The following is a 273,809-nucleotide window of genomic DNA, read 5'->3' as shown; positions in this document are numbered from 1 at the left end:
CAATAAATAAGTTTCCTCTGGAACAGCTTTATGATAATCATTCGTCGAAATAAAATACCTGCAGTGGCCAAAGAGTGACATTCATGTCTCCATTAATTCCATTTGCACTGAACATGGACTCCTGAGACCCAGTGGTGAAGGAGAGCATGGCCTTCTTGTCCTGTGGAAAAAGACAAGATATACTAGAAGTAATATAAAAGAGATAGCTTAACAATAAGGCAAACCTCTTGATTTGCTTCGTTACCTTGAAGATTCCCTGGCTGTAGCGCTTCTCGTGGGTGAAGGCAAAGCCCAGTGTGAGCACCCGGTCCATCCAGCCCTTCATGATGGCAGGAACAGTGAACCAGTACATGGGGAACTGAGAAGTAGGGCTTAAGGTTAGTTCATAACAGAGGCATGGCTTAAAAGAACACATTTTCATTCTGGCTCTACCTGAAAAATGACGAGGTCAGCCTCAGTGAGTTTGCGTTGTTCTTCAGTGATATCAGCAGTAAGCTTTCCTGCCTCCCATGCCAGTTTGGTCTCCTCTCCGTAACAGAAGTGATCTGCATTCTTAACTTTTCCTGCAGGGAAAGTAAATGTTTGCTGCAAGTCTGAAGACCAAAGCTAAACTATTTATTTTCAGTGAGGTATTTACCAGTGATGTCCTCAGCTGTAGCAGTGGCCTTAAACTTCATGGCATACAGGTCAGATACTTCTACTGTGCAGCCCTTAGCAGTTAAAACTTCCACCGCTGCGTCTTTGGCTGCTGAGTTGAACGAGCCAGAGCTCTGGTGTGCATACACAATCAACACTTTCTTTGATGCTAAAACAAGATTCAAATGAGAACACATCAGAACAGAAACATACATATGAGATTCAATCTTAATTTGAACATGATCTATACACTCAAGCCCTCAGCAAATACAAGAACACAAAGTGAAAACCATACCCATTTTGAGGCAGGAAATTGTAAATGCTGGATTTTACAATTAGACTGTGTGTTGATGGAAAGAGTGGCTCATGCTAGAGCAAACTGAAGAAGCTGCTTTTATACTCCACACCACTTAACACACTGCCTTCTGGCTCATTCCTCACAGGTGCTGTCAATCCGCAATCAATGTCACTGACCAATCAGCTCGCATCTAACAGGACTCATCAATCTAGTATCTAATCTACATGTAGGCTGGTATTCACTGAATTTGGGCAGCATTTCAAATAGGGAGAGCAACTTTTCTACCACTAAAAGCCAAGTACGTGTACATTTTTAACAGCTGCAGATTTAACCTGTTTTTAACACAGGATACACTTACAATAGTACTCTTGCAAAAACATTTTCTCATTTATTTGAATGTTTGTTTTTTCCCCGGTTTAGCCAACCCAGAAAGAGAAACTGCGTAGATTATTCTTTGTCTCCGTTTACGCGTTTAATACAGAGGCCATGCAGATCTGAAGGATCAGAACGAGGATACTACTCTAGAGATGGGACACCAATATGCGGAGCTACAAAAGGCATTTTAAGAAGATGCATATTTGGAAAGTGATAGGCACCTAAGATCAAAGCATAATAGTTTGGTGATGTGAGGATTAGATCAAAATGACAGGGTTAACAGAAATGAAGTGTTTGAAATGAAGGGTTACAGATTAATTTAGTCAAGTCTCCTGACCACAGAAGTTAACTTGAGAAACTTCAGTGAATAGTCAACTTGGCTCTAAATTTAGCAATCAGTGAAATCTTTCCCTACAGGAATTTGATGGACATCGTGTCACAATTATACTTAACATTGGTAAGCCTAAAGAAAATTGTATACTACGGGTTGCCATAGCGACATCTTGTGTGCATTGCCATTAACCCTCTATGGTACGCACTATGATGCCATTTGGGAAAAAAATGTTTGGAGTGTTTTTTTGTCATATAATAGACCAAATAAACATAATCTAAAGAAATGTTAAATAAATAATTATTTGGGGGTACGTTGCCTTGAGGCAACACTGTACCATAATGGTAAGTTATGAAAAAGAGTTATTGTTTCAAATTTGAACAAAATGTATTTAAAAAGACATGGAAAATACTAAATAGCCTCAACAGGTTAAATTGCATGCCAATTCAAATGTGAAAATCTTTATTTCTTATATTTTAACAAGATTACATGTCTGAATGTTGCCTGCAGGTACATTGTACCATTGTGAAACAACCTTTAGGAATAAATACGCGAAGAGCCTGGGCATCTTTCATCAAACTTTATTGAGCCATTTGACAAAATAGACTCACTGCTTGTGGAAGTTCATGAAGCAGTTATTGTCAGCAGTGAAGCACAGGTACGTGACACACTCTGATCACTGCACTTTCACCCTTACAGCCAGGGTATTTGCACCGGCCCCTTTTCTCCACCCACACAGGCCAATGGTCAGTGTGGTCTTGATGCACATGTGTTGATGGCACTGATGAGGAAGAACCTCTGTGCTTCTTCTCAGCCAGGTCTCTGTCAACATTATGAGATGGTCTCCCCCTCTTTTTCAAGACTTTCCTCTCGTTGCAAAGACAACTTGCAACTTCAGCTTTGAATTTCAGCAGGCTGTACATTTCTTTCTTGGGGATGCCACAGTCCTTGCAGTACAAGAGCCACACATTCACTAGAGTGAAATCCATCATGTGCAACACGATCTTGTGATGCCACTTCCTTGACCTGATCTTTGTTCTGTAGAGAGCAATCAGCGAGTCTAGAAGATCCACTCCTCCCATACTTTTATTGTATGCATGCACGACACTTGGGCCGGTAACCTGCAATGTTTCTTTCTTTTTCTTATCCCATCTTTGCACAGATCGTTGGGTTGGCATTAACATCGAATGTATCTTGGTTAAATTGTAGAGATCTATGATGAATGGTATGCTTTTGAACAGTTTATACCTAAACACACAATACCCCAATATCATGGTGAATCCATAATGGTACGGTGTTGCCTCAAGGCAACATTTGCATTTTAACAAGTTTCCATTACCTAATTAGCAAATGAAGTATAATATTAGAAAAGAACGTTTACTCACCTATTATTGTGAATACATTTTTTTCCAGACAAGAAATGCGCAGGAAATTATGTTTTTAGACACATTTCTTGGAGAGAAATGGCTGAGCTGATCCTTGTGGGAAAGGCGGCAAACAGGGTCTTCAAATTGGCCACCAGAGAGTCATGGGACAAATTCAAACACTATGGGTTCCTTATGGTCCTGCCTCTTTTTTAAAGTATTGCATCATAATTTGAGATGTAGTGTGAATGTAAAAGGCAAAAAATTGGTATGTTGCCTGGAGGCAACATCATCCCATAGAGGGTTAAAGCTGAATGAGTCAAACAAGTGTTATATAAATAAATGTACAATGCTGAGAAGTACAAGAAGTCCTTTTCTTGATTTATTGGCTCCATTTATTGTATATGCAAACCCCAGCCATTTGAACTACAATACAGTTTCCAAGTATTCAACAGAAATTCAGAACATATTAACCAGCTTTTATTTATCATCATAAAAACACCAACAGTCATTCACTCTTCAGACTCCAGCTTTCATCTGGTTGTTGGGTGGCAGGGCCTTGCCCAGGTGGATCCCCACGGTCAGTCCAAACTCCTTGGAGGCATGTTTCTCATGCACCTCAGGCTTCAGCTGGTAACCCTTCTCCCCATCGAAGCAGTCCAAGGGAGTGAAAGCAAGTGAGTTTTCTCCCAGGAGGCCTTGCATGCGTGTGCGCCAGCTCTCCAGCCAACCCTGTCTCCTAAAAATTACGTTCCCACAGAACTAAACTGCATTCTCAATTACGTTTAGCTAGAAACGTATTTTCTCCCACGTTACGTTAGTTATGAACGTATCTCAAATACGTTTATTTTCTACATATCTTCAAGAAGCATATTTTCTTCCACGTTACGTTAGTTATGAATGTAACTTAAATACGTTTATTTTCTACATATCTTTGCCATTTATTGTCTTGCTTATAATAATGATAATTAGTTATTTAGAAATATCATTTTAGAGCACACCTTTGAAATCGACAATCGGGCTCGATATATGGTTAAATTAAAATCAGTAGGCGAGGCTGTAATTTCGCCAGCTGTTACTCTCATGAGCGAGGCAGAACATAATAGTTTTAACATGCCAAAAAGCTGCTGTGTCGTTTATTGCACCTCAAACATTAAAACAAATCCAGAGTTACGTGTTTCTGTACTTCCTCTAAGAAGAAAGGACAGTATCAGAAGAGCTCTGTGACTTCAGGCTTGATCGCCGTTCAAATGACAGCGCTGGTTTCCCCAAAAGTGGGCGGGGCTGTAAAGTGAAGTAGATTTACTCTCTATTATTCAAAACCATTCTATTTATTCTAACGTAAATTACATGCCAGTGTTTTATCTTTTATTTATTTGTTTTTATTTTAAATCGTATAATGTCTGACTTTTTTTCCGTCAGTGAGGAAAAGAAATGGGGCTCAGAGCCTCAAAATACTGAAATCTGTATTTTTTAAAATCTTTTCCTTCTAATTTATTATTCTTTTCTAAATAACACACTGTTATTTACTCAACAATAACACACAATTATCCTTGTTTTTATTTATTCATTTAATTCTATAATCTTGGGCTTTTTAGCCGTAAATAAAGTCACCGGAAACAGACGGGACATTTTGAGCGATACACACCACAAACCCACTAAACTGATTACCCAAGATCCTCAGCTTGAAGCTTTTTGATTGGATGTTTTAGCCGCAATGCACGCTGGGATATGGTGTTGATATGATATGGAGATATGATATCCGACAACGAAAAATAAAATAATACCTAATTCAGAGTGTGCTTGCTTTTCTCTTTGGAAGTCATCACATAACGGCATTGTAATACACGGTTCGGCTGCATTAAATATTACACATCTGCCGTAATTCTTTATTTATAGAGAGAGACAAACAGGAGAACTGCTGCCAAAACTGAATACTTGACGTGGATCATAGATATATCAACAATTAAACAACATCTTCAATTTCTTTTCACAAAATACGTCTCCTTGCAGTATCAATAGTAATTCGGCTGACTTTTATATTTGATCCAATTGGTATATAGGTTATATTTACGCACAGCTGATAGAACAGGACTTTTAGTTTTTAAAGATATTACTGATTTTCTTTGAATATAAGAATGTAAATACTGAGTTGAGAGAATAGTCAGGGGATTTGGGTGATGGGAGACACATCTATGGAATCACAATTTCAATAGCTTACTATTAAATGACGGATAGCCTATGCCTTTCTGTGATGTTTTACAAATCAGATATTAATGTGTAGAAGTAAAACAAGAGAAATAGTAAAGCAATATCCTGTAAAATTATGTAAAAACATGAATAAAACTACACATCTTCAGATGTTATACATAAGTGTCTACACTAATAATACAAAGTTATTATTAGTATGCTGTGTGTACCTTGTGTGCACCGCCTAGTGGTTAAAGCATGTTATTGAATAATCTTATTTGATCAAAACAATATTAAGAGTACATACTTTCATAGGGGGAAAGTAGAAGGTCAATGATAGAAATATAGAATATAAAAAGTCAAGAAGATACTAAGTGATCTCTACAATAAAACAGTTTAGTGCTGGATGTACAAAGATATTAATAGGAGGATGTGCAAAACAGAAAAACGAATTAACCTTTATTAACACATTAAAAAATACTTTAGGTTAAGGTCTTCTTTTAAACAAGAAAACAGCTCTGGGGGTATCTATCTACAGATGAATATTAAGCCTGACAAAGTACTTAACGTCTAAAATATTGCTTTCCTGCAATGTTAACTATGTTGAAACACTTATTTTAAATGATATTATACACATTAATTATACTCTTATGTATGTAGATAGAATAAGAAATGTGCAGAATATGACAGTTTAATGGTGGAGGTATACAGTACACACATATTGATAGATGTCTGTTGAGGAACCTGCGACCCAAGTTGTGTATAAGATCAATACACCTTAGAAAACCTTGAAATCTTGAAAGGGATATGCAAAATAGCCATTATACAGTTTTTAATTAACTATTAGTAGAGAATAACGAGTAATGAATATACTTTATAAAGATCTGCAGATAAATGTTTAGTCTTCTCAAGCACCAACTATCAAATATCTCTCCTGATTGTTGCCACTTGACAATCACCTTCCCTGAATTGTATTCAGGTGTAACTAAAGTCTGCTTTAAGGGTTGTTTATATTCCACATCATTAATCAGAATCTGCAAAGTAACTAAACTAAATGTAGTGGAGTAAAAATACCAGGGTAACCTCTGAATTGTAGTGGAGTAGAATAACAAAGTAACAATGAGCTGTCATGTGGGTATATATTAATGCTGCCCATTATGGATACAAGCGATTTTCACCCATTTAGTAATTACATGTTTTAAATGTGTACACACCAATGTGTTTCCTATCGCCTAAACCTCCAGGGCTGTACACAGTTTAATACTGTCAACTTCTACATTTGGGAAAAACGTCTTTTAAAACTACAATTCCCAGTAGAGACGTGCCATAGAGAACATGTTGCGAAACACAATAGCCAGCATGTGTAGTTCTGGTGGGGCGTTCGAGTCCAGTTTTGAATAGTCTGCCGTGGTTTCGTTCCATTTCAAAGAGCTTGACGCTCGGCGTAACCTTGGCGCAACATCACGGGGTTTGTCAACGGGACTGTAGTCTCAAACGATAGCTGGGGATTATGGGTAGTGTAGTGTCTTGGGCCATCCTAAATCTCGAAATGTCCCGTCTGTTTCTGGTGACTTTATTTACGGCTAAAAAGCATGCTGAAATGCCCAAGATTATAGAATTAAACGAATAAATAAAAACAAGGATAATTGTGTGCTATTGTTGAGTAAATAACAGTGTGTTATTTAGAAAAGAATAACAAATTAGAAGGAAGAGATTTTAAAAAATACAGATTTCAGTATTTTGAATCTCTAAACCCCATTTCTTTTCCTCAAAGACAAAAAAAGTCCGACATTATACGATTTAAAATAAAAACAAATAAAAAGATAAAACACTGGCATGTAATACGTTAGAATAAAGAGAATGGTTTTGAATAATAGATGACAGTAAAATCTACTTCACTTTACAGCCCCGCCCACTTTTGGGGAAACCAACGCTGTCATTTGAACGGCGATCAAGCCTGAAGCCACAGAGCTCTTCTGTTACTGTCCTTTCTTCTTAGAGGAAGTACAGAAACACGTAACTCTGGATTTGTTTTAATGTTTGAGGTGCAATGAACGACACAGCAGCTTTTTGGCATGTTAAAACTATTATGTTCTGCCTCGCACATGAGAGTAACAGCTGGCGAAATTACAGCCTCGCCTACTGATTTAATTTAGCCCGATTGTCGATTTCAAAGGTGTGCTCTAAAATGATATTTATAAATGACTATTATCATTATTATAAGCAAGACAATAAATGGCAAAGATATTTAGAAAATAAACATATTTCAGATACGTTCATAAGGAACGTAACCTGGGAGAAAACATGTTTCTAGAAGATATGTAGAAAATAAACGTATTTGAGATACGTTCATAACAAACGTAACGTGGGAGTAAATACGTTTCTAGCTAAACGTAATTGAGAATGCAGTTTAGTTCTGTGGGAACGTAATTTTTAGGAGACAGGGTTGCTCCAGCATGGTACCACGTGCCTCAGAGGGAACGTGAGACGGGGCCCAGAAGATCTGAGGAGCCAGAACCTGGAAGCCACAGTAGTGCAGGATACCATTCTGGAGAAAGAAAAAAAAAAGGGTGTTGATGCACACAATAAATAAGTTTCCTCTGGAACAGCTTTATGATAATCATTCGTCGAAATAAAATACCTGCAGTGGCCAAAGAGTGACATTCATGTCTCCATTAATTCCATTTGCACTGAACATGGACTCCTGAGACCCAGTGGTGAAGGAGAGCATGGCCTTCTTGTCCTGTGGAAAAAGACAAGATATACTAGAAGTAATATAAAAGAGATAGCTTAACAATAAGGCAAACCTCTTGATTTGCTTCGTTACCTTGAAGATTCCCTGGCTGTAGCGCTTCTCGTGGGTGAAGGCAAAGCCCAGTGTGAGCACCCGGTCCATCCAGCCCTTCATGATGGCAGGAACAGTGAACCAGTACATGGGGAACTGAGAAGTAGGGCTTAAGGTTAGTTCATAACAGAGGCATGGCTTAAAAGAACACATTTTCATTCTGGCTCTACCTGAAAAATGACGAGGTCAGCCTCAGTGAGTTTGCGTTGCTCTTCAGTGATATCAGCAGTAAGCTTTCCTGCCTCCCATGCCAGTTTGGTCTCCTCTCCGTAACAGAAGTTATCTGCATTCTTAACTTTTCCTGCAGGGAAAGTAAATGTTTGCTGCGAGTCTGAAGACCAAAGCTAAACTATTTATTTTCAGTGAGGTATTTACCAGTGATGTCCTCAGATGTAGCAGTGGCCTTAAACTTCATGGCATACAGGTCAGATACTTCTACTGTGCAGCCCTTAGCAGTTAAAACTTCCACCGCAGCATCTTTGGCTGCAGAGTTGAAGGAGCCAGAGCTCTGGTGTGCATACACAATCAACACTTTCTTTGATGCTAAAACAAAAAATACAAGATTCCAATGAGAACACATCAGAAGAGAAACACATGTATTAGATTCAATCTGAACATGAGCTATACACTCAAGTCCTCAGCAAATACAAGAACACAAAGTTAAAAACATACCCATTTTGTAAATGCTGGATTTTACAATTAGACTGTGTGTTGATGGAATGAGTGGCTGATACTAGAGGAAACTGAAGAAGCTGCTTTTATACTCCACACCACTCAATACACTGCCATTTCTCACAGGGGTTGTCAATCAGCAATCAAGCTCACTGACCAATCAGCTGGCAACTACCAGGTCTCATCAATCTACTATCTAATCTACATGTATTCACTGAATTGGGACAGCATTTTAAATAGGGAGAGGAACTCTTCTACCACTAAAAGCCAAGTACATTTGTATCCATCTGCAGATTCAGCCAGTTTTGAACACAGGATACACTCACAATAGTACCCTTGCAAAAAAAAAATCCCATTCATGGTAATGTGTGCTTTTCCCAGAAAGTGACGCAGCGTAGGTTTTTCCTTGTCTCTGTTTATGCGTCTTTCATAAAGTCACGATTTGGATATTTGAGAGCATGCATGTCTGTCTGTGTACAAGATGTTTAAAAATGGTGTGCCACTCCTCATGTCATCGAACCACATGAAACAGATGTGGCTGGGTGATCCTCTAACTTGAGTGTTACTGGTTTCCAGCACTGTTTTCCTTTACATTACTTTCCTCAGCTGCATGCGGTCGAACCCACTCACGAAGGTTGCCCTGTAAAAAATGAAAAAAAGGCTCAGCAATGGACATCAAAGGCATGAGACATGAGCTGGCACACATCTGGGACCAAAACCAGCCTTAATTCCCATCTATCCAGCCACTGTGAGGAGGAGGGATCAATAAACAACTGCTACATATTAGCACATAGGCGCACATTCATGCAAACACAACATGCGACTGAGACATATGGATACATTTTTTAAGCTATCTTTCTCCCCATTGTCTCCTTTTGCTTATAGAAAATATTGAATATTCTTTGAAGGGTATTTGTTAATCATGGTTGAAATTCAAAATGGTGTTGCCTTCTGGTGTTTTATGGTGCAGCCTTTTCACATCTGCGTCCTATTTTTTTTTATAATTCACACATAAGTGCTTCCTATTGAGACTCTGGCTGCATTCCCTCTGTTGTGACGGGATGAGATCATGGGTTTTGCTACGAGGTGTGTTTTCATAGTTTGTGATGTAATTACTTATTTGTTGCAGCATCGTATGAAGTTCTCATAAGTATGTTTCACACTACTACTACGTGTCAGATATTTTGGTGTGTGCACTCAATACTTGACAGAACATCTGCAGCCCACCTTTAGGAGCTTCGAAACCCCAACCATGCCGTTATAGAGTGCATATGGGCATTAAGAGGGCACATATTAAAAGAGGCTTTTTGCTTGCTTCTCATTATAATAAATGCTGGTTAATGAGATGAAAATGTAGCCTAGAGTGCCATCACATGGCCATTGTGAGGAACTACAGCTTATTGGTCCTTGGCCAAACATTGAATAAAATGCTTATGAAATCTGTTCCGAAGCAAACTTTGAAACAGTATGCAAATGCTAGAAGATTGGAATAGTAAAATGTGTTTATTAATATGTTCTTGTACTGGGTGTTGCGTATGAGCGGTAGAGCCAAACAAATCAAGGTAAAGGAGTTAGTAAAAAAAAGTGGTCAGCATTTGCCCAATATTTCAGTCTTAGTATAAATCTTTTTATATTTTATTAGAGAAAAAGGATGGTGCACATAAAAAAACACATGATATTAAATAAACTAAACGTCTATTGTATATAGCTGTAGTCACTGGCAATAGCGTTACATAAATAAAATCTGAATACTAGTTGTTGATGTGCACTTTTTGTTTGTTAGCCTCAAAACAAAATCAATGAAAAGAGACAAGATATTTTGCCTCTATGCCCAGGAGCCAAATTCCCCATTCATCCATTTTACTATACTTCTACCTTTTACCACTAGGTGGTGGCATTGCCTGGTTTCTATACGAGGGAAGAGATTGATATGTTGTCGTTTATGGTTTAATCACAGATTGTGAATATCTGCCAGCGCCTGAGGAGGTTAAGACCAAAGTGAGTAATAGCCATCCAGATGGTGAGTCATGAATTGTGGCAGTATACTGGCAGAACAGAATCATTATAAAGTATGCAAACTGCAACCTTTAACAGATTAATGTCACTGATCTAATCACTCTCAAGACGTAAGTAAACAAACATCAGGGATTTACTGCGATACTTCTGGCATTCTCTCAGTTCTGCTGCCTGACAGGGTTACACATTAAAAGTCATTCAAGTTGTTTCAGGTGGAGGGTGTTTTAGTCTTTCAGAGGCCTCTAATAAACAGTATCTTCAAAACATTTGCTGTCCTGTTTCACTATTATATATGTATCTATCTATCACCAGCCCAGGATTTATTATGCCCAATAATACTACATGAAACTTAGTACTTTTACCTCTTAGTACTATATCCTCTTAACAGTTAGTGAATTTAACTTCAGAAATTGCCAAGCTAAGGTAGTCTATGCTGTAGTCCACTAGAGCAATCAGCACTAAGCGCCATGTCGCATCACCTGCAGTGAGGAAATCACTATTTCTTCTGACTTTAACATGGTAGCAGCCATAGTTTAATGTTTATAGATCGGTTGGTGTTTGAAAGTGTAATAAAAGTGTGTTATTCTCTGTGACGTCACGTGCAAAATGAATAGACAGTGGATGGAGACAATGGCTGGAGTGTGATCCCAATCCCTGCTAGATTAATTTCATGTTTACAATTGAATTAATCCAATCATTCCCCACAGTTAATTGTGTATCAAATAACAAAAGTGAGCTGATTCATCTGTGCTTTCGACCTTATTGGATTTATCACATCTGGCCTGACTCTCAACCAGATGTTTTAATATGTTCGCACTTCTGTTTGTTCTTATATCAAACCAATAAACTGACCTCAGTTCAGTTGTAAAAGGCAATAGGAGTCTGCTGACAGCTGTGGCTGAGAGTTTCCTGGCAACGGATGGAACAAAATAAAGGGAGATACATGCCAACAAAAAGGGAAATGCTATTATGCTACTAATGCTATCTTCCATTGGACAAGTCAATGCAACATCATCTCAGTGTACACTCACCTTTTCTTCTCTTCTGTCCTTACTTAGGATAAAAAGTCACTTATTATGTTTTGTGAGCCAAGTAGCATTTTCCTGCGCCACAGTCCCTGAAGGCACCAGGATAAAGTGATGTTCACTGAGCTGTGACAGCGTCTCGCAGCAAGAGTTACATTGTTAATAGAGTGGATGACAGATTGATTTGATGTTACTGCACATGCATGTGCTGAGCTAAGAGGCACTGCTTCCAATGTACATTCTCTGAAAAGTCTCCATATTTATATTTAGTGTGCCTGACGTCCCTCCACTGTCCATTAACTGCCCCTGATGAGTTGGAAACAGGTGTTCTCTGTAATGTCTTTCTCACTGAATTGGCAAAAGTAGAAAACACTCACATAAAACCACAGTCCCCTGTGTTATTCTAAGGTGTACAACAAATCCATCTACTCCGCTTTCCCATTTAAGCTTCTCTTCATTCAATTACATTTTGTAAATGGTGTGTTTACTGCCTCATCGCGCTCCTCTGGGTGCTCTTCTTCATCCTTCACAGTTGGGAACGTTGGGCCCAGGCATGAAAACAAAACAGAACTAAATGCCAGATTGTAAGTGAAATTGTTTAAAAAGGTAGCTGCTACAACTCTGTTCAATTAGATTAAATCACAGCTCTTAACTTTTCACTACTTTGCATTATATATGCATGGCACAACATTGATACCATTCAACAGCTCAATTTAAATCAAGTAAACATTTGTTATTCATTACTGTATAATAAGAAACGTTGTTCTTCATATGTTTGTATTTATGAGTTTGTGAAATAGGGTTTTGTCAGTAACTATATTATTTATTTTACCTGTTTACTTACTTCTCTTCCTCCACATCGCTGTAGACATGGTGACAACGCTGATCGATTAGAGGTCACCCTAATCCAAATCAGCAGAAACCATATGACAGCAGATGGTTAGCAGACGTAGAGCAGAGCTGAGGGAGGGCTGGGCAAAATAAGAACTCAATTAAACTCATTCGGCTCATTTGCATTAACAGTGTGTGATGTTAGGTAAACCTGATTGTAACAGGAACTGCTAAAGGGACTTGACAGAAGGTACAAGTTATAGAAATTAAGAAAAAGTACATTTGATCCAAAAAAAAATTCAGAAAAAGTTAGAAGTACAGACAACAAGTGTAAGTGAATCTTGCAGCAATTTAGACAACACAAACTTTTCCCCCTCTTAAATACAGATTGTGCTATTCCCTTCACATAAAGTTTGAACTTGGAATCGTACGGAAAATTAATTTGCTTTACTGTTTGTTCACATGGATGTCATTAAAATACTTGCATGCACGAGCAGATGAGGAGGAGGAGATGAAAATGTGAGGTTGGTGGCTCCGACCTTTAAACAGATGGTGTCCAGACAGACAAGGAGTTATTAAACCAGGAGAGCTGGTGTAGAAAATGAAGGGAGGGGACATTGGAGAGACAGAACCTAAAAGTCCTATATGATGTTCAGTAATGACTGTATATATTCTGTATTCATTTGAAGAAATAAATAGATTGTTAAAGATGTCTAGCTGTTTTTTTTTTTTTAAATCTTCATGGCATTGAACCCTTACACTTGGCCAGGTGACTGAGCTCATACTGAATCTGTAATTTAGAGTTGAAGTTGTGAGAGATAAGGATCTGGCGTTATATTTTCAATAAGACCTACTGCAAGAGGTTTTCTTGGTGAGTTTTCTTAAAGAAAATGTGTAGCTGGACTTTGTTTCAGCACAAGGAGATGTCCATCATTAGACCTTTGAAACCAGCCGGTTACATGTCTCTACAGTATTGATGGTTATATGGTAATTAATGGACATTTTCTTTATAATGTACATGATGATTACATATATACAGAGGATGATTTAACTGTCCAATGGTTTTGATGGAAATACATTTTGAGATGTAATAATAAAGACAGAATTATACAAAGATCGTTGTCATTGGATTAGAACATATTTCTCTATTTTATTGGATTAGAACATATTTATCTATTTTATTGGATTAGAACATATTTCTCTATTTTATTACATGCATTGATTTACCTGGAAATCCTACAACCTCATCTAACCTTACCAAGAGGATGACATCCTGTGTATTCTGCATACACATATATTCTGACATTGATCCACACTATATACTTGTGGAAATCCAAACATCCCATATTTGGCATGTATACATCCCTAAATAACGATGTGGCCTTTGTTCATCAACACTGTTGTCACTTTTTAAAAACATATAATGATTATAGTTTAGGTGGTCTAGAGTAAATTGAACACAAATGGTTCAATTTATACTCTATAAACCTTAATAAACAACACAACAAAATCCTCTCCGAAACAGCTGCATTAAGTCCACACTGACGATATGCAAAATATAGGATGCACTTTCTGCCCTCAAAGCAACCAGGTCCTAACTGAGAAGGGTGTGCAAATACTTGTTTACTAACAACAATTCTGGGAAATCTTCTCCACAATGGCGTGTCTCTCTTCCTGTAATGAGCAGCGTATCCAGGCAGGGTGGCATTTCCCAATCACCCAGACATGAAGTGGTCACATCTTGGACAGAATAATAATGATGTCAGCCATATGCCCAGGCCGTCTCCATTTTGATCCCCACTGAGTGTTTATGGTGCCATCTCTGAGTGTCTGAGGAAACATTTGCCACCATTGGCACAGAGGTGGAGGCCCATTGGTGATTAACTCACAATGATTATGCTAGTGATGATTAGCACTGACATTTCAAAGAAATCAAATGCCAAAACCCTAATACGATATAGTCTCTACAGTATACTGTATACAGTCTTAGCCTCCAAACACAAACTAAACCACAATATATTTTATTCTGTATGTACTGACAGGGGCGGCTGGTACTGTAGGCTAGGGAAGGCTAAGCCTTCCCAAATATTTGTGTCACTGCATCCTAAAAGAATATATAGATATAATGTAATGTTTGTGTCTTTGACATTAGCGCTGCTATGCAGCCACCTGTGCCCTGTACAAAGCCAGTTCAACAGACCCTGGATATGTTTGAGTTATCTTAACTAACCCTAACAAACGAGCGGTCCTACGATGCTGGTTATCAACTCGGTAAATCAAGCCAGGGTTTCTCTCTCCAGCTGAGAACGCGTTCACGTGAAAGGGGCGGGGTTAGCTACATTTGACCAATCACAAACAGGGACAAGTGTACTGACAGTGCAGCGTCATACTTCATTAATGAAAAGTAAACTAACATTAGACAAATATGAACTTTAAACATCCACGATTTAAACATATAATCCAGGATATAAACCCAGGGGCGGAGCTTCCTACAGGCGATATCTTTTTTTTGCTTGGCGCAGTTTTGGCGCCCCCCTCTATATCTGCAACCATTATCCTTACATAAAATAAAATTCTAACATAAGGGAAAATGAGCCAAAAATCTAAAATGGTCGGTCTAAGAGCCTCGGCTTTAGGTGTTCACAGTCAGAACATGCTAGAGCACTGTGCATTGATGGGTATCGGTCAAGTGTTTATCAAATTGAACGTTGAGGAAAGAAAGACTAACGTTAGAGAACTATGAAGAGGCAAAAGCCATCCGGGGCGCAGTATAAAAACAGAAGAAAAGAAGAAGAAGAGAAACGTGCCAAGGTGAAAGGTATGACATTTTTATTGTATTGTCAACATTAGCGAATGGATCATGTAATCTTTCTAGTTAGCCAAGCCAACGTTAGCTAGCCAGCGTTTGTTATTGCCATTCAGTCGAAACTGTCATAAGGCTATTTTCGTTGTGTCATGAAATAGAAATATTAGTAGGCCTAATAATAACAATGTTAGTTTTGGTGTAGCGAGCTAGCCAGTGTGGTGGAATTATTTAGTTATTTATTTAAGTTATTTGGTAACGTTAGCTAACGTTGACTATCCGAGTCAAAAATGTGCCAAATTCAACCCTGTCATAATGTGCGCTAATGTTAGCTAACTAGCTCAGTGGTTCTCAACTCCAGTCCTGTTGAATGTTTTCGTTCCAACCCAACTAACACACCTGATTCTAATAAGATAGGCATAGCTCTTGATTAGTTGAATCAGACCTGTCAGGCTGTCCAAATGCTTACTAACTAAATAATAGCTACATTTAACAAATGGAAATTATTCAATGTTGATAATACACATTTTGTTATATCATTTTAGAATCACTTTTAAAATATCTGGGACCACCTGCTGCATCAGTTGACAAGGAACAGCCATGCACCTCAGCTGTGCTGGCTTCCTCAGGTGAGTGCAATGTGTCAATAGATGTTCCTGATGATAAATAATTGAATGTGAAATCCAGTCAACATATTTGCTCTTGTGTGTTCTTTCTATATTTATAGACCTAGAACCACATGAAGGAACGTCAGAACAGCAAGCTGCTCATCCTGATGAGATGACCACTGATTCCACCCTGCCACTGACCACTGTGCCTGTTTGTTCTGGTGAGTACAATATGTCAATAGATGTTCCTGATGTGATGATAAATAATTGAATGTAAAAATGACTGTCGTGCCATTTCTAATCCAGCCAATATATTTGCTCTTGTGTGTTCTCTATATATGTATACTGCAAGGAACGTCAGAACAGCCTGCTGCATCTCATCCTGATTGCCCCACAGATTCCACCCATACACTCTTCTCAGGTGTGTGCCTGATGAATGTAAAGATGTTTAGCTATAAACCTAATTGTCCTCATGCTTTCAAATAATTGCTTTCTGTTTTTATTTACATTTTACACACTGTCCCAACTTTTTTGGAATTGGGGTTGTGTGTGTGTGTGTGTGTGAGTGTGTGTGTGTGTGTGTGTGTGTGTGTGTGTGTGTGTGTGTGTGTGTGTGTGTGTGTGTGTGTGTGTGTGTGTGTGTGTGTGTGTGTGTGTGTGTGTGTGTGTGTGTGTGTGTGTGTGTGTGTGTGTGTGTGTGTGTGTGTGTGTGTGTGTGTGTGTGTGTGTGTGTGTGTGTGTGTGTGTGTGTATGAGGTGAGAAAATGTGCTTCACATGCCCTCCAGATGCAGCACAGACAGACGGTCCACTGCTGACTGCCCTTCACATCTCACAGACACAATGAGGACAGAGTTTGTTCGGAGAGGACCATATCAGATAACACCTGATTTCATTTTCCCAAGGAGAGATGATGGGAGAAGTTGCCACCACCAGTACTTCAACAGGACCTTAGTAAATGGAGAAAGGATCAAAAGAAGTTGGGTGACATATTCAAAAAAGAAGAACAGTCTTTTTTGTTTTTGTTGTCAACTTTTCTCCCCAAAACAAATTCATTTAACAAATGCAGGACTGTCGGATTGGAAAAATGCAAGTGCTGCTTTGACCAGCCATGAAAATAGTCCTAAACACCTGAAGAATTTGGCATCATGGAAATAATTGGCAGTTCGATTAAAACAAGGTACAACAATAGACAAACAAGAGCAGGCCCTCCTTGAGGCAGAGAAGAGTCAGTGGAGAGCAGTGCTGACACGACTGGTTGCTATTGTACAGTCTCTGGCAGGGCGAAATATGGCATTGAGAGGAAAGACAGAAATACTTCACTCTCCTTCAAATGGAAACTTTTTGAAAGAGGTTGAGCTTTTGGCACAGTTTGACCCAGTGATGAAAGACCACATCCACAAGATTATCCACAGTTACTTGGGCAAAACCATTCAGAATGAGTTGATTGAATGCATCAGTGGAAAGATTATATCAACAATAGTGCAAGAAATAAAGAAATGCAAGTACTTTTCCCTCATTTTAGATTGCACCCCGGATGTTAGCCACACTGAACAGCTGTCAGTAGTCATCAGAAGTGTGACACTGTAAGAAGACCCCCAGATTAAAGAGCACTTCATGGGATTCCTAGTAGCAGAGGAGTCCACTGGTGAAAGTTTGTCCGCCCTGATTTTGAAGAGGCTGGAGGAGTTGCAGATTGCCTTTGATGACTGCAGAGGACAGTCATATGACAACGGCGCAAATATGAGAGGGAAGAACAAGGGAGTACAGGCCAGGCTACTGCAGTTGAACCCAAGAGCTTTGTTTGTGCCTTGTGGGGTACATACACTCAATTAGGTCATTGCTGATGCTGCCAAAAGATGCCATATCATTTTTTGGCATTGTGCAGAAGCTATACTGCCTGTTTTCTGCCTCTACACAGAGATGGGCCATCCTCAAGAAACACATCAACCTTTCACTCAAAATGTGGTCAGAAACCAGATGGGAGAGCAGAGGGAAAGCTGTGGAGCCTCTGCGATATGAAGCTGCAGCTGTGAGAGAGGCGCTGCTTGAGGTGAGAAACCAGGCCAAAGACCCAATCATCAGGATTGAAGCCCAGTCTCTGGCAGAAGAAGTGGGGTCATTCCGCTTTTCACTGTGCACAGTGGTCTGGTATGACATGTTAAGTCAAATTCAGCAGGTGAGCAAACTCCTGCAGTCCCAAACAATGCAAGTAGCAGTAAGTCTACTGAAAAAGACTGAAAAAGCTCTCGAATCCTACAGAGCCACAGGTTTTGTGGCTGCACAAACATCAGCCAAGGACATGTGTGAAGACATGAATGTGGACGCAGTCCTTGTACAAAAGCGGCTGAAGTCAACAAAGAGGCACTTCTCATATGAGTCTCCTGATGAGCCATTGAGGGTTGCCTTGCAAAATCTGGAGGTAACCTTCTTTAACGTGGTGGTGGATGCTGCAGTGTCAGCACAAAAGGAGAGGTTTACCACTCTTAAACATGTGCAAGACAAGTTTGGCATTATGTACAACTTCCCAGACCTGCCACACCAAGAGCTGAGGAAGCAAGCAGAGGCACTTGCACACACCTTAAGCCATGGAGAGCAATCTGATTTGGATGGGAAGGAGCTGGCTCAGGAGTTGGAAAATGTACCTGACTTGCCATCAAAGAGCATGACAACTCTTGAGTTGTTGAAATTCATACACACAAAGCAGCTCACCGAAATATATCCCAACTTGTGTATTGCTCTGAAGATCAGTGCAACGCTACCAGTAACAGTAGCTTCAGCCGAGAGTAGTTTTTCCAAATTAAAACTCTTGAAAACATACCTGAGGTCAACCATGGCTTAAGAACGCCTCAGCGGTCTGGCTGTAATCAGTATTAACCATGAGGTTGGTGGTCAGATTTCATATGATGATGTGATTGATGACTTTGCAGCGAGGAAGGCCAGAAGGATTGCACTGTAAATGGAAACCAGTAGGAGCTAATATGTAGGCTAACCTTGTGTGATGATAGGGAGTGGAATGTAAATAGTTCTTGAGACAAAGTGAATTTATAATTTGTGTTTGTTTATTTAGCATATTATATTTTGATTATTTGACATGTGTAACATATTTTACAATACATAATTTTCTTTTAAAGCAAATTTGCACGTTATTTTATTGTTTATTATTATTATTGTTAGTTAGCTAAGTTGTTTATTTGTTTTAATTCTTTAGTGTGCACTTTACATTTATTCTTAGCTCTTGTTCTTGCTTGTAATAAATAAAGGTGCAGTACTTTACTGTATAACTGTTAAGATGTTTTGATATTCTTTTTGGGGGGGGGGGGGGGGCGCAGTGGTGAAGCTCGCCTAGGGCACCAAATGTGCTAGGTCCACCCCTGTATAAGCCACATAGTCAGTGTTGGGTGTAACGCGTTACAAAAGTAACGCAGTTACAGTAATATATTACTTTTTGCTGTAACGAAGTAATGTAACGCATTACTAATGAAATGTGGGTAATATATTACCCGTTACAATGCTCAGTAACGCAGTTACAACACATTTTAACCCGAAATTAAATGGTGTTTTGTTTTTTAACAATGTACTAACATAGCGAGACATTCCGACACCAGACACATTGTGCGGGTAGATTAGTAAACCTGGTGTTTACCCTTCAGGCTTCGCGTCGGGATCTTCGGGGCAGTTGAATGTTATTCACCCTCTATTCCACAAAGAGAACGGAGCGAAAAATACTAACAACAAATTGTATCAGCTGCGCGTGACCTGCTCCGCTGCGCGTGCATCATTTCCAAAGTGCTTCCACAGCAGTGACACACATCTGTGGATAATCATTTATACGAAAATGGTTAGAGCAACCATCACTAAACGCCAGCAACACTGCATCTACTGCAGACCGTAGCAACAGGTCAGATAGGAACATCACGTTACCCTCCGCTGTGGACACTAGCTTACTCCCGCCTGACTCGCCGCCCTCAACCCCGGAGCAGCACTCTTCGTTGCCCGAAACTACGCCGCCTCTCTGCGGCCCGCAGGTGCCAGCCAGGATACCACGGCAAAACAGAGCCTGCTCAGGTAAATCTAAACAAGTACCCGCCTGTACAGTGGGGTTAGGTGGTCATTTTGCAGCTCGTGGTATACAAATAGACAAGGGCTAGAATATGTGAAAATAGTGCCATATTCTGCCCTGCCTGTAGAAATGTTGGGTCAAAAATAATGCATACAATAGCACAGATGCCTTCACCACGAATGGCTACACAAATATCTCATATCCCAAGTTTATCAACAAGCTAATGTTGCAGCTGAAATGATCACACAAAGTCAACCTCACATGATGATGTGATCCAGTTTTCAAGCACAGTAAATACTCTCTTCCCAGAGTATATGATGGGACCAAGGTGATGTTTAGTAGGCTACATGGTTTTAATAATACTTTTGCTTTTCAATGTTTGCCATTTCAAACCATGAGCTGGTTCAAATAATATTTGCCTTGATTTACAATATGTTCTCATTTGTTTTATTAGTACAGCTTTGAAGCTGTTGTGCTTTTCTTTGCCACAGTCCACTTTGGACTGTATGAAATATTACAGGATTGCACTTTTAACTCACTTGAAATGTTCTCACTTGCTTGGTTTCAAAACATAACAAATGCCATAATCTGTTCATTGGGGACCATGAATGCTATTTTTCATTGCTGTTGCCGGCCACTATTGCTCATGTAAACCTACTACTGCTGCGCCCCCTGTAACCTCAGAGGCACCCTGAGTCATTTTGTTCTGGAGCCGGGCCTGCACACGGCCATATACTAAACACACTACAGAGCCCATTCCGTGTCCTGTTAGTGTTTACTTCCTGTCTGCCTTCTTCTGGTGGTTTATCTGACGTCCAGCACTCCGTCTTTTAACCTCTTTTCCTTTCTCTTTCTTGATCCTCCTTAGCAACCTTCATTATAGTCCTTGACAGTGGTCTGTACGACTGTATTAACAACGTGTCACATGTTAAGAATTTACAATCAGAATCGAGTATTCAACTAACCCGTGTTATACAAGTTGTTAGGCCTACACAGTTGTTATGCTATACCACATTAGCCTTCACTGGATGTATAATGAGCTGCACTAAACTACATTTTAGCATTTAAAATACCTAGCCATTCTTTTGCGGTTATTTTGGTGAAAGTAACTAGAAAAGTAACTAAAGTAGTGTAACTCATTACATTTCAGAGACAGTAATTTTGTAATGTAACTTATTACTTTCAAAAGAGAGTAATAAGTAATATGTAATATATTACATTTTGGAAGTAACTTGCCCAACACTGCACATAGTTGCAACTGCAAGGTGAATATATAACAACTGGTTAAAAAATAAATAAACTACCGAGTGTTTGAAAGTGTACAACAGTTTTATGATATCACTGCCCCATCTAAGACACGAGTGGATCTGACTTTAATTACATTTGAGTTGAGTGTTTCGTCAACTTAATGTGTTGCTTAAAATAATACGTCTGCATACAGTATAGGCCTATGTGACAATGTAAGTGTTGCACGGCCAGATACGACTCGAGAAGCTGACTCAGATAAGGAAATCTGATTGATGATGTGATATTGTGTGATATGAATGATAAGTGTGACACGTCGCCGTCGTCTCTGCATACAGCAGTTTAAACTGTATTTCCTTTATCCTGTAATATGACTTGATAGATTAAGGCCCATTCCCAAACCGCCCCCTACACCCTACCCCTCCGTTTGCGCGTTCACGCGGAGGGTCCGTATTGAGGGCTGTTCCAAAGCAACGAGTGTGGAGCGGTATGGAGGGGGAGTGGGCTATCAAGCCCTCAAACAGCTATATGCCATACATTTTTGCATTCATTCACAGTAAATATGTATTCGGTATGATAGCTGTCTAACAGAAGTTAAACATATTTCTCACTTATTCTGACAATGTACTTAACCCCAAATCGAAGAATTTCAAAAAATCGAAGAGTTGTTAAATAATAGTGAAGTCACGTTGTAATAACAATAACTCATCTCTCTCAAGTTTTCTTTTTGAGCTTTGCCAAAAGCCACTGTTGCCCCTTTCACACCAACGCGTTTTCAGCTCCAGCTCGGAGCTGGAGCCTGAAAAGTACAGTTTTTTCCTGTTCACACCGCAGAGGCGCCGCCTTTTAGCTCCGGAATCCGGTTCACTTCCACCTCCAAAAAATTGTCGGTCTAGAGGCAAGAACTTCGGAGCTAAGAGGTGGCGTCGTTTACGTCTCTCTTACGTCGAGGCGGGGGCAGGGGCAGATTTGTCGTTGAAGTAGATGCTGAAGACCACAAAGAAGTCTTGCATTTCGCATGTGATGTTTGTAAAGTTCCAAGTAAAGTCATCCCTTGTAAAGTCGTCCGATGCCTTCCATTTCGTTTCGTAAGAGGAGAACCAAAGCGAACAGCGCTTCAATACAATCGGCCATTGTTGTTGTTGTCAATGTGAGGGATATCCGCGCGGTTTGGATTTTATGAAGCAGGCACGTAAACGGTGACGTCATGACGCAGCAGCGGCAGCTCTGGGCGGTGTGAACAGAGCGGGAGCAGAAAAGGGAAACCGGAGCTGAACCAGAAAAGCTCCGGCTCGGAGCTAGAAAGAGAAAATCGCTGGTGTGAAAGCCGCAAGAATCAAGTGTCCTACTTGGGTTGCCGTCCGGAGTTGTCCAATATGGCGGACCATCTCGCACATGCGCAGTACAGATCGGGCAGGGGGACGGATCGGGTAGTGACTGTCACTACCCGATCTGACGCCGGGGGTGGGCAGCGTCAGGTAAAAAAAAGTGATTGAGGCCCAATCCCAAATCACGCCCTACACCCTACCCCTACACACTCCGGCCCATTCCCAAACCGCCCCCCTACACCCTACCCCTACACACCCCCCCTCCGTTTGCGCGGAGGGTCCGCCATATTAAGTGCTGTTCCAAACCAACGAGTGTGGAGCGGGGTGGAGGGGGAGTGGGCTATCAAGCCCTCAAACAGCGAGTCTGCAGCGGTGCTGACTTGAGACCGGTCTCAACGCTGTGTGTGTCCGTCAGGAAACAAGCTGTTAACAAGTAGTTCCAGCAAACATCCATTGATAAACTGCGATGTTAACAACCTCATGATAACCTCATATGTTTTTAACTTAGGATCATACCTGTGTTTAGTCTAGAAAAAGGTAAATGTGTGCATTTTATTATAAAGTTGTGTATATTTACAGACCGTTGCAAAAACTAAGAAGCTTATAAACATCAGGTTTAAAACTAAAAGAGCTTTGAAACACAATGAAAGATGTTTGGAGTTTTATTTGAGTTATTCATTTAAACTTTTTGTCTAAGAGATGCTGATTTGAAACCGTTGTTACATAGTTATGGCATTTCCTGTTTTTTTTAATAAAAACATGTTGTGAAATGCGTCTCTGTCTTTCAATTAGCAAACCAGTTGCCGGTCCTTTGTCTCCTTTATAACATCGCATTGAGTGTAAATAATTGTACACCACATGTAGATAACATAGTTATAATAAAGTAGTTTGAGTCCCTTAAACTTCGTTTACATTTCTCTTGTCTTTTGAAAGGATAATTGGATGTTTTGCAGTCTCTCTTACACTAAGGTGACCAGATTTTCAAAATTAAAACCGGGGACATTTTGAGTTTTGCGGTCAATATATCATTAACATTATCCAATTTTCTTCACTGTTAAAGAAAAAAGGGGGACAAATCTGGTTCAATGTAATTTGAACATTTTAACTGTTGGATACAAACAGAAGGATAGCTCATATGAGACTTCAAAGGTATATTATTTTGAAATTCTACATCAGATTGTCCTGATTTTCTCTGATTGACTAGATGGGGTCTCCTGCTATCACCCTGAAGTGAAATAAGTATTTTATTGAATTTGAATGACTCTTTGATTATGGACGGTTTCCATTAAATAATAATCAAAATATAGATGGACAATAGATCTAATTTGAGATTTTTAAACAGCATACATTTTAAATTGTGCTTCAGAAGTAATGTTGTTTTAGGAGTGTTGTGAGATGGTGTCAACATCAATTGAAATTAGTCACCCAGTGGAAATGTCAGATATGTCTTCATAACTGTATACTTACATTTTACATTCACTCAGTTATAATGTGGTAGTTATACGTAGTTTGTTTTAAATTATTATTGATCACATTATATACATATTTCTTAATTTAAGCTCCAGTATATGAATATGTTTGGTGTGTTCTTTAGGTATATTTGTTATTGACCGAGTAAACGCTTTTATTTTGAAGGCAGTTTTTACAGGCCTCTACTGTAATGCATATTCGCGCACCGCAATACAACGTGCGGGCTGGCTTGACCACAGTCTGTTTACCCAGTGTTTCCTGACATGAAACGTTTTATTTCACCTTGCTATGTGTTTTTAACGTATTAAAAAACGGAGATATTTCCGGGGACAGTTTCAACCAGGGACAGGCCAATACAAACGGGGACTGTCCCTGGAAAACGGGGACGTCTGCATAGGCGGCGCGTGAGGCTCAGGTTTGGGAAGGCTAAATAACTTTTTTTTACCTGACGCTGCCCGCCTCCGGCGTCTGAGATCAAATCAATGAAAGCACCGCCTGCTGACCAATCAGAGCTCAGTGTGCGGAGTTTAAATCTATCAAGTCATATTACAGGATAAAGGAAATACAGTTTAAACTGCAGTATGCAGAGAAGATGCCGACGTGTCACACTTATCATTCATATCACACTAATATCACATCATCAATCAGATCATCGATCATATAATATCACACTATTTCCTTATCTGAGTCAGCTTCTCGAGCCGTATCTGGCCGTGCAACACTTACATTGTCACATATACTGTATGCAGACGTATTATTTTAAGCAACACATCTAATAAAAAAATGTAATGCATTATTATTTTTATTATTATTAAGTAATTAAAGTCAGATCCACTCGATGGGGCAGTGATATCGTAAAACTGTTGTACGCCTTCAAACACTCTGTAGTTATTTTTTAACCAGTTGTTCGGTATTCTCCTTGCAGGTGCAACTATGTGGCTTGTATCCTGGATTATATGTTTAAGTCATGGATGTTTAAAGTTCATATTTGTCTAATATTAGTTTATTTTTTCATTAATGAAGTATGACGCTGCGCTGTCAGTACACTTGTCCCTGTTTGTGATTGGTCAAATGTAGCTAACCCCGCCCCTTTCACGTGAACGCGTTCTCAGCTGGAGAGAGAAACCCTGGCTTGATTTACCGAGTTGATAACCAGCGTCGCAGGACCGCTTAGCTAGATCTCGTTTGTTAGGGTTAGTTAAGATAACTCAAACATATCCAGGGTCTGTTGAACTGGCTTCGTAGTACAGGGCACAGGTGGCTGCATAGCAGCGCTAATGTCAAAGACACAAACATTATACATTATATTTTTATTTTACCAGGATGCAGTGACACAAATATTTGGGAAGGCTTAGCCTTCCCTGGCCTACAGTACCCGCCGCCCCTGGACGTCTGGTCACCTATCACTCCCCCTTCTCCTAACTACCCCTCCCCTGAACCTCCATCAACCAAGGGCCCATCTTTAGTGCTGCAAACGGCAAAGCATGTGCTCTGAAACTAACAACAAATGTTGTGCACTGTTTATAGATTCACAGCTATCGAAAGGGCTATATCATGTATCACAAAAGCAGTCTCTTCAGAAAAAATGCTCAGTGAGCTTTCCGTTTTTGGGTTTTTAAAAACTGGTTTTTTTTTTTTCTTTTGGCAATGACACTGTAAAACACATTTCACGATTGCTTTAATTTAGACACAGGTGCTCACTTGACCTTATGCAGGATCCGGGAAGATGTGGCGTCATTGGAAGTAGTTTCGCGTCTAGTAGACTGTAATCAAGTTAGGTTCATCGACAACTAATCTGCTAATAAATTCACCGGGTTGTAACCTTTATGAAGACATGTCTGAAACTCTTAACTGCCATGCACGTACGTATACAGGCACATGTCCTCTACTGAGAATGAAAGTGAAAGCAACAAACACTCATCTCGCTGTTTGTGTCGTCACTTCGCTCCAGTTTTACGAGGAGATAGGGGAGTGTTGTTTTGCGCACAAGGCGAATTTGGGATTGAAAAACCAGCAGAGCACAAGCCAGACTTTGCCTCGCTGAATGATGTGATATGCACCTGAAACAATGACGGACTGGACAGATCACAGGACGGTACTGAAAGGACTCGAGAGGTTTTTTTTCACCCTCGTCTTGTTTTCAGCACTTTAATTCGACTCAACTGTAAACAAAACAAGACTGCATGGAGACAACTTTACGCGCGGATACCTGCCCTGACTGTTTTTAGGACTGAATGCAGCTTTAATGTGAGAATCTTCAATCGTACAGCTCTATTCTTTGTACAAGGTAAGTGACAAACAATGTGTTTGCACTTCTTGCAGTCCAGTTATTGCATATTGTGATGTTTTTATGACCTGGGCTGGTCAATTAAAAACAAATTGATTCTATAAACAAATATGAAATTCAAACGCAACATTAAATGCAATATAAAGAACCAGCTATTCTGATGCTGTAAAAAGCGTTTTTCTTATTATATTGGGAAATGCCAGACAAGTGTTACAATACATTTCCATTGGAATTTATGTTTTGTTTTCTGAATTGTTTTTGAAAAAGCATTTTAAATCCTTATCAATCTTATCCTTATTTTATCCTAAATCAACTAATCTGCATTTGTTTTATTGTCTTGATCTTGTTTCAGCACCTCGGACAGCGTAGTGCTCTGCGAAATTAAAAATATGTAGATCATCCACTGGGTGGCAGCATCAGTCACTTTTATTTTAGGGTCCTTTGTTTCATAAATGTACTGACCAAATGTAATACATCTGACTATTCAGAGCAGCAACCAAAGATGCAATTAACACAACCAGACAGTTATCATAATGGCATACAACAACTCAGTGTTAAATAGGTAGAGCATGTTTTATATGATTTGCTTCTAATTTATTTTAAGTACTGCATTTTTAGAATGGATAAGCTGTTTGAACCGTGAGATATTCTATGTAATAAGATACATTTTGGTGGAGAAAGAAGCACTCGCAACTTGTACTTTAGTACAAAAATATCACCTATGACTGATTTTAAATGCCATTTTCTTAATGTCTTTCATTTTTTGTAAAGCACTTTGAATTGCCTTGTGTTGAAAAGTGCTACATAAATAAACTTGCCTTGCCTTGCCTATACTAGGCTAATGTATTACCCAAAGTAAAGGTACTAATTTTGCAAAATGGCCCATTTCAGAACAGTATAATCATCATTAAATCATTCTTATATTCAAGTAAATAAATTACTCTAATATCGAAGCTAGTAAATGTTGGGGTAACTTGTACTAATTTTGTCAGGATCATGATGCTCTGTCCGGACCGGCCTGAGTCCGACCTGCCTTGGGGAGAATCGGACACGGAGACCCTTCTGGACACTTTCAATGTGCAGAGTTGGTCCATGCCAGCTGAACCTAAGGAGGGAGATGGCCAGGCGCACTCAGTTAATTTGCCCACTCTCAGCAGGGAGGAGAAGAGGCGGAGGAGGCGTGCCACAGCCAAATATCGATGTGCGCACGCCACCAGGGAGAGGGTCCGCGTGGTGTCCTTCAACAGGGCCTTCTCAGAGCTGAGAAAACTGCTCCCAACTCTCCCACCAGACAAGAAGTTGTCCAAAATTGAGATCCTGAGACTTGCAATTTGTTACATCTCCTACCTCAACCATGTGCTGGATGTTTAGACTTGTAGGAACCAATAGGAGGATGGTGACTGAGGCAGGATGATTGTTTGTATCCTTGACAGCTGAATGATTTCTCAATGAAACACTCAAACTCACTCACAAAAGATTTTGTAGCACAATATTTGAAGAATGCCATTTCATATCTGGGGTTTATTTTCTACATATCAGTATTTATGTTAAACAGTTGAAGGACTACATTCATACTGTTATAAGAATGAAAACAGATGTTTAATATAATATTTGTGTAGAAAATATACTAAAATACTGATATGCTTGACGTTAAATGTGCTGCCTTGTCTTGCCTTGACAAACTTGGTTTCCTGTTTGCACACATTTGTAAATATATTTGTTTAAATTACTCAAAAATGTTCCATTAACTGTTGTGATAGTTTCAGTTGCAGCTAAATCCATATGTTGAAAATAAAATGTGGAAAACATTTTTCTTTTTTTATCCTATTGTAGCAATAATAGCAACATCTGATCCGTCTGCCTTATTATATATCATTTAAACATACCTCTTCTGCAAGCATTTGATATTCCTCGTTTTAATTTAAGTAAAGCCTTAATGGAAGCTACTACATAAGCTGTTCTTCTGCCACATGGGTGAGATATTGGGGTTTCTCTCCCTCTGGATGGGGCAGGTGTTTCTCCAGATGAACCAAAGCAACCATGTTGGAGCCATCCGTCTGCTGCCTCTCTGGGGACACACACAAAAGTATATACACACAAATGAGACAGTAATATCAACATATACAAAAACAGTCAGTCGCATCTTTTTCATAACAATACATGGGATTTCTATTTAAAAAGCTAAAAAAAAGTAGTGCATTTGGCTCAGTGTTTGAGTAAATACCAACATGATTTGAATAAAATTGTGATAATGTTAAATGTCATTTATCAAATCAAATCAAGTTTTATTTATAGGCCTACAGCACATTTATAAACGATTTTTGGTCGAGCCAAAGTGCTGTACATATAATAAAAATAGCCACAGTAGAGACACTTTACAGCAAATACAACAGCACAGATTGTTCAGAATATCAGTATGAGAAAAACTACACCCTCTATCCTTAGATAGAGGGTGTCGTCCTTTATAAGCAAAACAGTCCCAGGACTATATTTTCAAATGGAATTTGCTGCAATATTTTCCCGGGTGGATAAATGTTTGCTAACATCAGTAGAGTCTGTAAAGCTGCACGTGGTCTTTTTTGTGATTTTAGTCAAATGGGTATATAAATCATTTATGTTCACATTGAACCATTAAGTTGTTTTTCAGTGTTTTGACATACTACCCAGGCTTTGGCCATTACCAAGAGACAGCTCTAATATTTTGGTCTGAGATCAGGCACAGCATACAAACTCCTGCGTGTCCCTTTGATTTCTCTCTCCATTAGTCAGAGCTGTCTGTGCTCCCTCGCTCGTCCCTTTATGCAAGTCTCTGCGGTGTAATGTGGCCCAAGGGGCTCGTCGTATTGTTCATGTCCACTCCAGCAGCAAGAGTGACAGCCTTTTGTCTACACATCACACACACTACACACTCCGTCTACACACTGGATACAATAGGTATGTTGGGGAGTCGAGGGAGAGAGGCCAGCCTTAGCATCAGATTTTAAGATTAATGAGGCAGGGAATGCTGTAGAGGCAATACGTTGAGGATTATTAATATCCTGTATAGTTTCAGCCAATGTGGGTCAAATACTAAAACTAGGTAGATCTGAAGGCTATTTAAGTCTGAATACGACTCTGTCACACACCGCTGTGAAAGGAGCAACACTGCCCTCTGATGGAGCCTCATATAGGGAGATGAAACTATAAAAAATCCACATTCACTTTTTTATTTATGTGAATAGATATTTTAAATAGAATTCTGCATCTTTTTGTTTTAAAAATAACTTTCCTAAAATGTAGTTGAGACAATTGTATGGACGCGTGTTTCTGTACCATTGATGCCTGCATGCACGCATTATTGCGCCTGATCTTTACTTGAGCTCACGTGGTGTTTCAAATGTAAGATCACTAAGGAATAAATTGAAGTGGGTTACTTGTGTTTTTTTTTAATCACCTCCCTTCCTGAGTTATAGGTCGAGAGGTTGTTGCTGTTCAGAAGATATTTAAGGTAATGGCTACATGTTCTGTATGTTTCTTGGACCACTGAAAATTGATTTATTTGCTTTATTGGCTGTCAGCAGCGTGTATTTAGTCAAAACAGGAAATGTGTTTTTTCCACAAAAACACCCCCAGCATGGCTTCTGCTTTCCTCAGTGCAAAAAGGACCATTTTCATTATAGTTAGAAAAAAGGCCCTTTTCCCCTATAATTTATCTTTGTCTTTTGGCAAGAGATGGACTGCCTCAAATTAGAGAGTGTAAATCAGGATTGTCTGGCAGATGTATGCCTCCAAAAGTCCAGAGGTGACATGTCTTGACCCTAACAATGTCTCAAATGCACTGCTGCTGCTGTAAGTCAAGACAAGATACACCTCAACGCCGTTTTTACGTTTCTCTTCTGAAAAATGTATGGAAACCTAGAGAATACACCTTTCAGAAGGCTTCCATATCACAGTAGTTTGAATTTGATGATAGCCTGTACAACCTAGTGTAACTTAGTGTCTCTGCACATACACCAGTCTATACAATGACTGTCAACGTCAAAGTGACAAATAATAACCAAACACATTTGTGAATGGAGGGGGGTTTCACACACTGATTCACAGAGAAAATAGAAGACCTATAGCAAGTCTATATCTGACGTACATAACGCCCTCTTGTGGGCAACAGCTGGAACACTAGTTTTAGTGCACTTGAAGTGTATTGTACCTCCATGCTGCCTCTCTCTCTGGTACCGCTAACCACAATGGCCAGGCTCTTGTGAGGGAGCTGCCCGTGTCAGTACAGAACGGCGCGCCTCAGCAGCAGATCCAACCAAACACTGACACCCAGACGCAAGTGGAGGAATATGACACACTTCTGAGAAAAGAAAGGTAGGTAAATGAATTGATTGTCGCGATGCTGCGTTCATTACACCGGGTTTATGTTTCCAAACGCCTGAGACTCAACCTTTCGCAGGAATTACTGATGAAGTTCAATGCTGCCGTCGTGGAAAATGGTTTCCTTCTCTTCAGACAGATGTAGCATTTAGTGCTCCTATCCGATATTTATAAGCAGGTAACCTTGCCGATTTGCATTATTGCTATATGGGCAGTGTTCCTTTTTTAACACTGCCCCTGTGCCTATTACTGTAGTAGTAGTAGTAGTAGTAGTAGTAGTAGTAGTGTGGATAAATAGATAGAACCAGAATATGCACACATAATTTGAGGTGATAACCTGCTGTGGTTAATGGTGTTCAGGATGTGACAGAAACCAGATCTATTGTAACCGAAACTGCAGCTGAGTAACAGAGAAGTAACATCACATCCCTAGCTTTATCTCAGACCCTGGAGCGAGCCTCTGAAATAAAGGGCGTAATATGCAAACGGCTGCTGCAGGGTGATGGTGTGTGTCGCCATCATCAGCAGCTGTCTGGAGAGCACACCACTGGGCACAGCTGGATGAGGTGACTATGACTGAAGCCTCTTCACGTGCCTCCTCTGGCACTATATGTGCTGTATTCTTTATTATCTCAGAGTCCTGATGCTGCAGTGTAACTGTTCGTCCCCTACAGACATGTATTATTGATTAGTGCTGAAAGGTCCTGTGCACAGAGGTTTAGGATATGGGACCCCCAGACGAACCACCCCCTGGAATAATGGAGGCTATTTTCGCCATGAATGATCAAAAGAAAGGAGTGTCAGCACTGCTTTTGTCATTTTTTTCTTTTAAACCGTGTATTTTTTCTGGCTGGCAGTGCATCGAGTTTAATGAGAAGTGGAACTACCTTTCAGCTACCTTTAGGCTACTGAGGCGCATTAGGATCCTGCAAAGCTTGGATGCACACTGTAATGCGTGATGCATTGTAGAGTAGTGTACAGCACTGTATTTACAGGCATAAAAGCACTGCTCTTAAAGTAGGAATGTGGTGAGTTATCTCTCTCACCACTTCTCTCCCTCTACTGTACTTTTATTTAGTTCCACATGAGCGGATCAGGGAGGGAACAAGTTTGCATTCCAGAGAACTGTGTCAGGTCTTAACTTTCTCCTTATACTCTGTGTGTGTGTGTGTGTGTGTGTGTGTGTGTGTGTGTGTGTGTGTGTGTGTGTGTGTGTGTGTGTGTGTGTGTGTGTGTGTGTGTGTGTGTGTGTGTGTGTGTGTGTGTGTGTGTGTGTGTGTGTGTGTGTGTGTGTGTGTGTGTGTGTGTGTGTGTGTGTGTGTGTGTGTGTGTGTGTGTGTGTGTGTGTGTGAAAAAGCATCAGGGTGGGAGTGGCTGAGACTCTCACAAGTCACTCAAAGGTCAAAGGTTTTCTCTCCACACATATCTGACAAATACCTTTGCACAAGGCATCAAATGTCACAGCAAACAATGAAAGAAAGCACACAGGAAAATGACATCATATACCCCGTTGGCGAGGTCCAAGAAATAATTTCCATGGGTGTTACATGCCGCCATGTCTTAAGCTCTATTGGGTGATTTTTCGTCAGTTAACAGCGTTGTTATAATGCAGTTAGGCAGCAGCTGTTCCTCTGGGTTATCTGAAGCCCATGTAGGGATTGGACTTACACACTGGCACACACTGTGTCAGCCATTGTTTGATTTCAAAGCGGTCCTACATAGCCTACTGACCCGTGTTACTTACGTGTCTGTTCATGTCTTATATGCCAGAACAGGTGTCATTACACTACAAATAATATACAGATGAAACAATTTGTCGGTAATTATTATACAATTTGTGCATTGTCTTTGGAAGTTATTTATAAAAAAATAGCTACAATTTAGTGGTCATTCACTGAGACTATTTTCTTTGATAGTATATCGACTACTGTTGGCATTTGAACTGTTGTTTGGTCTAAACTAGCAATTTGAGGATGACCCCTTGCGCTTAGGAAAGTGAACGGTTAATCAGTTAATAAAGAAAATTATGTAGAAGGGGCTTTGCAGATTGTAGATTGCTTTGACATTGTGAAAAACGATAGAGAAAATAAACTCACCCAGCAAACTGCCAGCTGCTGCATCTGGCAGATTATGGCATGATGCCACCAGGGCAGGGCGCACATGAAGGAAGCCAGGCACGAGGGCTAATGGGTGTGAGGGTGGGCACAGATGCCATGGTAACCAGGCCTCAGCATGTGCTCTGGATGAACTACGAGGCTGATCTGTGCCATTTAGGGTGCTAACATTACATTGAGCACTTTATGGAATCTGAAATTCCACACCTCTCTTTCTCTGCCCGGATTGGAGGCCAAAATGTGAAGCCAAGGACATTTAACTAAAACCCAACATTCTTATGTGTTATTATTAATTCATGCGTTGAATCAGCGGGGAAAAATACTGCAAATAGCCTAACCTACAGTATCAGATGTTAAAGATGATGAAACAATGAGTCCATCATAATGCATGTATGTACCCCTGAGCCTTCCAGTAGCTCCCACAGTGCACTAAACAAACACACTAATGACTGTTTGTTTTACATTAGTGTCACTTTCTGCCCTCGTGCATCTCATGTCGGTGCAGCCAACCAGAGCGGTCTGCAGCTACGTCTCACTAGAGAATCCCTTTTTCCTCCCAGGGTTCCTCACAGACGACTACTGAATTTGTTGGATGGACGGACTCCGAATAAGCATGCAGCGGCTCCTCGTTATGCTTTATTCATAGTTATCCGATGGTTTGTAACTGATAGTTTTCTTTACCCCCTGGCTGCGATTTTCCACATGGCCTGGTTCACTATGCCTCTTCATGCTCGTCTCGTGGATGAGTGGCTTCCCAGGGGAATCATCTTGGCCCACATACCACGGCCACGCGTTCAGAGATCAGCACTCAGGGGGTTAACAGCTTTCATTCAAATCATTGGCTCATTCATTTAACCATGCGGGCGATGGGTGTGATGAGAGACCATTGTTTGCTCTTTGTGCCCTCAAAGTGTGCCACCCCCCACCTTTACTCTCGCATACACACACACACACACACAGACACACACCCACACATACACACACCAACACACCCATTACACAAATTTACTCTCAGCAGGGGTGATTGATTATTGCTGCTGGATGGGGCCTCCTGTGTTGCCAAGGAAACAGTGGACGCTCCAGATGTGTGTTAGGGATGAGAGATGTGACCCTCCTCTGTCAAAACTCGGGTTCATGTTTAAAAATTGATGCTGTGACACAAGCTTTGATGCTGTGAGTGGTCTATTCAAGTACAATATTTATGGAAGTCCCAAACATATATGCAGCTCTGCCTTGTTCAGCATATGTTCCCCTGCTTTTAATAGCAAGAGTTGATTCTGACTTCTTATTCACGTTCGATCTACTGTTGTCACAACACTGTCGTTTGCAAATTATTTTTGTCTGACATCTGTCCTCCTGCCAGTGGTGACGTTTTTACATAATTTATATGCGTTGTATGACAATCCTAAATGGAAAAACTGTGGTTTCTTATTTGCACTGTCCACATTTCCCATGATAGGTAATGTAGAGAGAGAGTAACATTCAACCCCAACTGCATCATCTTTATGGAAATCAGATACATTACAGTTTCTCCCTCTAACCATCATTCTCACAGCATGATCTCCAGGCAGCTGCGTGCATTCACATCCTAATGTGCTGAATTGGCTGTTTTTCTGTTTATATGCATCACTGGCTGCAGAGATAACATTATAGTCTGAAAATGACGGGAAGGAAAATAAACCGGTTAGTAAAATGAGACTGGGCTGGGGATGGTGATTGGCAGGTGGTTGTCAGGACAACAGCAGGGAGACAGACAGAGTGTAGATTGAGGTCTAAATGAATGGTCATGCATGGTGAAGCCTGGAGACGTCCTAATTCATCACACTGCAGACATTAGGGCCCAGGAAGTGAGTCTGTCAAACCGCATAATGAAAAGATAGAGAGGGTCTTAACATACAATGGGGGATTCTTTTATTTTATTATTGAAATTGTGAATAGAGTGGCTATTCAATAAATAATTGGCAATATGGCCAAAATCTTCCATCAAGATATAGGTAATTTTATATATCAACATGTTATATAACACTATATATAGCTATATATAGCCCCACAATACTTGACAAAGCCTTTTTTGTATACTATTGTGTGAAATAACCCTGCAATAAATAAAAAGTGCTATACATACTAATTTTAAGAACTTCAGTGCAAAATGAAAAAGAAATACACAGCCAAAGTCTATATTGTGATAGAAACAATATAGAAAAATATATACTATAGACATTTGTATATTGTTTTGACAATAATGTCATATTGCCTGACCCTAGATTGCAGTATTTTTTATTTGGCTTGATTATTTGTCTTTCTGTTCTTATTATTGTTTCAAATATGACATTGAAACTCTTTTCTTACTATGTATATCCGTGGTGCTAGTAGAAACTGGTTCAACTGACCTCCATTTTCTTCCCTAAACCTCATGTCTCTAGGACTATGAAGTAATTCTTTATTTAAACTTCATTGAACCAGGAAGTCCACATTACTTTTTGTACAAGAGAAACCGGGACAAAATGGGGGGAATTAGGAGACAGTTTGACTTTATTACAGCCTTCATGAAACATGCTATGAATGTGGGCCTAGTTTTAGGGTATTGTTTCTAATTAAAATGTGTCTCTTGAATGTCATTCCAAGCCCAGTCTGCAGAGTATACTGTAGCAATGTGGCTTTGCAAATAGACTCTTAAGATTATCAATCCTTTATTTTATAGAGGTACAGCAGACAAAGCATGGTCCAAACGTTCATGAAAGACAATCTTATTAAGTACCTGCCCCTTCTGTCCCAAAGCACAGATAATGAAAATGGATGTTGTCTCTAATATTTTGATTATTAATCATGCTGTAATTAAAAACAATTATAAACAGCAACATGTGCAGAAATATGTTTCATGACTAACATAAACAATACATAATTTGTTCTGAATTACAAACTGTTGACGCCTGATATTCTTCCTCTCCATCTCTCAGGTCAATGTGGACACGACAGCAGCTCTCTGGGGTAGTTGTCGGTCGTCCTGGATTCCTGAGGCCCGTCTCTATAGCAACCCATTCCTCCTCCTGAGTACTGCTGGCACCTTACCCTCTCCACCACACAACAAATCTCTCCTCATCCCCCTGGCCAATCGCCAGCCCTGCACATTGTTGAAATGGACACTGAGTCAACCCACTCGGGCTACTCCTATCACTCCAGCCGCTCGGGGAGATCAAACCGACATGGGTATGTTTCCTGTCTGCCCGCCTTCCCATCTGACTGTCTGCTCCTCCACTGTGTCTGGCTCCCCCCCCCCCATGATAGGGCTTTCTGCTACATCCCTCGCAGCATCTTTTATATTTTTCCTTTTTTTTCATTTTCAGTCTTTATTTCGAACAGATTAAAAATAACAAATGTGAAAAATAGAATACTGTATTGTTATAATACAGTATTTATCCACATTCATGGTAATATTTATATACTCAACAAAAAAAAGTCTTCATATTAATAATAATAATAATAATAAATCTCTCATATTTTTCCAAAAAAGTGTTTCTGTACATCCTTTTAAACTGAATTATGCGTGTGCTTTGTTTTAACTCCTATATAGTATGTCATGTAATCACTGCGGTGCTCATTGTGTTTGTTGTGTTTTTATTCAGTTTGTGCGGCTCACGTGTCGGTTGCATCTAAATAAATCAGCTGAGAGAGAGACAGTAGAGAGAACCAGCTAGAGATTGAGAGCAACAGAGCTTGTGGATTAGGGTCGTCACAGCTGAGTGACTCTAACCTATTTCAGTGATTCACTCGGCCTATCCGGCCAATGAGAGAATCGTTGTATTCCCATCCTATGCATTCCTCGATATCCACCCCCATTTCCACCAGCTATTTACAAAATAGGAATGCAACTAGCAAACATTTTCCACATTGAATCATCTGTTCTGGGTCAATTCATCAAGTGTCAGAATTATTATATATATATATATATATTTGGCAAAGAAAATGGCAATTACACATTCCCCAATGTCAATGGTCTTCAGAGGTTTTGATTTCTCAGACAAATGATCCAAACCCAAAGATATTGTGCCCCCAGGTAACTCACCTAGTAGAGTTCTTACTGAAGTGACCCCGGTTTAAGTCCAACCCATGGCCCTTTGCTGTATGTCTTTTCCCTCTCTCCCTCTTTCCATTCCAAATCTAAATAAACACAAAGATATTTGGTTTATTTATCATAAAACACAAAGAAAAGCAGCCAATGTTATGCACATTTTGAGAAGCTTGCACCATTTAAGTAATACACTAATGAAACTGATTGTTAGGGTTTTGTCAATCAATCAAATCAAACAATTAGAATACATCAACACATCAACAAGGCTGTCAAATTGTGAATTGCGATTTTAACTATTTTCCTCAAATGTTATAGACGAAACAATAAGGAAAACCCTCCAGATTAATCAGAAACAACTATGTAGGCACATGGTGTATATGTTTTTGATCTCATGGCTTCACTCCTCTGCTGACATTCCTAATCTTCATCGTGTGTTTCTCTAGCGATCGGAGTCGTGAGCGCCACAAGGCAAGCAGTAAAGACAGCGTTCGCTCGGAGAGGTCCGTCGTCATCAACCCCCCCGACACGCCCTCCCAGGAGTCCCCCGTTACCAATGGAGAGCCCCTGCCAGGAGAACCCACACCAGCAGAAGATCAGGGAGATGATGCCCAGGTATTTTCCATGAAAGTGTACAAAAAACTGTGAAGGAATGAAGGCTGTTTTTTAGAAAAGTCATTTATTCCTTCAGAATCTCAATCTGCAGTAATCCATCTAGTATGAACTCTTCACCATGACCTTTTTTAAACCCGGCCTCTCGGCAGCTGGCTGCCCATTGCCTCAGCGCCTGACACATAATAACAATAGTGACGAGGGATCAAATAGGTCAGAGGATTTGCGTCCCACTTCTAGGCCTGGACGGATTTGTACGGACAATGCTGTGGTACTGTGTGTGTGTGTGTGTGTGTGTGTGTGTGTGTGTGTGTGTGTGTGTGTGTGTGTGTGTGTGTGTGTGTGTGTGTGTGTGTGTGTGTGTGTGTGTGTGTGTGTGTGTGTGTGTGTGTGTGTGTGTGTGTGTGTGTGTGTGTGTGTGTGTGTGTGTGTGTGTGTGTGTGTGAGACTGGGTATAACGGTCATACAGCCTGATCGCTTTGAAAGCAAATTTGTACCAGTTATTCTGAGCTGATTTTTCTGAGCTCTGCAAGCAAGATAAGTAGAAACAGGGAAGTGCAATGCTGTGATAATGCAGCTCAAAGACAGAATGGGTATTTAGCTAGGTCAACGCAGCTGGGATTAAAGATGCTTTTATGCCATGATCATTATTTAAAATGAGGAGATCAATCACAGTCATCAAACGTCAGCTGTAACCAGCAGTTGGTTAGCTTAGCTTGGTATAAAGGCTGGAAACAGGGGGAATAATGGCTAGCCTCGCTCTGTTATAGCTCTGTTTTTGTATTATACTTACCAGCAACCCTTAAATTCTCTAATTGACTGGCCATAAACCCTGGTAATCTGTAAAATAACTAAAGTGTAAAAACGGCCAGTTGAGGTTTTACATGGCGTTATGTGCCAGACTATTTCTTTTGACACGAGCAGGACTTCCTGTAAACTATCATCATGATATCACCAGGCATAACCGCTCATAAAACAGCAAATTGTTGTCTTTATAGAATTTTTTTTAAAGCTATTTAACACACAAATGAATTTACATTGTTGATTAGTGAGCTTGAGAAGTGGTGGTATGCATTTTTGTGCTATATTTTCATAATTGATGCTGAACTTAATACAGTAGCTTCGGCTTAATATTAAAGAGGCAGAGATTTATGTTCTCATCTAACTCTAAACAAGAAAGCAAATAAGTGTATTTTCCAAGATATCAGGCTATTCCTTTTATTGCAGAGGTTCAGGTACAATTCAAATGAAAGTTAAGAAAGCTGAGGTAGAAGCAATAAGACAACCTAAGAAAGAGAAACAAGAGTCATGTGTATGTCTCTTTAGACAAAACTCTGCCTAGGGCTGCATTCACAGGCTCTCTGACCTACTTGAAATCTATAATAACGAAAAATAAGGTTTTGTCATTGTGTATGCATTGTTGGTTTGAGAAGAAGGAGACAAGCTGTGTATGTACAGTGGCTGAAAACAATCTGCATTTAAACAAATTACCCTAGAGAATAATTAGATAAAAATAAGACTTCAGTTAGATTTATCGACTCAATTTTGTAGGTATGAACTATTGTGTAGTCTCCGCTCAGAATCCCCTTCTGGCTGGGCAGACACATTCCACAATGTCATGTGACTGTCAGCTCGTAGCATACGTCCGTCGTCCATTGTCCACAATGTAAGGTAATCTGCTATTGTATTGCATTAGCCCTCCAGATATATGTGTCCAAATGGCACAGCAGCAGCAGCACCATCATGACCACCACAGTCCACCCCTGACTGGGCTCTTCTGGACCTGTAACACTAACAGGCTCCGCTGCAAAGAGACATTCTCACAGGCTGAGATTCGCCTCAGTGTCCAGCCAAATGCCACTTTGAGAGAAAACTGATATGAATAATCCGCCATGTTTACACGCATGCCCATGACATAAGGATACGGTCTTGGTGGTGGTGTGTGTGTGTGTGTGTGTGTGTGTGTGTGTGTGTGTGTGTGTGTGTGTGTGTGTGTGTGTGTGTGTGTGTGTGTGTGTGTGTGTGTGTGTGTGTGTGTGTGTGTGTGTGTGTGTGTGTGTGTGTGTGTGTGTGTGTGTGTGTGTGTGTGTGTGTGTGTGTGTGTGTGTGTGTGTGTGTGTGTGTGCATGTGTGTGTGTGTGTGTGTGTGTGTGTGTGTGTGTGTGTGTGTGTGTGTGTGTGTGTGTGTGTGTGTGTGTGTGTGTGTGTGTGTGTGTGTGTGTGTGTGTGTGTGTGTGTGTGTGTGTGTGTGTGTGTGAGTCATACGGAGGGCGCCAAGTCTGTTACTGAGACTGTCCATGCTGCTTTGTGAGACTTGATGCTGTGACTTTGTGCCAGAAGGCAAAAGCTTCAATTCACAATGTTAGCTTTAGCAGCGCCAAAGCGTATGGAGGAAAAACACATTCTCCTGTTTTGGCACTTCACACATTGCTTTTGCACCTTTTTTTTATTTAAATAGATGTTCCTACACACCTATTAATTGCTGTTACCCTCACATTTTGTATGTAATGTTAAATTAATCGCCACAATTAAAAGAATGAAGTTAATTATAGGAAATCTGCCAAGCATTTATATTAATGTTATTGGTTTTTGCTCCAATGACTTATGCACAATGACACTACACGCCGCCAAACATACCAAAGTGTAAATGTCCTCCACCCAGGCCAGAGGGGCTTAGCTATTGTGTTTTGTAGCTGGCAGACCGTTGGTGTGTGTATGTGTGAGTCTGTGTGAACAGTGCTAATCAGTATGTTGTTGTGTTGTTGTGCTTTGTGAGGGTGGAACAGGCCTAACAATAATCCATGTTCACCCTTTGCCAGATGAAACGACTGCCAAGCAAGCAGCAGCACTCATGCTCCCCCCCCCCTTCTTTCCCGTAAACCTTCTCCGTTACATCCTCTCTCAGTGACTTCCTCTTCCTCCTCACTGTACTGTACTGTATGTAGAGATCAGGCCTGATTAGTAAGGCATTAATCTGTAAGGATTAATCCACTGAGGTTTAATGGCTGGTTTTATCAGTGTATTAGCTCAGTGAATGATACACTGTTTCTTTCGCTAGAGACGTTAGCATGAACGCTTGTCTGCATAAAGGAAAAAGCTGATTTAGAAGATAAGGGTGCATCCTTTACCTGAGCTTACTGAAATGTCTTTTTCACAGCAGACATTTTGATTTATCAGGAGGAAAAGCACAGTGGTTACTAATCAAATGTAAGGTGGATCAGTTCTATTAAATGTTTCAGTAAGCAGTGACAGTGAGGCAACACACGCAATACGAGGAAATTCATTTCATCATTCACACCTGTGCCTTTTATTTAGTGACATGTCAAAATGTCTTCCTTGAAAAATACCCAAGACACCAAACCAGGTGCCAATCTTGTTCATGTTTGTAAAATACAGGGAAAACATTCGGCTATATTTACTCTTCTTCTTCCTCCTCTTTCATCTGACAAAACAGTGCCTGAGAGCTCACATCTGGTGTGTCTCTGAGTGACACAAATAGTCTCAGCTTCTCATGAGCGCATTATCACCACTACTATAGGTATAGCCAAACTGGAGATTTAGTCATTCTCGTTTACATATGTTTCTGCTTCTTTTGTCAGACATCTGAACAAGTATACAATACTGATCTGATATTGGCTGATACAATAAACAAACAGCATTTTAAGCACCAAGTAGAATAAGTCAATTAAATATTTTATGATGGCGAAAATCTACATTGTCCACATTATTCCAAGCAGCAGGAGTTTGTATACGTCTACTCTGAAGGACATTTATTGTTTGAGATAAACAGAAGCTTCATGTGAATAGAGGGACAAAAGTGAGAGAAATATAAACACTAGCCCACTATGACTTCACCTCCCGCTTGGATTATTGTAATGCACTATATATGGGGATAAGTGTGTCCTCCCTTGCTCGCCTGCAGATGGTGCAAAATGCAGCAGCACGGCTACTAACTGGCACACGCAAACACGAGCACATTTCCCCCATTTTATCTTCACTCCACTGGCTGCCCGTACATTCGAGGATTCATTTTAAAACTCTTTTATTTACTTTTAAAGCCCTCAATGGCCTGGCCCCGCCCTACCTCTCTAAGCTGTTACACAGCTACACGCCCACTCGCACTCTCAGGTCAGCTGATCAGTTGCTCCTGAGGGTGCGCAGAGGGGACCGTGCTTTCTCTGCTGCCGCCCCTAAACTGTGGAACGACCTGCCCTTGCTAATCAGACATCCCACACTGTCTGTTTTTAAATCCCGTCTTAAAACCCACCTTTTCTCCTTAGCATTCGTAAACAAGTAGATAGTTGCTGTTATTTGCTTTCAGTGGTCTAGTGTTTTTATTATATGGCTGTTTTTATGTTTTTTATTTTGTAATTGTTACGTTTATTCTGGTTTGTTTTGTGTTTGTATCTTTTTTTTAATGTATTTATTTATTTAATGTTTTGTGAGCTGAGCTGTGTGATTTTATATTGTATGTATCTCTCTGTACAGCACTTTGGTCTGGAGGTTTTAAAGTGCTATATAAATACAATTGGATTGGATTGGATTAGATTAGAGGCAGGATATATCCGCAAGTATCAACTGGGCAAACTTTATCTGCTGATGAAAACTGTGTAATGCTGTCAAACGCTTCAGAACAGGTAAATAAGTGGACCTTAATTGGATATTATTGTTTAGTCAACTACAGTTAAGAATAAACTGTCAAGCTTAATAGGATATTGTTTTTGTATCCCCATTTGTTCTGCTCTTTGTCCAAAGTGTGGAATGACGTTGATTGTTCACAGAGCCTGTCTTGGTATCCTCTTAAAAGAGTGGGCTTGAGACAAGAGGGAGACAAAGAGGAGAGATGTGAGAGGAATTGAAATGAGACACTAAATGGAGTCGACAATGCACTTACTGACCTCTGGCCTTACACATTACTCTGGAAGACAGATACCTTGAATTAATGCTGATTCTGCATACTCTCGTCTCCTTTCTTATATCTATACCACACCTTAAACCACGTCTACCTTCCCTCTCACTTTCCCTCCCTCTCCTCTTCCATGCTCATTCATCTTCTGGCTCCTGTTGGCTTCCCCTCCTCCACCATGGCTGACTTAATTAGCTGTGAACATTAATGGGGGGCAGCATTCATATTTATGCACGTATTCTTGAGGCATTTTCCTGATTGGAAATATGCAAAATGCAATGTCAATTTCACATTTCACATTCCACAAATAGCAGTAGGATTAATTTAACGTAATCTACTAATGTTATATTAACTTCTTAATAGGTACAGTTTAGATACACACGCTCCAGACAGGTGAGAGTACATATGGCTGTCGCCTGTCTGTGTTACCCACAGCCTGTCTGGTTTCCCAGCAGCTCCATCAGGCCCGAGTGGTGCGAGTTTGGGGCTTTACTGTCTGTTTGATGTGCTTGTGTGTGTGTGTGTGTGTGTGTGTGTGTGTGTGTGTGTGTGTGTGTGTGTGTGTGTGTGTGTGTGTGTGTGTGTGTGTGTGTGTGTGTGTGTGTGTGTGTGTGTGTGTGTGTGTGTGTGTGTGCACATGTGTGTGAAGCCACGAAAGCTTATCTGCTCAGCTTGTCTCTTTATCTAGCCTCCATTCCTCTCTCTGCAGCTGCTCCTCCTGTGATTGGTTGTAGTCGGAGGAATACACGATGCAGTGACAATGAACGGCTAATTATCTGAATTCATGACAGGCACATAATAAAATAAATACTCCCTGTCTTTCTTTTTGGGAAAGATTTATGCTTAAAAGGACCCTGCCCGGCTAGGAGAAAACAACCTGGACTCTAATTTGCAATGACGGGCCTGGAAAGCTTTCTTTTGTTGTTGTTGTGAATCACTGTGTGTGTGTGTGTGTGTGTGTGTGTGTGTGTGTGTGTGTGTGTGTGTGCGTGCGTGCGTGCGTGCGTGCGTGCGTGCGTGCGTGCGTGCGTGCGTGCGTGCGTGCGTGCGTGCGTGCGTGTGGTATCATCCTTCTAACGTGAGCGTTCCTGCACTCCCCATCCTGTCATCTTATATGACTTCAATGGGACTTTGAAGGCCTGTCATAATGAGGCAAAACTCCAAGAAACCCAAACATCTCTTAATGACATGGAGGATCTGCTGTGTGCACGGGGCATAACATTAAGAACATGGAGGCATTTTATGAGTTGATTTGCCAGTTTCTCATGAATTTGACTTTGATTTGCCAATTTAGTCAGCTATTTTATAATGACAAAGAAAGACATCTCTCTTACCTTTTGTGGTATTTAGGAATGTAGATAATGATAGTTTTCTTGGCCAGGGTTTTAAGATATTTGTCAGTGAGATGTTTACCTCGACACCAAGACGATAGAGGTGAAGGAATTTATTTTCTGCTCACAGTTGCTGGCCCATAATGGATCAAATATCTATGGATAGTATGAAAAAGGGCTCATTCATACATGCTTGTATTACTCACATCTGTACCACTTAACTCCAGCTCATTCTTTATTCCCAAAGCAATTAACTCATTCACTTGTAGCAGTTTTTAGTAAAAAATAAATAAATAAGAAAATAAAAACAGTGGCACAGTTTTCAATCGTGTCGTATCATATTGTACCGTATCGCTTCGACCTGTTGGTGAACATAGTGTAACAATTATGATACTCACAAGACCAGAAGCTTCAATGGATGGAGAAACAGTATTTTGAGTAATGTGGGTGAATCAACATGGACACATTAAACCAATGAATCCCTTGAAGTCTTGTAAGATACCTTTCCTTCACCTTTCTTTCTTTCTTTCTTTCTTTCTTTCTTTCTTTCTTTCCTAGGATGATAACTGGGGGGAGACCACCACCGCAGTGACAGGCACCTCAGAGCTGAGTATTTCCCAGGAGGAAGTGGTTGGACTGGGGAAGGGATTGCACGACCGGACTGAAGATTTCCGCCGTTATCTTCCCCTGGCTGTTGGCTCGTTGGTGGGGCTGCTGGTGCTGGCCACGCCCCTGGCCTTCCTGCTTCTTCCGGTTTTTATGTGGCCGGACAGGCTGCAGGCTTGTGGCACAGCCTGTGAGGGCCTCTTCCTCTCCCTCGCCTTCAAGCTCCTCATCCTCCTGATGGCCATGTGGGCCTTGTTTCTCAAGCCGGGCCGGGCAAGCCTGCCCCGAGTCTGTGTGTACCGTGCCTTCCTCACCACCCTCACACTCCTGCTCACCATGTCTTATTGGCTCTTCTTTGGGGTCCGGATCCTTGAAGCACAGGTGGGTTTGAGAGCGAGCCACAGCAATAACGTTTTTTTGATGGCTTTCAAGATAACACGTACTCTGATTTTTTACAAAGTTATTGATTTATATTGCTGTTATTTAAGCTTTTACATTATATATTTTTTAATTAAAGTAAACAATCAAGAGTTTAATGTTCTTATTTTCACAGAGTTTAGATTAATACACGTTGTGTTGTTTGAAAATATTGAACAATTAAATATCATAAGCCATTCTCTATAGCAATTGTAAAGTGTGTTATTGCCACCTATTTTGGCCTAAGAAATGACTTAATTGTCTTTTAACTTGGCTACCAATTCAAGAAAAAAAATGTCTTTCAATTGTTCAATTTAAAATAAGATAATCATTCTCAATGACACGTATCTAGTTAAGTATTTAAATGGGGAAAAAAAGTTGTTAATTCAGCAGTGAGTGTTTTTAGAAAATAAATTATTCACAAAGCATACATAACAAAATAAACACATCTAGGTAACCTATACGTTTACTACATAACAATTGCGAAATCCAAAATGAAATAATATAGTAATAATAATAATACAAATACAAGAATGGATACAATATTAATACTCAGGTATACATTAATTGGTCACAAAAAATGTTTAATGGATTAATCTACAGATTATTTTAAAGTTTTACCCTCGATTTACGAATCAAAGGACAAGGCAAGAATAAACTTGAAATGAAAGCAGCCCATGAGGTCAAATCTTACCTCATGGGTAAGATTTGACCCATGTTCCTTATAAGTCTTCCTTAATAGTATTCTATACTCTACCCATTTTTCCCATCTTTCCTCAAAGATATGTATTTGGTTTCTAATTCTCATAGTTGTTTTATCCATTCCATACATTTCATTTACTAGGTTATTCCATTTACTCCAAGTTATTATCTTTTAGCCAATTCCTTGTAATTCTTTTAATGAGCAGTGAGTGTTTTAATTAAACCTGTGATGTGTTCTGAGCAGGATGAGGACTACCATGGGATTGTCCAGTTTGCAGTGTCCCTGGTGGACTCCCAGCTGTTCGTCCACTACCTGGCGGTGGTGCTGCTGGAGCTCCGTCACCTCCAGCCCTGCTACAGCGTGTGTGTCATCCGCTCCACTGACGGAGAGACACGTCACTACAACATAGGACAGCTTAGGTACACAAACACTATGTTTACCCTCCAATGTGCTTTAAATAGTTTCTAATGAAAAAGGAAAGATCGAAGAACAAACTCTAAATACGAGCATGTTCTAATTTACATGTGAGTGACCTTTCTGTACAGTACACACTGAGGCACACACACACTAGCACTTGGTCACACTCATTATGCTGTTGAAGTATGCATGTAATTGGAGGCCAATGTCCACAGGGAGGACTGACTGGCATTGGCGGTAATTGAGTTACTCATCGGCCTCTTCGTCTAGTTTGCCCAAGGCGAGCTATTCTAGGAGTTTGGGGGGAGGGATGACGAAGGGCCGGACACAGGCGCTCGTCCTTTGGCTGTCTTACTCTGTTACTGCGCTGATTGAGTGTGTGAATAAGACAGGACTAGGGGACAGCTGTGGTAACTATAACATGTTTGTGTAATAAAAGAATAGTGTGTGAAATAAAAAAGACCATAATGATTGGTTCTGCTGCATTTCATTAGGACCTTTTTTAGTTGTGTTCCGCAATATAATTAAGGTAAAATGCTAATTGGAGAGGTACACCTTATGTTGCTTTTGGTTAGGTACTCTAATTGAGCCAACATTTGAATTCAGTTTCTGTTGTATGTTGTCTCTGTATTTACTCCCTACATTTCTTTCTTTTCTCACACAGCGTTCAAAAGGCCGCTCTAACCATTTTGGAGTATTACTACAGAGATTTCCCTCTCCATAACCCAGCCCTTCTCTCTGCCTCAAAGCATCGGGCTGCCAAACACCTGGCTGGGTTGAAGGTCTACAACGTGGATGGTTAGTCCCAATTAGGACCTCCTATAATTTGCATTATTTCTGATGCTGTCCATCTCAGTGTTTCATTGGCTCCAGGGGCCAATTAACTGAGAGTTTTAACATCTCACTTATTTCAAACATTAGCCACACCACAAGGCTCAGTTTGAAATGAGATCCAACATCTATGGCAACAATCAGTGACACATGCTGACCAGTTCCTTTGCTAACAATTCTATGGAATGATTAATGAGAAAAGGGAACATTTTAGAGACTTTAATATACAGCAGTGAACTAACTGAACAATATCTGTATGTTCTTCAGTAAAAGGAGCTGAACAGTGTTATGTGGCTTCTCTACATTTCAAGTCATACTTAAAATAGACAGATTTGTGCAGAAATTAATCAACATCTATCTGAAGTCTGATTATTTGATGGAGCTGTTCCCTGTTATACTATGTCAAAAATAGTCAAATTCTATTTTTGACATAGTATAACAGAGACCTGATTTTTTATTCTGACGCCCCTTCTAAATACTGGTTGTGATGTTTTCTGTTTTCATCTCCATCTCCTCCCTGAGCAGCTTTTAAAAACAAACTGAGAACATACCTTTTGGACAGTAAGTACAGTTAAAAGTCCCCAAGATCACTCTACCCAGCACTTTATCACAGGAAGCCACTAATTTCACGGTTCAGTTCCCGGCATCTTTACTGCACCCTGAAGCTTTCGTCTTTGACACACACACTCAGACTCACACAAACCCAACTGTGGCGCTACAAAGCTTGTGATAGGTTCACTGTAACCACATACACCCTGCCTGTAATAACACTTATTTCACTACTCCTGCTGTTTAAAGGGACCTCCACTCACCACCAGTAAATGCCCCACCCGCTTCACAGCACAGTGCATTTGATGATGTATGGCAGAGAGGCAGTATGGGATATGGTGTCCTTATAGCACCTCCCACCCGCCCCACCCCCTTCCCTATCAAAGTGCAGTGGAGAGGCCTCCCGGGGGCCGTGGAATATCAAGCCTTAAATAATTCATCAGAGTAACTCTCATTCCTCACATTCTCCCACATCTCTCATTCCTCCCGCTCGGCTCACTCTCGCTTCCCTTTTTTCTCCCTCATCTTTCTTTTCATTTTTCACTCACTTCCACCACCCCCCCTCCCTCTTCCTCATTCACCGTCATTCAAAGACGCTCAAAGAGACCAGTGTTTACCCATGTTTTCCGTGGAAAATATTTACAATGCTCCCTGTGTAAATGATCTTCTCTCAACAGTATTCACAACAAGCATGGTTTTTCACCCATGTTTTATTGCTACATTCGGATTCCCATCTCACCTGCTCACACACATAAATGCACATATGCAGATGAGATAATAAAGGATTTATATCCTTACCTGACCTGCAGCGTTTACTTTCTATAACCTCCCCCAAACTGTACTGACCTTCATTAATATGGACCATGCAATACTCCCCCACAATAAAACCCCAGGAACGCTAATATACTGCCGTACAAGCTCCATTAGCTTTATGGGTTTGTCAGACTAACCAATACATTCACAGATCAGACAGCAACCATGGCCTTTGAAGTGTACAATTATGAATATTCAATTTACCCAGCAGGTTTCTGTATCAGAGAAAGATTGACGCTTCAAGTGGAAATTGCCTCTTTGCTCATTGCTAAAATGAACATTCTCTGTGACTGAGACACATAATCTGGAAGGATGCCCCAGATAAGTAACACGGATTTACAAACTTCCGTCTCAAATCTTTCTAAAACCTAACACTGGAAATAATACTGTCGAAAAAGATTGATTCATAGCAGTTTTTCACCTCCAGTGATTTGTGCGGTCTGAGCTACCATCTGACCTTTCCTGTCCACGATTGAGTGTGAGATACAGTCCATTAATCAGAGTTAGACCCTGGCTCGGGCTCCTGCTCACAATGATATAACCAATTTGCTTCTGTCCTCTCCTTTTGGTGCAGCCCCGGGGAACACAGCAGGAGCGCAGCCTGGTAATGGAAATCAGTCCCGGGCCATGGTTACAGCTGCCACCAAACGCAAAGACAGCGCCCACAATGAGCTGTACTACGAAGAGGCCGATTACGAGAGAAGAGTCCGTAAACGTAGAGCAAGGTGAGTGAAGGGAACAAAAAGTCACCATGTCTGAGGGCAACTAACTGATCTATAGACTATTTCAGACATCTCCCTCTGCATGTAAATGTGATTGGAATGTTGCATGTCCGTCTGAATCCACATCTTGTTTCTCCTCATAGAATGGGTTCACACATTTGTTTAATGTGTCTTAAAACAGTAGTTAGGGGAAATCCATGAAACATTGTGAACTGTCAACCTTAGGATACTGTGGACATCCTTCCTCTGTTTGATAATATACAAAAACTACCTCATCACCACTGTGTATCCAGTCTTTTCTCATCATTCTATGCTCATGCACGGTCTTTAGATTCACAATTTCATTAGACTAAGAGAGAGTCAAGGATTACTCGATACTATAGTATTACTTACTGTATTAAACACCAGTGCCTAGAGAGCTGACATTAAGCTCCCTGTTAATGTATGTTTGTCCCCTCTCTGTCAGGCTGGTGGTGGCTGTGGAGGAGGCCTTCACACATATCCGGCGGATGAAGAAAGAGGATGAGCAGGCAACACCGTCTGACATCATGGATGTGCGTGAAGCAGCTCTGGCTATATTTCCCTCTATGGCCCGTGCCCTGCAAAAGTACCTCCGCACCACCAGGAGGCAGCACTGCCACAGCATGGAGAGCATTCAGAAGCACCTTGCTTTCTGTCTGGTCAACAACATGAGCCCAAAGGTGGGTTCTGCTTTTGATTTGTAAAGCACCCGTTCGTTTGAACCTTTCTGAGGATTGTGCAAAGTGATTTTCTGGGTAAACATGTTGTATAATTGTCTGTTTCTGTGTTTTCAGGCCTTTCTTGAGGGCTACCTGGCTCCTGGACCGACCCTGCAGTACGGGCCTGAGCGCTGGATGGCTGACCAGTGGACTTTGGTCAGCGAGGCTTCTGTCACCAGTGGTTTAAAGGAAGGGTCAGATTTCCTGCTGAGATGTCTTGACTTTAACTTAGCTGTGACTGTCAAGGGCATCCCTTACATCCGTCTGACTGAGGAGTTCATCGACCCCAAGTCTCACAAGTTTATACTTCTGCTCCAATCAGAAACCTCAGTTTAACACAGTGCTGGATTTACAGGACAATTTTTCCAAAAATAACTTTTTGTACTGTTTTTTTGTACTTTATGCTTGTGTAATTTTCCACATTGAGTAACTTTGTGTCCCTGTCTTTGTCCTGGTCGACATAAAAGACGATAAATGACAGGAGACGGTAGAGATGCTTGGATTTCTCTGTCCTGATAAGTCCAGAACACAGTCTGGTTTTCCTATATGCAGTACAGACGACCCTCACAAATGTACATCTTCCTTTTACTTGCATGTGCCAGGGTGTGCCTGCGTGGGGGAGTTCATGATTTAGGTGGAGTGTGTTTTCACACCTTTAGGGGTGTAGATACCACACCAAATCTTTCTCGACCTGTCTCTTCTTTCTCCTTACCATACTGACCAGGATATTTGATAAAACCCAAACCCTTTTCACCAAAACTTCTCATTTTGAGTCTAAGCCACGATTATTTAACTGTCCTGTATTACAGATTTATGTACAGTATTTATATGTGAATATTTGTTATCCCTCCAGACTTTTTATATCAAAATTGTGCATTGCTTGAATGGTTTCTTTTTTTTAACCCTGTCAAACATTTTCTTTTATTTTGTATCTGAGCTGTATTTGTGAAGATAAACTGGACTGTGAACAGAAGATGAAGAAATGTTTGTAAATGTCAAAATCACTGGAATCTCCTGGACTGAATGCCAACCGAAGTACAGCTGAATATAGATGGTGCAGCCAATAGACACTTGCTATGTGTGGACAGTTAAGTGTGTGCAGTGTACACTGATCTTTTTGTGGACTATCAGAGAGACTACATTTTTGGATGACTAAATTCATGTTCATATCTTGTATTTCACGTTACCATGTGCGCTGTTGAATTTCAGAACATATCCCTACATTTATATCTTAATTCACAGTAAGGAGGGTGTATATTATTTAAGTTCCTGGATCATGAGATAATGTAGAACTTAAAGGAATATTACTTCAGCAAATTCGAGGATTTGGAAACGTCTCACCAAAATATATAGTGACTTATCTCATGCAGGAAAATGCTTAACCAAGTGTTGAAATTGAATAATTTAGTCTAAATTAGCTCCACCGACTGTCAGTGTTTCTGCTTTCAGTATTTTGTCTCAGTGTCACACTACTGCCACCTTTCTACAGCTACTGGAACAGCAACACTGTCCTGAGCATCAATCAAACTGTTAAGTTGTATCAATATATATATCTGTATTCTGAAAACCCTTTGTATTTATGAGGCCTCTTATGTTGTAAATGTATATTTACACAAGTGTTTCTGTGGTCACTGGCGGTGTAGTTATGTTTAGGCTTTTGTGTGTTGATGGTTGTAAATAGCTGTAGACTACACATGTGCCTCAGTCATACATATTTAGGATGCATTTTTTCAAGTGTGTGTGTGTGAGAGAGAGAGAGAGAGAGAGAAAAGGGAACATAATGAAGAACATAAATTGTTAAACGCTGTCCCTGTTTCTTTTATACAACACAACATTCAAAATCACAGCAGCTGTGTCAAAGTCACATTTGTAAAAAAATAAATATTTGTATCAACCTTTTCAAAGGATTTTATTTTTTGTATCAATGATTGATTGAAGTGTTATTTCATCCTGTTAACCTTTGTTATGGATGTTCAGCTTTTAAAACCCCTTTACATTATTAGTTTTACTGTGAAAACGTTGCAGTGAGTACTTTTTTCTCTTGAAGTGTTATGGTTTAAAATAAATATTTTATTAGATGACAGGGATAGTTGACATTTTCAGTGTATTTATAACCTTTGAATAAATATATTTTGTTTGCAATCTCAGGACCCATTCCAGGATTATTTACAATGTCAATTGTAATATATTTTTTTAACATTAAATATATTTATTTCTATTAGCAGGCACATTTTCACTACACATTTGATATTGTTTATTTGTTAAAAGTAATTATTCTGTACACTAGTTTGTAATAAATCCATTGTAAACCTAACCTGAGGGGAAAAAACTGAGCAGAAAAGTCAACATTCACAAGGATTAGACTATGAATTACTCATCATCATCATCATCGTCATCATCATCATCATCGTCATCCTCATCCTCATCGTCGTCGTCATCATCATCATCATCATCATCCTCATCCTCATTATTATTGTCATCGTTATCTTCATCGTCGTCGTCTTCATCATCATCATCGTCGTCGTCATCATCATCATCGTCATCATCATCGTCCTCAGTGTTGATTTTGCCAGAGAGCACATCCTCGATCCAGTCCTCCAGCTCCGGGGCGGTGGGCAGATCCTCCTCGTCGTCCATCTCCATCCACACGCTGTCAGCCTGCTCACAGACAGAAAGGTTAAATAATGTCGGGAGAAACTCAACAAAACATTTGTGTCACGTCACACATGTTGCCAGGGACTCACATCAGTAACGTTGATAACTCCCATCTGTGGTCTGAACAGATCCACCTTGAAGGTCTTCTCCCAGTAGGGGATCAGCTGAAAAGGGGTTAGCGAAAGAAATGACATCAGACCTGCAGCATGTAAGCTAATTCCCATCCACAAGTTTACTTTTCTTGATTACTCACCAGGGGGAAATCATCAGGGTCAATCCAGATGATGCTGAGGTCAGGAAGGTGCGTGTTGTCTCTTGCAACCTCCTTCAGGATCTCCAAAAACTCAAAACCATCTGCAAGCAGATTCACACAACATCAATTAATAAAAAAAAGTTGGTCTCAGAGAAAACACATGTTCACCCATTTAAAGAAACAGTTTGACATGTTGGGGATAAAACGTACTCTTTTCTTTGTAAATTCAGAAGATTAACACCACTCACATGTCAACAGTTTACGTAAAAGGCTACAACTAGTGGGCAGTTGGTTAGCATGAAGACATCAAACAAGGGGGAACAGCTAGCAAGGAAGATCACAAAATCCACCTAACAGCATCTCTAAAGCTAACTAAATAACACATTATACATCATGCTTGAAAGGTAAAAAACAAGATTAGGTCTAAACCCAACACGTTTATTTTGATTTAATAGTGACTTCCTGAAATATTTCCCCCTGCTTTCAGCCTAATGCTAAGCTATGCTAACTCTCTGCTGGAGTGACTGTCAGTGGCATACACAAATGTTTTCGCTTTTTGTATTGCTTTCTTGATATAGTTAATTATCTGTTCTCTTTCTTTATTTATGAGTTTTATTGGATTTCTTATGAGAATTTTAGCATTTGTATTTTCCATGAAGAATTAACCTCAAACTGCCCATATTGTTTTGTTGTACTGTTTTATTATTAGCATGTCAGTCGTAAAGTGGTATGACAGGTGCTACACAATCACAGATTGAATACCAGGGCACTAGAGTCTCCAAACTTCTTGTTGACTAATTCCGTTGTGGATATTGAATGTATTTTACTGTCTCATGTTTATCCCCTTTAATATAGTGGTAAAAGATGCCCTTACCAGGGTCCTCCTCCTCTGCAAAAGCCACAATGTGGATGCCTTCAATGTCATCTTCCTGAGAAAAGCAAGATTTATAAATATCATGTTACTAGTGTCAGTGTAAACTATATGAAACTAAATTAAAGTTGTTTGTCAATCATCCCTTACCCAGGTCTCAAACATATCTTCTGGACGCAGCTTTCTCAGAGTTGGTCTGATAGCACAGAGAATGAAAGTGTTAAAGTGTTATTATAAACAATATTGGTTGGATACACATTTGTCTGATTATTTAGTTAAATATTCCTCTTTGTTTACCGTCTGTGTTCAATTATAAATTTCACCAGCTCCTCCTCAGAGTGAGGCTTGCCGGGGATGGTGACTGGCTCCTCCATGAAGGGCTCGTAGAAATCCACCTCATTCATCTTCAGAGTCAGCTCTTTGGCAACCTGAAGCAACATACAATGATTCAAGAAAAATCATGCTTGCATGTTTACATTTTTTTTTGTGATTTATTACTTACAGATTTCGTAAATGTGGCAAAGAACTTGATGTAGGGCTGAAACTGCTCTGCAGCTTCTTTAAATGCTTCATAGTCTGAGGATGAAAAAGTGCAGTGTGAAGGAAAGAGTTACGTATGTTTATTATTTTTGTTGCAAGCAAATCTGTTTTTTTTTGCAGTCTTGTTTTTCTGGTCATGCATCTGTTTGTGCTTCCTCTGGCTGTTACATGACATTTGCACATTAGGGATCGGAAATAGATGAACTTTGACCTCCAACTAATATTCCCACAGTTGGTCAGATGGGATGTAGCTGCAGCTTAGCACCACAACTAAACTACTCAGCCTGTGAAATGGGACCAAGCAAGGGCAGCTGTGTGTGCAGCAGATGTACAAATTGATCTGTAAACCCATGGAGATGAGGGGGTTAAATTATGTTATAATGAAGGTCATGGGCCAAAGAAAGCCCCTCACAGACCCGGCTAACGAGAGCATTGTTTTGGTAAGCGGAAATGCAAACATTATTTATATATATATATATATATATATATTCATGCCTCACACACTCACGCTCAGATTCCTCGCTTTTGAAGTAGCCAATGAGACGGATGTCTTCCTCCATCCTATCAAAAGCTCTCAGCTCCAGAGCATTTTCTAAAACCTCCACTGGGTCGTCCAACAGCTAGAGACATACATACAGAGAGAGTATGGGGTATGCCTGTAACATTGGCTAAACTGGTGTTGATTTGTGCTAGCAGCTGAGAATCTGCTTTTATACCAGTCTACTTACGTCCAACAAGAACTCCACCAGAATGTTAGCTGAGAGTAAGCCGTCAAACTCAATCATCCGATCGGCCTTGAAAACATACACACTGCCCTCCTCCTCCAGACCTGTCATTGAGGTAAATCATGTTGTTAGATGGATTTATATTGTTTTCTCAAGTTATTTGACTCTTGATTAAATCTGTGATTACGGCCAATCGTTTATCAGGAATTGCAAGCATCGATCTAAAATAGCTTGTGCTGTATCCATATACTCACCCAGTTTCTTTGCTACCTTTGCATCTTTGTGGGAGTCTACCATTCCAAACCCAATGTCTTTCTCCTCCATAACCTGAGCTGCAAGCTGCAGCCACAACAAAAAATATCAAGAAAAACATCATTGTAAAAACAGGACTCAACACATAGCATTGAAGAAATCAAGGCAGTTCATAAATCCTTTCAACTCTGAGTTCTGAGAAGAAGCATAGTAGTTTGGTTAACCCATAATATTCATTTTGGCAGCTGTTGTGAATAAATTACGTGATGGGAGCCCAACTGTTGTGTATGGTCTTAATAATATGATAATAATACCAAAGTGGGCATTAGAGGTGCTCAGGCTACCCAGGGGCCATGGAGACACAGTTACATCATCACCCAGGCTGCCATGAGCTAAATATAGCCAGAGCTACAGTATATAAAATTGTTCTGGCAATTGTTCAGAAGTATAGTAGGTGAAAGTGAGACTGTCTTGATAGAAATTATCCATACACCAAGGTAACAAACATATTCAAAGTGCAATCAATGTACTATATTCAATAAACAGTGAAAAGCTCAATATATATATACAGCTGCATATATGGCGCTATGCAGCAATGTTTTTTACAATTGGGTCACTGTTTTGTTTGCATTGTGCACAAGGCACGCATGTGAGCATGCAGGCCATACAATTCATATCCTGCCATCAGTTTCAACAGCTGACAGTTGGTGTTGATTGCTAATAAACATATTAATGCACAAATGGCAGTGAGGCAGTAGTTAGTAAGAAAACATGGCTTTAAACAATGCTATATTTTGCGTGTTTACAAGACAACTTTAGGGGATGTTTTTATATAAATTACTCTTAGCTTTGTTCATCTCGCCTGACTGATAGTAACAGGGCCCACCTGTGCTGTTTCAAATAGGTGAAGCTAATATCAGTACTGCATGACTCAGCTCAGATTACCTTCAGAGATCAGAGAGCAACTCACCCTTAGCCATGTGTAACATGAGACAGAGCACAATGTTTCCTACAGTATGAGGTTCAAATAAAGCAATGTATTCCAATTATCAGACAAGAACTCTTTAACTGAGCCTCATTAAAAAAAATACTTCAAGTATACCAATGCTTTGACCATCAAAACACTGCATTAGACGAGAATGTATTTGTGCCCTTCAGAAATCATTGCTCTAAAACATAATTCACATGAGCTCTTGACCTAGTGCTGCCATCAGGAGATGCACAGGGAAGGTTACAGTGATATATTTCTGGGGGATAAAAGCACACATTGAATTAAGGTGATATACAGGTAACCTTAAGTGTCAGTACTGCATCCCACTGGACTAAATGTGCTCAGAGAGATACACATTGACCTTGACAAAGCACACATACGAACATAAGGACAGAGTTTAATTCCTCACCAGTTGGCCCTTTTATTATTCGGGCACTTTTGTTGATTTATTACACATTAAACATTTTACAAGGTTCTGTTAAATGGACAACTACTATCCTTTCAGTCAAACCCCTGCCACCAAAATCAACTGTGGCCTTTCCATTTCAAATATATTTGTGTCCTACATCTCCTAACAGCTTTCTTAACATGTTTATCTTACACAATTTAAATACTTTACCTCCAGCACCAACTCTTTCATCTGGAGTTGTTTTTGAAGCTCCTTGCTGTCTGACATGGGCCCATGGTAGAACATGCATACCATGCTGTGATTTTTCAAGGCTTTCTTGTAGTTCCTGTCATTGATGTCTAGGACACGGTCTTTCCCGTCATACTGGGGGAACTCCAGGCCCTTTGCAGCCGGGGCCAAAGGCAGGAAGCTCAGGCAAGGAAGCAGGAACAAGCACAGGGAAAGCATGTTCCGGAGAAACCTCACACCAAAGTCAGATTTCGGTTTCGAAGTATAAAACTACGCAAATCACACCTAGCCCTGTGAAAGGGTAGGGAAATGTGGACGTTTTTGAGGTAAAAGTTGGTCCTTCAGAGGCAGTTCTCAAGCATCCCAAGCTGTGCAGAGAAATTCAAATCCTACAAGCATCTTTAAGACCTGTAGCAACTGTTTCTCCCCCCTTGATCACTCCTTGACACCTCTCTCTGCAGACACAAAGACGAAAGAGGAATACAGTCGAGCCTGTGAGGTGCTGGGGGGTGGATACCATACATAGCAGCACTCCTCTCCCACTACTAGTGCAGGACAGGCCCATCTTTAGGAGACCAGTTGTTTGGATGCTAAAAATAAAGCTGCAAGTGAGAAAGAGAGAGAGCATGTGGGGTTTATTGAGTCGCCCCTGTGATGTCTCTTTGAGCAACTCAACAGGGTGGAAAGAGAGAGCCTCAGAGATTTGGGAGGTTCAGTTATTTTGAGCTTTTAAGTCTTGGGGACCAAAAACACAGACTATGTTTGGTTTTGTGGAAGAGTAAAAAATGGTAGTGTATTTAGAGCAGTGCTTCTCACAGTGTGGTCCGCGGACTACTGGTGGTCCGTGAGCGCCCCCTAGTGGTCCGTGAGTATATTGGTAACATTTCACATTTGAAATTAATTAATTAATTTAAGTTTTCCGCACTCTCGCGGGAATATCTCAGCAACGGAGCGAGCTTAAGTTTCACTTTCAATTGCATGAAATAGCCCAGTGCAACACCTTCATCACACATGTTGCCACTTGTTTGTACCATTTTCAGGCGATTTGTAATCTGTTCTAGAAAAATGATGTGATTTTGGATAATTGTGGAGTTAGGTGGTCCGCGACTGTTTTTTTATTGGTTAAGTGGTCCTTGGTATGAAAAAGTTTGAGAAACACTGATTTAGAGTGATCACATATGAGAAAATCCATCAACAGGTGTTCAAAGGGCAACTCACAATATCAATGTGTTTGTCCTACAGATGTGTCTCATTAAGTTTGGCATGCGCAGTGAGCTTTCTGACCATGAATTGAACATGTTATTATTTGTAATTATTTGTTATATGTAACTATTTCTTTTGGTTTGGTTTGAAGTGTCAGAATTTATGGTGCTTTTCTCTATTTCTCAAAATGTTTCTCGATGCCTACTGGGCCCTGCCGTGGTGCCCTTGAGCAAGGCACCGGACAAATCTGCACGAGTTGCAGCGATTGCAGCAGGTTTCATTATAAGAAGCTGCAGCCATGATACACCTCCCTCTTTATTCTTCTTCATATCCACTGCAGTGCTTTGAGGAGCCTCTTCTGCCCCCTGTGGGTTAAACAGAGTATGACCTACTGAATTACGAGGGTTGTTTACTTTAACATAACTCCTAAAAGTGTAAGATCCTTATGCAGTGATTCTAAAAATGATTTCAGCTTTTGCATAAATAATATTAATACAAATTAGCAGAAAAATAAACACACAGATAGGTTTAGAATCAGGGTGAGGCTGATCTTAAATACATTTATTTTGAATAGCCCTTTTTTACAGCAGACATGGTACTAGTCTATAGCATTTAAGTGTCACAGTAAATCATGACAAAATGACACCAGCATGAAGGACAAGAAGACCCTGTAACTGAAGCAGCTAAATAGAAAGAAAAAAAATCATATTTAATATATTAATACTTTTCATTCATTTCTAATTATTGTAATACTAATTATTTCAAATTACTTCTCTATAGTCCTGCTGCTGCTGCCCCTGATAGTGATGATCTGCTGTAAGTAATGTGTCTTTAATTGCATTATCCAGCACCAAAGTTAGTGTAGACGTCATCCTGTTGTAACTGGGCAGTCCAGTCCTCTTTGATGTATTGGTGGTAGGGGTCATTAGAGTGCTCTCTCCTCTTGGATTTGACTGTGCTCACCAGCATGGCCACAACAACGAAGGCGAACATGCCGATCATCACCGCCAGATACGAGATGACGTTCTTGAAGTTCTCATCAGCCAGAGTCTTGTCCAAAGCGCTGCTTGCAGCCGTCATGTTACGCCGCCAGTTGTCCAGGTACTGACCCAGAGCACTAGTCAGAGAGCCCTCCAGGTGGAGGGTCAGGTTGGACAACTCAGATGCACCCATCTAGTTGGAGAGAAAAGACAATGTTTCCAGTAGTTTAAGACAATCCACTTGTCTATTAGGTAAATTGAGTGTATTGTATCCTAATTCTGAACATAGACTTGTGGAAACTCATTTTAGGCATAAGAGAAGAAAAAGTAGTGCCAAAGTAACGCACTGACTAAACTAATAATATGCACATTTGACCGGAAGAAATCTTAAAGCCTTTGAAAACTAGGTTTTACATTTTCTGTGTTTTTATAAAACATAGAACAGTCATGATAATATAAAAAAAAATGTTGTGAAAAAAATAAAAAGCCATCCTTCGGTGTTATATATTCATGCAATACAAAACAAAGACTATCGTCAGGAAATCTGTATTGTATTATGCAAATCTAATCTAATCTAAAAATATTGTTCTGAAAATGCTAAATCATCATTATCTATACTGTATATTACTGTATGTTTTTCTATCACATTTAACCTTACTAAGTCCCAACTCTAGAGCAAAACATATAGGTCAAGAGCAGCTTAAAATAATATCATTTAATGAACAGAAATATATACATTTTTTAAGCTTTACTGCACCAACCTCTTTCAAGTTTTCCGACGACCGTATCATGAAATTGGGGACAACTTTGAAAACAGAACAAAGTAAAGAGTCAGAGGAAAAGTCATCTGCTCCCAGGAACACCTCTGCTGGTACGTTGTTTACTTTCTTAATCTGAACAATGGGTTTTGAGTTTGTGTGTGTGGTGGGGGTTGAAGATAAACCAAAGTGGAGCATGACCTTGAAAATGTCAGGCATGCAAAATCCTATTTATTCAGCTGTTAAAGAAACGTTAAGAGCTGGGAGTCAATATAACCTGACACACAAGTAATAGTATGCATGAATATCCAAATACCAGCAACAAATACAGGTCTGGCAATTGAATATTTAAAGACTAGTGTTTCTCAATTGTATTTCTTCATCTGCCCCACAGAGGGAGTACACTGCAAGGGGAAGCAGCCAGTCTAAATTATTCAGCTTTCCCTAGATGGCAGCAAAAGCTACACATTTGAGACCCACATTCACATGCACGTACATGTTTTTCTGTGAAAGATGTGCTTGATGATTAATATACAATTATTTTATTTATCTCTCTGTTCAGTAAAAAAGCAAATGTGTATTTTGGTAATTACGCACTTCATTTGAGGTCGAATGAGGTTTCAGAGTCGAAAGGCATCACCCTGATCTCATTAAAGATATTTTGTGTTGCTCAAGGACACTTCAGGGTAGTATCAGCTTGCTGAGAAGAATGCTTGAAAATAAATCCTGCATTAAATTGGCAGTGTTTCCCAACCCTTTAGAACAACACTGCTAGAGCAGATTACTCCCACCACCTCTGATCATTCCCAGATTATTTATATTTTGCTCTGGAGTTCCAACGGGAGGATGCGTAGCTGACTTTCTGCTCTGTAAAGTGAAACAAGAGGGGAAATAGTGTCGACAAAGAGGAAAAACACAATTAAAGGCACAGTGAGACCATAGTAAAGGTCCAATAGGCCTATTCCATGCACATTTTTGAACAGTTTTTTGCTAAAAAGATTGTATGCTCTGCTAAGTATATCCAAATCTCCATGATGTCATGACCCTGGTTTGTTTTTTTCCTATTCTCTCTCAATCTCTGGTCAGTTTTCAGCATCTGCACATCTTATGAGCAATAGATAGGCTGATCTTTGAGAAGCTTTTCTCTCACTGATTGTGCTGTTATGTTAAATGTTTGTTGTTTGTTGTTTGTGTTTCATGTATTTGTGTCTGGATATTTGTCTGTTGATGTTGGACATGGAGCTGCTGTGACGCAAGTCACATTTCAGACCTGATCTGACAAATAAAGTAATATCTAAATGGGATTTATCTGTATAAATAAAGGTTTGAAATGAAATGAATATCGTATCGTATCGTATATTTCACAACCTCATGTTTTTTTTAATCATCAGTGACTCTGTTGGCTCAGTATGTTGAAAGAACACATTGTGTGTGTTGAAATTAACTGACAACAGGGGGCCATATCATCTGATGTTTTTCACAATAAAGGGTGGAGATATTGTACAGCTTTATTATCTTTCCCACATTATGTACGAAGTCCAATCCCTGAAAGCCTTTCACTGACTTTATTTTGTTTATTTTCACACAGTTCAGAACAGTTAACACAGGTATTAGAATTAAAAAAAGTTATTTGTCTTGGAGTTACCCTGGTCGTTGGGGAGGTTCCTTCCTTGTTCAGAAAAACAAGTGGCTGAGGGCTGAGGATTCATGCTGTAAATACTGCAAGAAGACAATTGGGGCAACATTCTCGCATGTTGAAGGGGGACATTTTAAAATATTCTATTTGGTTTGGTCAAGCCATTATGTTCCATTGTGTGTTGTTGTGAGAGGTTGGTTTGTTCAGTTAACACATTATTTGAGTTATTTTATGTGGACTTCTATTACATAGCTATAGACTACACATGTGCATAGTTATTAAAAATGCATGGTTTATAATGTGTTTTTTTAATTTTTGGGTAAATAAAAAACCCAGTTTCTTTAAACAACTCCTGTGTCCTGTTGCCTTACTGCTTTGTCCCTAACATATGCATTCATTGCAACCCCCTTTCATGTTGAGGGTAAACTTATTACAGCTTCAAAACATTATTCTGCACAATTTTTTGAGAAATGTCACCAAACACCTTTAAAGGACACTATGGTCCAAGTAAATGGTTCTATCCCACGGAGTGTTGATTTAATAATGTTAAACTAGTTAATTATTACTAACCAATAAGTTACCATGTATAAACCTTTTATATAAAAGTACTATACTGTACACACATTAAAGGCATTTCTTGACCTTCATATATTAATGCTGCCAATCTTTCTGTTTTGGTTGTACTGCTTCAGCTGGTTTTCTAACTCACTTGACATCATCATAATACAGTATTAGCAGGTAATTGAATTTGTTTGTTTTTGATTATTTTGTCGAAAAAACTACACATTTTACATACATATAATGGAATAGGTTGTTCAATAACAGTATGTGATCAAGGAAAATAAAGGATTCAAAATATCCTGCGAGATGTTTCTGCATGTAAACAGGCTAAAGACAGCAAGCGATGACTGAAATTACCAAAGGTCATCAGATATCGTCACAAGCATGGCTGGATTAAACATCAGAGATCAGAGACGGACACACAAACCTAAGGCAAGACTGAAATTCAAAAAGGAGGGAGCAATGCCACTTAAGCCACCAGTGAACCATAAATCCTCTGATAGGCTCAAATATTACATAAACTCATGTTTTACCACACATTGTGCCTACTGATTTCTGCGCACATAAAGTGGGTAGGAACAAACTCACATTGTGAATGACTATTTTGGGGTTATGCCATTTAAAAAGCGTACACATAAACTGGTGTTCTATGAGTCACAGGAGTCAGCATAAATATTATATAAACAGGTGAATATATAACATGATGATTGGTTAAAAGATAGAATTAAAATTGTCTTTCAGTTTGATCGCAATATTGTGTTTCTGTAAAGGTCTTGTAAGCCTGTAAAATCATCTATTGATTGGGAGGTGTCCTGGTGTAGCTACAGTATGGAAGAAAATAACATGGATTTATTTTAATTTTTTCTATAGTAAAGTTAAAATGTCTAATAACTGTTTTGCATTAAGTAGGATCAGTTTGATAAACTTGCAGCATCAGGGTTGAGCCTTTCAATGAGAATACAGGTCTTGTAGGAGTTACCAAAGAGAACAAGAAGGATGGACTTTTTACACACTTTTAGTCACCACTGAGACATGATGATAATATTTGCTTTTTACTTAATCTGATCTTTTTATGCATTATAAAATAAGCCACTTTTCCCCATAGAAAAACTATTTATCATATGTTCACACCTTAAACTTAAGCAGCCGTGCTGTAATGTGTCATTTATCAAGAATGTTGTTATCATTGGTCAGTTTGACCCTGGCGGGAAATGGCATGGATGTATGCCTCATTGATTCTCTGTCATTATGTCACGGCCACTATACTTTCAACTGATATTACTAAAGGTGGTAAATATTTCCTTTTGTGATTGAAGACCTATTCCATGGAATAATGCCAGAATAACAGGCATGCAGCTATAGTTAAATCAGGGCTGTGCATGGGGAACGACAGGAATGTGTTGTGGTTTATTTGAAAGGTCACTCCACATTCCCGACATGGCTGATTCTGTTGTCATCCTAATAAGAAGGAATAACAGAGACATTGCTTTGAAATTGGCTAACAAACAGCAAAGCAAACATATGTTTACATGTAGTATACTGTGTTACAACTTGTCCCTTATTTCAGGTGCAGTATGGTCTCAATAACCATACTTCCATTCTTTAATTGCAATTTTATTCTTGATACAACTCATGATTAAAATCATAGTAGTACTCTGTCATTCTATGTCTTGGGACCTTTGTTGCATGCAAAAAAGAAAAACTGTCTTTTCAAATATACATCCACAGATACTGACCTATGATACTGACCAGATAATCCTGGTAGGAGAGATGGTAAAAGATGCATTGCTCTATGAAGGATTGGACGGCTGTGGCTCAGTGAGCTTGTGCATTGATCTTCGGATCAGGGGAGCGCTGGTTCCATCTCCACTGCAGTCAGCATGTCGTTGTTTCCCTGGGCATGACACATCACCCCAAAATTGCTCCTGTGGGGACTGCCCACAGTATTGAATGTATGTAAGTCGCTTTGGATAAAACCGTCAAACAAGTGACATGTAAAAAGATAGGTCAGCAGGCCTGATAAACAAGAGTCCAACCCTGAACCGCCTAGCTGCCACTTATCCCTGTTGACCAGCTGCTCCATGAATGGGACTAGCTTTTTTCTTGTCAGAGACATGTAGTTAAATGCATGACGCATGTGCCTTGTTAACCCAGCATGCACATTTGCCTCACCATCTTAACTATATGCAATTGTATTTGTTATGACGAGTTTGTTTTTATGTCTTTTACTGGTATTGGTACTGTATTCTGTGTGATATACCTTTTCAGTGAAATGTCTATGTGAAGCACTTTGGACTGCACTTGTTGTATGAAAGGTGCTATACAAATAAAGATTATTATTATTATTATTATTATTATATGCAATGTGGACAACGATAAATGCAGCATTACAACTGCGACCTGTAAACCTGACAAAAATAACCCATGCTGAGTCATGCAAACTAATTAGCCCATCTTCACAAGCTCCATTACAAGGGATTATGTTAACACTTGAATAATTTAAACCTTGAGGAAATTGTGTTTCGGCTTTACTAGAAAAACTAAAATGTGCGTCACACATTGAAAGACTGTCATGCATGTAGATTAAATAATCCTAATCTAATAATATCTTCGTTCCCTCGCCGTGAGGCCATTCAGAGCATTTGCTTCAGGCTATTGTTCCTGTTTGCACTCTCCAAAATAGACAATGAACAAAGCAAGGCCCGGTTGCCAGTACTTTTCCACAAGGACAGTATCATGACTTTCCTCCAATAAAGAGGCAGGGTTCAAGTCCGGTGGGGGTAAATGGAGGAGTAAGCAAAGCATTTGTGACACAAATGCTTCAAGCTAGGTTGAATTACAGCACATTTCAACTCAAAAAGTGTTGTTGCTTTCAGCAGTGATGTAAAATAACACCAACACATGAGAGCTGAGGACCTGACCTGCAGCTTCAATATAATCAGAGGGGAGACACGAGCACAGGTTATTGTGCACAGGTGTCAATTAGATGAGTGCTAACACCTGAGAGCAACAGTGGTGGAAAAGTTAAACAGGTCAGTAGTTTGTGTTGCCTTTTATTAAAATATACATAAACAACTATTGTATGAACTGAATTGAAAGACAACAAGTCGAAGTTTTTACTTATCCTGTGAACTAGTTCAACATCTTCTGTAAGGATTAGCACAATCTGTTTGGCAAAATTCAGTTCCCCAGAGGATGTATATTAATTACTTTGGACTTTGCCATTAGTACAACCAGCAGTTTCACATTTACAGCTTTGAAACATCTTTTTGCCATGAAATGGTGTACAGATATTCATGTTACCCCTCTGAATAAATTGTAAACACTTTGTTGATACCCTGTGTTTTTCTCCAGCATACCATTACGTCCAATTCATTAGGTTGTGACCAAAAACTGGAGAAAACGATCACATTTTCCATCATCTTTATCTGTGTTTGTGTTACTAAGTGATTCGTTTTAATGTGTTTAACTTTCCACCACTGAAAATACTTACTACAGTAGATATACAATGTAAGGGAGAAAGTGTCTGATCATCACTGAAACTGAAAACTCATCTCTTTCGACTCCACTTCGCGCGATAGAATGACTAACAAAGAACTGCTAACAGAGCACTTATATACTAATAAAGGACTGGCTTATCTATAGCCAGTTGAGCAGCACTTGAAACGATTGGCTCTTTGAAACCTGATGTTCTTATATGATTCTGTTTTCCTCAAGGTTGTGTCTTCCTGGTCGAATGTACTTATTGTAAGTCGCTTTGGATAAAAGCGTCAGCTAAATGCAATGTAATGTAATGTAATCACAGAAACAACATAGAGATGCATTTAATTGCTATTTATTTGACACATGCCTGAAGCACATACTTTTATTTCAGCAGAGGTGAATTTATCCATGAACATGTTAAAACATTAAACGTCAGTTATGTTCATTGTTGGCTGAATCACACAGACATTAATCACAACTTCTGCATTGGCTTTGAGTCAACCTAACCAAGGAGGAGCTGAAGATTAGGATTTAAAAAGGTGAAAGTAATTTGTCCATTCAGTGTTACCAATACATTTATCTACTGACATGTCTTGATCAAAGCATGTGCTGTCAGGACAAGCAGGTCATTTCTCAATATGTTCCCAACTACTTGCCACACAATCACTTTAAGAATGGGTGTATGTGTCACGATCTGTCTGTGTTGTGTTTTGTCTTTTTCTGTCTTTGGTTTCATGTTTTATTTTGAAAAGTCTTCACCCCCTGTCTTGCCTGTTGCTGTCTGTCTGTTTTCCCTCCTACCTAATTACCCGATTGTGTTCACCTGGTGCCCCTGTGTTTTCTCCTCCCTCCTCACCTGTGTCTTGTTTGTGTGATTAGTCTTGTGTGTATTTAAGTTCTGGTTTTTCTGTCTGTCATTGTTGGTTCATTGTTTGTCGTTGACTGTGTTCACGAGGTAGTGTTCTGTTTTTTCCTTAGAAACCTTGAAATAAAGGTATTTTTCTGTTTATTCTGCATTTGGGTCCTGCCTGCTTCACTCACCTTAACAGAATGCTACAATTCAACTTGTTAAACTGAGGATTCATTTCACCTTTGTGACATGACATTTGATGTGCTCTAAATACCACAACAGTGTCGGCTGTGTCATTCTTAAACATAGTTTACTTATCAACACGTTAATTAGTATGAATCATTTCTGTATTGCTCAATAGTGGGGTTTTACTAATCATGGAAAGTTACAGAGATGTCAAATTTGGATGACCTAGGATGGAGGAATGTATGGAGCTTAGAAGTGGAGCTTTAGAAGCCTCTGATCCTGGATTTTTGATTGGCTAAATCTTGTGCAAAGATGCCTGGGATCATCCAATGCACTTTTAGCACTGAGCAGATTAATAAATCATGCCAGGGTTTATGTAATCCTTGTCAACTATAACAGAAAGCTCAAACAGAAACACAAGGGTATATTAAATATAACCCCCAAAATGACAACCTTAGATGCATAAGTGGGTCTTTTTGTACCCGGTGAGGTGGTTTTCTTAATGTATCTTTGTAATTACATTTTTTTATCATTTCATATTCCAGCTATTCCTCAAAAAACATGTTTTGGATATCATGCCATTCACATTTTAAATTTGTATTTTAAGAAATTGTAGTTTTTGTATTACTATCCCAAGCTTCCATAAGTGGGTCAAAAATGACCCGCATGCATTTCTATGGAATCCATATCGGAACCTTTGATTCTTATCACCTGTGGCTGTCAGGAACAGTGTTGGGCAAGTTACTTCCAAAATGTAATATATTACATATTACTGTAATAAGTTACATTATAATATCACTGTCTCTGAAATGTAATGAGTTACACTACTTTTGAGTTACTTTCACCAAAATAACCACAAAAGAATGGCTAGGTATTTTAAATGCTAAAATGTAGTTTAGTGCAGCTCATTATACATCCAGTGAAGGGCAATGTGGTATAGCATAACCACTGTGTAGGCCATTAAGCAGGGACGTGCTAATGTTGCCCGGGCAACAGCCAGTTTGCCATTTTTGTCTGACCTGCCCCTCTGGAGAGAGCGAGTTTTTTTTCTTTTTTCTATTGTGGCCGAATCAACATGATAAGCCCACAATTAGTATTGTAGCGTCATCTGAAACCCACCTTGTCAGCGCTGTCATCTGCCCCCAGTCATGTGACAATCTGACAGCTGGAAGCAAAGGAAAGCCCTCCGGCCTCATATGGCTATGGTGATCACACCAAATGCCTGCCTGGCGTTAGAGTATAGGGGACAAACCAGGGGACTTTACTTCCTCTTGACACCGTCGGTTATTTACAAAAAAAACACCTAAATATACTTGTTATTGTGCTTCTGTCTTTCTGTATCTTTTACTCTGCTCCGTAAACTCCCTCGACGGGGCCGCTCACTCTCTTTTCTTGATCGCCCTCTCACAGGAGAACACTTCACTGCCCGCTTCATTGTAGGATTTCTGCTATGTCTCTACCACTTTAGTTTGACCATCTCTGTTATTAAGTTATGGAATACTAAATAAATAAGTAATTAGATACCTTACCGTTACTGCGCTCAAAGAATGAAAAGAATAATGCGTATTGAACTGGTTTAATTAATTAGTGAGTTTATTTAAGGGAATTATCTAGAAGCCCTATTTTATCAGTAGTCTGCACAGCAGTTACAATGGTCAAACTACATTAAAACAGGATTGTCCCCATTTTTTCTGTAACAGTTACTAACATGAGATATTTTAATGAGATATGGACTACAAAACAAAAAATGGGCCTGAATAATGAATTTAGCAGTGGACATAAAAGTCAACTAAGTGTCACTTGCAATGACAGTGTTGTGTTTTTATTTTATGAACCTTTTACATTAAAAACAAGTTAAAAGGTCTTATGTTTTGTTGGGGGGGGGGGGGCTTTTTCCAATTTAGAGCAATAGCCCCTCCAAATGTCTGTGCACGTCCCTGCCATTAAGGCTACTAACTTGTTTTACACGGCTTAGTTGAATACTCGATTCTGATTGTAAATTCTTAACATGTGACACGTTGTTAATACAGTACAGACCACTGTCAAGGACTATAATGAAGGTTGCTAAGGAGGATCAAGAAAGAGAAAGAAAAAGAGGTTAAAAGACGGAACGCTGGACGTCAGATAAATCACCAGAAGAAGGCAGACAGGAAGTAAACAATAACAGGACACGGAATGGGCTCTGTATTTTGTTTAGTATATGGCCGTGTACAGGCCCGGTTCCAGAACAAAAATGACTTGGGGTGCCTCTGAGATTACCAGCAGTAGTAGGTTTACTAGGTGGGAGGCGTGTGTTGCTGTGAATTTTGTGTTGGTGTTCGGATCAGGGGGTCACAGGTTCAAACCCCACTGCAGTCAGCATGTCGTTGTGTCCCTGGGCAAGACACTTCACCCCAAATTGCTCCTGTGGGGATTGTCCACAGTATTGAGTATGTAAGTCACTTTGGATAAAAGCATCTAACAAATGTTTACATGAGCAATAGTGGCCGGCAACAGCAATGAAAAATTGCATTGATGTTATGGTCCCCAATGAACAGGATTATGGCATTTGTTATGTTTTGAAACCAAGCAAGTGAGAACATTTCAAGTCAAGTGTGTTAAAAGTGCAATCCTGAGATATTTCATATAATCCAAAATGGACTATGGCAAGGAAAAGCACAAAAGCTTCAAAACTGTAGTGATAAAACAAATGAGAACATAATGTTAATCAAGGAAAATATTATTTGAACCAGCTCATGGTTTGAAATGGCAAACATTGAAAAGCAAAAGTATTATTAAAACCATGACATACTACATCATCACCTTGGTCCCATCATATAGGGGAGACCAGGGACAGTTGCAACACTTTTTGGGCTTTTCCCCAATAAGTAAAAAACCATTTACAATAGGATAGCCATTTTGCTATATTATACATTATCAATATGTCAGCTACTGAAACAATGTATTTAAGATGTTTTTATGAAATAAGTACAGGTTGGAAAAAAACTCAACTGTTACAACTGTCCTTGTGTACAGGGACAGTTGTAGCACATGCCAGGCACGGTTGTAACATGTTAATAACTGTTACCTTTTTTCACACTGCATGACAACAAATAGGGAAAGCTGTCAAATTCTAAGGCAACAAGATTTGAATGGGGTTTCACACAACCTCCAACAAACAATGAACAGGATAACAGATAACACACACAGCATCATCCTCTGTGAAGGATTAAACTGTTCTCTGAGAGGTGCTTCTACCTTAATTATGTAGACCTACCTCCTTTGAGCTGAGACCATCATATAAATCAGCTACCTCCATCAGGTAGTCTCTCAAAAGCATCCCCTGCTCTGTTAAGAACACCTTCTTTGGTGTCCAGTAGCCTACTCTTGGGGGTGTTTGTGATGCCTGACTCTCCAACCTCAGCCTCTTTGTATGGAACCGGTACAGGGTGACATGGCATATATCCAGGGACTTTGCCACTTCCCTGAATGGTTTGCCCTTCTCAACTTCATTTGAGGCCCTCTGCAGCAGAGCAAGTGGCACTCCCCTGTCTATCTTCCTCTTTCTGACATTTGGCATACTGTAAACACACACACACACACACACACACACACACACACACACACACACACACACACACACACACACACACACACACACACACACACACACACACACACACACACACACTTTAGGCCTATGTACAGTATTTTATTCTGTTTATTTTTACAGGGACAATGCACACCAATCAACAATACAACTGTATGCTTCAATGAACAATTGATCATTCAAGCAAATGAGCCATCATTGTAAATGTGCCATGTTACAACCGTCCCGTTACAACCGTCCCAGGACCACCTGTCTTGCTTCCACCCCCTGTGAACCTGCCTGATTGCTAGCTTGACCCATATTTAGCTAGTTATATTTGTAGCTTCCAAAACAGTGATTCTAATAATACTAGTTTGGATTCCTAGACATTTGAACTCAAGACAGTATCCAAAAAATACATCATATAATTGTAGTTAATATTTTACCTCAGAAACACACTTTTGCTGATATCTTACGCGAGAATTTCAAACGTGACTCCTTCTTTTCTCAGCGATCTTACCATCGAACTGCGCATGTGCAGAGTGAGTTTCATCACTCTAGCTTGTTTGTGATTGGAGATATTGAAGGTGTTACAACTATAGACTTTACAACCGACCCGTGTTACAACTGTCCCTGGTCTCCCTACTCTGGGAAGAGAATATTTACTGTATCACATCATCGTGTGAGGTTGAGTTTCTGACCTGGAGAACATTTCAGCTGCAACATTAGCTTGTTGATAAGCTTGGGATATGAGATATTTTTGTAGCCATTCGTGGTGCAGGCATCTGTGTATGCATTATTAGTGCGAATGCTGTATACAGCATTCCACTATAGTACTTCAAAACTTTATTCTTCCTCTTATTTCAGCCAATACTTTGGCTCTCCATAACTTCAGCTTATTTTCAGCTACAGAAACCATTCAAATATTAAACTATTCAGCCTGTTCAGGAATCGATGGGAAATCTTCAACTTTTTCAAAATATTTTATACTTTTTGAAATATTCAGCTTTTTAAACTCTTTTTTTAACATTGAAGTCAATGGGAAGAGCCTTCAAATCAGCCAATACTTTAGCTCTCCATAACTTCAGCTTACTTTCAGCTACAGAAACCATTCAAATATTAAACTATTCAGCCTTTTCAGCAATTGATAAGAAACATTCAACTTTTTCAAAAATATTTCATACTTTTTGAAATATTCAGCTTTTTAAACTATTTTTGTAACATTGAAGTCAATGGGAGATGCCTTCAAATCCACTTTTCCTACACTTTGCGCCAAATGCATCTCCTTCCACATAATTTCAGCCAGACACTTCATTCCAACTTTCAAATGATCACAATACCTTCAGCTATAAAACTTGTATAAAATAATTTTGATATCTTTTCAACTTTTTCAGATATTGGAATTAGTTTGGAGCTTAGCAGAGAGGCTTTTTCCAGATCTTAACATTGGAGTGGATGGAGCAGCTCATTAACTCTAGAGTGCTTTGATCTCAAAACAGAGTGCAGCGGTGCCTGAAATTCTCCCCCAAAAATGTTTTAAACTTGCCATAATTCCCAAACCCTACACTCCTCAGACATATTTTTTCATGGAAAACGTAGGAAAACCTCTCCTAGCTTGGAAAATAAGAAAACATTAAGAAAACATATTAAACAAAATGCCTCTTGAGGGCATTAAGTGACAAAAACGTTCAACATTCCTCCATTGAAGCCCATTGTAATTTCAGGCAGATATTTCCTCACGGTAGCAGCCGCACACCTTTAGTTAAACTGCCAAAAAGGCCACATTATTAACCCAAAACTACACAAAAATTACACTTCAGATACTGAACTTCCTTGACATGCTTCACGTTTTGAAATTTCACAGATATCTGTTACAAAACGTTCACATGTAAGAGGTTCATCTCTCATTCAGAACAATGGAAACCTGTGATCTCTACAGAGCTCGTTAGCTCAAATAGAAACACCTGTGTCATGGAACACGATGATGTCATCACTCCAACTGACATGCAGCAGACTTCAACAGTCCAGCTGTGAAGACATCTCAGAGACACACACTCACTCTCTCTCTCACACACTCACACACACACACACACACACACACACACACACACACACACACACACACACACACACACACACACACACACACACACACACACACACACACACACACACACACACACTCTCTCTCTCTCACACACAGACTCTCACACACACAAACACACACACAGACAGACACACTCTTTCAAACACAGACACACACACAGACAGACACACACACTCTCAAACACAGACACACACACACACACACACACACACAGACTCTCACACACACAAACACACACACAGACAGACACACTCTTTCAAACACAGACACACACACAGACAGACACACACACTCTCAAACACAGACACACACACACACACACACACACACACACACACACACACACACACACACACACACACACACACACACTTTCTCTCTCTCAAACACAGAGACACACACACGCACACACGCACACACACACACACCCACACACACACACACACTCTCTCTCTCTCTCTCTCTCTCTCTCTCAAACACAGGCACACACTAGGCTTGGAATTTCGTCATATTAGGGGCAAGGCAACTCTTTCAAACAGACAGACAGACAGACAGACAGACAGACAGACAGACAGACAGACAGACAGACACACACACACACACACACTCTCAAACACAGACACACACTCAAACACACACACACACAAACACAGACAGACACACACACACACACACACACACACAGACACACACACACACACACACACACACACACACACACACACACACACACACACACACTTCCAAACACAGACACACACTCTAGCACACACACACACACACACACACACACACACACACACACACACACACACACACACACACACACACACACAGACACACACTCTCACTCTCACACACACACACACACACACACACACACACACACACACTCACTCACTCACTCACTCACTCACTCTCTCACATACAGACACACACACTCTCACACACACACACACACACACACACACACACACACACACACTCTCTCTCTCTCTCTCTACCACACACACTGAACAGCTATCTACCACACACACTGAATTTCTCTCTCTCTCTCTGCATTTGGTAAATGGTCTTAAGTCGTCATCATGTTAAACTTTGATCTCTGGGTTTACACACACAGGTGTTTGTAAACATTCATTCACTACTACTTACAGCTAATATCTAACTCCTTCAGCCTAATTTCAGCTATAAACCATTCAACTATTACATTATTCAGCTATTTCAGGACATTGGGGCTATAAGTAGTTGTTTACACCTTTTTTTAAACCTTTTCTTTTAAATATTAAGCTTTTTCTGCATTTTTTTAGCTAAAAGCAGCTACTATTCAGCTAATAACATATTCAGCTTTTTCTGCATTTTCAGTTAAATTCAGCCATAAATGTTCACAGTTTCCAGCATTCGCACGCATTTTCTGCAAGAAATGCATTTTCTAGTTTTTGACCCAACATTTCTACAGGCATGGCAGAATATGGCACTATTTTTACATTAATATTCTAGCCATTGTCTATTTGTATACCACGAGCTGCAAAATGACCGCCTTACCCAACTGTACAGGCGGGTACGGTACTTGTTTAGATATACCTGGGCAGGCTCTGTTTTGCCGTGGTATCCTGGCACCTGCGGGCCGCAGAGGGGCGGCGTAGTTTCGGGCGACGAAGACTGCTGCTCCGGGGGCGAGTCAGGCGGGAGTAAGCTAGTGTCCACGACGAAGGGTAACGTGATGTCCCCATCTGACCTGTTGCTACTGTCTGCAGTAGATATGCAGTATTGCTGGCGTTTAGTGATGGTTGCTCTAACCATTTTCGTATAAATGATTATCCACAAATGTGTGTCACTGCTGTGGAAGCACTTTGGAAATGATGCACGCGCAGCATAGCAGGTCACGCGCACCTGACACAATTTGTTATTTTTCGATCCGTTCTCTTTTTTAGAGGGTGCATAACATTCAACTGGGGGTGCAATGCATGCCTATGCACCCCCGAAGATACCGACGCGAAGCCTGAATGATAAACACCAGGTTTACTAATCTACCCGCACATTTTTTCTCTGGTGTCGGAATGTCTCGCTATGGCTACTTTCTTAAACAACAGAACACCATTTCATTTCGGGTTAAAATGTGTTCCCAATATATTACTGTAACTCCGTTACTTTTGTAACGCGTTACAACCAACACTGGTCAGGAATACATTCACTGTAGACCACACAAACTACATCGCAAGTGACACCTCTCAGGAAGATTATTTCACACAGCAAGATCTGATACCTGTCACTCAGTATAATAATACTAATAATAATAATAATACATTATATTTGTATAGGGCTTCCCGGCATTTCAAGGACACGAAATCGCTTTATAAGGGAAGGTTAGGGTGGAGGGTATAGGACTATCAAACTTGATCAACCGGCATGGATTGATGGGAAGGGGGGGGGCTATGAGTAGACAAGAGGAGAAGAGATGAGTTTTGAAAAGGGACTGGAATACTGTGAGGGTCTCAGAATATCGGAGATCTTTGTTCAAAACGTTTTTTTTTCAAAATGTAAAAATTCTAAAATTCTAAATTGTGAAAAAGTAAATATAAAATATTTCTAATGTGAGCCAAAATATAATACAAGTGATTTTTCTTAACCAAAATGACAAACATGGCATAACAACACATATTATTCTAATACGGGTCCTTTTAGACCCACTTATAGAAGAGTGTAGGGTCCAGCCACTCGTGCATCTAAGGGTTACATTACACGTAAAAAAAAGCATGTATTTGTTTAAATCAATCTCCATTATAATACACAGGAAGCTGTGAAAAGTAGCACAATAATGCAGTTATTTGGGAATTGTATTAAGATAAGGGCCTTTTCTAACTTTATTTTGTAAAGTTGAGTCCACATCTAATTTTATGAAAACTAATGCTTAAACTATGTATTTCCTAAGGCCACATGACCAATTAACAATGTTTCTGGTGTTGTAATGCTCTTCAGAACAACACAAAACAAGTCTCCTGAAATTACAACCTAATAAAAAGCCAATTTAAAGGATGCTTAGTTTGAAATGGATGTTCATGTTTAGCCAATGTCTTAATAAAGTATTTCATCCCACTGTTCCTCTTGTTTTCTAACCAAAGAAGATAAAACATAAAAATAATGAGAAGTCATTTTTTCCACAGACCTTTTATTATCAGTCTCAAAAAATAAAATCCATACAAAAAAAAATGTATATTTTCTCAGAGAGAAATCAAATGTTTTAAAGCAATTTCACACACAGCAATCATCTCTTATCAATCCTCTAAATACATAATTTATGCTCGACATTAATTGGTATTGGCTATGGTCATTTAACACAATTGTCAAACTCCAAAGTGCATGTGGACACAAATACTTTGTATTCTGGAGTGTGGGGTGTGGGGGTTAGGGTTTATCATTATTATTAATGAACACAATCTAGATCAGCCACAAAATGTGAACATGTAAAGGCTAAATGTACTACATGACAACGCTGATTCATCACATGGCTTTATAGAAATGTGGTTTTCAGTGTACAACATATTCAGGATGTAAACCAAAATCTTAGTTTTCTTCTCTTTTTAATATTGCATACTAAGACACATATTATGGTAAGAGGTTTAAATGATGCTCTTGAAACTAGATAAAATTAGCTGAAATTCACCATAATGTACATGAACACACAGTAGATACAGAATAAATGGTCTGCTATGGAAGACATTTATATTGTGGGTGATCCTGACATGAATTATAATGTACACAAGGTTAATTTAAAATGATATTACTGATAAATTCAATTGATACCAAATAATCAGCATTGGTATGTGTGGTCTATTGTTATAATACAATAGTAATGGATACAAAGTATACATAGTGTTTAACAATGACAATAACTTTGAAAAGACACAATAAAAAACTAATAATCAAACACTCAAAGTTCTACTAAAATAATGCAGTAGTAATATTGTGTAGTGTCAGAAATGGTCATGACCTATAACCTCTCGAGTTACTGACATATGAACGCTAAAACAGCAACTACGCCTACAATAATGGTCAAAAAGAATACATCTGAAAATACAGACAAGTGCGATTGTTTAAAAAAAAAAAAAAAAAGATATTAAATACTAACAATATAACAATAAAATCAACAAGTAAAATACGATTCCTACTCCTTAAAGTAGTACAATTGTTTTCATGATGCAAAGCTTTAATCATTGAAAAAATGATTAGGTAGGCTTTTATCCCCGTTAGAAAGCTTAAAAAGACAACTGTAAATATCACAGACAGAGATTTCAAAACTTTGAAAATGTAACTGTTCACTTAGAACAGCTCAACACAATTTCCACTTTAATAAAAGCACCCTAACCAATTATCATAAGTTCAGTACAGAGGCTAACTAAATTGAAAAATAAACAAACAGGAAGATGCCCACACAGCAGACACATACCAGAACCACGTTGAGGATTATTTTATCTCTGGGAGACTCATACAGCATTTCTGCAATGATATCCTCCTGCAGTACTTTTGTCGGAGTGCTCTGTGGTCTTTCATTACAATCACAAAACCTTTCCAGGAAACACATAAACCCGCTAGTCTTCCTATTAACCTGGCTGCTTTCACCTTCGGTGATATCTAACTTTCCATTACTGAATTGGTCTGCAGGCGTGGTGGCAGGAGATGTTTCTGTACTTGGGGTTGCTGGGTCATGGTCAGTGTACGAGACCAAGAGTTTAACATCTGCCCCATCCAAACACCTCTCGTTTCTGACATCTTGTGGTATTTCTTTAAGGAGTCTTCCATTGCCATTCTGAAAGCTCTCTTCGGTCAGCCTTAATGTTTCCTTTCGGTCCTTTGTTGGAAGCTTTTTCATGTTGCGGACCCCCCAGAATGTAGTGGTGCGAACCTGCTCCTCATCTGGGGCAGAGGTGCAGAGGCTGACCACCACTGCCACCAACCCTGAAGTCCAGAACAGCCCAGCGGCAAAATACATGTAGTGCACTTTAGCAATGAAGGCAGGCCTATCATCTGGCAGGTCACAGTTAGGCTTGCGGTAGATAAAAGCTAAGATCAGACGTATGGCACCAAGAGTGAAACCTGTCATGCCTCCGCAAAATGCACCCGTCTCATTACACCGTTTCCAGAACACACCCAACAGGAAGAGGGCAGCTATTGGTGGAGTGAGGTAGCCAGCAACTTCCTGGATGTAAAGGTATGTCTGCCCGCCTTGCATTTGGATAATAACAGGGACCCAGGCAATGCTGATTGCCACCATAACCACAACGAACATGCGGCCAACCATGAGCAGCTCACGCTGAGACGCCTCTCTTCGAAAGTTTTTGTAGATGTCCAGGGTGAAGATGGTGCTTGCACTGTTGAAGATTGAGTCTAGGTCACTCATCAGGGCAGCGATCATGACAGCCATCATCAGACCCCTGAGTCCGACAGGCATCACAGCCATGACAAGGCGTGGGTAGGCAATGTTTGAACAGCCAGCCTCAGAACCACAAACAGCCAAGCAGTGCTCGGGCCCAATGCAGGCAATCTCGTCTGTGAACAAGATGCGGGAGATCATTCCAGGGATCACTATTAAAAACATGGGCAGGATCTTGAGGAATCCAGCCATGAGCGTAGCGCCCTTGGCGTGAGCAATGTTCTTTGCTGCTAGTACTCTCTGAACAATGACCTGGTCTGCACACCAGTACCAGATAGAGGCAGGGGTCTGGCCAAGAAGGAAGCCTGGCCATGGGATGTCTTCATCCAGTGGACCTCGGAGGATGCGTAGGGAGTCTGGTTTAGGCGTAATGTGGCACGAAGGAGAATAGGTGACGTTCAAAGTGGCCATTATAGCAGTAACATTGGGAATGGCCTGCATGTACTTAGTTCTGACACCCTCCATCCCACCAACTTTGATAAGGCTTAGGATGGTTAGGATTAGTGCTCCAACAATCATCAACACCGCCTGAAGTGCATCCGTGTAGAGTACAGCCACCAGTCCACCGGTGGCAGTGAGCAGCGCTGTCAGACTGATGAGCAGGACGATGGAAACATAAAGGTTCCACCCCAGGGACTCCTGAATGAAGAGCGCTCCAGCATACAAGTCCACTGACAGCTTAGTAAAAATGTAAAGTAATATAGACAAGAAGGCAAAGTAAATCTTTAGCCTGTTGCCACCGTAGCGTTTCGACAGGTACTCGGGCATGGTGTAGACCCCCGAGTGTATATACACAGGGATAAACACCCAACCAAGCAGCTGCAGAAGAAGAATTGCATTAAACTCCCATGCTCCAACAGCAAAGCCACTCACTGCTCCTGACCCGGCAAGGCCTATGAAATGTTCACTGCCAATGTTGCTGACAAAGAGTGATGCACCAATTACTATCCATGTCATGGAGCGTCCAGCCAAGAAGTAGCCACTCACAGTGCTGCGATTGGCTTTCCACATGGCAAAAAACCCAATGGCTAGCACCAGGACAAAATACAGTGCTACCACAGCTATGTCCACTGCTTCCAATCCAGGACTCATCTTTACGGATTACTTAAAAAATATATTAGCTCACAGATTAAGAAGAAAATAAATACAATAGTCAAACGTATTGATTTATTATTTTTAAACGGAGAAATGGAAATGATTTCTTTGGTTTGCTGTCTGGTTGGAAGCTGTAGTATCCACCGTCAGCTCAAATACACTAGGTGTGCTTCGGAGGGAGTTATCCACCGGCACTGAGGTCGTTCTAGTTTTAGCAGAGGATGTTGCAGGCTTCTGGTCTAGAATAGCCTAGAGTTAACATTCCTGCAAGACAGCAAAGACAATGAAAAACACCTCATTAGAGCCGTAATCTTAGAAGTTAAGAACATCGAACACAAATGCTTTGAAAGACACTTTACACCCTCTCTGAAAAACAGGATAAAAACACAGGTGAGGTTTAAAATTGCCTCGAGTCAAACTGAATAGTATATCCCAAGTGCATAAAATGATAAAAATCACTACTGAAAGACATTTTAAAACATAGCAGAGCTCTCTATAAACCATATCAATAATAGGAATGCTGATTTGAATACATTTGGTTTTCCAACTGCATTATTCCAAGCGGTTTTAGCCTCCCTATGACTGTCCAACTAATCCTTCTAACACAAAGAACTCAAGCCAGTAAACACTTCAAACAAACCCAACATTTAGCAAGAAAATACTTAAGAATAAACTAAATTAAAACAGAAAAGAAAAATGCCTGGAAGCAGATAGTCATAAGCATATTGGAAAAACAGATACATTGAGGAATTCCATTGAATGGTTTAAGGCTTGGGGTGCCCAACCTTTTTTGAACCGAGAGCTACTTTTAAAGTTGCCAGTCTGCCGAGATCTACCAGTCCAAATAGAGAGGCGTAGCCATTACTGACAGCCTACTACCAGGTAAATACTGGTAGTATGCTGTAGGTTGTATAAAATGGACCTTTGTACGATTAATACTTCATGAAATACTGCAGATCATTTATCTTACCTCTTTCTAATCTACACACATACAAGTATTTAACTAAAGTTACACAACAGTGTTGATACAGAGTTGGAGTTTATTCACACGTCACATACTACAGTGGGTAATGTTTTCAAGAAACATTGAACAGTGCTGCCACATATGACACAGGGAAAAAAGAAAATACTCTGAACCCTTTTTTTGCCATTATATAAACATATCGCGATCGACTGGTTGGGCACCACTAAGCCATAAAAAATTATGAGTAGAGGGGCACAACAGGACATTGCTTATTCACACTAAATTAGGACAGTCTAAAAATTGAATTTTCTGGTTTTACCTCAAATAACACATGCACATTTTAATCTGAGTATGGTATGGTGCATTGCGATGTGTGAGCACCTGGTGAGCACACATACATGCACACATTTGGATGTCTGGCCTCTATTATAGCTTGTAGACTTTCAAGCATGATAGAAAAAAAAAAATCCTACACGTTTGTCTTCACAACAAGGCTCTACGCATAACCGTCCCTCTGAATAAAAGGAAGTCTTTGTTTTCATTTTACCATCATATCATTAAGGATTTATGTGATCCCCATAAACTGTCCAAGAGAATCTAGCTCTGAAATACAACAATGTTTTTCAAAATGTATTATCATTTCATTTGCAAAGTTATATGAGGGATTCAAACATAATTACTGCCAAAGCCTACTTATATAGAGCTACTGAGGCTGCTGCCAAAACAATAAAAATATATGGTGCTGCCAATGAAACAGAGAACCTTTGGTCCGAGCTGAATCATATCATTAGATTTAACAAAATCAAGAAGTGTTACGCCTGTGTTATTCCCCTTTCTGCAGGATAGACATTTTCGAAGGCAAAGTAACTGATTTACACCAGACCAGTATTGCCTGGAGAAATACCATAACGGCGTTAAATGTATGAGATCGTGTGAGGTATTAAAGCCAAGAGAGTTGCAGAGGCAAACCAGCCCTGACGTGCATGAAGCCCAGAACAGACACTGTAAATTAACCTTTGATGATGTTTGTACAACCGAAGGAAATTCCCTAGGAATGGTATCTTGCAGTGGTTAGCATGTATCTTTAGTGACAACACCGAATGCTTTACCTTGGCTTAAAAACATTCTAAAAATGAACGTTAACCTGCAAGTGAGGCAGCCATGATATACACAAAGAAATAACTGGATTCATAAGGGATATTAGGGTACATATAGCTCCTTTATTTAAGCCAAGTAGCCTACGGCTGAGAGCCTTTGTAGACACAAAGGAAAGGTGACACCAGTGCACGGCTGGCGCTAGGTGCACGGATTCACAGATCATGCGCGTGGAAATGTCTAGAACAGTCACTCAAACAGCAAAGCTGCGCATCCTCAAGGAGCTTGTGTATTCCGTGTTATTGTTTATCTTCGATCCACTGCATGTTTCCTTATCGGTTTTACCACAACACGCCAGTCTGAGATATAATTTTACACGTAGCCTACTTGAATAATTTCTTGCAAGGCTTTAGCCAGGGGTTAATAGGACATAATTTCGATGACAGTTTCAACATTTGACCTGATACATTAACTATCATCACCCAAAACACAGATACACAGCCTTTACACTGACATATGATCACATATTTTAAACAGCTAACATTGTCACTTAATCACCCAGGTAGCTCTCATACAGACTCACCGTCACCGGCTCCAATGGTTAAAACACAGATGAGCACTAGAGATGTACCTTGTTAGCTAGTGTTAGCATACGCACTAAAGCTGCCAAATCGACACGGCTCCGAGGGGAGATGTGAATGAAGAGGTGCCTGCTTCCTGAAGACTCGTCCCTCTGCTGAAGAGCTCTCACTAAAGATGGTTCAAACTGTCTCTGCGTGTACCACACAGGGCTCCTGGGTTGTTTTGACGTTAGCAGTCCGTTGTCATCCCTCTGCCCTCCGTTCCACGGTAGCAGTGACGCCCTTCTAGACAATGCTGCCTCTTTTCTTTAAAGCCTCCGTTCAATCCACGCCCCTCACATGTCTGGGGCGTTTGACTGCGACTTCAAATTCCCCCAGATTATAATACAAAATGTTAACGCTGCACTAAATAAATAAATAACAAATACAAGTGTATAAAAAAAATCTGTATTGAAAAAAACGTCGAGCCAAGTGCCACTAATCACACCCACCTCCCAGAGCTTCTATCACTTTCATTAGGGGACTTCGTTTTTCATAATTTTAATAAATTACACTTTAAATTGATCCAAAATGGTATTACTTAAACAATTACAGCTTTTCTTAATACTTTAATAAAAATGAAGGCGGTACATATAGACATGGGCATATAGATATGCGTATATAAACTACAGCCTTTTTACAGTTGGCCTATTAAGCTCAGCAAATCTTCTACAGCATGCAACAACAAATAATTATGAAGTAATTAACCCAGGATAACCTTGTCTCAAATCATAGAAGCTACTAGAAACCCCTACTCTCACCAATCACACAAACCTAGATTATAATCAGATTTAAGGGTTTTAGTGTCGAGCACTCTATACCGCTGCCTCTTTGAATAAAAGGACATGATGTAGATATATTTTGTTTATTTTCAGTGCTGTTTTTTTCTGAAGCCTCCCTAAAATGGAATGTTATCCTTCCAATACCAATGCCCAAAAGAGAGAGAAAGTTATGCTACACATCTTTGTCAAGCCAACATGCTGTTTGTATTGAAACACATACACTATTCAATGCATCAGGGAAGTGATCAAGAGGAAATGGTTGTCAGAGCAATAGAAAGGAAATCCACTGCCATAGATAAACACACACACACACACACACACACACACACACACACACACACACACACACACACACACACACACACACACACACACACGCACACACAAACTATCGTGCCATCCATGTTGCACAATACTTTTCTCAGGATTGAGCCAGGTGAACTAAAACAATAGTTCATAGATCACGAAAAATAATCATATTAAATGAATTATGGGAGACAATGCACATCTCCAATCCTCCACAGGCAGCAACAATGCCATGGGCTCCTCAAATACTGTGTAAATGAATATGTATATGTAATATGTGATTAAGATACATCTTCCTATACATTTTTGTATATGCCACATGCATATATTTTCAACTATATTGGTTACCATGATAATGTGTTATTTATTTTTCCAGCTAGTTACTATCTTAAGCATTCTGTATGCATTTGAGAGCCCTCCCTTTAATGTGGTTGTCTGTGTCTCTCTGTGTGTGTGTGTGTGTGTGTGTGTGTGTGTGTGTGTGTGTGTGTGTGTGTGTGTGTGTGTGTGTGTGTGTGTGTGTGTGCGTGCGTGCGTGCGTGCGTGCGTGCGTGCGTGCGTGTGTGTGTCGTGTGCGTGTGTGTATGTGTGTGTGTCATGTATTCTGCATTATTTTTACAATCTTTTAATGCCATCACTAAAACTGCTACTATACTAAAAAATATGATAAAGCATAACATAACACACAACACATATCAATAACACAGTGGTAATAAACACATTGGCTGCAGTTACAGTCATATCCTAATAATATTCATATTAGCAGATGTCTGCAGCCTCAGCAGTCAATTAAGGTGCACATGGTTGATCTGCAGCAAAACATCCTGCAAAGCATTCGCAGCATACTACACTAGTCTGGGAGGCACACTGTAAATTTCCACTCACTACAGATATTTTGGAAAATTCCGTTAAACGAAAAACTCAATTTCCCAGGAAACCTTGCGCCTCCGTGTTGCGTGTTTGTCGAGCGACAGTCGTTTGCAGTGAGAGTGAGATGTCAACGGCAACGGTTTGAGCTGAAATTCCCTTTAATGTTACTTTGATTAGGAAGTCAATCATCGTGCTTCCTAATGCATTGATCAAGCAGACGCTTCGTAGGCCTACAATGGTCAAGTGTTAATATAGTGTCACGTCTTTTTTACAGATTTATTTTGGCTCGTCTATACTTACTTACGTTCCAAACCCTCACCCAAGAATACATTCAAATTCAAATATATTGGCTTGCCCATAATGACTTACAGTATGAGCAATGCACCAGTAGGCTATTTTACAACACAAACTAAGTATGTACATAGGTACTGGTAGCAACCCTCAGTGAGATACACTATTTCAAAAATACCAACAATAAGATTTAGGTTAAATAATTATTGATACAGCCTCACATGAATGCAAACAACAACATATAGGTATATATTTATCTAGCCCAAGTTTAACTGTAATCCTACTTTTAAAAAACATTTTTTACAGAAACCTTTTGACCCAATGTTTTTTGCAAATCCTTAAAAGAAGGACTCCAGTAGACCAACACATAACGATTTAGAGTTACTAAAGTGCATGGCTCTAAACTGCAGCCACTTTAAGGTCATCATTGCTCAGATCAGCATGATGAAACTGTCAGTAATGCATTGCGCAGTGACCATCCTCCTCTGCAGCCTCATCTCCTAACAATAGTGCAGTTTCCTGTTTATCCTTCCCTGCTAAACTGAGTCATAGAACCTGTGGTGAGATCTCAACAGCTGTGTTTCACAGTGGGTTAAGATCCATGAAGGATTGCAATTTTGGATTAAGCTGAATATATGTTGTTGAGATATCAGTTGCACCCCTCTAATCGTGTTACATTTGAAAACCTTTCAAATTTGTTTTCCATCACGGCAAAATGGGCAGATTTTTCAGTTCATTACTAAAAATATTATATAAATATGGAGATGGACTGACCACTAATGAACAGTTTATTTTCTATGTTTTATGTCTACTTTCTTGTGGTTATTGACAGTTTGTAAATCAGTGTTACGGTTTGTAAACTTCTTTGTATTAGGCTACCGTTCATGTTTATGGATTGATTGGAAGGCAGCAAAGCCACAGCTCTCATTACGGGAGATGACTTCGATTTGTCGTTTGTTTGCAGATGTTTATTTTCTTTGATCTATTAACTCGATCAATTTCCAGCCCTGTGGGGCATTAATGCAGCTTTTTAACAAAACCATAGCCACTTATTTCCAATACCTTATTCTATTATGTTTCTTCATTATAATGTATTTAAAAAGTTGTTTACTTGTGCAGTTACAGTTTTGTTCCTTAAAGAAAAAATACCTCTTGTGCTTTAAGTGGTTGTAAAGGCTGGAAAAAGTATATATAAATGCAGTCCATTTGCCATTTATACAATTTATGTGCAATACCTCATAACATTTTCAGGTTAAAAGGGCACGTTAAAAGGCCTCGAAGTCCTGGCAAATCAATCTGAGTTACCAACCTTCTCTATGCAGAGGGCTCCACCTGGCAGGAACAGCTACACAAACATTAACATTATTTTTAAATATGGATGCCGACCCAGATGTAGACCAGCCAAACACCTTATGGTCACATGAGTTGTAGTGTTTTACACACAGTGCTGCCTTCCTCCTGCCCTATATAGACTGTGGTATAGACTGTGTCAAGTCCCACACCCCACAAGTGCAAACTCAACAGTTGGCTTCATTGTTGTGATCAAGCAGCCAGTGCTGAGAGTTGAGCTTGACGAGGGGTGTTAGAAAATATCAATTCACTTTAGTATCACAATATTGCCTTTGTTATACTGTATCATTTCCAATTTAAAAAAAGCGTATAGATGTTTTGCTTTGGTTATGCTATGTTACACTGTATTTATTTACTTGATATATTTACATAAAGAATCCTGCAACACTTTATTTTAATTGTATTGCTTATATAGGCAGATTAAGCATGGCCACTGAGAGCCATTTTACAGGCAAAATAGCATATTCGTACTTGGACAAAAGTCCTCAAAATGTCATTGGAATGGATGAAATATAGTTTTTGAAATATCACTACAATAGAAACACAAACAGATGCATGAATAAAACAACCCCCTTGGACAGAGTAACAATGAAGCCCTTGTTTCCCCATCCCTCGTCCAACTTGGTTGTGGCTGATTAGAAACATCAGTGTACTGTTACACAGCACTCTTCATGTACAATACACTTACACATGTGTTTATGACCATAGCTCCCTCACAAAGTATTGTCAGTTGTAGCCAGACTAACTTTAAACTGACTTCGCAAACATTGGGGAATGCATACAATCTAGATTCAAGATTTTACAAACCAGCGTTACCAGGTTAGATCAAATACTGTAAATGAAGTAAGGCAAGGCATGGCAAGGCAAGTTTATTTATATAGCACCTTTCAGCACCAGACAATTCAAGGTGCTTTACAAAAATGAAAGACATTCAGATAAAGGCATTTAAAAACAGTAAAAGATAATAAAAGAAACATTAAAACAAAAACAAAAAATTGGAAGACATTAAGAAAATGGCATTTAAAATCAGTCATTAAAAAGAAAAGCTAATAAAATAAAATAAACATTAAAAGATAAAAGTTACAGTGCAGTCTAAGATATGAATAGTTCAATTATTTCGGTTCTTGATTTTTTATTTATTCACAGAACCTCCCTTTGGAAATCCGAACATTTCCGTCCCGATTGTTAATTTAGACTGATTGTTTTCACCATGTTATGCTCGCATGACATCCACAATCGGACCCTCAGGAGGGTGTACTAGCCCCCTACTCTGCTTTGCGTTCCATAACAAAGTCTTTAAGTGTTACCTGAACACCCCGTGTTACCAAAACACTATTTTTCACCCGTCGGTGATGTGATACTTGTTCCTCAGTACAAATCACCCAAAAACTGATCGTAAACCCTGGCTACGATGGATATCCCAAATATCCTACTTTCGAGCAGTCCCTCTCGGGGAGTAGGTGAATTAAACAGAAGCATCCAAGGACCGATACCTGTAATTGTGGGCAAACAGGCCATGCACCAAACCGTTTGCCATCAGATATAGGAAAAAGTGAATATCAAAATATTCAAATGTTTTACTCAGGGTTTATTTTTTCCAACCCACGTTTGGTGAAGATCAGCTAGAATTGGTGGTGTAAGAGATGATCCAAGGAGGAAAGAACTGAATACAAATGTGGTGCTATGCTCCAGAGTTCAGGATATAACTAACATATGCAGTGCTTGATAAACACCATGCCAGAACCCAAGAGGTTCTTACTCGACCAATGACGTAGCCCATCTAGATTCTTAAGTAATTTTTGTGATGTTTTTCAAAATCACAGACATAAAAGAAAGAATGAAATCAATAACTCATATGTGAAAGTTAAGTGAATTAATTTAAAATGAACAGTGAAAATTGTGTGCATTTTAAATGCCAAGGCATTGTTTGAGCACTGTGGCAGACATTTCTGTCCAAATAATGTGTTTTCTAACTCTATCTTTATACTGCTAATCTAATATGAACCATACTTTTCATTGCTATTTAAAGTATTAGTCATTACGTCTATAAAAATGTCCTATTGTATGAGTCGGCTCATGTCCTCTGGTGCTTAAGGCTGAGAAATATAATGCTCTAATAGCTTCTTACTGACTGTTTGAATTGTAAGGCCTTTAATGTTGCATACATGTATACTATTTGCTTTTTCTACAGTCTGTTATTTAACAGTAGCTTATTGAGTTATGATATAGCTTTACTTGGTCTCAGGTAGAACATGGGGTAAAAAGTCACAACTTCAAGACTTTGTTTGACTTCCTTATGCACAAAGTCAATATTTAGAAAAGAAAGAACACTATTTGTCATTTCTGACCATGCTGTAAAATAATGGTTGGCCAAAAAAGTTGGAACATTTTCTGGTGATGGATTACAAGTGTTTATTATAAGTAGAATACCAGATTGTAGTCTTTAAAATAAATAATTGTTTACTTGAAACATAAAGAAATGGTGGCTACATTATCAAAGTATTAGCAATCTAGTACAGACACCTTTTAAAAAATGGTTTGCATTATACAGGAGCTCCATCTAGAGACTTAAACCGGTATTTTCCGGTCCTTGTGTACATACAAAATGGATTAAACAAGATATATCAATTCATTATTTCAAAACTATTACATTTGACAATTTGGAATTTTGACACCATAATATTTTTTATCAAGAAGTATAACTAGGAGTTTAAAACCAAAAAAAAACTACAGTATATAATACAACCAGATTGCCTCTTATTCAATATGAGGAGTAAGTGCAGTTTTTCACTCAAATGCATTGCAATACAATTACACAATTTCTGTCAACATTTTTCCAAATGTTTGATCAATGAGATTTCTCTCAAGTAAACTGGTTTCAAGATAGTGATTGACGCCATCACACACATTACTTACTGTCACATTATTTGGCTATCAAGATTAACATGTTAAAATATGTCTGGGGCTGAACAATTATGAAACAACATTTTGACAATGAAAGAAACTTGATACACTATGGTTTATATTTCCATAGACAACAGACCGCTTACCATGAATGACGTATCATAAACATCAGGAATTCTTAAACATATTGATGTGTTGTACTGCCCAATTCCATTGTACTTCTTAAAAGTGAATTTATTTTGTATATTAGGCCTACATAAAATACAGCATACCTCTATTTACCTTTTCACAACGAAAACTGGAAATATTAAATATACATATATATATATATATATATATATATATATAGTTAGATATATGTATGTATCTATATATACATTGCATTAAAATATGACATAAATAAAAGTATAGCTAACACTGTGTTTTTAGTTTGCTATCCTATTATACTTTATGGCTGCAATACAGTGTGCACTTCGCTGTCAAATATCTAGCAGTGAGATGAGAGGTTTGTAAACACGGCACATCCTGGACTATACCAAAGCCTGGGGGCAGTGATATTATTCTGATATTAATTCTAAAACTGCACGAGGAGAAAACGGTTTAGGTTTGCTTTGGGCAATAATTTACATTAAGATTTCGCATGTATTGACTTTCTGACGACGGTTTAAAGACAAACATCTCCTCTTTTATATTTAAAATACACCCCACCCCACCCCTTAGTTATCGTGAAATTAACATTCCGTCCGCTTTCAGCTCTGAATCAGCTGAGTTGGTGGGTCCCGCCCAGTTCTGTCAATCACCCCTGGTTCTCTCGTCTGGAGATGTTTTGTGACCCCCATCATCAGGACGAATAACAGGCTTACTACCACTTGTTCTGAGAGCTACCATAGATTGAAGGATGCACCATGGAGACCGCGCTGTCGCTTCTTTAAGTGTGACTGCTCTGAAGAGTCTGTCCTGTCGGGCTTGTTTCGCAGTTGGTGAGTCATTGATGCACCTGATAGCTAGCTAATGTTGTTTACCACGATGCTTTTACTGTACATGTTGTCTTGTTACAACCACACTACCATATTATTCCCTCATATATTCTAAAATTGAAACCTTTACATTTGAATGCTACGTTAACTTTGTGCTTTCATTGCTAGCTTGCTATCTTAGATGTATCCCTGTTTCAGTATTGACGTAAATGTAGCTAACCATAAGCTACACAAACATGTTTGAACTAAGTCTTGGTTGCAGTGATATAAACATTAAGTCTGAGGTCGTGCAGTTACATAACAAACAGTACTGACTTCTATCATATGGCCACAATTTGTGTTGACATCTTGTCTCATCTGCCATTTCATCGAAACAGCGTCATATTAAAGCTTTTTATGGTGGTGGTGTCAGTCAGGTGACACAGTCTATAGCAGAGCTTGTTGTGTGCTATAGTGCGTGTGTCCACTCACTGACTATCAAGGCACTCACTCCTTTGCACAACAGCAGCCTGTAGAAATGCATGCTTTATTGCACTTGCTGTTGTGCTGATGCATACAATGAGGAAGTGAGAACATGCATCAAGTTCTGCTTGGTCAACAGAGGTTGATTATCTCTCCCCTATGATTAGGCTGTTTTTATAGATCCTCATTTGCTTGAAGCTTGCACACAAACAAGTTGTCTCTCTGAAGGAAGATTTATGATCCATCTAAGGAGATGTACGTCTAAACAATATAGGCAATATGCAGAATAGCATCACCTACTGTAATCTGAGGGTTGTTTGCTATGCAGGGTGACGTTGTTTTTTACATATTTCGTCTTCAACCACTCCTTATGTTGATATCAAGGTGGTAAATGTGAAAGAAAGTCACGAGTACTTAATGTTGCTTCTTAGAATAAGAAGATTTTCTCATTTCTCATTATTCTGTTTTGGTCTGAAATAACAAAACACTTGGCATGCATATAAACTGTGGATCATTTCATTACATGTGTAAGACATTTTATCAAAAATATACCAAAAAGATCATGTGAAAAATATGTATTATTAAGCTATAGTACAAGATTCAAAGATTCACTCAACTGAACATGCTGGCAGTGGATAAGAACAAAAATAATCCATCTGTTAGAGCCAGTTTTTAGTTTTGTAAAAAAAGGCCAAATATTGACACCTAATGTGACCTCTGTTGTCGAGACTAAAAAAGACTACATTTCCCACAGCGACAGCCTCTTAAGAAACACACAGATGGGCAACCTGTGTGAAAGATGCCGTCAAGACACAGTTTTAATTGTAATCGTTAACTTATATTATCCTACACAACTCAAAGAAAGTTGTCAGTCACACAACATCAACACATCATCAGAAGGCAAACAGGTCATCACAACTGTAAAATCAAATAAACGAAAGATACGCGTTAGAACTATCGGTTAAAGACGTCTCGTGGCTTGATGGAAACAAATGAAGGAAGCCGCAACACCATCTTTGTTTTATCCATCTCCATCACTTAGTTGCTATACTCTTACTTTCCACATTTACCCCTTTAAGTAATCCACCCACCCTTATCTGTCTCATTCCTGTGGGTCATGATCTGGTTTGGGCCTTTTTACTTTTTATTTTCATTGTTCATAATACTTGACATATTTATTGTCTTTACTAGTTGTTAAATCTATGAAATGTCACAAACACAAGTTAACAAAGACTAAAGTTATTGCTTATAATTGCTTATTATTTTTTGATTGAGCAACAAAAAATTCGCTTTAAAACTGTGTTTTGGGGAGAGGCATTTTCAAAAAAGAATGCCAGTAATTATCATTGATTTTTCTGTTTCCGAGTGATTCCGAGTGTTTATGATAATAATAATGATCATGATATTTACTTAAGCGCTTAAGTACTCGGAGTGCTTTACATTAAATTACATTACATATATTAGACATGTAATACACTCATACTGTGGACAATATCCACAGGAGCCATTTCTGCATGTGTTGTTGGGTTTGTCACTCCACAAAGCTCCTCACAGCTCACAGAGTCCAGATGTCTGTTCTCTAATCCTGCCGTCTACTCCCCCACCCATCTCTCTGTTCAGCTTCATTCAAATACATCACACACACACACACACACACACACACACACACACACACACACACACACACACACACACACACACACACACACACACACACACACACACACACACACACACACACACACACACACACACACACACACCATCATCTTTGCCTCGAAAGTAAGAAGAAAGCTACTCTTTCTAGATAATGCAGCATATTAAGATGTTGAACACTTTTTTGCCTATGCAACCAAAACGAGATTGAAGTCAAACGAAATTATTATTCTTATATATAAGTATGTTTTCCCTCAGCGTTTTTGTGCCTTTCAGCTCATTTGTTTTGGTTTTATTGACTACAACTGTACTGCTCAGTATGCTACCTGGCCATCACCAAACATCAGTAGACAGGAAGAGATAGCACAGGCTAGTGAACGCAGTGGAGCCTTTAGAAGAGCCATTGACTTTGACAATTGACTTAGTGGCAAAACACACAACTTCCAATGAACGCTGATGTTCAGGATGTGTGCTCTGACAACATTTTAATCAATATGATCACATGTCAATGTCACTGAGGTATGGCAAGCCAACAAGCCTATTAATGCTGCTTTAAATCACTGTGTTAACGAGACTGAAAACAAACTGTATTCCTCTGTCTGTTTGTGCCAAGTCCATAACTTGTTTTTCTCTTAAACTTCCTGCATGGCCACAGTTTGTGTTAGCAGGACTCCTCCTTCCTCAGACTGCAGCACAGGTCAATCGGACAAACACCGACCAGTCATGAATGAGGACATTTGTCTCCATAGCCTCAGGGCTTGTATATATCAGTGAACAGAGTTCATTGGCTAATTGTATTTGCCAGAAACAAGCCTCAGAGGCCGAGGGATATCCAGGAGGATGCAGACAGATACTATCGCTGAGCCGATAGTATCTGTCTGCATCTTTTCTTAAGATCTGTTGTTTGTCTTGCCTCTTTTTAAGGAATATTGTGCTGAAGATGCTGGGATCACATTGATGTATCATGGATCCTGAGGAGTTAGAACTGCAGAATGACTACCGCTACCGTAGCTATGCGGCGGTTATTGAGAAGGCGCTGCGAAACTTTGAGTCCTCGAGTGAGTGGGCCGATCTCATCTCCTCCCTGGGGAAGCTCAATAAGGTAAGGTAACTGTATGAGGGATGAGTGGATGTGATCCTATAAACACTGTACATTCTTATATTTTTAACTGGATATCTCAGTATTAAGAACTTTGTCTATCGTGTAATTTGAATTCACAGTAGCATTTTGCGGTTTTCTATTTTGGTGTTGTCATTTTGCAGGTGTCAACTTCACAGCTGCTGTGTGTTTCAGTTCTCTGTTTGATGAGGAAGTTTATTTCGTGTATTGAAACTCTCTCTCTCTCTCTCTATAACACACCCTTATTGCTCCAGTCTTCTGGCTATTTATTTCGGGCAGTAAATGTCTCACTTTACTGTACTTTGCCCCTGCAGAGTTTACTTTGGAGTGTCTTTGTGTGCTGATGCACAATTAACATCTTAGATTACACAGAAAATGTGATAGAAAACACTGACAATATGCATTAAAAAAAATCCAAATTCAATCTAATATGGGATATTGTTGTTTAAACACGATAATAAATGATAAAATAATGAATGATAATCAAATTATAATACATACATTGGTATGGAAAGTAATGGAACATATTTAATTGCACTGGATAATTTACAGAATGTGTGTTTTTAACAAGATATTACTATATATTATGTTTTGTATGTGATTGTAATCTAGCAGTATTTTTGCAACACGCCATTTGCTAACCTTTTTTTCCTGTCTTTTACCTTCAGGCTCTGCAGAGTAACCTTCGCTACTCCCTCCTGCCGAAGAGGCTGATCATAGGGAAGCGTCTCTCACAGTGTCTACACCCCGCTCTTCCGAGCGGAGTACACCTCAAGGCTCTGGAGACATATGAGGTCATTTTCAAAATCATTGGATCAAAATGGCTGGCCAAGGATCTGTTCATTTACAGGTGACTTACAAGAAACTGGCATGAACCTTTTACTGCTTGTGGAGAGAACTGGCCTGATGTGTGCAGAATGTTATGATATTGAATGTGTGTGTGTGTGTGTGTGTGTGTGTGTGTGTGTGTGTGTGTGTGTGTGTGTGTGTGTGTGTGTGTGTGTGTGTGTGTGTGTGTGTGTGTGTGTGTGTGTGTGTGTGTGTGTGTGTGTGTGTGTGTGTGTGTGTGTGTGTGTGTGTGTGTGTGTGTGTGTGTGTGTGTGTGTGTGTGTGTGTGTGTGTGTGTGTGTGTGTGTGTGTGTGTGTGTGTGTGTGTTATTTTTTCAGCTCAGGATTGTTCCCGCTGTTGGGCCATGCAGCCATGGCAGTGAAGCCCATGTTGCTGACTCTGTACGAGCGCTACTATCTCCCGCTGCAGAGGGCTCTGCTGCCAAGTCTCCAGGCCTTCATCACAGGACTGCTGCCAGGCCTGGAGGAGGGGCTGGAGGTTTACGACAGGTACTATATTCTATATTTCTCTTATTGTTAACATATCACATGAAAACACCAAACCAAAAATAAATGTATCCTACTGACTCGCTCTGTATCCAAAGTCTGATATCAAATGTGTCATAAACAAATAGCCACACTGTTGTGCTGGGAGAAATGTTCCGTCATTAAGATGAACACGGGCACTGTAGTTTATTTTTTGTCAATCACACTTACACTCTGCTGCTGCTGTACATACTTGATAACCAAGTGCACTCGTTTTCTCCGATAATGAAAGTATACATGAGTGACTCATTAAAGAAGGAACAAAGGGGGTTGGGGCCGAAAGCCGCAGACAGGGTAGGGAAGTAAAATAAGAGACAGAAACTGTCATTTTTTTATATAATCTTTTGCCACTAGTACAGCAAAAACATTTAAGATTTAATCAAGTTAAGAAATCTTCTAAAAATACATTTCCATGCAAATAATTATGGGTATTCTAGCCCTTGAATAACTCATATATTTTTGCTTACTCAAAAATGGTAACATTTCATTTAATTGTTTAATGTTTAACTAATGTTTTTAGTTTGTCTAACAACTTTCATTTATGCTAAACAAATGTACACTTTATGGGAGGATTGGTATCAGAGAGTCAGAGACTACATCAGGTAATGTGACACAGCATAAGCAGCTTATATACTGTCATCGACTTGCTTTAGGCGTTACTCGTATACAAAAACAATGGAAGATTTGAATTGATTGGTATCAATCACTAACCACAAGGTCATCCTGCCACTCAGAAACACAGATTTATAAGTTTAATATCTTCTCTCCATGTTGTCCTCTCTCTCCGTCCAGGACTGACGCCTTGTTGCTCCGCCTGTCCCTCCTAGTGGGTCAGCAGGTGTTCTACGGTGCGCTGTGGGGCAGCATGCTGGTCACTCCCATGGTGCGGCTGCCTGCCTCCGTCTTCATAGTCACATATTTTGACTCCCTACGTCAGCAAAAACACATGCTGGGCTACGACCACAGGATGGTGGTGAGTCTGTGTTTCTGTAACTGCACAAATGTGGTATATGCATTATTTATTGATTATGGGAATATTTTTGGTATTTCTGTCATGTTTTAGTTTAGTTCATCTGTCGGACCTTCTCACCTTCTGTCTTTTTTCAGGTAAAGTCGGTGTGTCTTTCTCTGCAAGACTCAAATGTCCTGGTACAGAGGAACATGCTGGAAATCCTGCTCTACTTTTTCCCCTTTGCTACATGCCTGGTAGGTAGGCACATCCAAACACTTCCTGTTTTTTTGGACAACATCGTTAACCTTTTTTTTCCATTTAACATAGGACCCGTCCTGCCATTAGACTTTCGTCATTTCCTAGATAGACAGACGGATTAGTTTTAGATCATTTTTTATTATTATCTATATAGATCTACCTCTATTATTGTGTTGTCTCAATTTTTATTTGAATGTATTTGTTCTAACTTTATTGGTTTATAAACCTCTCTGTACTACACCTTGAACCGACCTGTGTTTATGGTATTTGCTCTAAAAATACAACTTCCTTGCCTTGTTTGTTTAGGACACAGAGGAGTCCGCTATTGCCTTGAGTCAGGAAGAGATGACAGCAGTGGTGTCTGCAGCCTCACTCACTCTCCTCCGCAGAGACATGTCCCTCAACAGACGCCTCTATGCCTGGCTCCTAGGTGCCGATAATCGAAATGAACTTCAATATTAATGAACCCATTCAATTTCCTTGTTAAACTCAGTATTTACCATTGTGTATGTGTTTTCAGGGACGGACAAAAAAGGAGCAATGGTGGCACCTCACCCCACCCTCTCTGCTACCACTGAGGAGCATACAACATTCTACTTCAACACCTACTCCAGAGATCTCCTTGTGCAGGTAACACATTTGTTAACACACAACCAAAACCAACAATAAATACTTAAAAATAGTACAACCTGATTTTTAAAATTCAACAATATGAGAAATTAGCTTATGCTGAGAGTTAGTTGACACGATCGATACCATGTTCATGTTTGTCGGTTATTGATAAATCAACAGCCATTAGGGTTAGATAGATTCACATTATAACTACACACTGAGGGGGACAAGTACCTCAAAAGGTCACTAATTGAGAAGTAGTAAAACCATATGTTTATTTAACACTAGAACTGCCAGAGGTCGCTGTATACCTAAAACTATGAAGGTAGATATGGTGCAAAATGCGAGAGAGTGTAAAACCTGATGTGAGCACTTGCATAAAAAAAATCTGAGTTTGTGTGCATACATTAACACTTGTATAAAATATCCACGTAACTGTGAACCAAATGTACACTTGTATAAAATATCCACGTAACTGTGAACCAAATTTACACTTGTATAAAATATCCACGTAACTGTGAACCAAATTTGAAGTCACAGAAGAAAAAAATAAGTTTTGTAGCTTGTAGAAAAAAAATGAACTTGGTGATGAAATGTTCACTTGCAGAAAAATACATATTATTTAAATATATTTTCCATTACAACTGCAACTTGGTTATTACAAACTCTCAAATCAGTCATTACAACTTGACGAATCTGCTCTGTGGCAGTGTAAATCGACGAATCTCCGGTCTTGACTTTTGCTACACTTCTTGCGATAAATGTGTCGCAAAAGTAATTTTCACCTGTAGATGTGGGGGAGGGAGGGGGGTTGGAGCGAAGGGGCGGAGCTATCAGAACGACGAGGCTCATGGGAGGCTCGAGTCAGTCACACAGTCACTGTCACTACGTCACTACCCGATCTGCAGCTCTGCCCGATCTGCAGTGCGCATGTGCGAGATGGTCCGCCATATTGGACAACTTCGGACGGCAACCCAAGTAGGACAACATTGACACAGTGGCTTTTGGCAAAGCTCAAAAGGAAAACTCGAGAGAGATGAGTTATTGTTATTACAACGTGACTTCACTATTATTTAACAACTTTTTTTATTGGGTTCTTTTATTTAGGGTTAAGTACATTGTCAGAATAAGTGAGAAATGGATTTAACTTCTGTTAGACAGCAATCATACTGAATACATATTTACTGTGAATGTGTGCAAAAATGTATGGCATATAGCTGTCATATTCAAAGTCTTCAAAGCGGATTTAATCCTCAATCACAATAATAATATTCAAAGTAATACTGGGCAAGTAATGAGAAAAACGTACCGTTGATTGATGCGCCATGTCAGCGGACTGGTAGCGACACGAACCGTTAGCCCCGCAGTCATCGGCTCGACCTGGCTGTGTAGTCAGGTCGAGCCTCGTCGTTCTGATAGCTCCGCCCCTTCGCTCCAACCCCCCTCCCTCCCCCACATCTACAGCTGAAAATTACTTTTGCGACACATTTATCTCAAGAAGTGTAGCAAAAGTCAAGACCGCAGATTCGTCGATTTACACTGCCACAGAGCAGATTCGTCAAGTTATAATGACTGATTTGAGAGGTTGTAATAACCAAGTTGCAGTTGTAATGGAAAATATATTTAAATAATATCTATTTTTCTGCAAGTGAACATTTCATCACTAAGTTCATTTTTTTTTCTACAAGCTACAAAACTTTTATTTTTCTTCTGGGACTTCAAATTTGGTTCACAGTTAAGTGGATATGTTATACAAGTGTACATTTGGTTCACAGTTACGTGGATATTTTATACAAGTGTAAATGTATGCACACAAACTCAGATTTATTTTCTGCAAGTGCTAACATCAGGTTTTACACGCTCTCGCATTTTGCACCATATCTACCTTCATAAAAACCGCCAACGGGTCAAATTTACCCGCTATTGATTTTCAAGGTACAATGTTCTTTTATTTATCATACAGAACAGTGAGTTTTGATCGCACAGGAATGAAACTTATACCAATAGAATCTGTGGACTCTCAGCTTTTCCTATGATATAGTTTGTGCAGATAGCATGAAGTATAAAATATCGCTACCAGTGCTGATTTAAACGCTTGGTGTTAGACTTGTGTTTTGTTTAGATACGTATCTCTCTATCTATCTATAACTATCTATCGATCTATCTATAACTATCTATCAATCAATCTATCTATATATCCCTCTTTCAATCTATCTCTCTATCTATAAGGAACCGCAGTAGACAAAAGGCGTTGCTATAGCAACACGTCATGTTTACGCTGCATTTTCTATGAGGTAAATATTACCCGCTGGCGGATATAGGTATAAATGGCATTTCCTTTGGCGATTTTTTTAATCTGACTTCATATTGACAATTTTTAACAACAGAGGGTGCTACATAACACACTTTCAGGAAAAGTCACGGAATGGGAGACTTGAATATTTTATTGAAAAAAAGTTACATACAATCAAAAAACAGCTGCGGGTAAAATTGACCCATTGGCGGTTCTAGTGTTAATCAGTAGAATATTTGAACTAAGTACATTTTAGCTTGTAGATTAAATGAGAGGAAGCATAATTGACCTGTCAGTTTTTATCAGTGTTCCTATTTTCCTTATTCTCTGTGTTTCTGTGACTTCAGGCCCTGATTAACATCCTCAAACAGAAGGATGTGGAGAGCGACCCAGAGAATGTGATTGGGCACCTTAAGCCCTTTCGCATCATAATCAGTCTGCTGGATAAACCGGAGATAGGTAGGCAGCTCCAAGCAGTACAGTAAACAAATACGACTTACTGGATCCACCACTCTTTATTTATGTCTCGGCTTTTCTCTAAGCATGTTTCAATAGGCCACATTCACCAGTATCTTCCTACTTTTCTCTTCAAATGTTCCTGAGAAAGGTCCTTAGAAAAGTCTAAGCCTGATTCATGATGTGTTTTTAAACCACTGAATTGTTAGTCCCTTTGTGTTGTTATAAAATAAATAAATGTTCCCATAAATTGAAATGTCATGCCATTCAGCATTAACGCCCCACCAATTCAAATAAAAAGGCATGAGATTTCAGTGCTGTGTGCACACAGAAATTAAAATAACATTTGAGAGAATTTCGTCAAAATCGCCCCAAACAAAAGTCTAAAAAGGGTTGAGCAACAAGACAAAAAAACTATTTTCGAAAATAATGTATTATTTATTTAACGGTGAATAACGCTCATTGTTTCTTTGCAGGTCCAGTGGTCTTGAACAGTGTTTTGTTGGAGGTGGTGCGAGCTTTCTACAGCTACTGTCGAGAGATGGTGGGAGAGGAAAGCATCACCAGCTCAGGGCTCGCAGGCAACCAGCTAGCCAGGTGAGAACCATCGAGGAAAGGAAAGATCCAAACAATGGCCGTTTCTCAATGTCAAGTATACCTGCTGCAGAGCCACTATTTCAAGTATACTACGTCATCGAGTGGCGCCGAATGCTGGGCATTTAACATGCATTTAAACAGTCCTTCGGCGCCACTCGATGATGTAGTATACTTAAAATAGTGGCTCTGCAGCAGGTTTACTCGACATTGAGAAACGGCCCATATGTCTGTTGAACACTTGTTTAACTAAAAATATGACAACAATGGAAGACAAAAATCATGCTTTTCCCATTCCTCTTCAACAGTAGGATCAAAGAGAACAAAAATGCATCAGAGATCATAAAGACGGTGAATATGCTTGTGAGCACCATGGACAGTGAATACCTGTGGGAGTACATGACCCGGCGCTTCTGCACCTCTCTCGGGTACGGCAGGAATGACACAAAATCCTTATTTACAAAAGCGAACAATGCTTATTGTGTAAAAAATTGTCAATTGCTGACTTGCGGACATTAAATATTTCAGGGAAAAGTCAGCATTAACAGAGTAAACAAGAATGTCAGCAAATGGCTGAATTAAATCATTTGTTTCTGTGCAAATGAATATGCCAAGATAATGTAGAAAAAGGAATGTGAACTTTTTTGGTTAACCCGCAAATATCAACAGACGAAGACCACTGTTTTAATTTCTCCATTTTTACCCAACAGTGACAAAGATGACCCACCCACGCCTCCTCAGCATGAGCGCACTCAGCATGAGCGCACTCAGCCTGCTCCGTCTGTCACAGAGATGTCGACGCTCATCATCTTCCTGCTTGACGTTCTCCCTCTGGTAAACAACTTACACAGACGTATGAATTCCCTCATCTGTTAAATTAAATTGATGCAGCAAATAATGCTATTGATAATTAATAATAATAATAATAGATTTAATTTGTTAGCGCATTTACAGGTGCTCAAAGACGCTTTACAGATATAGTGAAAAGAAAGGAACAACAAATAAATATATAGTTAAAGTTAAAGTCAAATAATACAAAAACAATCACACATTAAAAGCCAGATTGAAGAGGTGAGTCTTTGTGAGTTTTCTGAAGGTGGTGAGGTCAGTGCAGTCTCTGGTGGGTTGTGGGAGTGAGTTCCAGAATGTGTGGGCAGCGACGGAGAAGGCTCTGTCCCCCCAGGTCCGGTGATTGATGTGGGTGGGGATGGATAGGAGGTTGGCTTCTGATGAGCGGAGGCAGCGATTAATTACAAATAATGCATGAAAATATTTGGGTTTGGCATTTTGCAAAATCTAACAAATACTGTACATGACCAATGGAAAGCAAATAGCTTAAATAGAGAAAACGGTTAGCTTCCGGTAGGCCTACCCACTAAACAAATATTGAAGATTATTCAGTGTTAAATTACCCAAGTCTGAGTCATATATAGCCTACAGCTGAAAAACATGTTTACTGTACACAGGGTTCGTACGGTCATTGAAAACCTGGAAAAGTCATGGAAATTCAAAATGCAAATTCCAGGCCCTGGAAAAGTTATGGAAAACAATATTTTTCCCAAAGTTTTCGAAAAGTCATGGAAATGTAACTAAAGTTGCGTCAAATATAATTTACATTTTATCTAATCGCCGAAATAATCTGCGGTCGCGAGCTGTTATGTGCCATCATGACGCGCATGGTGTTATTTTTTAATATATGAAGCGCAAACTGTGTGCTCGAGTCTTCCTGCCTGTCGGCTGAACTCTGCTGCTGGATGAGGGTCAGTGTAGCTACATTAGCTACGGTGCGTTCGTTAACTGTGCGGAGTCACTGTGGCACAGACTGCACCGCTGGTGAACAGCTGTTAGAACGGGCCGTTCAGGTGTTCAGAGCAGAGCGGCAGAGCGTGATGTGAACTGAAAAGTTTTTCTGTCGCAATATCATTTAAGGAATCGTTGAGCTAGCTAGCAAGCTAGCATACATTGTCACTATCTGCTAACGTTAGCTTTAGCCTTCGTTTTCTAATAGTTTTTTTCATAGGCTATAAACGGAGGTGGTATAAGTATAGATATTGTGCTAGAGTAAAAGTAGAAGTACTCAGATCTTGTACTTTAGTAGAAGTACTCGGATGTTGTTCTTAAAAGTAGAAGTACTCAGATCTTGTACTTGAGTAGAAGTACTCAGATCTTGTACTTTAGTAGAAATACTCAGATATTGTACTTTAGTAGAAGTACTCCGATGTTGTTCTTAAAAGTAGAAGTACTCAGATCTTGTACTTGAGTAAAAGTAGAACTACTCAGGTCTTGAACTTGAGTAAAAGTAGAAGTTCTCAGATCTTGTACTTGAGTTAAAGTAGAAGTACTCAGAAAAGTAAAAGTACTCAGATCTTGTACTCGAGTAGAAGTACTCAGATCTTGTACTTTAGTAGAAATACTCAGATATTGTACTTTAGTAGAAGTACTCAGATCTTGTACTTTAGTAGAAGTGGAAGTACCCAGATCTTGTACTTAATAAAAGTAAAGTACTCAGATGTTGTACTTGAGTAAAAGTAGAAGTACTCAGATCTTGTACTTGAGTAAAAGTAGAAGTACTCAGGTCTTGTACTTGAGTAAAAGTAGAAGTACTCAGATCTCGTACTTGAGTAAAAGTAGAAGTACTCAGGTCTTGTACTTGAGTAAAAGTAGAAGTACTCAGATCTCGTACTTGAGTAAAAGTAGAAGTACCAGAGTGTAGGAATACTCTGTTACAGTATAAGTCCTGCATTCAAAATGTTACTCAAGTAAAAGTACAAAAGTATTATCATCAAAATATAGTTAAAGTAGCGACAGTAAAAGTAGTCATTGTGCAGATTGGTCCATTTCAGAATTATATATATGATATGTTTTATAATGATTGATCATGAAAGTGTTCTCAAAGCTGGTGAAGGTGCAGCTAGTTTGAATGACTTTGTATACTGCAGGGTAGCTTGTGAATTTACTCCAGGTGGAACTAAAGTCTGATTTAACACTTGATTATATTTCACATCATTCATCCACATCTGTGAAGTAACTAAAGGTATTAAATACATGCAGTGGAGGAAAAGTACACCATGTGCCTCTGAACTGTAATGGAGCAGAAGTACACCATGTACCTCTGAACTGTAGTGGAGTAGAAGTACACCATGTACCTCTGAACTGTAGTGGAGCAGAAGTACACCATGTACCTCTGAACTGTAGTGGAGTAGAAGTACACCATGTACCTCTGAACTGTAGAGGAGTAGAAGCACACCATGTACCTCTGAACTGTAGAAGTACAAAGTAGCAAAACATTGAAATACTTAAATAAAGTACAAGTATCTCAAAATTGTACCCAAGTATAGTACTTGTTGAGTTTATGAACTTAGTTACTTTACACCAGTGGCTATAAAGATAGAAAGACTAAGCCTTGCACAGAGGCATGAAAATACATTTTCAAAATGCTCAACAGTGCTGTCAAAATTATAAACTGACTGCTACACAATTAAAATAAATGCTTTTATATATTTCTATGAGATGTGACTCTTTGGCGTTTCTGTTATTATTAACACTGCTGCTTTAGTTGTTCTGACTGCTAAAATCATCTGTTATTCCTAATTTTAAAGCCGATATGCCATGGGGTCGGGGGGCTCGGATCCTTGTCACCTTTTTCATACCTGATTAGTTTGCATCCCTGACTACAGTTGCTTTAGCGTGTAGAAGCTAGTAAGCCTACTATTTGATTTGTTTTAGATGGGCACTACATGTTTCATATGCAGACCTTATTTTCCTGTTCCATGTTCAAATAAACCATTTTCAGTGGTAATTTTTGTTTGGTCATGGAAAATGAGGTAAAGGTCATTGAGAAGTCATGGAAAAATCATTAAAAATCATTGATGAAAAAGTGTATGAACCCTGTGTACACAAATAGTGTGTTTTATGTTGTTTTTTCTCCCACAGGAGCTCCATGCTGACATTCAGTCCCAGTTCCTCCCTGAGATGCTGGGCACCATGCTGCGGACCCTGCACAGCCACATGGACTCAATCAGCCTGGAAGATGTCACCCAGGGTCTCCGCGCCTCCTTCAAGGTCCTGAGTAAGATCCAGATGCCTGTAGCTTATATGGACAATGAGGCAGGGTCCCAGACAGAAGAGCTGGAGTTTCAGTCAGCGGAGGAGGAAAGCAAAACAAATCAGGTGAGGCATTTACAGTCAGAACCATGTAGTGTTGCTTTTTTTATTTATTTGTTATGTTTTACTGTGACTTAACATGGGTTGTACTCTATCTAGGGTATTGAGAAGGAGGGAGAGGAGGATGGCAAGGTTGGCCAGGTTAATGGTCACCATGCAGAGGAGGAGCTGAAGAGAGATGGAGGAGAGGAGGCAAACGGTGTTTACCCAACACTCAGGTCCGAAGACAGCGGATTGGGAATCAGCGCCTCACCATCAGAGCAGCATCTCCCACGAGTCATGGGGATCAGGGAGGAGGGAAATGGAGTTTGCAAAGAAGCCGAGGGAGTGTGGAGGAGGGGAGGCAGCGTAGACAACATGAGCCAGTGTCTGCAGGACATCCTGGCCTTCATAAGCACCAGGTAAACTACTGAGACATTGTTGAATTACCCGTAACCTACATTGACCTCCTTTATTATGTGTTTGTATATATATCTATGTATATGTATTCAGACTTACTGTGTATTGTACTGTGTGTAATCACAACTGAGCGAATACCTGAATTTCTCCTTTGGGATACAATCAATGTGTTTCTTCTTCTTCTTTATTTAGTGTGATTTTTATAAATACTTTCCCTCAATGTTTCAGATACCTGCTGGTGCAGGTGGAGGACGTCAGGGCATCGGAGAAAGAAGCTCAGCCCGACCTTACTGCTGCTTCTGTGGATCAGAAGACATCGGGACAGGCCAAAGGTGGGCGGGAAATTAAAGACAAACTGAGTGAACTGTTCAATCCACACAAGTTTAAACCCCGCCCTGTATCTGAAGGCCCGCCCCCAGCAGCCCCCACAGAGCAGAAGAAGGAGCGGGGGCATCTGGACTGGGCGGCCGGCTTCATGCCCCGCAGCAGGGCGGAGATCTCTGAGGCCGGTCGACAGGCTTTCACCGCCACCTGCCACCTGCTGCTGGAGTGCACCACCTTCCCCATCTACCTGAGCGAAAAGGAGACTCTGGATCTCCACACTCACATGTTTGGCAACACAGGTCAGCACAGAGAAGTTATTTATCCAGCTGATTTAATACTGTTGTCAGCTACATACTTTAAAGGTGGGAGCTGCAATTCTAGACAGAAAGATAGATCATAGTTGAACTCGGCAACCAAAGAAATATGAATAGATCCCGTCAGTGCTCTTTGAGAACCTCAGCCTGTGCCAGATTTAACTCTCACTGCCTATGGCATTCCCCTGCCGAAAAGATGATATGTATGTGGCTTGTAGGGCTGTACCGATAAGTAGCCTCATTTATAATGTTGACATTTACATTATTTTGATTTAGAACTTGGAGAAACTGAGTCCACTTTCCACCTTTTCTTGCCCTCTCTCTGGTACAGAACATTTCTGTAACTGTCAAAGTCCAAAAGTCGAAATGCATTGATCAAAGATAGATCTTATCATTTCTAAAAATCAACATCAGATTTGTATCAAACAAATGTTCTGCTTCAATTAATATTTGTTTGCCTACATTTGAGGTTTTATTCAAAAACTTTAATAAAATATGTGAATGGAAATGTTTTCCACCCCCACACAGAATTGACAGCCAGTAGACCTTGAGGAGTTAATCGCCTGATTTGACACAGAATCACAGACTACACCCCCACAGAAATGACAATGCGATTTTGTTTTCCGTAGGTGGGATGGATGTGGACAGCCTACCGGTGTGGTTGAGGTCCTTGATGATACTGTGCTCCCTGTCCAGAGACTACAACATCCAGCACACTGCAGTGTCCTCCCTGTTGGAGCTCATCAACCATTCCCAGTCCTTAGCGCTGGTCATCCAGGACAAACACAAGCGCTACCAAAGATCTGAGTCCAACCCTCTGAGTGAGCGGCTGCAGATGGTCACTGTGCCCCCCATCTACCCTGCTATGCTTCGTGTCATAGAGGAAGGCACAGATTTCTACCAGGTTAGATTATAAAATGGAAAATGATGTTGTAGCTCAATGAAGCTCAATTTAAATGTAGTATTTCATCTTTATTTCCCGTGACTCAGAGGGTGTCCCAGGTTCTGTGGAACCAGCTGGACACGGAGAGGAGAGAGCAGCACATTTCCTGTGTGGAGCTCTTTTACAGGCTTCACTGTTTGGCTCCATCGGCGTCCATCTGTGAAGACATCATCTGCCAGGCGCTACTGCACAAAGACAAGGTGTGTAAGCCTGCAAACACACTGAACACAATTTATTCACAAAATGTAATGCTCTCCCGTGTGTCGGCTTTAACAGGATACATAAAGAGAGGTACTACTAATGTGGCAAGTTGAAGAACAGTGTAAAAAGTTATCCTTGTGTTTGTCTGCCTCAGTCTGTTAGGCTGGAAGCACTACACCGCTTCACTGTTCTGTGGCACCTGACCCGGGAGATCCAGACCAACAGGATCACGTCTATTAATCGCTCATTTGACCGGTTAGTGCATAATACAGTACAGACAGACATTATTATGATTAAGACATGGGATGTTGGGTTCCTTTATTTTCAAAATCTAACTGTTCTTAAAATGTGCGTCTCTGTCAGGTCTCTGTGTGTTGTGGTGGACAGTCTGAGCTGTACAGACGGATCAATCAGTGCAGCAGCTCAGTGCTGGCTGATCAGGGCTCTGTCCCTCAATGATGTCATCCGGATCCTGGAGCCCATCCTGCTGATGCTGCTCCACCCCTCCACACAGCGCTGCTCCATTCAGAGCATCAAACAGAATCTCACTGTTGGTAAGTGTATCTGTCAGCATGTGTTGCAAATGCTGTGGATGTTGAGATGCACCTATTTTAATTCCCGATCTTTTAAAAGTCTGACCTTTGGGTTCCGATTTCTGACGATGCAAGGTTTTCTTTACATTTTCTCTAAAACTGTACCAAGTTACTGTACCTTCTCTCACTCTCACTGAAAACAAATTTCAAATATGTTTCGAATGGGTTTTTGGCTGTTCCGCCACAGCTTATTTGGACTTGCAGATGTTCTAAAGAAGAAAGAACAAAGGAAAAACATGTTGTGTGTGTGTGTCTGAATGAATTGTGTGCTGCAGCTGCAACCGTGTAAACAGCATTAAAAACATCATGTTTGTGTACATTTTAATAAAACATCATATATGAGACTAGTTGGCTGATCACTGGTCATGGTCGGTGCTTCTATGATAATATTTAAATTGTATGAATATCTTTGGTTTGGCTCTAATTGTGTTTTTATTTCCTAAAGGTAATGTGAAAGCTCTGAACAACAGAAGTCGAAGCTCCACCAAAACATCTGGGACATCTGCAGATTCCATGGCAACAGAGGTCACCACCTTAAATCTCATGAACATTTTGGACCGGGAAGCCCTGTGGGCAGAGCTGGAAAGTGGGCCGGAGCTGGCCAAAGAACCAGACACTTTAGCGTTGTCTAGAAGTGTGAGCGAAGTGACAGAAGAGGAGGATAGAGAGGAGGAGGAGGAGGAGGAGGAGGAGGAGGAGGAAGCAGAGAGCGAACACACTGAGTCAGCTGACACTAGTGGTGCCCAGTTATCCACGGAGAACTCCAGCTCCGGCTCTGTCCCCAGCACTGAGGAAGCAGGAGTGCTCAACGGCCTGCGGAGGATAGAGTCCGGTCACACACAGGCGTCTGATTCACTGTCAAGCGAGGATGAGGAAGATTTGGAGCTGGAGGCAATAGCCCGGTCTCGCCTGTTGAAACAGGAGCATGAGAAGAGAGAGGCCATTGACTCTCTGTTCCGCCATGTGCTCCTGTACCCTGTGGCGGGCGGGTGGCGCCATCTGCTGCAAGGCTTGGCTCTTTTAGACAGTCTGATGAGGAGCAGTGCTGAGTGTCCTCTGGTGGACGCACTCTCCTACACTTCTCTGGACACGAGCTCTGCTGCACATTTAAACCTGGTCTCCAACCTCCTGCAGCGCCACCAGCAGGCTCAGGGAGGTCAGGGCTTCTACGGCGGCCTCCTCTCTCCTTCCTCCTCCCCCTCTGTGCCCCCATCCCAGCTCATTGAACTGCTAGTGTCCTTGTGCCTGAGGTTCCTGCGCTCACAATACCCTTCCTATCTGAGCCTGGGTCCCCTTGACCTGCAGGGAAACAGGGAGGTTCAGGTGAAGAGTGTGGGGGTGCTGACCCGCATGGTGAACCAGCTCGGCTGCATCGCACAGGGACAAGAGGGCAACGGGGCCAGTATGGAGCCCATCCACAGACTCCTGTCAGAGTGTAAAGTGCAGCAATATGCTCTGCTTACACTTTCCGCATCCATGTATGCCGGTCAGAGGGGAACGGACAAGGGACCCCCAAAGGGTGTGAAGCTGCTGGAGGAGCAGGGCGGCCTGTCGGAGGAGAGTCTGGTGAATCTTGGAGCAGGAGGCGGACAGGAACAGTACCCCTTGCAAATGGAGTTACTGAAACTCCTCCAGGCTCTCATAGTGTTGGAGTACCATGTGTGCGGGGCTGCCTCGGCGTCTGGCCAGCCCGCAGAGCCTCGTGAATCCCCAACTGCCACCACCCCGCTGGCTCGTGAATGGCAAACTGCGGTTCTTTTTCAGCAGTCCATCAAGGCCGCCCAGTACGTCCAGAGCCATCCCATCACAGCACAGGGAATGTTTGTTTCTGCCGCAGCCAGGGCACTGCAGCCACAGTACGGCTACTCCATGCACCCCCACTGGGTGTCACTGCTGTGCTCCTCGCTGCCATACCTGGGTCGATCGTTAGGCATCATTGTGGCTCCACTCATCAGTCAGATCTGCAGGAACTTGGACGAGCTGGTCAAGCTTTACGAGCATGATGGAGGGAAGACAAACCCGAGGTAGAGCACCATTTAAAAACAGAGTCTCTCAGTACCATAGTTTTTTTACACTGTAACAATTTGTCCTTTTCAATGTTAAGGTATTTCTACTGACATTTAAAATGAGACAGTAAAGAAACCATGACTAAAACCCATATAAAACATTTCTAAATTAAGACACTTTTTATTTATGAGGTTTGTTCTTTGTTTCGAACAGCCTGAGTGGTAGAAGGGAAAACATTTCCCCTGACTACCCTCTCACTCTGCTGGAGGGCCTGACCACCATTACACACTATTGTCTACTGGACAACAAGAGGGTGAGGAATGAAACACACACACACACACACACACACACACACACACACACACACACACACACACACACACACACACACACACACACACACACACACACATGCATATTAATATCTTATTTGAATAAGAATTTAAATACCCATTTTCCTTTCTCTTTCTCTCTGTCAGTCTTTTGTGGCCTGCGATCCTGTGGATGTTCGGAATGCACGCAACGCTGTGATCGAGGCACTACCGGACATGCTCAGTAGCATGGCGTTGTTGTGGGGAGTTGTCATGAGGGAAGAGCTTCAGACACGTGGAGCAGACACTGTCCAGAGCAGCAGACATACTTCTACCTCTGTCTACTTTAAAAGCACCAAGGTGTGTGCTACATTCACATTTATGCCTTTCTAAATATATGTAATCACAGATCTGTGTCATTTAGGTTGTGTCGACCCTGCACATTCACATGTTCTCCTTAAACCATGTGCATATGTTATTCTTTTCACTCGTTGTTTAGATCTTACGGCAGCGGATACTGGAGTTCCTGGTCCCTCTAACTGGGCCTTATGGGATTCAGCTCATGGCTTCACTGGGAGCAGTGTGGAGCAGCAGGAAGAGTAAAAGGAGACATAAAAACAAAGTAAGAACTGCAGTTTTTATAGAAATCTGGAAAGAACATATACACGTCTATCTCACAAAGAAACGTTATTGCATGTGTTGGCATCATAACTCTCTCACTCTTTAGGTTTTACCTGTGGCCAGTGAGTCTCGTCTAACCATTGTGGCTCTGGTCAAATCACTGCACACCCTGCACACGGATACCATCCTACAATTGGTCAAGGAGGTGGTGAAAAGACCACATCAGATCAAAGGGGACCAGGTATACAAAAACACATACAGGCACAGCTCTCAACACGTGTATTCTGGAATTTTCCGAAGTACATGTTTCATGTTTTACTTTTCTCTCCATCAGAAGTCAACACTGGTAGATATACCAATGCTTCAATTTAGCTACACCTATATCCAGAGGTAATTATGACATGCAATGCAAGTTTTCACCTCGGGTTGAATACAAATATAAGACAGATTTACAATTACAATTTACAAATGTTCCTTATTATTATATATTATTTATTGTTAACTATTCTACAATCTTCTTGAAGACGCTTTAGAGACAGGGCTTTCTTAGTAGCTGCTGGAACAGTCTCCATGAAAGTATAATATAATACAGCAGAATCTATTGAATCCTTTAAAATGTGTCTTAAGGCCCACTTACTCTTGCCTGCCCCTGCAATGATTAAAGATGTGATTTGCATTCATCTTAAATGCATGAATGTATTTGTTTCTGTGTATTTATGCATTATATTCAGCTACTTTTGTCAAGTGATTATCTTTTTTGCAAAAGTATTGATGTTGTTTAGAACTGTCTAACTGGTATGTTTTTAAAATGCTCTATTTATAAAATCGACTTGAATCTAATAATTTCTCTTTATTTGTAGCATTTCAGCTCAGACTCTGCAGGAAAACGTGGTTCCTCTCCTGAGTTTGTTACGGGAATCTGTTCAGCTCAACCTGGCCCCGCCCGGCCACTTCTTGTTGCTGGGGTCAGTTTTCCACACAGTCAATTGTACAATACAGGGTTGCACAACAAAAAGCAGGTGTAGTCCCTTTATTTAAACAGCTGATAAATGCACTGCACTCTATGACATTAATATTCTCTACCTATTTGTATGCTTTTATTGTCTGTCCATAGCCTTTATGTGCCTTGTATTTATTCTTATGTGTGCCTCTTATCTATTCTTGTAATATTATATTTGGTTATAATGTTATGTTCGTTGTGAAGCACTTTGGCAAATCCTCTGTTTTTAAAAATGTGCTATAGAAATAAAGTGGATTGGATTGGATAACATGTGTTGGTCTCCTATATTAAAAATATCTTACTTATTAATGGTTTCTGTTTTGCAGAATACTCAATGACTTTGTCAATAGGCTCCCCAACCTGGACAATAAGAGGTACACCAGAGACCTGCAGGTATGAGTCAGCTATATAGAATGTAATGTTGTAATGCTCTAGCTATGACACTGTAGTGATATTGATGGTGCCGTTATTGTGCAGGAGGTGACTCAGCGGATCCTGGAGGCAGTGGGGGGGATCGCAGGCTCCTCCCTGGAGCAGACCAGTTGGCTGAGCCGCAGCCTGGAGGTCAAAGTGCAGCCACAGGTGTGCCCTGATGCAGAGGAGCATGACGATGCAGATGTGGATGGAGACCACTATGGTAATTTGACATACTTCTGTAAAATGCATGTGAGCTGACTTCATCTGCAATCCCCATTAACTGGTTGAGAACACTTCAGGGGATTTATATAAAACGGAAAGTTCAGGTGCTTGATAATGATTGGCTCAGCCACGCCTGATAACATCAGTCACATAGCCAAACAAACTGTTTCAAATAGTCCGATTTGTTGTTACATTTTTATTTAATGGTTGGATTAGTCATATACAAGTGGTAGGAAAAGATCAACAGGATAAAGGAGGAATATAAAAGAAGAATGGAGACATGCTGAAATCACTGAGAGAGAAATTGAAGAGCTGGAAAAGTAAAGTCAATACTTAAAAATAGTATTCCATGGATGGAGAAAAGTGTTTCACTTAACTTAACTTTCAACTTAAGAGAAGGGGTCAGCTGCTAGAACTAGCACAAACAATTACTTTCATTATTGATTACATAGACAACTATTTATTCGTTTATTCAATTAATAATTTTGGTATATAACATTTCAGAAAAAAAAGAAAACTCTTATTCCTTTCTTATCTCCTTGTCAGAGTCAATGGCTCAAGCGAGCACCATGGTCTCCTCCTCAGCCCCCTCGGCTTACAGCGTGCAGGCTTTGGTTCTCCTGGCTGAGGTAAGATTTCTTAAGTTTTATTTATGAGGAAAAATAAATGCGTGACTTATTTTGTGTTTGTATTGTTTATCACATTCTCTTGCTGAATAGGTCTTGGCACCACTTCTGGACATGATATACCGCAGTGATGAGAAGGAGAAGGCCGTTCCTCTCATCACTCGACTCATGTACTATGTTTTCCCCTACCTGAAGAACCACAGGTAATCAGTGTTCATGGCTCTCAATGCTAACAGCTTTGGTCTGTGTGGTCTCTGTAGACGTCTTCTTACTTACCTTTCTCTCCTCTAGTGCCTACAACATGCCCAGCTTCGAAGCAGGAGCCCAGCTGCTGAGCAGTCTGAGTGGGTATGCCTATACCAAAAGGGCCTGGAAAAAGGAGGTCTTTGAGCTCTTCATGGATCCCCTCTTCTTCACCATGGACGCCTCCTGTGCTCCCAGGTTAACATCTTATTTACCCGCTGCCCTCTCTTAGCCTACTAGTTGGTTATTTTGTTTTTGGACAAGTAAGATTTCTTAAGGTGAACTTTTTGTGATGTGTTGGAATGCTAAATTACTCATTTCAAGTAAATATGAAACGTCATTAGTCTAAAATGTATTTAATTGTATTACATGAATGAATTGGGGATTACCTATGTCTAATGTCCTCCTCCTTGTTTTCTCTAAAGTTGGAAATCCATTACTGACCATCTGCTGACTCATGAGAAGACCATGTTTAAAGATCTGATGAGTAAGTACAGCCTGTAGGGAATGTGTGTGGTGCGGAGAGAAATGTTATTGTAAGTTAAAGGTGAGCTAGTCCCTGTGGATATAACCCCTTCTCAATTATTCTAAATGTTATATTAATTCACCATTTACCTTTTGATAGAAGATTAGTTTATCAGAAATACATTTCTTCTTCCATAAAACATAGGTTTGAGAAATAAATGTTCCAATATGAAATCAATTACTCAATATAATTGACTCTCCCCTCCTTTTTCTTACATATGTCACATATGTAATAATAATTTAGGAGTCTATTCCTCATCTCTCTCTTTTCTCACTTCCCCATCTCTTTCTTCTCTCACTTCCCCATCTCTCTCTCTTCTCACTTTCCCATCTGTCTCTCTCTTCCTCATCTCTCTCTCATCCTCATCTCCCTCTTTCCTCACTTCCCTATCTCCGTCTTCTCTCACTTCCCCATTTCTCTCTTGTCTCACTTTCTCATCTGTGTCTTTCCTCTCTTCCACATCCCTCTCTCATCACACTTTCTCATCTGTGTCTTTCCTCTCTTCCACATCCCACATATGAAACAATAACTTAGGAGTCTATTTAAGCATGGTATAGTTTACAATCTATCAACCGAGAAGACTCAGTATCACCTGTGTGCAGCTTACAAAAAAAAATTGTGAGAAACATATATTATGCAGGAAATGTATACCTTTGTTGAAAAACAAAGCATATCAGATTTGGGAAGAAAAGCTTCATCCCCTTAACATCTGAGTAACTACTGAAGGCATAGCATGAATGATAGTGTGTGTCTGAGGGTGCCATTACTGAGAAATGTCAAACAAACTCAAAACCTTACATTTGAAAACAGGTTTGCATTCCTCCACTTAAGGTGACGTTATCATTGGAAACAATAAAAGTTAATTGTCTTGATGTAGAATCCATCAATTGAATCGTCAGAGCAGAACAGAATGGTTGTATTGTAGTCCGAGTACCGTGCAGCCTCTAGTTTTTCCAGGTGGAAACATTGTCCATATAATGTGAATACATGCAGAATTAGACAGTAAGAAGCCCCTGACATTAGGCCTATACTAAAAATAGTAGGGGCTTTTAACAGCTTGCCAACTTACAGGCATCCTCTGCATAGCAGTATGAATAGTCTCAAAAAAACAAACGACCCACTCTGTGGTAACGAGAGTCATATTTCTGAACCAAATGCCCTAAGTGAAGCCGTTAGTCTCATCTGAGTGACACAAGGGTTGGTGACAGGGAGGCTTCCAAGTGTTCAAATCAGATGTCAAGCTTTCAGTTCATGGCTCGGTGGGGGGGGGGGAGCAGACCAGTGGCGGCGTTAGGGGGTGGCTACTTGGGCTCAAGCCCCGGATGTTTTCTGAAAAGCCCCGGATGTTTCACTTGCAAAAACATCTCGGGAGTAATGTGCAGTACCGGAGTCCACCAGAGAGGCATCCTCTGCGGGACATTAGCCTGCGTACTGCATAGCCTGCCCTGAAGTAGAAGTGATCCTTCCTAGTGCCTGACGAGTTTTAAGCTAATAGCCAGGGGCGGACTGGCCATCTGTAGAATCTGGAGAACCACAGAACGGCCGGTCGTCAAGGGCCGTTAACGGCCGGCCAGCCCTTTAAAAAAAATTGTTGAACATCATAATTTAAGTTGCACTGATGGCCGACAGAGGGCGACAGCGGCCGCTAATGCAGTTGTGTGGTTCTTATCTGTCAAATAATAACACACGAAGAAGAAGAAGAAAGACCGGCCACAGGAAGTGAAGGGATTAGACGCCACGGCAGACAGGGAGAATAAAAAAACATGGATACAAATCAAAGAAAACAAAAACAAAAAGGTGAGGCCGAGAAGGCAAGAGAAAAAAAGGTGAAGTCACTCGCAGGGGAAGCATATAAATGTCGCAAATTGACAGACCTTTTTCGCAGCAGCGCTGCTACAAGCACTATCAGCAGCAACTTAGAACAAGTGCAAGATGATGAAGAGAATGATGAGGGCGCGAGTTCAGATATACAGCCAGCCTCCTGCGTTCATGATAAGGGACAGAGTTGAGCTGGTGGAAGAACCAGCTCAACTGGCACATACAAGTGCACGGCAAGAGGTGGGTGAGAATTATCCCTTGAACTCAGTGGCGTTTTTCTCCTGGAGGCCAAGGGAAGCCAGGCTTCCCCTGTTTTTTAGGATTGTAGTTATAATTTTAATAAATAAATAAAAACGTTTCGTTTAGTTTCGGTAATTATTCTGCCGGCCCGTCTCTCCCCCATTCTCTGAGTATTTTACAAAGAGTGAAACAGCGCCCCTCTAGATGTTATGGTGAAACAGTAGATTGCACTCTCTGTTGCGAGAGGAGGCTAGCTGAAATTGGCTTCCCTTGGTGAAAAAAAATTGAGGGATTGACCAATCACATGAGGCTCACGTCATGCCTCACAATCCAATCAAATTGCATCAACTTCAGTTCGTACTGTAACTGTCATCACTGCCCTTTAAAAAGTAGCAAGCAACTGAAGCAAGTGCAATTATGGAGGGTGGAGAGTATTTCATCAAAATAATTTTAGAGCATGCGAACGCTGCTCTCATTCCGGGGTAGCATGCTCGCATTGTGCCCGTCTCCCGCTGGCCCTCAGACAGCAGAGAGCGGACGCTCTCGCTGCTGCAGCTGTCAAGGACGATTGGCACGTCCGGGAGGAGTACTCCGGGGACAAAGCCATTGATTTTCTGGATCAGAGTGGAGGGCACGAGTCGGACGACTACATCCCCTCCATACAGGGATCAACGGGTGATTCCCCCATTATCTCTCCCCTCCGGACGGAGGAGACAGATAGGGAAACCGGTGTAGGTCCGGTGTATGATCCCGTGATCCCTATCTCCGCCAACACGGCATTGCCGTCGATTGGCGGGATTCTCCTGGAACTGCCAGAGATCATATCCAAGGCGGCCGCCTGGAGAAATCTCCCCGTTCCCCTAGCTCAGGAGAGCTCGCCGCCGGATGATATGTCCGGGGTGTTCTCCCGGGTACACAGGGTCAGGAGGGACCCGGTCTGGCCACGCTTCCCGGCCATAAGGAAGTACCAGGAGGGGGCGGCAGCGGACCCTGGAGCCATGAGGTCTGCGATAGGGACATACGTGCCTCTCACGAGAGTGGAGGGACTCACGGACGTGGGTTTCCCGACCGTGCCTCCGCTAGAGCCGAACCTCACAGCATTCTTTGGGGCTAGGCAGGCCAGCTCGGTTTCCGGACGGCAACCCATGCTGGCTGCCACCAAAGACAGGTTTGTCGCCAAACAGACGGACCGGATGCACCAGTGTGCTTTCCAGGCGTCAGGGGCGGCAAATAACATAGCGTTGCTGACAAACTCCATGGTGGAAATGTCGGAGCAGTCTAAAACTATGTCCTCAGGGGAGGCTGAGGAGATAGGCAAGGCGGCCAGTACTGCACTCACCCTGTGCGCAGCAGTCGCAGTCTCGCAGGCGCGGATTGCGGCATGGGCGACACAGGTCCACCGGTATCTCTGGCTACAGCAGGGGAATATACCGGAGGGTGCAGGAAAAGATCTTCTGGAGGCTCCAATTAGTCCGGACGGACTATTTGGACCACAGTTCCATGCCATGGTGGAAGGTATGAAGTCTGCTTCAGAGCAAGCAGACAACATAAGGCGTCATGCTAGCTGGCTACAGGACAAACGTCCGCAGCGACAGCAGCGTCAGCAACGACAGCATCCGCAGCCCCCGCTACAGTCTCAACGGGGGCAGAGCGGGCAGCGGCGAGAGCAGCAATGGCGTCAGCACCGCCCTTCGGCAGCGGCAGGGGCTCCGTCCCAGGTCTCCGCTCCTCCGCCGCAGAGACAGGATCTGCAGGCGGCGAGTCGGAGGGGAAGGAAGAACCCCCGCTCCTGGTCTGCTCCTCCGAGAGAACCTCCGAGGAAGCAGAACAGAAGATGACTCTTTGGGGGGGTTATGTGGGAAGAGAGAGATTGGTCAATAAAAATGATTCAAATCTCAACAGTGTGTCTGTAGCACCTGTGTCTCACGTATCCCCCACACTAGTCAGGCCGGTTGCTATTAATCTATTGATTAAAAAGCAGCGGGACTTGTTGCATAATCCATCTGCTGTTAACCGGTCGGTTAATAGACAGAGGGACTCGCTGGTGGAGCCAGCTGTTTCTAATCGAACGGTTAGCAAACAGCTAGGCTCGCTGTATAAGCCTGCGGTATTTAACCAGTCGGTTATAAGACAGCAGGGCTTGACATTTAAATCGGCCGCTTCTATCCTTACGGGTAACAAGCAGCGCGATTTTTCCTCTGTCTCAGTTGTGCCTACACACAGTCGTATTAAGCCTAGCACGGCTGTTACGCAGGAGGTGAAAAACACTGCACACCAGGGTTTCCGCTAGGATTTTTTCTCGCCGGTCAAATGTCCGGGCAGAATTTATTTTACCGGACTAATTTGAAACTTACCGGTCATATTTCAATAATAATACGGGTTGTGTGACAGAGTTTCCGTTAGCATGTAATTACCGGACTATGAGCAGATATGCTTCAGTTTAAAACTCAGTTCACGGGCTCATTTTTATATTGCTTCAGTTTATAATCGTAACAGATCGAAAAATTCAGATTCATTTTTCAATAAATGATACAACAAACAACATACTTATTACATTCAAACAAACTACTTGTAGTAGATAACGTACATTATTCAAAAGTTTACATTACATTTGAATAATAACACGGGAGAAACGGATCCTCTCTTTTCCCCTCTCCCTCCCTCTCTCTCCTGACAGCCCGTCAGTTTCTCAAGCAGCTCCTGCAGCCCGCTAAACAGAGGGCGGGGCTTCAGGTGCTCATGCAGAGCTGCGTGTCTCCGTCTGACTCAGCAGCTGATCTGATCTCTCTCTCGCGTCCGGTTACACTTCACTCGCGTTTATGTCCATATCGATCAGATCCAGCTCTCCTGATCGGCCTTTATAGAGAGCACCGATCAAACTATTAAGAGTGAATATCGGCCGATAATGACCGGCGGTCGATCGATCGGAGCCTCCCTAATTATTACCAGACATGTTGACCGTCAGGTTTTCTATTTACCGGTTTTTAATAAATTTTACCAGCTAAAAAACGGTTATTACCGGCTAACGGAAACCCTGCTGCACACACCTCCACAAGTTGGAGCATAAACCCGCCTCAGGGTCCTGTTTATGAGCCTTCTCATAAACAGAGACAGGATGAGAGTCGGGGTGTGATGCAGCGTGTGGAGACCCCTTCACAGCCCTTTAGGGTGGGGCCCCCCTTGGGTTGCGTCACGAGCAACGGCGGCAAGGGCTCTGGCATGGCTAGTCACCATGACTACCACAGCACAACAAAAACAGGTACGCCCGCTCTCAGAGCGATGCTCAGAGTGGAGGCGGCTATGTTTAATGGACGGATGGATGAGCAGGCTGATCAGCAGAGGGTACTCTCTGCAATTTGCCCCCCCCCCCCCCCCCCGCAGTTCAATGGGATTCAGGAAACACTTCTGTCATCCCAAGAACAGTGCCTGGCGCTCCAGACGGAGCTGCAGGAACTCCTGGTAAAAAGTGCGATTTCCAGGGTTCCTCAGGGGGAAGAAAATCGGGGGTTTTACTCCCGTTATTTTCTTATCCCGAAAAAGGCCGGGGGGATGAGACCCATCCTAGATCTGTCAGCATTCAACAGAGTGATACGGAAAAGACCGTTTCACATGCTGACAATCAAACAGGTAATGGAGTGTGTTCACCAGGGAGATTGGTGCACCTCTACAGACCTGAAGGATGCTTACTTCCATATAACCATCATCCCAAAACACAGAAAATTCCTGCGTTTTTCATTCCAGGGAATATCGTACCAGGTCAATCGACTGCCGTTCGGATATTCCCTGGCTCCACGCACTTTTTCAAAGTGTGTGGAGACGGCGCTGGAGCCGCTACGCAGAGGAGGGATGAGAGAGTTATTTTATCTGGACGACCTGCTGTTGCTGGCTCGCTCCAGAGAGGAAGCTGCTTTACAGATGGTACAGCTCGTATCTCACCTGTCAAGCCTGGGTTTCATAATCAATTGGGAGAAGAGCTATCCTCTTCCATCCCAGATCATCATGTATTTGGGGATGGAATTCAACTCAGCCCGCATGAGAGCACGACTCTCACAGCGGAGAGTGGAGAATCTGACAGCTCTCTCCTCAGGCGCGTCACACCCGGCAGGGTGGTGACAGCCCTTTCCGTGATGCAGCTGTTGGGCATGATGTCAGCTGGTCACGTGGTGATCCCCCTGGGTCTCCTTTCCATGAGGAGACTTCAGAGGTGGTTCATTCGCCTGCGCATCGACCCCGTGCGTCAGAGGAGACGCATGGTGTGCGTTCCTCCATCCGTAGGGTTAGATCTGACCTACTGGAAAAATCCCCACATCCTGTCGGTGGGGGTTCCCCTCGGCAGAGTGACGTCACACACCTCGGTGTTTACAGACGCATCGCTCTCAGGGTGGGGAGGAACATGCATGTCGCAGGCAGTGGGGGGACAGTGGCCGCCGCACATGTCCCTTCATATAAATGCGCTGGAATTACTCGCCGTATGGAGAGTAATTCAGCACTTTGCCCCGTTGCTGTGGAATCATCATGTGATGATTCGGACAGACAACAAAACGGCGGCAGCCTACATAAATCGTCAGGGAGGTGTACGATCAGCGCAGCTGCTGGACACAGCCAGGCGGCTATTGTGCTGGGCGCGCACACACATGATCTCGATCAGAGCAGTGTATATTCCCGGCGAGCTGAACAGAGGGGCAGATCTCATGTCCAGAGGAGGTCCTCGACAAGGGGACTGGAGCCTCCACCCCGAGCTGGTCTCCCAAGTGTGGAGCAGGTTCGGGACAGCAGAGGTGGATCTGTTCCCTGCTCGCGGGAACGCGCAGTGTGCTCTCTGGTTCTCCCTGAGAAGGCAGGATCACCCCCCTCTGGGGGTGGACGCGTTCGCACACAGACCGTGGCCCAGGGTGTTACTGTACGCTTTCCTACCAGTCCCTCTGATCCCTCGGTTCCTGGACCGAGTGCAGGAGCGTCCTGGTTTCCCTGCATGCAGCGGATGCTGTCAGGGAGACCGTGGGAAATTCCGTGGCGGAGGGATGCTCTCTCCCAGGTGGAGGGAGCAATCAGCGGTCACCCAGTATTAGGCCAACGTTTGTGGGCATGGCCCCTGAACGGGAACACTTAGAGGGGCTCGGCCTCTCTCAAGATGTTGTGAGGACTATTCAGGGATCCAGAGCCGCGTCCACCAGGGCGTTATACACAACCAAATGGACGGCGTTCCAACGGTGGTGTGTAGGAAAAGGCGTGGACCCCGTGGCGTGTCCCCTGTCTCTCGTGCTGTCATTTCTCCAGCTGTTGCTGGACAGGAAATTGGCCCATAGCACGATAAAAACGTATGCGGCTGCCATCTCGTCATGCCATGTAGGGTTTGGGGTCAGCACGGTGTTTAGTCACCCGCTGACAAAACGTTTCCTACGAGGAGTACAGAGACTCAGACCGGTATCACGTGCTTTAGCGCCTCAATGGGATTTGGCTGTAGTGCTGTGCGCACTAGGTAAAGCCCCTTTTGAACCGCTGGATCAAGTTCCCCTGAAGTTTCTGTCAGCCAAGGTAGCGCTGCTCCTGGCTCTGACTTCAGCTAAAAGGGTGAGTGATTTGTCTGCTCTCTCTGTGGCTCCTTCATGTCTCCAGATCCAAGGAGATGGCAGCTCAGCTGTGTTACGCCCGAACCCGGCGTTTATGCCGAAGGTGATCACAAGCTCGTTCAGATCGAGAGTGATAACGTTGGAGGGCTTCTTTCCTCTGCCTCACACATCAGAGGAGGAAGCCACATCTCATCTCCTCTGTCCCGTGCGCGCGCTGGCATGCTATGTTACACGCACGGCTGCGTTACGCAAATCCCAGCGTCTGTTTGTGCATTTCAGAGAGCGCTCAGTAGGACAGCCTCTATCTGCACAGCGCCTGTCACACTGGCTGGGTGAGGCGGTGTCACAGGCGTATGTTTCCTCTGGGTTGGATCCACCGGAAAACATTAAAGCGCATAGCACCAGAGGAATATCAACTTCTACGGCATTGTTCGGAGGAATGACAGTGGAAGACATTTGCACTGCTGCATCTTGGTCTTCACCCTGTTCGTTTATTCGTTTTTATTTGAGGGATGTCTCCCATTCCTCTCTGACACACTCAGTACTGAATAGTCTGCCAGATTGAGGAATATCGGGGTTTTTCCAAATTGCAGGCCTCTCTCCTGCCTGTCGGCATGTAGAACGCGGCCGTTGCTCCCCTCTCTTGATCGTTTAAGTAAGACTTAAAAAAACTCTACTTTTTAAACGACAGGTAGCCCGAGTAAGCCTACCTTCGTTCCTTGATGGGGAAATATTCATTTTTTAATGCTATATTCCCTGGGAACGTGATGCTCCATTTACGCACGGCGAAATGGACATGGGTTATTAACGGAGTAGGTGTGTTTTGTGCTTCTGGTAACGGACGGAACCAGTGGGGCGTAGACTACATCCTGCTTCGCCCTTAACCCAATAGCGATAGCCTTAGAGGGCGAAGCCTTATACGAAATAGAGCTAGGGTTACGTATTGTAACCCAGCTTCTATGAGTATAGGCGCAGGAGCAAGGTTCGGGCCCCACTGGTGCCGCGAATAGCTGAAGAAAAGCTGTGGGAGCGTATTGTAGGGCCTACTTCCTATTTATACGGAAGTGAGCCCGGAGGTGGGGCCCATGTTGTAGGTGGGCGTGGAATAGGTCTGTCAGTGCTGCACACGTGCAGTGGGGTTTACCCAATAGCGATAGCCTTAGAGGGCTGCGCCTATACTCATAGAAGCTGGTTTACAATACGTAACCCTAGTTTGCACCTCACCGTCACATTCCTGTCTATTCTTCGGACGAACTCAAAATAATGGGCAGACCTCCACCCCTCGAAAGTTATCGCTGACTCAGCCATGTTTATGCAGCACTGCACGTGGAGATGTGGACGCACAAGTCGCGCAGATTACGTACATATAAACCTACAAAGTACTGATATAGTAAATTAAAAAGTAATTATTTTTGTGTAGTTGTATATTGCAATAATAACGTATGGTTGTCACAAAATCCCACGGCACACCCGGACTTGCCTCACGGCACACCAGTGTGCCACGGCACACCGTTTTGGAACCACTGTAACACACATTACCAAATAAGGAGTGAGAGTGACGCGTAGCCAAAACCGGAAGCTGCATACACTCTGGTGGCTACCATTAGCAGCTAACTTTTGTGCTCCGATTTTTACATAAAAATGGAATTATGGATTATAAACAATTGCTTCAAAGCCACAGATACATTATTAACCTATGGATCAACCGATTCAGCCGCGTTTTTTCTCATTTTAATGCCATTGAACACGTCTTTTGATCAGATTGACAGCTACGGTGAGACAATCTCCCGTAAAAACTCCGTAAAAGGTACGTGTTGTGATGTCTGTGTTTGCTTCCCCTGTCGCGAGATTAGATCGCTTAGATACTATACTTAAATAATCTGTGGAGTCTCAGCTTTAATCGGATATATTGTATGTGCAGTTTCGATAAGTAATAAGGGTATCTTTATTTTTAATTCTGTGCTAAAGTGCGTTAGCATTTCTTTTTAAAAATGAATAAAACCGCACGTCCCTGCGGTGTGAATATCGCGCATGCGCATATCGCGGTTATCGCCATGACACGGTATATCGTTCAGCCCTAGTTAGTATGTATACAGAACATGACTAAAAATTATCCTAAAATGTAACGTTAACCCTTCATACCTCAGTCTACTTTTAAGATACTAAAATAACGTATTCCATTTTTTCTTTTGTTTTCGCACGTGGAATTATACCGGCTCTCGTTTCAGTACACATAACAACGGAACTGACAGGCAACCCTCTGAATCAGACTCCGATTGGTGTCCGATTCAGAAACGTAACTCTTACACATTTTTACGTCACAAACAAAGATGGTGGATGAGAATAGATCTATAAAACGATAAGTAATGCACCAGAATCAAGGTGAGACTATCCGCATCCTTTAAAACTCGACGCACATTGGTTTCACCTTAATAAGTAAACGACTATTTGAGTGAGTTAAGGCATTAGTTTGCTTCATTAAAGGGTGTTAATGAGTGTTCTCCAGTACCTTTTGTCCGCTTTAAGGTGTTATTAAGGTAGGGTTGATGTTGCTCTCAAAGTGCACCAGATTGATGCTTTCAACTTCAATATTTAAAAAAAAATCTTCCCGGGGGAGCATGCCCCCGGACCCCCCAAGAGGAGGCGACGACTCCCCTAAAGGATGTTCGGTCCACCCCAGACAGGGGTAGCACCGTACCCCGGCACCCCCCCAACAACTCCTGGGCTAAGCCCCGGATCTCCAACAATCCTAAATCCGCCACTGGAGCAGACCCATGTGAGACAGTATCAACGGCTGTGTAATGTTCAGTTTGAGGAGCGTCATTCTCTCTGGGAGCAGGAAATGGTGTCCATTCTCGGACCAGACCATTAATGTCATGTAGAGCAGCCATAGCATCTCTGCGCCTGCACTCAGCCGGACTGTAGCAGGGCAGAACTGGGTGACTCTTAGTGAAGCCGTCCAAAGCCATAGACAAAATGGAACCACATACTAACAAAGGGACACAAGGTCATCGATGTCTCTCTTTACCTTTGGCCTAATCATAAAACAAATTAGTGGGAAAAATGTGGAACAATAATCCATCATCATGTGAAATATTGAGTTAATTTAAATAATTACTTATGGGTTGAAATCAAATTAACATTAACATTAGAACTAAAGTCAGTCAAAATTGGACTTGCACGGATCAGAATCTAAGCAATAGACCATTTTCCCAGCTCTGTAATGAAAAGGATAACAAGATTAGGTACATTACAGGAGTGTGAAAACACCCAAACATGCACACTTATCTTATTCTAGTAGAGATTAGAGGACAGGTCTAATGTTGTGAACAAAATTATCAAGTCAAAGTTTTAGTTATTTTATCTTATGTACCACAGTTAACAATGTGGATAAGGCGAATACACATTGTGTGTGTGTGTGTGTGTGTGTGTGTGTGTGTGTGTGTGTGTGTGTGTGTGTGTGTGTGTGTGTGTGTGTGTGTGTGTGTGTGTGTGTGTGTGTGTGTGTGTGTGTGTGTGTGTGTGTGTGTGTGTGTGTGTGTGTGTGTGTGTGTGTGTGTGTGTGTGTGTGTGTGTGTGTGTGTGTGTGTGTGTGTGTGTGTGTGTGTGTGTGTGTGTGTGTGTGTGTGTGTGTGTGTGTGTGTGTGTGTGTGTGTGTGTGTGTGTGTGTGTGTGTGTGTGTGTGTGTGTGTGGCTTGTTTGCCCAAGGTTTAAGGGTTAATACTCTCTTTATGGTATTTAAATTGGGCTCGAGTAGAACCCCTTCATAGATTTGGCTTGCAACACAAAGTGATACTGATCTCTGTCTGTTAGGATTTGGAAGTCTCATGAAGTCCACATGAAGTGTGGGCCTGTGAAGGAGAGGCCGTTGGGAAACAACAACTGTCTTCGAACTGCAATTACTGATCTTAAAGAGATTGCAACATTATACTCCTTAAAAAATTGCTCAATTTATTTAACTCATTTATTATGCACACAATAAAAACCTCAACAAATATATTGATCCTGGCTTAACCAGCGACCTTTACTCTGTTGTTCATAAGCTTGGTTTCAGAAAACCTGTCAGTAGTTTAACAACTAATTTTAGTAATGTCTATGGAGACTGGTTTTTTTCGTGACGGTGAGGTGCAAACTAGGGTTACGTATTGTAAACCAGTTGATACGAGAAATCATTTGAAACAATTTAATAAAGAATGTTAAACTATATTTAAAACTGTAATTGAACTTCAACTTATATTAATTATCTGAATCCAGTGGCCAGTTGGAATAGATAATCAACAAAGTTTCCATTTTGCAGCAACAGCGCAAAAGGTTTCAATAATAATTAGTTTTATGTCTGAGTCTAGTTCTGTCTTATCTGCTTTGTTTCGGAATATGTTCAATACATTACGTTTTTTTGTATTCATTATTACCATACAATACATAGATTAAGAATAAATGAAACAAATAATACAACATTGACCTAATTGAGCAGACAGATTTTTTTTGCATCCCTGATCTCCTCTGGCAGGTATTTACGACCAGCAGTGATGCCTCTGAGGGTCTCAGGGTGTAAGACGGGCATAGGGTTTATACAAGGTCACAAAGATATCTTAACATACCAGCAATACAATTTAAAATGTATTCTTAAAGCAATATCATCTTATTTTCTTCTTACATCTACAGCGCACACCTTGAACAGTGTGCTTACATTTTCCTCTGCACACTCGGATGCAGGACATAAAAACACTCTTTTGCTATTTATTTTCATTTTGCAGCACATTTATACTATAATATATAATTTTGCTTTACATCTTTATATTATTTATTTTTCTCAAGTCATTTACTTTTGGTGAGATAACTAAAGTTTAGTTCATTTTACCCTGGCTATGGACTGATTCATTATTAGTTGTTACAAAGCATACACAAGACGGCGGGTAGGCAAACCAATATAGAAACAATTAGACAAACAAAGATGAACTCGCAATAAACACCAGCGTGACAGTAAAGTTCATCCAGCTCAATTTAGTCCGAATTAAGAGGTTTCAGAGGGGGTAGGGAATTATAGATGGGGCGTAAAACCACCCGCCATCGAGTTCATCACAACGATGAAACACAGTTTTGTTCTACACTTGCTTGCCACTGCCCATCCGTGATCAATTAGCCTATCATTTTATGTATGCACCCCGGACCGGCACCAGTTTCTCCAGCAACGTAGGGAACGCTCCTCCAGCAAGGTAGAGAACTGTGGCGCATCGGGTGATGCACGCACCTCGCGCTGCCCCGGCCTTGCCAGCAATGTAGAAGACGGTCACAAACAACGAGTGCTTTTAGACCATCTCGTTTTTAATAGAAACGCCGGTGGTGTGAGTTAAAGATATAGACAAAAAGCTGTGACTTTCTCCCTCTCAGCTGCACGGCTTCCAGCCACCCAGACACGGGGGGATATTTACACGCACACACCCGCGGCTGCTTCTGCAGCCGTGTTTAGAGAGGCGATGGGGGGAAATATCTCCGGCTGCTTATTTTTAACTGCTGTGTTGGCTGCTGAAACCCCCAGAATTTGGCGATTCGTTCAATACAAATCTTTACATTGCTTTCATACAGAAGCTCCACTTTACTGATGTATTTCTTTAAGGTTTCTCCTAACATGAGCTGTGCATGCTTGTATGGTACTTCCGTCCCGAGCAGCATACACAGAGAAAATCAGCCAGGACCAAAGTCCCCAGACACTGATCCCCTGGGTTTATTATCCCCATATGTTAATTAACCAAAAAAGGAAACACAACCGCTCAGTTTCACAGGTAATTTTAGGATACCGTCAATCACAGATTCTGGTAAGGCAATGTCCAAATGTGGATTTGAAATTACACTTACCAGTTCTGAAGATTTGTTGGTATTCTGCCGACAACGTCAATTTGTAAGGCAAACTTCTGTAGCAATGGAGAGTCAGGACTCAGTGAGACACGAGGAGAGTTGGAGCTTTGATGTCAAACAATGATGTTTATTACAAGTATAACGGCCGGAGAATTAATATCACAAGTCACAGCAGCAAAAGATTCTGACTGCACGGGTGGGTTGTCATGTCAATTCTGCACAGCCTATCTCTCGATAGACCTTTTAACTAGTTTACAGAGAGTTAATGAGCATGTTGGGGGAGGCGTAAACATCTGGAGACACAGGAGATGTCTCTCACATCTGTGGAGCTTAGAAAGCCAGTGTTCTCAAAGTCGTAAACCCCCCCATCAGGCAATAAAACTGACACTTAAGTGCTGGAGCACATTCCTTAAAGGAGATAACAGAATATTGGTTGGTTATTAACGTCAACAGGCAATAAGGTTAAATATCTAGGAGTAAAGACAGAATTATTCCCTCACATTAATAAAGTAATTAAACAATAAAATGTCATATAACCTTATATTACCACAAAAGAGTCAATAAGTAATATTAACCCACTATTAAAGAACACTGCCTTATAGAGGGCCATACAACCACCACAGGTGACCGAAACAAGTCATACTATCATCAATGACTATAATAGCTTACTAGGGGGATACTACAACAGGTGCCACATCAAAGGCCCCATAGTCTTATCACCCCCTTATTGAGCAATATCCTTATGAGGGGCTATACAACAGCTAAACAAGTCATACTATCATCATTAACTATATCTGGTTTTATCATTGACAAATAATGACCTACTAAGACACTCTAACACAGGGGTGGGCAATTATTTTGCCCAGGGGGCCAAATGAGCAACTGAAAATATTTTGGAGGGCCGGGCCAAAATGCCGAACTCAATTATGCATAATATACATTTTATTTCTATATAGAAAGCAGTAAATGGCATTGTTTTGACCGCTGGTAAGAGTGTATGTTATTATTTGGCAATTAAAAGCTGAGGTTAGCTTTCAAAAATATCATTTATTCAAATAGAATTTCAAAAATGATAAACATTTTCAGTAACATTAATAACAAAAGGCATTTTAAGTTTCATATACTATTGAAACAAGGATTTTCTTAGCTTTCTAAAGACATCACATCTTCTTTGTAGCCAAAATAAACAAGACATATCACTGAACTGTGTAACTGTGTAACTGTGTAAAGAAAAGTGTCCCAGTTGTGTAGCCTTTTTACATGCCTATATTAAACATTTAATGTTTTCAGAACTGCGCAAAAAAAAAAAAAAAAGATCAAGTGTCCCATTTCACTTGTTATATTTCCACATTTTAGTGTTCTTCAGTTCTTTTTTTTCATTCAGTGTGAGAAATCCAGTCTCTGTTGAGCTTTAACAAGTCCATCAAAGTCAGGTTGAATGTCTGAGGTGGAGATGCGAAGCACAGCTGACAGATGTTCATCAGTGAGAGAGGATCTGTACCTGGATTTGGTAAACTTCATGACTGAGAATGTCTGTTCACATGTGTAGGTGGATCCAGCTTTCACATGGCTATGCATTTCATGAGCAAATAGGCCCTTGCCCTGCAGTTGTGTTCAGTGCATTCATCATTGCAGTCACATCAACAGCAAATGTTAAAGCTGCCATCCAGTCCTGACAGCTCTGGGATGGTTTTGCCTTTCATCTCACAAAACTCTTTTATCTCTGATTTCAGAACCCAAAACCTTTTCAGCACTTTGCCCAGGCTGAGCCATCTGACAGCTGTGTGGTACCTGACATCACCATGTTCGCTCTCTTGCTCCTCCAATAGTGAAACAAACTGCCTGTGATGTAATGCTCGCGCTCTGATGAAATGAACTGGTGTAGTAACAACATCAACCACATGGCTAAGTTTTAGCACTGACTTGCACAACGCTTGCTGATGAATAATACAATGTATAAACACCAATTTCTGCTCTGCGTTGAGTTCACTCACTTTATCTTGCATTCTTTTCAAAAGCCCAACATTTTTCCCTGTCAAATTTGGACATCGTTTACCTCGGTGAACAGATCACTCCCCGTTGTGGTTCCTTTCATTGGCCGCATTGCTGCCAGCTCCTCCGTAAGCTTGAAGTCGCGCGTTATCCCCCGGAGAAATATGAGCAGCTGGGCTGTGTCACGGACGTCACAGCTCTCATCCAAAGCCAAAGAAAAAAAGTCGAAGCTTCCCACTTCACTTTGCAGCTGAAACTCCAGATTTTCTGCGATGTCCTCCGCCCTTCTCGTCACGGTGCGGCGGGACAGCGGGATGTTTTCAAACGCTTCTTTTTTCTCTGGGCATAGCAGTGCTGCAGACTCGACCATGCACTCTTTCACAAACTCCCCCTCCGAGAATGGCTTACTGTTCTGGGAGATTTTGTGGGCTATCACAAAGCTGGTTCTGGTCGCTGCATCTCTGTCTGCATGCAGCTTTGTAAAACAGCCTTGTTGTTTTTCTAGCTTTGCTAGTAAATCAGTTGATGTCCGCGCTCGTTCGGCATCAGTCAAGTTTTTGTATTTCGCGGCATGTTTCGTCTCGTAATGCCGTTTCAAATTGTACTCTTTAAACACGGCGACATGCTCCCCACAAACCAAACACACAGGTTTACCCTTGACTTCAGTAAAGAAAAAATTAGTAGTCCATATTTGTTTGAAAGTTCTGCTTTCGGCATCCACTTTCCTCTTTTTGGCATGAGCCGACATTTTCGCATTTTTCAGGAGATGGGTCTGTCTGCAGACCGCAGCAAGGAGGCGTTTCCTATAGGGGCGTTTCCTATAGGGGCGTTTCCTAACTTTTTTTATCCAGCTGCTTTTATAAATCCTCGCAGAAGAAGTCATTGTTCTAGTGATGGGAATTCCGGCTCTTCTTGGTGAGCCGGATCATTTGGCTCACCAAGAAGAGCCGGCTCTTTCGGCTCCCAAAGGGCTCTTCAGTTTACCACATATTATACCTTTTAATTAAATCAAATGTAGCGCTGTTTTGACTAATGATTTATATGTGTACACATATATCACTTAAATTATTCAAGACATCCTTTGTACTAAAGTATTCAAAAGTAAAAATTACATGTTTAATATAAATTATTTGCTGTGGCCAATTGTTTTCATTGCATTTACAGACCCGTGTAACTCTCTGATACCACCCAATTAATGCATTGACTTGCTTGTAGAACCACGCTACACAAAACAGATGGCAACACCTATAAAAACTATTTTAAAAAAGGGGCTACTGTATCAACCTATATAAAGTATATAAATATAGTTTTTCTCCCTGCAGGAGAGGGGAGCGTGCTTTGAGATCAACTCAGCGGTCCAGACATATACATCATCGCTACGGCGACATATATTCAGTTGCCAGTTACTTTTGGCATTAGGGCAGGGATATCTTTCAAGGTTTGACATAATGAATTGTGCTACTTTTAAAGCAAGTGTAACAGGCCCCGCTATGCAGGGCGCGATGACAGATAGTATTTCCTGTAAAACAGGAGAAATTATGAGCAGAGAATTCCTTTTACTGCTCGTTTGGCGGGTCTTGCCAGAATTTATTAACAATTGGCACAAAACACAATTGTCCTGGCCCTTTACTGCTCTCAATATAAACACATGTTTATATCTTCAAAATATACTTGTAGTATTCAAAATAAACACATTTGTGTATAACCAAGTGTCATTAACATCATGACTCCAAATAAGAATGTACTGCTTCAAAACAGATATTGGTGCTGTATTCAAACACTGTTAATTACCTTTTCAGGCAAAGTATTAGCATTGGTCTAATATATGCTAGCATTAGCATCAAGCAACACGCATTTATAATAATTCAATTATGACTGACCATAGGACCCATAGACCATACAAAACACACCTCAAACACTTCTTAGCTATAAACAATTCACTTGCATCACTAGCAACCGCCATTACACACACAGCCACCACGAGGTGGTCTTCTACGCGAGTCTACTACATCTAAATAGCGACCACCATTACACATACACACACAGCCACCACGAGGTGGTCTTCTACACGGCATTAAACATAATAAACAACATCTAAACACCACTTCAAACTCAAGACATTGTGATTTATAACATTTGTGACAATCTGTACACATTACTGACCTGTAAAACAGGAGAAATTATGAGCAGAGAATTCCTTTTACTGCTCGTTTGGCGGGTCTTGCCAGAATGGCAAGCTAACGTCAGCTCCGTCATCACGTTACGGTAGACGCGTAAATAATAACAAACCCCTTTATGGCAGTGTTACTCTGCCATCTACTGCCCCCTGCTGTCCATTGTTAAACAGGTAATATAAAATGATATTAAATATAAACATAAAATTGTGATCACACACTGTGTGGGTCACACACTCCCCGACAAAGAAAAATGGCTCCCGACATTAACCATCAACCTCTTAACTTGTGCCCCTTCTCTTTGAACTTAAAACACTTATACACACTCTCATAAGGGCACTTCTTTAAATGTACAGGTGAATACTGTACAATATGGATGAGAGTGGGTGTAACAATCTTTCCTTCTCAATATGCATGTATGTATGGTAGAATTACAGTGTAAGGCAGTGTCTGGTGTGTAGTGTAAGGCAGGGTCTGGTCTGTAGTGTAAGGCAGTGTCTGGTGTGTAGTGTAAGGCAGTGTCTGGTGTGTAGTGTAATGTGGCATAGGAACAGGCTGCATTCCCCAGAATGGCATGGCTTGTACAGTATAGAGTCTTGCTGGGTCTGTAGACCCACATGGTCTGGAGGATGGCTGCCCAAGGGAGTCATATGTCAGCGTTTGAGGAGGTCTCCTGTCCCGTGTGGATTTCCTCACTGGCTCATCCTGAGGTGTCACAGGTCGGTCATAGCCATAGGGTACTTGTACATACTCATGCTCTTCCGGTGCTTCAGAATCCACAGGCAGGTCTTCCTCATCAGCCCGTTCTTCTGGTTGTTCTTGTCTGGTTTCTCTCTCAGGTGTAACAACTCCATGTTGTTCTGGTGTATGATATCTCGATGGCACTCTGTATCTATGTGGTTCAGGTACCCTTTTCTGACCATCTGTGTTTCGCTGAGATCCAGAGCTAGGTTCAACATTCTGTGAGTGAAGTCCAGCTTGTGGAGGTACTCTTAGCCAGTATCGTACTCTAGGTGCCTCATCATCAGAGTTTTCTGAGTCACTGCTTTGTGATGTCTCTCTCCGTCGTTGTTTCTCAACATGATGACTCTTGCTTTTCCCTCTAGGTGGTAGCGGATTTCCTGTTAGTTCAGGCAAGTTTACAGGTAGGTCATTGACAACGTGTAGGAGATTTCGATGGAGGGTACGGATCTTATCACCACCTGTCTCGGGGCACACTTTGTACACAGGAATTTCACCAACTTGTTCTTTGACGACATACACAGTTTGTTCCCAATAGGACCTCAATTTTCCAGGTCCACCTCTCTCACTCATGTTGCGGACTAGGACTCTATCACCAGGTTGGAGCACAACTCCCTTGATGTGACAGTCATAGTACTTCTTGTTTCTTGCACTGGAGTGTTGACTGTTTTCAGATGCAATCCGGTAAGCCTCTTTCATTCTCAGAGACCATTTCTTAGCATAGCCCTGTGTTGTTTCAGTCTTACCTTTGGCTGACAGGCCAAACATTAAATCTACTGGGAGACACGGGTGCCGTCCAAACATGAGGTAGTGGGGTGAGAAGCCTGTTGCCTCATGCCTGGTGCAGTTGTATGCATGTACAACCAGGGATAAGTGGTCTTTCCAGTTGCTCTTTTCTTTTTCTCCCAGGGTCCTCAACATTTGAAGCAATGTTCTATTGAACCTCTCAGCTGGGTTTCCTTGGGGGTGGTATGGGGTTGTCCTTGAATGAGCAACTCCAGCCAGATGCCTCAGGGTCTTGAACAGGTCATTTTCGAACTCTCTGCCTTGGTCGTGGTGGAGCCTGGCCGGGTAGCCGAATCTTGGAATAAAGTCATTATAGATTTTTTCAGCAGCTGTTCTGCCAGATTTATTTTTTGTTGCGTAGACTTGAGCAAATCTGGTAAAATGGTCAATAACTACTAAAATGTACTCGTAGCCCCCTTTGCTAGTTTCCAGGTGCATATAGTCTATAGACACAAGCTCAAGTGGTGCAGATGAAGTGATGCTGCCCATTGGTGCTCTGACGTGTGTCACAGGTTTCTTTTGTTTGATACAGGGACACTTTCTGGTTACATAGGTTTCAATGTCCTTTTTCATGAAAGGCCAGTAGAAACGGTCTCGAGCCAGGTGGATGACCCTCTCAGCCCCAACATGTCCCATGTCGTCATGGAGATGCTTTAGTACCAGGGGGTGGTATCGTGATGGTAAGACGAGCTGCTGCCGCTGACTGGCCGTCCGGTACAACAGTTGATTTTCCATGTGCAGTTTTCCCCACTCGTGCATGAGCTTTCTGAGTGTACCACTGGCTCTCTTCTTGTCCTCATTGGTCAATACTGCCTTGGCCTCTTTAAGTTTGATAAGCTCACCGATTGCATGGTCCTCCCTTTGAGCATTGACTAGCTCACTGTGGTCAATGGTAAGGGGTGACACATTCACAGGTGACTCTGAGCATGAAGCCAGGTCCAATGCAGCAACATAAGCAACATCCTGCCTCTTTGCAGACTCACAACCATCCCATGTGGTTTGAATGGTTTCTCTTGTGAGTTCCTCAGTACACTCTCTAACGTAGATGTCAATGTCAAGAGGGAGACGAGAGAGCGTGTCTGCGTCTATGTTCACTCTTCCTGGCCTGTATTTGACATCAAACCTAAAGTCTGCTAGCTCACCTACCCATCGGTGGCCCACAGCATTCAGCTTGGCAGTACTCATCATGTATGTGAGGGGATTATTGTCTGTGTATACTGTGAAATGGGGTGCATAGAACAGGTAATCCCTAAATTTCACACATATCGCCCACTTAAGAGCAAGAAACTCCAGTTTCCCTGAGTGCATGTTGTAATTCTTCTCAGCGGGAGACAGAGTTCTTGAACCATAGGCAATGACTCTCAATTTTCCATCCTGTCGTTGATACAACACAGCGCCGAGTCCCTGCTGAGAGGCGTCAGTGTGGAGCACAAATGGCAGTTCGAAATCCGGATAGGCCAACACAGGTGGGTGTGAAAGCGTGTCAATCAGCTGTTCAAGAATCCTTTGGTGATCATCAGTCCACAGGACAGGTGTCCTTGATGGCATCTGAGCTCCTTTTCCCACCTTATGTTTCCCCTGTGTTACGGTAGAGTTTCCTTTAATTTTTAACAGATCATAAACTGGTTTTGCAATGCTTGAGAAGTTTTGAATATAGGCTCTATAGTAGCTTAGGAAACCCAGTAACTTCCGCACTTCTCCAACTGTGCTTGGCCTCTTCTCTTTCAGAGACATAATGGCATCAATGTCTTTTGGGTCAATCCTGACACCGTCTGCAGAGACCAGCCTCCCAACATACCTGACCTCTTTCTGGAACAGCTCACACTTTGTTGGTCGAAGCTTGACACCATGGGACTGCAAGGCTCTCAGGACTTGACGTACTCCCTCAACATGGCTAGTGAAGGAGTCGGAGTAGCAGAGGATGTCATCGAGGTAAGGGATACAGCAGTTGTCACGCAGAGAGTCCAACATTTCCTCCATGCTGCGCTGAAAAGCAGCAGGGGCGTTGGAGAGTCCAAAAGGTATCCTCACCCACTCATACAGCCCCCAAGGGGTGATGAAAGCCGTCATGTGTCTGGATCCTTCAGCAATGTAGCCTTGGTGGTAGGCCTTGCCTTGGTCTAAAATGCTGAACCAGCTTTGGCCTTTTAGGGTGTCGATGAGTTCCTGAATACGAGGCAATGGGTGACGGTCTGGTACCGTTTTCTGGTTTAACATTCTATAATCGATGCATAACCTTAGGGACCCATCCTTTTTCCTGACGCAGACAACAGGTGCTGAGTATGGAGATTTGGACTTAACTATCCACCCTTTTACAAGCAGGTCTTGGATGTACTCTTTAACCTCTTTATAAAGGGGCTTGGGTACTGCACTGTATGTGCGCTGAATTGGGATGTTGTCCTTTAAGTTGATGGACATTTGCAGGTTGGGAATGCAACCTATGTCCCCATCATCTTTAGCAAAGGCTGCCGATTCCTCGTGTAACATCTGTTCCACCTTCATCTGTTGCTCATCACTCAGGTGGCTGACATCCACAGGTGGGTGCCACAGTGCAGAAGTGGGTTTGTCACTGTTAGAGTGTGGTGATGTGGAAGAACTGGCTATATTTGCCTGGGCTTGATTGTCCTTGCTGCTTTGGTTATCTGTCTCTATCACTCTGTCAATGGTTTCGATGTTGCCTAGAACAGTACCGCTGGGCAGAGTCACAGCACTTCTGGAATGGTTTGACACAGGCACCTTTACGAAAGGTCTCTCTGTCTGTTGGATCGCCATTAGTCCTTCTCCAACACTCAGCTGTGCCAGGGGTGTAGCTTCTAGATTGGGTTCGAAAAGCACAAGTGAGTCAGATTCACTAATATCTACTGGTACCCTGCACTTAATATAAGCTACCTGGCCAGGATAAATAGTGACTTCTTTCCTGCCTATCTTTACTGCAGCATTCTGTTGTTTCTGTTTTTGCTCAGTCTTTATGAAACTCACCATAGCTTCTGCCATTGCACTGTCCATCTCCAAAGCACCCGTAAGCAAGTTGACAAGGATAGATATCACTTTGGGTCTACTTTCATGACTCCTAAAGAGTTCCTGGATGACATTAAAACCAACTATCGGTCTGTCTATTTTTATTCGACTCACTAGGAAAGGCACTCGAATAGATAAGTCTGGATCATCGTTTCCCTGCAGGTTTACTACCACTTCAATCCATCCTTCATAAGGTACTGCATCTCCTGTGACAGCCGTCACGTAGAGATCTATCTTGTCCAGGTAAGTATCTGTCTTTCCAAGCATTGTCTATTATGCTCACATTGGCCCCAGAGTCTAAAAGAGCGGTTATGGCATAACCGTTCATGCTACATCTCAATAGCGACTTTCGACCAATTAGCGGAGCTATCTTTTTGATTGGGTGTTGTTCGTTATTGTTCTGCGTGTTGATAGGTGTATGACCAGTGCTTTGTCTTGCTGCTGCAACCTCCTGGGGGTGGGACTTTTCCTTTGGGTCGGTCAGTGGTCGTCCCGTTGCCCTGACCGGTGCCCGTTTCCCGCCTGCTTCTGTCTTTTCAAGCAGCCTATAGCACGATGACCCTCCTCCCCACAGAAAAAGCAGTGGCTACAATTTGGTTGAGCCTGAGCTATGCATTGTGGGCACCCATACGGTCTCCTGGTCTTCTTCTCTGGTCTGGTTTTGTCAGAGCAACACTGGCGAGTGGTTTGATGTAGCCCCTCAGGCACCTGGGTTGTTGTTGATAGCTGTTTCAGTGTTTCCATTGCCTGTGTTAAAGCCTCAACCTGTGCACTCAATCTCTGGATGACATTATCCTTACTTTTAGTCTCTCCCACACTGCTGAGTATCTCTTCAGGTTCAGCGAGTATGCTGTGTGCTTGAGTTAACTTGCGGTTGGAACTGCGTCCCAGTCTGCGCTTTCTTTCACTTTCTTCCATCGTAGTCTTGATAACCTGCCTTAACAGAGCTTCATCAGACACAGTGGGGTCAGCAAGCAGAGGTTTCAGCTCCCGTCTGACATCCTCATGTCTCTCTCCCATGCCTTGATAGACTGCATTCAAAAACACACCCTGCAGTGTAGACGCATCATACTTAATAAGTGCATTTTCCTAGCTGGAGGTGAACATTATTTTTTGTTTCAGTCCTATCATGCGGTATAGGAATTGCTGTGGAGCTTCATTTTCATGCTGTCTAACACACATCAATTCCTGGAAGAGCTCTGTGCTGCTCTTCTCGCCAAGGTGGGACTGCAGGAAACTCTTCAGCTCGGTGACTGTAAGATCTTCCTTGTTTGTCAGCATGTCTTTAAAGTTTCCACCTTTTATTATGCGTGACACCCCTCTAATGATCTCGTCATCAGTGTGTTGCTCTCTGCAGCCTTCCTCAATCTGTTTACATAAGCTGTTAAAGCTAATGTCTGATGAAGTGTCAGTTATCTGCCCTCCATGAATCTTAAACTCCCTTCTGTGCAGAAATGAAAGATCTTTAAGGGAAATCATGCTCTCTCGGGTGGGATTAGAGAGTCCTTCTGTAGATGTATGTGGTGAGTTAGGTGTATGCTGCTTACTGGGTTGGCTAGAGTGAGGTTGCGGTGTGTCTGAACTAGGTGTGGTGACACTGCGTTGAAGTTTGTTTTGCACCTCCTCTAAGCCCCTTAACAGTTTCTGTATGTCTGCGTCATGAAGGCCAGTCTCAGTTGGATTGTCTAATGGCTCAAGTTGTTGGTTAGCGTTAACAGTAGCAGATAACATCAGAGGTGATTTAACAGAAGTATCAATTTCACCCTCTTTGGAACACACGGTACCACTGCTACGGTTTGCAATAATCAAATTAACAGTATCTTGTAGACACAACAACATTGACATTCCCTCATCTTCTAGGTTTAGTAGAGTCATACTGTTCATATTCGCAGCAATATACTCAACACAGCCCTCGTCGTCGTCCCTGTTTAGCTCTGATGAGTCAAGTTCTTCCACTGGATCGAGGTGTGTGGCAACTTCATACGCTTCATCTGCTGTTAGCTGATGAAGTCTTTTCTTGATGGACCAGCTTAGTCTCTTCCTCTCGTTGTCCGCCATCCTGTGTGTAGTGGGCAACTGTGGCAAACAGTTCTGCACTCCTAGGCGTAGATCCCCTTCAACCTGGTCTCTCTACCTCTTGAGTCGCTAACTGGAAGCACCTTCACTCCGGCAACACGTCGTCAGTCCGGTCCTTTAGGTCCAATATCACTGGATCAGCATGTGGTCGTCTCAAACGATGCTGATCCCGGACGAGCCCCCAAGAATCTGTAACAGGCCCCGCTATGCAGGGCGCGATGACAGATAGTATTTCCTGTAAAACAGGAGAAATTATGAGCAGAGAATTCCTTTTACTGCTCGTTTGGCGGGTCTTGCCAGAATTTATTAACAATTGGCACAAAACACAATTGTCCTGGCCCTTTACTGCTCTCAATATAAACACATGTTTATATCTTCAAAATATACTTGTAGTATTCAAAATAAACACATTTGTGTATAACCAAGTGTCATTAACATCATGACTCCAAATAAGAATGTACTGCTTCAAAACAGATATTGGTGCTGTATTCAAACACTGTTAATTACCTTTTCAGGCAAAGTATTAGCATTGGTCTAATATATGCTAGCATTAGCATCAAGCAACACGCATTTATAATAATTCAATTATGACTGACCATAGGACCCATAGACCATACAAAACACACCTCAAACACTTCTTAGCTATAAACAATTCACTTGCATCACTAGCAACCGCCATTACACACACAGCCACCACGAGGTGGTCTTCTACGCGAGTCTACTACATCTAAATAGCGACCACCATTACACATACACACACAGCCACCACGAGGTGGTCTTCTACACGGCATTAAACATAATAAACAACATCTAAACACCACTTCAAACTCAAGACATTGTGATTTATAACATTTGTGACAATCTGTACACATTACTGACCTGTAAAACAGGAGAAATTATGAGCAGAGAATTCCTTTTACTGCTCGTTTGGCGGGTCTTGCCAGAATGGCAAGCTAACGTCAGCTCCGTCATCACGTTACGGTAGACGCGTAAATAATAACAAACCCCTTTATGGCAGTGTTACTCTGCCATCTACTGCCCCCTGCTGTCCATTGTTAAACAGGTAATATAAAATGATATTAAATATAAACATAAAATTGTGATCACACACTGTGTGGGTCACACAAGCAACGATGTTTTCAAATCTGTAATCAAAAAGCTCCTCAAAAACACTATAGAAGCAGTTCCTGCCGTTGTTACGTTAGTTCAAACAGTAACAACGGACTACTTTTCTTAGCGGATGCATGTCAATTTAAATCAATACAAAAAACTATTTTTTAAATCAATAAAATCTTTTTCTAAATCCATAAAAGCATTTCAATTATTATTGGGAGTCATGTCGTTACTTTGTTGAGAATGTGGCCATGTGTAATAAGTGGGATAATGTCCACATTGCACATTGCATAATGTGCCTTCATGCCGATCTAGATCCCTCCGCAAAAACAAAACAAAAAACGTCTCGTTCGAGCCAGCTCCCGTCGTTCACTATAGGAAACGCCTCCTTGCTGCGGTCTGCAGACAGACTCTATTGCAGCAAGGAGGCGTTTCCTATAGGGGCGTTTCCTATAGGGGCGTTTCCTAACTTTTTTTAATCCAGCTGCTTTTATAAATCCTCGCAGAAGAAGTCATTGTTCTAGTGATGGGAATTCTGGCTCTTCTTGCTGAGCCGGATCATTTGGCTCACCAAGAAGAGCCGGCTCTTTCGGCTCCCAAAGGGCTCTTCAGTTTACCACATATTATACCTTTTAATTAAATCAAATGTAGCGCTGTTTTGACTAATGATTTATATGTGTACACATATATCACTTAAATTATTCAAGACATCCTTTGTACTAAAGTATTCAAAAGTAAAAATTACATGTTTAATATAAATTATTTGCTGTGGCCAATTGTTTTCATTGCATTTACAGACCCGTGTAACTCTCTGATACCACCCAATTAATGCATTGACTTGCTTGTAGAACCACGCTACACAAAACAGATGGCAACACCTATAAAAACTATTTTAAAAAAGGGGCTACTGTATCAACCTATATAAAGTATATAAATATAGTTTTTCTCCCTGCAGGAGAGGGGAGCGTGCTTTGAGATCAACTGCTAGGCTGCAGCGGGGAGAAGAGGGGGACAAAAAGTAGGAAGAGAAGTAATCAGAAACCCTCCTTTTTACGCAGCAGTCCAGACATAGGGCATTAGGGCAGGGATATCTTTCAAGGTTTGACATAATGAATTGTGCTACTTTTAAAGCAAGCAACGATTTTTTCAAATCTGTAATCAAAAAGCTCCTCAAAAACACTATAGAAGCAGTTCCTGCCGTTGTTACGTTAGTTCAAACAGTAACAACGGACTACTTTTCTTAGCGGATGCATGTCAATTTAAATCAATACAGAAAACTATTTTTTAAATCAATAAAATCTTTTTCTAAATCCATAAAAGCATTTCAATTATTATTGGGAGTCATGTCGTTACTTTGTTGAGAATGTGGCCATGTGTAATAAGCGGGATAATGTCCACATTGCACATTGCATAATGTGCCTTCATGCCGATCTAGATCCCTCCGCAAAAACAAAACAAAAAACGTCTCGTTCGCGGGCGAGAGCCGGCTCCCGTCGTTCACTATAGGAAACGCCCCTATAGGAAACGCCCCTATAGGAAACGCCTCCTTGCTGCGGTCTGCAGACAGACTCTATTGTTTTTCAGGGGTGACAAGGAAGGTAGACACGCATTTCACGTGCACGATTGCGTGCACTGTGAGAATAAATGGGCTTCAAAATAAAAGCAATGCGGTTTTAGTCCACCCATAAGATAATTAGAAAATATGTTTTATTTTCTAATTATCATGTAATCTTTCGCGGGCCGGTCAGAATCATCCCGCGGGCCGTATTTGGCCCGCGGGCCGTACAATGCCCAGGTCTGCTCTAACAGGTTTCACATCAAAGGGGTAATAAAGTCTTATCACCCCCCTATTGTGCAACATCCTTTATGAGGGGAAATAAAACAATAAAACATACAAGTCATAAAAGGGTTAAAGGTCAGATATGTAAAGTCTTATCACCCCCCCTATTGTGCAACATCCTTTTTATGAGGATTAAAACTGGGCTGGTTTGCTTTCACTAACTGTACGGAGGCTCAGTCACTGGTACATTTTTATATACAAAGCCATGTTAGGGAAACTTCCATCTTATATCTGCTCCCTGATCTCACGGAAAATTGTAAGTGGCTACTGCCTGAGATCGAATGCTGTGGTTTTATTAAATGTGCCAACTGCTAGGACTGTCTTTGGGAAGACAGCTTTTAGATGCGCAGCTCCTCTGTCTTGGAATAGTCTGCAAATTAAATGGAAACTGAACAATCTGGTGCCACTAAATGTTTTTAAAGCTCGGTTGGATGCTACTCAATCGGAAGCTATTGGTACCTGTTTATGTGGATAATTATGTAAATGATGCTGTATGATGTCCTTTTGTTGTTCTATTTATGTTTTTATGTTTCATGTGGAACTACTTGAGCAGGTCTCCCTTGAAAAAGAGATCAATGATCTCAATGGGATTTATCTGTATAAATAAAGGTTTGAAATTAAATTAAATGAAAGCCTTTTATTGTCATTATACACATACACATGTTAATACTACTGACCTGTATTTATTTGTGTCGTAGGCATGCAGAGTGGCTCTTTGAAACTGTTTACCAATGTAGACCAGAAACCCATGCTGCTGAAGCGCCAGGCGTTTGCCATGTGCAGTGGAGAGCTGGACCAGTATCATCTGTATCTGCCTCTCATTCAAGGTGTGTTACTGGACATTTATGTAGATTTCTATGTAATTATGTTAAATCAATAGATTGATCGGCAGTGGACGTTTTCTTTAACCTTTATAATACTTCCCTCCCTTTCTTTTCAGAGCGTCTCACTGAGGCTTTGCGTATGAACCCTAGCCCTAACGTTACCACCCAGATGTTCCTGATGTTTCGTGTTCTCCTATTGCGGATTTCGTCCCAGCACCTCACATCTCTTTGGCCAATCATGGTCACAGAACTGGTACGACCCCACCTTCTAAGAGCCTGGCTTTTAACACCAATACTGTAAATATGTTTTTTTTTAATCATCTTTAATGGAATCCTATTTTTCAACTTTTTCATTCAGATTCGCGTATTTGCACGTCTGGAGAAAGCTCTGCAGTTAGAGAAAGACATCTCAAAGTGAGTTGAATATTTTATTCACATTTGAATTATGCTCTTGTTTACTCTCATATTCACAATACTTTTCTTGTGTACCACCCAGGCAGACTAAAGTAGTGCGGGGAGCCGTTGACAAGAATGGACCTTTCAATTTCTCCCAGGCAGAGTTGGATATGTACTTGTCATCCTGCAAGTTTCTGGACACCTCCTTGGCTTTTCCTCCAGAGAGGATGCCTCTCTTTCAGATGTAAGAGCCCAATTCAGAACAAAAAGACTTTGAAGAAGCTATGTGGACTTCATACACATGATTTGTTTTTACTGCGTCTTACCTTTTCTGTGTAACTATCTGTTCCCTGGACAGGTATCGTTGGGCATTTGTCCCTGAAGTGGATGTGAACCGCTACGGCGGCCCAGAGACGGCGCTGATAGAAGGAGAACTGGAATGCACTCCGAGTCCTCATGTTGTCAGAGTACTGGAAGGGATACAGCAGCGATATGGGGTAAGCAAACTTATATGGCTTAAAAAGCACAAAGGTGTTTGCAACATTGTCTCTGTAATAACAGATGTGTGTTAATAAAGCTGTTTTTGTTGAACCTGCAATTAAACATTCCACTGTTTAGCCATGTGCATGTGGTCAAGTGGTCATACTGTTGTTGTACAGTCATGTGACCTTGAGGTGGCACAATGCAACAGATGAATATCTCATTGTCAATTATAAACTTCACCTGAAAAAGAACATACAAAGTCCAAAACTCCCATTAATTCAGGTTTTATGACATGACCACATCTCATTCTTGTTATTTCAGACACTGAATGGGCTGAGTGAGGAATCGTCCACAGAGCATTTGGAGTTCCCTCTGCTGACTCAGCGCTCCCTGTCCTCCATCACCCAGCTGGTGCCTTTCTTCCGCACCCTTTGCTGCTCCTTCCAGGGCTCGTCCCCCTGCAGCCCCTCTATGCCGCACTTCCCAGCAGCAGACTACCCACCATCTAATGCAGACACGGTCCTAAAGAGGCTGGAGTACATCATTGAAGAAGAGTTCCTGGACTCCGTGGAGAGTTAGAGCTGAAGCATGAAGCTTTCATAGACTAAGTCCTTTTTCTTAAGCTCTTTAACCTGCAGCCATAAGAGGGACATTACTAAAATAGGCACAGTCGGTGATAACGTTGTAGTGTGAACTACAAAAAAAGGAAATATTTTGGAATTCTGCTTTTTAAATGTCGTATCTTTCTATCTCTCTCCACATACATAGGTGTACCTCTGAGGTGCTCTCACATTGTAATGCTTCTGTCTTTCTCAAGGACCAGTATCATCCTAATTGCAAATATTCACACATTAATATTGTGTCAGTGTCTACTATATATGGTTTTAGATATATAATGTAAAAATAGTCTTAATGTAAACCAACTTCAAAAAAGGACATATTGTTATTATAATGCATGCACATAATAATAACTATAGTTCTAGTCAATGTTTTTTGTTTGATGCCAAAAAGCAGATTCCCTGTGAAAACCTCATTAAGCATTGTTAATGTGAATGTTTCCTTTACTAAATGTCTATCTGACTCTGAGAATGTAATGTACTGTATATAACTGTATGGCTGCTGTTTTAGATGTACTTTCTCTCTAATCTTCATTGGATATGTCACTATTAGACCTTACAAACCTTTAGCGAAGATTCATGTTGAGAGTTATGAGTAAGTTACTGAATGTGATTTGTGTACACCATGAAAACCTTTTGAATTATGATTGGGTGTACCATGCTAAAATACATGCTTGCCATGTTTGGAGTTCAAGGGAAATCAGCATTTCTTTGTAGTTGTTGGATGGATAGTTATACAACTGCCTGTTGTGTTTTTTTCCCGCAATGATGAATGCTAATGTAATTTATTTTGGATGTTTAAAGGACCATGTCAAGTTCTGAATTAACAGAAAGAAGACTCAATACATTAAATATTAAGTTTAAACACTGTGTTTTCACTTTACAAGGAAAGTTGCTTTTTTGTGTTGGAAAGAAATTGCTGACAGACTCAAAACTGAATTGATGTTTTGTTCCCTGATTCCCTCAGCCCACATGTTGCAGTGTCTGTGCTCAAGATGCTGAACACTGACCCCTTCTGCCTTATATTTAGTAACCATTTAGGAACAGGTTAATCATTGTGTTCAATGTCAAATCACTGCACACAGTCATCAGCACACCTTATGGCTTTGTCTAAATGAGGACAGGTGGAAACAACGTCCTTGAAATCCCTCTGGAGGAGCTTTAGGACGCTGCTGCAGAAATATGGACACTAAATTGCTTAATCAGCTGCCATGACCTTATACAAGATGGGAATAATCCAGTTTTACAAAACTGCTTAAAAAATCATTGTCTTAGGCATGATAACTTAATATGCAACTGTAACAAAAAAAATTATATGAATGAGTAATGCACACTAAGCAGAGCAGAACTTACCTATTTCTAACCAACAATCTGTCTAGTTAAGAAATGTCAATACTAAGTAGCATATTCTGCACAAATCCATCCAGTGCCAGCACCATTCCCTTCTATCACTTGGCGGAGTACTAGTACTGACATAAATAATTAGTGCCAATTTGGAAACAAAATGGTTCCTCGTTGATGGTGTTGGCTTTTGTAATATATATATATTATGAAGAAAAAAACATTCCAGATAATAACCAAATCACTTATTTTCACTGGACTGTTATGAGCTGGAAGCTGTCATGAGTGGTGAGATGATTGACCTCCTCAACATGTTATTGTAGTGAGTAGTGACTATTTAGTCTGTAAAGTGTCATTTGTAGTTCTATTTTGGAAAATGTCAAACCAGATGTGATCATAATACATGTAACATTAAATAGTATGAACAACATAGGAACAGCAACAGGAAGTTGCGATTTGACAAGTAGTTAAACTGTTTAACTTAAGGTAGCCTACTTGTTTTTTACTGTATCTCTGATAAAAATGTTTTATCAAGGAATTTGATTATGTCACATTTTCAACTGTTTAATAATTATAATAATAATAATAATGTCGCTTTTATTTGATATATTCGCCTTTCGTCCTTTTTGGTTGCTCAGGGCACCCATACCGGAATACCAAGAATATACCATGATATACCGCCCTCAGAATCTGAATGAGGCTCACGTTCACGAGCTCAAATTACCCTGACATTACTTTATATATACAGTCTATGAAATTACCCCATCACAGTTTGTAATAGTGCGTGCCAAACAAACAACGCCCTACCGATCCGGTGACATCCGTGTTTACCAAAATATGGCGGCACAAGGAGACCGCGGTGTCCCGCTCAGTACAGTAAGTAGGATTGACTTGGTTTTAATGTTGACAAACTGTGGCGTGAACTGCACCACTGCAGATATAGCTAGGAATATATACTATATATAATATATAGGTAACGTTAAAGAGCTCACGCCACGGTCTATGTTTATTGATATGTTTCAATATGCCATGATAACGGTCAGACTGCTCTTTGGTGGCATTTATTCCGTGTTAGCTAGCACAATTAAGATTGAATTATTACTAGGTAAATGCAGTGGTGTTAAGTAAGTACATTTACCCGAGTACTGTAGCCTACGTGTACAATTTTCGAGGGACTAGTACTCTACTTGAGTATTTCATCTATGTTGCTACTTTCTACTTATACCCCACTACAATTCAGAGGTAAATCTTGTACTTATACTCCACTATATCTATTGAATACATTTAGTTACTTTGCACATTTGGATTAATGATGTGAAACATACAACCCTTAAAATACATTGTTTACACCTGGAGTAACCCTTACAAACTACCCTGCAGCATAAAGTAAATAAAACCAGCTGAGTTTTCACCAGCTGTTCAAACACATTAATACATCAGTAATTGTAATAAAAACATATAATGGATATGATTCTGTAATGGGCTAATGTGCACTTTCAGTTTTGGTTCTATTATTATGGTATATTTTTGATGCTAATACTTTTATACTTTTACTTGAGTAACATTTTGAATACATGCCTTTTAGTTGTAACAGAGTATTCCTACATTTACTTAAGTACAATATCTGCATACTTAATTATTCCACTACTGACGGTTCTTTAACTCTACTGAAAACTATCAAACTGGTATTAACAATTATAACGTATTGATACTGATCGTTAAATGGCGCCAACATCACTCAATGTGTGTCATTTTAACACAAGGAAAGCAAAAACATTTTATATTTAATTGTATTTTCCTTTATTTTTGATTGCTTGTTACACTGGGGCAAAAATGTTGGTCAATACCACTACTATCACTAGATTGCTACCCACACACTGTTGTGACCACATCAAACTAATTTCACTTTCACTTTCAATTCTCAGTAACAGTAGTTTTTTTATATTTAGGTGTATTTTAAAACCCTCATTCTCTGTTTTCATAAACTAGAAATATTTGTATTAGTTGCAAACTTGACTTGCAATGTTCTTGCTGTAAATCAGAAAGACTCTGGCTGTGTGTAACTCACTTAACAAATAGTGAATGATAACTATTTTAGGAAACCTCTGCTGTGCTCTTAAATAATATTTGTGCTCTGACCATCTATCCTCTGGGACACATTGATTAAATATGGATGTATGAATATAAAGCGGCGTATATGTAATTATTGTGTACTTTTTAATTTGCTTCCCTTGCAGCTTTGTCCCAAATATCTTCATGCCAATTCCACCAGCCATACCTGGCCCTTCAGCGCCATAGCTGAGCTTATCGGTGAGTCATCATCACATGATTTCTTCTCTGCTATTTGTTAAGTATGTTTAGTTGTCATTTGACTTAAAGATAAGATAAGAAGGATATTTGTTTATCCCTATTGTTGGGTTTCATTGAGATATCCATAGCATTAAAGGCTTGAAAATCTTTGTATTACTTTGCAGTACTCTATCTAGTACTGTTAAATTCCACCTTCGCAACGTAATAAGGAGAGAGATGCACCTTGTAAGCTGCTGTAAAATGATAGTAAGCCCGTTATATTCTCTCTCACACACACACACACACATCATATCAAGTCAAAAAAAATCCTGGAGTAAATCGTATCCTCCATACATTTCTACTTCCCTTCATGTGGGAACTTAAATTGCTGGAGGTTGCCCCTTGTGGTGGGAATTTTTTTATGAAATATGGATAAAGGGTCAAACCATTCAGCTGTCTTTGAGGTGTTTTATTTCTTGCAAGAAAGTTCAGTCAGTCATACCGAGAGCATACTGTCTGCAGAGTGAAAGACGGGAAAAAAATAGTGTTTGGGTTGCATATTTAAACAAAGGGAGGGGTCAAGGGTGGCGATAATGAGTTAGGAAGGCAGTATCAGGAATGTTTTCAGTTCAACAGAAGCTGCAATTCATACTGTTGGTGCACATGGAGTGTAACTAGCAACATTGCAACACATCTTCTTATGAATGACTTTTCCCAAGCTTAGCAAAGAAGTGAAAGCCAGTAAATAAAGATAAACATTAGCAAATAAGAATCACACAATGATAGTATTAAAGTAAGTAAGTGGGTATAATCGTTTTCTGTTACACCCCTAAACAAACTTTCTCTCGACAGACAATGCCTATGATCCAGATGTCAATGCCAAACAGTTCTGGATTGATAAGATTGTGGTCAAAAAGCAGGACTGCCTTAGCTTTATGGATAATGGATATGGACTGGACAAAGATAAAATACACAAGATGCTCAGGTAATTAGAAATGGCTCACCAAACGAATGTTGTACATGATACATTTATGTATAAATCATGCTGTTATTCATATACTCACTAAAGGATTTTATGCATTTCCCCCCTTTAAGCTTTGGCTACAGTGACAAGACTCCTGTAAAGGGAGTAAAGCCCATTGGTATGTACGGCAACGGTTTCAAGTCTGGATCCATGCGCCTCGGCAGAGACGCCATCGTGTTTTCGAAGTCAAAGAGTGTGTCCTGCGTTGGGATGCTCTCTCAGACCTACCTGGAAGAGATTGGTGCTAACCAAATAATTGTTCCTATTGTATGCTTTGAACGGAAAGAAAAAAAGAAGTATATCCTTTACCTGCTGCGTTAAGGCATATTGCTTCATGTAAACTATATGAAAATGAAACGCAAATCCCAACATCTGATGGAATGGGTGCTAGATCAAATGTAACAGAACAAGAACAGATAGATCCTAAACACTAAATAGCGTTATGACATTTTGACAGCCGTATGCTCAAAATGTTATACAGCATTCCAATCCTTCAGACAAGAGTTGTAGAAAAATATAATGAGACCCAAAAGAGTTTGCTTAACATACAAATGTCATCGTACACCATATATGAATTTTCAATTGTCCTCATTTACGACGTTTTCCTTAACTTGGGCTATACTCAGTGTAAGAGAAGAACACAAGGCCAGTCTTCAGGACATCCTGCGCTATTCCCCATTCAACAAACCGGAAGAAATTCAGGCTGAGATCGACGGCATCAGTTCCAAAACGGGCACACGGATCATCATCTGGAATCTCCGCAGGTCTGTGGGTTCTTCACACACACACAAACCTTTATGTTTTATTTCAGAAACCAAGGGCTAGTAGCTCCTGTACATGCCTGATCAGACTATATCAACTATTCTAATCTAGTCATCATTAATGTAAACATGATCTATGAGGTAATAAAAAGTCAAACCTAGATGTTTGTATTAAAAAATGTGTTTCACAACCATGTGTCCACTTTGGCTTTAAATCTGTTCCCAACAAACAGCAGCAGGGTTGTTACCTAGCAACAATGAATAACGCTATAGTTCTGCATGTGATTTGATGTCAGTTCTTAGTATTAGGGAGGCCCAATAACTCAAAGATTATGATAAAGACTGATCGCCCATGTATTTCTTTTATATTTTTAACAGTACATCTAGTAAACCATCAGAATTTGATTTTGAGAGGGACCGCTACGATATCCGAATACCATCTGAATTCGACGAGACAATGAAGGACGCTGCTCCAAAACCAGGTCCAAGTCAAGTGACCAAGTCAAACATCCCTGAGAGTGTTTCCTCACTGCGGGTAAGTAGCTGTTTTGTGCATGTGGCCCACAGTCACACATTTTATTGTGATACGTATACAAGCATGAAAACTGAAGCCAGTTAGGGTACATTATGCAACTTATACGTACAAATGTTTTGTCAAAAAACGCAAATCTTCCAGTTTACAAATAGTGAGAATGTATTTTTTAGTGGGTTGGGAGTTCTAAAAGAAAACTGGAAGAATTTTTTCTGTTTAAATGTTTTTACTGAGATCCAGTTTGAAGAAGGATTCTTATCTAGAGCTTCAGGCTGCGGCCACACGAGGACGAAAACAGCTAAACGCATAGGATTAATGCAATCGCAAACAAGCTTCCGTCCACACGCAATAGTTATCCGGATAGTGTCTGTCCACACGAGACCGCTCCGTTTAGCTCCAACTGCTGGAGAAGCTGCAGTACATATGCAGGAGCCTGTACGTGGCGCTGTAACTTCCTCCACAAAAGCAGCGAAGAAGCATGGTTGTCATGGTTGCCCTTCTGTTTATTCTCCGCGGTGGGGGCCGAGGGAGCCGGGCAGTGTTTTTCGTGTATTAAAGTTTAAATCTTCCGGACAAAATTATAAAAGTGCCGGTCAAAGGTCTTCTTTGTTATTTATTGAGTTTTAAAACAAATGAATAACGACTCTATATCATATAATAATAAAATACACGGAGCCTCTCTTTTTCCTCCCTCTCTTCGGACAGCGTCAGTGTCTGTCTCATGCAGCAGCTGATCCAGTAATGAGTGACCCGGCCGACAGTAAAAATAAACATATTTATAACTAGTTTAGGGAGTTTGAGAGGTAATTAAAATAGCTAAGGGTGATGATCTGGCTTGAAGTGTGTGTTTTGCTGCAGCGGGAGGAGCTGCAGGTGAGCAGAGCTGCGTGTCTCCGTCCTGTCAGATTAGACTTCACTCGCGTTTAGGTCCATATCGAGAGAAAGATAAATAATCTGAATTCAGTGTGCAGTTTACTTTGGGTGAGCAGCAGAGGTGGGGAGAGGCGGGGCTATTGCCTCATCATTATTGCTGTCGATGTTGCACAAACAACTGTAGCATGGTCAATAGCGTCCGGAGCACGATAGCAACTCTGCGATCCGCCATTGTTGTTGTTGTTGGTGGCGAAACACTTCAGCAATGGCGCGGGGTAAGCGGAGGTGAGCAGAAGAGGTGGGGAGAGGCGGGGCTATTGCGCAATCACTATCAGTGATCTGAAAATGTTCGGATAGGGCGCACACACGGAGCCGTTGGACCCCCCAGAGAGTTGCGTATTTCATTTCATTTCATTTGTTTATTTTATTTAAAGGACAGTGCACATTAATTCACATTGCTGTAAATGAGCCAGTATTAGCCAGCAGGCTAATTTTCAACTGTTGTCCTTGGCAAGATGTTAACTGACCACAACAAGACTAGAAAATAAAAACATAATTAGATAGAGTACAGCAGACAACATCAGTACACCAATAAATAAATAGCAGTACAAGAATAAATAAATAGCAGTACAACAATAAATAGGAACAGTAGTACAACAATAGAGAGGAAGAAACACACATGCAAACAGATGAAATATCATCATACCTTGATTCAGTTAAAAGTGTTCACATTTTTAATTGTTTAAAAGCCAGTTCTTATGATTGTGGTTAAATGTATGATAAGAGGTGTTATTCCTGATCTGTATTGGTATCGTGTTCCAGAGTGTAGGTGCCCTCACAGAGAAACAGTGTTTGCCAAAGGAACTGGACCTAAGAGGGACTACACAGTCCCCTCTTAGGGCAGACCTTGTGGTTCTACTGTTTGAATTTTTCTGTTGTATAAAAGTGCAGAGTGGTGGGGGTGCCTTGCCGTTTAGAATTTTAAAAATGAGACATGCATCAGTGTGTTTTAATATATTTTCCCAGCTGAGCAGGTTATGTTTGTCCAGGATTTTGCAATGGTGGTATAGCTTTGGTTTTTTGTCAAAAACTTTGAGAGCTTGCTTGTAAAGTGACAGGATAGGCCTTAATGTTGTGCTATTCGCCTGGGTCCAGCTGGTCATACAGTATGTTAGGTGGGGAAGGATCATGGCAGTCATATATAGTTTTGCAACAGGTGTTGTCAAACAGTTCCTTATATATCTAAAATTTGCTAGATTGTATTTAGTTATTTGCATTACCTTTCTCACTTGTTTATTGAAGGATAGAGTAGTGTCAAGGATAATGCCTAGATATTTGAAATGTGTAACTGTTTGAATGACCTCCCCAGACACATAGACCTTGGGTTCACCGTGTGATACAGTGTTGGTCTTGCTAAAAAACATACAGACTGTCTTCTTAACGTTCAAATATAGCTGTGAGTCAGTAAGCCATTGATTTACATGAACCATTGCATCATTTAATTTGGCCGCAGCTTGGGCCTTGGTTTTTGCATGGACATAAATGACAGTGTCATCAGCGTACATTTGCACCTCACATCCAGTGCACACTGAGGGCAAGTCATTTATATAAAGGCTGAATAGTATTGGGCCCAGGATAGATCCTTGGGGTACACCCAGTTCATTACCCTTACACACTGAACTCTGTCTGACAGATAGGAGCTCATCCAGTCTATTGCACTGGGTGAGAAATTAAAATAGGACATTTTGTGAATGAGTACTTGATGATTGACTGTATCAAAAGCTTTCTTAAGATCTAAGAAGATTGCTCCAACAATGCCTCCTTTGTCCATTTTTAATTTAATATTTTCCACAAGGAAACAATTTGCGGTCTCAGTGGAATGATTGGCTCGGAAGCCGAATTGCATGGGGTGTAGTGTGAAAGGACTACTGTTAAGATGTCCAGTCAATTGCTCAGCTACACATTTCTCAGAGATCTTAGACATGACAGGTAAAATACTAATGGGCCTATAGTTGTTTGCATCAGTTGTGTCCCCGGATTTGTGGACTGGCACAACAATGGCTAACTTCCAGTCTTTTGGGAATGTTCCCTCCCTAAAAGAGGTGTTAATTATTTTGGTAATTGTCCCTGTGAGGGTAGTAGCATGTTTCTTTAGAAACAGAGAATCCAGTCCAAAAGTGTCTTTTGATTTGGAATTGTTTAAAGAAGAAATTATAGAATTAACTTTGGATTCAGAAGTCTCTGTCAGGGAGAAGACTGGCTGTGTATAATCAATAGGTGATGAATGTATTTGACCAATTTGGGGACTGTTTATAGTCAGCCTCACAGAATCAATAAAATGGTTATTAAAAATAGCCGCTATTTCTGCTGGCCCCTTACATAAGGTTCCATTGTTACTGATCTCCAGCTGCTTTGTTATTTTATATCCTTTCCCTGTTAGGTTCTGCAGACAGTCCCAGATTTGTTTATGATTTCCCTTAGATTCATGAATGAGATTAACAAAGAAGTTGGATTTAGCTGCCCTGATTTCCTTTGTAACTCTGTTTCGTAAGGACGCAAATATAAGCCTATCAGTCACTAAATTTGACTTAAGAGAGTGCTTTAGAGCATTATCTCTCTCCTTCATTGATTTCCTGATGTCACTATTAATCCAGGGGAGGGTGTGTTTATTTTTGGCCTTAGATTCGCTTTTCCTGAGGAATCGTTTTGATATATTTTGGATTGTTGACATAAGGGCATGTGTGTTGGTATCCACATCTGTACCTGATAACATTTGGCTCCAGTTAATGTTTTTAATTTCCCTGTCGAATTCATCAATATCACTTTTGGGTATTCTTAATTGGTAAGATTTTGTACTGGGTTTCAAATGGAAGCGGGATTTAGTGAGCTTTCTGACTATGAGAGTTAGGTTGTGGTCAGACAGACCAGTGATAATATTGTAGGTTTTTGTCACCCTTTCAGGTTTGTTGCTGAAAATCAGGTCAATCTGGGTTTTTGAGGATGTGGTTATTCTAGTAGGCCCCTTAATTAATTGTGTGAGATCAAATTGATTAGATACCCGTTCTAGTGCCTTATTACTTGCTTTGTCCTCCCAGTTAACATTGAAGTCACCCATTAATATTATTTCCTTGGCAGAACTGCATTCTCTAAGCATTTTTTGTAATTTGTCAAAGAAAATAGCTTTTGCAGATGGTGGTCTGTACACTCCAATGAGAATGAAAGACATCTGTGGGGACAGGCTCACATTAAGACAGATATGCTCAAGCTCATTCTCAGCAGAGCATTGAAACTCATTACATGATATGTGGTCTTTGATATAAAACAGTAACCCCCCACCCCTGCCCACAGCTCTATCTTTCCTAAAAACATTATAGCTAGGAATATGTATGGCTGAGGATGGGGAATTTTTATTCAACCAAGTCTCTGACAAACATAAGTAGTCCAAGTTAGAGTCTGTTAAGAGATGTTTTATCTGATCACTTTTGGGTACAAGACTGCGGATATTCAAGTGACCCCCCAGCAGACCACTGGGTTTTGCATGATGGTCCCACAGCACTCTGGCATTGTTCACTGTTTGAAAGAAGTTGTGTTTTCGCAATTTTTTAATTGCTGGATTTAATCCTGCGGCTTTCCGTCGAGCGGCGCCAACTCTTGTTGTGAGTGAGTTCTGGATTGGCCCACGCTTACCTGGACCGTCGCAGAGAGTGTTGACAAGAAGAATGGAGTTTGTTGGTTTGAGATCGACTGGTTGTGCGCTGCCCGGGGGCTGGATAACGATCGCCCGTGGCGTGGAGTCGTCCGTGTAATGGAGTTGTTGTTGCCGTGCGACCTCGGGGGTTAGCGAGGATGCACACCGTTTCAGCGACCACGGCTCTCCCTCTTCCTCCACACCAGTCAGATCAGGCCCGGCCCGTGATATCGGTTGAGTGGCGATTGCAGTCGATATACTCCCAGAGACATCCGAGGAGCAGGTATGGAAATTAGGTGGGTAATCAGACATTATAAGTACAGCGTTTGTGACAGCAGTTTGTATCTGTAAAACAGGCGAGTTACATGCTGTAACTGAGACAGTTGGTAGTTTAGCCGCAAGATCAGTGTGGATCATTGGGCCAGGGCATTGATGAACATCACCGGCTAGCAGCAGACAGAAAGTAATGATGAGTCGTTCCCATCTTTGATCCGTTTTGGTGAATTGTTTGTTTGGGCCCTGCATTCCCATGCCAGGGAGGACGAAGGTGGTAAACAAAACGAGGTGACCAAGTCCAAACTGCTTTTGTGATGTACGACTACTTATCGAAGCTAAGCAGTCCCGTTCATGTGAGTGTTTGGCTCCCAGAAAATGTGTTAAGAGTGCGTAAAAGAGAACCGCTGTCAACACACCACGTCTGCCCGCCATTGAGCCACGGAACAAAAAAATACTTTGCAACACTGCCTTTAGACTAAACTATAGTTACTAGAGATGACCCTAAAATGGAAATTAGATGCGAAGTCTCACCCTGATGACGTGCAGTTTGGGCAGCAGGTTGCAGTCGGCTAAAGTGAGGCGGTCCCCGTCCAGAAACTTGACATGCGTGGTTTGGATTGGTATGCCTTTCTATCCACCTTGGGACCCGTTATCGTTTCCTCAGTCGTTTAGTGCCCTATTCGGTCGTCCTCGTGTGGCCGAACGGTCTATATGACACTAAACAGTAACGCAAACGACCGTTTTCGTCCTCGTGTGGCCGCAGCCTCAGAGTCAACACAGAGGGTTGTGTTTAGGATTCATACTGCCAGGGAGTAGCACACACAAGGAGCTTTGTCTGCCTTTCCATTTGCATCCCGAGGACAATGTTTTGTGTGTTAACCAAATGGGGGAGACAGACACAATACACAAATGCAAATTACGACTGGGAATTCCAGGATGACTCATTTAACATCTAAGTGTTGTAATTGTGATCTAAAGCAAGATTGATGGCACTCCTGCGATGTATCACCCCAAATCAGCCCTGCCCCCAGGCCCCGCCTCCCCCATTACAATCATTGTTGCATGTTTTTTCCTTACAATCAATGAACCCCTTCAAATTAAAGCTGTATAACTACTTGATCAAGGAAAGGGACTACTTGTTTATTTGAGTAATGTATAACCAACATGTATATATATTCAGATACGTTATGTTAACTGTGCCGGTATTAGTCAAAAAACATTGGATAAATAGAAATCAGTACGCTATAACAGCATAATACAATTCCTTGCATTATGGCAGGTCGTTTTTTTTTACAAACAAATATTTCATCTGTGGAAGCCGTGGCGCTGTAAAAAGCAAGACCAATCATCTGAGCCGGCCTGGCTAAAATAACTGGATGGCCTACCTGCCTGTCAGCCTTCCATCTCGTTCACAAATCTCGTGCCCTCATTGGTCATGTGCGCGTTCGTGTGTGTTGGAGGAGGGGCTCTGTAAGGAAGTCTGAAGGAAGGGGCAGATTTTCTTCGGTTGTGTACTTTCAAATTCTAGCGAGCTGGTTTCTCCATTCCTACCTACCCTACCTTTAATTTAGGTTTATAAAACATATTATTTTTCTTTTTTAAATCTTACGACGAGTAGGCAAATTGAATCCATTTAATTGTAGGTAATCTGTGTTGTGTCCAAGAGAAAAAGTTGATTTCCTTAAAACCTGATACTGATTTTTGATATCTCTTCATTTGTATGAGGTTATAATTGTGTTTCTACTGTCTGTAGGCATATTGCAGTATTCTCTACTTGAAGCCTCGGATGCAGATCATCGTACGGGGTCAAAAGGTGAAATCTCAGCTCATTGCTAAGACACTGGCCTTCGTCAGAAAGGACCACTACAAGCCCACTTTCCTGGTATCCTTTCTTCACAGAGAATAGATAATTGTGTATGATTTGGGAAATTGTTGTCTTGTCTTGTTTCTTGAGTTTCCCTTACATTTAATTTGAGCCCAAACGCATTCCCATCACTTTTGGCTATAACACCAGAAGTAAAGACCAGTATGGCATTATGCTGTATCACAAGAATCGGCTCATAAAAGCCTACGAACGTGTAGGCTGCCAGCTCAAGGTGAGTTGGTGTTTTGTGGAGCGCGTTTGTATATTACACATTTTCAAGGGTTTCTAAATGTCATCATCTGGTATTCATGTTTCTGAACCGTTGCCTTCTGCAGGCCAACAACAAAGGTGTTGGGGTTATTGGGATCATAGAGTGTTTCTTTCTGGAACCTACCCACAACAAACAGAGCTTTGATGAAACAGATAAGTACAGGTAATGCTATCAATTCTGTTTTGATTATATCGGTACGATTAAGGCCCAGGAATACAGAAATCTGAAGTATTCATTTCTTTTTATAGGAAAACAATGAACAGCGTGGGGACCAAACTGGAGGAGTACTGGAATGAAATAAACTACAAGAAAAAACAAGAGAATCCAAACAGCACCACACCCATGGAAGATACCACGTTAGTACATTTTGCAGGGACTATCATCGTGTGATCTACATTTCTACATATTTGTTTAGCAATGTTTGCTTCCCACATGCTCTGATACTTCTCTCTTTCTTTGTCCTCAGGAAGCGACCGGATCAAAACTGGGTGATGTGTGATGAGTGTTTGCACTGGCGCAAACTCCCTGATGGGATCGACACCGACAAGCTGCCAGATAAATGGTCCTGCCATTTGAACCCGGATCCGCAGTTCAGGTAACTAGAGCCTTCTCCAAAACCCACTTGCAATGATAATAAGCTTCTGTGATGAATAAACTAATATACATTTCTATCCACATCTCCTTTTTTTTAAATGCCAAGTTATACTCCATATAAGTATGTCTAGATCTACACACACGCCTGTGATCAGATACTAGAGCCACTAACAAACCTCTAAACATAAACAGATGTTTTTCAAATGATTCAATCACAATAATCTTACTATTGATCTCCAGGTGCAGATTGACTGTCTGTTTATAGCTGTAATAACTTGTTTATAATACTAGTTAAGCCAGATAAGCAGGGACATTGCTGGACTACTGAGCGGTGCCTAATCAAGACAGTTGGGTTAGGAGTCAAATGTGAAATGGCTGAGTAGATTTATGATAGTTAATAACCTCTACAGGGCGTGGTTATTGGTCAAAACATCATTTAAGGCAAGGCAAGTTTATAGCACATTATATATATATATATAGCACATATATAGCACATTTCAACACAAAGCAATTCAAAGTGCTTTACAAAAATAAAAGACATTAAGAGCATTAAAAAAAATATTATGAAATGACATTTAAAAACACTCATTTAAAAGCAAAGATACATGAATTAAAGTTACAGTGCAGTGTGAGATACACACATCTGAAATGTTTAGGTCTGACTCTCAATCATTGCTAACTTTTTAGCAGCAATAGTTTTCAATCACCTCCCTTTCTTTCCTTCTTCTTGTTTAATTTGTCCTTTTAGTTATTTCGAGTGTTTCATGCTGAACGAACCCCCCTTTGGAAAATTCTAATCTGACCCCATGGTACCTTTTAGTTTTCGCCGAAACTATTCCTCTTTTTTAAATGCACAAAGTTAAGTTTACCTTGACTTTCTAGGACTTTTTTGGTATCCTCTGTGAACCAGGGTCTTGAAACCAAAACGAATTCCTGTACCCCATGGTACCTTTTTAGTTTTCGCCAAAACTATTCCTCTTTTTTTAAATGCACATTAATTAAGTTTAAGTTGTCTTTTCTATTTAACATGAATCTCAGTCGTCCACAGAAATACTACTCCAACTTTTGCCACATTGTTCTTTGATTTGAAATGCCAAGCATCTTCATTTTCTCTCCCAGGAGCTGCCAGGCAGAACAGGAGCATGTGGACTCAGATGACGATCTGCAACCTTCATACCGCAAAACGTATAAACTAAAGTGAGTCCCTATGTTCATTTTTGACACTGCCCAAAAAGGTCATTTAGTGCTCGGACTCAAAATGAATTGCATATATTGTGAAATCAATCACACCCTAAATGTTTCTGAGGTTCGTATCTTTATCCTCATCTGTAATCGACTGGCCGACTTTCTGATCATATATTTTTGTATTAATCTGCAAAAATCTTCTTTAATACATTATTTAAGCATAATAAAGGAAGTGACTTGCCTTGCCTAACCTGTGCTTGTGTAATATCTACAGAGAAAGGGAAGACATGAGGATTCAAGAGCAAAAGGTAAGGACGCACCCTATGCTGTAATTCACCCGTTTCCTCCACATGGTACCAAGTTGGGTATAACAAGTTATTTTAATGATAGTATTTGTTTCTAATTATTTAAAAGTACAGATTTCTCTAATAACACTAAAATATAGATTTATTTTTCTAGGCTGAGGAGGCGCGTTTGGCTGATCTCGCCAAGCAGAAAAAGGCCCAAATACAGGTTGGGAGAGACGACTAACTGTGATGTCATTTTACTGAAGACGCCGTTTGTGTTTAACTGTCTACTTTTTTTCTTTTTGTTGTTCTTGTTGACAGGCTGTTACTTCCCCCTCCACACATACTACCCCAACGAGTAGGTTTAACAACATGTTGCCCCCAGGGGGGGCTGTGAGTGCTCTCTCCATTCCACTGAGGTCCTCCCCCCTTTCACAAGCTGGTATGTGTGTCTGCGTTCGATGTTATGTGTGTGAAAGAGAGAGAGAGAAAACGCTTTAGAGATTAAAAAATATCTGTTTTATTTCTCTCTAGCTTGCAGCCCTTCAAGTGGCAGTGATCTTCCATATATATCCGGTGTTTTCTCACTGGCAAATCTCCCCCTGAGGTAGTTTTTATCTGCTGTTTACAAGCATAAATGTATCCATGTGACTTTGTTCAAGAAGCATTCTAATTGTGCTTTGTGTGCACAGCAGGGGGAAAAGAACCCAGCCGGCTTCTCCACAAATAACCTCCAAAAGGCCGAGACAGAATGGCTTCCATCAGGGCAAATTAGACCCATCAACATCAGTGAATGTGAGCCCACTGAGCTCCCCACCATTTCTCAATGAAAATGATGAGGATACTGATGATGATGATGATGATATATGCATCTTGGAGACGGTCAGTACCCCCAAGCCAACAAATCTCTCCGTAGACTTGACTAAAGTGAAGACCGAGGTGGAGCAAAGTGATGCTGACGTGGGCATGCTGATGGAGTGCAGCGATGATGCTGCTTTGGATAACGGCCCAGACATAAATGCTGCGGGAACGAGCTCCTCAGCGTCTGCAGCTGTGGGAACCAGTACCTCCACAGGGGTGTCCACCAGCACCACCCAAACAGATGTACCCAAAGTAAAGAAGGAAGAGGAGGACCAAATTCCAACTGAGAGAGTGAGGCTGAGTACATCTAATATAACAAAGCCTTCAGGTGTCTGCAGTGTGGAGCAAAGTGTAAGTAAGGAAGCGAGAAGTGGAGATGCTCATTGTGAGAATCAAGGAGAGCTCACCTTGCAGAATGGAGTGACACATCATGAAGATAGTGAGGAAGAAGCTGGACCTTCCTGGGCTCAAAAAGACTCTCCACATCCCCACCCCAGTGTGATTGAGATACAGGGACAGCAGGACCAGCTTCTAGAACTCATGCAGGAAATCGCTCAGCAGAGAGACTCCTTTAAAGAGCAGGTGCACAGTCTTACCTGCCAACTGCACGACACGCAGAGCAGACTGCAGGAGCTGAGCAGTGTGATGAAGGAGAGCTCCAACCAGGCCAGCCAGACGGAGGAATCTGAGGTGAAGGACTACAAAGGTCTGTTTGAGAAGGCCAAACAGAAAGTGGAAGAACTTATTAAGGAAAAGGTTTCACTGGAAGCCACCAAACCCAGTACTGCCCAATGTGAGGAAAAGGACTTTGACGAGATTGCTATGCAAGTTGACTGTCTGATGCGACAGCTGGATGAAAGACAAAAGGAGCATGATGAACTGCGCTCACAGGTCAGTGTTACAGCTGTATACGCAGTGTAGCGTACAATAGTGGTTCCCAACCACTGGTACAGGGACCCCTTGGGGTACTTGAGGGGATCGCAGGGGGTATGCAGGTGCATTCATCGCCAAATAAATAAATAACTTTTGTCTTACATGAATACAGAAAATAACATTGTTTCTTTTCAAATATGACAGATAAAAGTGACTGTTCAGAGTGGAGGGGTCTTCTCCTTAAAAAAGACAATAAGTAGTGAGTCTTAACATAATTTCTTTACCTGACAACAAGTGTACATTTCAAGTTTAAATGCATTTGTATTGAATGTGAGTTATGCAAGTGATTTTCATTTAGGAGCAGTTGGGTTAACACGATAACAAAGGGTTTAATACACGAAAAAATGTAGGCAAATTATAACAGATGAGTGAGGGGGTACTTATAGAATGGCGACCAGCTCAAGGGGTACACGAGACAACAATCGTTGGGAACCACTGGCGTACTAGACTGGTGTTACGCTTTATTTTCAACAAATCCCATAAAAAGACCAAAGCCAACAGTGTCACATGTCTTTAATACTTCCTCCCCTAAGCCAATATCTGCTTACTGTACTTTACTGTTTAGTTATTTATTCCACATGCGTTAAGAATCTGCCTCTCTTCTTTTACCTTAGACAGATTATGATAAATCAAACGTATATCGACAAGCATATTGTTTTTTGTTGTTGTTGTCTTTTGTTACATTTCATTTCTCAATAATATACCCTTTATTTGCTAGCCCGTGTAGATATGTGTGTAGTGTACCTTTGTGTAATTGACGTTGACCTGCCTTCTTTGATAATGTTCTTTTCTGCTGGGGTTCACTCACTAGTTGACCAGTCTGGAAGAGGAAAAGACCAACCTGGTATCCAAGTGGGAGTTCAGGTTGAGCCTGCAGCAGGAGAAGGATAACGCACAAGAGAGCAGAACAACTCCACACAGAGCCTCTGATTCCACCGTACAAACAGATCCAGAGGAGGCAGGAGAGGCATCTACCTCTGGCACACAGTCAAGCTCGGAAACATTCAGAAGGTTAGATTGATAGATGATCAATACCTGATTTATCGGATTCCTGAACTCAGCAGCCGTCGAATAATGACGTATTCTGTTTTTTGGTTTTGTTTCTCCCCTCCCTCAGTTTGATTGAGCTGAGGCACAACGTCGGGCGCCTTCTCCTCTCCTACGTGCCATTGGAACTGGACCAGGTCAATTACGAGTGCAATGTCATTGATGAGATCCTAGAACAGGTGCTCTCTAGTGGGGTGTCTGTTGCACCAAGAGACGGAGCAACAAATGAATAAACAAATCATCAGGTCTTTGAATTAGGTACCACTCCACCTGTAAATCATTGATATGTGAGTGGGGGAAATTCCGTTGTATTTATTTGAAGGGTTATAGGCAGGGGTGCACATAACCTTTTGAGTGAGTTACTCAGATGAGTACCAGGAGACAGCATTTGGTACTCACCCCACACGAAGCGTGGTCCTCCTCAGTGTCTCCTTCACCATCCTCTATTTACACTTCTTGCATGCTAGATGATGAAGATGCACCTCCCTGTCTCTTTTTAAGCCTCCGATTTGCTTTCTCCAAAACTTGTTTCCAAAACTGTGAAGTCCTTGAATTTCCTGAACAAGTTGGAGGATCAAATACTAAGGAATTATCACATGACTTGAAGTAATATCTGATTTCAGATGTGGGAAGTAACAAAGTACACTTATTATATACTGTACTTAAGTACAATTTAAGATGCTTGTAGTTTACTTCAGTATTTCTATTGTATGCTATATATTATATATATATATATATATATATATATATATATCATATACATTATTATGAAATGGACCAATCTGCAAAATGACTACTTTTACTGTCGCTACTTTAAGATTATGATGATAATACTTTTCAAATTTTACTTGAGTAAATCAAATCAAATCTGCTGTGTGTTTTACTCCACTTTGTTTTAAATAAAACTGCAGCAGTGATCAGTGGTTTTGCGCAGTTCTCCAGTGTGTGCGCGGGGCACAGAATGTGCACAGGGGAGCCTACCACCGCAGCCAGTTGGCGGAGTTTTGGCACAATTATGTTGTACACATCGACGTTAACAGCAGCCCCGTCTGTCCACACGGTGAACAACTCTGTCGTCCAGTGATCTAAGCCTCGCTCTCCAGTGCAATCAGTCATAGAAAGTCCAAATATTTTTGCAGGGAGCGAAACGGCAACGTAGCTGCTTAATGTCTTTGGTTTTTTTGGACATGTCCAATATTTTTCTCCACTGAGTGTTGACAAGAAACACGTGTAGACGAAATATGTGTTTTTGTTTTTGATCCTATCAGGTACGCAAAGGCGCGTAGTGACACAAGTGACGTTGCGCATTTCAGATTGTTGCCGCGCATGCGTACCTGCGTACCAGTTATGTGCACCCATGGTTATAGATGTCATTTGTACAGTTTTTTTTTATGATAGTGAATTTAACATTATACACTGCTAAACCATTTTTTTCTTTTCTTATTAAAGCAATATAACAAATACAATCACTATACAATAATGAATGTAATACCCATTAACTTTGTTTGTTCTTACGTTTCTGTGTAAAATCCTGGAATTTCAGTTTCCTTTTATATTTCTAAAAACTGTTCCTGATGTTGTTTTAAATAATAGCAGGTTGTTTCCTTTTAAGTTTGAATTGAAGCATACTTTTTTTGTATTCCTGTCAAATATATATTTTTATAAATGCTGCCCTTGCTCTGATGACATTTTCTTTCAAACCTTATCATTGGGGTCCTTCTCAATCCTTCTGATTATCAAGAATTATCCAGAACCTATTACTTCTTAACAAGTTTTGCTTGCTTGAATTTTTTTAAATGCGACAATGGAATAATACATTTCCTTTTTGGTTAAATGTATAAATTCAGTCGTTGAACAAAAAAAAAGTAAAATGGTAGTGGCACACATGTCCCCTCACACATACTTTACCTCCAGCTACATACTACAGGTTTAAAAAGAACAACAATTGTGTGCTTTAGTTGATATACATCATTTGTGAATAAGAATTTGATCATGGGAAGGGCATACATTAATAAGAACAATTAAGGGTAGAGTAAAGATTTTAACACATGTAAATGTTCGACCTAAAAAAGTTGTATATTATAGAAAGTAAAATACAGAAATAAACAAAAAACCACAATGTCAAATACGCTAAAGGGGTTGCACATATTATCTTGACAGTGTTTATTATGTAGTGCTTTATATATTTATGACATCATTACATTTGGATGATATTTGCATAAAATAATGATTGTTATACATTATATAAAGATATAACATAAGTTATATTAACGTATAAGTTAATAAGTAATAATAATAGAACATTCTTTGAAACTAAAAAAGGTAAACACCGGTCTAAACTGACTGAAACGGTAATGCAGCCAGACAGTCCCCGCCTCTTCCGCGTTTTCGTCCAATCACTGCAGCTCCCTCGGCCGGAAGTTTTGAACGGATCATACGCGGGAAATTACTTTTCGCTTCAGCTGGACAACAGAGGAGGTAAGACTGTACTTTGAGATAACTTCAAATAAACACAAGGATAAAGTATAAAGGTATGTAACTCAGCTGTTACTGTAACCAACCTTCACACGTATGTAAACGCTTACCCAATTTTGTCATTTGTATGCAATGTTAGTTATCCCAACAAACCCGCTAAATGTATTGCTAACAATAAAAGCTAGTTAGCATTCGTTTTCAGTGACTTAAGTTCTTCTGTAACCCGTAACAAGGGCTCTATATTGCCAAGTATGTAGAGATGTATTATGCAACTTCAGTCCGTTAGAAACTTTTAAAGGTATCACATTTAATACTTGCATGTTTTTTCCTCCTGAGGTCAGTCATTCATATACAAAATGAAGGTGGTTACGTGTGAGATTGCATGGCACAACAAGGAGCCAGTCTACAGTCTGGACTTCCAGCACAGCCCGGATGGTCGCATTTGTCGGCTGGCCACAGCTGGAGTGGACACCACAGTCAGAGTGAGTGCACAGTGATGGACAAATAACATACTAGTCCGACCAAGACTCACCATATTGACCCGGTGATGTAAATCCGTGCCTATGCGCTTGTGTGGCATAAGGCACAGTACAAATGTCACTTTAAATATGTGCATGCATTGGGCAGATGTGCTGACCCAAAGAAGGGAGTTTCAGTTATTGTGTTAGAGGAAACATCATGTACCATTGCTGGTGGTTTCTGACAGAATATAATAATCTTGCATTTTCATATTGACATACCTAACATGAAACAGTGCTTAGTACAGCTTTTTAGATATGCAAACTGTTATTGCTGCAAACCATATCCCACCAAACAAACATCAATGGGTATGCTAAGAAAGCAAATATATCATGTGTAATTAAAAAGTAGGTTTCTAATCAAATTGTAGTATATCTTAAGAAATGTTGTCCCATTTTTTTATGGGAGCTTTATGATTGAAAATGTAATTGTTAATTGGTACATTTTCTGTATTTACTTGCAGCTGCGATGTACATGGTCCTTTACAGACAACACGTTTAACTGTTTTTTGTCCTCATGTTGATGCAGCTGTGGCGGGTGGACATGGGCCCTGACGGGAAGGCAGTGGTGGACTTTCTGTCTAATCTCACCAGACATACCAAGGCTGTGAACGTTGTGCGCTTCAGCCCCAATGGAGAGCTGCTGGCCTCAGGAGGAGATGGTCGGTCTCACATTATACACAGACACTAGGTCTAATTTGTACTATGACGTTTTTTTAGCCCATTTAGAAGGCACTGTCATTCTCAAATCAGAACAAATTATTTCAAATCAGTGGCCTTTTAGTAATTCTAGGGTGATTTTTGTATTTCTTTGTTGCTACAGATGCAGCGATTCTGCTGTGGAAGCTCAATGACTCTAAAGAGCCCGAGCCGATGCCCATGTTCCAGGAGGATGAAGATGCTCTGCTCAACAAAGAGAGCTGGACTGTGGTCAAGACTTTAAGGTACGCAACTCTGGCAGTAACTATATATCGGTTATTAAAATATCCAGATAAATCGACCTTAATGTTAATATTGTGAAGTTGATTTAAACAAAACATGTAGCCCCACTGTGCATTTGTTTTGCTGGGGGAAACTTGTTACATTTTATTTTATCTGTTTTTTTAAAGGGATTGTATTTATTTAATAAAAGGGGCAGCAACCATAGTTAGACTTTTTTGTAGAGAAACTTTTCACCTTGAAATTGTCCGATTGACAGGATACAATTAATTTAACCATGGTATACAAAATCTTGCCCTGCAGATTTATAAGCCACAATGCAGAGATTTTGGTAATAGATCCCATTGTTTTATCTTATTCAATTGGTTCAATTAGTAAGAGTTTTGGGATCTACTTGTTCGATCCATTTGCTATCTGATAGGTGTAGACGTGTATGGATATACAAAGGGATTTCTCATCATTTAATGTGTCTTTAGGGGTCACATAGAGGATGTGTATGACATCTGCTGGACACGGGACGCAAGCTCCATGATCTCCGGGTCTGTTGACAACACGGCTATTATGTGGGACATCAACAAAGGTTTGCTTTGACTCATACATATCTGTGTATTCCTTTCAGTTTCATCTGTTATATTTTGGATTTCAGTAACAAATCCATGATCATATTTATGTGTAAGATCACATATTATTTTGCTTTATTATAAGATAAGATGGTACTTTATTGATCCCAATTTGGGTAATAAACGAGAATAAAAATAAAACAGATGTAGATATTATATATACAAATATATATATATATATATATACATAAATATATGGAATATAAAATATAGAACAGATTATATATGTGCAAAATGTACAACGTGGTTTTATTACAAGAATTATTATATTATATTAATGTGTTGCAACGGTTTTATGTGTTCAGGAACGAAGCTGTCCGTCTTGAATGACCATAAGAGCTACGTGCAGGGGGTGACCTGGGATCCTCTGGGGCAATATGTAGCCACTCTCAGCTGTGACAGGTACAACAACATGGATCCAGACCCCTCATGGTCTCATCATGCGGCTAATCTTCATGAAATGAATGTGTTAATGTACACTTTCACTTTTGATACCTAAGATATGTTTGTCTGTCCTCCTCTTCAGAGTGATGCGTGTGTACAGCACTCACACCAAGAAGAAAGCCTTCTGCATCAGTAAGATGAGCTCTGGGCCTCTCGCAGAGGGAGAGGTCAGTACAAATGTTCCTTTTCATGATGCTCTGTTGAGTCACGAATTGTTTTACATGTGACTAAGGTCTATAATCAGCCATATACTACACTTAACATTGTCTGTCATTTTAAATACTTTGTAATATTGTCAGAGAGCCACTCTATTTCTCACTATTTCTATTTTATTTGTATTTACTTGCACATCTCAAAACATTCTCTTGCACTATTTTATCTGTTTTATGTCCTATATATATGTTGGACTGTTGGAGGAGCCTGTGACTTAAGTTTTTCTTTGCCATATCTACACTGTAGCTACTGTGCATAGGACAATAAGGCCTTGAATCTTGAGAGAGAGAGAAAACTCTGAGGCAAGCAACACACTCAGTGCTGCATTTCTCTCAATGTTCGCAGGTGAAGCAGCACAGAATGTTCCATGACGACAGCATGAGGTCGTTTTTCCGTCGTCTTTCATTCACACCAGATGGGTCTTTCTTGCTCGCCCCAGGTACCTAGATGGCGCGCTCAAACTGTGGTTCTCGTTGGCATTTACCGGGTGAATTTTATTGTTGTAGAATCCAAATTAACATAGCTTACATGTTGTCAACCTTTCTGACCTCAGCTGGGTGCGTGGAGATTGGAGAAAACATCATAAATACCACCTACATCTTTTCCAGGAAGAGTCTCAAGAGGTAACTTTTGTCACATGCAGTGGTATACTTAGTTTTTCAGTCAATTATTGCTGATGTACAAACCTCTGTCTGTTTTAGGCCTATCGCACACTTGCCATGTCCGTCTAAAGCTACACTGGCTGTGCGATGCTGCCCCGTCTACTTTGAACTGAGGACCAAGACGCTAGAAGGCAAGACCGTGTGACAGGATTATGAAGCCCTCACGGCTTTATCCTCTTTACCCTTAATGTTTGACTTGTCTGTGTTGTCTTCCTCCATGTCTCCTCTGCAGATGGTACAGTTCAGACTCTTCCCAACGTCTTCCAGTTGCCGTACCGCATGGTGTTCGCTGTGGCGTCTGAGGACTCCATCTACCTGTATGACACGCAGCAGACCCTTCCCTTCGGCCTGGTGTCAAACATCCACTACCACACACTCAGCGACCTCACGTGGTAAACCAGGGCTCACTTCTATTGGCCATTGGCGTTCTTGCAAAGCTTTACATCTTTTTCAACATTTGTGGGAATGAGTTGTGTGCATGTCTTTGATAAGAATGTATACTTACTAAAACATGTAGGAAGATAACGTCCTCTTTATAAGCTTTAATCGGTCAACTCTTTATACAGCTGGTTAATAGGCACACCACGTCAAGTCACGTAAATGGGTTGGGGGGAATAAGCATAACGCTTCAGCCTTAGATCATTTCAAAATATGTTTCAACCATGTTTTAGCCCTCCACCTACTGACATGTTTTCATATTATCTCCTCTTTAGGTCCCGGGACGGCTCCTTCCTGGCGGTGTCCTCCACAGACGGCTACTGCTCCTTCCTCTCCTTCTCTCCTGGGGAGCTGGGCACTGCGCTGAAGGAGCCCCCCACCCTGGAGGTCTTTACACCAAGCACTGCCACTGAGAAAAAGGGCAAGAAGTCGGCAGCTGCTAGAAACTCGTCTCCCCTGACCCAGCCACAAAGCTCAGCCCAGACCCCCACATCCCAAACCATCATCAGCAAAGTCACCCCTGTCACCCCCGTCACCCCCCCAGAGGAGAAGAAGAGCACCCCGAGTGCCAAGTCCAAACCTCTGCCCCGAAGAATCACCCTGAACACCCTGCAGGGCTGGGGGAAGCCCTCCTCCCCTAAAACTACAGCTCCCCCAGCCCCTCAGACCCCAACGTCTGAGAGCCCCAGCGCACCCTCCACTCCCCAGGCTCGCATCGCCCCTCTCACCCCGACCCAGTCCTCCTCAACACAGCCACGTCTCACCCCTCTCACCCCTACCAATTCGTCCACAACACAGCCCCGCATCGGCCCCCTCACTCCCTCCACCCCTAAGGCCAGTGGTAATAACGCTGGGCAAATGACTCCTAAAGGTACCACCACCCCAAAGGGACCCACCCCAAGGTAATTGCAAAAGGAGGTATTAGGTATGATTTGTCCAGAGTTGGCAAATATAAATTAGTTTATTATTCTACCAATGAAAGTGTGAACATTTTTATTTCCACACTTATGCTTTGATCATCGACAGGTAGGCTTTTAATGGACACAATGGCAGGAATATGTGCGTGTAGTAGGGCTGCAAATCATGATGATTTATCTATACTTTAATTTATAATATTTCAAGGTTTAATTGAAACTTCGGATCCACTCCATATATTTAAGTTGGTTCTTCCCTAGCCCACGCTTAAGCCTTCCACTAAGTTTTATAAAAACCAGTAGTCTTTAATTGAATCCTGCTGACAAAACGACAAACACATCCAAGTGCATAACCACCTTGTCTCGGGTAATAATGATACATCAAAATTCACAATTAACTCATGTTAATCAATACATGTAAAGACATTATTCCTGTGTTAGGAACAAGATATACATACGTTTTACATAATCATTAGTAAATAAGTAAAACAATTTATTTATATCAAATACCAGAGCGACCTTATTGTAAAAGAATAAGAACCAATCAGGTCAATGCATTTCTCTTGCATGGCTTTCTGATCTGAACCCCACAGGGAGACTGTTAAGTGAACCATGTATTACTGATATACAGTGGAGAAAAAACGTTTAAAGATGTTTAACTAAACCTTAAATTGGACGGGAAGCAGGCGTAGTGAACCAATCAGTGAGTTTATGGGGAAAGCTGTTACATTAGGTTAGTATTTAAGCCAAAGAGTAAATGTAAAATAATGTATTTCACAGCAAGAACCTAAACGTTTCCTCTCAGAGTATGTACCTCTGTTAGATGCACTGCATGGTGTGAAGAAGGCAGGTGCTGCTTCGAAACACAAGTGCTTATGGTAATTTATGGAAATACTTGAACTATTCAAATGTGACTAGCATCAGACTTTAAGCATTCTGCATCCCCCTCCCTCCCTCCCTCCCTCCCTCCCTCCCTCCCTCCCTCCCTCCCTCCCTCCCTCCCTCCCTCCCTCCCTCCCTCCCCCTGGTGATCAAAGCTGATTATCTCTTAAGATGCCGTCTACAAATGACTACTAAACGTCAGAAAGTACTGTGTGAAGTGTAAAATGCTATTTTTATATAATATACTTTTACAAATGCAGGATCAATTAGGAAGGCTGTAATGGGCTTGTGATGTTTTCCTCTGTTTACGTGCTCAGTACGGGCTGTGAGAACAAAGCCCTGTCTGGTATGGGGGATCCGTTGGACCCCCCACTGACTATAAAATAATAATCACTCTGACAGACTGCGTGTAGACAAAGGCAGGCCTGCACACGCTTTTGGATTTGTCTTTTATCTGTAACTTTGAGCGTTCGCCTTGGCTAGTTTGACTAGTTGGCGAGGACTGGATACGTAGAACACGGAGACATGAAGCAGAGCAGTGATTGACTTGGTTCACTTCAAAAGTAAAAGTCGTTGTACTTTGTTGTGTTTTCTCACGCTGGAAGCCTCTATAACATTTGTGCTCTTTCCACTTGTTTCAGGAGGGTATCTTTGACTACAGTTGCATCCCGATCTCCAGCTGTTAGTTCACTCTTCCGCACGGCCTCCTCCACTGAGAAGGCCAAACACGGTGAGTGAGGGTGATACTCTGACTACCTTAATGATGCAAGTATGAGGCTGATGTCTCATAAATCCCCCTCCCTCATTGACAGCCTCACAACCTGACCTCTGTTGTGCTTAGGAATGCACCGACCACCTGTACCTCTCCTGGTACCGAGTCAGAAACCTCAGCACAGGATGTTTTTTAGTATTTCTTACTGCATCAAACTCCTTATAATAATTTGTATGTGAGATAGCAGTCTCTCTCTTCAGAGAAATGTAAATCAGTGCATCCCTATTTGTGATCAGTGTATATTTGCAGAAACTGTGTTAAATCCAACACTTAAATGACATTTGCTATATGTATTATTTCTAGAGCTTAAAACGTATCCTCAACAATATAACTGTTGCTATTTGGCTTATTTTTGTAGGTTTGACTTTTCCATTGGGTTTGCTAAACGTGCTGTACTGGCCAGAGTAATTGCTACGATTTGGGAACACAGCAACAGTCCAATAGAGCCAGACAGAAGTAGTGAGACAATCCGACAAGTTGTTAACAAACCAATGACCTGACCACGCAAACCACTTTGCTTAGAAGTCAAACTGAAAGTAAACAGACAACAAATGATTATTCATTGGACAGGAACATTGTGTTTGTGCTTTGGCAAGTACGGCAGACAATGGAATAAAGAATATACCATTTTGTTTCTTTTTGGAATAATTTCAACTAAACTGGGGCTTGTTTAAATTCTGTATGATCACCTGACTTACCATGGTTCTTGCCCGATGCAATAAATAGCCAACAATACAAAAGAAGTACCAACAATGTAGTAAGGGGGAATTCACGTCATGCCCTGTCTCCTGCATTTGAATTATTAGTGTGTTTACTAGTCAGTCTAGTTCAGGTGCAACCCTTCCGTCACTAAACCCTTCTGTTGCATTTCTCCAGAACGCCCTTCTCCTCCCAGCGATCCGGTGTGCCAGCCTCCAGAGCCAAAACGGTCCAAGACCAGTGAGCCGGCAGCGAAGAGCAGTGCCACCCAGACTTAATGTGTGATACAGTGATTTCAGAAAAGATAAGAAACTGCAGAGGGAGACGCTTCAGTGTAAAAACAATGATGTTCCCCGTGGATGAAGCACCACCGTGTGTGGGTTGCTTGTACTTCCTTAAAAAGCTTTATCCTCACATAATGTACTTGGTTATAAAACAAACTGTCTTTTGTATTAATACTTATTTTTATTGTGTATTTTTGTATCATACATTAACAATGTTGTATTGGATTATTTTGACACTTAGATGCTTAAGTGAAAAAAAGAGTTCTGTTTTACTTATTTTAAATAATGTGATTGTTAAACTGCTGAAAACCTGAAGAAGAAGAAGAAGAAAGAACCACTTCAAGGATTAGTGCCTTGTGAAAAACAATGAAAAAGTAAAGTCTTATTTTGCTGAAGACTGCGGGCCAGCAGCTGAAGTGAAGAGCTCAAATTGTTAAGTCTTTTCTCATTCTCTAATAAAGGGCGTTTCATAAATATTGCCTCCAAGTGGTTTTCAGTACAAGTATGTGGGATGATTCGGGCTTTTAACAATGGTTATGAAAACATGTTCACTTGTGAAAAGTATGTCTTTGTGTGCACCAGAATAATGCAGGGTTAATGTTGCTGAGTAGATGTACATCGATGATGTGCATGACTGTTAGTCTAAATGTATTTTGGACTGTAACCAGGATTTTATTTGTATGATCAAAACCTAAACAAAATGAGACTGTTAAACATATTGGGATTTACACAAAATATAAGGATTATCCAGGAAATTACCAATCCCATGCATTCCCTCTTGTAGAACTATAACAACTGAATCCCCTAAATTCAGAGCATGGGATTTATGTGTATTATAGTATTACATTGTTAATTTAGTGCAGTCTTAACTTGGTTTAACTGTTCAATACATTTTAATGCAAAATGCTCTCTGTATATTAAGTGCAAAAGGCTACATCTAATGCTCAGTCATCAGAGTACACATGTCTCATAAGCTTTCAATGCTCATGGATATATTTACAGATAACTGTTATTATAAATGCATCCTGTGTTTGCAAGTATTTTTGGATAGCAGTTATTTCGGTATATATGATTAATTATAACATTCCGAATGATTGGATAACACTTAAAAACAAACACGATGGTCAATACAAGACAGAAACAGGAAAGTCCTGCGATCAATTACAAACAAGGTCTTGATGTTGCCTTGAATGGTTGAAGAATTCACTGTGGTCAGACTCTATATATATATATGGCACATTCAATATATGGCACATTCAATGAATACAATCAAAATAATAATTTCTGAAGATCAACTATCTTCGGATGTAATGTTATCCTCTTCTTATGTATTTGTAACACTTTATACATTTGCTGCTGTTGTTGAGCTTTTATATATTCTTTTGTGAAAAAAATTAAAAAATAACCAGTATGTTTATTACAGTATTGATACAATACACAGTGGGTTCTATGTTCTGTATGATGGGTGTATTCTATTTGTAGCAAGTGAAGCAAATTCTAGTATACTGGCATCGTGTGAGAGCAACCTACCTTGCTGCACTGGGAAGAAAACTAATTTCAATGGCAGCTCTGTCAGCCAATCACATGCCCTCTGGCAGATTCTCTTTAATGCTTCTGCTAATAGCCTTTGTGTGAAGGCGGGGAAAACTCGTCTCGGTTAGTCTGCTGATTAGCAACAAACAGAAGGTTACGAGTTTAGAAAAATAGAGAATTTGACCGACATACTGGCTTTGCGGCACCGAGAGAGCTACTAACTAAGTCGGGTGTCTAACCGGAGCTTGTTGGGTCGCTTTTGAGGAGATTGGATCTTGTGATTTTGAACATTTCTGACTGATCGCGGAGACAACCTCGCTTTTAGGTCGTTGGTTCAAGTGGCGATGCTGAGCTGATAGCTGCGTCATCATGTTGCTTCCGACTCGAGTTGGCGAAAAGAAATCTCAAGTTAACGTCGGAGGTGAGGCTGCCCGCCGCCATCCATCCCCGGAGGGCCACTCCCGACCCCTGAGACAGATGGAGACGGGCTGCTGGTGAGCGTTTCGCGGGGATCGCCTGTTCATGGGGTCGCTGTGAAACTGGTGACTTTACATCCCTTGTCTCGGGGCTGTTGGCGCGATACTCTCCTGGCTGCATTTATTATCTACACTCGGATGGACAGTCTAACCTGTATATTGTTGTAGCGTAGATTTTACCAAATGCTTCCCCAAAAGAAAGTATTGTTGATGTTTTAGGGATGTTAGCCACAACTGTTTGGATAGTGAGAAGTGATGACAGCTAGTGAAATGCCCATCTTCTTCTTCTTCTTTGGAAAAGCAAGCTTTTGTATAAGCCATAATGAGAGACGTTGCGGTTCATTTAAGCTAATAGGCTAGTTTGTATCCGTCCACTAGGGTTTGTCAGACTATTAGCAGGGTGTCAAAGACTGTTTCTTCTGTATTTATTGTTAAAAACGGTGCTCTGTTGTCTGCTGTCACCGTATCCACGTGGACTTTGTTTCAGGTTGGTGGGTAAAGTTAGGCTTTCAGTCCCCCGCTGGGACTGATTACTTCAGAGGGAGCAGCTGTGGTGCTTCTCAGCCAAAGACACAAAGTTACATTTTTACAACAGAATATTAAAACAATTGATAAAATGGCCGGCGACTGCACCCACATGAAGGCTCACTACAAGAAGGTAGAGACGTTTTGTCCGTCCAAACCCTGGTCAGATGAAGACGGAGACAGGGAGATGCAGGCAGCCGGGAACATGAAAGGGCGTGGACTTCCCGCACGGTGGTCGCCCAACTTTGAGACGATAGACGGGCTGTTGTACCGCAAGAAGCTGGAGAAGGGCTTCTTCAACTACCGTGAGGTCTTGGAGGAGGACCGGAGACAGGAGGCCCTCTCCACCTTTCACCGGCGGCGCCTCGGACAGCCCCACCTGTCCCTGGAGGAGACTTACAAATGTGTGGCTGAAAACTACTGGTGGGAAGGTATGAGGAAGTTCACTGTACACAGCCTGGTACTTAGGATATTAAGGTCCAATGCTTACATTGTATACATTAACAGAAACATGCAGTTACTTTACACACATTCGCAATGTATGTAAATATCATATGTTTATATATGTCAGGCAATGTAGTAGGTTTGTCTATTATATTCTAACTTATTCTGTACATTTTATATTGTGTATTCTTTAGATACTGTATTGATGTACACAATTTGTATTGATATGTATATATTTAGTGTTTTTCTATTTATTTCTATTATAAATATATATTTTATATGATTAACTTGTGTAATGTTCGTTAAAATGCTTCTGTGACAAAAAAAAACAATTTGGGATGAATAAAGTAAATGTTATCCCAAATGCATCTTCTCTTATATATCGCCAAAGCTAGCTGTATCTATTGTGCATAGCACTATAAAGCCTTTGCATCTTTAGTCTTCTTGTTAGGATGTGTAGGGACATTTGAAACAGCACTCACTTGTGATTAAATCAATCAAAGATGAAGACATGTACTCACACATGATTGAAGGCTCCTAATCATGCCACTTGCTTTACTTATTTGTGAGACAGTACATCCAACATTGTCAGACTTTTGATCAACATCAGACACCAATGTTGCTGGAGGTTTGATATATTTTATTTTTTTCTTCACAGGGATGTACTTCCAGATCAGAGATTTTGTCCTGGGCTGTCAAGAGTGTCAGAGCCAGCACACCAAGAAACCTAAGGTACATAACTGTCCTGCTGTCATTTTAATTTACACTGATCAAACGTTCAGCTCTCATTTTATCACTGCCTCATTTTCTGCATCTCACACATTTTAATCCACAATTTCTTACACTCATTCTCACCGAAGTCTTGCTCTCACACTCTGCAAGTGCTTCACACACATTGCAGTACAATAATGATGCCTCGCTATCTTCTTCTGTGTTGCCGTCTTTGTCTCTCAGGGGCTGGCTGGCAGAGGATGTGTCACCAAGACGATGGTGTCACACAGCGCTGACATGCTGAGCAAGCTGAGGAATCAGCGGGAGGCCGGGCTTTTCTGTGACATTACACTACGGACCAACGGACAATCCTACTCTGCCCATAGAGCTGTCCTGGCAGCCGTCAGCGATCACTTCCAGGAAATCTTCACAGAAATGGACTCCAGCATGAAATCAGACGTAGATCTCACCGGTAAGATTAGGGGCCAAAGTGACGCAATGAAAAAACATTGCTGCAAGAGCTCTGTTTAAGTTTAGTTGGTCGATTAGAGCTGACTGAGCCTGAACCTTGTACCTAGATGTCCCCAAAATGCTTTTATTCTGAACGAAACAGTTCCACTAGTCTTTTTTTTAAGCTCATCACCTAACCTGGTTAACCCTAACCAGTGTACCTACAAAAAACTATTTGACTTCACCACTTGATTATTTTCGCTGTTAAATGTCAAGTCAATGTCTAGTGCCCATTATTTTTTCACATAGATATTTAACTATCCTTTATGAAAAAGTTTAAATCTTCCAATCTACAAGCTGGTACCAGTAAATGTTGAAAAAAGAAAAGATGAATTAGATGATTTTAAATAGTAGTGGATAGTTATGTATGCTACTGAAAGCTGCATTAAAAAGTCCTTTTCGAAAGGGTCTGCCTTGGCAGTTTTTAAAAACCTATTTGATCTAGACATTTGAAGTTGAACGATCCAGAATTTGAATTGGGACACAGCCCTAGTCTGTCTCCTCATTTACGCATCTTTGATACATGGCCCTAATTAAAGTGCTGGTTATATGGTCTTTACCATCATGTTTACACTTTGCTCCCACTCTGCCTGCTTTACTCACTTTCATCTTGCTCTGACCAGTATGTAATTAAAGGCTCCCATCTCCTTTCAGGCTTCAGTGAGGACAGCCTCCTGTCTCTGCTGGATTTCTCCTACTCCTCCACTCTGTCTGTCTGCCCGGAGGACCTTCCTGAAGTTATCGCCATGGCCCGCCACCTGGGCATGTGGCCTGCTGTGGAAGCCTGCTCGGCCCTCATGAGAGAGCAAGACCAAAAACTCCATCCCGGCAAGGACTTTACCTCAGCCTGTGCCTGTGCCGGCGCCTGTCATGAGCATCACCGCCAGCAGAGGGTAGGCAAAAGGAAAAGGGTTTCGGATTTCGAGGACAGTATGAACAACTGCTTAAGTCTGAGGCTGGATTCATCAAATGGGTCATTAGAAGAAAGTCCAAGGCACAATTTGCGCAGGACACCAAAAGCCCAATGCCATAATGGTCTCCCTCTGAGCCCCTCACACAGGATGAAGCTCATGGACTTCAAATCTCCCTCTTCCAAGAAAGCTGCCACCCCTCGACACGCTACATCCACCCCACAGTCGCAGAATTACTCGCGCATATCACCAACAAACACCCGTCTTCTCCGCTCCACTCCTGGGGCTGCCAAAAAGGTTCAGAGATGGCTACCCCTGCCAGAGAGCCCTCGAAAAAACAAAAAATCTCCCTCTCCCAAACAGCATTCCCGCACCTCGATGTCAAGGGCTTCAAAGGTCACTGTGTGCAGCCCTGTGAGGATCAAGCAGGAAGTAGAGGAGGTTGGAGAGGATGAACAGGATTACGCAAGAGCACAGGAGAAGTACCATCTGATGAATGTTCTCGGGTTACAGAGGACCGCCCTCCTCCCAAGACCAGAAGATCTGATTGGCTGGAGGCAGAAGAAACGATTAAGAAAGCTGAAGGCTAACAACTATTCGCTGACAAAGCGTAGGAAACCACGCCCTGCCTCCCCAGGACTGCCATTTGGGGCTGTGACGCTGTCGCTGCCCCTCTGTAACCCTGTTAACACTCATCTTCTTAGCAGGTCGGCAAAGACCAAGCCTTTGGGTCCAATCATCACCGTGCAGAAGAGGCCAAAGACCGTCCCTCCGAGTGACAGGAGCATGAGAAGTAAAGGTACAATACCAGACATGTTCCGCCCTGCATCAATGCCTCCCTTCATGGGGAGGGAACTCAGGCGGTCGGTGAGGAGGGGTGACACTGCCCAGCAGCATCTGAGAGGCTACGCCATCAAAACTAAAGTGAAAAATACGGTGAGGATTAAGTCAGAACCAACTGAATACTCTCTCTCAGGTTTCCCTCTTTTATCAAACAACCCCCACGACCACACAGCCCACACGTTTCCACCCTCACACAGGACACAGGCCCAACATAAAGTCACTGCAGAGAGAACGCTGCGTTGCAACAGCAGCCGACCTGCAACAAAGGCTAAGCTTAAGCAGGCCTCCACAAGGGAGGTGGGTAAGACAAAGTGTAAGCCTAGAGAGGAGGGGAGGAAGGTCATGGACACTAAACCGAGAGTGAAGGTCAATGAACCCGAGGGGCTCAAGTGTTCAGACCAGCCTCCTCCCGCATCCATCTACAACCACCCTCTGTACAAAGTCATCAAAGAGGAGCCGGCAGACCCCATGCCCGTCGGAGGAGCCTTCCCCGATCCCCCCTCACCGGACCTGGGCAAGCGCCAGAGCAAGCCCCCCATCAAGCTACTGGACTCGGGCTTTTTGTTCAGCTTCTGTCGGCCAGCAGGGGGCCCGATGGCAATACTGAAGAAAGAGGAGGAGAGCGTGGACATCTGCCTGACGCGCTCTGTGTCACAAGTTGGGGAAGGATTTGGAGCGGTGGAATCCCCCCACAGGTCGCTGAGAGCCAGACCCCCCGCCCCGCCTGTGGTAAAGAAGGAGAGGGTGGAGAGGAGCGTGAGCCAAGGCAAGGCTCAGAGACCCCGGCCGAACGCCCGCAGCATCAATCCTCAACTGACTAAATGTGCCGGGTTGAAGTCCACACGGACCAAGTCAAAGGTAGGTCTTTCTGTGACCGTAAACACAGTACAAGGGCAGTACAGGAATGCATTCAGCCGTGTCCCCTTCATCCTGTTGCCACAAAGTAATCTAATGTCTGTTGAACAGTTAGTCACCTTATTGCCTTTTTTAATGATGCGCTTATTTACATCACATCTCTGGCAAAACACAAGTTTTAAAGTGTATCTTTTGTAATATTCCTTTTTGAGAAACGTTACTGATCTGTTTATTTAAATGACGTTACTGATTAGTTAACAAAATCCTAAGAGTGTCAGACGAATACAAATGTATTAAGTGAAGTACAGCCCAAACGTGCGCTTGTGATTGCTTACTCTTATCTAAACCTTTACATTTTCATTCATGTTTATTTCATCTTTTTTAATATAAGACTTTCCCCGTCTTCTTCCTGCATCTCCAGCAGCAGGTGAAACGCCCTCGGAGCAGCAGGAGTTGCGTCAGGATGGACGCTGTGTGTCGGGCCAGGCTAAAGCAGCTTCGAGGGCCACGTAGTCAGGTCCCCAAAGGCCTCAAGGCGCCCCACGCCTGTCCGCAGTGCTCCACCTCCTACAAGAGCTGTGACGCTCTGATCATGCATCGCCTCAGACACATCGAGGGCAAGCACTGGCCATGTCTGGTAAGCACCGACTCGTACCACACGATGCATCAAAGTCATGACCCCGAGCACCAGAACCCTGCAGGTTTCATTCCCGCCCAGAAACCTTGTGATTTAGAGTCAAAGCGAATCATACTGTGAGATTCAAATATGACAGGTGTGTCGGTGTGAGCTGGGTGTTCCCATTGTGCATTGGTTTGAAGTAAAGAGTTTTTTGTTAAAGTACATTAACCTGGATAATGTACCTGTTTACAATAAGGAAACGCTTTTTCTTTAGTAATTTCATTTGATACTTGTCAGACAAAGGTCCTGGAGGTCGGACTTCCTCCTTTGTATAGATGAGGCCAACAACACATTACTTTGGATGTTCTAGTATTCTTTTACTTTTGACAGAATAAGGAGTGATATACTGCTTTAAGTGAGGCGCCCTGTCTTAGGTCGACTATTTTCATTTCCTCGGTCCTCGGTCTCACCGGAAGTTGATTTGTCTGCGCCATCTTGAGTACCGTCCCATGGCTCTTATTTCTAGCGAGGAGCGATAATGGAGGAGCTATAACCGAGGAACCACCAGACCATCCTCCGATGAAATCCTCAGATACTCGCCCCGCCCCCTTACTGTGTATCGCTCACTGATTGGACGAGGCAGTGCATGCACTGATCTGATGCTTCTTGACATGAGAGCAGTTTCCCAGCGGAGTGAAGAAAACACATGAAACTCACGGGACTCACTCCTCAGTTTATACCGTATTTTGTTTCAATTAATGTATCATTTAGTTACAAATATGTGATATATCTGAACAACAAAGTGGTCAAATCATTTTATTCATTTTTTGGAAACATTTTCATGATCGCTTTTTTCGTTTTACATTTTCATTTATTGTCATTTCCATTCAGTCAGTCATTAAGTGCTATTTAAAATGTTAATATGCTACATATCCAAACAAACAAACAAAGTGTGCAATCCAATGAATGTTAATCTAACTGGGTTTTGATAGATAACATCTCTTTTTCTTCTCTGAATTATTTTTATTTATTTTGTGCACTCTAATCAATATTAATCAAACTATTGTTCGTTTATACATTTTAAGAATGGCGTTTATCTTTTTTGAGAATTTGTTCTTATTTTATTTATTTGGGTCTACAACAGATGATACAAATGTTTGTGTCAGTAAATGTGTACTAACGGAGGCGGGGGTGTGTGTGGAAATAACGGGGACAGCTGCTGTCAGACGTTCAGCTGTGCAGCGTCATCACAAACAGACGTCGCTTCACGTGACACTCCGGAGGAAAGGACGTCCCATTGCTCTTAAAACTCATTTCCCTGCTTCTCGTGGTTTCCTTGCGGCCCTCCATGCTTCCCTGGTGGGAGGGACTAGTCGCAGGGAAACGACGCAAGTGAGGGACGCAAGGAATCCATTTAACCGACCTGAGACGGGCCAGGGAGTTCAAGAACCTCTGGGTGTTTCTCAATCTCGAGTACGCTTGCTCGGTAGCACATGTCTGCCGAGCATCTTGCTTCAGAAGCGAGGCGAGAATACTTCCTGGCGTTCGGAAAACAAAGAGTGGAACAGGCTAGCAAGTGTGCAGGTGTGCGTCACATGAGAAGCCCCGCCTTAAATTTTCCGCCACAGATTTGGGGAAATTGGTCTGTGCGCAAAGCATTGTGGGGATTTTAAGACCGCGGAGTCTACAGATGTGCAGCCTCGAAATTTCTCCAAACGAAGTACGCCGGGCTCGGTAGAATTCCAAGTATGCTGGACATTGGAACAGCACTTTGGCTGCACTCTATGACGTAGTATGCTTGACATTGAGATACACCCCCCCGAGTCTTTTTCATGAGTAGTGCTACATTGGAGATGAGTCATAGATGAATGACCTCTCTGGGCATTGACCTAAAGAATAATATATTGAATACAAGCTTAAATGTACGTTGGGTGGCTGAGCTTAGACTTGGAGATACATTCGAAAAGGGAGGGGCTCTACATAACAACATGTAGCTTGTGGTGCACAGGTAAAATAATACAGACCCTTTTTAATATAAATTGTGAGCAGTTCACTAGCGAGCTGAGAGTAATGCCGCTTGCCGTCCCTTTTTGTAAGGGCCCAGTTCATCAGGGTGCCTCCTGGGGGCTTCTCATTGGTGGGCCCAGGGGTCGACCAAGCTGGAGAGATTATTGATGCGTTCCAGTGATCCGACCGCTGATATAAAATGGATGGACAAAGCTTTGCTAACCTATTTTTACAAGCTAACCAGTTGCAGGCTGTATCTTCACATTTGTCGTACACAACTGAAAGTACTTTAAATGTTGTCAAGTACTTTTGTAAAAATGTAACGCTTCTCTGTTTGTCTCTGTCTATTTATAAGCCGGTAACTCTCTGTCCTCCCCTTTCTGTCGTGTAGCTCTGCAGTAAGACGTTCTTTCTGCTGAGGAATGTACGGAGCCACATCCGCACACATGACCCCAAGTTGTACAAATGCCGGAGCTGCATCGCTGCCGGAAACTGAAGCAGCCGAGGCTCAGCGAGACTGAGGTGGGTGAGAGTAAAATCCATTCACACCCGAGTTACACTTTTATGGCTTGGACCATCACTCCTAAAACGTCTTCATCAGATTTGTTTGGAACATTGATTTCTTGTCTTGACATTTGTGTTTATTCTCCAGGACGAAGGCTGTCAGTGACACAGCGAGCGGGCTGGAGCCAGAGGCACATGATCGATCAGCAGCTTGTACATAATGCATTCGTCACACACGAGCCCGGAGTCTGTGGGAAGGCGTGTTTTCTCTGATTCTAATCATTGCCAGCGCCAATGTTATTTAAATAACCAAACGTAGGTTGCTGGTCTTGTTTCTGTAGCTACAGAAGGTTAAACTTGAACATTACACTCAGGGGGCGGGGAATTTGATGCCACGGTATAAAGTGATTTATCGTCACGGTTGTGTATAAAATGTAAAGTAATTGTTATAACTTTTACTGCTACTTATTGTTATTTTTCTATGTATAGAGGATTTCTTGAGTGCACTTATATAATAGATTATGTTGTGAACCTACGTGATGAAATTGAAGACTTTGAGTCTATGGCGGGAATACTTGAAGTAATGCAAGAGGGGGTCTTAGGAGTGAGACTGTCCTTTGGGTGTTTCAGTGGCTCTGTGTCCTGTTGGCGTGGTAACTTCTAAACGGCTTGACCAGTCCCTCTTTTCCTATTGATCATGTCATCTCTACTGGTCCTGAGTCGTGGAGTTTACTCCGGTCGCCATGGGGACACCACTGCATGTGTATTTGCAGGCCATTTGTGGTCCACTGTCTTTTCTAAGGCTGCCAATTTTAAAAAGGGAAAATGTTTCTTGTTTTTAAAATGTGAATTTCTGAATAGTAAGCAACACAGCTGTGTCATTACAGATGTTTTATTGATCTCCTCTCACTTTAATCCAAGAAAAAGACACATGTCGTCTTGTTCTACTTTAAATTCCCCTCCTACTGATTACATGCAACCCGTTCACATATCGTTATCTGTTAAAAGACCGAATAAACTTTTGCCTTTATGTCTTGTTCTTGCTTCAATTACATTTTTTAGTAGATATAACTATTTCAAAAGGTGGGTATCATGTTCTAAGTAACTTGTGTATAGTAGAGCTAATACAATTACATGATTAACTATTTGGACAATTTGTTGAAAGAAAAAACCTAATGTCTTCCTAGCCTCTAATTGCTTCTTTCCATTGTCTTTTTTTGGACCGTATGTTGGACAAAACAACCAATAAGAACACCAGCCTACTCATTTCAAAAAAAGATTATTACCATGGAAAAATATTTGCATTTAACCTACTACATTTTGATTCCAAAAATACTCCCATTACTAAGGGAAGGTGGTTATACGAGACACTGGATGTGGAGGAAGTGATCCAGGAGGAATGAGGAAGAGCTTCTTTGCATCCTTTCCCATTGGCTCATCTGCAGCTAAAATGAAATCCTTTGTGTGCAGGAGAGATCAAATACAGGTAACTCTACCAATTTAAGATTAACCTTTGAGTATCACCCAAAATCTATTTAGTAAATACACCAATATATTAGGACAGGGGATTTACAACAAGGAATAAAAGTATTTGGATACAAGAAAGGAAAATAACAGCTCAAAGCAGATCAAAAACATATTCAAATCTCATAGTTTGAGTAAGTTAATAAATAATGGAAAAATAGATAGCTCACTGTTTGAATACTAGCTGTTAATTATATTGGATGTCAAACTATTTAAATGCATCTGGGGGGAAATTAGCAGCATTATTCACCTTTATCAAAAGTAATCAAATTTCAGTTGAATAGACAGTGACAAGGCACATTTCCATGACTTCCTCTTGTCATTAATATTAGCATGATGACAACACAGAAGGGTGGAGGGAAATGTGCACTGTACATTAAAAAAGATTCAGAAAGCAACAGATTAGAAATAGCCTTACAAATGTATTTCAGATCAATTTAAGCTAAATCTGAACAACTGAATGGTTGAAATGATTTCATGCACTGTCATTATTAAACAGTATCTGAAGCAAGATACTGCTGTAGTACTTTTAATTGTAAATTATCTGCTTTGCTGCCTCAAAACAACCCCGAAGCGTAGCTTTATTAAACCAACAGTACCCAAACCCAACACTAGATGACAGCCTGCACTAATGGTTAACAATGGCCGCTCTGTCACAATTTGACTACAATGCAAGCCCTATGAACCCCTACCTCTGGAAAACACCAGACACTCCCAATATCAGAGTTAGGGAAAAACAGTTTTATAGTGTCCACCTTTCCATGACTTCTAGCTAAGCATAAATTACCTGTATGTTCCTACAATTATTTAGTGACAGTAATAAGTATAAAAACTGAGAAAAAGGTAAATGATTCTGGTACTCTTAACTTTCAAAAGGTCAATGGGATTGACCCTGAATTATTGTCAAAATAAACTCTTTAATTGCAGGAAAGTGATAGTAATAGTATGTTCATATGTCATGACGATTCAGTCCAACAATATTGTGCAGATATGTGCTATAATGAATTAAAAAGGCCAAAGGAAGGCATGTTGAAGTTAAACCCCAAAATACCATTAGCCTGAGTATTTGTTGCAGCTTATTATAGCATAAAACTATCAGTGCCTTCACGCTGCAGCATTATTGGGGGGCCACGGTATACTTTTTCAGACTCATAACCGACAGGGTTTACTTGGGTTACCCTTGTCCCACCAGCGACTGCATATGTGGGCTTATGAGAGTTTAGGGAGCCATGGAGTACGCCCAGGAACAGCTGACAATTTATGCTAGTGGGGCCCCCACATTCTCAGAGAGAGAGAGAAGAGAGGGGGAGGGAGGAATAAGGGGGAGAAGGAGAAAAAGAAGGGGGGATGGAGATGTTAGAAAGAGCAAGGAGAAGAGTGAGGAGCAGACCTGAGTTGGAGGGTTGAGAGAAAGAGAGAGGGAGGGTAAAAAAAAGTGGAGAGAGAGAGAGGGAGGCTGTCTTGTTTGTAGCTTGTCAGCAATTGCTTGAAACCATGCTTGAGACAAGCTTCCCCTCCATGTGTGAAAGCTACTTGGCAGGAATGCTTGGACCGTACCAAGTGCAGCCAGGCGAGAGGGGGGATCAGCAAGAGGAACAGACCCGGATTGAAGAGCCAGTAGTGTGTGGCTGAAGTAATCCTTCGGCGGTGGTGGCTCTTTGATGTTGTATCTTTGTGGATGTGTGTGTGTGGAGAGGAGAGGGAGGGGGGGGAACGGTGTGTGGGTGTGAATGAGCCTGGAGAGAGCGTTCTGTATGGATATGTGCTCTCTCTGCCCAGCAGCAACAAAAGAGAGGGAATGAGACACCCCCCTTGGTCCCCCCTCCTCCCGAGCTCTCAAGAGAAAGAAAGCTAAAAAAAAAAAAAAGGAAAAGAAGATGATGAAACCTGAAGTGGTCCTGCAGTGTGAATTGCGTGTGTGTCTGCGAGCAAACACACACACGGATGTTCATATGTGCATCTGCATATTTGCCTGTGTTGCTCTGCATGCATGCCGTTGTGAATAGCTTTTCCAATTTGTTTACTAACAATCTGTGTGCATCCTGTGTGTGTGTGTGTGTGTGTGTGTGTGTGTGTGTGTGTGTGTGTGTGTGTGTGTGTGTGTGTGTGTGTGTGTGTGTGTGTGTGTGTGTGTGTGTGTGTGTGTGTGTGTGTGTGTGTGTGTGTGTGTGTGTGTGTGTGTGTGTGTGTGTGTGTGTTGTGTTCAGTCTGTGGGTGGTTTTTTTCCTGCTTGCAATTGTCTGTGTTCGACTGTGTGGTCATGTTATGTGGTTTCTCCCCAGTAGAGGCTGTTATTGTCCTAAGAATGTGTGTGTGTGTGTGTGCCTGTGCCTGTGCTTGTGTGTGTGTGTGTGTGTGTGTGTGTGTGTGTGTGTGTGTGTGTGTGTGTGTGTGTGTGTGTGTGTGTGTGTGCCTGTGCTGTGTGTGTGTGTGTGTGTGTGTGTGTGTGTGTGTGTGTGTGTGTGTGTGTGTGTGTGCCTGTGCCTGTGCTTGTGTGTGTGTGTGTGTGTGTGTGTGTGTGTGTGTGTGTGTGTGTGTGTGTGTGTGTGTGTGTGTGTGTGTGTGTGTGTGTGTGTGTGTGTTTGTGCGCGTGCACAGGGTCAATCTCCAGTAGCCTGTTGCTTTCTGCTTCTGACTGCTCTCAGCTCTGCATCAGGAGGAATGTAGACTGAAATGGATTCCTGCAGGATTCCTCTTCTCTGCCTTCATTATTCCCACTGCTGCTGCTGAACACACACACACACACACACACACACACACACACACACACACACACACACACACACACACACACACACACACACACACACACACACACACACACACACACACACACACACACACACACACACACACACACACACACACACACACATTTTGCTGCCTGCTGACACAAACAGGAATATTTTACAACCTGGCCATAATGATTAACACACGACAAGCAGCTTGCTTCTTTCCTCCCTAACAAACTAAAACTGACCTTTCCTCCTCATCTCCTCCCAGTTTCTTAACTTTCACTCACTCTCCACATCCCTCTCGTGTCTCTCTCCCTCTCATATCATACTCTGCTGTTGGCAGTCACAGTGTTTTATTTCCACACTCATCCTTTGTGTGTGGAAAGCAGCAAAGTTTGAGAACGTCCAGTCAGCAGTATAAGCAGCAGGCTACCGAACAGCAGCAGCCTCTGTTACACACGTCACTGAAAGCTCCTCCATCCCTTCATCCCGGCTCATCATCTGTTTCCACGGCTTGTGGTGAAAAAAGGAGGCCAAGAAACGGAATGCAATTTTAAATGAATTAGGCCGTGAATAATTTCCAGGATGTCAAAATGTATCAGGGTGAAGGCGTTTGTGTAATTGGAGCACTTGGTTCACTGTAGCTTCAGAGAGGACATTCTTTATTAGGACTTGAACGCATCGCACACACATAACGAAATACACACACACACGCACACACACCGACTGACTAACATGTTTGATATGTGCATGCGTCTGTGCGCACCTACGTTCACACCTGAGTGATGCAGTTGATATACTCGACTGTTCTGAACTCATTTACATGTCCTCCTGAGGAAGTGTACTGTAAAGAACGGAGGGGACAAGGCAGGATGAGGAGAGTGGAGATGAGGAGAGGAGTGAGGAGAGAACGGAGCGGGAGAATGATGATATAAAAGAAGAGAGGAGGAAGAGGATATTTAAAAAAGGAGGTAAAAAATGCAATTTGATGAGATTACAGGAGAAGGAGAGAATAACAGAGGAAAGAGGAAGAAGAGGGAAGGAGAACAGGGGAAAGGAGAGAAGGACAGGTGAGGAGAAGACAGAATGAATATGAGACAACAAAGAAAGGAAAGAAGAAAGGATTAGATGAGATAAGAAAAGAGAGGATAGGAAAGGAGAGAAAGGGTACTGAAGAGGTGATGAGAAAAGAAGAGTTGTGCAATGTAACGTGAAATGAAGGGGACGAAAGGCTGAGTTGAGGAGAGGATAGAAGAGAGGAGAGGATGAAAAGAAGAAGAGGAAAATGAAGGGGAGTAAAGGCTAACGGAAGAGGGAGGGAAGGATAAGGAAATAAGGCAGGGAAAAAGGAAGCAATGGAGGGCGTTTGGGGAGGAGAAAAAGATTGGGGAGTAAAGGGATAGATGAAAGAGAGGGAACGTTGAAAGGTAAAGGGGGCCGAGAAATGAATGAAGATGGTGGTGGAGGAAGGCAGGGATGAAGAGAGGGAGGGAGGGAGGCTGACGGAGGAGGAGGAGGGGGAGGGAGGGAGGAGGGTTGATCTCTGGGGTTTGAAGCACATTAGTATTCATGGGGAAGAGGAGGCCACAGACAGCAGAGAAACAGAGGGACCAGACTGAGAGCAGCATACCACACACACACACACACACACACACACACACACACACACACACACACACACACACACACACACACACACACACACACACACACACACACACACACACACACACACACACACACACACACACACACACACACACACACACACACACACACACACCTCTGTGCCCACACACGCAGCGTATGTATTATGTGGATTTAGATGCTACACGGGGCCTATCCATTTCTCGTACTCAAAGAAGAGACCATTGCTCTCCATCTTGTCTAATATCTCCGGTTCGCACACACCAAATCTGACCCCCCCCCCCCCAGAGACGATTTAGCGGCTGAGGCCTCCGAAACCACACGCACCCCCCGCTGGCCTCGGATCGAATCCCCGCCTCAGAAGCGCCTCTCCCGTGTGTGCACTGCTTCGCATCCCCTCCTGATCCGTCGATGAAGGCGAAACACATCGGAGGGCTGTCGATGACGTCTGCCTGCCTTGCTTCCTTCTCGCTAAAAAAGAAGACCTTAACAGTTTCTGTACACCTACAGAAGCGGAGAGGAGCGAAGCAGTTCAGGTGACTCATTTCACGGTGGGAGAGGAGGGCTGGGCCGAGCTCTGGGGAGAGGGTGGAAGACAGAAACGATTCCTATCAGGAAGGAGGCCACTTGCAAGAACACATCGCTGACAGTGGCAGGAGGAGAGCAGAGCAGTGAGGGGAGAAACAGCAACACTCTCCGGGTGTTCTATTCTTAGTCTCTTCTCCTCAGACTCGTGTGTGTGTGTGTGTGTGTGTGTGTGTGTGTGTGTGTGTGTGTGTGTGTGTGTGTGTGTGTGTGTGTGTGTGTGTGTGTGTGTGTGTGTGTGTGTGTGTGTGTGTGTGTGTGTGTGTGTGTGTGTGTGTGTGTGTGTGGGCAGGCAGGTGGTGTACAGCTGACAGTTGATTTGCTGTGACACCAGACACACTGGCAGCCTTGGACTCCTGTGGCCTAGATATCAGAGTCTCCTGGAAGCCCCTCACACCCTATTTCACACACACATACACATGCATGCTCTCACACACTCTTAATCACATGCACACACTCCTCTGTGTCACTTTCTTTCTCTTTTTGCCCCCTCTCTTTCTCTTTTTAGACCTACATATCACTCTCTGATTGACAAGCAGGTGGTCTCTGCTAAAAGTCCTTGAGGGTTCGGGGAGGAGAGGAAAGACAAACGTAGCAAAGAAAACCTCAACAGCAAGGCAGCCGGAGAGGAGGAAGAGAAAAAATAAATTGGAGAGAGAGACAGAGGGTTGTGACAAGAGAGAGACAAACAGAGTGAGAGATAGAGGGAGAGAAGGGAGAAACAGAGGAGTATTAGAGTGCAGGAAGCCGATGGAGAGAGAGAGAGATGGAGTGAGAGTGAGATCCCATCATGTAAACAGTCTGAAGCACCGCATAGAGATGGAGGAGGCTGTTGCCATGGCGGCAGAGGCTGCATCCTTTTGTTAAAGATGTCACTCAGGGGGAATCAGGGCTAATGAGGAAGGACTTTGCGCCTGCGCGTGCATGTGTGAGCGCGGGTGTTAGTCAGTGTGTATCTGGGCAACACGGTCTGCTGGTATTCTGGAGCACTGGTGCTATAACGCTCCTCACCTCCGCACAAGGGAAGGAAGGCAGGGGAAGTACAGTTGGAGTACAGTCAAGAGTGGAGAATTAAAAATAGAGGAGAGATTAAGTCACGCAGGGGGTACACAGCCCATGTGGAGAATTCCAATGTCATCAGTGAGGAGGGCGGTGAGGTTACAGACGAATGTGTGTGTGTGTGTGTGTGTGTGTGTGTGTGTGTGTGTGTGTGTGTGTGTGTGTGTGTGTGTGTGTGTCAGCGTGCACGAGTGAACTCTATTGAGACTCAGGCAAGTGATGCGTGTGTGTGGTTTGGTGTGTCGCGGCGCTGCGTAGGTGGTTTGTTCTCTGGGCTTTTCATCTCTCTGCAAATTAGTGAGGAATCAAAGGGAAACAGGTTTCACTTAATCCTACCCTCTGCGTCTCTCTTTCTTTCTCTCTTGTCTCTCCGTCCTCGGCAAACAGCCTTGAGCCTCCCACAGAGTGAGTGCAGACATCTGCCTGCCCTTTCTCTCTCTCTCTCTCTCCCTCTTTTTTCAATCTTAGAACCAACACTAACACACACACACACACACACACACACACACACACACACACACACACACACACACACACACTGCATATTTGTTTTGCTGTCAGCACCGTCATCAAAGAGAGTGAGAGAGATCTTCGCGCCATTTTTTCCATTCTACTCCAATTCCCTCTACTCACTCGTTTCCCCCCCCGTCTGTTCCCCTCTCTCTTTCTCCTGATCTTCCTCTATTTCCCCCTCTTCCTCTTCCTCTGCCTTTATAGACAGGGATAAATAATTTGATCTGGAGGGGTTTTTGAAATCCCACCACTCTGAGAGGCGTGACGTTAATCTTTTATTATCTGCTCTCTCATTCTTACTCTCCCCTTTCTCTACCATTCCTTTTTTCTCCATATCTTTTCTACCAAACTCCCCCCCCCCCCCCCTCCCCAGCCCGTCCTTGCAGTATTCTAATGATTCATATTTCACATCCACTGCCTTTTCATTTAGCCTGTCTACACCGCTTCGGGGACAGCTACTCACAATCTTAATTGACTGAGGAGATAGAGGGGCTGGGTAGGTGGCAGAGGTAGAGCCGCCCTCCAACACCCCCCACCCCCAATCTACAATAACAAACATGTGAGGGGGGGGGGGGGACAGAGACAGACTCTCCACCATCCACACATTTCGAGCAAAAAACACATCAATGCACGGGCAGGCGTGCAGATTTGCATGGCGTGGTAATTAAGCTGTCGATTTTTCTTAGGGTCAAGGGAGTGACGCAGGAGAGCAGAAATGATGATGTGAAGGAAAGGATGCTCAGATGAGGAGAAATGAGAGGATTCACTCCCTCCCTTTCTCACCTCTCTCTCCATCTCTCACACACACACACACACACACACACACACACACACACACACACACACACACACACACACACACACACACACACACACACACACACACACACACACACACACACACACACACACACACACACACACACACACACACACACACACACACACACACACACACACACACACACACACACACACACACACTCTCTCTCCCACCCCCAACCCATCTCTCTGTCTGTCTGTGCGTCTCTTTGATCTCAGCCTCTGTCCCACACTGCATATTAAGATGCCCGGGCCCCTGTTTGGTATTCAGAGTCGGGCACCATGATGCCAGTCTCCATATCCTCTCCTCGCTTCTCTCTGAAAGAGAGCAAAAACCCCTCTGTCTGTCTCAAGATGCTTATCCCGCTAAATGGGTCTGAAATAGCTGGAGAACAGGGCGGGGGAGCGGTGGTGGCGGAAGGGTAGGGAAGAAGAGAGATGCATGGAGGGGAGGTGGGGGGGGAGAGGGCGGTAAGGGGGAAGTATTAGACACATCACAGACGGGTGGTGGAGGGGGAGGAGTGGGGAAGGGGAGCGGGGTAAGGGAAAGAGAAGCAGAGTGATGGGGCTGATTTGAGCTGAGAGGATAATTAAACACTATTATCACAATGGGCCAGTAATACAGCAAGCTTGTACATAGAGAAGCCAGCCCTCCCATGTTTGCCTCACTAAAAAGAGGGAGGAAGAAATGAGGGAGGGGAGAGGAGAGGGAAGCACAGATTAATCGGCGGAGGAAGAGCAAGAGAAACACAGAGAGAAAGACAGAGGGGGAGAGAGACGGTGAAATACGCAAACAGAATTAGATGGTGAGAGTTTAGTGGTGGGGTGATTGCTCAGTGTTTGGGATTAGCATGACTCCCTTCACCCACTCCCTCTCTCTCCGTATATATCTCCTTCTCCTTTTTTCTCTCCCTCTCCTTCTATAAGCCCTGGGGATGGCACAGCTTTAGTTAAACTGCTCTATTAAACGGCGCCTGCTGAGAAAATCAAATTATAACTTCCTTTAATCAGCGAGTATCAGTGGCCCACACAGGAGCAGCCGCTCTGACAGCACACACAGTGAGAGGGAGAGAGAGAGAGGGGAGAGAGAGGGAAGGAGACTGTGACTGGAGACCTGAGGGAGGCCAATATGAACCTGTCTCCCGTCTGCTTCGGTTCCCATGGCAACAAGATAGAGTGGGGGGGAATATGGGTTGTGGAATGTCTGCATCTATCATTTCCTCTCTGTAAGCATCCATACACAAAGATATGAGGAGAGGACGCTCCGTGAGGCAGGGCGTCCTTCAGTTAGGGGGGGGTGTTTGAAGGTGGGGGCACACACTCACACACTATTGTCATCTATGTCCTCAATGTCTGCGAGACCCTCATACTCGAGTACAATTATTGAGGTACTTGAGTACTTCCAGCGTCGGCTACTTTCTACTATACACAGTATTTCATGACACTGTAAAGTATATAATTTTACATTTTGTTCTTGTTTATCGTATTCTATTTACATGTATATTAACTCCTGCTTTTACTCTTTTATTTCACTCTTTTCTGCACTGTTTTAAAAAAAAATCATTTTATTGTTTTATGTCTTATATATTTATGGTGCATTGTTGGAGGAGCCTTGGATTTAAGATTGTCTTTGCCATACTGTAGCTTATGTGCATATATGACAATAACGCCTTTACATCTTGAATCTTCTACTTCAGTAAATCTCAGAGGAAAATGTTGTGCATTTCATAATCAGTTGTTACAGATTTTACTTACAGATTAAAATGTTATATTCTAAAAATACTATAGTAAGATAATGACTAAAACAGTGTCTGTTTAAAATGAACAGAACTGGCTGATTGCCATGATAGTTGCATCCCCTAGCAATACATGTTTTATTGTGTGCTAAAGCTCAACAAGCCACGGATAGCATTTGGCAGGGTCACACAAATCACAGTGAACCTTTTATATACACATAGTAGGAATCAACCGTTTCTGAGGTTTTCTCCTCATGTTAATACTAAATGATTACGTTGCCTCCAAGTAGTAGGCCTTTTTGTTGTTGAAATCTAGTTTGTGTTATTAGAGTTACAGATGCCTATGATTTATCAGCCGTTTTACCAAACAAATGTTTCCCCCCTAAACGTCTCAAATTATTTAATTTAAATATGTGCTTGAGGCCAAAACATCTCTGGAACTAAGCAGCAAAGTCTAAACTCCAAATCACTACACATGTGTGCAACAGCGCCTGCTTTTCCTTCTTTCCCCTGTCAAAATCATCTCAACACCCCTAAGATAAAGTAAAATGATACTTTACATTGATGCATTACAAATCCAATAATAATATGCTGTATATCTCTCTAAGTAAGGGTCAGAGTCAGTGTAGTGTCTGTGCATTTGATACATGTAGTTACTGTTCTGTGCCTTATTCCAAAGCAGGACTTGAACTTGTATTGAAGTATTGCATTGTTATATTGGTACTTTGACTAAGTAAAGGGCCTAATACTTCTTCCGCCCTGGATCTGCCTCGTAATAGACCCGTGCAATCATAAATCCTTCTCGTTAGGAGGCGATCTAATCACTCTCGCCTCTGATTAGTCATTAACAGTCCAGTTAGTGAAATGGTGAGACGCAGGTGGGTGGGCAACTGCTTAGATCTCCAGGGTCTGCCTTGACTCGTTAATGATCGGTTAATTAACATTGTTTCAGTCCTCCGGCTTGTTTGCACTCACCTGCCACGGGGACGAGTCAGAAAACACTGGGGCAGGGGGCAATAAACAAGGGGAGTAGAGGAAGAGACGTTGAGACAGAAGGAAGGAAATTAGGTGAAATGATCCTGAAACTTATAATTGAACACAATCAACTAGAGCAAGACTAATGGCGCATTTCCACTGCAGCGGGTAGCCCCGTTTAAGCGTCCTTAATCGTCCTCAAGCGGCCAGGCCAGTTTTTGGTGGCCTTTCCATATAGCGCAGCGCCGGCTAGCGGGTACTTTTTCCCTCTTTTCCGGCCCCATAAAATCGTGGTTCAGACCAGGGCCAGGGCTGAACTAGTGACGTCAACACTCTCGAATGCTGATTGGTCAGAGAGAATCGTCACAAGATCGCGCGCGAGATCATCCCTAGCGTCGCATATATATTTAGAAGCAAGCTTGCAACATTTTTATACACAGCATTTTTGTAAACGGAGGAGCTACACAAATGGCAACGTCAAAGAAAAGCACACCGTGGTCGACCGAGGAGGTGACGACGTTCCTACATCTCATTGGGGATGATAACATCCAGCGGGAGCTCGACGGAACAACTCAAAATGTGAAGCCGATCGCCCCGCCTACACTGCGCTGCTACCCCAGGTCCTAAACTGTAAAGTAAATGCGCCACGGCCTCGGACGGCCAGCGAGGCAGCCCGAGGCCTGAGCGAGGACGCTTAAACGGGGCTACCTCGCTGCAGTGGAAATGTGCCATAACACAAAGGGAAATGCAAGGCTGTTTATAAAAGAGCAGGATTGGAAAACATAATAGGCCAAGTGGTAGCATCTCAGTGCATCAACTATCATTAGAGATCTGCAAGGCAGTGCTTGTCTCTGTTACTCATAGCAACACTGCATACCATGATAATAGGCTGACTGATGATTGGTCAGGCTGCCACACTCTGGTAAGTGACCTCAGCGCTGTACGAGTGAGCTCACTGTCTCAGTATTTTGGAAAACCCAGCCAATTCTTCACAGCACCTCCAGCAAATCTGCTAATAAACAAACTGTAGGCTGTTGTGGGCCATCACAGGAGCCACAAAGATGCATAAACCTGGACCATAAACCCACCGGGCATCCCAGTTTCCCCTCAACCACTGATCTAAGGCCAGCGGTTTGACTCATATTCTACCTGTTCATTTGTCAGAGTTACTGTCTCTATTAATAAAACGTGTCGCATCTCAAAGCCCACCACCTTATGCCTCCTCTCTGTGTCTACAGAGTGTCTCCAAAGCATAAGACTGTTTATCGAAGCTTTAAATAATGCAGATGGTAATATGATAAGTGAACAGTCAATGTTGGTGTCCTGCTTAAACACACACACGTGCAGGCAGACAGATGGGCAGACACATACACACTCACAGTGCAATAAATAGGATTCTTTAGTTGTTTGAATGCAACATTGGGCCGAATTCGGATTTTGTTTTCCAGTTTCCGTATCCAAAGTATTCTGTGTTGCCAGAGAGTTGCAGTGCTGGAGAGCCAGAACATCGACCTGAAGAGCTTTGTGAGTGTGCATGTCTAATGCAACCCTGTCTGGGAATACTGCCAGTCTACTGTTACTCCACTCGTGGGGTTTATCATACACACCCACACACTAACACACATAACAAGAGAGGTAGGGAGTGTAGAGAGACAGAGCTTTGTGGTGTGTCACTGATCTCTGCTCACATGCACAAACACGTCCAACGTAGCCATGGCCTGCTTGTCAAAAGTCACAAGTATGCAGCTCTCATCCCATGATTTTGTGTCTTCGGTGCTGTGTGTCCCACAACGCTCACTGCTGTAAAATGCTTCCACACTGCCGATGCTCTACAGCCATGAACAATGCATGCTGTGAGACATAGGACATGCTAACGTCTAAAAAGTAAAGTAAGCGCTTTTCAAACAAACCAAATAACCTGTTAGCTTCACAAAGAATTAAAGAGCTTGTCAACGGAAAAGGAAATTAAAATGAGTTGTCAAAACTTCAAAAATGGAACAATCCCAGCTTATACGTTGTCTATGTTTGTATTCTTGGGTTTTAAGACAAGTTATGTGACAAAGCATGCAAAAGTAATATGTCAACTTTGCCTTAAGGAAATTGGGAGAGATATTCTATACTATTTTTGTCATTTGATTTATTGACCAAACTTCTACGAGAGGGGAAAAAAGCACAGAACATGAAACCAAATCAGTTTCAGCAAGGCTGGTACTATGGGCCTACTTTAGAAAATTGTGAGCGAGCCCTGTTGCTAAAATATATAATACACTCTTGATTATGTCCTTGAACATTTAAACCGCCGTGTGCGCACATAAAACTGAGCATTCGCTTTCAAACAGTCTCTTAAAGAAGGACGTCTCAAAAACATCTTCACTTTGAGAGTCTGAATCAGTTCCCATAAGTACAAGAACACACAAACACACACAATCAGGCCAGCTAATAGTGTTTGCAATTAAACACCAATTCATTCAATCCCCAGTTGTCGTGATTATACATTTGGGTTAGATTTGAAATGTATCTTGATTAAATATTGAGAAGGACCATGTTCTGAGTGTTTCACTCTTCCTCTGAGGCTTGTGATAGTCTGATAAGAGTGTGTGTGCTGCAGGGGAACCTCATTTTATTTATCAAGTGGCATCAGTCTATTCTTTAATGTCATTAGCTACTTTGCGCATCATGAACACTATTACAACTGGATTCCATTGAGTACCCCTGCTTAAAGAAATTGAATAAAGATGATCCAGTGATATTGGAGAAATATTTTACCCTACTGATTTGTCTTATATGTCGTTTTTATAGTTTTTTGTTCTTGCAAAATTACTTTAAGGGCATAATACATATTTAATTAAAACACAATGCAAATCATTAGCAACACAGCTACATCCTTCTGTGGTATATTCACATTTTAAACTGTTTTTCTTAGTGTATTTATGTAAACGCTTACAGGGCTTTCTATTTAATAAAGACACCTTTTCCTTTTCTTCTTTCACCATTCTTGTTTGTTTAAGTAAATTGTCTTTGACTGGTCAGCGTTTGCATCATTACTACCACAACTAGGATGATTTGGTTATGAACTCAGCAAGTATTTGACTTATGCAGTACACAATACAAATACTGATATGTAAGTTAGGGGCTTAAAAGAGAACTCCATCAATATGTTTCCCTAAATGAAAGGTCAGTTTCATCGGGGGTATCTCAGCTTGAGTTTGAGGACTATACATTGAGTAACAAACTGGAGGTGGAGTTTAAAAGACATGGCCATTTGCCAGGCAGGGCCGATAGATACAAGGAAGGGTGCATTGTGGGAAATGTAGGATTGTTTGCAAAAAACATGGACTAATGTGTGAACATCCCAGCATTCAGTAGACAATGCCAGCTGGGAGCAAACATGTGGAACCTGCTGCTTTGAAATTGTAAACCTTTCTTTTCCTTTGTGTGACTCCCACAACTTGGAAGTGCATTAATACTCCTTTCCGAAAAATTCAGATGCTGCTAAGTGAGTGTTTCTTAAAAAAGCCCAAGATACAGCTGCTGCCAAATGTACAGCTTTATTAATAGACAAAAACATCTGGACAAAAAAAACAGAACGGGATTTCCACACAATGCCAAATGTCAGCAGTGTAAACAGCCGGCTGCTACAAACGATTATAGATAAAGCGGCCCATTATTTTTCTTGTTAAATGTTAAATGTATCAATCAATTTTTGTAATCTATGTTATGAGAAGCAAAATTAATAATAAAAGGACACAGACAAGAGATGTACTGATCACTTTCACATAAGAAGAGCAGCATCACATTATTGGGGAACTGGAACTATAGAGAAAAAATCATTTCCAATCAACTATCAAAATGTGCAGATTATTTACATGTCAATCAACAAATCAGTTGAATAAGTTAATGTCTCAGCTCTTCAAAGCTGTTGTTTCAGGCTACTCAACACCCATACTAGTAACATTAAAAGCCATATTCTACAAGCAACAACAAATAGAAGAATAAAATAGCCTACGTTGAGACTGTATCTTATTACAAATTACAATAATACAAAGTCATTGGAAAAAAAATTATTGACAAAAAGTAATGAGGTCTCCAGGGGAGCCCAGTTAGTAAGAATAAGGTTAAAACTTTGTCAAAACTTCCTCGAGTGTGTTGTCAACTACTCCCAAGTTCTTTCATAAGGGTACGTTCGACGTCTCCACAAAGACAAGAGTGTATTGACTAAAAATACATGTAAACATTTTGGTTATTCCTCCTGTGTTAAATGTTCAAGTGTTTACCGTTTAACATTGGGTGGACGCTGGTGTCTCGCTGCTGTCCGACAGTAACATTCACTGGCACACAGACCTGACCTAGAATTGCTACTTAGAATTCGGGCTAAACCATCGCGCTGGAACGGAGGGGGGTGGAGAGACGACAGGAAATCTTGACTGGGATGTAATGGAGTAGGACCACTGGAAAGCTCGGGCGAAAGGGGGGAGACATATTTCTATTTTATAATGTTCCCGTGATAATGTTGTGATTTGATTAGTGTACGCTATGAATCCGTCGTTCGAGGAAAACGGAGAATTAAGCTAGCATTCCAGGTGAGTGTTTCTTTCTTGGTTTCCAGGTGAAAAGTGTCGGTCCACAGCTCGCCTCCTGGCAACGGGCACACGCGGGTCCTCCTCCCGGGGACATCTCACTCCGGTATCCGTTCTTCTCTGCCTCTGTCCCCGAAGGCTGGCTAGCTAAACCCACGTCGTGTCTGGCCTGGCAGACAGTGAGCACCCTTTCCACCGTAAATGCCGTTTTTTACAGTGCACCAAAAGCGGATTATTCACGATGTTTTCAGCATGGTGTAAAACCCGCGGAGAAATATTGGTTTTTACCCCATTATACTGGAGGACCGCCCGTGCTTGGTGAAAATGAAAAAAGGATACAATGCAGCATGCATGTTCTGCATTCTTCGGGAGTACCACGCCAATGGTATTGTATTGTTTTATTAAAAATGTGTTTGATATGATTTATAAACGCGTAGCGAGATTATAGGCCTCGGCTGCTGATTGTGTCGACCAGCCCTATCATCTGCCGAGCGATTTAATTGTTACATCGTGAACGGAGCTAACTTGAAAATGAACGTTTGCCTAAGGAGGGCCCGGATTGTTTTATTCGCACACAAAGCCATATAATGAATCTCGCTTTGTGTGTGCTTGTGGCCGACGTCGTTGTTCTCGCTCTGAGCCGCCGTCCAGTGCCTCCCTCTTCGGGGAAGACTTTGTTTGCGCTGGCCGACGCTCCATGAATGCAAGTGCTGAAGTCCTCCCTTCCCCCCCAGCTCTCTGGCGAAACAGGAACAACTTCTTTTAGGAAAAAGAAAAAAAAGTTCCTGGAGTTTCAAGCGCCATGGAATTACTTTGTCCGCCAAGAGTTGTCCAGTGAGGCACTGAGATTTCAGGGGGGGAAGTGTAGTCTCCGTACTTGTTGTGAGCTTTACGGTTATTTGCAGAGTTTTAGTTTTTGTAGGTGCCTGTGTGTATTTTAGGACGACTTCCTCGAGTAGGCCCGTTTGTGAGTAACTTGTGTGGCATTGTGCTGTGTTAACTTGGCAAGACCAACAGAGCAAAACTTGGCAAAGAATGTGCTCAGTGTTTTAGTTTTAACAATCTTTTTAAAACTTGAATTGTGAGTGACAAAATCCACAGGTGTAGAAATGTTTAGAACAAGAAAACCGTATGATATGAGTCACTTTGTCATTTATTTTTCCTTTTAAAAAAAGAAGAAGAAGATAACGCACACATTGCATGGACTCAATAATATATTATCTGTATGTATCCAGCATTTTATTCCCATAATGTTTTAAAAATGTGAAGATAAATATTATGCATTCTTGCAGTTTATATTCTAGTCATTTGAGCTGATGCTGTTATCAGTGTTTTGAAGCATACCTGCCAGTTACTGAGATTGAACTGCAGACCTTCCTGTTTCTGGATTCTGGTCTCTTCAATTGCTAGGCAACACTGCCGTCTGCCACGACGTCTATCTGTTGCATAGTCTTCAAGCTGTTTCATATTTATCCTTTCGATGGTCACTACTCCTACCCTATTTTCTTTGCATTACAAAGGTGTTAAAAAAAGCCATTTTATCACTCCCACAGTTGATATTTGGAAGGACAAAGTAGTCTTGGATGCAAAGAAGCCAGCAAGCTCTTGGTAGAGTATCATTTGCTGTTTTGTAGTCCCTTATGTGCACACCGGTCGATAACTGAAGTATAAATGAGTGTCTGGGTTAAAAAGGCAAGTATACACGGTTACTGTAGCCCCTAATGACCCAGGCTTTGCGCTGGTTATGTGTTTGCTTCATGTTGGTCTTGTCAACATGGGAGACTGAGTGCTTTTCCTTGCCATTTGCTTGTTTGTTTTTCACCCGATGAGCAAAGTTGTCTCCCTCTGTTCCAGGTGTGAATGACTTGTGGCTGTAGGGTGTCGTGAGTGGGCCATCCAGGTTCCTGCACAGCCTCCGTGGCTGACTGGGAGGAGTCGAGGGGAGCAGACATCAGTGCCCAGGGGACCTGAGGCCTGGTTCTCCATATGAGGCCCTGCTGAAAGGGCAGGGGGGCTTCTGAGGTAACCCAGTTCAACTCTTACCTCTCTTTTTTTTTAATATATGTACACTTCTTCCCTGTTCTCTCATCCCAATGTATTTATTACTTTTTTCCCTCTGTAAGCATAACTGTAGAAGATCCAAATACCATAAAACATGGCAGGAACACATCTAACATATTACCCTGTTTACGATGCCGTTCAGAATCCTGCACAGGACTAGTTTTGCACGCACGCACCCACTAACCTCAGCACAGGAAACGACCTGTGACCCACAATTATCTCCAAGTCCAATCCAGACTGGAGCCGAACCTGTTAATAAAAGTCATGCATCCTGACCAGTGATTAAAAACACAGGCTTCATAGTCACTCACTTCAAAGCTTTATTTTGACCCGGCTTTAAGCTGGGTACTCCTCCTCTTTTTCTAACGGCTTCTATGGGTGTTGTAATGCTGTGCACATTCTCCCGGCTTTCACAATACAAAAATCATGATGGCTGATTATGCTTCATAATGGGAACACATTTAGATGTTAGAAAAGCTGCACAATCATTCCATCTCTGATTTCCTTTTTACCCAAGCCCGGACCCGTGAATTAATGTATTTTTTTCAAAACCTTTTAGCGGGTTACCTGTCGGATACACCCAAAAGGGAACGGAAAATAGCAATACTCTCTGCAAAGAATCCCTGAATGCAATGCTTTACAAGTATGTAGAAATACGTACTCTATCTAATTACATCTCAAGCGACCCCACACTTGCCAATGATGCAAAATGACAATGATTAGCAATTGATGGAAATATAATACTAAATGTCTTACCATACAGTACAGAACTATGTTTCTATTCAAGGTAGTAGTACATTTATGAAAAGGGTGTGGATTTTTAGCAAAGCCACGGTGTAGTAAAGCAAATATTTGTATTCACAACATGTAGAAATCAGGAAAGCAGAACTAATTAAATATATTGGTCTGTCATCTTCTCACAATTAAGTCATACTCCTCCCTATATATATTTTTTAAACGGATACAACTTTCTTCCATCATAATTCCTGTCTGTGAACACTTAAAGTCATAGTTCTAAACGGCTCTGATGCAACAGTAAGCATGCGAGCACAGGCTCTTCCTAACGCCATTCACTATCTCTTTGACATTTATCTATGGACGTACCTGCCTTGATAGCTGCAGTCTGATGAGAGGCGTTGAATTGTAGAGCAGTTCCCTCTGCACGGCCGCTCTTGATGCTCAGGGATGCGTCTTGAGGAAAAGGACCTCACTGCTCTCGGATTATCAGTGCGATGTTTGGTTTTCTTCTCACATCTGCACACGCTGAGGACACACCACCGTCAGGCCGCTCTCCCTGAGAACGCTGTCCACACTGTTTATTTATCTGCTATCTAATTCGAAGTGTGTTAACCCAAAACCACAGTAAGGGAAAGGATGCAGGGAAATGGATATTGATGTAAAGCAGCAAAGGATTTATTTATCTCCTCTGTGTATTGGCCTCATGTTTCCGTGCACTTGTTTGCTTCATGGGTTTTCTAATTAAAACTCGCAAAGGCTTGTGTTGTGTATGACATGGAGCGATGTGTGTGTGAGAGGCAGTTTGTCTTATCGTCTGTGTAGTGGGTGGTAGGGGGCTCCTCATTCACACAGTTAATAAGACCCAAGTGTTTGTTTTATCTATTGTTCCAAACCTTGTCTTATGTCCTAAGGAGTATTTACATTCAGCGAAGAAAAGCATCAACTTCCCATTAACCTGATTTAGTTTTGATTGAGATATCAATTTATTTACAATTAATTATAAAATCATTTAGTTAATCGGCTGAATGACTTTACAATAGCCAGGCTTCAAAGTACAGTAACTATGATATGTTTGCAAATGTATCTTGTTTGGGAATTAAGAGTGATGTTGGATTATTGCTGTATTGCAAGGGAAATAACACTCCTTAACACATAGCTGAACTATTATATATAACATATACAAATGTTCTGTACAATTATTTTACAGTCAATTGACTTTATTGCCGGCAGAGCATGTGAATTCAGTAAAGAAAGAGAAGAGAAGAGATTCAAAAATGGTATTAATAGAGGGTATTTTTCCCTTTTTTAGCATTTGTTTTCCAGTTCAAAGAAAGTAAGGCTTGACACAAGTCCCCTTTTATTTCCTCCGTTTGTTGAAGAGGATTCAGAACTACTAGATTTAACTTACAGTTTGAGGGCATAATACAAGCTTTGATGACTTTAAATCATTTAAAGGTGGGGTAGGTAATTTTGAAGAAACCATCTTGAGTGCGCTAGAATTTGAAAATACACAGCCGGAACAAATCTGCCACTTCCTTACAGAGCCCCTCCTCCAACACACACAAACGCACACATGACCAATGAGGGCACGAGATAAGTTTGTGCCCTGATGGGAGGCTGACAGGCAGGTAGGCCATCCAGTTATTTTAGCCGGGCTGGCTAAAATGATTGGTCGTGCTTTTTACAGCGCTACGGCTTCCACAGATGATTTTTTTTTTCTTTCTTTTTTTCAAAGCACTTCAGATATTCATTGCTATCGGGATGTTAAGAGCATTCCATGGAATATAACAAAAAGAGTATCTCGAGCCGGTTTCTCAAACGTACCTAGCCCACCCTTTAATTTCTGAGTCAACTCAGTTGGACTCTATATATTTTTAGGGAGAACAAAAAGTAAACCGCTATTTGATTGATATTAGCCAGAACCCTAAGTTTAGATATCACAATCTGTATTCAGAGAGAGAACAATTGCAATCAACGTATCCCTAAAAAAATACACAAAAAAGTGTTTGATACAAAAACTAGTGAATGTTTCAGATGGAACACATGTTGACAGAAATATCTATTTAATTTGTAACCATTTACACCACACAGACTTTTCAGCAAGTTGAAGAATAAGTGTATCAGTTGTTTTCCTTTTTCAAATTCTACACTGAAAGATATAAAGAAACATCATCACTTTTTACTAATGTAATAAAGATAATTTAGAAAAATAAAGGAAATTGGCCACACAAGGCTGGAAGATGACATTATTTTTTTAAATAAATGTCTTACGTCTCTATGGACCAGCCTCTAATAGTACATCTTTAAAGCTTAGTTTGCTTTTCCGAACGGTAACAGCTTTAAATATGAATGGGTTTTTCTACTGGCTGCAGTTCATATCTTTTTTGGTGTAGGAGGTCTCACACCGGATCCTCGGGGACGTGTCTGGCTCAGTCAGAATGTACCTATAATTCTGCCTTCATGTTTCTGTGCTGTGATTGACAGTTACTGCTCAGACATGTTGGTCCTCCAGGCCCGCAGGGAGGGTCCTCTCAAGCAGCGGCTCTCAGGAGGAACCTGGGGGCCATGTTGACCTGCAATCACCTCGGCTATCTATGATCAGACTGCCCGAGTTCCTTAGCTTCCAGGCTCACTCTTTTGAGTTAGCAAAGTCTAATGTATCACTGTGGCACAATAATAACCGCAGTGGTTCAGAGAGAAATCTTCAATCAGGCTGTGATGTTTAAGTTGACATTTCTCCACTTCATCTACGGGAAGTTATTAAAAAATATATTCACTCACTTGCGCTCCAGTTTCCCATAACATGTGACACAATTCATTGAGCTTGGGTTTTTAATTTGATCATCGATAAGCGATCTGCTGTGTCAAATTATTATTAAGTGATTTGTGGAAGGAAACTTCTGGTATGTTCAATCCTTTATATTCTTCGGTTGAGCAGAGTAGAGTAGGGTATACAGTAGTGGCTTTTTAACAAATTAAACTACTAACCGTGTATTGGTTACTATTAGATTGAGTTAAAATGTAACCACCAGAGATTGTTGCTTCTCAGCCATTTTGCCAGTAGTTTTTCTTTTACTGCAGAACCTTGAAAAGCTGACAAATGTTTTAGAAACAGTCTACAAATCCACAAATAACATATCGTAGTCATTTCCATGAAATCAGTCAATCACTACGATTGGCAGGGACCTCCCGGTGAAATGTAGTAATGATACTTAAAGTACTGATGCTAACATGCTATGTGATGCCTTGAGTGTTACAGTTCGGTAATGTTGTGGATTCATAAGATTGTTGGTGTATTTCTGGTGGCTTTTTCATATTGGATTATGTGGAGCAGATAATTGGAGGCAGTGTGTTGTCAAACTCGCAGGGATGTGTCTGCAGTCTGTTGGGCAGAGACATCAACATTCCCTCCTTTCTGCTTCTCCAGTTTAGTTCTGGATGGCGTCGAGCGGGATGTGCCTCATATTCACATCATTTGAAAATCATGAATTCCAAATAGGGTCCCACAGCTTAGAATTGAACTGCACACATCTCCCATTCGTCCTTCACGTTTGTTTTTGGCTCACTGTCAAGTCATTGGAGCCATTTGCTTGAAGCTCCAAAACACACAGGGTAGAAATGTAGATTAAAAAGTCCATATTGCACCTCAAATATTGCAACACTTAGTTTTAAAGCATCTCCTAGAGCTTAACAGCTGTGCAGCTTAATCATCTCTTCTCCTGAGAAGACGAGGTGTTATGAGTGACAGAGAAAGTTCAATTTGTCTCTTATATCTCGATGAATGGGCAGGTTACTTTTACCTTTTGGGCATCTCTACCTGTGTGTCATGGGCTAAACACTAAATGATTATAGCATATTAGCATGTGGTTAATAGCTAGGTGAACATTTCTTGTTGCAGACCATTAGTAGTTTCGCAGGAACGCAAGCTCAGACTCAAGGGAAGAGCAGATGCTATAAACTTGCAGAGCAGCTTTCATTGCATCTCAGACATTACTAGGACGGCTAACTACCGCCGCATGTGAGTATTTCCATGTGTAATGCTATGAGTATGTGCACGCATATTGCTCTGTGCCTGTATATCTAATCGAGCAGGTCTTTTGCCAGTGTGTTTAAAATTCCATGGGAATGACACCCGATTGCAAACTGGGGTAATTCAGGGACACAATCTGGCTCGTGTTCTCCCCAGAGTGATCGTTTTGTTGTTCGATAGAAGAGGAGGCGGTGCATGCTTTGCACACTGTGTGTGTCTTTGGGTGTTCTGCTTTGAGTAAAATATATATATGGTCTTGTTTGACGTCATGCCAGGTCAGTGGAGATGCCTGAACTGTGTCACACGGTCTGACAAGTCACCTTGTTTGTGTTAGTGATTTACCGAAATAATTTATGAGAGAAATATTTTGTGCTGCACATCTTAAAATGTCATTCCTTTCCTGCCAAATATCCCTAGAGCCATAAATGGAGGGTTTGCTCGCTGTAGGTTGTGTTGACTAGCGGCGTCTTTAAATGTGGGTATTTGATGTTTCTCTGCTTTTAGTTGGGAGGTTTAGCATAAGAGAATTAATAACATTCATGTGTGAGTGTGTAATACAACTGCAAGAAGATCCTTTTGACCACCAACAGAGAAACACAAGCCTCCTTAACACTTTACAGTCGGCCTCTTAAGGGCTTGCTCGTTGGGATTTCCCACAATGCTTTTAGCCACAGGGAGACGTCCTCCCAGCATGAACAGAGGAGGAATGTGGCTAGAGTGTGGGAGCGACCGCCAGGATGGAGGGAGGGAGTCACGGACTAGAGAGCACTGTCAAGAGAAGGGGTCTGCATAGAGGGCAGCGCAGTTTCTCTGAAGCAAGTTGAGTTTCTGTTTAGCCACAAGTCAAAGAGAGAGGCATCCTTCCTTCCTTCGGGAAAACCGTTGTTAACCCAATGTCTCTAAGGAGGAGAAAGACTGGATCCAAAATGACCCAAACAAACCCAAATACAGTCAATTGGTCACATGGGTCAAATCTTTCCCCCCAAACCAGACTGCTCTTTATACCCAGTGCATATCCTAGAAGTAACAAATGTATAACACCGTACCAAAACCTTTTCTCAAAATGAAATTGACAGGGCACTATTTTATTTATAATCGTAGTTAGTATTTCATTAGTAGAGCAGCTCTAAGTTGGACACATCACAACATCTGAGCTGACTACACATTTTCTAAGATCCATTTGTGTATTAGGCATTTCAATGAATAGACCCCAAACCCTAATCAGTCTGAACCTGGTCCAGGTTGGGTCCAGGGTCGGGGTCTCACTTGTACGACCTTTGAAGTTCTCTTCTTACAGCTGATACATTACAACCCTAGTGCTTCACAGTAGGACGGGGAAGCGGACTCCTGGTCTGTCTGTAGCTCCAGTGGTCATGGCTTTGCTGTGCTAACATTTGAAAGTCAATGTGGATGCAAAGTCATAACTTCAAGTAGAAGAGAGCATGGTTGGATGTTCCTGATAAAGAAGAAACATTGTTGCCTCAAGATGTGCAAATGATGTAGGTGTTTAACTTTACAAGTAATACTTAATTTCTGCTCGTGGTGTTTCATTTTGGCTTTCATTTCTCAGCTATCTGGAGACGAGCTGAGTAGTTAAAAGAAATATCAATTAAATTGTCTGAAATTGACCAAAAACCCTCTAGTGAAATAATTTAATTATGTTAATTCCTTTGTATATTCCAAACGTTGCAATATCTGCAACCTAAATGTGACGTTTACCTTTTAATTCTTACAACCAAATGTTAACCTCTATTGTACTAAAACCATTCGATACTGGAAAGCCCCTATCTCGTATCATTGCTTCTTTTGTATTTAGAAATAATGGCAAATTGTTCTTGCCGGTTATGGAGTCTTTGTCTCGTAGAGAGTAGAAAGGTGAGTCTGAATGTGTGTGTGTGTGTGTGTGTGTGTGTGTGTGTGCGCGTGCGTGCAAGCAAGACACACACATATCCAGAGATTCAGAGACGCAGGGCAGATGGACAGAGATGGAGGAGCAGGGTGAAGTGTGTGAGACGGAGATCAGAGCGGAGTGCTGAGTGCCAGTCCTGCTGCTGGAGCTGGCCGCCACACATGGCACCGTGCCCAGGCTACGCCAGCAGATGTGTCACTAGTGAGTCAGCTGTGTGTGTGTGTGTCTCAGACACAGACACCCACCCGCACGCTCTGTGAAGAGAGCGACTTGTGTAATAATCCCCCTCCTCCTCCGGGTAATCTGTATCACAGCCCCCTGTATCTCATCGTCCTGTTTTCATTGCCACTTCCATCAATGTGATGGACACGGCGAGGCTTCTGTCACCACGATATGATATGACAAAATGTGACATTACACACATGTCGCCTCCCCGGGGATGGAGGGGCATCGTCTGCGGACCAGAGGAGAGGATGATCCGGGGGTGGGGGAGTGAGAGTCGTACTAATGCAGGACGGAAAGACCAGCGGGAAGACAGCTGAAACTGGGGGTAACCGATTGAGTGAAAGGTAGGGCGACACTGTAGATATGAGACAAGATTCATCCCTTCATAGTTTTAAATGCTGCATTGTAGTAAAGTGATGTCATTTTCTGAACTCACCACACTGTCTTAGTTTTACAGTCAGCCTTTACCTTTGCATAATTATTAAATCCACATTGTGTATCAAAATTCTCATTGTTTAAAAATGTTTGATGGCACCAACTGTCCGCCCTACAATATCCTCACAAAATGTATCTGGAGATGCCAGATGGGTGTGGCTGTGTGCTTTTTGTACTTTGTGTGCAGTTCAATGTGAACATTTTAATTGCTAATATTTCAGTCATACTCGTGCGGTTCCTGTTTGGGTGGCCTCGCCTGTCATGGGAGATGAATCGTGTCAAATGTTACATCTGTGGCGTCACAGCTCTATCTTTAGTGACACTTGGCATTCCTGACATTCTGTATGTACCGAGCGTGAGTCATGTGTGCTATCTGCAGGGTGTGGCATGTGATGGTGCTCTCAGGGAGCCCCCCCCCCACAGGTGAGCATGCAGGTGTTTCCTCAGCCAGGGCGCTGTGGGATGTCCTGCAAAGCTTTGCTTGGAGGGCAGCAGAAGTCTTGCTTTTTGTACTTTCGTGTTGTTTTTTGCACTCGAGTGGTGTATTGCTTTCTGCAGTTACTTCTTCACTAGCAGCCCGAAAGGTCTGTGTCGAAACCGGTTGTTGTAAAGAAACTGGTTATGCACACGGAAAAACTGGGCTTTTTACTTTATTTATACCTGCACAATAAATAATGGATTGCTATTATCTTATTAGCTGTTAAAGCAATATGTGTTTACCAAAGCAATAACTGAGAAAATAAAAAAGTGTTGGCGCTGGTGTAATAATAATCAAGAGGATGCTAGTCTCTGCGACTTCAAGAAGAAGAAAGAAGCAGCACATTAATTCTCCTACAAATGAAATGTTTAATACATAGACAGTCAGACATCCTCAATTCAATATGCTATGCATGTGGTATCTGTTTGTTCAGGTACTAATCTTTGCTAACTTCATGAGTCATATAACTGACTTTATTACTCGGCTCTATTAAAATATAGAAAAAGTAGTTCCTGCACACCAGAAGGTTTTATATTCAGTATAAAACGAAGGACCAAATTGTCCGACAGTGTTGGTCAGTTGTGCTCACTTCATTGAGGCACGTCAGACCCTCATTAGGCGTAATGCATGATTCACATCATGAGTGAAATGAAAAGCAAACACGAGTGTCTCGTGGGAATACTAAACAGTTTTGTCTCCTGCTTTTGAACACGTTGCTCTCAAGATACTGATGAGGGAGGATTCTTTTCAAAGTACACATTTCAATGTACCATTATCTAATTATTACCACCTGTGGATGCTTTTTAACACATGTTGGAACATATTGGAGTACTACAGACCAAGCATCCTCTTTTCAATGGTTTTTGTTGCACAACTTTTGACTCGAGACTTCATATGACGTAATTTGGTTTGAATGAATATTGGGTGCACATAAGTTGTGCCTCGTGGAAATAGATTGAAAGGCTTTTGTATGAGAGAGTTGGCTGCTGCTTCCCCAGACGGCATGGTTCCTGGCTGATGGGCTGTGCGTTTTTGTATATTCTTGCAGAAAACTGTGAGGGGAGGTGGAAATAATGTGTCTGATGTAGGCCTAAACAAATAATGGACTAAATTCTTGAAATGGAGGCCGAGCAGACGGAGAGCGCGTAGGGGAGCGAGAGAGAGCAACACTCCATTGTGACTGAACTGCAAAATGGGATTTGCATAAATAAGGCTGAAACATCAGCAGGCCTGAGTTGGTGTGTGTTTGCACTCGTGTCTTTTCCCTATTATTTTTAAATAAAGTCTTTGTACTATTAATGCATTAAAAAATTAAATTCAAGTGGATTTTGTTTCCAGCATGGTCAACGTTCCTCTCATTCACACACCTTCACTTACCGTGCCAGTGATACTTTACTGAAACGCCTCCCATCTCCCCTTCGGAGGAACGTGGGTGACGTAGCAGGTCTACTCCGCACTGGACTCAGCCAGCGGGCGACGACTGTTACATAAGCATGAAATGAAATGCTCTCTTTAAATGCCACCCGCAATGCAAAAACCCAAATCTAATTGAATTGAACTATTTTCTGCCCTCTTTTCATGTGGATCCTCGTATTTATATCAGAGGCAAGAAGCTCATTTTTAGAGCCTCATTATACCGTTTTCCCATTAACTAGCATGCACTGCAGCGCCTCGTGCGTGCCGTGATAGACAGGTCAGCCTCTTTCAGGAGATAGAAGAAGAGAAATCTCTGTGATTACCTCTATGCAGTTTTGTTGTGTGTGTGCGCTCAGTGGGCTTTAGTGTGCACGTCTGATGCGTCTGTGTGTCAGTGCGTTACTTATGACAGTCATGTCAGCAAGCTCCCCAATTAGTGTCTCGTTAGCGTGTGATTGGAGGGAACAGGTGATTGACAGGTCCTGCTGTTTGCGTCTGCATGCGTGTACATTCTCACATTACACGCATTTGTGTACGATTCAGGTTTGGCTTTAGATCACAAGCACCCCTTGAGGGAAAACATGATAGTAAGGGCTGCATTAGGGAGGAGGCTGGTTCTCTGCGATCTCCTTTGAGTTAACCGAGTATATTTTTGTAGGATTGCAACGGGCCGCCATCATGTCTCAAGGCCCCTGTGGGGCTTCATCCTGGTCACTGCCCAGCCACATTAACCACAGCAGGCTTGACAAAACACCTAGAACCATCACGGCACTATGCTTCAAACAATGTGCTTTTCACACGGTCAAACGGCATCTGAAACTGTCCCGCAGACCTTTTTTGATGTTGGAATAAAAATGGTTGCCTTCTGCAAATAGTGGAAGTCAAAAAAATCCTATGTTCACACCCTCTTAAAGTAAGAAGGATTTTATCTTATGTCTTCAGCTCTCTGTTTGAGTTCTTAACATGTTATTTTAAGTTTGTGAAAATGAGTAAGACTCGTTCAAGGCTCTTGATAAAAAGTATTTCTAATGAAGCCGTTGGAATAGCTATAGAAATGTTTTTCCCCTGACGTGGACTACTTTGTTGCATGCCCTGGCCTTTACGTACACTAAATGATTCTCTCTTATTTTAAAGCACAACTATAAGCAAGTGTGTGATGTTACTGAGCACTTGGGGACAGTGTTCCAGCAGTTTGTTCCACTTTCTCATCACATCTTCCCTCACTCCCTGTCCTACTTCGAAATGTTGCTCTAACTACCAACACCGTACTGATCTGAGGTCAAATACCTCTGCTCTGCTGATGGTAGGAAGTTATTTAGACTAACTTTTGAACGTTTTAAACCCGGTCCATAGTTTGAGCCCTCGTGTGGAATGTCTGTTGATCTCAATGTGCTGCACATCCCTGCTGAAGAAGAGCTGATATGTGTTGCGGCCGTTGTTCCCACAGTTTTGTTCAAAGCATGCGAAAAGGTGGTTTCACCAGAACAGAGGTTTTTCCAAGCAGTTCTTTTGTAAATAAACACGGAGTCAAATCACAGTCGAGCAATCAATAGTCAGCCCATTGCTTCTCTGAAAAGCCCCAACTGCTGGGTCAGAAAGTCTATTCTTATATTTAAAGGTTAGTCTAATCAGTGTAATTTGGAGACACAAGGCTCCTCTGTACCCCCCCCCCCCCTCTTTCCCCCGCGGAGAAGCCGGCCTCTGCTCGCGTGCAGAAGTGATCTGAGGGCCCCGAGAGTTGTAAATCACTCCTCCTGCAGCCCAGCGAGAGACGAGTGTTGCTGCTGTAGCAGGAGTCTGTGTATGCTGTCTGGTTCCCAGTGACGCCCCCTCCCTCCCTCCTCCCTCCCTCCCCCCTCCCTCCCCCCCTCCCTCCCTCCCTCCCTCCTTCCTTCTCCCCAGGGCAACTCTGGAGCCAGTTACAATGTTGAGTGTTTTTGGAAGAGCTCCTAAATATTTTCAGGATGACAATGTAATCTGACTGACTGGGCTGCTCTCTCAAACACAGTGGTAGTTGAGACCGCCATACCACCTCCCCCATTCCTCCAACACACTTCACTGTTTGCTCCAGTTGCATTTTAGTGCTGGTGGTGTGTGTATATATATATATAATGTAAGCAATATCACACCCAAAGCCTGTAAAGTATCAAAAACAAAAAGCCTGACAAATGATTGGTTACAGATGTCAGGCCATTACCAGTGTTGATATTTTAGAGGTTTAAAATCGGATGATAATATCAACCAATCGTCATCTTTTTATACACACAATAAAACTATTATTCCAATAGGAGCCCTTAGATAAAAATTTTGAAGAAACTATGGTGCTCTCTGTTCATCACTTGAATAGACCATTTCTTGTCTTGTGACTCTACCCAAAATATAAACTACAAACTAAGCTCGTTTCAACCATTTTAGCTGTGGAGCTCTATAAAACAGTATGTTACAAACCTTTTCTTTCCAACACGGTGTAGATTGAGATAATGCTGCAGGAGTCATAATTGTAATGCTATAGAACAATGTTGTTTTCTATTCGATAGTATAGTAAAGGTAGTTAGGAAATTATCAAAATGTGAATCCATTCTCCGGATATGAATTTAATCTGACCGACGTTACTGTGCAAGAGAAAACTACTTTTAACAACCACCTTTCGAGCCTACATAAATAGATGATACTAAAAAGATTTTGTGTTGGTGTCACTTTTTCAGACTTGGCCCGCTTTCCAGTGTTTTAACTGTTATTTGTCCTCTCTCTCTCTTCACAGTGTGCCCAAGGGCCGTTGAAAGCCCCCTTGGGGGAGTTTCATAAATACACAGCGAACAAGAAAAGACTCCTGGACTCTTGTTATTGTTTTTACACACTTTCTCTCGCATTACACACACATACGCACGCAAACATACAGAGACGAGCGCGCACACACCTTCACAGACAAGGACATAGAGAGAATGTTGGAGGTCCAAGAGGAGAGGCCAGCGGCGGCAGGTACAGCAGCAACACATTTCAACAAGAAGGAGCGAGGCAAGAAGGAGCGAGAGGAGGCCAAGGACGGTCGTGGAAACCTCTCAAACATCGGGAACCCTGTTCCTGGCTCCAGGAACGTGCGCGCAAAGGCGCCGCTCGCACACACCGGCAGTCCACACCAGCTCATCACTCCACCATGTTCTGTAGTCCTGGGAGCCCCATCAATGCACTCCAATAGGCTGAAGAACTCTCCATCCACCAACACGCAGAGGTGAGTGGCTCCAGCATGGCTCTCGTGTCTGTGTTTAAGCTTTTGAGATCCTGTATTGTATTTGTCAGTGACACTAAATCAAGTTTTAATTCTAGCCACTGTTATTATGGACTACTAACAGCTGATGACTGAAGTCCTGTCTTTCCACAAACATGGTTTACTGAGGAAGCACACGTACATAAACTTAAAATAAATCATCTCAGTGTCCAGAAATGAATAAACATTAGCTGTCAGTGTTTACTAACAGCTGGGAAGAGAGAACGGACACAAACACGCAACCCTCTTTTCAAAACTGAATGAAGTAAACAAAAAATAGCAGGTCTATGTTTGAACAAAAACAAAGAGACTACCGTACTTTTCGGACTATAAAGCGCACCTGCATATGAGCCGCAGCAGCTAAATTGTCCGTCTGTCTTGCTCTCGTTCTGTCTCTCGGTTCCACTTTTACTTTGGCGCGCTACCTGTCTCACTCTTTTCCGGCCTCCAGCTTTTCCTGCTGGAGCCCGCCGCTTAAAGGTGGCGGGCGCGGACCGGTCATAGAGCCCATAGCGTTAAAGGTGGTTAATTTTACCTGTAAAATCCATAGATTTAGGAGGTTCCCTAGTGGCCGGTAGCTGTACAAAAAAAATGGGGGAAAAAGTCGCGGCTTATAGTCCGAAAAGTACGGTACTTGTAATCATGGAAACATTTTCTTTCAAAATGTAATATGTTCTTGCGTTTTAGTCATGTAAACATGCCAAGTTAGGCCGTCCTTTGGCTGGTTGCTGAGTGATGAGTGCATCCCAGTGTATGTTGTGAAACTCATACCTTGTTAGTTGCAAGTTGCAAAATGTGCTGGGTTTTGCATTTAAATAGCTGATGCAGAAGACTGCAGGCGTGGCTCTAAGGCAGCATTTGTTTTTTGTCACACTTTTATTATCCCTGTATTGCCAGTGTCTGAATGCTTTGTTACAAAGCCTGCAAGTTTTTATTTTCTGTGGGAATCGGATGACCTGGATAAAGCTCATGTTAATTTGAGAAAATGTGCAATCTTCACACACATCGATTAAAGGCTGAGACCTTCCTGTTTAAAAGTGTCAACACTAGCTATCAAGGCAAGATATTACCAAGTGCGTATGGTAGGCTATGAGCAGTGAAACTAAGTCTTATAGGCCTGTGCTGTTTAGAAAGCCTCTGTAGGTCAAAGTAATGCAGATCTAAGATCAGCCTCTTCACTCCGTTCTGCTACCTGAAAGGTCTCTGGGCGTGATCCAGAGCTGTCCCAGGGTCAGAGAGTACACTGAGGTTGGAAGTTTCCCCTGCTGACTCATGGTTCTGGATCCTCTGGAAACAGCTGTCTGGATGAGCTTTGCCTTATTTTTTTACTAACTGTGTGTCTTTGTGAATGTACATGCAATGTACAAAGTGTGCAAAGCTGCGGCTGTGCTTTTTTGGACATTTTGGCATTTGTTTCATGCTACATGTACAAGTGTGTGTGTGTGGGAGAGAAAGAGAGAGAGATTAGGGTGTGGTAAGGGAGTTCTCTGCCAGTTGGATGTGTCCTGTTGCCTGAACTAAAGGCTCTTATAACTAGAAAGCAGCAGCCATTTTTACATGGCCTGGCTGTGGCTCTGCAGCCTTCAGGTTTAACTGCGCAAAAGGAATTCCCAATAACCCTATACAGTGTTCTTACGCCGTAATAGCATTGGTTTAACAGCTCCAAAGAAAAAAAAGGGGAAATTAAATGACCTCCATCTTTTTTCTCCATTAATTTTGCCCATTATCTTTTCCTCTCTCCTCTGTCCGTCAGCCCTAAACCTAAGACGGAGGCCATGGTACGCTCACCTCCCGTCATGTCCCCCGCCACTGCCACCCAGATGGACTCTAAAATGCCCAATCAGAGTAAACCAGGGAGCACTGGTAGCCAATCACAGCCCTCCCCCTGCGACCCCAAAACCCTTGGCTCCAAAGGGGCGCAGAATGTGTCGGGGGGCATGGGGCTGAAGAACGGCCAGGGCCTGACCTCTGGCTCCAGCTCCAAGGTTAAAGTCAAGAGGGAGAGGAGCACCTCGGTGGAGTCGTTCGATCAGCCGGAGAGCGGAACGCCCACGAGTGAGGAGAAAGGTAAGAACCACGCTAAGGTAGCAATCGATCATTATCATCTTATCCTCTCTTAATGCGTTCAGACATTGTCACATCCTTCTTGTGAAGTGCAACAGCCACAGCCAATCTTGAGGATTAATTGCAATCTCTGAGACTATTTGGAATCAGGTTTTTATTCTCACCAGAATTGTAAAGTAGTTTAATTAAGAGGGGCACCTTTTTATCATGTGTTTAAGAGTCCCTAGTAGCTGCTTTGAATGGCTCGATATATAGAACGACTCCAGTGCTTTAATAGAATCATGTCTGCAGTGCTTGTGTTGTTGTTGCTGCAATGCATCTGGTTGGTCTTTGCTGTGCTCCTTTTATCATGTATCGCTTCATAACTTTATTTAAAAAAAAAGTGCTGTATATTTAGTTTTCTCTTCGTCTACAAACAGATGTTTGTTGCAACAGTCAGGTGGAATCTTAAAAACATAGTTAAACCCAGGCCCACTGGTGGTTGTGTGTGTGTGCGCAGACAGCAGCAGGGTGAAGAGGATGTGTGTGGCGGAGAGGAGGCAGCCGTACAGTGGAGCCGACTGGTGCTCTGGGGGAGAAAGTGACGAAGATGACAAAGGATTCTTCAGTAAGTGTGTTAACGTGTGCCTCCAAGCATGCATAGCAGTCCCTGCGCTGATCAACTTGACTTATGACGGCTCCTCAGTAGAACTGCATTACCCATAGGCCCGTGTTGGTCCTAAAACTCTGCTCTGTTGTGTCCTTGTAGACTGTAACTCCAGTGACGTGAAGCCCCAGGACACCGTCTCACATTCTACCTCCAACGCCGGACTCAGTCGCTCCTCCACGCCTTCCCACAATACAATGGGAGGCCAGAGCTCCACAACAGAACCTGCCGGTGGCCAGAAACCGCCCACAAAACTTGTTTATGTCTTCACCACAGAGATGGCCAACAAGTAAGGAATCTGAAAGAAAATCCATATTATGCATCCCCGTTGTTTAGTTATGATTATTTACTTCTAGCTCATCTTTATGCCTTTTTAAAATATTTGTATTTAGGCAGGATAATTAAATCATACTTGAACCCTTTTTTTTCTTTGCATAAGCAAAACATACACCCACAGTGAAACCCTTTGTGGAATTGCAGTTAAAATTAAATAGAATCACTAACAATGTCAATTGCCTGAAGTTTATCTCTGTGCCCCTGTCACCAGTGCTTGTTGTTGTTGTCTTTGATGTTTGTTGCAGCTGTTTGTGTGTATAGTATACTTGCTTCCCACCACTTCTCTTCCCGTCCCCCAACTTTCCCGGTTATAGCCTAAATCCAATGTGCGTATCTGCACGAGCATGTGTGTTTCTCAGTGGGAGGGTACACTTAGATTAACACCCTGTTGAGAAGTGGATGCTCTGTGCAAGGTGTGTGTGTGTGTGTGTGTGTGTATGCAGTAGTTTGTTTGCTTCGTTGACCTTGGTTTTACCTTCATGGTTAAATCATGGCACTCATTCATCCGGCTCACCTTCTCTCAAAGGGCAAACGCACACACACACACACACACACACACACACACACACACACACACACACACACACACACACACACACACACACACACACACACACACACACACACACGCACACATGTTTATTGTTTCTGATGACTGATATCTGTCTGTCTGCCTTTTCGTCCTCAGAGCGGCTGATGCAGTTCGAACTGGCCATACAGAAAACATCATTGCCTTCCACATGAAAAACATCTCCAACAGCAAGGACAAAGCTCACCTTCTGGTAAAGACACACACACACACACACACACACACACACACACACACACACACACACACACACACACACACACACACACACACACACACACACACACACACACACACACACACACACACACACACACTAGGGATGTGCATCTCCATCACGGAGGCCGATGCGATGCGCATCTCGATACGTTGCCGCGATACGATACATTAACGATACATTTGAAACACCAGGCGATGCGATACGATTCACCCCTGTTGCGATACAGTTCGATACGATTTGATTCAACATTATGCGATTCGATGCAACACGATGCAAAAATAATGATACTTCAATTTGGTACGACAGAGAGTTTTTGTTTTATTCCTTATATGCAGAAAATCATACATTAACAAAAAAGTGCTTTACATATTTGGCACTGCACATCCCATCATGCCGTTTATTTTTTTACCTTTAAAAGCTCTCCAGAGTACAGTACAATTGTATAACACCTCACAGTTAAACAATGTAAGGATGCATTGCTCATGATTAACAAATAACAGCTACCATGGTGCAATGCCCATACAGCTGCCAGCCTGATGTGCTGAACACTCATTCATAGGCTAACTCACCAGTGAGCAGAAAGCAGTGGGTTCTATATGAACAATAAAGAATACAAATAACCTTTCACAAACAGGTATTTCATAACTGCTTACAGTGAGGAAGACATTTAAATTATTATTGGCCGTCACAAGCTGCTGTAAACTAAACACCACTCTCTCTGACAGAACTCTTTATGTGCGTCGCTAAGTTCCTCGTACTACGTGTGTACTTTAAAGTGGCTCGGCATCGTTAACAATTTGCGAGCGATTTGTCAAGTTGACCGTCTGTAGTATATAGTGCTGCGCACATATACCATCAGGACGTTACTGATGGGGTGCGGCGGCGGAGTGATACTGTGTGTATGCAAGCCCGCATCTAGGACGGATCTATGTATCATGGCTGTAGACCTGTTGAGTAATAAAGATACCTCATACAAAGGTCTACGGATACCTTATTACTCTCCATGACCTGCGGTCAACTATATAGCATAAAGGACTATTACACCGTCTTTCTTGAACAATCCGAAGTGTTGCCAAACGTTTGATTTGTAGGTATTTTTCGGTGCGCTGTGTTTCTCTTTTTCCTCAACTTCCGTGTGGGTTGATAACTGAGACTCTCGGCCTCCGTAGTGGCGAAGCAAATATCAAAGATCGTCTCTGCTGAGCGTTGACAAGATGAGGGGATTTTATATGAATGAATCGGTTTTTTACCGATGCAAAGACGCTACGCAATCGATGCATCGCGAGTTCAACCCGGTTCAACCCAAACTGTAGCCGATGTGCACTCTTTCAACTGGTGCACTCGCATCTTGAACGTTTATGCCGGTGCACCGATGCGAATCGGTGATTCTTAACATCTCTAATACACATACATACATGCTTTCTTGCATTAGAGTGTCGAAATCTAATCCTTACTTTGTCCCTCTCTGTTAAAGAACAATGCAGCAAGCGCCCTCCGAAATGACTCCAAGCCTCCCCAGCAGCCCCCGTCCCATGCCCAAGATCAGAGCCACCAGCCTGGATCCAAGCCGTCCTTACCTGGCATGGCAGAGCCAGCCCCCCCCCAGCCTTCAAACCAAGGGAGCCAATCCGGTGTTCTCACACAGGAAGGGCCGTCCTCTGCAGGCATGGAATCCAAAAATCTTCCCTGCAGTAGCCCCAGTAACGCTATAGCTCCAGTCGACCAGGCCCCCGTCACACAACCTGAGGCAGGCCTCAACCCTCCACCAGTAGGCGAAGGAGGGCATGGTGGAGGTTCTGGTGGAGGTTCTGGTGGAGCAGGTCTGACACCCCAGCAGCAGCAGCAGCAACAGCAGCTGGCCCAGGAGCTGTTGAACATGGAGGCCAACACAGAGGGTCTGTCCCAAGAACAGTTGGAGCATCGCCAGCGCTCCCTGCAGACCCTGCGCGATATTCAGCGCATGCTCTTCCCCGATGACCGTGATGCCCCAGCAGGTGGGCCCCCACAATCCCATCCAGGACCCCATGATGGAGGCCCTGACGGTGCCCCGCGTAGATCTGAGCAAGGCCCTCTGCAGGCTATGATGGCGCAGTCTCAGAGCCTCGGACCACCAGGTGGGCCAGGAGGACCCAGACCCCAAGGTCCCCCCTTTGGCCCACCACATGGTCCACCCCATGGTCCCAGGGACATGCCCCCCTTCCCACAGGATGACATGGGTCCACACATGGGGGGTCCAGTGGGCTGTGGAGACGGGGATCAGATGACCCCCGAACAGGTGGCCTGGTTAAAGCTACAGCAAGAGTTTTATGAAGAGAAAAGGAAGAAACAAGAAATGCAACACCGGCCCCTTCCTCCAGACATGATGATGCACCCCCATGGTCCCCGTGGGATGATGCGAGGACCCCCGCCTCCCTACCAGATGGGCCCTGGGGAGATGTGGGGAGGACCAGGTGGACCACCGGAGCACTACCAGGAGCGCATGGGCATGGGCCCTGGTCCTGGCCCCGGCCCCAGGGGTATGCCCCCACATATGCAGAGGATGCCTGGCTTTTCTGGTATGATGAACCCTGAGATGGACGGACCCCCCAGGCCTGGAATGGGTTGGCCTGACGACATGCCACCCCGGATGGGAGATTCACGAGGTTTCCCTGGAGGACCAATGTTTGCTGGTCCAGGGGGTCGTGGTGAACGTTTCCCAAATCCTCAGTCAGTTCAAGAGGCAATGTTTCACCAAGGTATGGGGGGGGAGAAGGGCCTCCCTCCAGGCATGATGATGGACATGCAGAGAATGATGGGGCACCAAAGAGGTGGTATGGAACCTGGTAATGGCATGGGCATGTTTCCCAGAATGCCCGGGGATGGTCCTATGAGTCCATCCTCTAGGCTCCAGGGAATGGGGGGAAGGGAAATGGGGCCTGAGTTTGGCATGGGGCCCGGCCCTGGGCCAGGACCTCATATGCACCCTTCCAAGCTACGAGATCCCTCCATGAATATGAGTCCTGATGAGATCATGAGAATGAGAGGAGGACCTCCAATGGAGAACATGGGTCCACATGGCCGACCAATGCCGGGCCCTCCCTTCTCCGAGCAGCAAGGAGACTTTCCTATGGGGCCTGGGCGGCCCTTCCCCGGGGGTCCAGGAGGAATGAGGGGTCCACATACAGACCCAGGCTTTGGTCCAGACCACAGATCTGCACCTACAGGAGGCAATGGCCGTATGAACCACCTCCCCCCTGGTGGTGGCCCTTCACAAGGTCAGAGGGGCCGCAAGCCAGCAGATCTGATTGTCCAAGCAGGAGGGGGGAGCTCTCCAAGTATCAACCCTCTTAAGTCCCCTCCTTTGAGGCAAGTACAGTCCCCCATGATGGGCTCTCCCTCTGGAAACCTTAAATCCCCCCAGACTCCGTCCCAGCTGGCTGGCATGCTCACTGGTCCCACTGGCCCGAATGCCCCTCCACCTCAACAAAATTCAGCTCCAATGAAATCCCCCCACTCCATGATGGGATCAGCTGGTGCCTCTCCTGTTCATATGAGGTCTCCGTCTCTTCCTAACCCCTCTCCAGGATGGGCATCCTCACCAAAACCACCCATGCAGAGTCCTGGAGTCCAGCCTCAGGGGGGCAAGCCTCCCCTGAATATCACCTCACCAAACATGATGGGAGGCATGGATCAAGGTAAACCCGTTTTTCTATTGTTATCTGTGTTCAGCATCCCCTCTCTCTCCACTGTTGTCCTTTTTGAATTGCCATTGATTTGAATAGTTTTTCTGTGTATCCTCATTCAATATAATTAAGTTAATATTTAGCTTTTGATTGATTTGAGTTGATATCAAATTGATGTTGAATGTGTTTTTATTGCATTTTAGTCACTAATGTAAGTGGTGGTAAATATCCCATGAAACATGTCTGCTCCATTTTTAAATCCTTTTAAATCTGAATATGTCTACAATACTGAAAAACACTAATAAAAGAGTTGTGGAGGGTATTTATCATCAAGTGCCTCTACAGGAAGTGTACACATCTGTATGAGGGGTGGGGCTGGCTGGCTCCTGGTCCAGTAGCTCCCTCTTGTGGCACAACATTTTAATCTCACTGAGCCTCAACCACACATTACACATCATCACAGATAAACAATCTACCAGAGAATGAAAAGCTCTCTCTCTCTCTCTCTCTCTCTCTCTCTCTCTCTCTCTCTCTCTTCTCTCTCTCTCTCTCTCTCTCTCTCTCTCTCTCTCTCTCTCTCTCTCTCTCATCCTGCCATCCTCTAGGTGGTAACGGCCCTCCCTCAGCCCCTCCTTCATCAGGGGCTCCATCTGGCTCCATGTCACATCCAGGCAACGTCCCGTCTGGCAGTCCGTACAACATACCCCCTGAGCCAACTCTATCTCAGAACCCCCTCTCCATCATGATGTCACGCATGTCCAAGTTTGCAATGCCCAGCTCCACCCCGCTCTATCATGACGCCATAAAGACTGTTGCCAGCTCTGATGACGACTCGCCCCCGGCTCGCTCACCTAACCTGCCGTCGGTGAACAACAATGGTAAGACATCTGATACATCTTTTGTTTGTTTAATTTGTATGTTCATTTTCAATCACCTTGGACCATATTTATACTTATTTCACTTTGATCTGCTTCTAAAGAGCATGTTGCGTATATATAATCACTTGTTTTTCTCTTGCATGCAGGTATGGTAATGAATCACCAAGGAAATCCTCGTATGATGGGACCAGGAAACCCTGGACCAATGTCTGCCCTCAGTCCTCTGGGAATGAATCAAATGGGATCCCAGCCTCTCTCACATGGCATGCCCCAACAGATGCCCTCTCCCAATGCCCCTAATATGGGCCCAGGCATGATGCCTCATGGCATGATGATGTCACAAAATCCCCAAGACCCCGGTATGGGAAACCCCCAAATGATGCCCCAAGGACGTATGGGTTATCCTCACCGAGGCCAGGGCTACCCCCTCACGCAGTCCCCTTCCCATCAGGGACCTTTCTCCCCGCACAACGGTCCTGGTCCACAAGGTTTTCCTGGTCATCCAATGGGATTCCAGGGAGATGGAGGACCTATGGGAGGACGAATGGGGAACATGTCTCACGGGGGAGGGGGTGATGGGGGTATGTGCAAGCCGAATAACCCTGGAGGGCCAGAGTTTAGCAGCATGCAGGGTGGGTTCAGTGAAGCAGATCTTCATGAGGTGATGAGGCCGGGAGCGTCCGGCATTCCTGAGTTTGACCTGTCCAGGATAATGCCATCAGAGAAGCCCAGCCAGACTCTGTCTTACTTCCCCCGAGGTGGGGGAGACAACCCTGGGGGGAAACAACCACACCCCTCTGGTTTCCCCATGCAGGGCATGATGGGTGGTGGCCCACCGAGGATGGGGATGTCCATGCAGGGGATGGGGGGGATGCCAGGAGGTCCTGACGGGGTAATGGGCCCCCAAGACATGCCAATGGGCAACCCTGGCCACAACGCAATGCGGCCTCCAGGATTCATGGGCCAAGGCATGATGGGCCCCCAGCACCGGATGATGTCTCCTGGGGGTCCAGGAGGGATGATGCAGGGGAGACAAATGGCCCACCCCGGCCCTGGTGGCTCACCGAACATGATGATGTCACTGCAGGGCATGGGCGGCCCCCCACAGCAGACAATGATGATGGGGGGTCAGATGAGGCCTCGTGACATGGACATGGGGTTCAGTCCGGGCCCCGGAATGTTCTAATCCAACAGAAACCTTGTATGTAGAATGTTCTTGGACAAAACACAAGGATGTGGAGAAAACTCTGATGGACTCAAGTAAAGGTATAAAAGGAGACGGGATGTACCGAGAAGCGAACAGAACGGAGCTAACCGGTCTCCTAGTGACCTCCTGTGGGAACTATTCCAAGGTAGACTCAAACAGGATTGGAGTACTTTTGCCACAACAACATTGAATTTTAACTCATGAATTTTAACTCATGAACTTAAGAATGTATGGGATTGTTGTGCATCAATTTCGCAATGTTCTTGTGTTTTTTGATTATCTGACTATAAAGATGACTTTCAACATCAAATGGAATCAACCTAACTCAAAGTCAGCGTGGCAATGCTACAGTATATGTCTACTTTTTTCAAATTAAAAAAACAAATTTGTCACGAAAGTGATGTGGAACAAGAGAAAGGAATAAGAAGAATTTGTGCTTTGTGAAGACTTTAGTGGAACTCCATCTCTCGCTCCATTGTTTTGACTGTTTCTGTACAGTATATACGTGTGTGTGTGCGTGCTTGACAGACTGTATGTTTGTGTGGTATGTATGTATGTGTCTGTATGTATAGGCATTCTATCAGTGACCTCTCAACTCCTCTTGCCCAACTTTCATTGGGGGAGGAATGCCCCCTAAAAATACTGTACTGTTTACCATTGGTGGGCTATTCGAATTTTAGTCTATTTTAATTTCCTTTGTAACTCCAGTGTATAACAAACCAAACTATGACCTCATTAAGATAATAGTATTATTAAAAAAGCACAAACATGGACCGTCTGCAGAAAGCGTCTTCTTTCTTTGTGTTTACCATTGAGAGCAACACATTAAGCGTAAGGATCCTGGCAGCTTTGCAGCACAATGATAATCCCCAGTCCATTTCATTTGTCTTGGTGCTCCAAAACTTTCAGGACTCAACTTTCGCCAGCGTGAATAATACTGCTAATACCCAGATGTGCTATGTGTGTCCGTTTTGTTTCGACTCTTGTTGACTCTGGGTAATAATCATTCCCAAAGCAATAATCCCCCCTAAAGGTCAGCAGAATGGGACAGGAGTGGCTGAATACCACAGCAGGTATGCCAGGTATTATAGAACTAGAGCTAGGTAGATCGGGTAAAAATGTAGTGAGGCGGGTGTGGTGTCCAGAGTGAGACACAGAACTGTAAACACGTACTGCTTACCATCCAGTTGACTTCCTCTCTTTTTCTCTATTGTATAAGCTTGTCATGTGTTTCTCCATTGGCTTTGGTGCAGAATAGCCTACCAGGGCTGTGGTGATGGACTACAAATAAAAGATATTGTTTTGGTATATACATGTTGTCTATGGAGTGTGTGTGTGAGCATGTATGGGACCATTTGGCTATTGTCTGTTCACTTGTAGTCAGTGATGTGGACCAGGTGGTGTCTTTGTCATTCTACACGTCAAAACAGCTTAGCATTGAGCTGGAACAAAGGGAGCAAGTCATACCGTGAAGCAGCGTGGCCGAGTTGACATTATATCAGGAGGTAATTCAGAGGACACCACACTTATGAAATGTTGATGCATTTCTGCTCAAACTAGTTGTGCTTTACTAGCATTTGTTTTGAAGTGTTACATAGCTGGTAGGATTAGTATAAAGGTCTTCATTCGATAGTCAAAAAAGGAGACGTTCATTGATTAAAATCTTTATTGGTTATTTGCAAATCCAAAGCTTTATATTTCGAGCAGCAGGTCACGGGAAACTCCCGCTGATGAGTTACAATGTGTGTTATTTTAACACAGGTCTATACAGTATACTGGGCACGCATACATTATACTGTGTTCTGATGGTATCACCACATCCCTACAAGAAGGCAAACTAATGTTTCACTCTTCAAACACACCGTAGCATTACTATTCAACTTCTGCAGATTCTACATGGTCATGAAGATGGTGACCTGTACAATCCTCAACATGAGTACATGAAATGCTTAGTATTCCCCTGATTCAAGTTTTGAATGTGAAATGATTGATTTAAACGCAACCAAATTGGTCGAATTAGATACTGCTATTGGTGCAACCTTGGTTAACCTTTAAGGGAATACTCTTTGAGTGCAAGAGTAAACTGTAGCCACGGTTTGAACTTCTAAGGCTGATGCTTATCTGTACGTTTCCCTTTTCAACAAATCTGCAACTAAACAAACAAACAATATATATCCTGTGTAAGCAACCCTGATATAGTTTATTCCTCTGCACCATATCATTCCCATGTTGTCTAAAAACTATTTTACACGTACAGGAGTGTTGCCTTGTGTACATGCATTAAATACTCCGTAGAATAGCACATTGCCATGAACCCACAGCTGACACGGTCCATAACAAATGCACAATTTCTCCTGGTTTAGTGTTCTGCTGATCGAGCAAACACTTTTGAGAAATGAATGTTTTTGTCATCTGCCTTTAAAGATTAATGAGTAGGGCCTACTGAGGTACACATATTTAAAATAGTGTGCCTTTATTCTCAAACCAATCAGATTAAGTGAATGCAAATTTGAACTGAACAAAAAATGGTTTAGCACTTACAATTATCAATATGCCATATCCATTAAATGAATCTACCTATATTGAACACTTTACTGCCATGGTAACAAAAGAGGAGAGTAATACTTGTTAGGGTTATGTAAACTGTTAAAAGGAATTGAACACCCAAGAAAGTTTTCCATGGTGGCAGGAGTGAGAATGGAGGATTTAAATTAAGAAAATCATGATGTGTGATATTGTGAGTAGCACAGTGTTACGGCCCGTCCACACAGCGGCGTGCGTTGACACTTTGAATGGGGTGAGGTCACTTTTAGCTGAAATGCATCGTGGGAAGCGACGCGGAGCGTAGCTGGCGTGGCTCGCTGCAAAAGTTGAGCAATGTTCAACTTTTGACGCCTCGGCAGAAGCGTCAGCCAATCAAATCATATGCAGGTACAAGCTCTAGCCAATCAAACCGCTGCTTGTGTGTCAGGGGCGGGAGATTAATGTGATTGGTTGTTGGTCGAGTTTCAGACATGTCCGCCGGCAAGCGTCAACGCACGCCGCTGTGTAGACGGTCCGTTACAGTTGGTTGAAGGTTTATGGTTTGGTTGAGTCCTCTTTGCCATTACAAAGTGATTGGTAGAGGTCAGAGCTCAGCGAGTATGATGAGAGGACCCGTTTAAACTCATCCAGTGGGCAGTACACGCCACTACAGCCTGGTATTAGTTGATCCTGCAGAAAGATAAGCAATTTAGAGTTAACGATAGGAAGAAATGCAACAGCTTCAGGAAGAAATGCAACAGCTTCTCAAATAAACGTCGACACATTCTCCGCCCCTACCTGGTCTATGTATGAAACTTTAACAAAGGGCTTGTTGGTCTGCCGGTGTTGGTGCAGCTCCACAGTGATGTCAGCGGCGTATGGTGGCCACTTCATGTCAAAGATTCCCAGAGCCATCAAACAGGGAATCAAAGTGGTGTCATGGGCAGAGTACAAAAACAGCTTCCTGTTTGAGAGAGGGGGAATTTAAAGTGGGTCATTTGAAGAACAAACACAAAGAAGTGTGGGAAACAAAACGTTGTCTAACCTTTTTGGCTCGGACGAGGTGCCCTGTAGTTTCCCCTCAATGTTGGCTAACATTTTATGCATGAGGGGTCCCACACACAGCTGCAAGTTCTCCCTGCAAAAAACAGATATAGAGGGGAACTCACAACAAATGGTTTTCCAGGACTGTGGCCTTCTTAGACAGAGCTTGAAAATAGGTGCATCCCCTGAAACTGTGTGGAGGCCTTTTCCCTTTGAAAGCCTCCATTCTAAATCATAATGGTGTACCTCTTGCTGGGTTCATACACATGGCAGATCATGTCCACAGCTCTCTGCTCCACTTTGGTTCTCCAGGTGTCCAGCACTGATGGGCAGGGCAGCCCGTGCGCCTGTTAATGCGCAGAGACAGGACACAGTCAGTTATTAGCGATGCTGTGAGCAGCACAAACTACAGAAAGGGAACTTCCAACATGTCTATTGATGGAGACTTAAAGTAATGTTTAAGCTCATTTGAAAATCAAAATGCCCCTCTGACGTCCGATATGGAACATGGAAAGAGAAATGTAATTCATCGCCCGTTATTTAATTTTGAAGACATTTTAAGAATTCATTATCTCCTTATGATATCTTCATTAGTAAATACCATAACTGCTCAAACTCAAATCATGCTGAATCTGGTATCTTAGCTTGTTAAAATGTCTTGACCCAGATGAACTCTGTTGTTGAGTTACGCTTTGCATAACTGGCATCATGCTGGGTTGCCACTTCCGTCCAGGCCACGTCTTCATAATAATCATATGTATTCGGATAGCTTGTGGTGAGACCTAATAAAAGTCATGCGAATCAGGATGCAGCGGTGTCACCTCTCTGGCAACCATGTCATCCCTAATGAGGATGAAGTCGAGGTGCTGGTGAGCGGCGATGCCCAGCTCGCTCTGGATGCTCTGCAGGTCGGCTGCGATGTCTGGCAGAGTGGATGACTCTGCCCAGCGGTGGCTGCACAGAACACAGTGTCAGCCACAAAACACAGACACACCATGACAACCTGTCACAGGCCTCTCCACTCGCCTAATCATTTTGCACAACACATTTATCTCGCGAGAGTCCAGTTTTGGGACAGGGAGTGCAAAGGATGGTCGATGCCTGGAATAAAGATGTTGTCTACAAACCTGGCGAGGATTTTCAGCAGCTTGCATCCGTGGTAGTTAGGATACAAGATTTCAGATTCTGACGCCGTTGTGAATATAGGCACAATTTCTTTAAGTAGAAGATAACATTTCACATTAGATAAGTAGCAGAATAGAAAAATGAGAGTGCTCATATGGATCTTTACCCTACCTTTTTCTTTTTGCTGGAACAGCCCTGCTACCAGGCACTTGGCAGATTCAATGGTCCTCACAATATTAGTAGAGCGTACACTAAAAATGGAAAAAACTGGTCATGGACAGCAGCCATTTAGACGGATATCCTTTTAAACTGCACTCCATAGTGTACAGAAAAGTGTTTTTTCATTTCCTTGCTATCCTTCATGATTTGAACACTTACTAGACCTCAGCTGGGTTAAAGGTGGAGCTGAGGAAGGAGCTCTCTTCTACGTATCTTGTCCTCAGCCTCTTGCCCAGCTCGTACAGCTGCTGCATGCCCACGGTGGTCAGCTGACCGGAGAACGAGCCACCCTGCCAAGAGCGACAAACACGACCAGGTTTAACTCACAGATGTGGCCTAACCCAGGGGTTCCCAACCTTTATTGTGCCAAGGACCGGCAGATACATTAAAAAAGAATCGCGGACCGGTTGTCAATTTTAACTGATTTTAATATTTACTCACCACCAGCAGGTAGCAACAGAGGCTAATTGTATGCAACAGCCTGAACAAATACTAGAACAATATGCATCCAAAACATATTAATGTTTAAAAAAGAACCGGTGTCGTTTTTTGGTTTTTCGGAAAAACGGAAAACCAAAAAACCGACGTTATTCCGTTTTTAAACCGAAACGGGAAAACAGATAGATCAACGTTTTGGTTTGTGGTGTGTGTGACTGGCATTTGTTTTCAAAAGATATTATGATAGTGACGTTCGTTCCGGTGCACGTCCGACAGCATTTAGCACTACATCGAGATTAAGATTAAACTAATTTCTTATGGGAACACCTGCATATAGGTTACCTATGGAGTTAGCAGATGTGTGTAAATTACTGTTCATGGTCATTTGAAAACAAATGCCGGTGTCGGACAGACACAAACACACCGAACACACAGAGCTGAGCTTAGCAGAGCACATACACACACACATCATGTGCCTTGGTGACTGGACATCTCCTTCATTAAACTAATAAAAGGGGGAGTAATCGGGCAGTTCGATGTGTGTAGAGGTGTGTGTAGAGGTGTGTGTGGTTAACACGTAGCAGCCTGCAGTCACTCAAGCTGTTCTGATGAAGGTAAACACAGCGAAGGCGGTGCGTAAAAAGGCACAGCTCTCGGCGCGCTGGTGCTGCACTTCTCAGAGGCGGAGTATACGTCCCGCTGCCTCCTGGTGCTGCAGCCATTTCATGAAGTGAAGGAGGTTTTCACAGCTGCGGGCAGCAGATACCGTGAAAGTCCCGGACATGAATTCATAGATCAAGGTACTTGCGTACCATGCTGCGAATGGATCTGGCCCTTCCTACATCCAGGACATGGTTAAACCGTACACCCCAGCGCGTGCTCTACGCTCTGCATCAGCCAAACGACTCGCTGCACCCTCGCTGCGAGGGGGACCCAAGTTCCCATCAGCAAAAACACGTGGGTTTGCTATCCTGGCTCCAAAATGGTGGAATGAGCTCCCCATTGACATCAGGACAGCAGAAAGCTTACACATCTTCCGGCGCAGACTGAATACTAATCTCTTTTGACTCCACTTCGAGCGATATAACTACTAACAAAGAACTGCTAACAGAGCACTTATATACTAATAAAGGGCTGGCTTATCTATAGCCACTTGAAATGTTTGGCTCTATGAAACCTGATGTACTTATATGATTCTGTTTTCTTCAAGGTTGTGTCTTCCTGGTCGAACGCACTTATTGTAAGTCGCTTTGGATAAAAGCGTCAGCTAAATGCAATGTAATGTAAAAGGCAGACTGGTTTACTCTCCTGTTTTGCCAATCCGGTGCTTAAACAAATAGCTCTACACCCCTGGCCGACATGTCCTTAAAATGAAGTCCGAGTTTGAAATATATCTCAAATAATGTATGCACTGCCATTTCCCCACATAAACATAACAGTCTGCAATGAAACGGTTGTCTCCTGTGCGCTCCTCTTCCTACTTGGCGCACCGGTAACTTTCTCGTGCGCACGAGAGGCTGAGCCGCCGAATCCCTCGGAACATCATAAAAGCCATTTTCAACGGTTTTCTGGTGAAAGTTTAACCAGGCTACTGGATGAAATAATGACTGGTATAGGTGCGAAAAATATTATGATAACATATTTTTATATATTTATAATTCTGCAAATATAAATATTACGATAAACTCACAGCTATTTCGCGGCCCGGCAGTAACACCTCCGCGGCCCGGTACCGGTCCGGGGGTTGGGAACCCCTGGCCTAACAAACACACACCTGCGATCGCATGCAGGAATGTGGTAGAAGGATGGCCCGAGTCCATATTGTGGGATTTAGTTTTCTAAGCTAAATCCAGTGCAGTAAACCTCTTTAGCAAAGGAGCTAACTCAGCACAGGAAACGATCATGTATATGGACACAGTGGCTGGCACACACATCTCACAGGGAGGCTCTACACACAGTCCAGCAGCGTGACGGAGAGGAGTTTAATGAATGAACTCGCTTTAATGTCATCTGTGCAGCTTTGTAATGAATCCTATTGGCCACTAGATGGAGAAAGAATACTGAATCCACAAGTTTCTTCACATCTAGGGGAAGAACATTGAAATACACATAGTATAACAAGTATTTAATACACAATCACTTGTCAGAACCTGATTATACAGAGACACATAAAAACAATAGGCATTTACCAAAGCAGACACTAAATTGTGGTGCAGACAAAGCTCAGACGTAGCTCTTTGTCTCAGTAAGTGTTTAAGAAAAAGTTATTTGAACACGGTTAAAGCCTTGGAACAGGCACACCTAAACTAAATGACACTTTTCTAGCTATTACAGGTCTAAATGTCTGCTGTGGAAATGTGTTGGGCTATTATCCTCACATATCTAAGAAGCCAAGTTGCTGCACCTGAACTTGTTCCTCAGCATTCCTCCACAGGGAGCACTTACAGGATGTGTATTTTGTAAGTCGTGTAACTTTTATTTAATTTTTTTTTACTTGAACACTTTTTAATGCATGTAACATATGTAACATTAACAGTGTTGGGTGTAACGCGTTACAAAAGTAACGGAGTTACAGTAATATATTACTTTTTGCTGTAACGAAGTAATGTAACGCATTACTTATGAGATGTGGGTAATATATTAGCCGTTACAATGCTCAGTAACGCAGTTACAACACATTTTAACCCGAAATAAAATGGTGTTTTGTTTTTTAAGAATGTACTAACATAGCGAGACATTCCGACACCAGAGACAACTTTTGCGGGTAGATTAGTAAACCTGGTGTGTTTACCCTTCAGGCTTCGCGTCGGGATCTTCGGGCAGTTGAATGTTATGCACCCTCTATTCAAAAAAGCGAAAAATACAAACAACAAATTGTGTCAGGTGCGCGTGACTTGCTCCGCTGCGCGTGCATCATTTCCAAAGTGCTTCCACAGCAGTGACACACTGTGGATAATCATTTATACGAAAATGGTTAAAGCAACCATCACTAAACGCCAGCAACACTGCATCTACTGCAGACCGTAGCAACAGGTCAGATAGGGACATCACGTTACCCTCCGTTGTGGACACTAGCTTACTCCCGCCTGACTCGCCGCCCTCGCCCCCGGAACAGAAGTCTTCGTCGCCCGAAACTACGCTGCCCCTCTGCGGCCCGCAGAGGATACCACGGCAAAACAGAGCCTGCCCAGGTATATCTAAACAAGTACCCGTCTGTACAGTGGGGTTAGGCGGTCATTTTGCAGCTCGTCGTGGTATAAAAATAAGGGCTAGAATATTCATGTGAAAATAGTGCCATATTCTGCCATGCCTGTAGAAATGTTGGGTCAAAAATAATGCATACAATAGCACAGATGCCTTCACCACGAATGGCTACAAAACTCTCTCATATCCCAAGCTTATCAACGAGCTAATGTTGCAGCTGAAATGTTCTCCAGGTCACAAAGTCAACCTCACACGATGATGTGAAACCAGTTTTCAAGCACAGTAAATATTCTCTTCCCAGAGTATATGATGGGACCAAGGGGATGATTTAGTACATGGTTTTAATAATACTTTTGCTTTTCAATGTTTGCCATTTCAAACCATGAGCTGGTTCAAATCATATTTGCCTTGATTACAATATGTTCTCATTTGTTTTATCACTACAGTTTTGAAGCTGTTGTGCTTTTCTTTGCCACAGTCCACTTTGGACTGTATGAAATATTTCAGGATTGCACTTTTAACTCACTTGAAATGTCCTCACTTGCTTGGTTTCAAAACATAACAAATGCCATCATGTGTTCATTGGGGACCATCAATGCTATTTTTCATTGCTGTTGCCGGCCACTATTGCTCATGTAAACCGACTATTGCTGCGCCCCCTGTAATCTCAGAGGCACCCTTGCGGCTTTCACACCGGCGCTTTTCAGTTTCTAGCTCCGAGCGGGAGCTTTTCTGGTTCAGCTCCGGTTTCCCTTTTCAGCTCCCGCTCTGTACACACCGCCCACTGGCGCCCCAGAGCTGCCCTTGCTCATGATGTCACCGTTTACATCGCTGATTTGCTCCCCAACGGCAGCCATTACGGCAGCTCACAACAACAACTGCGTCGGGTCGATGATCGTGTTGCTTTTAATCACACGAAGCCAGAATAAATTGAATAACGACTTCTCCAACCTTATACTTTTCTACAGAGTGCCGTGGTTCATTGTTTATTAATGTGTTTCTGCAGCATTTACCGACCGCTGCAGTGCTGCTCTTCCACAGGAGTTTATTCTCCCGTTAGCTCCCGGTTAGCTCACACTGCAGCGGCCGCTCTAAAGTATTCACTGTCCGACTCACACAAGCAGCTGATGCATATCCCCAGTTCCCCTTAGCCTAAGTGAATGTGTGTCAGTCTGAATTGACACTGTTTGGTATCACAACGCTGTTATGAAAGTTTCTCTGGTATAAAACGGGTGATGTTAGCATAGCAACCGAAGCTAAACTGACTACTTGCATCCGATAGCTGCAATAATACAAAACAACACGTCTGCCTCTCTCCACAATGATCGATAACAGCGAACGGATGGTCAAAGTAAGGCATAAATAAACAGAATCACACGAAGCCTGGTTAGTGTTGCCTGACTTTATAAAGTGTGTTTATAGGCACTACTGCTTGTAGGCAGGCATAACAGTCGACCCATGGGAGGTGGGTTTAGTTTCCTGCACGCCTCGACGTGAGAGAGACGTAAGCGACGTCACCTCTTAGCTCCAAAGCTCTTGCCTCTGGACCGACAATTTTTTGGAGCTGGAAATGAAGCGGATTCCGGAGCTAAGAGCCGGCGCAGCTCCGGTGTGAACAGGAAAACCCGGCGCTTTTCAGGCTCTAGCTCCGAGCCGGAGCTGAAAAGGCGCTGGTGTGAAAGGGGCACCTGAGTCATTTTGTTCTGGAACCGGGCCTGTACACGGCCATATACTAAACACACTACAGAGCCCATTCCGTGTCCTGTTAGTGTTTACTTCCTCTCTGCCTTCTTCATTTATCTGACGTCCAGCGCTCCGTCTTTTAACCTCTTTTCCTTTCTCTTTCTTGATCCTCCTTAGCAACCTTCATTATAGTCCTTGACAGTGGTCTGTACTGGATTAACAACGTGTCACATGTTAAGCATTTAGAATCAGAATCGAGTATAAAACTAAGCCGTGTAAAACAAGTTGTTAGTAGCCTTAAGGGCCTACACAGTTGTTATGCTATACCACATTGCCCTTCACTGGATGTAGAATGAGCTGCACTAAACTACATATTAGCATTTAAAATACCTAGCCACTTCTTTTGCAGTTATTTTGGTGAAAGTAACTAAAGTAGTGTAACTCATTACATTTCAGAGACAGTAATATTGTAATGTAACTTATTACTTTCAAAAGAGAGTAATAAGTAATATGTAATATATTACATTTTGGAAGTAACTTGCCCAACACTGAACATTAAGCTGTCTGTGAGTGACTCTTTTTCTACTGTAAAAACGTACATTTCCCCTCTGTGGGACTAAGAAAGGTATTCTAATTCAGATTACTCACGCTCAGGATGTTTTTCCGATAGCTGTCTTCTACAGGAGCCGGGGGCCTGGGGCCACCGTTAAGATCTGTCACCTCATACTTGATCTGGGTGTGTGCTGGAGGCTCCAACAGCGTTGGCACCCATTGGGCCTTAGGCAAGACAATTGTGTCCAGAGAAATAATTAGTATAATATATTGATAAACAAATTGATATAAGATATAAGATTTTATGTGACATTACATCTTTTTTTGTAGCCACGAGTGCTAAATAAGAAAGAGATGTACCTCCATCACATCAGGAATTGACTTGAGCGGCGTTCGAGCACCATGTCTGAACAGGACTTGGACCAGCTTTAGTTCGTATGAAGAACTGGGATCCGTTTCACCAGGGGGGGAACTGGCCTGGTCCGACTCAGGATTTTTCTGTGACCACAGCATGGAACCAAACGCCATCGACACCGAACCAAAAACACCAGCTTTGGTCCAAAGATTCCTCATGGCTGCGCTGTGAACAAAACAGACACTTTGTTCAATGTCTGAATTAACCACACATGCATTTTCAACAATGTTATCACCTTCAAATACAATTCTATGCACATCGTGTACTGTCATATCCACCCAATTCATAAAGCAACTTATTCTGTTAATCATTGCATAATGGTCTATCTATATTGTAAGCACATTGTCCACACAATTTCAGAAATGTAGTAATACATTTAATTAAAAAAAAGCAGATAAAAGCAAACCAACCGTCGATACTGAAGGGCTGGAACCACAGGGGTATTTCGACTGAAATGATTATGTTTAGACGAGTAATCGTTGTGGCTCTAGTCTAAGGTATGCAGTAACCTGCTTGTAGCACCACTACACACATTATTTATTACGTTGAAATGATCTAGTTAATGTCATTACAATACTAAATCCTGTAAGCTCAGTAGTGGTATCCTGAGCTAGCCAACACAAATGGATGAACTTGTGTCTTCGTGATGAAGCACGGTAAGAAAAAACAGGCTAACGTTTCAACCATAGACTGTATGGTTTCAACACGAGCTAGTTACATATCGTGATAACAGGAAGTGTGACCTCCATCTCAACTAGCTAGCTCATAACCGTTGCAACGAAGCTAACTTTCTTTAAGCTAACTATCTACTTACTTTCTGAGGCGAGGTTCTGCTGCTTTATCGCGATAGAAACAGTGTTCAGTAAATTATATATTCACTTGTCATTCGGCAGGTCTTCCCCAAGTTTCAAACCAAAGGACATGTCGGGAACTGTAGGGGAGCCAATGCCATTGTACAATGAAAGTAAAGGTAAGAGCTGCGAAGACAGAACTACATTTCCCAACATACACCTCTCACTCTGACCCTTTACAGTGGAGGAATGCATCAAAGTGGGCTAATGCCCCCTACAGGCCCTCTGTGTGTCAGCACTTCACAAGTGCTGCATTCAAGATCTTTTAAAAGTATTAGCATAACATTTAATAAGGTACCAACATTGACTTAACAATCCCATAACTATACATACCTGTATGTAAAACACACTTATATTGTCACTTTTTAAATACATAGTCATTTTATATTTGTATTATTATATTTCTTTGTGTCTACTGCTATATCTATTATTATTGTTATTGTTCTTATTATTATTATTATTAATTATTATTATTATTATTATTATAATTGTTCTGCTTATGTGAATTCATACCTGTCCTATTCCATGTTTACGTTTATTTCTGTTACTGTAAGACACCTGAAATTCCCTATGCCGATCAATAAATGTTATCTTATCTCATGTTATTTAAAAAAAAAATAGCTCATAATGCAGAATTCCCCATTTTAGAATCACATTTATTGATCATATTTTATTAAAATTAAGGATGCATTAATATGTTCATCACTTAATTGTTGCACTTGGTTAAGGTTGGGTTTACTTCATATAATGCTGGATTCCTCAAACTATAATAACATATACATTGATTTGTATTTTTTATTAATAACCTTAATCTGAGAAGTAATTTGTAACTGAAGCTGTAAAATAAATGTTGTGGATTCTAAAGTACAACATCTGCATACATAATGTAATGGAGTAAAAGTATGAATAAGCATGAAGAGAAAATACTCAAATAAAGTACAAGTATGTTGTATTTTTTCGAGTAAAGTTCTTAGTTACATTCCACCATGGTTGCCCATATTTCATAATGTAGGCCTACCATAATATATATACCTATTTTTGATATGTTACTCTGACTCAAAACATATGTAGCTATTTATTACAGCAGCTGGCCCCAGGCTCTGGAATAGTCTGCCCCTCCATGTGAGGTCGGCCCATACACTACACTCACAGAAATGAATCATGGTAGAGTTTATTTTTAAGCATTTAAATCTATTTGATTTTATTTAAATACTCGTATTTTTTAAATGTATGTATTGAAATTCATTATAATCAGTATAATTCCTGTCATTTCTAAAATATATTGAATGTAATTACTTAGAGGTTAAACAATAGCATAGGTTTTTTTTTAAATCATCACTAAAGACACACTTCTTCTCTCTGGCCTTCTAGTCAGAGCGGAGCATGACACCTGACTATTCCCTGTGTTTTTCTTTTTTATATTTATGTTGTAAATTATTGTCTCTTATTGTGATTGTAGTAGTGTGTTTTTATTACATGTACAGCACTTTGGCTCGACCAAAAATCGCTTTTAAATGTGCTATATAAATAAAACCTGATTTGATTTGTCACTGTATCAATATCAAAAACTTAATATACGTGAAAATAGATTTTTTTTCTGCCTAAACTTAGAGACATTTTGATTGACTTTCCAAATTGGAAATGAGTGCTCAGTTTCCTGGCAGAGATAACGAGACAGTCTTTGTTTGTGTCAATACTACACATCCTCTCCAGTCTGTGTCCTGTAGATGTTTTTTGTTGAGAACAGACTCACTAGAACATGCAAGTGGCTAATAAAAAAAATGACTGCTTCATCATCTTCTTCCTTTCCACTTGTTATTTAGTTTAATCATTTCTATATTTATGAAGGTTTTAAAATGGTGCAAGTTGGTCTTGCACCTTATCAAGTACACTTTTCTCTGATTTTGCAAAACAGATTTATTTATGTTGATGTTGCAGAGAGATCTAAGAAAAACTTTAATTACCACATCCGGGGACACAAGCGTAGATTGTACAGTTGATGGTTTATTGATTTATAACGGGTAGTGATGACGTTTATTGCATAAAAGTCTCTGTGGAAAAACCAAAACAATGTCTGTGGTTGGTTGTTGTAGGAGATGTGTTAAACCCCCAGTTGCAGTGGATGTTCATTTACAAATTGCTGTGACAAACAACCTAAACAATTATGATACATAAAATAAAAAAGAGACACAGCAAATGTAATCGAATACATTTGAAGATATCAACTAAAACATACATTTTGCATCGGAACAAATTCACTATTTACACAATGGCTCCAGGACAGAAACAGAAAAACGAGCAATGTTTCCACCCAGTGGCCAGATCTCCTCATAACAACATTCAGACAAGAGCTCTTTCTCCCCTGGATCTCTCTCAAAAGAAATCAGGCTCCATTCTGCACACAGATGATCCTGTCACAACGCACATAATGAACACAGTTTGAATTCAAATGTCATTTATAATGTTTGGTGATTATCCTTAGTTTACAGTTTACTTTAATACTTTACTTAGTGCAATCAGGTTAGCAAGTCAAAATATGGCTTAATCTGCTTTGGCTTTTGGAAAAAGAAAATATACATAAAAACTTGGTGTATGAAAAAAAAAAAAATGTTTTTAAACTTTTTAAGGCACTGCATATGCCCTGGATGAAAACCATCCAATTTAGAGTATAGCAAGCTTCACAGTTTATTGCATATTAACTCCCTGTTTTCTCTATGTGTCTCAATTTGTTGCAGTTGGAGAGAAAAACAATGTTGTAATTAATGAAATAGTTAAGATTTGTATCATATTTCTCATTCCAATGAAATGGTTTCCCTAAGTCATCTCACGTCCAGGCATCATTGTCATTCACACTTACGTATTTTCCTCTCCTTATGTTTTTGGATTTTAACAAAAATATAAAATGTGCAATAGACAGGTATCACACCTGTTAACCCTGTTTGCTTTTCAGTTGTTCTAACACTGGGAAAGATTGGTTCACAAATACTATCTGCTCTCAGAGTTTACACATGTAAAGGTTGCATAGTCCACACACATATATCTCAGGGTCTAAAGTGAACATTTAGTCCATCCTCTGTAGTCAAGTTGCAGGCTTCAATGCCAGAGTTTGCATAATTAGGTTGTGTTCACATTCTGACCCCTTCACTCAGCAATGACACTTGTATCCTCCTAAACTGATCTTCTAGTCCCTTCTCTTTGGTTCTGAAAGTCAAATCCCCCTCCTCTCCCCGGCTAAACGGACAGATCGTCCTGTCGAGCCCGGCTGCTGCTCCCGCTGGTCTTGCTCAGGCGGCGTTTGTCCTTCATGCAGCCGGAGTGCAGCAGAGGTGATGGTGCGCAGCTGTTTGGCAGCTCTGTGGGCACGTGGTCGTATCTCATCCTCAGAAAGTCTCCCTCGTCCTCCATGTTGTCGCAGCTGTGATGCCGCTCTGTGGCCAAGTTGACTGAGTTCTGCTGCAGCGCCATCCTGTTGTTGAAGGGATGAGAGGCCATAGAGGTCAAGGGGTTCATGGCGCCATTGGCTGCCAGACACTGGCTGAAGTCAGGGGGTGGGGTGCAGGAGGCCGAGGGCAGAGGTGGGCTGTTGGGCTCCAGAGACGCAGACACCGTCACAGCTCTGTGTTTGCTCTTCTTCAGCCTCTTGTTGCGTAAACACCTCCTGCTGCTTTTCCAAGCAAGGTGGTAGAGCTCCAACACAGACAGCAGCAGAGACACACCGGCCACCACCAGCATGAAGATGATAAAGACGTTCTTTTCTGTGGGACGGGACATGTAGCAGTTGACGGGGTTGGGGCAGGGCCAGGTCTCGCACAGGTACAGGGCCCTGAGGAACACCCCGTATATCCTGTACTGCACCACGATAAATGTCACCTCCATCACTGTGCGGATCAAGATGCTCAGGATGTAAGTCTGCAGCAGCGCTCCTTTCAGGCGGAAAGGGACAGTCCCCTCAGAAGACATTTTTCCGGTCTCTTTCCGCTGCAGGTACTCCTTCTCCTCCTCCAGCTCTTCTTCACTTTCCCCTCTCTCCTCCTGTTCCTTCCTCCGCAGCTTCTCCTCTCTGCGGACAATGTGCATGGCATGGCCCATGTAGATGAGGGATGGCGTGGAGACGAAAACAATCTGCAGCACCCAGTAGCGTATGTGGGCAATGGGAAAGGCGCTGTCATAACACACGTTGGTGCAACCGGGCTGCTGGGTGTCACACAGGAAGTCGCTCTGCTCGTCGCCCCAGGAGGACTCGGCCGCCGTGCCAAGGACCAGGATGCGGAAGATGAAGAGGACGGTGAGCCAGACCTTCCCGACCGAGGTGGAGTGTTCCTGGACCTCCTCTAGGAAATTCCCCAGGAGACTCCAATCCCCCATCACTGCTCACAGGCCTTAGCACACACCTGAGACACAAAGACTGGAGATGGAGGAGAGGAAGAGCTAAAGAATAGTGCAATAGAGGTGAAGAGGTGAAGTTCCTGAGGTGGAGAATGGACATAAGAGAGAGGGGGGGAAATGAGAAAAGAGAAACAAATACGATCAGTCAGACAGCTTCTCTGTATACTCTATACGTGAAATGAGCTGTGTGTGTGTGTGTGTGTGTGTGTGTGTGTGTGTGTGTGTGTGTGTGTGTGTGTGTGTGTGTGTGTGTGTGTGTGTGTGTGTGTGTGTGTGTGTGTGTGTGTATGGGTGGCATAATGTGCATAAAAATAGCTCCTCCGTCTGTGAATTGCTAGAGGACTGGACACAGTGGCATGAGAACACCCATTTTCCCATGTGAGGGAGCCAGAGGAAGTTCAGGAGTCATGCAAAAGTAAATAATGAGGATGTTTTAAAGGAATCTCTTAATATTATACAATATGTGTTTACATTCCCTAACTCCAAATTATGCATGATAGTCAGATTGAGAGGATAACAAGCCACTGCGGGGCAAGTCAAAGCTAGGAGACTTTGTCCTTTCAACGCTGTGAGTGACCGGCCTGAGCTGCATGGTTTCTATTTTGCCTGTGGTCCCTGACCAGCAGAGTTCACTCACGACAACAGAACTGCAGCTATGATGTCCTTTCCTTTCCGATAATGAAAACCTCAGACATGATGCAATCCATCTGAGAGCGTCAATCTGATCTCTCCATCTATACACTGTGTGCTTTCACCTGCAGCATTAGTTAGAGTTTAGGTTAGACCCAAACATGGCAGTGACAGGCTGGCGAGCCTCGGCCAAGAATGACCCTATAAGGAAGTTCACAAGACAGCTTTATGTGTGCAATAAGTGACCCCATCATTGAGGGGTTAAGAAAAGCCATTGAGGGGTGACCTCCGACATCTAAATGCACGATGTACTGTCGCCTACTGCCAGCTTTTATAATGCAATTAGACTTCAAAGTTAAATGAGTTATAACACTGTAAAACGGCTGAAGATAAACTTTGACACTTATCACGTCTCAATTTAGTGTCCTACTTGGCAAGGTTTTAAAAAACGTATACATTCCTCAAACGCTGTGTGTTAAAAAGATAAACTGTTATTTTAATGGTGTGCCAGGTAGGATATACAGTATAATCGCGACAATCACAGTATAAAAAACACCAAACAGGGAGTTAATATTCTCTCTTACCACCTCTCATCTACCGCCCATTGTTATCCATGAGCAGTTGTTTCCATAATAAGTTATTCCCATTGCATAGTCCACTGTCCACTGTGGCTGACGATGACACTAGTTATGTGTGAGAGAGAGATGGTCTATGACCCTCAGTCTGTCTCCCCCCCCCTCTTGGTGTCTCTATCAAGTATATATATGGCAATGAGATGGAACATCAAAACGTTGTGCTCTTTGTCTGTGAAGCATCGAAAGAAGGGTAACAAAGCAAGTCTATGGGACATTCTTAAATACTTATCTGCCATTTAGACAGTTTCCTTATTATTACCGTATTGGATTCAATCGCAACATATGCGAGAGGAAATGTTCAACCTCTATCAACGCCGTGGCTGATGGGAAAGTGCGTAGCTCAGGAACGTTTGGTCTGCCATTTGTTTTCCAGCATATTCCTTCACACGCTAACGTCACACTGGTCATAGTTGCAAACCATGTTGGATTGTGAGTTAGTGAAGCGGGTCCTTGTCTCACTCCGGGAACTGGCTCAAAGCCCTCCTAGGATAAAGCTGATGATCTTTATTTGAACGTAAATCACAAACAGGCAGAGAGCTGAATGAGGAAGGGAGTGAGAGTCCAGGCAGCACAATAGCAGGAGGCACACATTACACACAAGCCTTGTTGTTATCAGCAGACACTGACAACAGGCTTTCCTCACCTGCGCAGACCCTGCTAACAATACATCTCCCCCTGGACTCTTTCAAAGTTGACCTTTGTGATACACCCTCATTTGTATGTGTGTCATGACTGGCTTGCTGCAGAATACAGTTGGAAAATCTAAATAATCTAGATTGAAGACAACTACTTTTGTAAAACAATGTCTTCATTTGGTATCTATTCCCTGATTTGTAAAATGTGAAAGATGAGGAGAGGTGAGAGTTTACTGATCTGTCACTGTCAGATCCAAAGCAATGCCACTATGTAAATGTAATGTGCGGCAATTAAAAAGTCCTCATCTAATTTAAGTAAAGCATCTCAAGTAAAACTCCACAATGGACGCCTTGAAAGGAGTCATTATTATTATTTTGTCAAATGCATTAACAAGTAGCCATTTAATGCTGTAGATGGTCATCACTTAATCTTTTACTTAAAGCACTATAGCTTTTAAAATATGACACTAACAGGAGTTGAATACATTTTGTTCAGTAGTCAGTAGGGTTTCTCCTCCTCCTGCTAGTGAACTGACTTATATAAGAAGCTGATTCGGGTATGAAAAGATCAATACAACTTCAATTGCCATAATAAACACTTCTCTCAAATATAGCAAAGTAAGTAAAGTACCAATAACACTGAAGCTACTTGAGGAAATGTACTTGCTCTCTACCATTGGTATAGTTATGTAGTACAGTAAACACAATAGTATGTATACACAGTATGGTATAAATTGTGCTTTTCTTTACTGAGAAAAGTTGATAAAATATGCTAATTCAAACCAGTCTGTCTCTGTCATCTCCCCTCAACGGCCACTTCCTGTTCTCAAAGGAAGCAATCTCAAAAAATATGATTTCCGAAGGACAAAAGGAATACGGTATTAAAAGTAGTGGGAGGCAGGGGGGGGAGGCAGGGGGGGGGGGGGGGGGGGGGGCAGCGAGGTCACAGCCGAGACATCCCAGTGAACTCCTTTGCTGTAAAAAGCACCTTCCACTGTGGGCCGTCTGACACCTGTGCTCCTGTGTGTCCTGTCGCAATAACCATGGATTTACTGGGATGCATCGTGCCCTTTGCCGAACACTCTGCTCTGCCTGGTGACCGTCATGGCTGTCATATTTGTTTATAATCTCTGTGGCAGAGTAATGGACTATCTGGTTCTAAGGAATTCAAAATGGTGAAGTGCGCAAATGGTGCATTGAGTCATTTCTCTTTGACGTTATATCTGAGTCCCTCTGTGCGTTTGTGTGTCCTGTGGGTAAGAGTTAGAGTCCCAGGGAACAACAATCTAAGATAAGTGTTTGAGAGTCATTATGAATAACCATGCCAGTAAGCAGACTCCAAAACTACTGTACAATCATTTCACAATTGCAGTGTCGTATCAAAGTTGACCAGACTCACTTTTAACGTGGCTAGATTATAATTTCCAGTCAGATGACACTGATTTGAGACGGCTGCTGCTGTGACTCACTGCAGAGCAACAGGAATACATTATGTGTGTTTTTCCCCACCCTGCAACAAAACAACAAATCCTGCTGTGATGCTCAGTGTTGCCTTAGATCTCAGTGGCTCTGGTCGGGACTGTGGTTTCACCTTAGGCACTTGGAAGGTTTTTATAGGATCATTAAACTATGTTTTTATTGCTGTAAACTGGCATGTGGAGGAAGGTTTCAGAGTTATATATTTCACAAAATCATAGAGTATATACTGTATAATATAATTGAGATATATCATGATGCCAGAAGTAAAAAAAATGGCCAAATAAAATGTATACTTTCGTCGATGAATTTAAAAACGGACCTTCCAATACTAGCTGGTTGCCCACAGCCTGCAGTTCATCCACAGGCCGGGAACAACAGGGGGCAGGGTTGATTTAAACATTCCTCCACTGATCTGTACCTCTCAGCACATAAGCCGTGTTTGACAGACTCCGGATCCTCACAGAGGACCAGGATACGCTGCGCCGTCCTCATAAACACACGGCAATTAGATGGCTGCATATGCATTTTCTTGTCCTGCTTCCCTTTAATATGGAATGTTTAGACTGACATCAGTGGAGGGACAAGTATTTACACAGCCTATGGTATAAAGTACAATAGTGTTATTCTATGTGTCAGCAATCTCCAAAATGATCTCAATGCACGGACATAAAAACTACATTAACTGACAAATGAATTCATCTTATTCAGTAGGAAGTAAAACACAGTAAGGAAACTCATTTGTTCTCTTGAAAAGTGTTTGACATATTCTAAAGGGACACATTTGGGCACACAGGCCCAGACTAAGGGACCAAGTTATATATTAAAACAATTGTTAAGAGCCATATCTGGCAAGCTGCCCCAGTGATTCTGCCGTAGGATATTTCATGTCTGTACAATTTCTGGTCAGGACATTTTTGGACATTTTTCTACAGTGAGTGAATTACATTAGGAATACATTTATAGTCTCAATAAATACTTGATACTTTCCTAAAAATGTATTTGATTGCTGTAAAAAAAATGTTTTGTAAAGTAAAACCATTCATTGAGGATTTACTGCATTGCTCCCACATTTTAAACATACTTTATTTGGATCCAAATCATTAGTATTTCATCTGTGTAGAAACCCTTTATGCTTTATCAAAGATTATACATGTCAAAGGCATCATTGCCGTGTAAAGAGTGATCTGAATTGCACATATTCCACATCAATTGCTCTCTGCATCACAAAGGTGGATGTACCGAAATTAATAATCTCATGATAGATATCTAAAACTCTGATAATCAAACCTTCCAAACCAGCCTATTTTCTCTTTTAGAAATGTTATATAAGATCCAATAACTAACCTAGAGATTACATATTTGCACATCTATTTTCTAGTTTCAGCTATTTGGTGCCTATTACATGGAATAAACTGCAAACTTTCCTCAAGCCAGATTTGTTAATTTTCTCAAGATAATAAAACTACAAAATCTGACATTTTGATATACTCTTGTACTAGTTTTTCTTAATTGTTGGTTATCTGACAAATTGTTTCTTGCATGCTGTTTGTCTGACTGAATGTATTTTGTTACTAGTTGGCTCCTGAGAAAATACTCCCTGGTTTACATTACATGTTACTTGTTAGACGCTTTTCTCCAAAGCGACTTTCATACTCAATACTGTGGGAAATCCCCACAGGAGCCATTTGGGGTGAAGTGTCTTGCCCAGGGACACAACGACATGCTGACTGCAGTGAGGTTTGAACCAACACCAAGGCTCTATCCGCTGCGCCACACGCCTCCTCCGTTAACTAACGTAAACTAAAGTAGAGAAACTTTACATTTAAGCTGACATTAAATGATCCCAAACAAAAATCCCCTGCCAGCAGCTCTATAACCAAAACATATTTCCCAGTTACAGTTCACTCTGCAGTGTTGTGACAGCTCAGCAACGTTTCAGTGGAACAGCCGTAGCGGAGCACGAGGAAAAGAATGTCAGACCAACCACAGTGCTCTGGGCGAACACATTGATACACAGGTTGCATCAGTCTCAGCTGACATTAACAGACCTGCATTCAGGGTGCCAAACATACCCAGGCTGCAGTTAAACTCACTTGATTGATACCCTTATTCTCTGGGTGATTAAAGCTGTTTCATTTATTGGAGTGAATAATGGAAACAAATTAGGATTATTCATTTTGTTGATATGCCCATTGGACATGAGTTTAGATCTTAAAAGACCTCCATTGTATCTGAAGCATGGCTTTTAAACTTGAACTTTTGAAGGGGGTCAATCCCAGTGTGCATTGCGGCAGCTGTTTAGCCTCAGGACTGGCGTTCATATCTCTCCGATGTGTGTCGGGATTACAATCAAGGATGAGCATGTTTAAGTTTAGCGGCATTGGCGTGTTGGAGGGGTGAGATAGGGATAGTGTGACATACAAAGTGGATCTGACGCGGGATGGGGAGGAGAATATTTCACACTCATGGGAGTCACCTGTTGCCACCACTTACAGGCCGGTGTGGATCTAGGCTGCCATATATCAGTCACACCAGCAGAAGCCGGCGCTGCTACCTTACATGGCTGTCTGGCTCTTCATCTGCCCACTGCTGTACACAGACCCACAGCCTGCTATGATCCATTGTTTGGCTGCATATGGCATTACACTGGAGCCGAAGACAGCGGCAAGGTGTTTCATGGAGAGAAATTCTTACTAACACACTCCCGACTGAAATTCCTGGATAGCTTGACAGATTAAATGAGTGGCTTGTTATGATCTTTATTATTTTCAAGACTATCTTTAAAGTCTTTGATATAAATTCATCTTTGGTAATGGATATCATATAATTTGATAAGTGAGCCTGTCACATTTTATCTTGTTTTAGCATGAGGCAACTTTACACAATCATAACCTGTTGTTTAGATTTTTACATTTGGAATACATTTGGAATAATATTTGGAAATATCTTTTATGACTTTGTTGACAGTAGGATTCCCATTTGTATTGCAGTGAGTTGTTATCTGTGGGTGTTAATGTGTCTTGGGTTTCATATAGAAAAAAATGGACACAGAAGTAATTGATGTTACCCTGACAAGGATTTGTTGTGGATACTCAAATGTTGTTTGATCTTTTATCTATTTATAAGTGTTTTATGAAGTAGTCTATATGTGGAAAGTAAGCAAGTACATTTAATAAATAATTGTACCGTTCTGAAGTACTGGAGTATTTATATGTTTTACTACTTCATTCATACTACCCTGCATTTCAGAAGGGAAAATTGTGCTTTTCACAAAACTTGATTTATTTGGTAACTTGTTGTTCTTCAGATTATGATTTTTTTTTAATGCTAGCATAGAAAGGATAAATTCTAACCTATACACAGTCAAACGTAGCCTATCAAGTAGGTCGAATCAGCTCCTCCACGGCCAGCTACAGCATACATGTTAATACATAGGTCATATTAAATGTGATAATATATAAGGTATACTAATGTAACACATTTCGACCTGCATACTATCAACTTTACTTACCAAAAGTTGAATATTTATTTCAGATAATACTTAATCTGGAATTGTTTTTAATTGCAAGACTTTCACAGTGATATTGATTTAACAATCTAGCCTGTGGTTTATGGAATTTAAGATTAAATGACATTAGTGTGTGGCTTTGACCCCAAAAGTGTGCATTTTCCTTTAGTTATTTTTTATCAATTTTCTAGCATTCATTTACGCTTTGGTGAATTGGTTAATACATGTTGGAAACACATTTTGTAAACGCAGATGAATGATCAGCCCCTGAGACAGCACAGAAGTAACACATCGTTCATAGAGTTTAAACACATTGTTGGTGGCTCTGTGTCCTCAAGTCTCCAGGGCTGCACTTTGTTTGAATATATGTGTCTCTCATGAGAGTTATAAGCAGAGAGAGAGACAGACAGAGCGTACAGTACTGCTGTACCTGCCAGAGAGGTCAGGGGCTCTAACACACACACAGACTTCACATTCACTTCAAGTTGTTAGTCTTAGTTCTCTGGTAGTATGGGTCTCACATTGTTTACCAAAAAGGGAAAGTTGTAATGTGATAACTTTAAGGCTTACCTGCTTTGAGTGGTATTGACGGCTGTTTCTGATCAAGTAGCTTCTCCTTATCTGTCGAAATCAGCCTTTAACTCAGTGGATGATTGGCAGGTGATGTTGGAGATCAGCTGACGACCAAAGGCTCAGTGTGATGGTGGGAATATTTTCTTCTTCTTCTTCTTCTTCTTCTTCTTCTTCTTTTTCTTCGTGTGAACATCAACAGCATCTGTCTCTCATGGGCGGTATCTGAGCTCAGTCTCGTCCCAACGCCAAACTGTTAGTCCACACAGGGGGCACGAGAAGAAAAGCAGGGGCATCACAAGAGTGTTTCCCCACATGGCCCTCCCTTCTGTCTCTCCTCCTCCATCTCCTCCTATCCCCCCCCCCCTCACTTTTTTTCCTTACATCCCTAGGGCTCTATTTTTTGCTGGGAATCATTCTCCGACAGCGGGAGAGGAAGTGGAATTGTTTTCTGGGATCAATGGCAATTCCGCTAGGAGTAAACTTCCAGCATGCTCTTATTTACTGTGTGGTCCTTAAAGTGTACAGCTCTGTGTTCTGTGCTGTGTTCAGGACCAGGCACTGCAACATTCTTACAGTGCAAGATTGTATAGCAAAGTTAACAATACATAACAATTCTATAATGAGTTTCTAAGGCCATTCTGTGTTTATCCATATGTTTGTATATTCATTTTGAAGGAGAGTTCAAGCAAACACAGACAACAATTGTATTTATCTATTTAAATTGAGCAAACAATGAAGAAAACATACATAAAGTACGTTCAAGGTTCAAGGTTTTTATTTTGTCATACGAACATAGCTACAGTGTAGTTATGACGATGAAAATCTTAGGTCACAGGCTCCTCCAACAGTGCAATACAATAAAACAGAAAAGCAGAAAAAACAGTAAAATAGTGAAATAGTGAAACAAGTTATTGGAATATGATATATTAGATACATAGTTTCTAAGTAGCAGCCAGATGAATGTTATGGATGTTGTTTCAAAAGTTCAGGTGTTTAATAGTCGTATGGCCTGTGGGATGAAACAATTAGTAGATTGTTACCTTAAAAGATGTTGGTGGAAATATTGTACCATGTTCATCGTGTCACTCCTGCTCTAAAAGGAGCCTCCACAAGGTCTGAAACCACTTGCTGAAGCTTAGGATGTGAACAAAGAGTTAGATAAAACTGTCATATGAGGTGTGAGTTTTAAGTCAGAACAATCTCTCTGCTCCGCAGCCTGCCTGCAGATACATGCTGCATTACATAATGGAAATCTTTGGGTTTGATTTATCCTTGCTGAAGGGGCCAACGTGCATTCAAATGGCTGTAGTTATGTGTGGAGGGCACACAGTAGATTTGAGAACTCACACGAACATTTATAATGTACATTTACTCATGATGTGACTTTATTCATCATTTCCAACATTAGATCTGTGTTTGTTTGTCAAACTCACTCTCTTTTTTTGTATTCAAGATTTCCTTTAAAAGGAATAGTTTGACAACTTCAGAAATAGGCTGAATGACTTTCCTGCCTGGTGTTGGATAAGAGGACTGACACCACGCTCATGTTTGTCAGGTGAAAGTGAAGGTACGGCCAGAAGCTTGTTAGCTTAGATTAGCTTTAAGACTGAAAACACTCACAGTTTGCAAATGTATCCAACAATGTTTCTCTAACTTTAACCAAGCAGTTATAATCAAGTTGTATTTTTGTGTGTTAACCTTACTACCCTAAATCGAAAGGAAATTGTTTCCTTTTTAGCTTACCATTTTGTCTTGTTGATAGCATCGTCGAGTCAATAAAAACTTCCATTGTGGAGAATATGGACCAAGGATATATCCCGGGTTGAATTGAAGACCTGTTTTTTTTTTTGTACCATTGAGACAGAGCAAGGAAAACTATCTACCCTATGTCTTTGTGCCAGGATAAGCTAATTAGCTTCTGATGGTAAATTATTTTAAATCGGTGAGTACAAACCAGTATTGTCTAAACTGCAAAGATTGATATGAGAGTGAATCTGTTGCATGAGACAAAGCAGTGAAAAGCGGTCGGCACACTTGCGTCCTGGATGAGAAGTGTGCTAATCTGGACAGGAACAGTTCCTAATCCCTAGAGGAAATACGTTTCCAAACTAAAGCAGGTGTTGATCCCTTGCAGCACTGACACGCCAGTTGTGAGAAGTCAACAGTGAAAAGGATACATTTCTCAAAACTTGTGTATCCCTGCGATGACAAGAAGTCATTGAGTTTAAAGTCATAAATGTGCACACAAAAAATCAGACTGATGGGTTTATGCGTTTCAGACAGACAGATACACGCAAGCGAACACATGTCCCCCCACAGGCCTTTGCCTGGAGGAGGTAATAAAATATTATGAAAGTGCTGTTGTTTTTCTCATTTAATTTGTAGAACGAGAGTCAGTGACCAGTAAATTGTTACTTCAGCGAATCAAAGATACCCCTCATTCTTGCTCTTTGATAAATGTTCTTCTCCCTTCTGTTCTGGTGGCCTAATTAGGGATCTGAAAGGCTAAAGTCTCCTCTCCAACAACTGCTCCTTTGACCAGGCAGCAGAGAAAATGGTTGAGCGTGCAGAAAAAACAAACCAATAAGGATCTCATGACAAACCTTTCGAGATCAAGGAGTTTAGACTCTGCAGCTCCATCCAAACATATTGTTATTAATGTAGGTCTTTCATGCTCTTATAAAACAAAAGTGAAGGCTGTCAGGGTGCTACCCCAAAGAAAAGACTAACTTTTTCCTTAAGCATCATCAAGGTTTTCAATTCATCTGTTACAATTGCCCCTGATTTCCTAGTTTCCTTAAACAAAAGCCCACTGAGCACCTAACATCCTCTCAGGCTTCAATCAGCCTTTAATGGAGTGTTTGAAGGGATGGAAAAGCTGTTGCTGATTCCTAATTACATAAATTTTACTCTGAGGTTTCCATTGTGCTGCTCATCAGTATGGATTTAGAAGTGGAACACCATTCGCACAGAATAACAGCATGACATGATTTGTAACAAAGAAGTGATGTTCCACGACTTCACTTAATCCCATCACTTTCAGCTTCTCCGCAGTGCCAAGATGAGGTCTGAATGTGTGTGTGTCATGGAGAGATCAAGAGCAAGAGGGAGAAAACAACTGTGTAGCGTATGTGTACTTGAGTGTTTGACGGAAAAAGCCCACACTGCCAGGATGCATTAGTGTAACCCACCAAACCCGCCCACCCGCCTGACCCCTGCCTGCTATTCTGCTCATGTCACAGACCCGTTTCAGCCCTGCCTCGCCCACCTCTCAGGGAGGCTTGATGGACACGTGCTCCTGAGCGGCCATCACTAACTCGTGTAATCTGCTTTCATGACAGCAAAATGCAGCATTACAGTGAAACTCCAGTGGGAAGAGAATCTAGAGGTTGTTTTGGTTAAAGCAAATACATACTCTACGGTATGTCAGCAAAGACTCAGTCAAAGTCACTGACATGTTGTTGTGGCAGACTTCCTGTCAATTAAACTAATTTACTGTACTTTGCTCACTTACTGGTGACATGTTGTCTTTAGGCAAACACATCCTGTTGCACTGTTCAGATCAGAATCAGAATACCTTTATTAGCCCCACAGAGGGGTCATTTACATTGTTACAGCAGAAGAGAGCCCAAGACAGCTTAATGTTACCTAAGCATGCATAGACAAAGTAATAAGTATACAAAATAAATTATAATAAAAAAGTTACACATTTTACAAAAATTATAAAAAGAAGTTACACATTTTACAAAAATACACACCCTGTAACAGTTCTGAGGATTTAGCAGCCAGGTATATATTGCACAGTTTTTAACGGCATATATATATATATGTTGCACACATTGTACACATAGTTGGTACAACAAAAAGTATTACAAAAGTCTTCCCTGATTCCTTATTTTTTTCAATAATGCATGAATCTTTGTTATCAATTAATACATCGATTTGTGACCTTATTCCACACTTTTATGAAGTTTGAAGAAGTTACATTGATTTGGGAGTTTTCTACTGTTCCTCTTGTCAGCACAGGACAAGTGACACATGTGTTTATTTGTTCTCAGTGCAAAACAACATTTAACACAATCTTCACTGTCATCTCTTCTTTACCATTCAAACCAGGTTATTATAAAACCAGTGCTACTCTGTTTACCCAGAGAAGAAAGCACATGGTCAAGCGCAGCAAAAATGATTGTCTCTGCTTTTTGGTCCTTTTAGGGTGACAGAGCTTTGGGGCAACAGGTGGAGGATTGTGAGAAGCTGACAGGCAGACAGTCAGTCCTTTGTTGTTTATTGTGGACACTCATCTGTTTCCAAATCTATCCACCAAATTAGACTGATGCTATTCTTAACGACTGACCTCTTACTCTGCTGCTGACTGAAATGCTGTCCCGGACTGGAGGATATGATGATGAAGAGCCTATGAAGACACATGTGGGTCAGACATGCATGTGTGACCCACATCATGTGTCTGTGTCTTCATTTTAAAGCTTCCTCAGTGCTCTCAAGGTTTAAAACACATCAGCTGTGTGGAATAGCATGTCCCATATTGTCCACCTCCCTCATCAGTGTGTGTGTGTGACATTTATTTTGTCCCCACTCAATAGCAACCACAGTTTTTTAATATACGAGGTTGACATTTGGCATATAGGTCAAGTATTTGTGTGTGGATGCATGAATGAGTGACTGAATGTGCATACATAGTAGCAGCTATTACAAATGTGCACTTATGTATTGCATGAAACTTCCTCTGCTTTTTCAATAGGTCTGATGTCTGTTCTGTGACACGCATCAACAGCTGAATGCCATTTGGCTGCTTCAGTTTCAGGATCATGGTATTGTGCATGCTGATTCACTTTCACTGTTTACTGGGACACAACAGATTCGTCATTACCGATGTTTTTCAGTCCAAATATCTGCCATGAAATGAACCTGTTGGCCTCAAATATCCAGTATCAGTCAGACCGTATTTCAAATCTATCAGTGTTTTTATTTTAGAGTTTTTATAAGATTACTGTGTTTCTTTATGCAGAGTCAGTAACGGATGGGTTAACAAAATGAAAGCAAACAAAACCTTGTCAGTTCCTCCTCCGCCCTACTAAGAACAAGGTTATCAAGATATAGAGAGAGAGGGAGGAAACACAAACTCTTATTATATTTCCCCCTTGGTCACTTCTGTGGCGTTACAGCATCCCAGTGTGCAGTAGTGTAGAAGGAGCGGACTAAACAAATGCAGGAAGAATGATATCTACAAGACCCTTTACCCAAGACGACTAACTAACTCAGACATGAGGACAGACGGGTGCTGTGTGTGTGTGTGTGTGTGTGTGTGTGTGTGTGTGTGTGTGTGTGTGTGTGTGTGTGTGTGTGTGTGTGTGTGTGTGTGTGTGTGTGTGTGTGTGTGTGTGTGACAGATTGACTTTGTCCAGTGTATATGTTGTATGTGTGTATAGCCATTGAAGACAGACAAGGGGTGTATGTGTGTTTATGTGCCCACCATACATCCTTGAAAACAAACAGTGACTGAAAGGACGGCATTGTTCATCAAGTCTTGCAGACGTGCCACATGCAGTCACCGGCCAAGGGCAACGAGAAGGCCATTCAGGCTTTCAATAAGGCCTCTTCCTCCCCACTGAAGCTTTGACTGGACTTATTCTAAGTCAAATAAATACAAGTGAGGCAGTTTTACAGCTGATTTGACAATTGAAATAAAATCATTCATTGTTGTTTTGTATTTTTTGGGTCAGCTTAGCATATTCTCTTTCTCATAGACTTGACCATTGCCCTGTTTTATGACTTCCTGTTGGTCCTGATCATTGTGAAAGTGACTCTTGCTTTGTTTGAGGCAACAACATTGAATAGTAAATCATTTCTCTTACCCGCTGAACAAGTGTGTGAAACTCTTGTCAGTGGATGGTTGACCGTGTGTGCCGGCCCTCCTATCCGTAGATAACATTGTGTTGGGCGGCTGGCTGACTTTGAGGACCTGGAGGCATGAAATCATCCTGTTTCGGGACATGTGTTCCCCTGATAGAGACTAGGGTGTTACCTCCTCTGAAATCCACCTCCAGCCCTTCAGGCAGCTCTTCCTGTCCTGAGCGATACGTACACATGTTGTTCCGTCTTACATGGCATTCCTCAGCAACCTTAGTCACCCTTCATGCATTTTTATCAAACATTTCCCAATTCCATCCTCCTTTTGTTTTGATTTCCATTATAAGTCCATTAACAACGCCTGACTGCTTCCCAGGGTCTACTGTGCACCAGTGAGCAATACACGTTGTCAAAAACACTCACTTTTTCTGAACATATGCTCTTATCCTTAAGCTGTTCTAATCAACATACCTTTGTAAACCTTACTGAACTATGTGTAAAGGGCCACTAACAACAGTAACAAACTCTGCTCCAAGCGATACTGAGCACATGAACTACTTTATTGTTTTTATTCATTGTAATCGCTCTCACAGGCATTGTTTACAGTACTTTTTCTGAATTACCACAGTACTCTATCTTTCCTGTACCAAATGCAAACACAACGTTTGCGATATTATGCTCAGTTTTAGGTTGTATTTTGTGCCTCTACTGTGACTGTTTACATGCTTGAATGTTCAAAAAGTGCTGTATTTTTCTCGCTGCCTGTGCTTTTCAGCTGTGTCTGAAACCAGAGCCCAGTCTGCTCTGATTAGTTAGCTGGTCGGCTCTGTTGTGATTGGTCAACCGCTGAGAGATGTCCCACCCCTTAGCCCATCACGTACAATTTGATGCAGGTCTAACCAATAGAAGTACATGTGTTACATTGTGATGTCACTATATTGCGGAAGTTTGTTTACATTTGCAGACCATTTACATACACAGAAATCCACAACATGAAAGGGGAAACCCAAAAAAACATAATCGGGCCTTTTTTTTAACACTCATTGATTTATTCTTGGATCATCACCATTTTATTTTATTTTTTAGTAATTATACAGGAAGAAATTAATCAAAGAAGAGGCGACTATGGCCTAAGTGGTTTTGCATTTGAGGAAAGGATATGGGTCATTATGGGAAACATCGTGGAAACCACTAAGTTGATGAAGCCGTGGGAAAGTGGGAACGACAAAGAAACACAGAACAATGCTGATTTACAGGAGACCAAGAGAGGTGGTCCCTTTACTTCCTGCCTGTCTCCAACCATCAATATTCATCCTAAACTTCACTTTCTCTCATCCAGCCTCTAATATCCAGGCAGCACTTCAATCCTTCCTCCGCACCGCCTCCTGTCTGCCCTCCAATCGCCCCTTCTCCATTGTTTGCAAATCGATTCTCCTCTCCCTCCCATGATGCCCAGCGTCAACAGAGAGGAAGCTGCCATTCCACTTCCTTCTTCACTGGTGAGAACAATTCATACCTCGTCTCTCACCCCTGCCTCTCTTTCTCTGTCTCTCTCTGACATACACACACACTAGGACTCAATAAGAGACAAAATAATTCTGGGAAGGTTTTTTAGTACTATAATGTGAGTGATCTGGTACTATTTGGTTCTGTAGCTGCACTGGGGAATACATAAACTAATAAATTGACTAATGTTAGAGAATATTTCTTCTCTCTTCCTAAGTGTCAAATAATAATTCTTCCTTACTCCTAAGATATTTAACCTTATTGCCTGTTGACGTTTTACGACCAAACCCTGGCTCTGTTATCTCTCTTAAGGAATGGGAGGCTCCAGTTATCTTGATAAACCAGTTCAACTCTCTGTCACAAAATGGTTTACGGCTGTGGGAACGCTGGCTTCTAAAATAATAATAATAATAATAATTTAAATTTATATAGCGCCTTTCACGAAACCCAAGGACGCTTTACAGTGAGAAGTAACAAAACAAAAGGTAATAATAGACATACAGAGCAATAGCAGGAAATAAGTGACTATAATTTAGTTGAGGCCGAAGGCCTGAGTGAACAGATGGTGTTTGAGGTGTTTTTTAAAGGTGTCCAGAGTGTCTGCATTCCTGATTGCAGAGGGCAGAGAATTCCAGAGGGTGGGGGCTGCGACACTGAAGGCTCTGTTGCCAAATGTTTTTAGCTTGGAGCGCTGGATGGAGAGCAGCCCTTTGTCAGAGGACCGCAGGTGACGAGAGGGGGTGTAGGGCTGAAGGAGGTCAGAGATGTATGGAGGGGCTAGGGAGTGGAGAGATTTGTAGGTTAGCAGGAGGAGTTTGTACTGGATGCGTGACATGACCGGGAGCCAGTGAAGGTGGATGAGGGTGGGGGTGATGTGTTGCCAGGGTTTAGTGTGGGTGAGGAGCCTGGCTGCAGAGTTCTGGACGTACTGGAGCCTGTCCAGGGCTTTGCTGGTGACCCCGAACAGAACTCCATTGCAGTAGTCCAGACGAGAGGAGATGAAGGTATGAATTAATGTTTCTGCAACGGGGTCGGGGAGAGAGGGCCGGAGTCTGGAGATGTTTCGTAGGTGAAAGAAAGCAGTTTTGACGGTAGACCTGATGTGGGAGTTGAAGGTGAGGCTAGAGTCCAGAGTGACGCCCAGGCTGCGAACCTCAGGGGAAGGGTGGATGGAGCCGCCATCGATGGTGAGGAGCAGATCTCTAACCTTCCGGAGCAGTGTTTTTGGGGCCACGACCATGAGCTCTGTTTTGTTATTGTTAAGTTTAAGTAGATTTTTTGACATCCAGGCTTGGATGTCGCTGAGGCAGTTGACAAGTGACAGTGGGGGTAGCTGGGATGATGGATTGGTACTGATGTAGAGTTGGGTGTCGTCGGCGTAGGAGTGAAAGTTGAGACCATGTCGGCGGATGATTTCACCGAGGGGGAGCATGTAGATGTTGAATAGAAGGGGGCCGAGCACTGAACCTTGCGGCACACCCTGGTTCACAGGGGCTGGGGGAGAGCTGGATTTTCCGATGGTCACAAACTGTTGCCTGTTGGAGAGGTAGGAATGGAACCATGAGAGGGCTGTACCAGAGAGGCCAAGGTAGACGGATAGGCGGTTGAGTAGGATAGTGTGGGAGACTGTGTCGAATGCGGCGGAGATGTCCAGGAGGATGAGGATGCTGACGAGGCCTGAATCGGCGGCTATGAGGAGGTCATTGGTTATTTTAATAAGGGCCGTCTCTGTGCTGTGGTTGGATCTGAAGCCTGATTAGAAGGGTTCATAGAGCTCATGGTCGGACATATGATGGTGGAGCTGGGCAGCAACTGCTCTTTCCATGATCTTGCTAAGAAAAGGAAGGTTGGAGATCGGCCGGAAGTTGCTGGGGTCCTCGGGGTCCAGACCAGGTTTTTTGATGATGGGGGTGACAGCTGCTATCTTGAGGACGGCGGGAACCTTGCCTGATTCCAGGGAGGAGTTGATGATTTTAACAATGGTGGGGCAGAGAATGGGTAGGCAAGTTTTGACCAGAGCAGAGGGCATGGGGTCGAGGGAGCAGGTTGTAGCCTTAGCTTTTGAGACAAGTTTGGTAACCTGTGTGGCATCCACTGGTGCAAAGGAGGAGAGACAACATTGAGGCAGGTGTTGAGTTGAACGAACAGTGACTGGAGGTGGTGTGGCATGTGGATGGGATGGGGCAGAGGCCTGGAGTTCCTGGTGGATGGAGTTGACTTTGTCCTCAAAGAAGTCAAGGAACCTGGTGCAAAGCTCGGGGGCGTCTGCTGGGTTGGGAGGGTCAATTGGGCGGAGTAGGCGGTTTATGGTGGAGAAGAGCATACGGGGGTGGTGTTGCTGGTCACCGATGAGTGAGGAGTAGTATTGTGCCTTAGCTTTTGAGAGGGCGTCCTTGTAGGATTTGACATGTTCTCTATACGCCTCCAGATGGACGGTGAGGCCAGATTTTTTGTGGAGCCGCTCCAGTTGGCGGCCAGAGGCTTTCATGGCACGGAGACTGGTGGTGAACCAGGGGGCTGAGTGGGTGAAGGAGACAGTGCGAGTAATGAGGGGGGCAAGTGAGTCGAGACTCAGGGAAAGAGCAGTGTTGTACTGGGCTACCAGTCCGTCAACCGAGGTGTCAGGGGGATCGGAGGCCAGGTGGCTAGCTATGAGGCTGGTTATGGCTGGTGCGCTCACTGATTTTAGGCTCCTGTAGGTGATTGTCCGCAGTACAAGCTGTCTGGGGAGGGCGATAGGCACAGTGAACAGGATGGCATGATGGTCGGAGACAGCCAGGTTGAGGCACTGCAGGTGGGATGCAGTTGTGCCAGAGGTACATACCAAATCCAGGGTGTGGCCTTTGGCATGGGTGGGATCATGGACATGCTGTTCAAAATTGAAGCAGTCCAGAAGTGCCAGGAAGTCAGAGGCAAATGTGCAACTGGGTGAGTCCACATGAATGTTAAAGTCTCCAAGAAGGAGCGTAGATTGGGACATGGAGCAGATTGAGGTGAGTAGCTCAGATAGTTCAGACAGGAAGATGGCAGAGGCTGAGGCTTTGGGGGGGCGATATATAAGAACAGCCTGGAGCTGTGCAGATCCAGATAGAGTGAAGGCAAGACATTCAAGTGAGGTGGTGTTGGGTACAGGAAGCTCTTTGATCGAGATGTCTGCCCTGTATATTACAGCCAGCCCACCGCCCCGACCAGTGGAGCGGGGCTTTTGAAGGTAGACATAGCCAGGAGGTGTGGCTTGGTTGAGTAATAGGAAGTCCTGTCCAGTTTGCCATGTTTCGGTTAAGCAGAGGAAATGAAGTTTATGATCAGTTATAATGTCATTGATCAGAGGTGCTTTTTTGTTCAGTGATCGAACATTCTGCAGCATGAATGTTGCATTGTTGTTTGTAGTTGTTGAGGCACAGGGGATGAATGGGCTGATGACGTCGATACAGCTGAGAGGTCTCAGATTACAGCTATGCACGTAGGGTGTGCTCTGATGACGTCGGCGAAGTGCGACGGACCGCCTGTCTGTCTGTGTGGTGGGGATGTCATGGTCAGAGTTGACAAACTTGCTACGTGCAGCCCTATGCACATAGCGGGGACGGCGAAGGAGTCCAAATGATCGAATTGTGGTGAGGCAGTTAGGAGTGTTGTGGCAGACAAGATTCCACATTTTCAGAGCAGAATATTTCCAGAGAGCCATGTCAGCAGGCACAGCGGCACAGAGGAGCAGCGGCTAGCTACGAGCTGCTAAGCAGGGGCTAGGCGGCAGCTATATTGAGAAGCCGGCAGTGGCTAGCAATGAAATGCTAACAAGAAACTGGGTAGCAGCTGAGTTGAGGGGACAGACTGGGGATGTGGAGAGGGAAATGAAGCTCCTGAGATCCCAGGTTGAAGAGGATGGCTGGTAGCTAGCTACGCAGGAGCTAGCGGCTGAACGGCGGCTAGCAGTGACAGCCGATCGTCAGCTAGCAGTGACAGCTGATCGTTGGAGAATGTGTAAGTGTAATAGGTACACAGTCGATAGATCCAGACAGTTATGATAGCTTTTAGCAGACTATTTGCAGTGGATTTGTGGTTGTTAGAACACAGAAACACGTGGAAAAAAACAGCAGAGAAAACACGATTTTTGGCTACGAAGTGAAGCGGCGACAAACACGCCAGCGTCCTCACTCACGCCGATACAAAATGTAAACACCACTGACAAGTGATTGAGTATTTCTAGTTGGGGGATAATCTCCTCTAGCTCCACAGATGTGTACGCCTCCCCAATAGGCTGATTAACTCTCTGTAAACTAGTTAAAAGGGCTATCGAGAGATAGGCTGATCAGAATTGACATGACAACCCACCCGTGCAGTCGGAACCTTTTGCTGCTGTGACTTGTGATATGAATTCTCCGGCCGTTTGACTTGTAATAAACTACCAGTGTTTGACATCAAAGCTACAACTATCCTCGTGTCTCTCTGAGTCCTGACTCTCCATTGCTGCAGAAGTTTCCCTTACAAATTGGCGTTGTCGGCAGGATACCAATACATCTTCAGAACTGGTAAGTGTAATTTCAAATCCACATTTGGACATTGCCTTACCAGAATCTGTGATTGACGGTATCCTACAATTACCTGTGAAACTGAGCGGTTGTGTTTCATTTTTTGGTTAATGAACATTTGGCTGATTGCCTCTGTGCATGCTGCTTGGGACGAAAATACCATACAAGCATGCACAGCTTATGTTCAGAGTAACCTTAAAGAAATACATCAGTAAAGTGGAGCTTCTGTATGAAAGCAATGTAAAGATTTGTATTGGACAAATCGCCAAATTCTGGGGGTTTCAGCGGCCAACACAGCAGTTAAAAATAAGCAGCCCGAGATATTTCCCCCCATCGCCTCTGTCAGCACGGGGCCAGCAGCAGCGGTGGGGGTGTGTGTAAATATTCCCCCGTGTTTGGGTGGCTGGAGCCGTGCAGCTGAGAGGAAGAAAGTCACAGCTTTTTGTCTATATCTTTAACTCACACCACCGCCGTCTCTATTAAAAACGAGATGGTCTAAAAGCACTCGTTGTTTGTGACCGTCTTCTACATTGCTGGCAAGGCCGGGGCAGCGCGAGGTGCGTGCATCACCCGATGCGCCACAGCTCTCTACTCTGCTGGAGGAACATTTCCTACGTTGCTTGGAAGCATTGCCTACGTTGCTGGACCAGCTGGTGGCGATCCGGGGTGCATACATAAAATTATAGGCTAATTGATCACGGGTGGGCAGTGGCAAGCAAGTGTCGAACAAAACTGTGTTTCATCGTTGTGATGAACTCGATGGCGGGTATATAGGCTGGTCGTGTAGGACTACAGTTAACTGTGCTGTTGTTGGAGAGAAAGGGTAGCGGAAAAAAGTCTATGTTCTCCTGGTCGGGGGATCATAGCGCCACTAGAATAGAGTAGTGGTGTCGCAAGAGGATAAGCTAGTTATCGCTTTTGGACGGTCTTCGGGCACGATCTTAGCACTTGTACAAGGGTGGATGCGCGAGTAGGTGCTCCATTTCTATAATTCCCTACCCCCTCTGAAACCTCTTAATTCGGACTAAATTGAGCTGGATGAACTTTACTGTCACGCTGGTGTTTATTGCGAGTTCATGTTTGTTTGTCTAATTGTTTGTATGGGGGTTTGTCTACCCGCCGTCTTGTGTATGCTTTGTAACAACTAATAATGAATCAGTCCATAGCCAGGGTAAAATGAACTAAACTTTAGTTATCTCACCAAAAGTAAATGACTTGAGAAAAATAAATAATGTAAAGATGTAAAGCAAAATTATATATTATAGTATAAATGTGCTGCAAAATGAAAATAAATAGCAAAAGAGTGTTTTTATGTCCTGCATCTGAGTGTGCAGAGGAAAATGTGGACAAGAAGCACACTGTTCAAGGTGTGCTCTGTAGGTGTAAGAAGAAAATAAGATGATATTGCTTTAAGAATACATTTTAAATTGTATTGCTGGTATGTTAAGATATCTTTGTGACCTTGTATAAACTTTATGCCCGTCTTACACCCTGAGACCATCAGAGGCATCACTGCTGGTCGTAAATACCTGCCTGAGGAGATCAGGGTTGCAAAAAAAAATCTGTCTGCTCAATTAGGTCAATGTTGTATTATTTGTTTCATTTATTCTTAATCTATGTATTGTATGGTAATAATGAATAAAAAACGTAATGTATTGAACATATTCCGAAACAAAGCAGATAAGACAGAACTAGACTCAGACATAATACTAATTGTTGTTGAAACCTTTTACGCTGTTGCTGCAAAATGGAAACTTTGTTGATTGTCTATTCCAACTTGCCACTGGAATCAGATAATTGATATAAGTTGAAGTTCAATTACAGTTTTTAAATATAGTTTAACATTCTTTATTAAACTATTTCAAATTATTTCTAGTACAATTGGTCTACAGACATTACTACAATTCTAATAGTTGTTAAACTACTGAGCTTATGAACAATAGAGTAAAGGTCGCTGGTTAAGCCAGGATCAATATATTTGTTGAGGTTTTTATTGTGTGCATAATAAATGTGTTAAATGAATTGAGCAATTTTTTTTAAAGGAGTATAATGTTGCAATCTCTTTAAGATAAGTAATTGCAGTTTCAAGATAAATGTTGTTTTCCCTGGGCCTCTCCTTCACGGGCCCACACAATAAATCATGAGACTTCCAAATCCTAACAGACAGAGATCAGTATCACTTTGACAGAGATCAGTATCACAAATCCATGAAGGGGTTAGACCTTGTTCTCTCATCTCTACTAGAATAAGATACGTGTGCATGTTTGGGTGTTTTAACACTCCTGTAATGTACCTAGTCTTGTTATCCTTTTCATTACAGAGCTGGGAAAATGGTGTATTGCTTAGATTCTGATCCGTGCAAGTCCAATTTTAACTGACTTTAGTCCTAATGATAATGTTAATTTGATTTAAACCCATAAGTTTAAAGTAAATTAACTCAACATTTCACATGATGGATTAGTGTTCCACATTTTTCCCACTAATTTGTTTTATGATTAGGCCAAAGGTAAAGAGAGACATTGATGACCCTGTGTCCTTTTTGTTAGTACGTGGTTCCATTTTGTCTATGGCCTTGGACGGCTTCACTAAGAGTCACCCAGTTCTGCCCTGCTACAGTCCGGCTGAGTGCAGTCACAGAGATGCTATGGCTGCTCTACATGACATTAATGGTCTGGTCCGAGAATGAACACCATTTCCTGCTCCCAGAGAGAATGACGCTCCTCAAACTGAACATTACAGCCGTTGATACTGTTTCACGTGGGTCTGCTCCCCCCCCACCGAGCCATGAACTGAAAACTTGACATCTGCTTTGAACACTTGGAAGCCTCCCTGTCACACCAGCACCAACCCTTGGGTCAGTCAGATGGGACTAACGGCTTCACTTCGGGCATTTGGGTCAGAAATATGACTCTTGTTACCACAGAGTAGGTTTTTTTTTTTTTTAAGGCTATTCATACTGCTATGCAGAGGATGCCTGTAAGTTGGCAAGCTGATAAAAGCCCCTGCTATTTTTAGTATAGGCCTAATGTCAGGGGCCATGTATGGACCATGTTTCCACCTGGTAAAACTAGAGGCTGCACGAAACTCAGGCTACAATACAACCATTCTGTTCTGCTCTAACAATTCAATTTATAGATTCTACATCAAAACAGTTCGTTTTTATTGTTTCCAATGATAACGTCACCTTAAGTGGAGGAATGCAAACCTGTTTTCAAATATAAGGTTTTGAATTTGTTTGACATTTCTCAGTAATGACACCTTCAGACACCCACTATCATTCATGCTATGCCTTCAGTGGTAACTCAGATGTTAAGGGGGTTGAAGCTTTTCCTCCTGCATCGGCTATGCTTTTTTTTTTAATAAAGGTATGCATTTCCTGCATAATATATGTTTCTCACGATTGTTTTTTGTGAGCTGCGCACAGGTGATACTGAGTCTTCTCGAGTAATGGATTATGATCTATACCATGCTTACATGGACTCGTATGTTTTATTTCATATCTAACAGAAGTGAGAGAAGAAAGAGATGGGAAAGTGAGATGAGAAAGAGATGGGAAAGTAAGAGAAGAAAGACATGGGAAAGTGAGGAAAGAGGGAGATGAGGATGAGAGAGAGATGAGGAAGAGAGAGGGATGAGGAAGAGAGAATAGAGAGAGATGTGGAAGAGAGAATAGAGAGAAGAGGGAAGAGAGGGATAGGAAAGAGAGAAGAGATATTTGCGAGTTGCATACTGATACTGCGTCTTCTCGATTAATAGCTTATAGACGATACCATGTTTAAATAGACTCCTACGTTGTTATTACATATGTGACATATGTAAGAAAAGGGAGGGGAGAGTCAATTATATTGAGTAATTGATTTCATATTGGAACATTTATTTCTCAAACCTATGTTTTATGGAAGAGGAAATGTATTTCTGATAAACTAATCTTTTATCAAAAGGTAAATGGTGAATTAATATAACATTTAGAATCATTGAGAAGGGGTTATATCCACAGGGACTAGCTCACCTTTAACTTAAAATAAAATGTCTCTGCTTTGGACTGATGAGTATATGATTCTTGCATGTTAAATGCCTAACACAAACCTTAAATGTATGCATGTGCATGTGTCAGGAAGGCTCCCAAATAATTCTGAGGGGCCTATCCTATTTTTGTAATTGAATGATAATGTGCTAATCCATTACCTTGAGTTGTCAGCACTCAGGAAAACATCCCTATCAAGTGTTAACCCACTAACTAGGACAGCTCTGAAGGCCAAGGGTCAGAGAGAGAGGATCACACTCTCCGGCTGCAGAGAGAACCCCAGCCACGGGCAAGGAGGCACACGGTCGTTCGAGATGGATTAGAAACAAGAGGATTCTAATCTTCAACTTCAGAGGCTTCATACAAGGTTCCATGTTTCTTGGAGGAGCAGATGTCTTCCTAACCTCTCCCATCACGGGGGGGGGGGGGGGGGGCATCTGGATGTGCCACTTGGAATAGGTAGTTGCACTGCTCTCAAGCAGATAGCAGAAGGAATGCAGGCAGATGAGCCTCAATTTCACTGGGGGGATCAACTACAGTGCTCACTGAATGAGCCACACAAAAGCAGAGCAATTGGGGGGTTGAAATATGGCGCTCTGATGAAGAAGAGTTTTGAGCCTATCAGCACCTCAGTGCTAATCTACAGTATCAGGATGCCTTTACACACCAGACATTCTGTGTCATAAAGAGAGGAGGAGAACGAGTCAGGAGGACATGTTCCTCCAGCTCTCGTACAAAGATAACATTTTAATTGAATGACCAGATGTTTACAGATGTACAATTAATGATTGTTTTTATATTTCCGATGAACAGACATGTGTTAAATAGTGATGATAAATGTATTTTGTCAGATCAGATTACACTTTCACACTAAACAAAATAAATTAATTGATATTTTCAGATTATAAGGTATTGAACAATAAGATATTTCTAATATTATAACAGATAATGTTACTATCCTTAATTGTCCAGCAATCAGGCTTAACAACACTACTCTTCAACGTATTACCCATGCACAGACAGATCTAAAATGATGGTTCAAGTTTTAAATGTTTAAACCTTCCTTTCCAGGTTTTTACAAAAGTCTTTGAATATTTGCCTAACTTTTCCTTTTCAGATTGTTAAACATTTTGAGAATTGATTAATTTTCCCTTCAGATTTTGAAATGACATAATGATTGATAGTTGAAGTAATGTAATTATGTTATCATGCCATAGTCTTTTGATTTAATATGTAATGAAGTAAATGTAAAGTAATCCTAAAATTGAGGACACTGTAACTTTGCAGATTACAAATTGATCAAATCACCACTGTGAATTTTATACCTTAACTGTGATTGTATACCTCAGCTGGATCTCTTATGATCCTATGTTTTAAATGCATTTGACTAGTAATTGCCTTAAACTAAATCTTTAAACTGCAAGCTGGTTTTGATTTTATAGTTTGATAAGTGAGATCAATTAATGGTTACATGTTAACACATATTATTTTAAAGAAGATGTTTTTGCTATTATGCGTCTGTGTTTTATGTGTGTTCATTATTGTGCTTTTGACAACAGATGATCAAACACTGATGAGAGATGATTTTCTATTGTGATTGTCTGTGTCAATCATTGTGGTTGAATGTTTCAGTCTTATTCTACTTTCTGATGTAATTGATGTTGTGTAAGACCACATTCAAATCTGAAGACGCGTATTGATTTAAGTATTGACCAAATTATTATTAGACTAATGTTTTCAGGTTATCAAAGATGATAAAAAGAGTGGACTGTTAGAGAATATTTCTTCTCTCTTCCTAAGTGTCAAATAATAATTCTTCCTTACTCCTAAGATATTTAACCTTATTGCCTGTTGACGTTTTACGACCAAACCCTGGCTCTGTTATCTCTCTTAAGGAATGGGAGGCTCCAGCTATCTTGATAAACCAGTTCAACTCTCGGTCACAAAATGGTTTACGGCTGTGGGAATGCTGGCTTCTAAACACCACTGACAAGTGATTGAGTATTTCTAGTTGGGGATAATCTCCTCTAGCTCCACAGATGTTTACGCCTCCCCCAATATCCTGATTAACTCTCTGTAAACTAGTTAAAAGGGCTATCGAGAGATAGGCTGATCAGAATTGACATGACAACCCACCCGTGCAATCAGAACCTTTTGCTGCTGTGACTTGTGATATGAATTCTCCGGCCGTTTGACTTGTAATAAACTACCAGTGTTTGACATCAAAGCTCCAACTCTCCTCGTGTCTCTCTGAGTCCTGACTCTCCATTGCTGCAGAAGTTTCCCTTTCAACTAATACTTACAATACATTATATTTATAGAGCACATCCATGAACACAAACTAAGGGAATTTAGATGATTTAAAAAGAAAAGCAGAAATGAGTGTCTAAATATACATAGAATATTGTCAGGATGCGTGGAAAAGGTAGGACCCAAATGCAGAATTTAACAAAAAGCGAGCTTTATTAAATAATAAAAGCTGTGTCAAAAGGCAGTATCCAAAATATCCAAAAATAAACGAGCAGCACAAGGAACATGGACCGTAGAATAACATGGAGGGAAAACAATGGACCGACATGGAACACAGGGGAAGACTAGACTAAATACACAGAAGGGTAATCACAGGACAAGACACAGCTGGGCAGGGGAGGGAGAAACACAAGGGCAACAGGTGAACACAATGAGACAATCAGACACACCAGGGAAACTAACGACAGGGAGGAGGACCAGACAAAACACCGAATGAACAGACTTACAAAACCCACAACCAGACAGACAACACTAAAACCGTGACATAAACCTAGGAGTGTGACAAATATGAGATTTCATTCTGTCTTTTATTTTTATTTTTGTATTATTGTCTATATAATTTGTATCTGTGTATATAAGTCCCTCTGTGAGGGCAACAAAAAAACAATAAAAAGTTGGTCACAAAAAAAAAGAATATGACATTTCATATATAAAAAAAGTTTAATTACACAAAAGATGTTAAAGTGAAAATGTGTTGATTGTGTCGTTTGCAGTGGGTAAACGTAACTATTGACGTTGGCCCCTCCTTCCTATGTCATCGAGGCAAACAGTGCCTTTCATGTCAGTTTCAAGAGGGTCCTGACAGTCTTTACATTGCATGAGTCACTTCATGTGTCAATGAGGGACAGACAAAACATACACAGAAACAAAGATAAAAAATATATGACTCGTACATTTCTGACTTTTGAGCACTTCAACCATAGGCCTATCTTTGTCTGGACAGTGGTGGGGACACAATACAAAAATTCAAAAAAAGAACTAGTGTATGCGCTCCCTGTGAGCACTACTCTAGTAACGTCTTCAAATTGTATTAAAGGATAAACTTCAAGACAATTTGCTGCATGTCGTTCCTGCCTGATCTTCTGAAGCTGAGAGAAGCATTAAGACACCTGAAGACCTGGCTTCGCTCTTCAATGTTGCAAAACCTGACTAAACAGTGTGGCTGTTAGTCATATTGGAGTGAGAAATGAAAACTACAACAAGAAAAATGTGTCACAAAAGTGTTGGATCAGCACATGCACGTTTATAGGTCATTTTGAAATAAGTATAGCTAAGGGGGAATTCATTTTAGCTTTATATCAACTACTGCAGTGCCTTTGCCCTGCTGCTGCTCCGGGTAATTTAACAGAGCTGTTTAGTGGTAATAATAGAATTATCAGCAATTGGGTAGTCTATACTACTTAAAGGTAGGGTAGGTAAGAATGGAGAAACCAGCTTGAGTAAGCTAGAATTTGAAAGTACACAACCGAAAAAAATCTGCCTCTTCCTTCAGACCTCCTTACAGAGCCCCTCCTCCAACACACACAAATGCGCACATGACCAATAAGGGCACGAGATAAGTTTGTGCACAGGCAGGTAGGCCATCAAGTTATTTTAGCCGGGCCGGCTCAGATGATTGGTCGTGGTTTTTACAGCGAAAGGCTTCCACAGATGAAATATTTGTACATATTTATTGTCAAAGCATTTAATTTATTCATTGCTATCGGGATGTTAAGAGCATTCCATGGAATATAACAAAAAGTGTTTCTGAGATGAATTACCTACCCTACCTTTAAGTTTATATTTTTACGTGTGTTTTTTTATCAACAAAATGGGCTTGGGTTTGATTTACAGATTGTCTATATTAATGAGGAGATGGGTAGCAACCAAGTTATGTTAAAACCTTCCAGCTTTCATTTAAACATACTACTTGGCGGTCACATGACAGGATATCGAGTCTTGCTTCCAGGCTTCCAGACAGTTATACAATACGCACGCGCAAACATTTGACATCTGAACACCAGACTAACACAACCAAACGTACGCACAAAACAATGGTGGGCCCTTTAAACAACCGGGACCCCCTCACAGACACATGAGGCTCGTTCTCTGGTGTTAACAGGACATGGAAGGGGAAACCTTAAGCACAAACGCAGGTAGTGAGTCCAAACAGACCAATCTTCTCACCATTTGAACGCACAGCTCTAATTTGTAATCTCCAAAACAATCAATCTGTATTTAACTATCCAACAAACTGTCATACAATAGCCGGTAAAAAATATTTACGGAGAAACAAACTTTAATTTCTGAAGACAAAATGACACATTTTACTTTCTTAGTTTTCAAAATGTTACTATGTGAATGTTTTTGTGCACCAGTTCCTGTAGTAAAGTGTGTTGAACAGGCCTGCAGTTTCAAGCTTTAAACAAATCTGTCTCATGAGATATCGTCTGGGAGAGCGTCTGAGCACAGAAAGACAGCCGACTGGTCCAAATGCAACAAATCTGACCTCCTGAACACAATGGTCCAACCCAAGTCCAGCTGGGCGGCAAGAACTCTGCCCTGTGGAACACAATGCTATGGCTCGGGACCAGCTGTGACACATGTTGAGTGTGTGTGTGTGTGTGTGTGTGTGTGTGTGTGTGTGTGTGTGTGTGTGTGTGTGTGTGTGTGTGTGTGTGTGTGTGTGTGTGTGTGTGTGTGTGTGTGTGTGTGTGTGTGTGTGTGTGTGCATGCATGAGGCGTCTCACAAACTCAATCTGATTGACTGGCATACCTTTCCGTATCAGTTTATGAACAGGGTCAAGTTCTGCTCTACTCAATCAAATCTAAAGAAAGCGGCCGCGATGTTCTTCTATCAACTTTGAATGCCTTTGAGAATAGTTTGAAACGTTCTTACTATTGCAGGAAGGAAACGACTGCTTGGTTCTCAGAGGAAATTAGAAAATGCAGGAAAAGCGTGTTCAAAATGAGAGAGAAAGTTCTTTGTAAAAGTGGTGGTACAACAGAGACATGTGTTTTGTGAATTGTTGGTTTCTTGACATCTCATGGTTCCATTCAAAACAAAATAAAGCAGCTCCAAACAGATGACTCATGAAAAGAGTAGAAAACGAAGGCTTTGTCAGCGAGGCAGAAGGTCACTCAAACACAAAGAGAAACGATGGCACACATTTGGACACAAAATATGTATGGACTCATGTTTGCAGGCTGAACAAACAAAGTGTTTAGAAACAAGTAGATCTCTGTCTTTAAGCGTAAGCCTGATGCCATTGAGGTCTTAGTGTTGTGCTATGTCATGGGACTCAGCGCTGCCCCCAGGTCACGTTGTATCTGTGAAGGGCATCGCTGATACCATCTTTTTAAACCCGCTGTGAATGCCCCCTTTCTGTGTTTGTGAAAATGTGTATGACACAGACGAAAGCATTAGTCAAAAGCTCTTGCAGCAGAAACCTATCTGTTAGTGCTATAGCCACATTTAAGGAAGAGATTCCACCAATACTTAACTCGATAGCATGTCTGCATGTAGGGGAGGAAACTTATACAAAATGTACACCACCCCAAATTGATCATGTTGTTGATAGTGCTATAGATGCGCTGCGAATAAAATTAGACTCTGTTGCTCCTTTGAAAAAGAAGAAAATAAAACAACATAGATTAGCTCCATGGCATAATGCCGAAACCCGCAAAATAAAGCAAAAGTCTAGACAACTTGAAAGGATATGGCGTTCCACTAAACTTGAAGAATCTCGTTTGATTTGGCATATTACTCTCAATGAATATAAGAAAGCACTGCGTAAAGCGAGAGCAGCCTACTACTCTTCATTAATAGATGAGAATAAGAATAATGCAAGATTTCTTTTCAGCACTGTAGCCAGGCTGACAGAGAGCCACAGCTCCATTGAGCCTTCTATTCCCATAGCACTCAGTAGTAATGATTTTATGTGCTTTTTTAACGATAAAATTGTTACTCTTAGAAACAAAATTAATGACCTCTTACCTTTGACCAGTATAGTGTTATCAACAGCTCCCGGAAACGTAAGTTCTAATATTACACTAGATAGTAAACTAGAATGCTTTTCAGCCATTAACCTTGAACAATTACATTCAATGATTCTCTCTTCTAAACCATCAACGTGCATGTTAGACCCAATTCCAACTAAGCTGTTGAAGGAAGTTTTTCCATTAATTAGCACTTCTTTATTAAATATTATGAATATGTCTTTATTATCAGGCTATGTTCCACAATCATTCAAAGTAGCAGTGATAAAACCGCTTCTTAAAAAGCACAACCTCGATCCAGAGGTTTTAGCCAACTATAGACCTATTTCTAATCTTCCGTTCCTCTCAAAAATTCTTGAGAAAGCGGTCGCAAAACAGTTGTGTGATTACTTAAAAAACAATGATTTATTTGAAGATTTTCAGTCTGGCTTTAGAACACATCATAGCAGAGAGACAGCTCTGGTTAAAGTCACAAATGATATTCTAATAGCCTCAGACAAGGGACTTGTCTCTATTCTTGTTTTGCTCGATCTCAGTGCTGCATTTGATACTATCGACCATGATATCCTATTGCAAAGACTAGAGCACTTAGTTGGCATACAGGGAACTGCTTTAGGCTGGTTTAGGTCCTATCTATCTGAACGCTCTCAGTTTGTACGTGTTAACGATGAATCTTCCACGCAAACCAAAGTTAGCCATGGAGTGCCACAGGGCTCAGTGCTCGGACCTATTTTGTTCACATTATATATGCTTCCGTTAGGCAATATTATAAGGAATCATTCTGTAAACTTTCATTGTTATGCGGATGATACTCAACTATATTTATCAATCAAGCCTGATGAAATTAATCATCTAAATAAAATTCAAGACTGCCTTAAGGACTTAAAAACGTGGATGACCTTAAACTTTTTGATGTTAAACACAACCAAAACTGAAGTTATTGTACTTGGCCCGAAGAATCTACGAAACAAATTATCTAAAGATATACTAACTATGGATGGCATTAATTTGGCCTCCAGTGAGATTATAAGGAATCTTGGTGTTATATTTGATCAGGATTTATCCTTTAACGCCCACATAAAATCAATTTCAAGGACCGCCTACTTCCATCTACGTAACATTGCAAAAATCAGGCATATTTTGCCTCAAAACGATGCAGAGAAACTAGTCCATGCATTTGTTACTTCTAGGCTGGATTATTGTAACTCTTTATTATCAGGCAGTACCAAGAAGTCAGTCAAGTCGCTTCAGCTGATTCAAAATGCTGCGGCTCGTGTACTAACCAGAGTTAGGAAAAGGGACCACATTACTCCTGTTCTGGCTGCCTTACACTGGCTCCCTATAGAACACAGGATAGAATTTAAAATTCTTCTTCTCGCCTACAAAGCCCTTAATGGGCGGCGCCATCTTACCTTAAAGAACTCATTATACCCTACTGTCCTACTAGGGCATTGCGTTCCAAGAATGCAGGGTTGTTGGTTGTTCCTAGAATCTCTAAAAGTACAATGGGAGCCAGAGCCTTTTCTTATCAAGCTCCACATTTGTGGAATCAGCTTCCAGTTTGTGTTCGGGCGGCAGACACCCTATCCGTTTTTAAGAGTGCGCTTAAGACCTTCCTTTTTGATAAAGCTTATAGTTAGGGCTGATTAGATTCAGCCCCTAGTTTTGCTGATATAGGCTTAGTTTGTCGGGGGACATCTTACTTCTTCCTTCTCTCTGTCTATACCTGTGTACTCTCATGTTCCGATTAACCCAGCTTCCCCAAATGTCTTTCTTTTTGGTGTCTATATACGCCGGGATCCGGAGTCATGGATGATCCTGCGGTCCTGTGTCCTGGATCGCGAGTGCTGGATCTTGAGTCGTGGCTGTGGTCCTGGATGGATATCCTCGTGGATTCATCTTCCTATTATACACACATGCATTTCCAAACATTTGGACTACCTATGTTGCAAATGTATTATCTTTTCAATTTACACACGGCATCTATTGCACGTCTGTCCGTCCTGGGAGAGGGATCCCTCCTCTGTTGCTCTCCCTGAGGTTTCTCCCATTTTTCCCTTTAAACTGGGTTTTCTTTGGAAGTTTTTCCTTGTACGATGTGAGGGTCTAAGGACAGATGGTGTCGTATTGTCATACTGATATTCTGTACACACTGTGAAGACCACTGAGACAAATGTAACATTTGTGATATTGGGCTATATAAATAAACATTGATTGATTGATTGATTGATTGATTGATTGATTGATTGATTGATTGATTAAAATACCAATACCAACACCATTACTAAATACATTATATTTAGTTATATTATATGTAAGAATTTCAATTTTTTTTTTGTTGGTCCTGATGCTGTTTTATTTCCATTTGTTAGGAAAAAGAAAATGAAGAGTCATTTTAGCTCATTCTTTAATTTGAGGTACTGCCCCAGCTTCTGGATATTACAATCCTGCTCTATATGAGAATTCACTTTCTGTGGAGAGTTTTTGCTGTCAGCTAAAAATACCTAGCTCATATGATACAGCAGTCTTCATGAATTACACTCTTTACACTTAATTTGAATAGTCTATTGAAGCTGATATTCGGCATCATTTACTCATTAGAGGATTTACAACCGTTGGATTTGCGCCTGTCCTCTTTTGCAAAAGAGAGGTTCAGAAACTTCAAGGCCTCTCAAAATGAGTGTTAATAGTAGTTAAAGCATCAGATGAAAAGAGAAGTCAGAATGATTCCTTGCCTGTCAAAGTGTGTATTCCCTCTCAAAAGGCCCACACTATCAAAATCAGCTCAATGAAAGCATGCACAGCAGCAGTGCAAATATGTCATATATGTAACCTCTGTGAGTGTGAATAAAGTTTGCGTGCGTTCTTGCAGTTTGGAACGGACAGTTTCCCCTTCGCTGCAGGAATGACTGCAATAAGGATGTGATCCCATAATGTTACCAAATAAGAAGCAACTCTGCAGAGGATTTAAACTACAACATACCCTGTGATCTTTTTTGACTGACACTGTAAACATAAATGACTGACTTCAGTACTCTTCCTACTAGGAGATTTCCCTCAGGGAGTGATGGGAGGTGTTAATTGTACCCAAAACAAACCATGTGACATAATCACATATTGCATATTGCTCGATGAAAAAACATGTCCTTAATTGCATTACATTGATAAGGTCATTACAACAGTAAGATTTCAGTTACTTCCTGTCGCTCAAAGGCCCTGCGAGCAGGAAGCGTGTGGCACACCAGAGCCCCGTAGGCAGATCGCTGTACGATATGTTTGTTAGCGTGTTAGCATCCTGATTAACGGCCAGTTGGTGCCCTGCTTCGGAGGTCTAATCTGGCCTTGCGCCTCACTGCACGTGCTCAATAGAGTCCGCACCCTACATCATGACATCATGTCTTTGTGTGAAATCCCGGTGCCATTCACGGGCCCACCGTAGGGCTTAGCATGCAAGCGTCCTCTATACCAACACACTGCTCTTTAAAGGGAGTCCCCTGGTCCCCCTGCTAAGTGGATACACCCTGATGCCTCCACAGAGTTTGAACATGGCTTCTACCCTCCGACCCACCGGCCCATGTGGCATCCGGGGCAAAGGAGAGCGAGTATTATGGCTTTTTTGATTGGAGGACATTTTTATATGAGAAAATATCAATGCTCCTGGATATATGGAGACTAGTTATGAACATACACACTGATGCTCCAGGACACCATGTCATTCAGAATGTAGTAAATGATTTGAGTACATTTAACAAGATGGTGCCTCACACTATTTTTTTTGCTCTAGGATTACATCATGCATTTGTAAAAAAGCTGTGGGATCAGAGAAGCTCAGCTCACCAACCAACAGAACAGAGAGCAGACATCAAGAGGTGGACTTTCTAGTTCACCAGCCCAGTGATGTCAGCCAGGACAGAGAACCCTATTGGTCGAGAGGCAGTGAGGGTTGGACGCAATAAGATGGGCAGAGAGGAGATATATCCATAAAAGGAGTGATGACTTCTGGATTTATGATTGTTGATTTGAACCATTGATAGATGATACATGGTGGCCTGGAGTGTGAGGTTACCTCCATTGTACATAAATATTGAACAAATAAAAGATGCTGTATTGCTTTATTTCCCTTTTAATTTATATTTAAATGTTACTATTACCTGTACATTAACTACAATCATTTAGCTTTCTTTAAACTGAATGAGGACAGTGGGTCATACCTCCTTGAACTTATATTTGTCCACTTTCACAAGTTTCCCATTGAAGGAAATTCTTGGGAGTTTGAAACAATTGTGGAACCTGGAGGTTAGCTTGTGTAATGGGAAATGAGTTGTTTGACAGTGTGTTGCAGACAGCCTTGTAATCGTTAACTTCCTTCCCTTTTGTTTGTGGTTTTTCAACAATGTGGAGATAAGACGAAAAAAAAGTAAAAGTCCAAGTGCACAAAGTGTTGAAATTCATAAAGGTACATGTTATATTTATTAAATATGCACACTTTTGTTAAATTCAATTCAAATAGTATCCTATGTATTGTTTATCACTTATGTTATGATATAAATGTATTCTATGTAATCGTTATAGTATTTAACTAGTTTTTATCTCATGAAAACACATTTTGACAACCACATCTGCCTGATATAAAAAGCCAAATGTTTCATTTTAAAGTGACATTAGTGTAACAAATCAGACTAAGCAGGCTGTATAAAATTGAAGTATTCCTATAAAGGTAGCAACTTTCAATACTGAACCACCTGTCTGACCATTTTCATTTACAGTATTTTATCAGCAGAGGTTTGTCCTCAGTGAGATGATTAATACTTCTGTTTAAATAATTTTACCAGAGATGTTTTTATTGGGAAAATTGTATTTTATATCATACATATTTTTGTATGATTTTTATTATAAATGTGGTAATCCTTCCAGCCTAAATGTTTAATTTAGTTAAAAAAAAAATATATATATATATGTTTTAGACATTTCATATATTTAGATTTTTTTCAAACATAGGTGTGAAAAGAATTTAAACAAAAATAAAATGTGATGAAATATGGTAAATATGAGTCACCAGTTAAGAGTTGAACATAAAACAGTAACGACGCTACCTAATACAACCCAATTGGGACCTTTTAAAATTATACACACTATTATTACACATCAGTATAAAATATGATATAAATAGACATTATCAAGCATTATGATTTTATTTAGTATAATGAGCCACAGTTATAGCAAATAACTGAGTTGAACGAAGTTTCATGTTTTTTATATACTCAGAAAAAAAGATATTTAGAGTGTTCTTTAGGCTCTGCAGTAACTCTCCCTCTGTTCAAACAGCAGTGCTATGATTTTAGAGATCAAAGACTGCTGCTAGATGTTTTTCTTCCCTGAGCCGGGAAAGTTTGACCAACCTCAATAATAGGGAGGTTTCAGCGTGCGCTTTCACTCAATGGTTCACATTCTTCACATTCCAGCCAAGTGACACAGATATGATGATACACGCACACATGAACACCGAGGCGGACTCTGTTATCCACCATTTAAAAACGTTAGTTTGATAACACCACTGATTGTTAAGCGATGCTTCTCTGAAAATTGAAAAATCCAGATGCTAAATGTTTAAAAGCACGTCAAATGAGATACATGTATTTGTATAACAGCAAAAGCATCTAAATAGTTTAAATATGATTAAAAAAAATAAGCGAGAATATATGAATATTAAAAACAGTTTGACTGCAAATTAGGTTATAGCTCATCAAAGTTAAGAACTGGTATTCTTCCTTTGGCTGTTGAGGTTTACAGATCGAGAAAAACGTGTACACTGCATATCAGAAATCACAGTATTTTGCAGGTCTCCCTTGAAAAAGAGATCATTGATCTCAATGGGATTTTACCTGGATAAATAAAGGTTTTGAATTGAATTGAATTGAATTGAGAAATCAAATGTGTTTCTTGAGTCAGCTCAGTCTGGATCTTGCTTGTATGTATTTGAGAATGGGTAAATTGAATAAATTAAATTAAATAAGAAATAGATGGCGACCACTTTGTCTTAACAAAACCGGAAAGTACTTTTCACGGCTAAACATTAGAGCATTATTTTTTTAAATCGACAATTAAAATGACCTCCTGCTCTCTGCATTGAGTGGCTGTGTAAACAACATGTCCAAAGTAAATCCAAGAGGACATAAACTCTCCCTCCCCGGGCTGATAGTTTGTCGCTGACCTGCCTCTCTGCTCTAATGTTGGGCAGTGACTGAAGGTACATCAGCTGCTGTTGTTGTTTTATCCAATGTATCTATGCATCTACATACATATGTGTGAGGAAATGCGTGCATGGAGCTGCTCTGCAGTGGACTCGGTGGCCTGTACAGTGTCCATGTTGGTGTGGGAGCCTGAGGCCTGCTCCCATACATCCCCGCTCTGGCTCTGTTGATCCTATTGTCTCCTTCGTCACCACACGTCGCCCGGCAAATAAAGGCCGTCTGGCTCCAAGCTTAAATATTGCAGCAAACTAAAAACCAACCATCAGAGCCGATTCATTCACATCTGCTCAGTGGGGCGACAAGGACGGGGCTTTAGGTGGGAAAGAGGGCAGAGCAAAGTTCACTTTTCCCTGCCGGGTGCCAAGAGAACGGGACAGGACTCAACTTCTGCCGGAGCCGCAGCTGTGGCAAGTTGCCCATTTGATTACATTGAACCTATATCATACCTTACAGAAGAAGGGACTGTTTGTAATTTATTGATCTCTTTTTATAGTTTTTTTTATTTGGCCTTTTTGGGTGGATTTTTTAAAAGAGCGAGAGCAAGCTGTTTTTTGGTTTCTCTCTTATTGCTCGAAATAGTAAATTGTGTTTACATTGAGTATAAGTAGCCTTCCAAAACCAATGTAATGCCTAAATGTTAATGTCTAATCGAGCTTTTGCCCAAAATACATTGTATAAAAAAAAAATTGACGTGAAAACCACTTTTTAAAAGTTTTAAACTTTTTCGGTATAATAATAGAATCACGTATCGTCGAATAAAACTAAGTAAAGAGTTTGATTTGATAAGTTTGACTTTTCCTACATTCCTTACTTTTGGCCCTCTCTGTCCCCTCCCTCTCTCTGACCTGCTTGCCCCACCCTCCCTGTTTTTCTCACCCTCTGTGTCCCTTCCTACCCCACCCTTCATTCTGCAGTGCTACGGACCGATCATGGGTGACTGGAGCTTTCTGGGTAATATTTTAGAGGAAGTTAACGAGCACTCTACGGTGATCGGCCGGGTGTGGCTCACGGTGCTTTTCATCTTCCGTATCCTCATCCTGGGCACGGCGGCGGAGTTCGTGTGGGGCGATGAGCAGTCTGACTACGTCTGCAACACACAGCAGCCTGGGTGTGAGAACGTGTGCTACGACGAGGCCTTCCCCATCTCCCACATCCGCCTGTGGGTGCTGCAGATCATCTTTGTTTCCACACCGTCTCTGGTATACGTGGGTCACGCTGTGCACCATGTCCACATGGAGGAGAAACGAAAAGAGCGTGAGGATGCAGAACTTAGCCGACAGCAGGAGCTGAGCGAGGAGCGTCTCCCTCTGGCCCCCGACCAGGGGAGTGTCCGCACCACCAAGGAGACCAGCACCAAGGGGAGCAAGAAGTTCAGGCTGGAGGGCACCCTGCTGAGGACCTACATCTGCCACATCATCTTCAAGACACTGTTCGAGGTGGGCTTCGTGGTGGGCCAGTACTTCCTGTACGGCTTCCGCATCCTGCCGCTGTACAAGTGCAGCCGCTGGCCCTGCCCCAACACGGTGGACTGCTTCGTGTCCCGCCCCACGGAGAAGACCGTCTTCATCATCTTCATGTTGGCTGTGGCCTGCGTCTCTCTCTTCCTCAACTTTGTGGAGATCAGTCACCTGGGCCTGAAGAAGATCCGCTTTGTCTTTCGCAAGCCGGCCCCGTCCCCTGCCCTAGGCGAGGGATCGGCCCCGCTGGCCCTACAAGGGAAGAGCCTGCCCCCCCTGGCTGTGCCCTCCCTGCAGAGGGCCAAAGGTTACAGGTTGCTGGAGGAGGAGAAAGTTCCCATTTCTCACCTCTACCCACTGGCTGATGTGGGCATGGAGGCTGGCAGAGGGGCCCCACCCTTCCAGGGGCTAGAGGAGAAGGCGGAGGAGGTGGTGCCCATGGGGGTCATCTCTAAGGTGTATGACGAGACTCTGCCCTCCTACGCCCAGACCACGGAGACAGCGGGGGTGACTTTACACGAGGAAGAGGTCAAGAAGGAGCAGCCGAAAGAGGTGGATGCCGAGAGAGTGGAGAAGGTTGTGGATGAGGATGCGGAGGTAGAGGGGGTAACTCCAGCCGAGGCAGGGATGGAGGCCACGGATACGATAGAAGACACCAGACCGCTGAGCCGACTGAGCAAAGCCAGCAGCAGGGCCAGGTCAGACGATCTCACCGTATGAACCCGTGAGAGAGAGCGCATGTACACCTGCACACACCCAATGTTCAGCATAAGAGAGAGCACACACATTAAACTCAAGACAATGCACACTCTTGAACAGGCAGGTCAAAAACCGATGGATGAAAAACATAATCAACAGGGATAGATTAAAACGTTTAGGACACTGGCATCAATTCAACAAGGCGATACAAAATCTGCGTGTTTGTGATAAAAATGAAATATAAAAAGTAGAGGTTAAAGATGGGCGGAGTAGGTTTTTTATTAAGTGTGTTCTTATATTTAAAAAATGTGGAAAGGACACATGCAGGGGGGAAATGTTTTTACTTGATGAAAATCCATGTTCAATTTTTAGAAACATCTTTTTCTATTGAAAGAGTTTTAATCATATACGATGGAGGATTAGACATTTTTACAGGGGGTTTGAGTAGATAGGGGGAAGAGAGTTATAATATACTTGTGTGTCTGCAAATCAGTAATTTCGCTGTAGTTAGGCACTGACGTTCATTCCCATTCAGACAGCGACATACTGCAAATGCAGCATATGGCTGCACACGGCACGGTGAAAGGGCT

The 273,809-nt window shown here is 41.8% G+C and overlaps 15 protein-coding genes across 31 annotated transcripts in view; 8 read left to right on the top strand and 7 right to left on the bottom strand.

The window, feature by feature from the left end:
• The window catches only part of LOC117467089 (ribosyldihydronicotinamide dehydrogenase [quinone]-like), a 5,847-nt gene extending 4,849 nt beyond the window's left edge, over window positions 1–998 (bottom strand). The window contains exons 1-5 of the mRNA XM_071207036.1: window positions 932–998; window positions 638–805; window positions 433–563; window positions 245–358; window positions 59–160 (exon numbers count right to left, since the gene is read on the bottom strand). Of these exons, the coding sequence (XP_071063137.1) occupies window positions 59–160; window positions 245–358; window positions 433–563; window positions 638–805; window positions 932–935 (519 nt within the window). The 5' untranslated portion in view covers window positions 936–998. The remainder of the gene's footprint in view (window positions 1–58; window positions 161–244; window positions 359–432; window positions 564–637; window positions 806–931) is intronic.
• A 2,471-nt stretch (window positions 999–3,469) lies between these two features.
• LOC117466370 (ribosyldihydronicotinamide dehydrogenase [quinone]-like) lies at window positions 3,470–8,715 on the bottom strand. Its single transcript, XM_071207021.1, has 7 exons — window positions 8,712–8,715; window positions 8,415–8,582; window positions 8,210–8,340; window positions 8,022–8,135; window positions 7,836–7,937; window positions 7,621–7,742; window positions 3,470–3,743 (listed from the first exon to the last, which is right to left on the bottom strand). Exons 1-7 carry the CDS (start codon window positions 8,713–8,715, stop codon window positions 3,524–3,526), a joined length of 861 nt encoding a protein of 286 aa, XP_071063122.1. The 3' UTR covers window positions 3,470–3,523.
• A 17,536-nt stretch (window positions 8,716–26,251) lies between these two features.
• Window positions 26,252–27,860, top strand: nhlh2 (nescient helix loop helix 2). The gene is made up of 2 exons (XM_034109378.2): window positions 26,252–26,385; window positions 27,378–27,860. The coding sequence occupies exon 2, from the start codon at window positions 27,382–27,384 to the stop codon at window positions 27,754–27,756; it is 375 nt and encodes a 124-aa protein (XP_033965269.1). The 5' UTR covers window positions 26,252–26,385; window positions 27,378–27,381; the 3' UTR covers window positions 27,757–27,860.
• A 2,774-nt stretch (window positions 27,861–30,634) lies between these two features.
• On the top strand, window positions 30,635–51,364 carry LOC117466326 (vang-like protein 1). The gene is made up of 9 exons (XM_034109521.2): window positions 30,635–30,735; window positions 35,813–36,062; window positions 37,368–37,536; window positions 44,329–44,757; window positions 45,740–45,915; window positions 46,578–46,711; window positions 48,681–48,831; window positions 49,295–49,529; window positions 49,644–51,364. Exons 2-9 carry the CDS (start codon window positions 35,992–35,994, stop codon window positions 49,902–49,904), a joined length of 1,626 nt encoding a protein of 541 aa, XP_033965412.1. The 5' UTR covers window positions 30,635–30,735; window positions 35,813–35,991; the 3' UTR covers window positions 49,905–51,364.
• A 96-nt stretch (window positions 51,365–51,460) lies between these two features.
• On the bottom strand, window positions 51,461–57,016 carry casq2 (calsequestrin 2). Its single transcript, XM_034109522.2, has 11 exons — window positions 56,475–57,016; window positions 54,867–54,951; window positions 54,616–54,716; window positions 54,396–54,507; window positions 53,850–53,923; window positions 53,645–53,775; window positions 53,498–53,543; window positions 53,351–53,405; window positions 52,477–52,577; window positions 52,313–52,387; window positions 51,461–52,226 (listed from the first exon to the last, which is right to left on the bottom strand). Exons 1-11 carry the CDS (start codon window positions 56,709–56,711, stop codon window positions 51,939–51,941), a joined length of 1,305 nt encoding a protein of 434 aa, XP_033965413.1. The 5' UTR covers window positions 56,712–57,016; the 3' UTR covers window positions 51,461–51,938.
• A 1,235-nt stretch (window positions 57,017–58,251) lies between these two features.
• Window positions 58,252–81,018, bottom strand: LOC117466328 (potassium voltage-gated channel subfamily E member 2-like). Of its 3 annotated transcripts, none has more exons than XM_071207111.1 (3): window positions 80,993–81,018; window positions 59,437–59,480; window positions 58,252–58,868 (listed from the first exon to the last, which is right to left on the bottom strand). In XM_071207111.1, the coding sequence occupies exons 2-3, from the start codon at window positions 59,464–59,466 to the stop codon at window positions 58,536–58,538; spliced, it is 363 nt and encodes a 120-aa protein (XP_071063212.1). In that variant the 5' UTR covers window positions 59,467–59,480; window positions 80,993–81,018; the 3' UTR covers window positions 58,252–58,535. The 3 variants fall into 3 exon arrangements, with proteins under 3 accessions (XP_071063212.1, XP_033965415.1, XP_071063213.1); XM_034109524.2 differs by lacking the exon at window positions 80,993–81,018 and adding an exon at window positions 63,367–63,487; XM_071207112.1 differs by lacking the exons at window positions 59,437–59,480; window positions 80,993–81,018 and adding an exon at window positions 73,409–73,573.
• Window positions 74,987–81,259, bottom strand: slc5a3b (solute carrier family 5 member 3b). Of its 2 annotated transcripts, none has more exons than XM_034109519.2 (2): window positions 81,041–81,259; window positions 74,987–78,614 (listed from the first exon to the last, which is right to left on the bottom strand). In XM_034109519.2, exon 2 carries the CDS (start codon window positions 78,345–78,347, stop codon window positions 76,221–76,223), a length of 2,127 nt encoding a protein of 708 aa, XP_033965410.1. In that variant the 5' UTR covers window positions 78,348–78,614; window positions 81,041–81,259; the 3' UTR covers window positions 74,987–76,220. The 2 variants fall into 2 exon arrangements, with proteins under 2 accessions (XP_033965410.1, XP_033965411.1); XM_034109520.2 differs by having other exon boundaries at window positions 80,993–81,079.
• A 7,051-nt stretch (window positions 81,260–88,310) lies between these two features.
• On the top strand, window positions 88,311–141,606 carry dop1b (DOP1 leucine zipper like protein B). Of its 2 annotated transcripts, XM_034109735.1 has the most exons (39): window positions 88,311–88,512; window positions 91,552–91,729; window positions 92,416–92,597; window positions 92,915–93,085; window positions 93,914–94,094; window positions 94,229–94,327; window positions 94,638–94,761; window positions 94,852–94,961; window positions 97,584–97,695; window positions 98,169–98,289; window positions 98,595–98,714; window positions 98,997–99,120; window positions 102,220–102,456; window positions 102,550–102,851; window positions 103,078–103,181; window positions 103,257–103,472; window positions 104,117–104,391; window positions 104,478–104,630; window positions 104,786–104,886; window positions 104,995–105,185; window positions 105,670–107,248; window positions 107,445–107,544; window positions 107,711–107,902; window positions 108,042–108,164; window positions 108,270–108,404; window positions 108,498–108,553; window positions 109,024–109,128; window positions 109,490–109,556; window positions 109,641–109,800; window positions 110,349–110,431; window positions 110,522–110,631; window positions 110,720–110,869; window positions 111,097–111,158; window positions 139,120–139,248; window positions 139,362–139,498; window positions 139,604–139,659; window positions 139,742–139,885; window positions 140,000–140,138; window positions 140,446–141,606. In XM_034109735.1, exons 2-39 carry the CDS (start codon window positions 91,592–91,594, stop codon window positions 140,701–140,703), a joined length of 6,846 nt encoding a protein of 2,281 aa, XP_033965626.1. In that variant the 5' UTR covers window positions 88,311–88,512; window positions 91,552–91,591; the 3' UTR covers window positions 140,704–141,606. The 2 variants fall into 2 exon arrangements, with proteins under 2 accessions (XP_033965626.1, XP_033965624.1); XM_034109733.1 differs by having other exon boundaries at window positions 103,078–103,472.
• Window positions 141,607–142,736: 1,130 nt separating this feature from the next.
• morc3a (MORC family CW-type zinc finger 3a) lies at window positions 142,737–160,237 on the top strand. Of its 2 annotated transcripts, none has more exons than XM_034109737.2 (19): window positions 142,737–142,958; window positions 144,320–144,392; window positions 145,224–145,356; window positions 145,467–145,693; window positions 146,018–146,159; window positions 146,535–146,691; window positions 153,279–153,407; window positions 153,502–153,621; window positions 153,725–153,822; window positions 153,909–154,016; window positions 154,127–154,255; window positions 155,374–155,451; window positions 155,714–155,747; window positions 155,899–155,952; window positions 156,048–156,168; window positions 156,261–156,333; window positions 156,422–157,478; window positions 158,332–158,531; window positions 158,638–160,237. In XM_034109737.2, exons 1-19 carry the CDS (start codon window positions 142,920–142,922, stop codon window positions 158,798–158,800), a joined length of 3,135 nt encoding a protein of 1,044 aa, XP_033965628.1. In that variant the 5' UTR covers window positions 142,737–142,919; the 3' UTR covers window positions 158,801–160,237. The 2 variants fall into 2 exon arrangements, with proteins under 2 accessions (XP_033965628.1, XP_033965627.1); XM_034109736.2 differs by having other exon boundaries at window positions 156,419–157,478.
• Window positions 160,238–161,011: 774 nt separating this feature from the next.
• Window positions 161,012–168,901, top strand: chaf1b (chromatin assembly factor 1, subunit B). Of its 5 annotated transcripts, none has more exons than XM_034110106.1 (14): window positions 161,012–161,045; window positions 161,384–161,524; window positions 162,090–162,222; window positions 162,384–162,504; window positions 162,976–163,079; window positions 163,425–163,521; window positions 163,646–163,730; window positions 164,122–164,215; window positions 164,330–164,399; window positions 164,478–164,569; window positions 164,671–164,830; window positions 165,152–165,778; window positions 167,314–167,402; window positions 168,321–168,901. In XM_034110106.1, the coding sequence occupies exons 2-14, from the start codon at window positions 161,399–161,401 to the stop codon at window positions 168,419–168,421; spliced, it is 1,899 nt and encodes a 632-aa protein (XP_033965997.1). In that variant the 5' UTR covers window positions 161,012–161,045; window positions 161,384–161,398; the 3' UTR covers window positions 168,422–168,901. The 5 variants fall into 5 exon arrangements, with proteins under 5 accessions (XP_033965997.1, XP_033965999.1, XP_033965998.1 ...); XM_034110108.1 differs by having other exon boundaries at window positions 161,013–161,045; window positions 161,379–161,524; XM_034110107.1 differs by having other exon boundaries at window positions 161,014–161,098; window positions 161,379–161,524.
• Window positions 168,902–170,048: 1,147 nt separating this feature from the next.
• On the top strand, window positions 170,049–179,395 carry LOC117466627 (uncharacterized). Of its 2 annotated transcripts, none has more exons than XM_034109991.2 (7): window positions 170,049–171,392; window positions 172,064–172,137; window positions 172,360–172,588; window positions 173,281–175,238; window positions 175,660–175,872; window positions 178,253–178,383; window positions 178,514–179,395. In XM_034109991.2, the coding sequence occupies exons 1-6, from the start codon at window positions 171,053–171,055 to the stop codon at window positions 178,355–178,357; spliced, it is 2,919 nt and encodes a 972-aa protein (XP_033965882.1). In that variant the 5' UTR covers window positions 170,049–171,052; the 3' UTR covers window positions 178,358–178,383; window positions 178,514–179,395. The 2 variants fall into 2 exon arrangements, with proteins under 2 accessions (XP_033965882.1, XP_033965881.1); XM_034109990.2 differs by having other exon boundaries at window positions 175,657–175,872.
• A 14,761-nt stretch (window positions 179,396–194,156) lies between these two features.
• On the top strand, window positions 194,157–220,009 carry bcl9 (BCL9 transcription coactivator). Of its 3 annotated transcripts, none has more exons than XM_034109838.2 (10): window positions 194,157–194,541; window positions 196,393–196,560; window positions 208,592–209,059; window positions 210,849–211,162; window positions 211,659–211,766; window positions 211,908–212,094; window positions 212,830–212,923; window positions 214,425–216,624; window positions 217,218–217,490; window positions 217,637–220,009. In XM_034109838.2, exons 3-10 carry the CDS (start codon window positions 208,773–208,775, stop codon window positions 218,674–218,676), a joined length of 4,503 nt encoding a protein of 1,500 aa, XP_033965729.1. In that variant the 5' UTR covers window positions 194,157–194,541; window positions 196,393–196,560; window positions 208,592–208,772; the 3' UTR covers window positions 218,677–220,009. The 3 variants fall into 3 exon arrangements, with proteins under 3 accessions (XP_033965729.1, XP_033965730.1, XP_071063108.1); XM_034109839.2 differs by lacking the exon at window positions 194,157–194,541 and adding an exon at window positions 194,580–194,923; XM_071207007.1 differs by lacking the exon at window positions 194,157–194,541 and adding an exon at window positions 195,301–195,505.
• A 336-nt stretch (window positions 220,010–220,345) lies between these two features.
• Window positions 220,346–230,908, bottom strand: acp6 (acid phosphatase 6, lysophosphatidic). 2 transcript variants are annotated; one of them, XM_034109892.2, is made up of 11 exons: window positions 230,715–230,908; window positions 229,846–230,065; window positions 229,582–229,710; window positions 223,768–223,898; window positions 223,561–223,640; window positions 223,392–223,479; window positions 223,086–223,218; window positions 222,511–222,611; window positions 222,266–222,358; window positions 222,019–222,184; window positions 220,346–221,910 (listed from the first exon to the last, which is right to left on the bottom strand). In XM_034109892.2, exons 2-11 carry the CDS (start codon window positions 230,056–230,058, stop codon window positions 221,776–221,778), a joined length of 1,269 nt encoding a protein of 422 aa, XP_033965783.1. In that variant the 5' UTR covers window positions 230,059–230,065; window positions 230,715–230,908; the 3' UTR covers window positions 220,346–221,775. The 2 variants fall into 2 exon arrangements, with proteins under 2 accessions (XP_033965783.1, XP_033965784.1); XM_034109893.2 differs by lacking the exon at window positions 230,715–230,908 and adding an exon at window positions 230,311–230,700.
• Window positions 230,909–232,735: 1,827 nt separating this feature from the next.
• gja5a (gap junction protein, alpha 5a) lies at window positions 232,736–242,858 on the bottom strand. The gene is made up of 2 exons (XM_034109894.1): window positions 242,595–242,858; window positions 232,736–235,217 (listed from the first exon to the last, which is right to left on the bottom strand). Exon 2 carries the CDS (start codon window positions 235,114–235,116, stop codon window positions 233,983–233,985), a length of 1,134 nt encoding a protein of 377 aa, XP_033965785.1. The 5' UTR covers window positions 235,117–235,217; window positions 242,595–242,858; the 3' UTR covers window positions 232,736–233,982.
• A 29,125-nt stretch (window positions 242,859–271,983) lies between these two features.
• The window catches only part of LOC117466729 (gap junction alpha-8 protein-like), a 12,918-nt gene continuing 11,092 nt past the window's right edge, over window positions 271,984–273,809 (top strand). Inside the window, exons 1-3 of one of the 4 annotated variants that reach the window (XM_071207132.1) lie at window positions 271,984–273,218; window position 273,506; window positions 273,727–273,793. In XM_071207132.1, the coding sequence (XP_071063233.1) occupies window positions 271,993–273,218; window position 273,506; window positions 273,727–273,793 (1,294 nt within the window). In that variant the 5' untranslated portion in view covers window positions 271,984–271,992. Of the gene's footprint in view, window positions 273,241–273,505; window positions 273,507–273,726; window positions 273,794–273,809 lie in introns of those variants that run through there. The other 3 variants (XM_071207133.1, XM_034110206.1, XM_034110207.1) reach the window with 3 other exon arrangements.

Source organism: Pseudochaenichthys georgianus, chromosome 21, assembly GCF_902827115.2.
Source record: "Pseudochaenichthys georgianus chromosome 21, fPseGeo1.2, whole genome shotgun sequence".
Taxonomy (NCBI): Eukaryota; Metazoa; Chordata; class Actinopteri; order Perciformes; family Channichthyidae; genus Pseudochaenichthys; species Pseudochaenichthys georgianus.
This window is presented reverse-complemented; position numbering and strand designations above follow the sequence as displayed.

Coding starts and splice junctions, on each gene's coding strand:
- LOC117466370 (XM_071207021.1), bottom strand. Junction 8,136..8,209: donor CTGACCTCGTCATTTTTCAG/GTAGAGCCAGAA, acceptor CCTACTTCTCAG/TTCCCCATGTACTGGTTCAC. Junction 7,938..8,021: donor ACAGCCAGGGAATCTTCAAG/GTAACGAAGCAA, acceptor CTTTTTCCACAG/GACAAGAAGGCCATGCTCTC.
- nhlh2 (XM_034109378.2), top strand. CDS start 27,382: ATGATGCTCTGTCCGGACCGGCCTGAGTCCGACCTGCCTTGGGGAGAA.
- LOC117466326 (XM_034109521.2), top strand. CDS start 35,992: ATGGACACTGAGTCAACCCACTCGGGCTACTCCTATCACTCCAGCCGC. Junction 37,537..44,328: donor ATCAGGGAGATGATGCCCAG/GTATTTTCCATG, acceptor TTTCTTTCCTAG/GATGATAACTGGGGGGAGAC. Junction 48,832..49,294: donor GTCCGTAAACGTAGAGCAAG/GTGAGTGAAGGG, acceptor CCTCTCTGTCAG/GCTGGTGGTGGCTGTGGAGG.
- casq2 (XM_034109522.2), bottom strand. CDS start 56,711: ATGCTTTCCCTGTGCTTGTTCCTGCTTCCTTGCCTGAGCTTCCTGCCT. Junction 52,388..52,476: donor ACCCTGATGATTTCCCCCTG/GTGAGTAATCAA, acceptor ACCCCTTTTCAG/CTGATCCCCTACTGGGAGAA. Junction 52,227..52,312: donor GAGTTATCAACGTTACTGAT/GTGAGTCCCTGG, acceptor GTCTGTGAGCAG/GCTGACAGCGTGTGGATGGA.
- LOC117466328 (XM_071207111.1), bottom strand. CDS start 59,466: ATGATACGGTCGTCGGAAAACTTGAAAGAG. Junction 58,869..59,436: donor CGTCGGAAAACTTGAAAGAG/GTTGGTGCAGTA, acceptor CTCTCCAACTAG/ATGGGTGCATCTGAGTTGTC.
- slc5a3b (XM_034109519.2), bottom strand. CDS start 78,347: ATGAGTCCTGGATTGGAAGCAGTGGACATAGCTGTGGTAGCACTGTAT.
- dop1b (XM_034109733.1), top strand. CDS start 91,592: ATGGATCCTGAGGAGTTAGAACTGCAGAATGACTACCGCTACCGTAGC. Junction 94,762..94,851: donor CCTCTATGCCTGGCTCCTAG/GTGCCGATAATC, acceptor ATGTGTTTTCAG/GGACGGACAAAAAAGGAGCA. Junction 99,121..102,219: donor TGCTTGACGTTCTCCCTCTG/GTAAACAACTTA, acceptor TTTCTCCCACAG/GAGCTCCATGCTGACATTCA.
- morc3a (XM_034109736.2), top strand. CDS start 142,920: ATGGCGGCACAAGGAGACCGCGGTGTCCCGCTCAGTACA. Junction 142,959..144,319: donor GCGGTGTCCCGCTCAGTACA/GTAAGTAGGATT, acceptor CTTCCCTTGCAG/CTTTGTCCCAAATATCTTCA. Junction 145,357..145,466: donor AAAATACACAAGATGCTCAG/GTAATTAGAAAT, acceptor CCCCCCTTTAAG/CTTTGGCTACAGTGACAAGA.
- chaf1b (XM_034110106.1), top strand. CDS start 161,399: ATGAAGGTGGTTACGTGTGAGATTGCATGGCACAACAAGGAGCCAGTC. Junction 163,522..163,645: donor GCCACTCTCAGCTGTGACAG/GTACAACAACAT, acceptor CCTCCTCTTCAG/AGTGATGCGTGTGTACAGCA. Junction 164,216..164,329: donor GTCTTTCTTGCTCGCCCCAG/GTACCTAGATGG, acceptor TTCTGACCTCAG/CTGGGTGCGTGGAGATTGGA.
- LOC117466627 (XM_034109990.2), top strand. CDS start 171,053: ATGGCCGGCGACTGCACCCACATGAAGGCTCACTACAAGAAGGTAGAG. Junction 171,393..172,063: donor TGAAAACTACTGGTGGGAAG/GTATGAGGAAGT, acceptor TTTTCTTCACAG/GGATGTACTTCCAGATCAGA. Junction 175,873..178,252: donor GCAAGCACTGGCCATGTCTG/GTAAGCACCGAC, acceptor TCTGTCGTGTAG/CTCTGCAGTAAGACGTTCTT.
- bcl9 (XM_034109838.2), top strand. CDS start 208,773: ATGTTGGAGGTCCAAGAGGAGAGGCCAGCGGCGGCAGGTACAGCAGCA. Junction 209,060..210,848: donor CCATCCACCAACACGCAGAG/GTGAGTGGCTCC, acceptor TCTGTCCGTCAG/CCCTAAACCTAAGACGGAGG. Junction 211,767..211,907: donor AGATGACAAAGGATTCTTCA/GTAAGTGTGTTA, acceptor GTGTCCTTGTAG/ACTGTAACTCCAGTGACGTG.
- acp6 (XM_034109892.2), bottom strand. CDS start 230,058: ATGAGGAATCTTTGGACCAAAGCTGGTGTTTTTGGTTCGGTGTCGATG. Junction 223,899..229,581: donor ATCGGAAAAACATCCTGAGC/GTGAGTAATCTG, acceptor CGCTCTTGGCAG/GGTGGCTCGTTCTCCGGTCA. Junction 223,219..223,391: donor CTGCTGAAAATCCTCGCCAG/GTTTGTAGACAA, acceptor TGTTCTGTGCAG/CCACCGCTGGGCAGAGTCAT.
- gja5a (XM_034109894.1), bottom strand. CDS start 235,116: ATGGGGGATTGGAGTCTCCTGGGGAATTTCCTAGAGGAGGTCCAGGAA.